This window comes from Cucumis sativus, chromosome 1 (genome assembly GCF_000004075.3).
Source record: "Cucumis sativus cultivar 9930 chromosome 1, Cucumber_9930_V3, whole genome shotgun sequence".
Taxonomy (NCBI): Eukaryota; Viridiplantae; Streptophyta; class Magnoliopsida; order Cucurbitales; family Cucurbitaceae; genus Cucumis; species Cucumis sativus.
Window position 1 is genome coordinate 16,164,093 of NC_026655.2, and position 288,358 is coordinate 16,452,450.

General features: G+C 31.7%; 25 protein-coding genes and 2 long non-coding RNA genes across 35 annotated transcripts; 16 read left to right on the plus strand and 11 right to left on the minus strand.

Moving 5' to 3' along the window:
• Nucleotides 1–13,974: 13,974 nt before the first annotated feature.
• LOC105435615 (glycine-rich cell wall structural protein 2) lies at nt 13,975–14,689 on the minus strand. Its single transcript, XM_011657733.2, has one exon. The coding sequence runs from the start codon at nt 14,524–14,526 to the stop codon at nt 14,176–14,178; it is 351 nt and encodes a 116-aa protein (XP_011656035.1). The 5' UTR covers nt 14,527–14,689; the 3' UTR covers nt 13,975–14,175.
• Nucleotides 14,690–15,566: 877 nt separating this feature from the next.
• LOC101210719 (tetraspanin-15) lies at nt 15,567–16,853 on the minus strand. The gene is made up of 2 exons (XM_004151111.3): nt 16,005–16,853; nt 15,567–15,875 (listed from the first exon to the last, which is right to left on the minus strand). The coding sequence occupies exons 1-2, from the start codon at nt 16,656–16,658 to the stop codon at nt 15,579–15,581; spliced, it is 951 nt and encodes a 316-aa protein (XP_004151159.2). The 5' UTR covers nt 16,659–16,853; the 3' UTR covers nt 15,567–15,578.
• Nucleotides 16,854–20,618: 3,765 nt separating this feature from the next.
• On the plus strand, nt 20,619–21,871 carry LOC101210475 (tetraspanin-8). Its single transcript, XM_004151110.3, has 2 exons — nt 20,619–21,264; nt 21,379–21,871. Exons 1-2 carry the CDS (start codon nt 20,758–20,760, stop codon nt 21,682–21,684), a joined length of 813 nt encoding a protein of 270 aa, XP_004151158.1. The 5' UTR covers nt 20,619–20,757; the 3' UTR covers nt 21,685–21,871.
• An 18,810-nt stretch (nt 21,872–40,681) lies between these two features.
• On the minus strand, nt 40,682–47,047 carry LOC101221018 (WAT1-related protein At4g28040). Of its 2 annotated transcripts, XM_031889396.1 has the most exons (7): nt 46,854–47,047; nt 42,945–43,177; nt 42,764–42,832; nt 42,405–42,521; nt 41,998–42,247; nt 41,469–41,627; nt 40,682–41,376 (listed from the first exon to the last, which is right to left on the minus strand). In XM_031889396.1, exons 2-7 carry the CDS (start codon nt 43,133–43,135, stop codon nt 41,011–41,013), a joined length of 1,152 nt encoding a protein of 383 aa, XP_031745256.1. In that variant the 5' UTR covers nt 43,136–43,177; nt 46,854–47,047; the 3' UTR covers nt 40,682–41,010. The 2 variants fall into 2 exon arrangements, with proteins under 2 accessions (XP_031745256.1, XP_004149891.1); XM_004149843.3 differs by lacking the exon at nt 46,854–47,047 and having other exon boundaries at nt 42,945–43,541.
• Nucleotides 47,048–50,580: 3,533 nt separating this feature from the next.
• Nucleotides 50,581–52,712, minus strand: LOC101221252 (WAT1-related protein At4g30420). Its single transcript, XM_004149844.3, has 7 exons — nt 52,409–52,712; nt 52,231–52,299; nt 52,027–52,143; nt 51,687–51,936; nt 51,420–51,578; nt 51,192–51,340; nt 50,581–51,093 (listed from the first exon to the last, which is right to left on the minus strand). The coding sequence occupies exons 1-7, from the start codon at nt 52,594–52,596 to the stop codon at nt 50,916–50,918; spliced, it is 1,110 nt and encodes a 369-aa protein (XP_004149892.1). The 5' UTR covers nt 52,597–52,712; the 3' UTR covers nt 50,581–50,915.
• A 5,659-nt stretch (nt 52,713–58,371) lies between these two features.
• On the minus strand, nt 58,372–61,132 carry LOC101217691 (pentatricopeptide repeat-containing protein At2g37230). 2 transcript variants are annotated; one of them, XM_031889002.1, is made up of 2 exons: nt 60,729–60,859; nt 58,372–60,648 (listed from the first exon to the last, which is right to left on the minus strand). In XM_031889002.1, the coding sequence occupies exons 1-2, from the start codon at nt 60,834–60,836 to the stop codon at nt 58,693–58,695; spliced, it is 2,064 nt and encodes a 687-aa protein (XP_031744862.1). In that variant the 5' UTR covers nt 60,837–60,859; the 3' UTR covers nt 58,372–58,692. The 2 variants fall into 2 exon arrangements, with proteins under 2 accessions (XP_031744862.1, XP_004149878.1); XM_004149830.3 differs by having other exon boundaries at nt 58,372–61,132.
• A 22,648-nt stretch (nt 61,133–83,780) lies between these two features.
• Nucleotides 83,781–89,213, plus strand: LOC101217936 (very-long-chain aldehyde decarbonylase CER3). Its single transcript, XM_004149831.3, has 11 exons — nt 83,781–84,349; nt 84,456–84,676; nt 84,781–85,016; nt 85,129–85,348; nt 85,615–85,742; nt 86,234–86,490; nt 86,601–86,708; nt 87,431–87,637; nt 87,910–88,020; nt 88,529–88,702; nt 88,797–89,213. Exons 1-11 carry the CDS (start codon nt 84,299–84,301, stop codon nt 88,959–88,961), a joined length of 1,878 nt encoding a protein of 625 aa, XP_004149879.1. The 5' UTR covers nt 83,781–84,298; the 3' UTR covers nt 88,962–89,213.
• Nucleotides 89,214–90,484: 1,271 nt separating this feature from the next.
• Nucleotides 90,485–95,753, plus strand: LOC101221724 (glutamate receptor 2.7). The gene is made up of 4 exons (XM_004149846.3): nt 90,485–91,474; nt 93,469–94,332; nt 94,409–94,818; nt 94,908–95,753. The coding sequence occupies exons 1-4, from the start codon at nt 90,559–90,561 to the stop codon at nt 95,388–95,390; spliced, it is 2,673 nt and encodes an 890-aa protein (XP_004149894.2). The 5' UTR covers nt 90,485–90,558; the 3' UTR covers nt 95,391–95,753.
• A 1,592-nt stretch (nt 95,754–97,345) lies between these two features.
• LOC105435617 lies at nt 97,346–98,647 on the plus strand. Its single transcript, XM_031880207.1, has 3 exons — nt 97,346–97,668; nt 97,741–97,863; nt 97,961–98,647. The coding sequence occupies exons 1-3, from the start codon at nt 97,491–97,493 to the stop codon at nt 97,978–97,980; spliced, it is 321 nt and encodes a 106-aa protein (XP_031736067.1). The 5' UTR covers nt 97,346–97,490; the 3' UTR covers nt 97,981–98,647.
• A 9,877-nt stretch (nt 98,648–108,524) lies between these two features.
• Nucleotides 108,525–109,508, plus strand: LOC101218172 (transcription factor IBH1-like 1). The gene is made up of 2 exons (XM_004149832.3): nt 108,525–108,656; nt 108,782–109,508. The coding sequence occupies exon 2, from the start codon at nt 108,783–108,785 to the stop codon at nt 109,338–109,340; it is 558 nt and encodes a 185-aa protein (XP_004149880.1). The 5' UTR covers nt 108,525–108,656; nt 108,782; the 3' UTR covers nt 109,341–109,508.
• An 8,014-nt stretch (nt 109,509–117,522) lies between these two features.
• Nucleotides 117,523–121,391, plus strand: LOC101221955 (VAN3-binding protein). The gene is made up of 7 exons (XM_011657776.2): nt 117,523–117,765; nt 117,865–117,951; nt 118,072–118,140; nt 119,978–120,341; nt 120,473–120,649; nt 120,744–120,842; nt 120,969–121,391. Exons 1-7 carry the CDS (start codon nt 117,574–117,576, stop codon nt 121,190–121,192), a joined length of 1,212 nt encoding a protein of 403 aa, XP_011656078.1. The 5' UTR covers nt 117,523–117,573; the 3' UTR covers nt 121,193–121,391.
• A 741-nt stretch (nt 121,392–122,132) lies between these two features.
• LOC101218409 (E3 ubiquitin-protein ligase XBAT32) lies at nt 122,133–126,951 on the minus strand. Its single transcript, XM_004149833.3, has 10 exons — nt 125,425–126,951; nt 125,250–125,309; nt 124,973–125,044; nt 124,711–124,889; nt 124,469–124,629; nt 124,051–124,109; nt 123,900–123,946; nt 123,615–123,755; nt 123,172–123,260; nt 122,133–122,814 (listed from the first exon to the last, which is right to left on the minus strand). Exons 1-10 carry the CDS (start codon nt 125,617–125,619, stop codon nt 122,405–122,407), a joined length of 1,413 nt encoding a protein of 470 aa, XP_004149881.1. The 5' UTR covers nt 125,620–126,951; the 3' UTR covers nt 122,133–122,404.
• A 1,318-nt stretch (nt 126,952–128,269) lies between these two features.
• LOC116401759 (serine/threonine-protein phosphatase 7 long form homolog) lies at nt 128,270–129,882 on the plus strand. Of its 2 annotated transcripts, XR_004214122.1 has the most exons (3): nt 128,270–128,886; nt 128,962–129,520; nt 129,597–129,882. XR_004214122.1 is itself a non-coding variant. In XM_031880268.1 (2 exons), exons 1-2 carry the CDS (start codon nt 128,318–128,320, stop codon nt 129,077–129,079), a joined length of 687 nt encoding a protein of 228 aa, XP_031736128.1. In that variant the 5' UTR covers nt 128,270–128,317; the 3' UTR covers nt 129,080–129,882. The 2 variants fall into 2 exon arrangements, 1 of the variants encoding a protein (XP_031736128.1); XM_031880268.1 differs by having other exon boundaries at nt 128,962–129,882.
• A 5,654-nt stretch (nt 129,883–135,536) lies between these two features.
• LOC101222194 (RING-H2 finger protein ATL13) lies at nt 135,537–137,487 on the plus strand. The gene has a single exon (XM_031880621.1). The coding sequence runs from the start codon at nt 135,732–135,734 to the stop codon at nt 137,184–137,186; it is 1,455 nt and encodes a 484-aa protein (XP_031736481.1). The 5' UTR covers nt 135,537–135,731; the 3' UTR covers nt 137,187–137,487.
• Nucleotides 137,488–144,328: 6,841 nt separating this feature from the next.
• Nucleotides 144,329–151,201, plus strand: LOC101218643 (cyclic nucleotide-gated ion channel 17). The gene is made up of 7 exons (XM_011657805.2): nt 144,329–144,848; nt 145,543–146,122; nt 147,157–147,369; nt 147,551–147,852; nt 148,584–148,695; nt 149,156–149,392; nt 149,775–151,201. The coding sequence occupies exons 1-7, from the start codon at nt 144,541–144,543 to the stop codon at nt 150,492–150,494; spliced, it is 2,472 nt and encodes an 823-aa protein (XP_011656107.1). The 5' UTR covers nt 144,329–144,540; the 3' UTR covers nt 150,495–151,201.
• LOC101222431 (preprotein translocase subunit SCY1, chloroplastic) lies at nt 151,192–155,234 on the minus strand. Its single transcript, XM_004149849.3, has 8 exons — nt 154,928–155,234; nt 153,915–154,072; nt 153,444–153,829; nt 152,609–152,908; nt 152,427–152,516; nt 152,067–152,190; nt 151,739–151,902; nt 151,192–151,627 (listed from the first exon to the last, which is right to left on the minus strand). The coding sequence occupies exons 1-8, from the start codon at nt 155,113–155,115 to the stop codon at nt 151,397–151,399; spliced, it is 1,641 nt and encodes a 546-aa protein (XP_004149897.2). The 5' UTR covers nt 155,116–155,234; the 3' UTR covers nt 151,192–151,396.
• A 2,975-nt stretch (nt 155,235–158,209) lies between these two features.
• Nucleotides 158,210–162,020, minus strand: LOC101218882 (protein SUPPRESSOR OF MAX2 1). The gene is made up of 3 exons (XM_004149835.3): nt 160,593–162,020; nt 160,094–160,394; nt 158,210–160,014 (listed from the first exon to the last, which is right to left on the minus strand). Exons 1-3 carry the CDS (start codon nt 161,744–161,746, stop codon nt 158,380–158,382), a joined length of 3,090 nt encoding a protein of 1,029 aa, XP_004149883.1. The 5' UTR covers nt 161,747–162,020; the 3' UTR covers nt 158,210–158,379.
• A 12,965-nt stretch (nt 162,021–174,985) lies between these two features.
• LOC101219119 lies at nt 174,986–178,851 on the minus strand. Of its 4 annotated transcripts, XM_011657827.2 has the most exons (10): nt 178,697–178,848; nt 178,406–178,519; nt 178,049–178,196; nt 177,865–177,951; nt 177,244–177,371; nt 176,612–176,708; nt 176,452–176,529; nt 176,152–176,377; nt 175,475–175,698; nt 174,986–175,340 (listed from the first exon to the last, which is right to left on the minus strand). In XM_011657827.2, exons 3-10 carry the CDS (start codon nt 178,148–178,150, stop codon nt 175,302–175,304), a joined length of 981 nt encoding a protein of 326 aa, XP_011656129.1. In that variant the 5' UTR covers nt 178,151–178,196; nt 178,406–178,519; nt 178,697–178,848; the 3' UTR covers nt 174,986–175,301. The 4 variants fall into 4 exon arrangements, with proteins under 4 accessions (XP_011656129.1, XP_011656131.1, XP_004149884.1 ...); XM_011657829.2 differs by lacking the exon at nt 178,406–178,519 and having other exon boundaries at nt 178,697–178,851; XM_004149836.3 differs by lacking the exon at nt 178,697–178,848 and having other exon boundaries at nt 178,406–178,690.
• Nucleotides 178,852–180,924: 2,073 nt separating this feature from the next.
• LOC101219357 (hypothetical protein) lies at nt 180,925–184,562 on the plus strand. The gene is made up of 9 exons (XM_004149837.3): nt 180,925–181,087; nt 181,190–181,311; nt 181,399–181,499; nt 181,673–181,865; nt 181,967–182,059; nt 182,368–182,427; nt 182,542–182,616; nt 182,967–183,047; nt 183,950–184,562. Exons 1-9 carry the CDS (start codon nt 181,003–181,005, stop codon nt 184,265–184,267), a joined length of 1,128 nt encoding a protein of 375 aa, XP_004149885.1. The 5' UTR covers nt 180,925–181,002; the 3' UTR covers nt 184,268–184,562.
• Nucleotides 184,563–186,367: 1,805 nt separating this feature from the next.
• LOC101219598 (diacylglycerol kinase 7) lies at nt 186,368–189,701 on the plus strand. Its single transcript, XM_011657845.2, has 12 exons — nt 186,368–186,921; nt 187,129–187,251; nt 187,375–187,512; nt 187,620–187,705; nt 187,783–187,879; nt 188,001–188,076; nt 188,307–188,389; nt 188,478–188,548; nt 188,632–188,709; nt 188,811–188,898; nt 189,000–189,116; nt 189,205–189,701. Exons 1-12 carry the CDS (start codon nt 186,580–186,582, stop codon nt 189,361–189,363), a joined length of 1,458 nt encoding a protein of 485 aa, XP_011656147.1. The 5' UTR covers nt 186,368–186,579; the 3' UTR covers nt 189,364–189,701.
• A 13,963-nt stretch (nt 189,702–203,664) lies between these two features.
• Nucleotides 203,665–205,473, plus strand: LOC116404153. The gene has a single exon (XM_031886453.1). The coding sequence runs from the start codon at nt 203,665–203,667 to the stop codon at nt 205,471–205,473; it is 1,809 nt and encodes a 602-aa protein (XP_031742313.1).
• Nucleotides 205,474–206,685: 1,212 nt separating this feature from the next.
• LOC116401701 lies at nt 206,686–207,436 on the plus strand. Its single transcript, XR_004214034.1, has 3 exons — nt 206,686–206,895; nt 207,029–207,329; nt 207,407–207,436. It is a non-coding gene; the product is annotated as an uncharacterized LOC116401701 (long non-coding RNA).
• Nucleotides 207,437–207,472: 36 nt separating this feature from the next.
• LOC105434904 lies at nt 207,473–207,796 on the plus strand. The gene is made up of 2 exons (XR_004214214.1): nt 207,473–207,619; nt 207,704–207,796. It is a non-coding gene; the product is annotated as an uncharacterized LOC105434904 (long non-coding RNA).
• A 6,828-nt stretch (nt 207,797–214,624) lies between these two features.
• LOC101219840 (60S ribosomal protein L39-1-like) lies at nt 214,625–214,765 on the minus strand. The gene has a single exon (XM_011657850.1). The coding sequence runs from the start codon at nt 214,763–214,765 to the stop codon at nt 214,625–214,627; it is 141 nt and encodes a 46-aa protein (XP_011656152.1).
• Nucleotides 214,766–238,340: 23,575 nt separating this feature from the next.
• Nucleotides 238,341–243,559, plus strand: LOC101220074 (26S proteasome regulatory subunit 8 homolog A). The gene is made up of 9 exons (XM_004149840.3): nt 238,341–238,687; nt 239,716–239,813; nt 240,262–240,486; nt 240,589–240,651; nt 240,746–240,909; nt 241,059–241,215; nt 241,945–242,043; nt 242,392–242,502; nt 243,154–243,559. The coding sequence occupies exons 1-9, from the start codon at nt 238,489–238,491 to the stop codon at nt 243,292–243,294; spliced, it is 1,257 nt and encodes a 418-aa protein (XP_004149888.1). The 5' UTR covers nt 238,341–238,488; the 3' UTR covers nt 243,295–243,559.
• Nucleotides 243,560–246,670: 3,111 nt separating this feature from the next.
• LOC101220313 lies at nt 246,671–250,013 on the plus strand. 2 transcript variants are annotated; one of them, XM_011657864.2, is made up of 7 exons: nt 246,671–246,902; nt 247,088–247,308; nt 247,630–247,715; nt 247,839–247,985; nt 248,432–248,555; nt 249,404–249,690; nt 249,779–250,013. In XM_011657864.2, exons 2-7 carry the CDS (start codon nt 247,128–247,130, stop codon nt 249,869–249,871), a joined length of 918 nt encoding a protein of 305 aa, XP_011656166.1. In that variant the 5' UTR covers nt 246,671–246,902; nt 247,088–247,127; the 3' UTR covers nt 249,872–250,013. The 2 variants fall into 2 exon arrangements, with proteins under 2 accessions (XP_011656166.1, XP_004149889.1); XM_004149841.3 differs by having other exon boundaries at nt 247,098–247,308.
• A 4,498-nt stretch (nt 250,014–254,511) lies between these two features.
• LOC101220784 (potassium channel AKT1) lies at nt 254,512–260,233 on the minus strand. Of its 2 annotated transcripts, none has more exons than XM_004149842.3 (11): nt 259,795–260,233; nt 258,797–259,162; nt 258,450–258,507; nt 258,041–258,358; nt 257,687–257,932; nt 257,473–257,571; nt 257,325–257,357; nt 257,028–257,213; nt 256,644–256,844; nt 256,456–256,531; nt 254,512–255,619 (listed from the first exon to the last, which is right to left on the minus strand). In XM_004149842.3, exons 1-11 carry the CDS (start codon nt 259,980–259,982, stop codon nt 254,769–254,771), a joined length of 2,622 nt encoding a protein of 873 aa, XP_004149890.1. In that variant the 5' UTR covers nt 259,983–260,233; the 3' UTR covers nt 254,512–254,768. The 2 variants fall into 2 exon arrangements, with proteins under 2 accessions (XP_004149890.1, XP_011656178.1); XM_011657876.2 differs by having other exon boundaries at nt 258,797–259,221; nt 259,795–259,926.
• Nucleotides 260,234–288,358: the final 28,125 nt, after the last annotated feature.

Consider the following 288,358-nt stretch of genomic DNA (forward strand, 5'->3'; position numbering starts at 1 on the left):
CTCCCACACCCACACCCATACCTCTGTGATGCCCAAATCCTTTAATATTTCCTTGTTGCTATCTTAAATGATGTATAATGTTTTTTTTTTTTTTTTTATGTATGTTACATTGCATGTGCTTTCTTTTTTTCTAATTATCTTGTGGCTTGCACAAACATTGGCTATTTAAATCCATTAAAGGTGAAATGATGTCGTTGATGGTGAAGTCTAAGACAGAAGATTCTGTCTTATGTGAAGTTATTGATGGAGGAGAGCTCAAGTCCATGAGACATTTAAATGTTTGAGGGAAAAGTGCTACACTTCCCTCAATTATTGGTTGGATTGAATAAGCATATCCTATAGATTTCACCTTTTCGTGAAGTTTCTTCTTTTCAGAATTTTTCTATAAGTAAATTTATTTTTTTGTTTGTGACTCAATGAATTTGTTGTCTCCTTGCTGAGAAGGATTTAGATGATATTAAATTTGGAGTTGACAACTAAGTAGTTCATGAGTTGAAATATCTCAAGAGTAAATAGCTTCAGATCATTATGGTGTGCTTATAAAGATAATTTGGATGTTGCATTTTTGCTAGTCTGTTCTACTACAAACTTATTAACTTATCTGACTCTACAGGCTGTGATGTTGATATTAATGTGATTGTAAATATAGAAAGTGTATACTCCATACCAAATTTGCATTCAATTATTACAGCTTCTGATGGGGTAATTGTTTGAATTTTTTTACAGTTTCGTTAATGTTGAATTTCATTCAAAGGTTTTCAATTTTGTTGGTAGTCTCGGGCTTTGTTGCTAATTATTGAAGAACATTATTTATTTTCATTTTAGGTAATGGTTGCTAGAGGTGATCTTCGTGCATAACTTTTTATTGAAGAGGTTCCTCCGGCATGTAGTTAACTTTTTCAATAATAATAATATTAAAAAAAGAAGCTATCTGTTGGGTACCCTAGGTAACTTTTCTAATTATCTTAAATTCATGTCTTTTTTAAGCTTATGCAAAATTGGGAAGTTTTAGTTTCATGTTTAGATATATATATATGTTCGGACGAATCAAAATGAAATTCAGCATTTGGGTTGTTTTCTTTTGACTAGTTCAGATGAATGGTGTGGTTTAGCTTGTTTGGCTCAATGAAAAGATTATTAAGAACTTGTTTAATCAAGCTGATTTTCTGTTGTTGCGTTGGTTTCAATTAATTTAATAGCATGAGACTTTCTCTTTCTTTAGGTATGCTTCATGTTTTGTTGACTATGTTGAAAAGCTACCAACTTAAAGCTTCTAAAACCTATCTATCTTGAGTTTAGACTTGTTTCATCTTTTTTCATATTGATAATTCTAATATTTAGGCTTTGTGATATTAATAATCCAGACTTGTTCCAATTTCTTGTTCTATATTTATTAGTGGTTGGTTGAATTAAAGTATAGTATTGAAGTCTTAGGGTGGTATTAAAGAGCTATGATTTAAATTAAAATTCCACTTTAAACTATGTACTTCTTAGGAGTTATAGTTCTTATCAATGCTTGTATCAAATCTCACTGTGGCTGCTTGTGATGCTGGTCTCCGGTGACAGGAGATAAACTTGGAATGGGGCATGGGCTTAGCTAAAAATCGAGAAGTAGAAGCTGAACTTATGGAGTTAGAACTCGAGAAAGATAGACCATTTGCACGGTCAAGGTAAAACTGAGCACTCTTAGTTTTCAATTTTATTTATATTCTTACCGGTGTGTCACTCTAATAGCTACACGTTGAATGGTTTAGGAAATGATACTCTCCAGTTTAATGTTTATTATCTTCTTTATCCTCTTTCCTTTTAACATTGAAGAACTTTTGGACTATTGTTTTGGCCATACAGACAATTTCCCACAAAATTTTGTTGTTTTTATTTGTTGAGTGGTGCTACTTTTTCAAACATTTATTATTTTATCATGGATTAGATTTAACAATGTTTATAATATAATTTGTTTTCATTTTTCATCCTGATTGGTGGTTAGCCTCAATCCTCTGTAGTCCTCAAACCCCTAACCCTGAACCTCGAACCCCAAACACGAAACCTGAAACCCCAAAACCACAAACCTCGAAACCTCGAAAAGTCTAAACCTTGAAACCTAAAATCCCTAACCCAACCCCCAAACCCAAAAACCCCAAAACCCTGAAACCTAAAACTTGAAACCCCAAACGCTCTACCCATAAACTTGAAATTACGAACCCCAAACCGATCCATGCCCTAAACCCTGAAACCTAAAACACTAAACCTTAAACCCCTAAAAACCTAAAGTCGTAAACCATAAATCCTAAACTTTAACCCCTAAACTATAAACCCTAAAGTACAACAAACCACGAACCCTGAACCCCAAACCCAAATCCCCAATCTCGAAACCAGAACCCTAAAATCCTAAACACTAAACCCTAAAGTACCCTTAACCCCGAACCTCAAACCTTGAACCCTGAACACGAAACCTGAAACCCCAAAACCACAAACCTCGAAACCCAACCCCCAAACCTCCAAACCTCCAAACCCCCAGCCACCAACCCCAAAACCCCTAATCCCTGAAACTCGAAATCTGAAACCTGTAATCCTAACTTCAAAATTTGTTGGTGGAGATAACAATTTCTATTAGTTAGGGAATATCTATGCATTTTGTATTATGGATTGGTTTGAAATTTTGAGTTTCTTATTATGATTCGAATTACATGCATTTTGGGTATTAAACTTTGATTAATATTGGTCATCGTCTCAGAATCTAATAACACACAACCCTAGAACTCTAACCTAAATCTTAGACTATGAAACCCCAAACGCTTCACCCTGAATCTTGAAATCCCAAACTTCGAACCGATCCATGCACCCTAAACCCCTAAACCCCTAAAACCGTAAACCATAAATCCTAAACTTTAACCCCTAAACCGTAAACCCCACAGTATACCCCAACCCACAAACCCCAAACTCCAATCCCCAATCCCGAAATCCAAACCCAAAATACTAAACACTAAACCCTAAAGTACCCTTAACCCCTAACCCTAAACCCTGAACCCCGAACTCTGAAACTCGAACCTCGAATCTCAAACCTCGAACTTCAAAACCTATAACCCCAAAACCACAAACCTCAAAACCTCGAAAAGTTTGAACCTCGAAACCAAAACCCTTAAACCCAAACCCCAAACCTTCCAACCTCCTATCCCCCAAACCTCAAACCCCAAAACGTCGAAACCTCGAAAAGTCTAAACCTCGAAGCCCAACCCCTAACCCCTCAAACCTTCCAACCCCTACCCCTAAACCTCCAAAACCCCAACCCCCAAACCCTAAAACCTCGAAGAGTCTAAACCTCGAAACCTATAACCCTCAAACCTTCCAATCCTCAACCCCCAAACTTCCAAATCCCCAAACCCTAAAACCTCGAAACCCCTAATCCATCCCCCAAACACCAAACCCCCAACCCCCAAAACCCCAAAACGTCGAAACCTCAAAAAGTCTAAACCTCGAAACCCAACCCCCCAACCCCTCAAACCTTCCAACCCCTAACCCCTAAACCTCCAAAACCCCAACCCCCAACCCAAAACCCTGAAACTTGAAATTCGAAACATGTAATCCTAACTTCAAACTTTGCTGGTGGAGATAACAATTTCTATTATGTAAGGAATATCTATTCATTTTGTATTATGGATTGGTTTTTTAAAATTGAGCTTCTCATTATGGGTATCAAACTTTGATTAATATTGGTCATCGTCTCAAAATCTAATACCACACAACCCTATAACTCTAACCTAAATCCTAAACCCTAAACCCTCAAATCCCAAACACCACACCCCAAATCCTGAAATCACGAACCCCGAACCGATCCATGCACCTGAAACCTTAAACCTTAAACCCTCAAAAACCTAAAACCATAAACCATAAATCCTAAACTTTAACCCCTAATCCATAAACCCCAAAGTACCCCAAACCACGAACTCCGAACCCCAAACCCTTATCCTGAAATCCAAACCCAAAATCCTAAACACTAAACCCTAAAGTACCATTAACTTCAAATCCCGAATCCTGAACCCCGTACCTCGAACCTTGAACCTCGAACCCTAAACTCGAAATCGAAAACCCCAAAACCACAAACCTTGAAACCTCGAAACCCAAAACCTCGACACCCAAAACCCCTAAACCCAACCGCCAAACCTTCCAACCCCCAACTCCCAAATCCCCAACCTCCAAACCCCAAAACCTCAAAGAGTCTAAACCTCAAAACCCAAAACCCCTAAACCCAACCCTCAAACCTTCCAACCCTCAACTCCCAAACTTCCAAACCCCCAAACCCTAAAACCTTGAAACCACTAAACCCAACCCCTCAAACCTTCCAACCTCCAAACCTCTAAACTCCCAACCTCAAAATCCCAAAACCCCGAAACATGAAACTCGAAACCCCAATCTCAAAACCCGAACCCAAAATCCTAAACACTAAACCCTAAAGCACCTAACTTCGAACCTCGAACCCCGAATCTCGAACCTCGAACCTCAAACCACGAACCCAAAGCTCGAAACTTGAAACCCCAAAACCACAAACCTCGAAACCTCGAAAAGTCTAAACCTGAAAAACCAAAACACCTAAACCCAACAACCAAACCTTCCAACCCTCAACCCCCAAAAGTCCCAACCACCAAACCTCCAAACCCCCAACCTCCAAAACCTTCGAACCCTTAACGTCCAAATCCCCAAACCTCCAAACCTCCAAACTCTCAACCCCAAAACCTCAAAACTTGAAATCTGAAACCTGTAATCCTGACTTCAAACTTTATTGGTGGAGATAACAATTTCTATTATTTAGGAAATATTTAAGCACTTTGTATTATGTATTGGTTTGAAATTTGGAGTTTCTTATTATGATTCGAATTACAAGCATTTTGGGTATCAAACTTTAATTAATATTGGTCATCGTCTCGGAATCTAAGTACACACAGCCCTAGAACTCAACCCTAAACCCTAAACCCTAAAGTACAACAAACCACGAACCTCGAACCCAAAACCCAAATCCCTAATCTCGAAACTCGAACCCTAAAATTTTAAACACTAAACCTTAAAGTACCCTTAACCCCGAACCCTGAACACGAAACTTGAAACCCCAAAACCACAAACCTCGAAACCTCGAAAAGTCTAAACCTCGAAACCTAAAACCCCTAACCCAACCCCCCAACCCAAAATCCCAAAAACCACAAAACCCAGAAACCTAAAACTTGAAACCCCAAACGCTCTACCCAGAAACTTGAAATCACGAACCCCAAACTGATCCATGCACCCTAAACCCTGAAACCTAAAACACTAAACCTTAAACCCCTAAAAGCCTAAAGTCGTAAACCATAAATCCTAAACTTTAACCCCTAAACCATAAACCCTAAAGTACCCCAAACCACGAACCCTGAACCCCAAACCCAAATCCCCAATCTCGAAACCAGAACCCTAAAATCCTAAACACTAAACCCTAAAGTACCCTTAACCTCGAACCTCAAACCTCGAACCCTGCTGAAACCCCAAAACCACAAACCTCGAAACCCAACCCCCAAACCTCCAAACCCCCAACCACCAACCCCAAAACCCCTAAGCACTTTGTATTATGGATTGGTTTGAAATTTGGAGTTTCTTATTATGATTCGAATTACAAGCATTTTGGGTATCAAACTTTGATTAATATTGGTCATCGTCTCGAAATCTAATAACACACAACCCTATAACTCTAACCTAAACCTTAGACTATGAAACCCCAAACGCTCCACCCTGAATCTTGAAATCATGAACTCCGAACCGATCCATGCACCATAAACCCTAAACCCCTAAACCCCTAAAATCGTAAACCATCAATCCTAAACTTTAACCCCAAAATACCCCAACCCACAAACCCCAAACCCCAATCCCCAATCCCGAAATCCAAACCCAAAATCTTAAACACTAAACCCTAAAGTACCCTTAACCCCTAACCCCAAACCCTGAACCGCGAACCCTGAAACTCGAACATCGAACCTCGAAACCTATAACCCCAAAACCTCGAAAAGTTTGAACCTCGAAACCAAAACCCCTAAACCCCAACCCCAAACCTTCCAACCTCCCATCGCCCAAACACCCAACCCCTAACCCCCAAAACCCCAAAACGTTGAAACCTCAAAAAGTCTAAACCTCGAAACCCAACCCCCAACCCCGCAAACCTTCCAACCCCTAACCCCTAAACCTCCAAAACCCAAAATCCCTAAAACTCAAAATTCGAAACATGTAATCCTAACTTCAAACTTTGCTGGTGGAAATAACAATTTCTATAATTTAAGGAATATCTATTCATTTTGTATTATGGATTGGTTTGAAAATTTGAGCTTCTTATTATGGGTATCAAACTTTGATTAATATTGGTCATCGTCTCATAATCTAATAACACACAACCCTATAACTCTAACCTAAATCCTAAACCCTAAACCTTGAAATCCCAAACGCTACACCCCGAATCCTGAAATCACGAACCCCGAACCAATCCATGCATCTAAAACCTTAAACCTTAAACCCTCAAAAACCGTAAACCGTAAACCATAAATCTTAAACTTTAACCCCTAATCTATAAACCCCAAAGTACCCCAAACCACGAACTGCGAACCCCAAACCCTTATCCTGAAATCCAAACCCAAAATCCTAAACATTAAACCCTAAAGTACCCTTAACTCCAAATCCCGAATCCTGAACCCCGTACCTCGAACCTTGAACCTCGAACCCTGAACTCGAAATCGAAAACCCCAAAACCCCAAAACCACAAACCTTGAAACCTTGAAACCCAAAACCCCTAAACCCAATCGTCAAACCTTTCAACCCCCAACTCCCAAACCCTCCAACCCCCAAACCCCAAAACCTCAAAGAGTCTAAACCTCGAAACCCAAAACCCCTAAACCCAACCCTCAAACCTTCCAACCCTCAACCCCCAAACTTCCAAACCCCCAAACCCTAAAACCTCGAAACCACTAAACCCAACCCCCAACCCCTCAAACCTTCCAACATCCCAACCTCCAAACCTCTAAACTCCCAACCCCAAAACCCCGAAACATGAAACTCGAAACCCCAATCTCAAAACCCGAACCCAAAATCCTAAACACTAAACCATAAAGCACCCCTAACTTCAGACCTTGAACCCCGAATCTCGAACCTCGAACCTCAAACCACGAACCCAGAGCTCGAAACCTTAAACCCCAAACCCAAAACCTCGAAAAGTCTAAACCTGGAAACCCAAAACACCTAAACCCAACAACCAAACCTTCCAATCCCCAACCCCCAAACGTCTCAACCCCCAAACCTCCAAACCCCCACCCTCCAATACCCCAAAACCTCGAAAAGTCTAACTTCGAAAACCAAAACTCCTAAACCCAACCCCCAAACCTTCAAACTCTTAACGTCCATACCTCCCAACCCCCAAACCTCCAAACCTCCAAACCTCCAAACTCCCAACCCCAAAACCCTAAAACCCCAAAACCTCAAAACTTGTAATCTGAAACCTGTAATCCTAACTTCAAACTTTATTGGTGGAGATAACAATTTCTATTATTTAGGGAATATTTAAGCATTTTGTATTATGGATTGGTTTGAAATTTTGAGTTTCTTATTGTGATTCGAATTACATGCATTTTGGGTATCAAACTTTGATTAATATTGGTCATCGTCTCAGAATCTAAGTACATACAGCCCTAGAACTCTACCCTAAAGTACCCCAAACCACGAACCCCGAACCTCAAACCCCAATCCCTAATCTCGAAACCCGAACCCTAAAATCTTAAACACTAAATTTAAAGTACACTTAACCCCGAACCCCGTACCTCGAACCCTAAACACGAAACCTGAAACTCCAAAACCACAAACCACGAACCTCGAAACCCAACCCCCAAACCTCCAAACGTCTAAACCCCCAACCTCCAACCCCAAGACCCCTAAACCCTGAAACTCGAAATCTGAAACCTTTAATCCTAAATTCAAACTTTGTTGGTGGAGATAACAATTTCTATTACTTAGGGAATATCTATTGTATTATGGAATGGTTTGAAATTTTGAGTTTCTTATTATGATTCGAATTACATGCATTTAAGGTATCAAACTTTGACTAATATTGGTCATCGTCTCGAAAACTAATAACTCACAATCCTATAACTCTTAACTAATAACACTACTAGGTGGCATCATTTTCATTAATTTTAAAGTTTTTTTCCCACAAAAACTGCTTGGAAACGCCCCAGACTCAGTTTTTATTTTTCTCCCAATATTTTTTTTCGAATGGTTTAGTTTGTTTGTTCTACTTGTGTAACCCATTTGCACTCATGATAGTCGGCGGATAAGTGTGACATCTCATCTATTTTGCATACTGCATGACATAGAAAAATACCCTAGGGCCTAGGGGTCGGGTGGGGCTAGTTGGTGGTGTACTACAGTAGCGTCAAAATCGGTCCAAAAATGGTCAATGCTTTTGCCTACAAAAAAATGGCCGATTTTGAACCATGTTAAAATGTCTCGAAAATTCGCTTGTAACTACTAGGTGGCCTCATTTTGAGTAATATTAAAGTTTTTTCCCACATAAACTACTCGGAGACGCCCCAGACTCAGTTTTTATTTTTCTTGCGATACTTTTATTCGTATGATTTAGATTTTTTATTCTACTTTGTTGCACCTATTTAGACCGATGATAGTCGGCGAAGAAGTGTGGCATCCCATCTATTTTGCATACTGCATGACATAGAAAAATACTTCAGGGCCTAGGGGTCGGGTGGGGCTCGTTCTCGGTGTACCACAATAACGCCAAAAACAGTCCAAAAATGGCCAATGCTTTAGATTACAAAAAATGGCTGATTTTAAACCTTGTTAAAATGTCTCGAAAATTCACATATAACTACCATGTGGCCTAATTTTAAGTAATATTAAAGTTTTTTCCTACAAAAACTGCTCGGAGACGCCCCAGACTCAGTTTTTATTTTTCTCCCAATACTTTTCTTCAAATGGTTTAGTTTTTTTGTTCTACTTTGTTGCACCTATTTAGACTGATGATAGTCGGCGGATAAGTGTGGCATCCTATCTATTTTGCATACTGCATGACATAGAAAAATACCTGGGGCCTAAGGGTCGGGTGGGGCTCGTTTTTGGTGTATTACGGTAGTGCAAAAAACGATCCAAAAATGGCCAATGTTTTAGCCTACAAAAAAAATGGCCGATTTTGAACCTTGTTAAAATGTCTCGAAAATTCACATATAACTACTAGGTGGCCTAACTTTAAGTAATATTAAAGTTTTTTCCCACAAAAACTGCTCGAAGACGCCCCAAACTCAGTTTTTATTTTTCTCCCAATACTTTTCTTCGAATGGTTTAGTTTTTTTGTTCTACTTTGTTGCACCTATTTCGACCGATGATAGTCACCGGATAAGTGTGGCTACCCATCTATTTTGCATACTGCATGACATAGATAAATACCCCAGGGCCTAGGGGTCGGGTGGGGCTCGTTTTTGGTGTATTGCGGTAGCGCCAAAAACGGTCCAGAAATGGCCAATGATTTAGCGTACAAAAAAATGGCCTCATTTCGAGCGGTATTAAAGTTTTTTGTCGATACAGGCCGAAAAAAATAGGCCGAGAGTCAGTTTTTATTTTCGCCCTAAAACGTTGAGAAAGGGGCCAATGCATTAGCCTACGAAGAGATGACCCATCTTAGAACGACGTCGAAGGTCACGAAAATTCACACGTAACTACTGGGTGGCCTCATTTTAAGCGGTATTAAAGTTTTTTGCCCGTAAATGCCGAAAAAAATATGCCCAGAAGTGAGTTTTTATTTTCGCCCTAAAACGTTAAAAAAGGGTCAATGCATTAGCCTACGAAGAGAGGACCCATCTTAGAACGACGTCGAAGGTCCCGAAAATTCACACGTAACTACTGGGTGGCCTCATTTTGAGCAGTATTAAAGTTTTTTGCCCATAAAGGCCAAAAAAAATATTCCCGGAAGTCAGTTTTTATTTTCGTCCCAAAACGTTGAAAAGAAGGTCAATGCATTAGCCTACGAAAAGACGACCCATCTTAGAACGATGTCAAAGGTCTCAAAAGTTCACACCTAACTACTGGGTGGCCGCATTTTTAGCGGTATTAAAGTTTTTTGTCCATAAAGGCCAAAAAAAATATGTCAGGGAGTCAGTTTTTATTTTCACCCCAAAACGTTGAGAAAAGGGCCAATGCATTAGCCTACGAAGAGAGGACCCATCTTAGAACGACGTCGAAGGTCTCGAAAATTCACACCTAACTACTGGGTGGCCTCATTTTAAGCGGTATTAAAGTTTTTTGCCCATAAAGGCCGACAAAAATATGCACGGGAGTCAGTTTTTATTTTCGCTCCAAAACGTTGAGAAAAGGGCAAATGCATTAGCCTACGAAGAGAGGACCCATCTTAGAACGACGTCGAAGGTCTCGAAAATTCACACGTAACTACTAGGTGGCCTCATTTTGAGCGGTATTAAAGTTTTTTGCCCATAAAGGCGAAAAAAAATATGCCCATTTTATTTTCGCCCCAAAACGTTGAAAAGAGGACCAATGCATTAGCCTACGAAGAGAGGACCCATCTTAGAACGATGTCAAAGGTCTAAAAAATTCACACCTAACTACTGGGTGGCCGCATTTTGAGCGGTATTAAAGTTTTTTTGCCCATAAAGGCCGAAAAATATATGCTTGGGAGTCAATTTTTATTTTCACCCCAAAACGTTGAAAAAAGGGCCAATGCATTAGCCTACAAAGAGAGGACCCATCTTAGAACGATAACAAAGGTCTCAAAAATTCACACATAACTACTGAGTGGCCTCATTTTGAGCGGTATTAAAGTTTTTTGTCCATAACGTTATACGTGAATTTTCGGGACTTTTTTCACATGGTCAAAAATCAGCCGATTTTTTGTAGGCTAAACCATTGGGCATTTTTGGATCGTTTTTTGCGCTACCATTGTGCACCACGAACGAGTCCCACCCGACCCCTATGCCCTGGGCTTTTTTTCTGTGTCATATATGTGCAACATAGATGGGTTTCCACACTTATCCGCCGACTATCATCGGTCTAAATAGGTTCCACAAAATCAAAGAAACACAACTAAACCATTGGAAGAAAAGTATTGGAAGAAAAATAAAAACTGAGTCTGGGGCATCTCCGAGCGGCTTTTGTGGGAAAAAACTTTAATGTTACTCAAATTAAGTGAGGCCACTTAGTAGTTATATGTGAATTTTCGGGACTTTTTCACATGGTTAAAAATCGGCCGATTTTTCGTAGGCTAAAGCATTGGCCATTTTTGGACCGTTTTGGCGCAACCATTGTGCACCACGGACGAGCCCCACCCGACCCCTAGGCCCTGGGCTTTTTTTCTGTGTCAGCCACCCAGTAGTTAGATGTGAATTTTCGAGACCTTTGACATCGTTCTAAGATGGGTTCTCTCTTCGTAGGCTAATGCATTGGCCCCTTTTTTTAACGTTTTGGGGCGAAAATAAAATTTGATTTCCTAAAGGGAAGATAATTTTTTAAAAACTCTAACTTCTTTCCTAGCCCTCATTTGTTATTTAACAAATATTTTTTAAAAAATGCAATAAAAGTTGGTGAAACCCTAACTTGTTTCTTAGCCTCATTTGTTATCTAACAAATATTTTAAAAAAATACAACAAAGTTGATGATCCAAACTTCAACTCTCTCAACAATATTCCTTGAAAAATATATTATTTTTTTTATGTAAGTTTTAAATTCACATATTTACATTACAAATAATGACGTGGAAATTGTTGATCTTTCTTTATTGCTACAAATGTAGTTAAAGTTGGGATTGGGGAAAAAGGCTGGTATTTGTGACGAGATTGTGTCTATGGGATGAGAGGAATAGTAGAGAGTTACAGTGACACATAGAGACTTTTTGTTGAGACTTGGACTTTTTAGGTTAGTTTTGGGTTTGAAAGTCACACTTAGGCTATGCATCTTGTTTAATTTGAACCTCCACATTAAAATTAGACTTGATCATTTTAATGTACATTTTTTAGGTTTACGTAGTTTGAAGGAGCGGGGAATGAAGACTTTCTTTTTCAGTTAACTATTTCTTGTGTATGCACTATTTTTTTTTTTTTTTTTTTTTGTTATTTTGGTATGCCAAAATGAAATGTAATATAGCTCATGAACCTTGGCACATTAAAGAATGATTGTTTCTCATTTTTTGACAAAATATTAATGGTTGGAAATATTTTCATTTTTAAGTTTCTGGTTGCGGTGTTTAATATATTAAGTTGAAATTCATTCTATATTTGAAATTTAATTTATAAGCATACAATATTAATAATAAATGTGAAAAAAATTTAAATTGTTTTTGTCACGTTATTTGTGTGGTTAGAAATATGTTGGCAATTAGAAAGTTCTGGCAAAGTTCATGCTTGGGCAAAAAAGAAACAAATATTATTTAAAAACAAATTTAGCGTGGGAAGAAATTTTGTTTTTGCCGACAAAGATCTTTTCGTTGGCAGAACCAGTTTTTGCCCACGAAACAAACGTGGCTAGAAAGTTTATTTTTGTCGATGTGATGATAATCGTGGGTAGAAATACCTTTCTGTCAACGTTTTTTTCGTGGCCAGAAAGTTTATTTTTGGTGACGTGATGATGATCGTGGGCAAAAATATTTTTATGTCGACATTTTTTTCGTGGCTAGAAATATTTTTTCTGCCACGATTTTAATTTGTGTGGGCATTTCTGTCGACGCAATGCCAAAAGCGTGGGCAAATGAAAAAAACAACGGTGTTTCCACCACCCAACGTGCTCAAGAAAAAAAAAACGTTGGCAAAAGATATGTCCGTGTTTTTCATAATAACTGTTCACGTTTTTCTGCATCGACAAAGACGAAAATTCTTGTAGTGACGATTGATCTAACTTTTTAATATTCATATTATTTTAGTTGATATAATAATAAAGAACATAAAGTTTAGATAGTCAAATCTCTCTTAACATATATTAAATTTGTAGTTGTCTATCCATAAACTTGGTAAATATATATATACTTATATATCACTAATGTGTTGATTTACTAACTAAAACCTGTTGAGGAGAGAACCCCATTAGGAGATGTATTTGTTCTAAATTAAATGGATTATCTTTCACGTGTGTTAAGGTAAGTTTCTACACATAAATTAGGTGGAATAATTCAAATATGTGTCCATTCTTGAATATATTTCTAAATTTGAAGGGTTGAATCTGGTTATTAAAGACAAACCAATAAAAAGATAATCTAGTAACTTCAATATATGAATATCAATATATATATACTTTAAAAGAAACTTCATACGGATAAATTAACCAAGAATATTAGTCTCACCAACAACCACCATTCACCATAGCCACTCGAGCCAAATGATGGGCAAACCCATTCATCAAGGACAGGCACCACACAAAGAAACACCCATGGATAGACAGAGCTAGAGTCTTAATATCTTCAACAAATTTTACAAGCTCAAGCAAATCCAAACTCTTATGAGATAGAACATTAATAAACTTAATACAAATCAGACCCAACCAAAATAAGGGGATGAGAGGCAAAAGTAAAATAGTCAACAAAAACAGTTAGGTCTCTCACAACCGCCAGAGCCTTAAGGAGCTTAATGGTTATCGGAACTGCACCTTGTACAACCAGCATATGAACCAGCTTCAGATTCACTGCCTTCGTGGTGTGGCCGAGAGGAGGGTGATGAGATTAGTTGGATGGTATGTTTTATCATATATATCTTTTCATACATCCTTAAAATAGAAATTTCATATGATATTAATATCAATATTTAATAACCATTTATCGGTCAAGAATCCACTTAATTGAACAATCAAATCAGGATAGTATTTTTTCATGGAACTAACAATTCTTTTTTACATACTCCTAACAACATCGACAATATAATTTTAAATTTTTTAAAATGTTATTATACATTTTCAATCCATTATGGATACCCATAGTTTAATTTAACACTTAATAGGAACAACATTTTATTCGGACTTCATATATGTATATATATAAAAGCTAGACTAAAAGAACAAAGCAGGAAAATACAATTAAGGATTCATTATCTATAGCTTTTGTTCATCTATTTGCAAAAGTAAAAGACGATGATAATCCTTAATTAATTTCATATATTATCACTAATTATAGTTTAAGATTTAGTTTTCGCCGCCATTGCCATAACCATGACCCTCGCCGTATCCTTCTCCACCGTTTCCCCTTCCTGAACCGGAACCGGACCCCCCGTTCCTGTTTCTGCCTGAACCAGATCCGACATAAGAGCCAGCGTATGAGGAGTGTGATAAGGAAGCAGAACTGGACCCAGACCCAGACCCAGAACCGGACCCGGACCCACTTCCACCTAAGCCCAAGCCCATTCCCGTTCCAACACCAAGGCCCACTCCCCCAAGGTCGAGGCCCAAGTCTTTTCTAGCCACGCGGCTTTCTGATACAATAACGGACACGCCAAGTAGAAAAGTGACAACGGCAACACTCCTAATGGAAGCCATATTTGTTTGATTGCTAAGGGGATTCAACCAAAATTGAAGAGGCTACTTTTTAACGGGAACCAGAATTTGAGAGATGAAATGCTTTGTTTTTTGTTTTGTTTTGTTATGTGTTTTTGGAGGATAGGAAGAAGGGGAGATTGGGGTATTCATAGAAGTTGAAGAATAGATTAGATTGGGATCAAAATCATGAAATATTGCACTAGTTTTTCGCGCTTTCTGGAAGATGAAGAGGATTTGGACAAGTGTTCTTACACTTCCACTTTAGAGTTTAGTGGAGTTCGAGTGATAGATTTCTTTCCATCCTTTTTAATATATCCACTCAACTTTATGGTCTACAGAGTTATCCACCTATCATATTATATATATTCATATGTACATATATATACACACCATATGGGTTGCATTTTTAATCCAAATTCTCCTTTTCTTAGTACTGGGTTGCTCATGCTCTGTCCTTCGTGGAATCAGATTAAAATCATATGATCACCATAACAGTGGTCCGGAAAATTGAACTAGATGTGTTGAGTTATAGTTGTATATTAAAGTAAATATAAATTAGGATAGTTTTCAAATATAAAAAAATGATTCTAACTCATTTACCCTCCTAACAAAATATTAGTGTTTATATGTGATTTGAATTATAATTGACATTTTTTTATTATTAGTTAGAGTGAGTATTAATAGAATAACGAATATTAAGGGATTAATTTCGACTTTTGCACGTCTAAGGAGACAAAGAAAAGTCAGAAAAATATATAACCAAAATGAAAGAAAGTTATAAGAAAAATTTTAATTAAGATGAAGGGCTGAAAAGGTGAAAAAAAATATGTACAAGTTGAGAAAGAAGAAAAAAGATATATGCAAAATCTTTCGAAGAAGAGAGAAAAAAAAAACTAATAAAAGAAAGGGGAAGATTTAAAGTCGTGGCCAAGAAATGGTTGTTGTTGTGTTGTTGTTGATGAACTGAAGTGGCCGTGTAGTGATATTTGCGAGTTTTGGGGTCATCTTGCACGTACTAATTCCACTAATCTCAACGATGATGGAGTGGTAAATTAAATTCGAAACTGTTTGAAGACGGAGGAGAGGAACAAAATGAGATGAGAGATGAAGAGTAAAAGAGAGGCAACGATGAGAAAAATGCCGAGCTTCCTCCATTTAGCTTGAAGAGTTCTGAGAAACCCCGTTTTGCAAGAAATGCAATTATAGCACAAATTTCCTCTCTCGTTGTCCCATAAATTACAATCACTGTCGTATGGGTTTGATGGATCAATTGGTCCTCCAGTTTTCCTCCAAAATGTTGCGTTTACATATTCCATTTCGCAAATCGTTGCTGGCATGCAACATCCAGACTAACACATAACATATATACATCTCTTCAATTCAGTTACAAACTTATAATTATAATTCAATATATATATATATACAAGACGTTAGAAAATTTGATACTTATAGTTGTTTATGGGGAGGGATGAATTTACCTCAATGAAGGAGAGTTTCTTGAGGCTAAAATCATAAGATTTAAGCATGAGAGTTCTTGAGACCAAATCATCACAAGCCCCTGAATCATAAATACAAGTCTTAATATCTTGGGAATGCGCTTGATCAAACACTTTCAACCTCAACCATTTGGGTGATGCAGCCACGGATCGACTTTCCATTTTATAGGCCCCAACAAGCGCAAGCCCAATTATGAACGTAAGCAACAACGGCACCATCACAATTAGAAGCCCCAAAACGGGGTATCTAGACCTTAGAAAAACCACTGCATTGCTTATCAGAAACAAGAAAATTAAACCAACCCCAATCCCTATTTGGAAACTCGGCAGCTTCAAAATGCTCTCGCACTCCGACTCTCTAACGTAAAATATCCACACAATAAAACCCAATACTGGGATTGACAGTATTAATGTCATTGTAGCGATTGCCTTCTCCAAGTTGTTGATTTCCAGCAACGGGTTCTTGTTTTTACTTGCTTTTGGAATATCATCATCTCCTCCGCCTCCACCACCACCACCGCCACCACCGCAGTCGCCTAATTCTTTGTCTTTGCAAGGAGCTTTCTCTTCTACTACCGCCACTATTGCGCGGGCTTCCTCAGCAACTGCGTTGCCATTGTTCTCGTTCTCTGCCATTGTATATACTGAATTAGTGAATGTATTGGATAATCCACAGTTGGATGTAATTAATTATATGTATATATAAGTTACAAAATGATGCGTTTAATAGATAATTATCATGTGTCTGTGTTATAACAAGTCAAAGTGATGGAGGACAAGACACATATTATTGGGGATTAAGTTGATTAATGGAAAGTGTCATGGTTTTGAGGAGAAAATTGAGGGTGAGTTTGTTGTATATGATGAGAAATAGTAGGAGTAAACTAGTTTGATGAGGACTCCTAATAAAAATAATTTTAAAGATTTGTTTTCTTTGTTTTCCTTTTGCTCTTTCATTGACATAGTCCACTATCTTAACTAAATCTACTTTACTATCCATAAATTTGGGATCTGTCGAAGGGATTTAATTAATTGCTTTTTCTTCTTAATTATTATTCATAAGCTGTATTTTGAGATGTAATTAAAGTAAAATTTACGAGGGTAAAGAATTATTCTTTTACATTGCATCCATCAAATGTAAGGTAAAAAAATCTGGTATTATGAATGAAGAGTAGATAAATAGTTTTCTTTAGTTTATTGTAACGACTAAAACATCACAACTATATAAATAAATATAATAGAAAGAATTTTTAAAAACAATGTTATTTTAAAAAAATAATATGAAAAATAGAGTAATTGAAAAAGTAATAACAAAAATTTGTAGGTTTGGTTTGGATGGATGTTATTAGTATAACAAGTCACTTGACAGTAAGTATATATAACTTAAGATCATTTATATATATATATATATATATGTATTACACGGGAGCTCAATCACATTCTTCTGAGAAAAAGTTTGGTTTACAAAGATATGAAGATTTGACACATTTAAAAGAGAGTTTAAGTAGTATATTGCACTCAAGAAATCTCATACAAAGATTAGAAAAGTTTTATTTCAGAATTGAAAATCGCTTAAATTCAAAAGAAGTCTAGATCGAAACTAAAAGATAAATTGTTCGCCTCACTGAAAAACAAGTCTATCATGTAAGTAACTTGTTGTAATTGGATGAAGTCTTTATATAGTGAAATTTCTTTTTACTCATATAGACAGACACAGCAGGTATGAATTGAATTATCAATGAATATTTGTGTTATTCTATTTCTATTTGTTTTTTTAATTAATGTCTTCATGTTACTTTGGATATTATTGTTTATGGAAGTTTTAAATTCTTTATGTGAAAATATATATAAATTGAACATATGTAACTATAGAAATGATAAGTTTTATATTATATACTCAATTTGGCATTTCATATATAAAATAAAAGTCAAAGAAAGAAAAGAAAAGAAAATTTCTAAAATATTTAATGAAACATTGAGTGAAAGATAGAGAGCTTCTAAAAACAGTCACTTTCGAACTATAAATGACATCAAAGTGTTTCAAAATTAGCAATTAACATACAATTCTATTTCAAAAGCATATAACAAAATATCTATATAAAAAAAAATCACAAGTTTTTAATCAAAATCATTAATTAATATGGAAAGACTCATTGGAAAGACTTTCTCCATCATCTTTTCAAAAACTTGGAAGACCGTAACTCCTTGTCCAATACAAAAAACAAACCAAGTCAAACCCATTTTTTTCTCAAAATCATATAATTAATTTCAATTTATATATAAAAATAGAATCAATTTTAATTTTAAATTAAGAAAAAGAAGCATAACAAAGTACGAAATTGTAAAAGGAAAGGTGGAGTAAAAAATTTAGAATAAAATTGATTTATAAAGATATTGATTTTATTCTATAATCAATTGATTTAGTTTGATTTTTAATTGATTTGAAAATTAACTAAACCGAACCAACAATGGTATCCGTGTTAAAGTCGTGGGTGATCTCTCAAATCATACCATTTCCTTTTTTTCCATCTTTTGTTTTCGTGGAATTGAGATTTTGATTAGGTGGTTTGTGTTTGTTTGCATAAAGTTCTCCTCCTTTCTTTGTTCTCATTTTCTATTATTTGTCTTTGAAAAGATGACATTTCTTTTTGTATCTTTGGTTTTTCACCCACACAATTTGTCATCCCCTTTTCTATTTCAACATTATTCCATTTCATCCTTTCTTTATCTCCAAAAAAGCCACACACTTTACTTTTACAAAATATCTATTTCCACTTATCCTTTCAATCATTTTTCCTAAGTGTACTTTGTTACTATTTTTTAAGGTTGTGCGTATCCACTTTTAAGTACAATACCAAACTTTTTAATGTCCATACTAATTTGCTTACCCATTTCAGACAAAGACGAATGCAAATCAAATAAAACAAATATGTTTCAAAAGTAAACTTTTTATATTGGAAAGAATTCTACCAATTGTTCCCATCAATCTAACTCTATGACGTTAACAGAGGAACTTGAATATTGAATTGAGATTACACATGAATAAGAAGAATCTCAAACACATGGAGTAGGATTAAGAAAGGCTTAACAAAATTGAAAGTCATTATCTATATTAACAAGGTGCATTTCATTTTGGTGGCTCAATCATAAAAACTTTAAAGTTAAATTTGCTTATCTTAGAGCGATTATATGTTGGTGATATTCTATGAGATTTTTTCAGGATGCATGTAAGTGAGATGGAGACAAATCATGCTAAAGTGACTTGTGTAGCTTTGTGGGAACAATTTTCACTTTATAAACATTTAAGAAAAGCAAGGACGATATTGCTAGGACGCTAAAGAATGTTGGGTCATCCGCTGCCGAATTTGGATTCTAAATCTATGTGATACCACTGTAGTATTTTGTAGTTTCATCACGTAGATGTAAGGTATAATGGGTCAGACTAGATTTCATTAGGTTACCCTCTCCTATTTCACACTTAAGAGAACATATGGCACTGTGGAATTGAGTTAAGTACAGTTCAAGTCTCTAATACATAAATTAGTATAACCACATTGGATCATATGACAAGTATAGATGTATAACCAAATTGATATCAATTTGAAAGTTTAGAAACCAAATCATTATTTTATGAAAACATAGGGACCAATAGTGAATTTTAACCCAACCTTAGATGTTAAAATATTTTTGTAAGAATTTTTTTAAAAAATATAACAAATCAACAAAATATTTACAATTTTGAAAATGAAAAAAAAGTCTATAGGCTCATAATGGAAAATAGAAAAATGACCTAATCAATACACACTTAATTGGTCAATCGTGCATAAAGTACATAATTGTTTAGATTTGGCTACAAAATTTGGATAAACAATAGTTTAGATTTGTCTACTGAAATAACCAAATCTAAATTATTTTTTTTCAAGATTATTTGATACACAAATAGTTTAGATTGAGCTACAATTCTATACAATATCTTATAGATTTGAGTATAAGATCGTTTAAGTAGAGAAACAATATGGAAATGAATGAGAAAAGTGAAATATTAAAAATATAATTTGATGTTTTGTTTTATTTATGAAAAATTAACTTTTTTTTTTTCTGTTAATCAAATTAAATGACTTAGTGTGTATATGCGTAATTAAAACAACCCCTATTTCCCGCGACAAGTTTGTGCAAGCCTAAGAACCACTTCCCTAAATTATAAACAAAACCCTCTAAACTTAAATATGTATATATATATATATATATATATATTTCTTTTTAAACGCGTGGAACAAATGACAAAAATATTTTCTTTTATGGAAAAAGAAATCATAGTAAACAAGAGTTTAGCTTTTACTTGTTTGTATTTGCTATTTACCATTCATTCAAACACACAACAAAATTAGCAACCTGAGTTTGAAAAATGTAAATGCACATCTCCCAAGAAATCCCAACAAAATACCAAAACCAAAAATTGACGCCTCGCGTTGGTTTAAAAGTAATCAACTCAGAACCTTCCTTCTAATCACAGCCGTCGCTTTTGAAGTTTCAAAACCATTTAACTCATCTTCTTCCCTTCTACATGAAATATCCAAGAACAAGCCCTTGACTCCTTCACCTCACTTTAACCAAACGCGTCTTCCCCATATCTCTATAAAACTAACCCATATCCCTCTTTTCACTTCCATTCTCCTTTCTTCACTGATTTTCCGTTTCTGCCTTCTTCTCTCTTTTCTTTTCTAATTCCAACATCATGGTCAAACTCAGCAATAATCTCGTTGGGATTCTCAATTTCATTACCTTTTTGCTCTCTATCCCCATCATCGCCGGTGGCATATGGCTCAGCCGACAAGGTACATCCGATTGTGAGAAATTTCTCGACACCCCCGTAATCGTCATCGGTGTTTTTCTTCTTCTTGTCTCACTCGCGGGTTTCATCGGCGCGTGTTGCCGCGTGAGATGGCTTCTCTGGATTTACCTTTTCGTTATGTTCCTTCTCATCCTTCTTCTCTTCGTCTTCACCATCTTTGCCTTCGCCGTCACCAACAAAGGCGCCGGAAAAGTTCTCTCCAACAGAGGATATAAAGAGTACAGACTCGGTGATTACTCCAACTGGCTACAGAATCGCGTCAGGAACAACAAAGATTGGAACAGAATCAGGAGCTGTTTAGTGGACGGCAAGGTTTGTAACGAAGTCAGCCAGAAATTTGTTGGTGAGACCGTTGAGCAATTCTACCTAGAACACTTATCTTCAATTCAGGTACGATTTAAAAATTCGTTTAAAAGGAGGATTCCAAATCCAATTTAAATTTAAGTAAACCACCCAATAAATAATTTCATAAGTAACGAGAGTTTTTGTGTGAATTTTCTGTAGTCTGGGTGTTGCAAACCGGCAGATGAGTGTAAATTCGAGTACAAGGGACCGATTCAGTGGGACAAACCAGCGAATGTTTCAAGTTTTGCGAATCCGGATTGTGGTTTGTGGGATAATGATCCTCAAAAGCTGTGCTTCGATTGTGAATCCTGCAAAGGTGGAGTGTTGGATAATTTGAAGAGGAACTGGAAGAAAGTGGCGATTATTAATATTGTTATACTTGTGTTTCTCATCATTGTTTACTCCATTGGATGCTGCGCTTTCAGGAACAGCAAGGAGGAGAATCATTATCCTAGATGGAAATGAAGTTATTAAATTTTGATTTTTGTTTTAAAGTTCTTTCATTGATGCGCTGTTTTTTGTTTTTTTGTTTTTTTTTTTTTGTGTTTGTGTTTGTGTTGTAGTTTCTTCAGCTATATAGGGATGGATTGACTATTATTTGCTGTGATATATGAATAAAACTTGGGGACTTTTGTGCTTCTTTCTAATTTAATAATTTAGACTTTGATTAATATTGAATTTTTTACAATTAGATTCTATTTTTTAATATAAAGTAAAGGGATAGTGGCGTGTTTGGAATTATTCTTTAATTAGTTTAATTACACTTTTTGACTAATAAAGGTGATTAGTTTTTTCAAAGAAATAAGTTTGTGTACGACAGAATGTGACATGGATAAGCATCAAAAGCCTGATGTTGATGGGTTGGACAATTGTTTTTTTCTTTTTTCTTTTTCTTTTTAAGAGGCAATTATATATTTGTAATGTCTTAATTGTTTAATAATTCATTGCCAAGGTGTCATTGTGTTCGGTACATTTTGGTTGTATACAAGCAAATCGAAACCTGTATCTGTATTTGTTGGTTTGTGGATCTGTCAGGCTTAGACTTGGTTGCCTTGTGGCTGTGGTCTGTCTTAGAGACAGGTAGCTTAAATGTGACTAATTCAACTATACAAGATCCTACTTATCTTCCTTATTTACAGTGGTCAAATTGGACTATTTATAAACTTGTAGTATAGGATTAGATGTGATGATTGCGGTTTTAGGTGGTAGGTCGGCGTTAAAAATCATATGAAATAAGAAGAAGAGAGGTGTATTATATTTTTGAATTATGATGAATGAAATAAAGAAATGGTTGCATGTACAGAGAAGAACAAAAGTGGGATATTTTGTTAATGTAGGTGAAGTGAAGGTGATGTGGACAAAAAGAGAAAGAAATGTAAAGGATGGGAATTGAAGAATGGACGCCACTTGTCCATTTAGGGGCCCACAGAACACTTGTCCGTTGCGTTAATATCTCAAGTTGACGGAGTCAGTCCCACCCGCTAACGTCTTGTCTCCTCATAACATTTTATTTTCATTACACGTGTCCATCTCCCGACCTTTACTATTTACCATTTTACGCCACCAAGGTTGTTTCCAATTTTCCACTTGGCAATGATTTTAAATTTGGACGTTTCATGGGGATCCAATTATATGAGGATTACTATTACTCTATCACTTTTGTTTATGCAAATGCAAATCAAAATTAAATAATTACTTCACTAATTACCACATACCCATTAACTTTACTATTTTCTAATTTTGTAGATTTATTATTATAATAATAATAATAAAACCAATACTTTTATTTTAAAATAATTTATATGAAATAGTTAAGAATAACGGTCTTTTAAAAATCAAATAAAAGAAAAAAAATTAGAGAAGAAAGAAAAAGACAATGAAAAAATAATTTTTATGTTTTATTACACTTGTGGAAATTAACCAATTAATAATGGACTATTAGTTAGTGGTTCATGTTGTAGTTATGCAATATGTAGATGTTAAATAAGTATTAAACTTTCATAATTCATTGGATTTTTAGCACATTGTTTGCTTAAATTTCTTTTGAAGTAGAGTAGCTATCGAGGTTTTGACAAGCCTATGGATTAATTTCTAAAGGAGGTTAGGAAAATTCAATAGAATTTGTGATTTTGATCTCTTGTTATTACTTAAGTTGAATAATAAATGGGTTGGGTGGGAATCTAGCAATTTACTGTAAATTAATTAAGGATGTAGCAAATATTTAATACAATTGCAAATATGGCAGATTTTAATTAAATTATAAGATAAAAGACGAAAATGCCTCCCAAAATTATTCCAGTCTTCCCCTTTCTTTTCTTTTCTTCTCTTTTCGTCTCTTTTCTTCGGCTTCAGTTCGGCTTCAGTTCGTATTTCTTCTGTCTTTCGTGTTCTTCTCTTTTCTTTGGCTTCACTTCTTATAACTTTTGTCTTCCACTTCTCTTTTCTCCGACTTCACTTCGTATTTCTTCCGTCTTCCGCTTTCTTCTCTTTTCTTCGAATTCGACTTCACTTCAGGTACTTTTTTTTTCTGTTTGTTGTAATAGATTTGAAATACATTTATGTGTTGGGATATTGAACTTGTTTGTTTGGTTTCTTTAATTTAGTTTAATGTGCATATTTTGGATGAGATGTTGCTTATAGTCTATCAATGATATGTAATTGTCAGTGATTGATAGATTTGCTTATTGTCTATCAATGATACGTTCTTGTTAGTGATTAATGGATTTGGAGGATGCTAAACTTGTTTCTTTGGCATGCTAATTTGTTTTCAGTTTATTTTTTGTTGCTTAAGGATATGGTCTATCAGTGATATGTTCATATCAGTGATAGACTTGATGGGTGTTTAGTTTATTTTCATTGAGGTGTTAGTAGATGCGTTAGTTCAGTGATGTGATGATAACGACGAAATTGAGGAAGATGATGATAATCATCGTGAAAATAAGTCAAAAACGGTGCATGACATATCAAAGAAAGTGAAGGTATTATAATAATCACAATTGTTGTTTTATGATAGACTCAACGTGTCTATATATAAACTCTAATTCAATTATTTTTTTTCAGATTGTTCAAGAAAAGGCAAAAGCGAAAACTATGGAAATAGTGAAGAACATTGAAAATGCTAGATCGAAGAGACAACCTAAACCGTCAAAGAAAGTGTTGGAGAATCTGAAAGAGCAAAAGAAAGAAAAAGACCAAAAGAATCCAAAAGATAAGAAGAAAGAATCTCCAAAAGCAACAAGACAGTCTCCAAGAATAAGGGATTTTGCCCCTAGTTTTGATTTGAAAATCTCTCAATTATGAGTATGGATATTGTAGCAAGTGCATTAATTTTGTGGTTTTTTGTGATAGTTCACATTGACATTGTAGTACATTAGGAATTATGGTTCTTTGTCAATGATAGACTCTACAATGCCTTTACATCTTCATATGTAGTTTGATCTTACTATATTAAATGATAGAAATGTTGGATTACAAGTTACTTTGTCTCTGTTTGCATTGGGATTAATATTTGACATGAATCACAGGTTGAACTATTGGCGATAGACTACAAAATAATGGTTTTTATCACAGGTTGAACTAGTTGGAGCATTTTATGGTTTCTATCAGTGATAGAAACTATTGACGATAGACTACACAATAATGGTTTTTATCACAGATTGAACTAATTGGTGCATTTTATGGTTTCTATTAGTGATAGAAACTATTGACAATAGACTAGACAATAATGGTTTTTATCACATGTTCAACTAATTGGTGCATTTTATGGTCTCTAACGCTTGTAGAAACTATTAGAGATAGATTTTTATATGTATTAGTACTTTACAAAAGGTAGATTATTATTGACTACTTAAAAAAAAAAAAAATGTTCTCTATGCTCAAGCTAAAAGAGTATTATAAAAAACATAATGTCATATCATTGTAAAAATGGTGGAAATTTGCAATTTCTACGATTGTGACCAGCACGACGACAATGACTGCATTTTGGTTGACTTTTCTTCTCGCCAATTGATAATATTCTTTGTTTTCGTGGTCGTCCAACTAGACACTTGAAAACTAGAGGAAGTATGTTCTTGTCAACCCCAATAGATTTCCAATTAGAATGGTTCCCAACTGGACGAACTAATCAAGTATAAGCTAAAACCAAAGTGCTTGACAAAAAATAATTGGAAACAAAAGAGTAAGTATTCATATCGCGTCCACGAAGAACAGCAATTGCATGAGTGCATGGAATTTCATCAAGATCCCAAACGCGACAGGTACATGATTTGCAATTTAAATGTACCATAAATTGTTTTCTTTCATCAATCACTTGAAATTCAACATCATTAATAGCATTAACCTGAAAAGAAAAAAAGAACAAACTTAGTCAACACATATGATCTATCATTGATAGAATCTATCGCTGATGCATAATAAGAATCTATCGGTGATAAAATCTATCATTGATATGTCTTGTTATATTACTCACTAATTAAGTAAATAAACATTAAAACACAAAAACTTACTATGAAGCTTCTTGAGTTTTGATGTTGCATACGTAATTCTCCCTCAGCCCAACTAGTTAAAATAATTCTCATACAACATGCAACTTTTCTTCGATCATAAAACCAATTTTGAAGTATTTGCCTGATAGAATCGAGTAATGTTGCAACAGGCAAATCTCTAGATTCTTTTAGAACTGAATTTAAGCTTTCTAAAATGTTTGTAGTCATCATTTGATATCTTTTCTTTGTACAATATACTCGAGCCCACTTTTCAAGACCAACCTTACTAAGATAGTCTCGTATACTAGGATACATAGACTCCATCCATTTCATATTAGTCTCAAAATCAACAACAGTATATGCTTTTCCACATCTAAAAAAGAGCTTATCAATTATAGGGTCCTGATACATCAACTTCAAACTTTTTAGAAGATGTTGCAAACAAACGCAATATTCAGCATTTGGAAAAATGTTATGAACATTTTTCGGAATACTTAAATGTCGATCATATATTACAACTAAACCTTCCCGATCCCCTAAACTTTTCTTTATATTCTCAAAAAACCATCTCCAGGATTCATCATTTTCGGAATCTACAATACTGAAGGCCAATGGAAAATTTTGATTATTACCATCAATTGTTGAAGCCGTCAAAAGAGTTCCACCATATTTAGATTTCAAAAAAGTGCCGTCAACCGATATGTTGGGTCTACAATATTTCCATCCTTCAATGGATGCTCCAACAGCCATAAAACAATACTTAAAATGTCCCTTTGTATCAGTTTTATAAGCAGTGAATGAACCTGAAATAAAAAAAATATATATACATTATATCAAAGACAAATAACACGTTCTTTTACTATATATATGTCACTGATGTAGTTTATCACTGATACTTTATAGTAATTAGAACGTCACCAAAACTATGTAACTAATATGGTCTATCATTGATAAGGATTATCACTGATATGTGTTATCATCGATAGAACCTAAAGTAAACCACCATATCGTCAGTTTGATGATATACTCATTCATTATCACTGATACGATCTATCATTGATATGATCTATCACTAATATGATCTATCACTGATAGATCCTAGAGTAAACCACCATGTCATCTGCTCATTAACTATCAATGAGACGATATCTACAAGTGATAGATCTTATCAGTGATAGACCATATCATTAAAAGCTTGATTGATGATATATATTGTAAGAATAAAAACATACCTGGTTAATTTCTTTTAGTTTTGTAAAAAAGTTGGGAATCAATGCATAAGATTCTTTTGCTTCACCATTCAAAGAATTCATGACAAGTTCCTTGGTCCTCCACGCTTTATAGTAGCTAACATTTACACCAAGTTTAGTGCGCATGTGAATCATAATATCATTTGGAGTCGAACGGTCAAAAGAACTAAAGTCTTTTATCATACAATCACTAATCAACGATGAAGATGCTTGTATATGAGTAGTTTGAATAACATTCATGGAGCAATCATGATTAGCAACATACTTTCTTAGTCGCCATAATTCCCCACCCTTGTAACGAGATGCATGGACATACCATGAACAATTATCTTGGGAGCACTTAAACTCAATAGATTTAGAATTTGATCTCACAGTCTTGAACTCAAAATTGTTCTTTATAGCAATTTAGTAAAATGACTTTGATGGTAGTTCCTTGCTAGCAAACATATCATTTTCTATCAAATCGGATATAGAAGACAGCCTACTAACATGAATATCCGTAAGAATTTGAAAATCATCATCAATTGAAGAAGAAGGTAGCAGAGAAGGCAAATTATTCGTCCCACTGTTAACAACACTAGACGACCATTCTAAATCCATAGAGACATGAGAAGCATGGACAACTAATGGATGTCTTGCAATTTGTCCTTTAACTAAACTTATAAACCAAGCAACATCTTTATCTTCATGAATTTCAACCACAGTTTGAATATCAGTGATGCCATAATCCAATAAGATTGACAATTGTATTGAAGAAGGAGATGCATCCAATCGAACTTCCCTTAATATCAAGCTCACTAAATTTTCAAAACAGATTGTCTCATCAACCAATACACCTGTAGTCTTGTAATTCAAGTATTTATTTGTATCATCCCACTGTCCACTATGAAACACTATTATTGGAAGCTTAATCATAATTCCAAATTGCTGCAAAATAAAAGAAAACAATTATCATCCTACTATTACACTGAAGTATTGATAAAATCTTTAAAGAAAACAAAGATCAAATGTAAAATCTTTAAAGAAAACAAATTTAATTACATACCAAATGATTTAATGAAAGATCGTTGTAAAATTGTTGGACGTTGAGAGCTACTAATTGTTGGCGCACAATGAAGAAGGTGATCTTTAGGAGAAAATCACGAAGAAGATGGAGAAACGACAGTGAAGATGGAGAATGCAGAAAATACCGAAGAATATGGAGAAGGAGAAAATATCGAAGAATATGGAGAAGGAGAAAATACCGAAGAATATGGAGAAGGGAGAAAATTGTGGAGTAATAATGGTGAAGATGGAGAAGATGGAGAAGGAGAAATCGCGCCCATTTTAAACCGAGGGTAATTTGGGAATATTTTAAAGAATAATTAAAGATTTGCTATATATGCAAATGGTTAAAAAAACTGCATATACTTAATATTTTATGACAAATAGGTTACCCATTACAATTTCCCATAATAAATAACAACATGGGCTCAAAGTGTGAAGCTTCGGAATATAACAAGTCATGGGCCTACAAATGACCAAACCCAGAATATGGGCCAGCCCAAATTAATTTGTATTATCAAGTCAATTGAACTTGCGAAACCTTTTTTTTAGGTAAGGATAGTTTGATTCCGTTACTTGTTTGTTGTACTCCAAAGTTTACTAACATATATACATTCATTTTTATAAGTCCAATTTTCAACTTTCACGATTTTCTATTTATTTATTTCTCTTTTATATTTCTTTTTATTTTTTTTCTTTTTTTATCCCCTTATTAGTTTTTCTTATTTATAGGTTTAATATTTCTTAGTTTATTCTTTTTCCTTTTTTTTATTAATCTTTCATATATATTTTTAACTTTTATTTATTTATTTTTTTCTTCTACTAAATTTTCATAATTACATGTCAATTTTATTTTGAATTTAAAATTTTTAAATTTTAGATTAATGTATTATTTGATTTTCAAATTTTAGATCTAATTTTTAAATTTCTTTACTATTTAGCTATATTTATTTTATATTTTATGTTTATTAATTTTTTATATTTACATGTTTAATTTAATTTTGAATTTTAATATGTTTATTATTTAAATTTATATATTATTTTTATCTTCTAAATTTAAATTGTGAATATACTTATTTAAATATTTTCTAAATTTTAAAATTTAAAATTCAAATTTGCAATATGGATGTTGAATATGAACCAAAAATTTTGGACTAATTACACGTTGTCACGTCATTTAACAAATTAATAACTCGTGTCCTAAATTAAAATTGAATACATAAATTTGACCATTTTTTATGACATCACATGTTTTTCATCATGACCGTTAGATCAAGTTAATTATTTTGGTCAAATTAAATATAATTTATTTTGGGTTAAAGTTCAAATGAGTCCAAGTTAGACTTAATTTAGCCCAAATATTAGACAAGATCCAAATCCATATAGTTGTGAGATCATGGTTCTGATCCATGGATAAACCAAACTCAATCTCATAAAGCTCTCCCAGAAGATTTTATAAATAGAGGAGTTCTTTTCATTTATAGGACCTGAAAAATCGGTGAGATGATAAATAATATCATCTAGTTATTATTAACGTGATAGTTAACGTAACAAAACAAACAAATAACATAAAATGCTTTGATAACCAATACGACCTAAATCTAGAGAGGTACTTTGCTCATATAAGAAATATTATTGTGATTCAAAAGGCAATAACTTAAAATCTAAAGCTACTTTGATAAGTCATCACCATAACTTAAAATAAATTCAGCTCCTCTGAAGGTAATCGCAAATCTTCTCGAAGACGAATTCAGGCTCTCCCTGAATTCATTTACTGCATTGCAATTATCTCAGCATTCATTCATATTTCTTATCAATCGACACTCTGTCAAACCACTTGACGATTTTCAATAATATATCTGTCATACTGCAAAAGATAACTGAGATATCTTCGAAAACTTTCTTCAGTAACACGAATTTCTTCTAGTAGAAATCAGTAATCTACACACAAAAACTTGCAAGAAGCGTCACAATTTAAATATTTTATCAAATCTTCAAGATTTCAATCTCTTATCTCATATACATTGAAACCACTAAAGAAGATATCAAGAATTCTTCATAAAATAAAGAAGGTAACCGGTTTACCTTCGTACAGATTCTTCATAAAAAATATAAACTTCTAAATATTAGCTATAAAGAATGGATTTTACGTTCAGATAACTTTTCTGTAAAGAGCCAAGAAAGAAGAACTTCTTACGATGAAATATTCATAATTACGATGAATATTTTTATCTTCTTCTTTAAAAGAGATATTTAAGAAAGATCTTTTAACTCCTCGTTAAAAGATATTTATAAATGATCTTAAAGATAATAATGATATTTTATCTTACTTTAAATAAAAATAAAACTAACTCATATTCGTCAAAAAAATCTAACAAGTTCCCCTTTTGACAAAGTATGATTAGTTTCTTTTCAGGTGCAACATTTGATGATGTTGAATATGCTTTCTTCATGAATCTTCAAAAAAAAAAAAAATCTTGAATAACACATAAGAGCAACTTTAAAAAAAATACAATGTAAGTGTTCAGATAACATGTCTTCAAAAATCATCCTAGCAAAAAAGAAAAAAAAAGAAAAGAAAATTGCCAACGGTATCAGTAGCAACAAGAGCTTTCTCCTCTTTGCAAATAAAGAAAAAAACTCAACTTTCAGCCCCATTTTCAGAAGAACTAGATGATAAAGTTATATAATTCCAATATAATTCTCCCTTTTTCCTTGTTGAAGACGTACAATATATACATATTTTTTTTAAAGATACGAAATATTTTAAAACATTCCTAAACACAACGAGGATCTTTTATAACAACAAAAGTCTTCAAGAGCATATAATTCCAAAAAAAAAAAAAAATCAGTAATCAACAACACCATCTTGCTCAAAATTTCAGCAAATAGCAACATCTTATGAATTCATAAAAAAATAGCAAACCTCGTTCAGTTAATTCATAAAAAAATAGCAAACCTCGTTCAGTTCAACATTTCATCAACCAACACAGAGTCAATTTCTCTTCCAATTAGGCATTCTTTACATACTAAGTCAGAGTTTATTTGCAACGATGGTATCCTCAGAATAGCATCTTCTTTTAAATTTAGAAAAAAAAGATTATATTTCCAGTCATATAACTCGAACATCCACTATCGATTAAATTGAGAAAGAATTTCATACAAGGCTTTCAATATGCAAAATTTGATCCACCTATAACTGGAGAACAAGTTGTTGATCCACCTTTCTTGATCGACGCCATTGAAGATTCAATAAACCAGTGACAACCCACTCTAATACCAATTGAAAAGTAAGAGAATGAAATAACCTTTAGCTATATCAAAAGCATTATTTAACTACAGGCATAGCTAGAGTACACAAGTGACAAACAACACATAACACTTTGGTAACCCAGTTAGACAAATACGACCTAAATCTGAGGAGCTTCATAGTTCATATAAGAAATATTATTAAGACTCAAAATTTGAAACTTTTCACTAAAGTTATATTGACAAGTTATCACCATAACTTAATTAAAGTAAACTCAGGCTCCTCCTGAAGGTAATCATGAATCTCTTCTAAGACTAGTCCATGCACCCCCTAACTGAATTGAATCCTCAATTCTGTGGTATTCATCCATATTTCTTATTTTTTCAGTTTTGTCAAATAAGCAGACTATTTGCACTGAAAATTTAAATATCAGAAGGCAACCATCATACCTTCAACAAGAACTGCTTGAAAAGACAAAATAGTATTTTCCCAGTAGTGCCATATTTTTTTTTTCTCAACCCTATAAACAATCCATATCGTCGTATATATATTACCCTTATATATATCATTCGAATAACTGCTTCCAGATCAAGGAGCGTAACAACCACACACCAAGATTCCTAAAGTATAGAAAAATCAAGTAACTTAACTTAACTCCATTATCTTTCAATAAAAAGAATTCTTTAATAAAACGTTCAATTATTTTTTTCAAAATATCTTAACATGACCGAGGCAAAAACTTCACATTCAACTGAGAGAAAATCAGATGATCAGGTACTAAAAATCAAACCATATCACATGAAATTAACATAAATACAACATCAACACAAGTTCAACTCCATGAAATTTGTTTCTCCAGAAACCTCGTGCAAAAAATTGGCATGTTAAGCGGGACCTCTCTACCTCTCATCTCTCTCTCGTCATCCAAATTTATTTACAAGCAAATCAATGGCACCAAAGAAAGTTGCATCCAAATCTTCTATTGCGAGGGACGCTTACAAGAAACTTTGTCACCTGGAGTCGTTAAAAGGGGATCATCCAAGAATAGGAACAAGGTTCTGTCATCGTGCATACATATATAGAAGATTATCACCATCTATCTCAGATAGACAGAGATAGTATTTTATCTATGTTTATCTCAAATGTACATTAATAGAAGACTATCACATTCTCCTCTCATTTGCTGGTATTATCATCACCTAATTAAATCATGTGGAAGGACACATATTGATGTATTTTTGTGTACCAGATAAACATTGATAATTAAAATTCGGGAAAAGTAGTTGAACTAAACTACATGCTCAAATAACCAAAGCAATGCACAAAGATAGACAAAGATGATGGCAAAGACGATTTGCACGGGTTGGTGGCCAGTGAGTTGTGTTTCACCAAAAATTTATGATTGAGGTATTTTAGGTATTTCACGTATCGAACTTGGACTTTCTGGATGAGCTTTTTTTTTTCTTTTTCAAAATTGTTCAATATGGTGTAAATATTTTTTTTTCTTTCCTATATTTAAAAAGACTTGTTAAAAAACTATGTATTTCCATATTTTTCTACTTGATGCAAGTAAAAATAAAATTAGTGGTTATTTTTTCTTCACTTTTTTTATTTGAACAATATGGGGAGGAATAATTGAACTCGAATTAATTTACAGTAGGTGGTTAACTATAAATGAACACTCCCCCCTTTTTTTTGAGTAATTAAAATGAATACTCCTATTTTTAACTTAGTTATCTAAAGATAAAATAAATAATAAAAGTTATTGTTTGTTTTGTTGGTGAAATTAAAATATCAAACAATTAAAAATATAGTTTCAGTCGAATGCTGGTTTAAAAAATTGACCAAAAAAATGTTATTTTAAGTAATTGATTAAAATTTAGTTAATTTTGAAATACAAACTGATAAATTAAATTAGTAATATATAAATCCAGGCTTAGATTTTATGGATGCATGCCAAACAGCCATTAAGAATATAAGTGAATTTGGATGAGATAATTGTTTCCTGTTATTATTGATGCAGATTAGTTTGAGAGATAAAGTGTCTTTCAACTTTGTGAATAAATATCTTCAGAACATTCATCACTTCGTATTTTTCGTGCAACAAGTCACATGTTTATGCATGATGTAAAATATACTCTATATAAAAGTCATGATATATCTTTTTTCTAAGATCGAGGCATGCATGTTATTGCTTTGTCCACATTTCATTGTAATATCTCACATATATACCGTATGTATTTGGATCCGCTTTTGGAAGTAGGAAAATTTTCTGGACATATTTAACTTCTTCTTGATAGTTCGAAATCATTCCAATATGTAGCTTTAAACTTCCGATTTCTATTATTTTATTTCTATTTATAATGTAGGAAAGGGGTGGCACAAACTTCATTTACAAGATGTAGTGTGTTTAATATATGGAAGGTGATGGGTAATATGGAAATTGGAAAATTTTGTGTTTGATATGAAACGTAGCAATTAAGAAGGGGTTGAAATAAGGTGGCATGCTCTGCCATGTGCCCTTCAACGCCGTATATGGATATGGTGGGAGAGAGCAAGGGAGAAATTATAAGCTCCTACCAATGATTTAATGGCATTAAATTGAAGTCTTTTCTTTATTTTCTGTATTAGATCTGAAATTTGGGCACCAACCCCAACTACATCATTGACTTTGCTACACAATTCAGCAACTAAACTCTCTTTCCAATAATACAACCAACATGATCAGCTCAAGCTTATGAGCAACTATACCGTGTACGTGGTTATAAAAATATTTATTTAGATGAAGTATTATTGTATATGACTGTTAGAAAACAAAATATTGTAAAATTTTAGACTTTCATCTAGATAAATTTCTATTTCAAAAACTGTTTATGTATATCAATGTCACTGTTTTAGTAAATGATGTGGAGAAGGCTAGTGACATTGATCCACAAGAAGCTCAACAAATTCTTGAAATAGCATAAGCCAACTTGAGGAAATTAAGCTGAGGGTAAGAGACAAACATTTGAGGCAAATTTAGCTCTTAGACGAGCTAGGACACGAGTAGAGGCTATCATTGGCATACGTAGTTAATGCGTCTAAATAATGAAGTGAAGTTCAATTTCCATGAAAAAAAGAATTACAATTAAAAAATAAAATAAATATAGAGGAGAATGAAAAAGATAGAAATCACTAGAACAAGGTTGAATAAAAAAACTTATTAGATACCATTGCTCCTCTGGTATCTAATATAACTCCCTCCCTAAAACTCATCATGAATTAAGAATTCTTGCAACAACAAAGTCTACTCGATATGAATTATTAGGATCAATTAAGAAACCTTTTATACGAATCCTTTCACAAAATTCTCAACTAAGATTATCAACTAATCATAATGGTTCGATATTAGATCATGGTATTTTATTCACCAAATACAATATTATTGTATACTCTTTCATATGTATGACGCAACCCAATGCTTTTTTCAAGTTTGTAATCTAATCGTTTGCCTCAAAATATTGAAATAAAAAAAAAAACACTCTTAACAGTAATATATGTAATAATATATGTAATAATATATGTTGTATATGTAAATCCTATATGTGAAAAGATGCAAAATTTCTACGAAGAAAAACAAAAGGTATAGGTAGAAAAAATAAAAAATTAATAGATTAGACCTAAATCATTATCCAGAAATAAGAAATAAGGACGAATGAAATGAAAAAATGATTCATAAATAGAGTTTGAGTTGGAATTCCATAGATAAGTAATGTATAAAATGGTAGGGAAATAAAAGACTTTTGAAAGATTTTTATCCATTCAGTTGATAATTTTGAAAATGAATTGGTTGAATTTGTAATTTGACTCATTCAAATGGCGCAAGTTAACGGTGGGATTTGATTCCATTGGACGGTACTAACGAAATCGAGTTTGAAAATGTTTGGTTTGTTTTTAGTCTTTTTTTTTTCTCATAATCTTTGAAATTAGTTTATAAATTGCAACCTCTTTTCACTCTTAAATTTCTTATTTCTTATCTACTATTTATTATTGTTTTTTTTTTTTTTTACATCGAGTCAAACTTTGAAAACTGAAAAACAGTTTTTTGTTTGAAATTTAACTAAGAAGGTCCTTTTAAAACTTAAGTAAGATGTAAATCATTCTTTTCCATCCGTTATTTGCTTAAAGAAAAAGTAAGGTGTAAATTACAGTAACAAATTGAGAAGAAAAAATCACAATCAAAATGGACATTTAAGTAAGATTTAAATAATCCATTTAAGTTTAAAATTTTAATTTTAAATTTTCTAAAAATTCTAAAGTAAATAAACTAAACTTAGAGTGAAAAATATGGTAGAACAACAAATCTCCAAATATCTCTACAATAGTATGATATTGTCTACATTGGTTATATAACCCTTATGACTTTGTTTTTGGTACCATCCAAAATGTCTTATACCAATAAAAATAGTTGTCCTTATTTACATATGTAAGATTATCTCTTTTTTTTAATCATACTAGACTTTAATTGTATTACAAAAATGGAAACTTCTGAATTAATTTTCGAATCACATCACAATCTTGACGTTATGGCGTTTGAGTGATTTGCCTTCTCATTTATTCACATTGTGAGCTGTGAGTGGCAATTGTCTTCTCATTAATTTGAAAGCATTAACCTCCCATCCAAACACCTAATTAAGTGTGTTGAACAATTTAATTTCCCTACATATTAGTCTATTCTAATTCAACAATGACACTTAATATATATGATAGGAGAGGACACAATAGTTAAAATTTCATGTTATTGTTCTTTTTATTATTTCATTATTACTATTTTATTATTTATTATAATCACTTCCAATCTTATATAACTATATGCATAAAATGGTGTAGTCTTTTATGCATATATATGATCAAGACTCTATATATATTCTTTTGTATACATATGAATATAATCAAAACCATTAAAATATAAAACATTCAAGAACTTAACATTACATATATATATATATATGAACAATATTTCATTACAACTATTTAAGTAAATATCAATACACGGATGTGATATATGATATAGTGATTATCTACTGTTTGAGATAACTTTCTTCGTTCCATTACAACTAATATTGGTAAACTAGTAAATTAGTGTATTCTTCCTATACAATATATGATGGAGATTTGTAGTATATTTTATTTTATTTTTTTGAATTTGGAGATAAGATGGGGAGAAATGTGCAATGATTATGTAATAGTGAAAGAAATTTAAATACTATGGAAGTATGGATACTGATCATCTCCTAATTATTATGAGTATGGGACTCAAAACTTTGGATCATTAAGTTTAGCAGAATACACGTGGAAAGGAGTTGGAATTGAGCTGTGTTCATATGTGTATCATGTTCTTCACTTTACTATCACATGTCAGAAAAGGTACGAGTTGACAGGACATATACTTCCAAAACGACCCTGCCCCCAACTTGTAACACCAAAACAAAAGTAACTTTAATGTCCATGCATGGATCCTAACTAATTAGAAACATCCAAGCACCAATTATTTATCTCCATCCCATTTCCTGATTTTTTGTACCATTTGTTTGGTTAACTTAATGTACCAAAAAAGGAAATGAAGTTTGTACTTTGTAGTAGTAGTAGTTATGTTATCCCTCAAATCTTCTGTTCACGAACAACCTAGCTATGATAATTTAAAAGAAAAAAAAATGAGTGTGTTTTGGGATTTACAGTGAAAGTAAGTGAACTTTATTGATTTAAATTAATCCATTATTTTGTACCTAGGTAGCGAAAATAATTATTCTAAAATGATTCGTCCATGGTCTTTTAGATTTTCTAAAATAAAATATACAAGTGTTCAAATCAATCTCATCTAGTTTTCTTTAAATACATAAAATAAATCATCAAATCATTCAACATTTTAAGAATTTAAAGTGATTTGGAGGAGGTTGAATGATGTGCTAACGCCAAATAATATGCAACCAAATATTATCCAACAATCTCATCAAAATCACTTTATATCCTCAAATTACAACAAACAACTTTCATCAATATCACTTCAATAGTTTTTAAAAGTAACCACAAAATCACTTCAAATATATAATAATAGCATTCTAACTTTAATTTATTCATGTCAAATCAACATTAAAAACAATTCTTTAATTATTGATATTTCCAAAGAATTATTGATCTTGTAAAACTTGTGCCTACACACTTAATAATGTACTACAAATTCACAATCCAAGAATATTATTTTTATTTCTTGTTACCATGTATACCAAGATGTTGCTATTTAACTAGCACGGTGGGATTTACTTGAAAAGGTATAAAATGAATTAAGAAAGAAAAGAAGTAAAACATTAAAATATACACCATAAAAGAGTGATTGGGAGATTGATTGTGTAATCTCCAAATTAAATCACTCAGAGAGATATAAGTGATTGGACGGAAAAAAGGTATTGTACATTAAGATTGTTTGAATCAATCGCCAAATTTAAAGGTAATTGCTCAAGCTAATTGCAAAAACTTTGAAGTTTTGTAATCTTGCTTTAATTTGTTTTCAGCCGTACACTTTGCTTGTTTTGAGATAGGTCTTCTTGTTACTGTTGGTGTTGAAAAATTTTCGAAAGAAAAGCAAAATCTCAAATGCTTTTGAAGATGAGAGTTTGAATCAACGTGGGTGATATGTTTCTGTCAACAAATTTTCAAATTAGCGTTGAAAAAACCTTTAATTTTTTGCTCCAATGAGAAACTAATTTAACAAAAAAAGTTATTTGTCATCGGAAAAGATAGGGTTGAAAAATGGATTTTGTTGTAATGATATTTATGAAATGCATGAACAAGACAATTTTGTATAATATATTGTCTAGTACACTGAACAATAGATGCAATAATGTAAACCACGAATGTGGAAGAAATAAATAAGATCTCCTAAAACAAAGGGAACAATATTTAATATAAAATATTATGCATTAAATATGAATAATATAAGCTAAAACTAATTATAAATATAAAAAATAAAATCTAAATTAAAAATGATGTTAACAAGAGAGGGATTAAATATTTAGAAAATTTTGAAACAACCTCAAATATTAAAATATTCCAAAATTAAACCTAAAAGCTCTTAACAAAATATTTTAAAGTTGGACTTCAAAATAAATCGTAGCTGAACAAATGTCATTCACTTCAATGCAATTGTTTCTATACTTTGAACCATTTGAATAGAAATAAACAACAGAACTTTTAAGAAAAAATCCAAATTCATTGTAAACCTTTAAATTTGGACAAATGTGTGCAGTTTGATAGGAGTTTGGTCTAAGCGCCATTCGACTTGTAACCACTACGATGCTAGTGTCATTTATCTTTAACTTTAGATCTTCTAGGTTTACTCCTAGATTGTTTGGCTCCATTTCTTCTTCTTCAAAAGAAAAAAAATTCTAAGTTCATGTCTATTTTTTTTAGAAGTCTAATCGTTTAATTTATTTGTGCAATTTTAGTATATTTTAAAATTACTCCATTATTTTGGTATATTATAAATTTTTTTTTATAAAGTCTAGATTATTAACTTACAAATTATTATAACCCATTTTAGCACTCCAATCACCTTAATTAGAGGAATAGTTTAGAAACAAATTTACATTGAAGGATCAATTTAAAGATTTACTCAGGAAGTTTAAGGACAAGCTAATTAATTACATTTTAGCCAATGAACTTAAATTTAAACAATAAAGAAAATTATAAGAAATAAATTTGAATAATGGAAGTTGAGAATTATGATGAGTGACCTGTGAGTGTGGTTTGTCTTGTCATTAATTTAGATAATTAATGCACAATAGTGAATTTGGATCACATTGTGAGGTGTGAGTGGTTTGCCTTCTCATTGATTAGAAAGCAATAGCCTCATATATATCAAAACAAAAGTGTTGAAGAATTATGTTTCCTACATACTTAGTCTCTTTGGATATATATGCAACTCTATGAGTGCTTAATTTGCTTTTTCATCTATTAGTAAACATTAGGCCTTTCATATCAAACAAAAAGGTATTATTGAAAAGTATTGTTCCCTACATATTAGGGCACGTTTAAATTTGTGAGAAAAATAAAAACTGAGTCTAATTGTGTAGGTTTAAATAAAAAATGTTCAACTTCCTTAATTAAGTTTTTCTTTGAATCATTTTTTACATTTGATAAAAATATTTAAATCAAGTGCACAAAATTTTGTTTTTTTTTGTTGTTTTGTTAATGGGTCAATCTTTTCTATTTTAAAAAAAACTCATTTTCTTAAATTATTTTCAAGTAATTCCACCAATTTATCCCTATTTTATTTTCTCTCTTCCTCTATCATCATTTTGCATTTACTTTTCTTTTCTTTTTCTTCCTTCTCGTTTATCTTGATCTTCATGTTTTCATTTTTTTTTTCTATCATCATTCTTCTTCTCCTCCTTCGGCAAGTGCTCAAAATGAGACCGACGTTAGAGAGCAAGAGCGAGGAGAGCGAGACAGAGGAATGAAAAGAGAGGAGAGTGGTATGTGATAGAGTGAAAGAACAAACAAGCGAGACTAGTACTAGTCATTCCACATGCATGCAAGTGTTTGCTTTGATATGACGTCAACGAGAGATAAAAGAAACCCTACTTAAAAAACCGAAGTAATTTCATTTTTCATTATCAATTTGGATCATTTGTACAAATTGTTCAATGAAAATAATTTGACTGCAGTCTAATCGTATATATTTTTGTGCAACTTAGATTGCACGCCAATAAAAATCTATGATGTGAAAGATTGTTTTTATTATTATATTTTTTTATAAGTATTTTTATTATATATATAAAAAATGAGAGCGTGAGGTTAGATGCAACCTAGTTAAGTTTTGATTAAAAAAGAGTTAGTCTCGTGGGGTTATGAAAGAAAAATCTTTACATCTCCTTGTATAACTCTTACACTCTTTTAATAATTATAATTTTGTACTTGATTGTAACTATTTAGATCAAAGTAGTTATATGTAAAATAGTTAGATCAAAGTAGTTATATGTAAAATAGTGTAATAGTTCATGTACATGTGCAACCAAAACAATAGATGTTTCTCTCTCATTTTTTTATACAAGTATATCAAATATGTGTTCAATACCAAGATGATGCAAATAGTGACAAATGTAGACTTTATAGTTTAACAAAAATAAAAATGTAATAAAGTTGAAGTTGAACCAAATCTACAAATTAAAGTACTAAAAGACTAATGTAGCACTGCATTGATTTCAAATTAATTTTTTCTTTTAAAATTAGTTTTTTCTTTTATTCATATATAATATATAAAAAAGCACGCTTGTACTAAATTGGTCGACTTTGTGAAGGGGAGAATTATTGTAGTATTTTTTATTTTATTTTATATATAAATTTGAACGAAATGCAATCATTGTATATATAAACAAACAAACAAAAAAAATTCAAACAGTAGAAAAAGTATGGATACTCTCCTCATTTTATTAAGAGTGATGGGACACAAAGTTTTGGACAATTTAAGTTAAGAAGAATACACGTGGAAAAGAGTTGGATTTGGAGGTTATGTTCATATGTATACCATATATATTCATCTTGACTAGATTTTTACATATAATTCTAAAACCCCCTGCCCCTTTGTGACACCCAAAATCAAACACAAACTAATTATATCCATGGATCTAATTAAAATCCTACAACACAGATCCAAACACCAAAAAAATAATAATCTCCATCCCATGTCTAGAATTAAAAAAATTATCATAACAACAACAAGTGGCCGTCACGCTTTATCACATTTGAAAACATTGTCATGTTCAGATTGTTGCTCATCATCATCACGTAGCAGAGGCTGTTCTAGATCCTTTTCAGAATCATCAATAATAAGTCCATGTTGTTCATCAGCTGTGACAAGTTGTGGTTTCATGCCTTGCACATCTTTAGCTTTACCCCATAATACAATATATAAGCCAATTATGACTGAAATTGCACCCATTAAACTGCCAACGTATAGGTCTTCATGTAGAAATAGAGAAGAAACGAATGTTGTGATGACAGTGCAAACAGGGTTGAATAAGGCAGTGAAAAGCGGGCCTCTTCGTGAAACACACCAAGATTGAACACAAAAGGAGAATGCGGAGGTTGTACCCTGAAGGATATATATATATATTTAAATTTAAGGAAATTTGGGAATTTAGATTAATAAATGGCAATGAATAATGAATAATATGAACTACTTACGGCGTATACACAAGTGGCGAGTTGTAATGGAGTAGGAAGAGTCCAGACTTTTGTGTTGTCGTCTACTAGAACGGTAAAGAGGCCATTTAGTATTGTGGCGATGAATAACATCCATGTGCCGGAAATAACTGGGTCTGGACAGTGCTTTGAAACTGGTACCTGTCCAATTTCCATTTCATTTCGTCAAACAACATGCATTGGACTATTTTTATCAGTGTATTTTTAAAACGGCTTTCATGAAATATAGCAATATTTCAAACTCATGGATAGACACCAATTAACTTTAAATTTTGCTCTATTTAATTATAAATATTTTAACACCTTGTAATCTTGCTGTAATTATAAACAAGTTAAAGCTCATGTGAAGTATCAAAAGAAATTTAAATGTAACAAAAAGATAAAATGGAAATTTGTTTTTGTTAAATTTATAAATAAAATTTTCATTTTGAATGTTTTTTTTCGAAACAAATTACAAATTAAGCTTAACATAAACGGGGTGTAATAACAAAGTGAGAGGATTTAGACGAACCAGCATGACGATCCAAAATGCCCAAAAGCAACTGCTAACAAAGAGAAGAACACAGCCAAGAAACCAGGTATCGTGTTCGGGTTGAACGACTCCTAGCATATTGAGAACGGTTATATTTTTAGGTAACATTTCTGAGTTCAGTAATTTAGGGCCTTTTATTAAGGCCATAGAAGCAGCTCCAGCGACACATACGATTGTTCCTACTATTTTCGCTACAGTTCTCCAGCTTCTTGCTTTTATTTTCTCCAATCTGAAACGTTTTGTATTTAATTAAATTCAAAAACGTGCACGGTAAATTTAACTTTTAAATAAACTTTCCCTTTTTTTTTTTTTTTTTTCCTTTTACAATGTCTGAACTTTAATTTTTGAAACAAAGACGAAAGAAGAAAAATGATGTCCGTACGTACCCAACAGTGGCTGCCATAACAAAAGTGATAGCCGGTATCAAATTAACGATGGCACTCGCCGCTGATGAGGAGGATAAGTATAGGCCTTCAAAATAGGCATTTTGGTTTGCCGTTACTCTGTCAAAATTAATTACCACAAATAAGGTAAAAAAAGAATTGCTAAATATAAATTAATTAAGCTCCCAAGTGAAGTTCACTAGATGGAAATTGACAATTCTAATGGGTAGATGATTCAATTTGTGCTAAAAAAATTTGATCTTTTGTTTTTTTAGAATGGAGTCTATTTTCTTATGTAAATAATGGTAAGAGCCAAAATTGTTAGCAAAAAATTAGTAAATCACACGATTATTCATGCATACCCAACAAGAGCAGTGACAGATATGACAAAAAAGCCTTTGAATCCAATGGAAACCCTGCTGCCACTTTTCCTGTAGAACAAATTAAAAGAAGTTTGTAATTAATTTAGAAAAAAAAAATAAAAGAATAAATAAGCTTGCTGTGTGAACTATATGAAGGTAGTAAGAATAGAACAACACATACTTTGAGGACAAGAAAATAGCAGGAGCCATGGCTAGAGTGGCAATGGCATTTCTATAGAAAACAAAGACTCTGGGGCTCATCCCTTGAAGCAAAGCGGCTCTACTGAAGATAGCAAGAGCAGCAAAAATGCACTGCAAACCCACCATAGCCACAGCTGGCTTGTAATCATCAAAAGAAAAACGCCTCGCCATATCTGTCTCTCTAAATCAAAGAACCACACACCACGCCCAGCTCTGAAATAGCAATACAGGTTTGATATAATTTGTGTCAAGAATGTCAAATATATGTATATATATAGAAGAAAGTGGAAAATAAGACAAAAGGGTGTAGAAGGTAATAAATAATGTGTGAAATGTATAGTCTGTATTTTGTTGACTGTGTAAAGCCAACCCATAAAACGCAGAGTAAGGAGAGCATTATTTTATAACATTATATTATATGCTGTTCACGTGTATTATATATGATCATTTTCTTTCCTTCCTTTTTTGTAATGGACCAGTTGTGGGCATTTCCGTATGCGGGTTATATCGTAGTCGGAACATGATTTTATTAAGTCAGCGCGGATCCCACACGGTTGTTTTCCCCTCCAGTCACCCTCATCTTTTCTGCACTCATAATGTTTTTTCTTTTTACATTATATAAAATATAAGAGTAGGTGTCGGGTTGTTTCAAACTTCCAAAGCCGATCCAAGTCTAGTCCATAAAGTTAATGGTTCATCATCTCTACTTCATCTAATCGTTTCATAACTTGAAAATTAACTTTCATGATGGGTTACCTCGTTTTGGATCTCGTCCAACCCTTTCATACATATAATTATTAATGTTGATTAATAAATACTAATGATCATCTTTAAAATTTTAAAAAAATTATTTTAACAACCAACTCATTTTCATCTACACAACATGAGGATTAAGAAAATAAATGAGAGTGGATTAAATAAGATAGAGTATGAGTTGAAAATTGAAAACTATTAAAGAATCACTCTATAATGTAGAATTATTGTTCAGCATTGAGTTAAAAAAGGAAGATTACATACTCTATCAAATGAATAGACTATATTCAATTTAAAATAAAAATCAATAACTTATTAGAAATGCCAATACCAACCCCAATTCAATTTGGTGGCTATATATGGAGGCTATGTTTTAAAAGGTTAGAATAGCTCAAGTAATTCAACTATTTCAACTAATTTTTTGGACTAGATCACATATAAACACAGTACTAGTTGAAGCTATAAATTTATTTTTGGCATAAATATGAGACTAAATTTGTTTTTATTTATACTTTACTGTCATTTGTGAATATTACCCTTACCTCTACCTCGAAATTAAGGATGAAATCCTTCAAAAATTTATTTGTGAGTGAAAACGAAGGATCCATTAATCTTTCCAAGTCTCTTATGGTGTAGTCATGAACTTTTTTTTTTTTTTATATATAGTTTATTATTATAATTAAGTAAACGATTTCGAAAACATGATTCATGATTCTCTCCATCTCTTATAAAATATATTATTATGTGTGCATCGGTCGTCCATGATCTTTTGCTTCATAATTTAATAATGTTGGGTATAGGATTCATCCTTCTAGTTGGTATTTTTTTATATTTAAAAGAAACAATAGTTTAAGCATAGGAACGATTCAACACTTTCTTAGACTTTTATTTGATCCATGATTCTCGTTTTCTTTATCTTTTTAATTTCTTTAAAAATTAGTTTTAAATGTTTGGTTTAAGAAGGAACACGTATTTAATGGCGTACATTTTTCCAGTCTATATGAGCAACTAATTCTCATTCTATAAACAACAAAATGTTTCAAATTTATACATATTTTGAATTTAGAACTCTAATATGCAAACTTCTATTAGAAAAAACCCGAATGTTTTTAAACTATTTTATATATTTATTTTATATTTATACGATAGTGCAAAATCAAATTTAAAACCAAACTATTTAAATTTAAAGAAAAGAATTAAATTTAAAACGGAACAAAATTGTTTCTTTTTAATTAAAACCCAACCATATATGCAATTCAACTCAACGTGAACTAATTTAAAATTTTTTAAAAATATTTAAAATTATCAGTTTGGTTTGCACCCCTAATGTATGGTAAATTATATGAAAGAAAAAATAATTTGGTTAAGCAAATGGCTATGAAAAGTAGAGACTTAGATTACTCTACAGTTGGTTGATGAAGAAAAACAGACAAATTTGATGTAAGAGAGCATACAATAAGTTTTTAGAGTCTTTGTCTTCATGACTTTATTTTCTTCTCGATTTTGAGTTTTTATTTCCCTTTCTCACTTAGTAAAGGTATTAACATATAATATTATTTTTCAGTAAATATAATAATAATAATAATAATAATAATAATAGCATAGACATTGAATGTCGATGAAATGTCACAGGTTAGGTAAATACTACTGCCTAACCTTTTCTTTTCAATGTACTCTGATTCCATAAATTTAATAATGTCATTGTGAAAAAGGAAATTTCAATTATTAGATAATTAATGCAAAAAATTTCTTAAAAGATGTAACATAATTTTGAAGATAATATACGATTGAGATATATTACTACTTGATCTAATTAACTCATAGTACTAAAAAAAATTAATGGCAAAACTTTCTGCATATTTATTTGAATGTATATAAATTCTGAAATTTCCATTTCAGATGGATTTTTCTGACCTTTTATTTTAAATTTTATTTTGAAATTTTAATTAACTAATTTAGAAAAAAAATTAAGAAATCATATAGAAGAGAGCATGTGAGAGCTGAGACAAGAATCTTTTATTAAGTTTTCTCATTTCTTTTTTCTTTTCAAACTAAAATATTTACGAATCCAATTTAATTCTTTCATTTTTTTTTAAATTATAGGAAAAACAACTTTATATATATATATATAGTAATGGAAAAACTAGTTTTTAAATGCAAGAATAATAACTCTTCTCACAATAAATTTTTAGGTATTTATTGAATTATAAATATAATAAATAGTTAGAGCAGGCTATATAATTTTAATGTTGCTTGTTGAAAAAGTAATTAACCCGGCCGTAGTTTAGTTCTTACTTTTTACTCTAATGGGTAAAGTTGATAGATACCCGGACTTTTGCTTTTACACTAATAAATAATTAAATAGACCTCACTCACTTTTTAATTTATTCTAAAAGTTCATTATCTCAATTTTATATTCAATATTAATATTCCTTTTTTTTAGATAAATATTTTACTTATAATAAGTACTATTTTTGTTACACTTGTATCAAATAATTTAGATTAAATAAAATTTATTATTTGCAAACCAAAATTTTAAAATAGTTATAGTAGAATAAATTGTATAGATTATATATTATTATTATTATGAAAACAATGAAAACAATAAATTTCTTTTTAGTTGAAAACTAAAAAAAATCTCCTTTTTCACTCACCCCATTTTGTTACAATTTAGAATTTTAAATTTTAAGATTTGTGATTGAATATAAATTTGAAAAATGCAATGATGTATCTAAAATCGTCATATTAAAGATTGGTTTTTTAAAAATAATCCTAAAAACGTATACCAAACACTTTTTTTTTCTTTTTGTTTTTCATATTTGAAAACACAGAAATTTAAAAAAAAAAATTCACAAACAAACGGGGCCTACGTTGTTTAATTCTTTTTGAAAACTACAGCTCAAATTAAGCCTTTGACTCAAAAAGGCTTTGGCACATGATCATATGATTTATTAATGAGAGCGTATTTTCATATTTTGGATTGTTAGTCAGAATTACACATGATACATATATATATATATATATATATATTATCTTCTAAAATAGCTTAATTTTAAAAATTAAAAAACACATTTAATTATTTATTGATGAAAGGCACACATATATATAGACAGTACTAGGAATTTTATGGACATACCTGAGCAAAAGTAATGGAAACAGAGCCCTCCCCTTGATGCACCAGTGCTTGTCCTCTTTTCCTCAGAAAGACAATGGAAGATCAATGCATGCAAATTCCAAAGAAAATTAGGCTACAAGTTTAAAGCAAATGGAAGCCCAATTTACAGGAAAAGAAGAAGAAAAAAAAAAGATAGTATGAAACTTGAAATGGAGTTCTTGATTTTCCATGTAGTTGTACTGAAAGAGAATAGAGAGAAGTAGCAGCTAGCTAGAAGCCATATTTATTAAAAGTTCAACAGCCTCCATTTCCAAAGGATGAAGAGAAAGGGGTAGATGGGATAATAATAACTTTTTATGGCTATCCTCTCTGGCTTATGCACACACATGGTTGAGACTTGCTTAATGTTTGACACATGGTCTTTAATTTCTTACTCCCCTTCGCCACGCCTCAAAAACATATACTAATCAACAAATTTTAAAATTTTCAACTTTTATATATTTACCAACAGTCTTTGGAAGTAACGCTAGGTCATGATGATGTGAATTTCATTTTTTTACAAATTTTCCTTTTAGAAAGGGTATGGTAGATCAAGCTTACATCTGAACATCTCTAGATCGACACCTTGTTTACACCCTCACCATCTTTCAAAAGAAGATACATCGTTTGACGTGTACTTAGATTTTTACCTATGCTCTCTGGTTGAGAATAGGCATTTAATTTAATTCAACACTCGAGTATAGAACATATAAAACTAATGAACGGCTCTCCACTTGCAGTAGCCAGCTGCAACTTGAGCACGACTAATGTAATGTTGCGTTTACTTAAAGAAGTTAAAGTTTCATCTGGTAAGCTTATATAATGGTTGTAACTGGAACCGTAATACCCATGTGCTCGCTCGTCGTAGGGATGGGGTGGGGTATTTCCTTTATGAGACCTTGTAATTTGTCCTGATTGGTTGTTGTCCATTTGTAAAAGGATGTCTGTAAATTTTCTTTTGTGTTGCCATATGCGTTGACGATGGAGGTTTATTCTCAGACAAAACAACTGCATTTGATAATCCTTTTATTTTCGTTTTGTTACTTTTTTTTAAAGTAAAGTGTTGAAATCTGAATAAAATTTTAAAAACAAAAACAAATTTTTGAAAATTTTCTTTGATGAGTTTTCAAAAGTTGGTTTGACTTTTTAAACTGCTGATAAAAGTAAATGAAGACATTTATGAGTAAAAGTAAATGAAGACATTTATGAATGCTCATAGGGTTTATAGCATAATTTTCAACTAAATTGGTTGTCAAAATGGGTTTTAATAGTTTTTTATTTTAGAAAAGTAAGTTGATATATTTTCCATTTCTTTCCGGATTTTTAATCTATTTTATCTAAAAATATGTTCTTTTAGATTTTTTTTTTTAGTTCTTAATTAAATTTTGGTTTGGTTTCTTTAGAAGTTTTGTTATAAATTACAAAACAAAAAATTCCACACATACAAAAATATAATCCATGGCTTAATTTTCAAAAGTTATTTATTTCTTAAATTAAATGGAGGCTTAGTAAAATATGGTATTGTTTTGTTTCAATTTTTTTTAAAAAAAAATTATAATTAAATAGGGGTAATTTTTTAAAAAAAATTATTGCATATACCTATAATATTTCTTAAGTTGTCTCTATCTCATTCAAATTTTGTATAATAAATTGAATATATTACATCCTATTTAATTTCTCTCTCTAATGTATTTAATGCATCAATCCATTTTTTTTTATTGATGAATTAATGTTATCTAATATGTCTAATATGTTCAATTGGGCTTTACAAGGACTTCCTGCCGTCTTCTTCAAGCTGCCAAAGTGAGTGTGAAGTATGCTCTTTTGCATCAAATTGGGCCAACTGTTGCTCTTCAATGCATACTTCGACTGTGTCCCCCACTCTTGGGAAGTTGATAAAAAATTTATATGATTGGTACTGGTGCAATTGTTGATTTTGGTTTTTTCTGTTATTTCTCAACTTAATTAATCGTCATGGATTCATATGCTCTAAAGCTTCCTATTGGTCTTCCTCGATTGTTATGTGCTATTTTGTTATAACAAGACAGTTACATAGACTCGAGAGGGAGAAAATAACACAAATTAAAGCACTTACGTGGTAATTATCTAATTTGGTGAATTACACCTATCTTTAGGACCAATGTTCAATTGAGAAGATATGTTCACCTAGACTATATAAATGAATTATAAGTATTCAATTTATCTTTTAGTAGACACTGTTGAGATATAACGAAATTAAGCTAGATGTGTTGAGTTCCACCTAAGTTAAGTTGTTGATACTTGATTGGTTCTTCTTCCAAAATAAAAGCTTCTCTAGATTATTCAATTCCAGCAATATAGTATCGTTAGCGGCTTTCTTTAAACACTACAATGGGACTTTTCAATCAATGTTGAACAACATCACAACAGAGAACCGTCTTCCTATAATAGAATAGAACAACAAACGGATCTCTGGCTACTTTATATGCAAGCATTATATTATTCCTTACTCTCCTGTGCAAAACAAGATTGTTCTGGACAAATTTTGTTGATTTAAATGTAATATTACAAGTTTTAGATGATTTGAATGTTACTGCTAAAAAATGTGGTTGCCGAGTGGTCATCTTGATAATGTTTGCTAGAAGGCATGGGAAGGTTAACATATTGTGGATGTTCTATCGCTCTTCATTTTGGCATCAATGGCTATATTAAATAATTGATTGATCCAGATCCAGCAAGGAAAAAATGTAAGATTTTAGATATATTTCAATCTTAAATATTGTATATGTAGCAGAGAGTAGGAGAAGCATCATGAAAAATCAAAGATATCTCAGGCACAAGAATGGGAAAAACCCTTATTTGGCGAATGATAAATTGGATGCCACCTGGACTAGTTTTGTCCATGTAAAAGAACACTCGAGAGAAATGAACCTCCACGTCTCCACCATATGTTTCCTCCATAGCTGTGGCCTCTTCATGCATTTGGATAAGAAGAAAATAAATGATTATGATCTCCATATGCCTTTCTTTTTCTTCTTTTTGATATTATTTTACTAAGATCCCAAAAGAGACAGTCAAGAAGAATCCACATTATTCTGTCGTCAGTATTCATTGCACAAATGCCAATATTTATATTTACATAAACAATCCTTTTTCAAAATAATTTTAGTAATTAAACACATATTCTAATGCAATTTGGATTCCACTATTAAAATATATATTTCCTTCCAACCCTCAAATTTAAATTGTACCCAATCTCAAGCATTTGCAAGCACATGGGCCAAGTTTTTTCTTTTTCCTCTTATACAATTCAAGTATTTAGATCGCACCCTTCAACGTCTAATAATACAATATTTATGTGTAAAAAAAACTCATAAAATACTAAATCATGCATATGTTATCACATCATAAATTAAAACTAACTCCTGGTATCCCAAAAACAGATCTTCATGTTTTCTCTTTTAGACGTACGTAATCAAACAAAACCAAAATCATGGGAAGAAAAGGCTACAATTTGAGTAAAAATATGATCAAATAACAAAAATGCTTAAATCATGAAATATCATATCAAAAGAGAGAGAAAAAAGGTAATAAAAATAGAGGAAGAATATACTTCATAACGTGAGAATTCAATATTGTACGTAGCAATATTATCTTGCCAATCCAAATTCTAAAAGCTTGAGAGAGCAGAAAATGTTCGTTCTTGCTTTGTAATTCATTGGCAAATCGATTCAACCAAACTTATTATTTTGTTTATAGACAAACATAAATTTTAAATTATATATACTTTGGATTGAAGTGTCAGATGTATGGTGGACCTAGTTTATCATAATACACGTTGGATTGAAGTCGGATTGGAAGCTTTTTATATGTATGACATGTTCTATATTAATTAACCACTTGTCAGAAGGTTTGTTAAGACTTATACATATACTTCCAAAAACCTCTGCCTAACTCGTGATCCCACAAATATGTGGTGAAAATTTTGTAATTTGCAACACCAAAACAAAACAGCAACAAAAATTTAGCCATCATGAATTAGATCCCAATCCCTCAATTGCGGCCTCAAAATTTGTCATATTTGATTGTCTCATCACATAGCAGCGGCTGTTCTATATCCTTTTTCTCTGAACTATCATCAACTTCTTCTCCACGTCGTCGTTTCATGTCTTGATCAACATCTTTAGCTTTACCCCATAACACAATATATAAACCAATTATCACTGCGATAGCACCCATTAAGCTGCATTGTCCCAATAATTCAAATTTAGTGAATTAGATTAATGTATATTGAATTTAGATTCTTGTTAAATGTAATAATGCATGTAATTTATTTAGTACCTTCCCATGTATAGTTGTTCGTGTAAGAACAAAGAAGAAACGAATGTTGTGATGACTGTACAAAGCGGGTTGAATAAAGCAGTGAAAAGAGGGCCTCTTTTTGAAACACACCAAGATTGTACGAAAAATGACAGTGCTGAGCTTGTTCCCTTTTAGATAAACTTAATTTAATTTGGGTTTGGAGATTTAAAAAAACAAAATTCAAAAACTAGAATTGACAACACTTACGGCGTATATACAAGTAGCGAATTGTAATAAAGAAGGAAGATTCCAGACTTTTGTGTTGTCTTCTACAAGAACAGTGAAGAAGACTGATAATATGGTGGCAACGAATAACAGCCATGTGCAAGAAATTATTGGGTCTGGACAATGTCTTGAAATTGGAACCTGAGTAATGGAATCAAATTTTGATTTAAATTTAGGGTGATTATGATAATATAAAAACAAGGGTTAAGTTCTAATTTATTAATAATTAGAGGAATTTTTTTGACAAACCAGCATGATGATCCAGAATGCCCAGAAACAACTGCTGACAAAGAGAAGAACACAGCCAAGAAACCACGTGTCTTGTTCGGGTTCGACGGCTCCGAGTATATTGAGAAAGCTAATATTCTTAGGCAAAATTTGCGGGTTTAGTAATTTAGGGCCTTTTATTAACGCCATTGAAGCAGCTCCACCTACGCATACTATTGTTCCTACTATTTTCGCTACGGTTCTCCAACTTTTTGCTTTTATTTTCTCCGATCTGAAACATTATGTATACTTCAATTACAAACCCCCATAGTTAAGTTAATTAAGTTTGTTACGAAAACAAAACAATTAAAGAATCTGTTACCCTGCAATGACTGCCATAACGAAAGTGATAGCAGGAATTAAATTAACTATAGCACTTGCAGCTGATGAAGAGGATAAATAAAGACCTTCAAAATAAGCATTTTGGTTGCCAGTTACTCTGTCAAATGAAATAAAATACCACAAATCAAATTAAATAAAGTAAAAACAAAAACAAAAACAGATAAAAAAATTATTCTATACCCACCCAATAAGAGCAGTGACAAATATAAGAGAGAGGCCTCTGAATCCGATGAAAATCCTGTTGCCACTTATCCTATAACAAAGAATGAACAGGTAATTTATGGACGGATTATATGGGAATTTGTGAATAAAGTGTAATTAATTAATTAATTAATTTTTTTTTTTTAAAAAAAAGATATTACCTTGTTGAGAAATAAAGAGCAGGGGCCATGGTTAGAGTGGCAATGGCATTTCTATAAACAACAAAGACTCTAGGGCTCATGCCATGGACCAAAGCGGCTCGGCTAAAGATGGCAAGAACAGCATAAATACATTGTAAACCCATCATAGCCAATGCAGGCTTATAATTCTCAAGATGCCACCGACCCATCTCTGAATTTCTCTTTGGCGTAGTGCTTAATTTCTCTCAAACCCAACTAAATAGGAAGGCTTTGTAGACGGCCAAAGTAGTGTTGGCATCCATGGGAGGGATCCACATGGGAGCACAGATTGGCACGTGCCCTACCTCAAATGGCCTCTTTTTAATCTTAGTTACTGTATTCATTTATATAATTAAACTTGGTCTAATAATCTTTTGTTTTCATAGGTAGGCTAAAGTTTAAATAACTTTTATAGGTGTGTTTTTACGTACTGACATAGGGTGTGGATCACTATTATTTGTCATGTTGTGGTGGAGGCAAGGCTGAGTAAGAAAAGGTTAAATTAGATATGATGTTGATGATGATATGGTTTTTCTTTCTTCTTTAAAAGCAGTGCGGCGATTTTCAGACGTGGCACCACGTAGATCAAGATGATTGAAGTGAAGAAGAGGTATCCAAACGTGATCTTTTCTGTCTGGATCATATATTCATTCATTCATTGATTCTTATATGTGAAGATTAGGATGAATTTTGCTTCCTCATCATTTAGTTTCACTCATCAATATTCTGTCTTTACCCTTATTATAATTATGGAAAAAAACTTGGATATGTACGTTTTGATGGAAAGTAACTATATATAAATTTTATTATTGTAGTGAGATAAGATGCATCTAATCATTGTCGTTATTATAGTTTTCTTTCTTACAACTTTTTATAATTATATGAAAGTGACGAGTTATTTCTCTATATCTTATGATCCAAGAGGTGTTTGGTGTTTTGTAATATAATGTAATTTAAAATTTATGTTTGGATTGAACGTTTTAGACTCAGTTGGTGTGAAATAAAAGTCATTTCAAGAGTTATCAATCCAACCCTCTTTCTTACCATTTTCATGCTTCACAATTTCATTTATATTTGTCGTAATCCAAATTACACTAAACCTCTTCAAACAATTTCTTATATATTTTTATTATTAAATTAAGGTCTCTAGATTGTAAACTCCGATTTTGTTTTGAATTTACTAAGTTTGAAAAATATGTGTTTGGTAGATAATTTTGAATCATTTAGATTCTTTGTAGTCTCTTTCAAATAGATTCCATTTGATAACATATTTTTTTTTCATATTTTAAAGCTATTGTTTTCACACCACATCGTTAGGATATGATTATTTAAAAGATTATTTAAGTTCAATATCCAAATGGTTAGGATAATTTTTTTCCCTATAAGATATTTGAATTTTGAGAGGACGAATTGCAAAATCAAAAACAAATTCTTGAAAACTATATATATATTTTAAATTTTCAATACTTAAACTTTATAAAACTCAAAACTTGGTTTTTAAAACAGTGACAAGAAGTAAATGACATGATAAAAAAAAAAACTATAACGTCCAAGTAGTGATCACAATATAATTTTAATTTTTAAAAATTTTGGACTTTTTCTTCAAATGTATTGGTTTAAAGCATAGGTAAAAAAACTATATATCTAATCTCGATAATATAAGTATTATCTTAATTAAACAGGTTTATTTTAACCATTAAGACCAATTTGATAATTTTTTTATATAGTTTTTAAAAGTTGCCTACTTCTATAAGTTTCTTTTTTTATTGTATATTTTCTAATAGTGCTTTCGAAACCAACACAATAGTTGAAAACAAAATAAACTAGTTTAAAAAGAAAACTTGCTTTTGGGACTTTTAATTTTTTTATTATAATTAGTGTTATATAGTTAGTTTCTATCTTTTTTTTAAATATTGATAAAAAGTAAATTAAAAAAAAGCAAGAAATTAAATGGAGTGCTTAAACTTAATTTCAAAACTAAAAAAAAAAAAAAATTAAAGGAGCCTGAACATGTATGTTCTTTCTATCATTAAAAACTAGACATCAAAATGAAAATATAAAAAACTAAACTAAAATTAAATAATTTTGATAATGTGATTCATGATTCATGATCCATTCACATTGTATTATTATTATTACAATTATTATTTGTGTGTGTGTATATATATATATATATGGTTCTCCATGACCTTTTATTCCGTAATTTAATAATTTTGGAGATACATAAATGATTCCTAGTTGACTTGTGTGTTTAGAGATATATACTTAATATTACTTTTAGTATATCAACTTTTCGTAATTTTATTATTTTGTGTGCATGATCCTCATTGTTATATTTTACAAATTTTGGAGATACGATACAATATATTCTAGTGGACTTTTCATAAGAAAAGAAATAAATTATACATGAACAATTCTCTCTCTCTCTCTCATTTTTATTTGATTGTTTTTAATCTATAAACCATGATTGTTGCATCTTCTTGATCTTATTCTTTCCCATATTCAATTGGTTCAAGGACGATTCACACGTATGAAGGAATGTAGTAGTTGTTTCCTGAAAATATTTATATTATAGTTTTGAATGTTGGCTGAAGAAATCACGTATCAAGATTTTGTACATACATAAGATAATAATTATATAAGTTGTATAAAATAATGTTAAAGCAATTGCTTGAAGACCCCAAATTGAAAAAAATTAAGAAATCGAGTATTCATCTATTTGTGCATTAATTTTGAGATACAACCCCAAAAAGGGGGAATTCGAAACAGAAGGTTGTTTTGATCATGGATGTATATGATATGATATATAAAATTTGAGGGGTTTATAGAAAGAAATGAAATGCAAAAAAGAAGCCGAAAATGAAGACTTTGGAGTTTATAATATAATGATATGGATGTGAATGTGGACAATGACTGAGTTTCAAATTCCCACACAGGTTGGTCCAATTTTCGTACTCGTTCCGCCGCGGACCAAAAAAGTACATTTCAAATCTGGAAATCAAATTATATTTTCAGTTCTTAATCATTTACACGTTTTTCTTTTCAAATAATATGTGAATTTGGAAATCAAACATCAAACCCCTGTTTGTCTCATCCCACTTTGGAACTATATTTTAACTTTTGAATGAGAGAAGAATGTGATCGATATAAGAGAATTTATTTACCCAACACATGGATTGGTATAGTAATTAATTACCACACACTAGCTCCAATGATTAAGTTAGTTGGAGAATAGTATTGAAGTTGGTTCATATAAAACTATAATCATGTATTTATCAAGATGATTGATATGGTTTGTTTTGTTGGAGTTAATTTTATAACCTATTCAGACATGTTCAATTTCATGTGGAAAACCTTTTGTGTACTACAACAAAATATAATGGGACAATTTTGTAAATACACCATTATTGCAGGGTTTGAAATTAGTTGGCTGTATATTTACATATGCTTTCTTGAATTTAAATTGAGGGAAAAAAAATACATTTTTGGTTACTACATTTTCAAAATATATTATCTTAGTTTTGGTTTTATTTTTGTTTTAGGAAGAATAGTATAAAGATATTGAGGTCATATCTGTCTCAACAAGAAGATAAAGTCGAGTAGAAAAAAAATTAAAGTTCCACCAACATTGAGATTCATCTGCTACCCAATGAGCTACTCCATCAACCACCCTATTCTGAGATCATCAAATGTAGCACAACTAAATCTCCCATCTGCCTCTATAGTCAAAATATCTTCCATCACATATTTCTAGGTAAATACATATTCCTCTCCAGTCAAAAAGTGCACTACTGTCACATTATCTGGTTCTACCACCATCGACAATCACAGAGTCCATAGCCTGCAATCGGCAATCCTACATAAATAAACAATGAATGACCTCAGAAAGTCTTTACCTTGTACAAATGAGGGCACTCTTATGATCTCAAATCACCGGCCCGCATAACCCCAACCATTCTCTTTCTCATCACATCCCACATCCTAACACATGCATATACCCTGCATGAGCCACCATAACACCATATATCTTCCCCATGAAAAACTACTTGGTTGCGTGTCCCAAATGCACCACACCACCCATAATGACATCCACTCCTCAAGGACTCATATAATCAAAGGGGTTTACCCCTACCTGTGCCCGAAATCCAATGATGCCCTTTTTCCACAGTCTAAATAACACAAGAACCCACAAAATAGGAAGGGTTCGTACCCAAATAAGCCCTGATGGAAGATCCAATTTGAAAGTACCGATTCCTCAACACATGCCCAAGAAGACTATTAGGAATTCTCATCAACCTTCAACATTCCTTAGCTAACAGAAAATCTCAAGATCTTTTAACTACACCCCTCCAAACTCCTTATCCATACACATTTTCTTCCAACTCCACCTAAGATCTTTTTCCTATCCTTAACTAAACCCCACCAAAACCTGGCACACGCTCTGTTGATCTCATGGCATAGCCCACGAGAATCTGAAAGCTCATAATATGGTAATTGGAAAATTACATGAGCAACAAACTTTATCAACATCCTACCTTTTACCTAGGGACAACAATCATTCTTTTCACCATTGTAGAGGTTTTCCCACTTCCTCTCAAAGCCACTAATACAAAATATGATTGTGTCACCCACCTTGAAAATAAAGTCCTAAATAACGTTCCAAGAACTCCGTGGAAGCCACCCCCAACTTTGATCGAATGAACTACTGTATAATCAAACTCGTGTTCCCTAAACTATCCCCTGTCAAGGGTAAAATTCCCCAATTAAGGAACAATATTGAGAAAATTTGCTAACCAAACCGTATTCACACAACTCATCACAAGATCCAGCCACCGACTACAAAAACTCATATGTAGCTAATATTCCCATTTCACCTTATCATATGACTTGCTTATATCTAACTTGATTGCCACACTTCCCACTTTCCCCGAGTCCTCCCACATATAGCATGCATGCACCAAAAAATAATAATCACATTGTAAAAAGTGAGGCATCCTGAGGCAAAGCCAAAATTTTCTCCTGAGATCATAATATCTAACACCCGTTTCAACCTATTGGCAATCTTCTTTAGCAATTATTTTGTAAATTACGTCGTAAAGGCGAATTAGATGAAAATCGGACATGTTTCGTGAATTTTTCACATTTAGAGATCATCACAATATGAGTTTGATTATGATTTCGGATCAAGGAACTGCCACTAAAAATCAACGAACAAACACAAGAAGTTTTGTCCACAACTACGGTGCCTTTGTTAGAATAGTAAGTTTACCCCATCCCGACTTGGGACCTTTTGTTAGGGTGATCGAGCCACCTCTACCTTCACAAGTGTGAACTCTCCCACCAACTCTTGATTATGTGATGTAGTTCCTATTACATCATTCTGCTTTTTCAAAAGAATGTTTCATACAATATATTTTATCAAAACTAGTCAATTGACCTTTTTTTTGGTAAAACTTAACGATACCTTATACTACAAAGAACTATATCTATCAAATACCATTTTCTTGATTTCCCAGACACATAGGAATGGGCAAATTCTCATTTCGCGTTCCATATATTCTGTCACCTGGACTTGTTTTAGTCCTGGAAAGAACATTTGTGAAAAATAAACCTCCAAGACTCCACCTTATGTTTCCAACATAGCTGTGGCCTCTTCATGGATTGAAATCACAATAAAGAAAATGATTATCCAATGATTTGTATTTATAGAAATTACTAAGAACCCAAAAGAAATCCACATTTTGTTGTCAATCTTCAGTAGATAAATTCAATGTCTGTACTTTACATAAATGCAACTTGGATTTCACTGTTTAATATTTCATTCTAATCCTCAATTTTTCTCTCTTAAAAAACAAATGTGTTTATCTCAAGCACGGCAAGCACATAGGAAAAGTTGAAACTTCAATTATATATGGTTCTATGATTGAAGCAATAAGACATGAAACTTAGAAACGAAAGTAGAATAGAACTCCTTGCATTCTCAAAATACTTCTCTATGTTTTCTCATCCACCAATAATGATAATATACATCCCTTGCACATTTCAGATATTACCAAGAAACTTTTTAAGAAAACCAAAGTCCTTAGTATTCATCAACTGAAGAAACTTAAATCATGGGGAGGGAAAAAAAAATAACACTACAAAAGTTAAAGCTACATCTTGAGTATATTGGATCAAATAACAACCCAAGTGTTATTCAGGGCTTGAAGCATGAAATATCATTTCAAAGGAGAAAATGGTGGAAAAAAGGGGGAGGAATTGATTAATCAAGCAGCTAGAGAAGGTTTCTTACTCCGTTTTCTGTCTCCACCCTTTATCATTCTTGAGAGAATATCAGCTTGCTTTGTGTTCCCTTCCTGATTCAGGCTTTTGATCAAATCATCACAGCTGCTCCAATCCTTGGCCCCTCCTTTCTCCATTATCTTGCATAGAATTGCGTATGCATTAAGCGTCTTCCCTGCCCCCAACAGCGCATCTAGTACCTTCTCATAACTTGAGAACTCTATGTTGCATTCTCTTTCCAATCCAAAATCTAAAAGCTTGAAGGCAGAAGTTGTCTTCCCCTTTTCACAAAGAACAGATAAAAGACTGTTAAAATCAGGTGGGCAATTGCAATTCATTAGCAAATTAATTCGTCCCAACGCTTCTTCGTCATGACCTCTCATGAAAAGGGCTTCAAGGATTTTGGCAACCAAGTCTAAGTTTTCTGTTATTCCTTTATCCAACATACTATTCATCACTCGGCTTGCAGTCTGCACCCTCCCGTCTGCAAATAGACTTTCCATCACTGATCTAAACAATGCCGAGTCAGGAGAGTGCCCATTTTCAATCATGCTATCCAAAGCTGTTTTAGCATCAGCTGGTTCACCTTTACTCAAGTAGCTCTTGATTAGCAACTTGTAAGATTCTGCATCCCTTGACACACCTCTCCTACCCATGATTTTCAACATTTCAAATGCTAAGTCAGGATTCCCTTCTTTGGCATGGCCACGGATTAAATTGTTAAATGCAACCTCATCCTGAATACCCTTCTTCAACAACTGTCGGAAAAATGTATCAGCTTTTCCAGTCTGCCCGTGGTTGCACAGATACTGAATTATAAGATTATATGCACTAGCCTCCATTTCCAAAGTACTTTGTGGCCTCAATATGATTTCTTTTTCTACAAGATTTTCAAGCAACTTAACTGCCTGATCATACATCCCGGCTTTGCAACAGTTCTCAATCAGAATACCGTAGTGTCCAGCCTCAGTTGGAATGCTTAGTCGAATCATTGCTTTCAGCACATGCATAGCAGCATCCAAATCACCATGCTTGCACTGGCAAGATAACAACCTCATGAAAATTGAATTGTCCTTCGGTGCAAAATGCCTAGTCACCATTTCTGTCAAAATTTTTCGAGCCTCGGGCAATTTCTCTGCATCACAAAGACCAGGTAGGAGAGTTGAATAAGTAATATCATTCGGCTTCTCACCAGCAGCCTTCATCTCTTCAAACAATCTCAATGCATCATCTGCTCGACTAACAGAAACATAACCTTTGATCATAGTAGTATAGCTTATCACTGTTGGTGCAATATTCTTACCCTTCATCTCAGTAAAGAATTGCTCTGCCTCCTCCATCATTTTGAACCGACAGTATCCATTAATCATAGTGTTATACGTAACGACATCAGGCGAAATACCTCTACTCTTCATGTCTTCATAAAATCTCTTGGCTGTCTCAAGCCTCAACGACAAAAAGAAACCCCAAAGCATCACATTATAGGTATGGCGAATCGGTTCTATTCCTTCATTCAACATAGCATTAAAGTACCTCTTGGCCATCATATACCGCCCCCTCCTCATAATCTCCTTAAACAAAGCATCATAAGATTTAACACTCCTCTCAACACCCAATTCCTTCATCTTTTGAAAAATTTTCACAGCCTCCTGAACTATCCCAGCTTTACCATAGCTTTCAATCAATACAACGAATAAGTCTTCATCCCATTGAACCCCCTTATTGGGCATATCAAGAAGAATACAACGGGCATGATTAAGCTTTGAAGCCCTACCCAGAATCTCAATTATTTTGAAATGGGTTTCGCGATCATGCTGAAATAATCCAGCTCGCTCCACCCACCGGAAGAAATTGAGGGCATGTTCGGATTTCTTAGCAGCATGTAACACATTATAAACAAGGTTGTGATCAAATTGAGGAACCAACGAACGAATCGAGTTCTGTAAACGCGTAGTCCATTCACGATTTGCCATCATTTTACAAATAATTTTTTCTAACTTTTCAGGGTCACGAGGCCTACCTCTAGGGATTCTTCCCTTAACTTGCTGGACGCCATTAACAGCTGCAGATTCCCCTGTCTGAGGCAGTGCCGCATCAGAACTGGCGGATGGATCATTGGGGCTTCCATTTTGAGTAGCCGTGGAGATGGGCTCTTGAGTGGAGCTAAAGAAATGAAGTGAATTGAGAGCAGTTGGTTTCGAAATTGAAGAACTGGAAAGAACCCTGTAATGGGTGAAGTGAAGTTTAGATACAGAAATGTGAGCCATGGGAGGTCGGAATCGCTGAAAGGGATTTGTAAAGAAGGGTGGGAGAAGGTCAAACCTCAGGGCATTTGAATTTTGTACAGACAGAGATCTATAAACATAGAGAGAGAGAGAGAGAGAGAGAGTAAAGTCTGTTTAGGGTTTAAGGAAGAAGAAACCTTTGCTATTTGCTTCTCAGCCGAAAGAAGAAGAGAGATACGAATACGTAAAGCCCATGCTGGAGCTTACAACATTATTCAATGGCCCATTGCAATTACCCGGCCCATCAAATCATATAAAAAAATTGCAATTTTAGAAATATAACATTTAATTACTTTATAATATTTATCATGTTTTTTTTTTTCTAATTTTTTTTTAATACTGATATATACTTTAATTAATTTTTTGAATCTAATTTCTATGTTTGCCACTATTTTTAAAAAAAAAAACCGTGAGAAAACCTTTAAAAATTGTCCACAACAACATAAAAACAAAAAGAATATATATCTATAAAAGATTTTATTGTTGATTTTTACTTGTTTGATTATTGTATAGATTAGTAACTAAGGGGATGATGTGGTGGTTGAAGAGTGTGTGTGTGTGATGCACCCAAGTGGTTGCCAAATGCCAAGTTGATATTAAGATGAAGTACCTAGTGGGGGACTCAACACAAATATGCTCCTCATCCTCTTCTCCATCCCTCTATTTCACCTCTTCATTAATTTTAACCAATTTCCCTCCTTCATTTATTTCTTACCAAACTTTTCTCATTCATTCCCATCTTTACACTACTGTCACGTATTAGTTTCAAATTTTCGACAAGGAACAAATTCGATTTAGAATACACGTGTTTCTTCCAAAAATGTAAAATCCTAATTTAAGTAAAAAAGAACCATTAAACTATCTAGTTCTCATAGCAGTTAAATATGTTGATAAAAACATTAATAGTTTCATCCTAAGTAAAGAACTTAGGTAATAGGTTTTTTTTTTTTTTTTTTTTTTTATGTGAGTTAGGAATAGAAAATGAATTGGACGAGAGATGTCATAAATGAATAGTATTGGATTAAAATGGCCTTCATTATGCTTCTGTCAACTTATTCAAGCATAATTAATAAATTATTAGAGATTTTGCAGATTCTGCCAAAACCATACCTAAGATCCCAAATTATTGAAACCAATTGCCCTCTTTTAGTCTTCTCCCTTAAACATTTTGGAAATGGGTAGTTAAGTTTTATAGAAATTATATATTGCTATAGGTGGGCATAATTAATTCTCGTGTATGCAAATTTGTTGCATATATACAAATAAAGAGTTTGTAGGTTCAATAACATTGATGTACCACTTTTATATCATATACACCTTTTAGGTGTGTTATTAATAAACCCATTTATATCTTCAAATATCTTATATCTATATATTTAATTATCATCAATATAGGTTAAATTACTTTTTCAATCTCTCTATCAATCGAAACTTGTTCAATTTTAATTGCTATATCCTTTCAATTATACCATTTTATTCTTTATATCTCTCCCATAGCTTCTAAAGGTTATTTATAGTATTTTTAGTATAAATTTTAAAACATATCTACAAATTATATTTTCTTCCCTCAAAATTAGTGTTATTATTTAATTAATTTTTATCAAAATTAACTTTGTTGAACTAAAAATTTAAGAGTTCTTGAATGAACAAGAACTAAATAAAACTAGACAAATGAAATGATGATAAAACTAGCATGAAAATTAAAATGATATTTTTAACAAAGCATATTACACATATAGTTGTTAACATATATTATATGTAAGTTATGTTATATGCTTACTTTCATCTTTTTATTTCAACACCTAAGATTTCAACTTTGCTTAGTTCCATAACCTTATTTGAGATAAATATATAATTTAATTTGTTAGTAGTTAGTAAGAGTGTGTGTGGTTTCAGTTGGGACTAGTTGAGACATTGTTTAGACACATCAACCCATTGTTCGGTTATAAGTTTCCTCAATCTAAATAATTTTTATTAAATATCTACCGGTCACGAGAATATTTGCAATTTTTGCAGGTGAAAGAGATTGCTATCTCGGTTTCAGTGATTGTTACGATGAACGCCTTTTTGTTTGTTATACCCAATTTCGTTGTTACGTTTTTCTTAATCTTTTCTAATAATAAATTGTCTACAAATCTTAGCTAATAGTTTAGGGGTCCTAATGATCGATACAATTTTTTTTTTTTCAAATATGTAAGCAAAAGGTGTCAAACATAAAATGTAAAATTGATGGTTTTTTTTTTTTTTCTCTTTTGCAACAATCAATGAAAAAAATATCAATATTACGATGTTCAAAAAGTATTAACAAATACGTTGTAGTTAACGATTTTTCATATAGTTTAGGGTAAAGAAAATGTCAACATATAACCTTTATTGATGACCAAGGAGATCATGGAATGCGTAAAATTTTCATTCACTTGAATTAAACTCAACACAGATGAGTTGATAATCCTCTAACTTATTAAAATGAAATCGAGTCTACATCAAAATTTTCAAACACTCGTAGCATGTAAGGCAGTGGCTCCAGCTCAGTATTGGCCCAGTCAGGGAACATGCGGCTCCATGCACGTACTAAGTTTTTAGTATTGCCTTTTTCTTCCATGTGCGTACCTTACAGCGACAATACTAATTAAGAAGATTTTATGAATTCAGCTTTTGTTTTCTTCTCTTTTTTTTCCATATTTATATATGTTCCTGTTTCAATTCTACTATTTTTCCCGATTACTTTAAACAAACAATTAAACTTGTTCTTCTTTGCCCTAATGCAATGCCTATGGCTATGGTCATCATCACTGTTAATGTATTAAATTTTGCTCTTCTTTCTTTGGTTTTTTATTATAACAATAAATACTATTACAAGTATAAACCTTTAATATTCACGTTCTCTAATCTATAAACGTGCTTATTTATTAATGTCTTAACAAATAAAGTATGTAATACAAAATTTTGGGGTACTACGGTGTAGTCGGAAGAAAAAACAATGTAAGAAATTATGAAGTGGAGGTTCTTGATCAAATTGTTTGAGAATGGGTGAATTATTTAATTTTGAAATAAGGCCATGGTGGGAGTTAATTATTAGGCTATAACCATTATGGCTATAAGATGTTGATGTATGTCAACATAAAATGTCCAAACTCCCAATTATGAATTTAAGTGTTTTTTTTTTTTTTTTTTTTTTTTATATTTCTCTATCTCTTCTCTACTTGGTTTTCTTTAATGGTTGTATCAATATATGCTTTGAAATTTCAATCGTGTATTAAAGATGTTGAAAAATTGACATTCATTAATTGTGTGTTTGAAATGTCCTTTGCATAGAGAGAAAGAATAACATAAGGAAATACTCTATGACGATGGTTACCTGACCCAATGAAAGAAATTCAAAAAAGAAATCCTAAAAGCCTACCCTTAAACTTTAGGGTCAGGAGCTATTATAACTGTCACTATAGAATTTTGAATTCATCCATTATTTAACTCCTTAAATTATTTTAATTTGTGAAAAAGTAATTGCAAATATAGTAATTAAATTCAAAATAATTAAATATGTAGCAACATTTATTAAAAATTACAAATATAATAAAATCTATCTGATAGACTATGTTGCAAATATTGATTTATCACTCATAAACCGTAATAGAAACCTATCATAATTAGATTTTGTTATATTTGTAATTTTTTAAAAATATTATTATATATTTAGTTATTATTTTTACTATTATAATTACCTATTTTTTAAGGTTTTGGAAATCCTTTGTTTTTATTGTTTTATGTATTAAGTCTATAGATATCATTTTTACCTTCTAGTAATTTTTCTTCATTTGTTATGTGATTTTCAAAAGTTAAAGATAAGTCTTGAAAACAAAAAAAAAAAAAAAAACCTTTCCAAAAATCTAAATTTTGTTTTTGAAATTTGATTAAGAATTAAAGGATTATATTTGAGAAATATATCATATTATGAAAAAGAAATAGTTGATAAATATTTTTGAAAAAAAATTAAGGTATGAACTAATTACGAAAGATGATCTATAAATTATATAATACAGTTTGCAAACTTCAGGAACTAGCTGCAATTATATATTTGTCACAACCAAATCATATAAAACTATATAATTACTACCCTTTAACAGGGAAAAAAAACAAGTAGATAAAGTATTGAAAACAATTAAATTTTGAAAGATTTACCTTTCACGGTATCGAATTAAAATAATAATAATAATAATTGAATTGTAACAATTTGGTAAGTGTAGAGGATATTGTGTGTAAATAAAATTTATTTTATGGTGGGATTTTGCGATTGAAACTAAAAAATAATAAAAAGAGAACAAGAAAGAAGGATAAATATAAAAAAAAAATAAATGTATTTTGGTCCAAAAATTACAAAGAAAGAAAGAAAGATAATCAATAGGCTGTCCATTATAATATAAAGGTGATAGGGGTTTGGTTTTGAAAAAGGAAAATTGATTGGAATTGTGTATGTGTTTTGGGTGGGTGAAAGGTGGTTTGGAGTTGGAGCTTTTGTGGTTGGCTTTGGCTCTATGAATATGACCAAAATTAACTTATAATTGATTGTATTTTTAATTATACTATATATATATAACAATCAACGAAGAACTTCTGCTGGCCAACAACTGCCTGTTTCGATGTTCTTTCAATTAATTATTACATGTGAATGGAATCGATGCTAAATTAAAATCCATTTTCATATTCAAAAACTTACAAATTCAACATATACATGCATGGTTTAATTAATGTCTAATTAACATATACCTCACACCTAAAACATTATCATACTAATGCAAACAAAACATACAAATATGATACCCACACGTATACATAGATAATAGATGCACGTCATTTTTATTAAAAATATCTAACATATGTGCACCATAAAAGACATGTTTATGGGTGTATTCATACCATTTTAAAATAATATGTATTGTTATGGATAATTTATTTTAGACTAAAGAATGTAATTATCTACCTAAATTAACAAGGTTGAGGTGAAAAATAGCACTATGGTTCATTTTGGGTCTAGTTGGGTCTAAGGAAAGAGAATATTAGTTGTATGTACTCAACCTTGACCTTGCAAAAAAAAAAAAAAAAACTAATGAGGCATGCCAATCGATCTAAGACCAAAATGGGTGTATGAGAAGGTTCTCCACCTCAGCCAAACATGAAATAGACATGCCCATTAACTCAATGATCAGATGAAGAAGTATTTGAAAGCTACTATAAAACTCTCTCTCTTATATATATTATATCAAATAACTTAGGTCAATCATTCCTATAAACATATCATTATAGCTCTAGAAAAGGTAAGTATATTCACTAACTTGGTACACGCATTCACTCTCTACGTTAAAGCATTGAGTTTACACAAGTGATCAAGCACACATGTCTTCCCATTTTGCAAGTCATTCTCTTTCCATATCAAATAATTAAATTTACGGTACATTGTTGATGTATTTCTCCCTCAAAAATTTATTATAGGTCAAAGTATTTGAAATATGACTAAGAAACTTCTCGATCTATAATATGTAGCTTTGTAGAATTAGTGTTTAAAATCATCTATGGTATGTCAACAAGTGTGACAAAAGTGTTCAACACATATTAGAATTTTTAGGTATTTGATGATACATCTATTACATATACACACTACTAGTCAAACTAAAGTAGTTTCTTTTTAATCAAGTCTACCATAAGAATTTAAAAGATTATTAATTAGGTTGACGTGTCAACAAATTTTATGTGGTTTAATTAAAATCAGACCTACCAATTCAAATTGGATACCAATTTTGGGCGAATGAGTACACAGATTATTCCATCTTCTAGAACTATATACCATATATGTGTGTGTGTGCCTAATCATCTCTCCTCTTTATTAATCTTCTACTACACCAAAAATTCAAGTTCAGAAGTCAAAACTATACATTTATTTCGTATATAAATTTTGGTTTATTAATCGTGTGAGTTAGGTTAAATTCAATTCATACTATATATGTGGCTCATTATATAACCTCATTAAAACCATCTCTTTTAGTTATATCCTTCAAAAAACATTTCTTCTTTTATGTTTCTTTACTACAATCAGATATTAAATAGAAATTTTTAAACCTTAGACCTCTTTCAAATGTATGTATTTATAAATTTTCATTTTCATTTTTTATTTCTACCTTTCATATTAGAATCATAGTTTATAAACATTAGAAAATGATAATTAGTGGTGAAGGTTTTCACGTGAAAGTTATATTAGAAAAGAAAAATACTTTAGATGTGCATCATGGACGTTATCTATATTTTCATATGTCTCGCTAAATTGTTCAATCAAATTTTGTCATCTGTCAAATTTTATCTAATTTTTTTCCTTATTTAATATGAGTGATAGAGAAGAGGTGTTATCCATTTTGAAATGAGTCATTTTGAAAGACACAAAAGTTTATTTAAATCTTTAATAAATTTATATTTTAATGATATATAATTATTCTTTGATCACTTATAAGCTTTAATGATAAGATAGTAAAAACCTAAAAGCTCCATTTCTGAAGAAGAAAGAAAAACATCTAAATGCTTCATCTTACTTACTATAATGAGCTGAAATCAGAAATAAAAATAGAACGATTAAGAAAAAAGTTAAAGCTCCATCGACTTTGATGTTTGGTGTTTATTATGAGTTAATTTATAGTGATTGAAATCAACAACTCAATTATATTGCATCCTTCAAATTGTTAATTAGAAATTGATATAGGAATGAGACATATATATAGTACGATTTTTTTTTTGTTGAACATACATATTTAATATATGTGTATTGTCTATTAGTTCTATTTCCCATTCATAATTCAAAAGTTCTACAACACTTTTCTAAACAGACTAAAACTCCACAAATTAGAAATGCCAAAATAGGTAGGAGTTTATATTATTACAAATACCTTAGAAAATATCATATTTGTAAAAGTATGTACAGCAACCTTCAATTATCATTTCTAAAATTATTATTCATTATAATTATTCTTATTTTAAAATTTTGTGTAAACAATATATGTTATAATTTTTTTATTAACATACTAATACTCAACAACAAATTTTTAAAATGTATTTTATTATATAATAATGTTTTTTTGTTCCAACTATTTATTTAATTTTAATAGGTAACTAATAGGATTGTTCTTATTTAAACCATTTATTCAGTAACCATTAATAATAAATATAACTAAAACAGAAATACATAAAAAAAAAAATGTAATGAAAATATTATTTAATAAATAAACTAGTACAAAAATAGTTACGAATAAAAATTGAATATAAAATACTAGTTTTTATATAAAGAATTTATGTAAAAATAATTTATTAAAAAAAGTATAGAGGATAAAACACCTTATATTTTAAAATATTACAATAAATCACAATTTATTTGTGAAAGACTGCGATATATACTATTATATGTATATATTTAGTAGTTCATCATGATCTATTATACATAAGATATAGTATAATAAGATTGTAATTGGTTATTTTGGAGAGATTGATATTTACTTTTCTTTTATAGGGTCGAGATTTTCTAATTAGTAGTAGCGGTAGGTATAGCAAATAAATTTTGTTGAAGTAGAGAATGTCTTAATTTTTTTTGTTAGAGATGGAGTGAGGAAATTGAGGCTTCATCAAATCACATTTATGTATGCATTAGTAGAATTGAATATATTACACATAGTTTGAGTTTACTTGGTTACTCAATTTCGTTGTGACAATTTAATTAGGACAAGACTACTAACTTTGATGCTCAGTACTATAAAAAATAAACAAATATAGTATGTGAATTAAATTAAAAAGAGTAATATAATTATTATGAAAACAAATATATTTATTAAAGAAATGAACCTTGAAATGGACATTAAAGACTTTTTGGCGCAATAATAATAAAAAATATCTTTTGCCCTTTTGCCTTCAAAGTTATTCAAATTTTTTTATTTTGTCCGCACTCTCGTATGTTTTTGCTTTACTACACTTAAATGTACACCTGTCTTCTAGAAAAGGATATCACATCCTTTCGACTTTGATGCATAACTTCATATATATATATATATATATGTATATATATATATATATGTATATATATAACTAAAATCCATATAAACACATTCTATCATATCATATAGTTAAAAAATGTATGAACACACTACTACAAAAATAGGCTCTCTTCACGTTTGCAGTTTTCCTTTTTTGACGTTTTTTTCGAAAAACGTCAAGAAAGATTTCATTTTTAATAAAAAAAAATGTCAAGAATTTTTCTAAAACATCATTCTTGACGTTTAATAAACGTCAAGTAAAATAAATTTTTCCTTGACGTTTTTAAAACATAAAAAAATATCTATTAATTTTTTGACATTCTTAAAACATCAAGAAGCGTATGAATTTGACATGTTTGACGTTTCTTAAACGTCAAGAATTTAAAATTTTACTCGACGTTTTAAAAACGTCAAGAAATTTATAAAAAAATCCTTGACGTTTTCAAAAACGTCAAAAAATTTTAGAAATATTCTTGACGTTTTTAAAAACGTCAAGATTATTGTAAAAATTTCTTGACGTTTTAAAATCGTCAAGAATATTTTTAAAATTTCTTGACGTTTTTGAAAAACGTCAAGAATTTAATCGTAAAACGACGTCGTTTCATTTAAGTGCATTTTCTCTTCTGTAAAACCTAATTTTTTGCGCGTTCAAAGGGAAGCTTCTCCCTTTTTGCATTCGTCGTTCGTCGTTCTCCCCTTTCACCGTTCTCAAGCTTTCACCATTCTCAAGCTTCCACCGTTCATTGTTCTCCCTTCATTCATTCACCGTTCAGTTCATCGTTCACCGTTCACCGTACACCATTCGAAACTCGTACAGAAGCGTGAGCCATCGGTCATTCACGAGATAAATCCTACGGTCCCTGTTCATCGTTCTTGCACGGCTCCCTCTATTCACCTTCTTTGTTCGAAAACGCGTAACACATTCAGACCTGTTCTACCGGAAAACCTCCATTTGTCTCCAATTTCTGTGTAAAAGGGAAGCTCCTGTTATTGCTTACACTGAGAAGGTATTGAATTTTAATTTCCGGCTCTAACATTTTTCCTAATCTACTTCTTTCTTCTTCTTTTCAATTTTACTTACTTGTAATCAAAATTATCACTTGTTTTTTTGTAGAATCAATTACTTCTTTCTTCTGTGTTTCTTTTGCTTTCAATTTGATTATCACTTGTTTTTCTATCTTACCTGTTGAAGGAAATTGAAGTCTGGTGCGTTACCCTTATGTACATTCTTTAGATGTTAACGAATATTGGTTTAGTAACTGTTTATTTATAATGCAAATTGCTCTAATATTCAATTAATGGTACTGGAGGAAATCCTGATGGAAGCATCCCGGCATAGTTGGTTTAATAACTGTTTATTTATAATGCAAGTTTGAGCCTTCAATGTATGGAGAGGAACCTCCTTGCCTATCTTCTGAGCTAATAGGATCAGTCTTTATCTTTGAAAATGATACCACATTAGAAACGACATTTGGACCTGTTGCGTTAATTACTCCAAGCATGAAACTTGTACTTGTACTTTTCTGATTTCTGATTTTCTGAGTCATTCTTTGTATGAGCTTGACATTATTTTGCGTTTCCAATTGTTTGACAGTGATCAATTGTTGTAGTTTGTTGAAGATTAGGTGTTTTTAAGTTTGTCCTTCCACTTTAATTATCAATAGTGACAATAACTTTATTTCTCATTAGATTTACAATGATGGATAAATCTTGGATGCACAAGAGTAGATTGTCTAAAGATTATGAGTTGGGTGTGGAAAACTTCATCAAATTTGGATTTTCTAATACAACTAGCTCCTATATTTGTTGTCCTTGTTTGAAATGTGGGAATTGTGAATAGTAGAAAGGGTGTTAGAGATCACTTGTATGTTAATGGTATTGATGAAAGTTATAAATTTTGGTTTTGGCATGGGGAAGAACTTCCTAACTCATCCTTCTATGATGAATCTTCAAAGTTTGACAACCATACATGTGAAGATCAGGATGTTGGAAGTGTAAAAGAAATGATTGAAGTTGCTCATGAGGAGTATTCAAAAGACCCAACTGGATTTTAGAAGTTGCTTATTGATGCTGAAAAACCATTGTACGAAGGATGCAAAAAGTACACAAAGTTGTCTACTCTAGTCAAATTGTATAATTTAAAAGTTAGGTATGGATGGAGTGATACTAGTTTTTCAGAATTACTTGAAACTTTGAAGGAAATTTTGCGGACTACCAATGAGCTCCCGAATTCATTGTATGAAGCAAAGACAACATTAGGTGCATTAGGAATGGAATACAAAAAGATTCATGCATGCCCGAATAATTGTTGTCTCTATAGAAAAGAATTTGCTAATGCAATTGAATGTCCTGAATGTGGTTAATCAAGGTGGAAAAATGTCAAGGATACAAATGAAAGGAGAAAGCAAATTCCTCTAAAGTGATATGGTACTTTCCAATCATTCCACGATTTAAAAGACTATTCAGAAGCATTGAATGTGCTGAAAACTTGACTTGGCATTCTACTGAAAGAATTAATATTGGTAAGTTACGACATCCAGCAGACTCTCCAGCATGGAAGTTGGTAGACATGAAATGGCCATACTTCGGTTCTGAACCCAGAAATCTTCGTTTAGTAGTGTCAGCCGATGGAGTAAATCCTCATGGTGACATGAGTTCTAAATACAGTTGTTGGCCGGTAGTGATGGTTATTTACAATCTTCCACCATGGTTGTGTATGAAAAGAAAGTACATGATGCTATCAATGCTAATTTCAAGACCAAAACAACCAGGGGATGACATAGGCATATACTTAGCACCACTAATTGAAGATTTAAAACTTTTATGGAAAAGTGGTGTTGAATGTTATGATGTTTAATTGAAGATTGATACACGAAGATCATACTCACAGGCAGAACTAGACGAGGTGCGAGTTGAGTTAGCTGACTTTTTGGGTTCTTACATATGACTATGACCAATATTTTGTGATATTGAAGTAGGAAATTTTTTGTTGTGCCACTTCTTTATGACCTTAAACTTTATGTATAGAAACTTTAGCCGATAATTCTTTTGAATTGTTCATATGGAGGAGGGGGGGGGGGGGGGGTTCATTCGTATATACTTTTGATTATTGTTATAGCTAGCATGTTTTGTGACTTTGTAAGTTGATTTGAATTCATGCCAATGTAATGTCATATGAAATCTAATGTAAAGCCTATTTCATTATGTATATGTAAAGTCTTGGAATTGAATATATATGGTGAATGGTTTTATTTATATATTTTTTAGATTTGAAACTATATTTGATGAATATCAAATATCTATGAAACTGTTGCTGGACAATTACAGGACAATCATCTTTCCATTACAGCATAATTCAATTACAAATTCTTTTTTTAAAAAAAATTAAAAAATACTTGACGATTTTAAAATGTCATGAACAATTGCAAGCTTGACAGTTTTAAACTATCATGAACAATTGCATTTTTGACGGTTGACAAATGTCAAGAACAATTACATTCTTGACAGTTTTAAAATGTCATGAATATTAAAATTCTTGACGGGTTTAAAATGTCATAAATCAGTTCATCCTTGACGGTTTTAAAATGTCATAAACAATACCAGTCTTGGCGGTTCTAAAACGTCATGAACATAAGTATACTTGACGTTTATAAAACGTCAACGTTCACTATTCTTGACGTTTAATCAACCGTCAAGAACTTTGCCTTTCTTGACGCTGGCTTCAACGACGTTTTTAAAACCGTCAAGAGAGCCTATTTTTGTAGTAGTGACATTTTTTACATCACTATAAAATTTATAGACGACATAATATCCTTCCATGTTGAAACTATAATTGTTTTAAAATGTATAGATAGAAACTTCTTTTGTTATTCTCTCCTCAACCGTTTCATTTTCAAGATGTCATATGAACAAATAGGTATGGGTGAAGGATTAAGAAATTTCTACTTTATTTTATTTTGATATAATAATTTAAAATAAGTATTTTAGATTTTTTATATCTTCCTATTTTGTGCTTCATTTTTAAATAAATATCAACTATGTTATAAATTTTGATTGTTTGTACTTTTTTATTTCTTATTTATGTGGGTTATTTTAATGTGCTATTATTTTTTACATATCCTTTCTTTTAATAAGAAAATTAATGAGAATGGAAAGAGGATTGTTGGGTAGCAAAGAAAGGGAAATTAAGAAAAGAAATGTGTAGAATGCATACCAAGTTTTATTATTTATTTTTGTGTCTTTTTTTCAAGTTTAGGAAACCTCTTGGATAAATTAATTAATTGTGAACTCATCCAAAATTTGTTTAATGGACTATATGATATATATTCTTCTTTTTTTCTTTCTTCAAGAATGACCCAAATGATTACCCATGATCAAATATAGTTATCCAATTTTGTCTATTTATCGTATCAATTGTATTTTACAAATTTCATTTCAATTACATCACACATACCTTTTGATTTTAGGAAAATTGCACCTAATAATATAAATTAAAAAATAAATATAATCCATAAGAAAGGAAACAATCTTTGTAAAAACATGTTTTTACTATGGTAAATTTTTTAATATGTCAATTTTGTCCTTTGGTTTTCTTCCTCTCATGCGATCAATGGTGACTTCTATCAATAACATTATACCTAATGTGTCGATATGTTTTTCATGAATTTATCATTGATAACTTGAACTTTGAATTTCTATATGATATAAATGTTGATAGCATATGATCTGAAATCAATAATTTATTTCAACAAAAGTTGAAATTATATGAATTTCATTTATACTTATAACGATAGAAGCTATCATATCGATAATATATATGTGTTATTTGTGATTCAACGTTATTGTCCATAACATGCTAATTTGATCCCTTTTCTTACTCCATTTACGCTAAAACCAAACAATCATAATCACTTTATAGTAGCCCTACTTTGATATCATTGGTATATAAGAGATATTATTTATAGATGCTATCAGTGACATTCATTTGTTGTTATTACTGATAGATATTATAAATGACAAAAAAAAATAGTATATATCATTGATAGTAGTTATCAAAAGTAGGAAGAACGTCGTTTTATATTTACGTTTTTTTTTTATATAGAAATTATGCCCATGTTCTTTGTTTTCCCCACTAGGCTACACCTCCACTATTTCACTTATGAAAAGGATGCTTCGCTACTTTGATTAATATATCATTAAAGTGTGTGTGTGTGTATATATGTTCCAATGAATTTTCTTCAATTTACCAATTCTTTTAGGCAAATGTTTAATTTACCATTACACATAACAATATGCTATATCTTTTTTACAATAAATTTTATTTAGTTTCTCTTACAAAAATTATTTTTAAAAAAGTATATCGATTTGGAGAGATTTTGTTGATTCTGGAGTGTTGGCATTTTCTCTCACAAGAAGATTGATGTTATTTTAATTTTTTTTCATTGAAAAGTTTTCTTAGTATCCTTGACTAAAATCTTTAAATTTTTTTACAATAAACTCTATCAATAAATAGGTGTTTTCACTCTCTTACAAAATTATTGAAGAAGAAGAGGACTCTAAATAAAAATGAAGATAGAGAGATTAATGAAATAATTGGAAACTTCAAGAGGAGTTTGATATCTTCAAAGGATTCAAATATAGAAGTTTCAGAAGCTTCATATCTTGTAATAACAACTATTATTAAGAGTACCTATCTAAAGGAAGTGTCGTATCAATATTTAGATTAATATAGTGCTATTTTGTATTTTTACAATATTGTACTCATTTGAATCTTAATAAATAAATCGGTGATATTCACCAAAATGGGTTATTAAAATTATAGTGTCCAATTTTCTCGCTAACAACTTATTCATTCATTAAACTAACAACTTCTAAGTAAAATAATGTATTTTTTACTTTTTGATAGTACATGTATTATATTATTTAATCATGACATATCTTTATTGCTACAACACTTAATTATATATTTAATGTAATTAATTACATTTTAATTAGCACTTTCATTGTGATACGTACTACAAAAATTTAATAGTCGATCTTTTCTCTCAACTTAAAAAATATGATTTTTGAAGGGCGAGTCGTTTTTGGAGAGATTTTAACTTCATTTTTTTAGAGTAATATTGGAGAATTATTTTTTTTTTTTAACAAATAAAGGAAAGTAAACAATTTTGGTTTTGGAAGAGGAGAATGAAAGAGAGATGATGAATTATTTGCTGTTGTTATATTTAATAAGATTGTAAAGTCTTATGATATAGAGAGGAAATTATATTCATTAAGAAAAGTAATTTGAATGTTTAAGAATAAATTATAATAACGTGTGTTGTAATTAAAAGGGATGGGGAATGTTGGGAAGGAAAGGAAAGGAAGGAGATGTGTAGAGTGAATATTGGGTGGGGTGAGTTAGGGAAAATGGAAAAGTATTGATGGGGGGTTAGGTGGCGCAAGTGGGTTGGTGAGTACCTCCGTACCTCACGAGCCACATACCTAACCGTAACGACCGAATAACTATTTCTCTCCTAACAAATATGAACCCTTTCACCGCAATATTCCCCATCCTAATCACCACACTCTCTCTATATTTGGTAACCGCAACTATGTTGTGATCTTTTTCATTTTTGTTTCTTTTACTTCTAACTCTTTTTCAAAAAATTCTAGTTAATTGAAAATAAAAAAATAAATCAATATCTTATGTTGATGCCAACAAATGTATCAACTCAGATAGTATGAAAAAAAAAAAAAAAAACTAGTTAATAGGTCAACAAGACAAAAGAAATTGATCACAATGTTCAAGTTAATCTTAAGTTTGTGAGTAATATGATTGTAGAATTAATGTAAGATTTTAGGTGAATGTATATCTTCGTCCAACAACTTTGGTATAGTAATGTGTACTTCTTTATGGTTACATTTTGGAACTATTAAGAGTTCATACTTATTGGATGGTTACAGTGTTGCACTTGATGTTGTAACCAATGCTTAAGTGTATCACCACTCAATTTCTCAATGGTTTCTTAATAGACTGTTCAGTGAGAATTTGGACACTTTCAAACTCAACCAACCTAATGTCTTCCGCATAAGCTATTGAGATTATTTTTGGGTCAAATAGATGTATTTGATGAGTTTCTTCAAGTCTTTTTGTGTGACCCTAAGTCTTTTTTGGGTCCTCCATAGTCCCTCGTATAGCTCATAAGTCCTTTAGAGGTCCTGCAGAGATCTTCTATGGGTCATTTAGGTTCTTTATGTGACTTTAAGTCTGTCATAGGTCACTCTAAAAAAGGAGTTTAAATATCAACTCGACTTAATTTGAGTTCAAAACATATGTGGATAAGATCAACTCGATATTAGATTTATCTGAATATATATCAAAACATAAACAAAAAAGTCATTATAATAAATGATAAATTGTGTATGAGGGAAGATGCGAGAATGGATTGCTAAGAAAATGGGAAAGGAAAAACTCGATTTAGTTCGATTGGTTTTCATTAATTTCAATGAAAACTGACCCAAATCAAACTAGACCAAACTTATTCAATTTGGTTCGATCCACCGTTGAATCAGACAATCTAAGGTCTTCTTGTGGCTTTCGATCCTTACGAGTATTACTAAACTTCCATAAAGCTCTTTGACCCTCCACTAGACTCCTTCATTTGTCCTTTGAACAACCTCTCATTTTTCTTATAGTTTATATTTTTCTCACATACTATTATATATTTTATCCACACGTATCCAAAATTAAGAGAATTTAGGATTAAGGGCTTGAGAATTTATGAAAAAGGCAAGGTGAGTATTGTGATTTTTTAAGGAACAATGATGTTTTAAAAATAAATAACAAAATATATCATGAATTCACTCTTGATCTAAATAGTTTATAAAATATATCAAAATTATTTTATTAATAATGTACATGGATGGAAATAGAGACTTCAAAGTATTAGCATATATAACAATATTTTTAAAAAAATTACAAATATAACAATATTTGAACTTAAAACTTCTATAGTATAACAAATATTAGTATATATAATAGATCATCATATTACAAATATTAATTTATCACTGATAGACCATACAAATATATCTATTGCTGATAAAATTTGTTATATTTGTCATTTAAAAAGATATATTACTATATACTTAGTTATTATCACTAAAATTGCTATAAGTACTTATAGAAGTGTCTATATAATAGGATTTTATCTCCATATAATTAAAATTTTATAGATATTTTGGTTTATTTTGCTAGATTTTATTAATTTTTGGTTCGTAATGTTCTACCTGAAAAGCCAACATGTTCAAGTACAACATGAATTTAGCTCAATTGACACATGTATGTATATGTGAATATTCTATTTTTTTTAAAAAAATGGAGAAGTGGAGAAAAAAAAATAGATCTTCTATATTTGGTACACAATCTTGAACAAAATAACAATTTGAAAAAAAATAAAAGAAAAATTGAAGAAGTAGCCAACATTAGCTCAGTTGATACATGTATAATCGTGTTGATGAGAGGTCGTAGGTTGAAATCCCCCGTATTTTTTAAAAATGAAAGAAGAAGATCCAACCAACCAAAATAGAGTAGAGAAAGAAAGAAAAAAAGAAAAAAACTACATATAAAAATACACATATGTAAGTCTAAAATTGAGAGGTTTTAGTACATTAATTTGAACTTAAAAGTTTTGTAGTATAATAAATGTTCGGACAAAGTTTATATAGATATATATTATGGGCAAAACTATAATACAAGTAGGAAATAAACTACTTAGTGCCACTGCATTAAACACAAATAAATATCAATTTTAAGCTGATACATAAGAAAAAATCTTTTTCTTTTTTTATAATTGCATTAATTATGTCTGCACCTCATACCCAATACCTAATATTAACAATCAAATTATTATTTATTTATTTAGAAAATGAATAAATCATGAAATAAAAAAAGAAAATTAATACTATGTATAGCATTATTAATTTTGTAAGAGGGGATTGTGAAATAGAGTTGTAAGACTTGAAAAATAGAACATTAAATGAATTAGGGTTTTTGAAGGAAAAGCAAAGAAATAAAGTTGGGGGTTTGGGTGAAGGGGAAATATCTTGGAAAGAAGTTAGGCCAAAATGTGATAAAGGATTCACCCAAAGGATTTTTAAATCCTCAACGCTGTCTTCTCCAAAATTAGTAAAGTATGCGTTGTATCTTTTCTTTCTAATTAATGAAAAGCTTCATAATTCTAAGAAGAAGAAAAAAAAATTTCCTTTTGGTACAAATTCATATTTTTTCTATATTCAGATTTAATGAATAAAAATTTATTTTGTTCGTACAAATTTGGCCGTGGTTTAATTAAACAATAGAATTTATGGTTCTAAACACACACATATTCCTACCAACTCACTTAAATTCTTATTGCCTAATCATTCTAAACTTGTATTGATATTAGTTGTTTCAAATTCAAGTATTTATAGATATAGTAAAATGAAAATTTCTTCTTGGACAAATATGAGGATATGTAGATTTTGTTCTTACTAAATACTCGTGATAGACCAAATTACTAAGGGGTCGTTTCGGTTCGGAGAATTGTGATGAGAATAAGAATGAGAATGGGTAAGGGATAAACATCCCCTTGCTTGCTAAACGTCTATCATTCATGGTTTGTTTGTTGGTTTTTTCTTCTTCTGTTTTTTAAGAAAACCCTATATATATATTTTGAAGCAATTTATATATATTATTTTTTATTTTATTTTAATAAATTAATTTGCACATACACACGTATATATTTATATCTTATTTTAAATAAATAATAAAGAACTGAGGTAATAAAACTATCAATTAATTAATTAAACTACCCATCATTAATTAATTATATTTGTAACTAGTGAGTAATTAAGATTAATATAATATAAATTTGTTTTTTAATAATTATAATTAGTTTATAATTTATTAATTAATACATCATCATTATATAAATTCATCCATTGTATCTAATGAAAGTACTCATTTTACAAATACTTGTAACTAATATTATTATTTTATGATTATTCTACGTTGTCTCTAGACTTTTTAAGAAGGCATATTTTAATCCATGTGATTAAGATTTTGTTAACTTTTGATGGAACGATGAAACGACGTCTATATTTAAATGACTAGATTATCAAATAAGACAATCACTTTCAATAATTTAGGGTTTTAATTTTTAATTAAAAGTTAGATAATAAATTTATATTTTTTCGAATAACTCAGGGAGTCTTTGTCTTCAAGATTTTGACTCTCATCATTTTGGCTCATTGTCATTTTACTTCATTTTTTTCAACTCATATGCTAGAAACAATTTATCATCATACAAATTTTTTAGTGCCTCAAGTTTGACATATTCTATGATTTATTGAAGTGTTTTTTTCTCTTCCTCCTAATTTTTCTTTAGGAGGGAGAGGGGGTTGTGATTGATTGTGAGAGTATTTATTGCAATTTCATAGAGTTTACTGTATAAAGAGTTTAAGATTTCAATTTGAAAACAAACAAATAAATAAAGGGTGGGGGAGCCCAAAGGATGTGAGAGACTTAAATTTTGAAAGAAAAAAAGAACAAAATTAAATTAGTTTTAATTTGGATTTACTTGATTCAAATATGTTGATTATAAATTTGGGATGACATAAAAGATTTATAAAATGAATTAGATAGATTCTTTTTGTTATTTAACAATTTAAGTAATATATAAATCTATAGTCCAATCATCTAAATATATCTAAAAGCTACACCATCCTTCCTTAAAAAGTTAACAGATCCAACTATAACAATAGAAACCGAAGTAAGTTTTTTTCGAAAGCTCGATGACTAAAACATATGCTTTTAAAAGTTTAGGACCCAAACAAGATTTTAATTTTATTTGATTGTTAAATAATTAATTTTTCTCAATACTTTAATTTAGTTTATTGTTTATCAATTAATAAAATATAAATTTTCTACAATTCTAATAATATTTGCATGGGCAACCAAACACAAGCACAAGCAATCTTATATTCATATTCATTATTTTTAAGCATCTTCATTTTTGAGCAATCTTATTTCATCTCAATTTTCTCAATCCAAATAATTTTAAAAAAAAAGTTTATTAATGATAACTAAATAACTTATAAAAGTGTCCATGTCTATCATTAAATAGATTTTGATATATATTTGCAATTCTACTTAATTATTACCCTAAATTCTTACTAAAAAAACTTACCTTAGATTTTTTTAAAAGTGAATAATTGATTGAACTTCCCACAGTGGTAATTATGATAGACTCACTTATTTAAAGTTAGAGGTTGAACATTTTTTTCTCACAACTTTCCTAATGAATTGTACTAAAAAAAATGTACATGCATTGATAATATATACAGACATACATCAGATCTCATTTGCATTTGTTATCACTGTAGTACTTTGTAAGCTTGACCACTAGCCTACTTCTCTTCGTTTTATGTTGCTTTTTTCAAGTTAAAATTGCAAAAGAAATTCTTGTAACGACGTGGCGTTGAGCCAACTATCTCATTTTGTTATCTAAGTTAGTTTATTGAGCGTACAATTTTACTAAACACTTGAATATTATATTATATTGCTTAATCATTTATCTTAGAGGTGACATTTAATTTAGTGAGGCTATTTATTGACTGTTTTTCAATCAGTTGCTTATGAGCACGAGTAACGAGGATGGTGATGTTAAGGTTGTTTTCCACATTCAAGACTATAGGGTGCTAGAACGAGGACAACTCGATTATTTTTTTATTGATATATATTTATTGTCTCAATTGTTTGATCCATACTCCCGGATGTCAACTTTTCTCTTTTTGGATGAATGTTTCTTTGTGCTTTCTTCCATGTACTCAATCATAAGGATTTCAAAATTAAGCATGCTTAGCTTAAAAACAATTCTATGTGTTGACAAACTTTTCGAGAATTTTTAAATAATGTACGTGCGTGAGGATAAAACATGGTGAAAGAGCTCATGTTGGTTTATGGGAACAACTTTGGTTTTAGAAGCGTTTAAGACAAGCAAGAAACATGGAGACGGTTATTTGTTGAATCCAAATTCCAAATTTTGATATGAATGGTGAGTGTGAGAGGTTGGAATAGAAAATAGAAAATAGAAAAAATGTATTGGATAGCAGTAAGTGTGTAGGTGAGAGGGTTTTAGGAGTGATACAATTAATTTATGATGGATAAACTCTTACCTAAAATTACCATATTTGAAATTATATATTGTGTGGAAATAGTTTTGAATCTAAATATTTGAAGCAATTAATAAAATAGGTTTGGGAAAGAGGTGTCCTTAGTTTAAAAAGGAAAGAGTCAAAAAGAAAAATGATAGGGAGGGGAGGCCGGTTTTTAATGTTAAAGGCTTAGCTTAGCGATAAATAAAGGGAAGGGGTCTTCTTCCCACCGCCATCTGTCCCCATTTATGTTTTCTTCATTTTAACCCTTCATTTTCCTCCTAAATCTCAATCAACCAACCAACTCTCTTCCTAATCAATCTTTTCCATTTCAATCACCAAAAATATATATTTTCAATATTATTATTACACCAAACAAATAAAATCAAATACAATTTTACTTACTTTACTATTTGAGTTATTGTCTCTCAACATAAAACAAATCATATTTCTTTCTTCTACGAGTAGCACCACATCTAGAAGATTAACGAACAAAATCTTTTGAATCCATCGATCTTCAAGATTTTGAAAGTGGAGAGACATTTTTTTTTAAGAAGACAAAAGATTATGAAAAATGTGTTTTTCAACCAAATAGAAAACAATATCTTATTTATAGGCTTATTCGTAATCATTCGAAAAATCATATCTTTTTCTATAATTTAGTTATTAGTACTTTCATGCATGAAGTGATACATTCATTCATGATGAATCCATTCATAAAAAAATAAAACATAAATAACCATTTATTTCAACAATACATAGGTATGTACATATAAACTTTTCACTATTTTATTTCACTTTTTGGTTCCTAACTAAATTTTAGAATATGATCTTTCTAATCACAACTTTGACTTTTATATTTCATTTCATGGTTAAGATTTACAATATTAGTTTTTAGCAAAAAAAAGAAAAAAAAGAAGTGAAAACGTTCTCATTCAATTTTTTTTGTCCTTTATTAATGAATTAAAATGAAGGGTAATTATAATGGATGACCATTTGAGGAATAATAATTAAAGATATAACAACATTTAAAAAAAATTGTAAATATAGCGAAGATATGATTTTTATCACTGGTAAACTCGTATGATCTATCGGTGATAGAATAATTTTTACAACATGGTCTATCGTTGATAGAATTTGACAAATTTTGCTATATACTTAATTATTTTGAATTTAATTGCTAAATTTGTAACTATTCTTAAAATAAACAAATAGAAACCGTCCATTAATAAAAATCTCATTTCATATTTATTTTAGATTAATGAACAAATAACGTTACATAAAAAAAACTAAACTGAAACATTAATAATAATACTAAGATAAAAATATCAAATATTTTAAAATTATCTAATAAAACAAAACTCAAAATTTGAGAACTAAGTTGGTAACATTTTAAAACTTAATAAAATTCAAAAACTAAAGTTTGTTTAGTAACACTCTTGTTTACTCAAAAAGTTTCAAGTTAAAGATATATTCATATACCTTTTCAATTCCCATTCTTCTCTCATTGTTTATATAAAAAGACTCCCTACAAACAAACTTTTTGTTGTGTAATTCCATCCATATCTTTCTAAATAAAGTCATTTCTTTTTCAAAACAAACTAACAATTTTCAATATAGAATCAAACGGACTCACCTTTTAACTTTTAACTTAATTATATTTCATATCAGTGTATCAAAAAAAGAAGAAAGGAACAAAGAATTATCGGAAAACCGCTAGGTAGAATCTCAAACCTTTTATCCTAAAGTTTATTCTTTATGTTTTGAGTTCAACATTTGGTGGACTCACATATACATGGATGCATCATCTTTGCATTGAGCTACTAATTAAACTAAGATGACATCATTTTAAGTATGCTTCCTATATTTCCAAGAGCTTGGTTTGATAGTTATGCGCCAAAACAATTTAGTCTGAATGTTTGATAATGTTATACTTGATTTTAAAAAGTAACTTTTGGTTGCCTTAGCATTAGCATTGTTTTGTGGTCCATCATAATGAATTATGTCATGGTAAAATCTCTCTCAAACAATAGCAGAACATGTCACATATATACTCTTTGGAATAGTTGAAGTTATTATTAAGGTCCCTCATGATACGTACAATAGCGTGTGCAAGACAACCGAAAGGAAAAGAAAAGGGGGGATTGTATTTGTAAGGGTTGTATAAGCGTGGTAGGGGGTGAGTTGTATTGGCTGGTCCCCAAACACATTCAACCTGATCTTTTAATAAGTAACTAGTAGTAGTAGTAGTCATCTTTGAAAAGAAAATTAAAAGAAAGAAGAAAAAGTGAGAAGGGAAAAAGTCCAAAGTAACCCCTATTCTCCCAACCATATTAAGCATTAAATTTAGAGGAAGTATTATGTGCCATCACTACAGCTGTGCCAGAATATGGGTTTGAACATGAGAAACGCGTACATGAGCATGGGTTTTGCCCGCCACGATTTACTACTTAAGTACACAATTCCCATAACTCCCACTTAAAATACACTAATTTACTCTAGTACGGTATACAATGTATTTATGTATTTATGTATTTATGCATAGGGAGATAAGTGTGAAAAGGAAGGGAAAATGGGAGAGTGATGAATATATATAATCTACTTGTTGGGTCAACTTCTTTACAAATCCCCAGTTTTATTTCTTCATAGCATTTATAAAGGCCGGCCATCGGGAGAAGTTGGACCAACTGATTTGTTTGTTTGTTTGCTTTCTTTTCTTTTTTCTTTTTTCTTTTTTCTTTTATGTTCTATATATAGACTTCCTCACACACACTAAACTTTGTAGGATTTGTCTTACAGAGAGAGAGAGATAACTTTGGGACAATTTAGAAAAGAAAAGAAAAAGCAAGTGGAAGATAAACCCATTTCTCCCTTTTGTTTGTTTTTCTTTTTAAAATTTCTCTATCAAGTGAGATCACTTCAAAACAAGAAGATTACAAGATTCAGAGTTTCAGTTCTCTGTCGTTTTGTTCTTTCTGAATTTCTCTGTTTTTTCAATATAAGGAGAAAAACACACAAAACAGAGTACTGAAGAGCTGTGTGTCGCTTGAGAAATTTGGGATTTAGCAATGGTTGCTCCATTAGCATCTTGGCCATGGGAGAATTTGGGGATGTTCAAGGTAAAAAAAAAAAAACATATTCTAGAGAATGAAAATGGATGAATGTCTTCTTATTGATTTTGCATATGTTTAATTTTTTTTTTTCTAAAACTGATTAATAATGCAGTATTTGCTATATGGGCCGCTGCTTGCAAATGGTTTATATACGTTATATGAAGAAGGGAATATCATACACAATTGGTGTCTCCATATTCTTTTGATCTCTTTACTAAGAGTAGGAATTCATGTCGTTTGGAGTTCTTATAGCAACATGCTTTTCTTAACAAGAAACCGACGGATTCTTCAACAAGGAGTTGATTTCAAACAAATTGATATGGAATGGGAATGGTATACTTTCAATTTCTACCTTCTAAATTATAACCTGAACCCCATATGGTTTTTTTTTCTCCCCAACCCCCCAAATAATTACTTTTATATCTTCATAATTTCAGGGATAATTTCTTGTTACTTCAAGCTTTAATGACTTCCATGATGGTTTATTTGTTCCCTTCACTTGGAAATCTTCCTCTTTGGAACCCAAAGGGGTTAATTGCTGTTCTGATTCTCCATATTGTAATTGCAGAGCCATTATTTTACTTCTTCCATAGATTATTTCACTCCAACCATTATCTTTTTACTCATTACCATTCTCTTCATCATTCTTCCTCTGTCCCACAGTCTTTTACAGGTTAACCCTTCAATTCTTTTAACTTAAATCTCTTTTGGGTTGCTTTTAAATTTTCATTTTTAATCTTAAATCTCTGAAAGGTTTGCCTTTTTTTGTTTTTTCCCCAATAAAGCTGGAAATGGGACAGTTCTAGAACATCTTGCGTGGAGTATTGTAATTGGAGCACCAATTGTTGGAACAAGTCTTCTTGGATATGGATCGACTGCTACGTTTGCTTGTTACGTTTTGGTATTCGATTTTCTCAGATGTTTAGGGCTTTCCAACGTTGAAATTGTCTCACATCGGTTGTTTGATGCAATCCCAGTTCTTCGATATCTTCTCTACACCCCAACGTAAGAACTCACTGTTTATTTTTCCTTAAAAAAAAAGTGCTTTGTCAATGAAATTGAAAGCCCCTCTGGATTGCTGACACCTTTGCCTCTTCTTATTATATTAGTCGTTTTCAACATTAAAGAGTGACGTTCTAAAACCACATAAAATAGAGAAAGCAAGAAAAAAGTTGTATATTTTTTTTCATTTAATTTGTTTACTTATATATTTGTTTTTACAATTGGTCAAAACTGAAAGAGTGATGGTGTTGATTGGGGGATTTTATTAGGTACCATACACTTCACCACACAGAGAAAGAGACTAATTTCTGCCTCTTCATGCCTCTCTTTGATGCAATTGGAAACACACTTCATAAATGTTCATGGAAATTACATAAGCAGAATAGCTTAAATGCAGGTCCGTCTCCCATTTCCCTCTTTATTTCTACTCGAACAAAAAAAAAAAAAACTCGGAAATTATTGTCTAAATTGCATCTAATGATTGTCATTTACAATAATCACTTAAGTGAGTTTTTGGGCTTTCTAATGCCATTAAGATAAAGTATGATTGGACAACCACAGAAAGATAGTATTTTTTGTTTTTTTTTTACAATTTCCAGCTTGATTATTGAATAATCGTAATTAATGGGCAGTTACAACTTCTCATTAAAGAGCTAAAGTTGATAAAGATACGGCTCTCACGTTAATGCGTCTTGAAAAAGAGTTGTAAATTGTAGATTTTAGGAGTTGAAGCATTTATGATAATGTTATCACATTATTAGAAAGTTTTTAAGGCAAAGTGAATTAATAATTTATTTTTTGTTTGTTTGTTTGTTGGAGTTAAATGAGTAAAAAAAACAAAAACAAATATTAGTAGATGAAGAAATTGAATTTAAATAAATTTGGCAGGCAAAAATGGGAGAGTTCCTGATTTCGTATTTCTAGCCCATGTGGTAGATGTGACTTCATCAATGCATGCACCATTTGTATCAAGATTCTTTGCTTCACGTCCCTTTGTTACAAAATTATCCTTGTTCCCATCTTGGCCCGCTGCCTTCATTGTAATGCTCATCATGTGGGGTCGCTCTAAAATCTTCCTTTATTCTTACTACAATCTTAGAAATTGGCTTCATCAAACATGGGTCGTTCCAAGGTTCGGATTTCAGGTAATGGCTCAAAAACGTGTTCTTGAATACAGTAAAAGAAGAAGAATTCGTTTTTGTCTTCTGCTAACTAATTGTTTGTTTGTGTTGGTGTTGTTGTGTTTGTGGTATAGTATTTCTTGCCATTTGCAAGAGAAGGGATTAATAAGCATATAGAGGATGCAATTTTGAGAGCTGACAAGCTGGGGGTTAAAGTCATAAGTCTTGCTGCACTAAATAAGGTAGGTTTTGCTGACTTTATTATTTCTTTCTTTTTCATATAATATTTAAATGTAAATTCTGTTCATCTCTGAATTGGGTTGGTGGGGGAAATTAATATCTTTCTGTGAGGTTTAATCTCTTTATATATATATATAGTGTGTGTGTGTGTCTACCTATGTGTGAGAGGACATGTATCATGTTCTTTCATTTAAGACTTCTGCTCTTAACTATTTTACCTCTCACATTGTATTATATTTTTCTGACTCACTCATGAGTCCTATCTTCAACATAGAGCAATGCAATAAACTTTGACACATTTGCTATCTAGTCAAGTCCACACAGCACAAAATTATTCAAAAGTATTTAAAAATGGAATATTGAAACACGTTTTTAAACATTCAAAATTATTTTAATATTTAACATTATATATTGTTGTACAGTTTTAAATGATTAAATGTATTATGTTTCTTAGTGATATTAAAAATTTTAAAAAAAAATTGACCATTTTAAAATCACTAGTCATTCACCAACATAATTTTTTTTTCTTTTATTTATGTAGTGTATTTGAAACTGTTTAAATCACTTTTTTCATTTATAGTTAAAAACACAATAGTATCCTAGTGATTTCAAAAACAACGAACTCGATCCTAACGATCTTTTAGATATTTTCTTTAATTATCTTAGCTTCATGGATTTTAGCAGTCAATAATTTGTGTTTGTGGTTTAATTTTTGGATATACAGAACGAAGCATTGAATGGTGGGGGAACACTTTTTGTAGAGAAGCATCCAAATCTTAGGGTAAGAGTTGTGCATGGGAATACACTAACAGCTGCTGTGATTCTCAATGAAATTCCAAAGGATGTTAAAGAAGTTTTTCTAACTGGGGCAACTTCCAAGCTTGGAAGAGCCATTGCTCTCTACCTTTGTCGAAGGAAAGTTCGAGTCCTTGTAAGTCTCTCTTTCTTTGAAAAATTATTCAATAAATTCGTTACAAATTATTAAACCACATTCGAACTGTTTTTCCTAATAATTTATTCTGTTTACTCTTCTTGCAATATAATAACTTATCACGTTTCTTTGTACTGTAAGATTTATATCATTACTGAAATTTGGAGTTGAATCTAAATTTAAATTGATAGATTAGGGAAAAGTTGAATCTTTTGATTAACGTGCTTCTTTAATTAACTAACATCTTTATTTTCCCTAAAAATTCCTTATAGATGCTTACACTTTCCACGGAAAGATTTGAGAAAATACAAAAGGAAGCACCTGTAGATTGTCAAAACTACTTGGTTCAAGTTACTAAGTACCAAGCTGCTCGCAATTGCAAGGTAATCATTAGTTAAACACATACTACATTTAAAAAAACCTTTTTTAATCACTAAAAAAATGGTAATCAAATAAGTATTTAATAAACACACCAAACTTACTAAGTTCATGTCTAGGTGTGACTTCAAAATCGTCAAAATCATAACTTTTGTTGTTTTAAAGTCACTTTAAGACACGTTTTTAGTCAATATTGAATCTTACACTTTTTTAAATTCAATATTTATAAAAAAAGTTCTTTAAAATGACAAAACCGTGAAAATATCTACAAATATAGCATATTTATCTCATCAAAATTAATTTTAAAGAACTAAAAACATGTTAACAAGTGATTTTACTCCTTCTAAATCAACTCTCAAACCTACCATAAATTCGGTGGTTGCCTCGAGATCTTAAACAACAACAATAATATGGATAAACTTAAACAACCAAAAGCCTTCAGCTGCATGTTTTTTTTTTTTTTTTGTATGGACACATTAACTGATCAATGTAAAAGTTGTGAAACTCAAACAGACTTGGATTGTTGGGAAGTGGATCACTCCAAGAGAGCAGAGTTGGGCCCCAAGTGGAACTCATTTCCATCAATTTGTAGTCCCTCCCATCTTAGCTTTCAGAAGAGATTGCACCTACGGCGACCTCGCTGCCATGCGACTGCCCGAGGACGTTCAAGGCCTTGGCAATTGCGAGGTATTGATTAATTTATAATCTCTCACTTCGGTGACATATATATATGTTAATCTTATTTTTAACGGAGGGAGGTGTTTGTTAATAATTGGTACAGTATACGATGAGCCGAGGAGTGGTGCATGCATGTCATGCAGGTGGAGTGGTGCACCATTTGGAAGGGTGGACTCACCACGAAGTTGGGGCTTTAGATGTGGATAGAATTGACCTTGTTTGGGAGGCAGCACTAAAACATGGCCTAAAACCAGTCTCCACCAAATGAAAATATAAAATCAAATAAATCTTACCCCCCCTTTTCTTTTAATCCTTTCATTGCATTAAATCAAAAAACAAAAAAAGTAATTACAAATATGATTTGGTATATGTGAACTAGAACCAATGAATATTGAAGCATTAAATTTCAATATTGCAAAGCCCTTTTTTGTTCTTTGCATCCATGTTACTACTTACTATATATGTGTGTGTTTTGTCAACAAAGTTAAAGAATTAAAGAAGTAGCTGATTATTCTCAATACTTGTAAGCTCGTAATTTCCATATTTACAGTTTTTTTGTCCTTCATTTTGTTTCTTCTTCCATTGAACATTTCTAGTATATTTGTGCCTACCTAAATTTACATTTAACTTGTCAATTTAAGTTTTTGAGTTAACGAAAGAATTTATGGTCAGACAAATAAAGAGCTTATTAGAAAAAAAAAAAAAAAACAAAAGTTTTACTTTTATTAACTTCTAATTTTTTTATCTCCATATAGATATAGATTTATATAATAGATTAATTTTCCAAAAAGAATTTAGGGTAGATTATAAAGTATTATACAATTACATATTGAAAAAACAGTAGGTGGATTGGCTCACAATAAACATAATAATAAACATAATGTGAAGCATGATGGCACAACAATTTATGGGACAAGATGACCATTAGGAAAACCTTCAATAAAAAAGAAAGTTAATATTTTTGAAAAGGAACCAAATAAAATATTTTCCTCATATTCTTCACAACATTTGGTTAAAGTGAATGATCTCTTAAAAAAAAAAAGTAACCAAATAAAATATTTTATGAACAAATAAAATATCTTGGGACCCACAAATATTCTAACAAATAGGATTGACTCCTAAAATAGAGTGGTCAAAGAAGAAAAAAACAAATGCTTGTAAACTAACTACAAAATAATTTGTTTTCAAACGTAACATCTCAAAATAAACCACAAACTTGTATTTATAAATGTTTTCAACCCAACTTTTATCATTTATAACAATATTTTAAAAAAAATTGTGAGACGTTCTGTTTTTCTTTTTTCTTTTTTTTTTTTAAATGATAGACATTCATCTAAACTAATTCTCTCGAGGAGAATTGTGAAATTTTCAAAAATGTAAGAAGAAAATGAGGCAACCTAGCTCGTACTTTCTCCCAAGGCATTGTGCATAAAATAACAATAAAGCCTTCAAAGTTCAACTACAGTTATTCGTGGCTTTCACATCTCTCATTCGAAGCCATTACACCAAACATTAACTTGACTTTGATTTTAATTCGGAATAATATCATCAATTTCCAATTAAGAATATCCACCATCTATACTCCTTCTCGCACTTGTGTTAACTGTTATTTCATCGAAGCTCCAAAAATATTGAAGGAGAGAAAAGAATAATATATTTTTCAAAAGACTAAAACACGATTTGATAAACGCGTACTACTAGTCGTATTGCAGTAGGGCCCTAGTAATAAATTAATATAGAGACATTCTTAAGTAGACATCAGCTGCTTAGAGAAAGATACGACAAACGAAGTCCTCAAGAAATTAAAAAAGAACAAAATTTTGGCATTCATATTGGCCGCTGGTTTTTGTGGCCTGCTATTGAGAATGGGAGGCCGGAAAAACTGGGAAGGAGGACTGTGCATTGGGTGGTTAATTTGGGCAGTGCTTTGCGTCATCAGCGCCGGCGGGGAGTTCTTCAAAGTAGGTGTAGTGCTTGATCACAACACAATTGTGGGAAAACTCTCCAACATTTCCATCCAAATGGCCCTCTCTGATTTCTATGCCGAAAATCTCAAATACAAAACCAGGATATCCTTTATCTTCAAGGATGCGGGAGATGTGGTCGAAGTAGCATCTGCAGCAACCGAGTTGTTAAGAGACGGAGTTGAAGCCATAATCGGACCTCAAACTACAGAACAAGCCATGTACCTAACAGAATTTGGAAGAAAATATGAAATTCCCATAATCTCCTTTACGGTAACTACTCCCTCCTTGTCTCCAAAACAAAAACCATATTTCATAAGGGAAGCCCATAGCGACTTGGCGCAAGTCCAAGCCGTAAATGCTGTTATTCAAATGTACGGATGGAGAGAGATAGTTCCAATATATGAAGACACGGAATATGGACGTGGGATCATCCCGAATCTAGCAGACGCCTTGCAACAAAACAGCACTCGATTGGTTATGAGAACCATGATCCCACTGTCTGCTAGTGAGACAGAAATTTTGAAGGAGCTGAAGAGGCTAAAGGATATGCACAAAACCATATTCCTTCTTCACATGAGTGGTTGTGTTGGGCGAATGGTTTTGAGTGCGGCCAAGAAAGAGGGAATGTTTAGTGAAGGGTATGCATGGATTGTAACGAATGGGCTTTCCTGTTTGGTTGATCCAATATTGGTTTCTGAAGATTTGGATTCCATGCAAGGGATTGTGGGCATAAGGCCTTACATACCCATCACCCAAAAGTTACAAAAGCTTCAAGCAGAGTTCAAACGACGGCTTCCATTCTCACTCTCGTCAAGTAAGATCTTTAAATTCTTTAAAGCTTAGATTTTAATCTTTAAATATTATTTTTAAAAAGTAAAAGTGACTACCTTGTGATCGGAAAATTTGATGGTATACACATGTTGTACGTAGCATATGATGATGCACTAAGTACTTTAAAGTTTTGACCCTTGAGATACTAGAAGTGAAAAGTAAAACTAGGATACAACTTATGGCCTGCTTGGTTGGGGGATTAAAGTTGGTGTCTGTTGTTTGAAGGTTTTGTCTCTTTTCATTGGGAAAACCAATTTTCGAAAGTATTCTTTCTGATTACAATAAAAGGAGGGATTTGTTTGGCCATGCAAATGGAATGATTTCTTAAAATCCTCTCCTCTCAAACCACTTTTTTAAATACTACTGTTTCTTCTTCTTTTTATTTTTTTTATTTTTTATTTATTATCTTTTTCTCATTTCACTTTTAATATAACTAGTTTGAACTGTCAAATCGTTGATGTATAAGTTGAAAATTAAGACTATTCAATCTAAAACTTCAATTTCAAACTATTATTTCATCCAAGATTAAAAAAAAAAACACACACACAATTTAAAAAAAAAAGAGATACTGAGCTATTTAGGGAGATTTAGATTTAATATTATAAAAGTGATATAGATACATAAATTTGGTTTAGAAGAAATCCTTTATTTAAGATGAGATGAATATTAGTTAGACAAAAGGGGAATTTACCTAAATAGAATAAAAATGAAACTATTTTCTTTTCATACCAAAAGGACAAGAATTTTCATAAATTTCAAAAATATCCTCTAACCTGTTTAAATTTTGCCTCAAAATTACTACTTTCATTGTGGGTCTTCTTTGTTATTTGGTGGGTTCTCATATCGTCCTTTATTTATTCATCGTGTTCATACTACCTAAACAATTGTGTATCATGAATTTTTTCGAAAATGAATTACATGCACCTGTGTGAACATTAATTGGGTGTTGGCTGAGACATTTTTACTATTTCTCATTGTTAGCCCGTGGGTCTTACATTTCAAAAGTAACACACTTTCAAAAAAACTCTAATTTTGTTTTTCTCCGTGTCAATCTTGGTCGTTGATCTCGACATCAAGATACTTCACAAATTTTATTTAACTCTTTCAATGTAACTTCTCGGTCCATCTCGATCAAGATCGATATCAAGATTGTGTTGTTCTCAGTCGAGATTGTCATGATATTTCACCGAGTTTAGGGATAGTTACTAATTGTGCTTTGTTATATGTGTTTTATGTTTTGAAGATGCGTGTAATATTAAAAATTCTATCAATAATTTTTCTTACAAGCTGTAAAAAAATAATTGAAAAGTGATCAATCAATGATAGAAGTCTATTGCTGACATTGATAGACGATGCTACAAATATTGGTCAATCACTAATAGATTTTATCAAACACTATACCAAATTTTCATCACTCCAAAAATGATTGGAAAGGAGATTAATTAATAAGGTCTTATACCAAAATTTTTGGTAGCATAAATTAAACATAATGGTAATGAATTAGTTAATTAATACAACATTTTAGGGTGTAAAATGGGAGTTAGAAAGGGAAAGAAACTAAAAACACGACCCAATCTGGGGCCGAAATAATGTGCACGATTTTATTAATTTTTTCTCAATACAATTTTGGTGGATGTGAAGTTTGTCAATTTTATGGGAGATTCATAATTTTTTGAAAAACAAAATATGGAATGAAGATTTGAAAAATAGAGAATCTCCGTCTAACAATCTTAAATATTTTTAATATTTTAGGAAAATGTTGGTATCCATTTCTCCCGATTGGACCGAGACGAATAGTTTTCTTGGTTTTAAAAAGAATTCGCTACCTTTTGTCCATTTCCTATTTTTTAGAAAAACTCACCAAATCAAAATGTTAGAAAGTTTGATTTCGGACTAAAATGGCAAAATATTATGTGTTGAAGCTTTTGATTGAAAGTTGTCCTTAACAAAAGTTGGGAATGCATGTGTAACAAACAGCATCTCCCAATCTTTTTGCAATGCAGGCGTACGATACGGTGTGGGCGTTGGCCATGGCAGTAGAGAAAATGAATTATTCCACCAGCCACTCTGGAACTGCAACAAGGAAAAAGCTGATACTGGATCAAATTAAGAGCACAACATGTGAAGGCATTACTGGAAATTTCTCTTTGGTTGATGAAAATTTAAAACAATCAACTTTTGAAGTGTTCAATGTGGTGGGTGAGAAGGAGAAGATCATTGGGCTTTATTGCCCCATGAAAGGAGTGCATGAAAAATCAATTTCAAAACCCATTTGGCCTGGAGGCACAATCAATCCACCTCGAATTAATTTAATTATAGGAATTCCAGTCAAAGGTTTCCCGGAGTTCGTAAACGCCAACATAAACAACCCCCAAAAGTCCACTGGATTTTGCATCGATATCTTCACATCTGCTGTTGATGTATTAGATATTCACATTAATTACACGTTCCAACCTTTTGTGGACAAAAATGGGAAGAGTAATGGATCCTACGATGATCTTCTACGTCAGATTGACACGCAGAAATACGATGTAATTGTTGGGGATATAACAATAGTTGCAAGTCGAGCGGAGTTGGTAGACTTCACCTTGCCTTATTCAGAATCCAGGGTAACAATGTTGGTTTCTGAGAGAAATGATAAGAAAGATCAGCACATGTGGATATTCTTGAAGCCATTTAAATGGAATCTTTGGCTTCTTTCCTTCATCTCTTTCATATTTACAGGCTTTGTTGTTTGGTTAATGGAATGTCGTGTCAACACTGACTTTGGAGAAGGCCCGCCTCAACAACAAATTGGCCTCATCTTTTGGTTTTCCTTCTCCACTCTCGTCTTTGCTCACAGTTAGTACAGTATCATCACTTTTAATAACCTTAATTTTTCACTGTACAAATGTTATTAACAATAATATTCTTTTAGGGGAGAGGATATTGAACAACTTATCCAGATTTTTGCTGATCATATGGGTTTTCGTGGTGTTAATCCTCACACAAAGTTACACTGCAAACTTATCCTCCATGTTGACCGCGCAAAGGCTACGACCTTCCTTTCTTGATGCAAATGAGATCAGAGAGAAGGGTTACTTTGTGGGCTTTCAGAACGATTCTTTTGTCAGATCTTTTCTAATAACCCAGTTACGATTTAAAGAAACCCAATTGAAAGCGTACGGAAACCCCGATGAGTTTAAGGAAGCCTTGAATAGAGGAAACAATAACGGTGGAGTTGCTGCTATTTATGATGAAATTCCCTACATTAAGGTCTTCCTTCAGAAAAATCCTTCTGGGTTTCGAATGGTCGGACCCACTTACCAAACTGGTGGATTGGGTTTCGTGAGTTCTCTCTCTATGTTTCTCTTTTCATTTTGAATCAGCTCTGTTTTGCTATTTGGGTTGTTTATGAAAATTTAATTAATCCACAGGCTTTCCCAAAAGGATCTCCTCTAGTGGCTTACTTTTCAAGGGCAATATTGAATGTGACCGAAGATAAAGACAAAATGAGGGAGATTGAAAACAAATATTACTTCTCATTGAATGAAGATACTCCAGGAAGTCCAGATTCAGCTCTGACTGTTTACAGATTTGGTGGTTTGTTCATCATTACGGCTGTTGCCACATGGTCTTCCTTATTAATATATTTGACCCAGTTCCTTCACACACATTGGCCTGATTCCAGCAACAACCAGTCTCCATTTGCTTCTAAGATGTTTGAAATGGTCAAGCTTTTCTATCATCTACATTTCCTCCACCCTTCTTCTCTGCAAACCAGTCAATCCAGACTACATTCTGTTTCTAAAATGGCAGAAGATAAGACACTGCAGATTGACAATGACCATCACAATTCCACTGAAGAGCCAAATATTTTGGAGGTAGTAAATGAAGACCAAGCGGAGGATGACGCCTAATCCATATATGTACACTCCAGCTGCTCTTCTTATTTCTTGAGAGATGCGAAGCTGCTTTACTTACAGGAGAGGAGCGCACTTGTCTTTTCCCTTTCCTGGTCCTTTTCTTTTAGTGCTTCCACCCCAAGCAATAGCTTAACGCTAGTTCAGTGGATAAGATGGCTACGCTCCAGCTCACCCAAGAATAAGACGCCAATGGTCCACCGGCAAGCTCGTTCAACTTATTTCCTCTCTACTTTGATAATTTGTATGTTTCGACTGTTTATATCTGATAGAACATACAAACTTTTTATATGAAACGTGATAAATTTTGAACTCATTTTACTATGGTTGAAAAGTCACGAAGTTTAATTTGGAATTTCATAAAGTAGGGAAACTCTCTTCAATTCCTAAGACAAAATACATGGTTCTTTTTTCCATTGTGGCTGCCAACAAATCGAACAACAAGGTGAGTATTAGGGGCTCTTCTACCAGGTTTTTGCTAAAGTTTTGGTTTTTTATGATATAGATTGGCTTCTGTTGATTTAAGGATTGGTTTGGAGTTCGAAAGGTTAAAGGCAGTGAGATAGATTAGCTCTTTTTATTTGTTTAAGTTTGTGACAATTACTTCTTGGACGGTGCTTTTGCCAAAAAAAAAAAAAAAGAAAAGAAAAGAAATAGATAAAGAAAATTTAACATAATAAAGTCTACGTCACACCATTTTCAAATATGAAAAAATAAAAGTAACAAATTTAAAAGTGATACTATATCCGTCTGATATTATTAATCACTTGTCGTAGTTGTCATATTCACAATATGCAAAAAGAGAGGTGCTATGACGATTTTCTTCTACATTTTTTTTTTTTTATCCAATGCAATTTTTCTTACTTTTTCATAATTTTAGTGGATAAGGATAGTTTTGATATATGCTAATTAATATTTTTTATTTAATTTCTTTTACGATTTAAATTTTATTTTCTGTTATTCTTACTGATGAAAAACTTTAAAGAGTGCTACCAAAAAATAATTAGATGACACAATGAAAAATAATTGTATGTATAACACAAAAGTTAGTGATATACTGAAAAATTGAAGTACAACCACTTTTGTGGACGATCACTTACGAATTTCTCAATTTAAAAGTTATAACATATAGTTTCTATTTGCCACTATTATAAGTGCTTATTTTCGATTTTCTCAAATTGAAAGTTGTCCTTGATAACAACTATCAAAGATAACAATTGATAGTTGCTATAAGTTGTGATCACTTGTAGATATCATTGACGATAACGTTTCATTTAAGAAATGTGTTATTATTGATATCAATTATCAGCAACAACTTCTACTAATGATAGTCACTAAGATGCATACTTAACATTTTTAAAAAATTTCTAATTGTTTGGTCAACGTTTACTATTTTAACAAATATTTTATCAATCGTTTGCTATTTTGTTATAATTTTTTCGTTACAAAGACGTGGTCTCAAAAATATACATATTTAGAAATAGTTGTAAATATAGCAATTAGATTAAAAATAATCAAGATATAGCAATTAGATTAAAAATAATCAAGATATAGCAATATTTAAAAAAATTATAAATATAACTCAATCAATATAAAAAATTTGTTATAGACGATATTGGATGTTTTTATATACTCAATTATTAGGAAGATTTTTAAAAATTGAAAAATTGACAATGCCCATAAAAAAATGTTAATTTAAGTGTAAATTGGATAGCCAAAATTATATCCCAACTTGAAAATATTAATTTTTTTAATGTAAATTTTCGATTTTCTCGTAAATATAAATTTTGTCGATTATTATTTTTAAAATTACCCCATTATAATTACCCTTCCACGTTTGGACCAAGGAAGTGGGCTTTGCTATTAGGAAACAGCAGCCCAAGAGAATCCATCCATATGGCCCAAACTTTTTTGCCGCTACCTTACTCTAATCCTTAATGCTACATGTCAAACCGTAAAACTTCCGAAGCTAGACGTGGCGCACAAATTAGCCGAAAAGTGGATCATCTACTCTCCGGCTCAACCGCCAAAGAATAACCAAGCTGCATTTCGAATCTGTTCACAGAACAAAACAAAAGAAACCGAAAAACAAAGGCCATGGCGAAGAAAATGGTGCATGTCAGCGGCGGAATTGGTAAAAAGAGACGCATCAAACGGAGCAAGAAGAAATACATTCACAAAGTGATTGATTATCTGTTATCAGACTGCTACTTATTTGCACCTCTCCTCATTTCTCCTTCACCCATAGATAATTCTCATGTCACACCCACTAGAGGTTTCTTCCACTTCTCTTCTTCATAATCATACATAGTTTATTAAAGTTTATCTAAATTGGGTTCTTAATTAGGTATTGAAATTAGAGGAAGAACAAAAGATAGCCGGACTTTGGTGAAGAAGTTTCAGGATTATTTGCAATCTGATTGCTACATGTATGCTTCTCTGGTTACACCAAAATCCCCCAGACTCAGAGGTATTTATACTTCCAAATTTGGTACAATTATACCAAATATCTTACTGTGAATTTGTTGTTTGAAATTGAATTTTTTAATTTTTGAAAAATGGAGAAGGGAGAAACAGGGCGGGTTGAGTACGTAAAGAAGGTATCAGGGGAAGTAGTAGTTATGAGTGATTTTGTGGAAGCTACGGTTAATGGAACACCAGACCGCTCCATCTATTCTAATTCTCCATCTTTAACACTTTCAGGTCCAATTTTCTAGAACGTAATTAATTCAAGCTTCTGTTTTCGATTATTTTGTTTTATGTTTATCTATTCATGGTTGGGTTTCTGTAGGTGAGCGTGACCCAAAGGCGAGGAGGAGGATTGTTGTTGATTGAGCTTTGTGGTTATTGTTAGAACTTTCTTTTTCCTTCTTCTTCTTCTATAGAATTAGTTGTGGAAGTTGTATGAAGTAGTACTGTAATGTTTTGTAGGAAAAACTAACGTGGGATTTGGGAGCATGTAACTTTGTTAAGTATGTATTAAAAAGATTGGATGTTTCATAATTTAGATCTAACTTGAAGTTGAAGCTCTATTAGTCTCTTTACCCCAAAATGTTGAGTTCGTCCTTGTCACTATTGATACCTCGATTGCCATTCTAGCCACTATCTACGACGTCCAACGCTGGCCACCACCTTCAATGACTTCCGGTTGCCACCAACTTAGGCCACAAACTTGTATATACAAACATTTTAAGCATTTTTAATTTTAAGAAAGAGTTGTTATTTTGTACAACTTTTGTTGACTTTATGGGAAACGATTTTTTTCAAGTTAATTCGAATCTTGCTGACTTTGGTGTTGCTGACAGTTCTGTAGCAGTCGTACACTCTCTTAAGAATGTTTTAGGTGTTGTCTGATGATTATGGAGGAATATGGTGTCAAATTGTGAACTCTAAATCTTGCTAACTTCTAATAGATAGTATTAGTAGGAAAAGGATAGGTCAGGTTCATAATATGAAGTAATCAGGGGAGTTTTTGATTGTTTGTTTGAAAAGAACGTAAATGTAAGAGAAGTCAATGGTATGTAGAGTAAAGGAAAGAATTGAATATATGAAATGAGAAAGGTTTAGTTCAGGCGTTCGAAACAAAAACAATCTTTGGTATGTTCTTAAGATAATTTGATTTGACCACTGGTCAAAATAGGGTCTATAGACTTGGGGCTAGCCCCCCAACTTTGGAGAGCTGATTGTCTCTCCGCATAAGTATAAGGGAGGATTGTGTGACCTACCTCCTTATAGTAAGGCTATGTGGGAGGCTTGCAAGCTTTTTGTGGAGAGGGTGTTTCCACAAAATCTCACATTATAACATGGAGCTATGGAGCTACCTTACGCTCTCTCCAGATTGTAACTTAGGTTGTTCAGACGGAGAGGATACCAAGAGGAATTCGGGACCTTTTTCTTTTTTTCTTTTTTTTTTTGCTTGAACAGAGGCTTCAAGTGTTGTGCACATATAATTGTTGACACATCTCATTTTCAAGGAAAAATTTGAAAGAGTAGGTGGACAGAGGAAAGTAGTAATTGGACTTTTGATGAAAAATGAAAGCTCATTACCAACATTATTAAATATAATTTAATTCTACCTTTTTTTCTTATTTATATATAAATTCCTCGTGTAGATTTAACTTTCACAATTCCCTCACATCATCATCAATGCGTACACGTGTGACATTCAAATCTTGGACCCCTTCCTAGTAGTCCACCCTACAAAGATATTTGTGGAAATGCAAATATATATATATCATAAAATTTATGTTTTATTTTAGTGTTTCTGTTCTTATAAAGTTTTTTTCTTATTTAATAAATTTTATTGTTTTAAAACTAGGGGTGGCTAAAGTTTTACTTATAGAAACTACCAAACAATGGCCCTTTTTTACTGAGATCATGGTGTTGAAATAAAAAATAAAAAATTGAAGGATTACATTACGACAAACACTATCAATAACACTCACAATAACGAACAAATATCATAAAAGTCACAATTAACTAACTTTATCATATGATCAATAATAAAAAAGAGAAACATATCAAAGTCCATAGTCTACTTGGTTGCTAGTAATAAAATATTTGAAATTTTTTATACTGGTAAAAGACTTAATATATAACACATACATACATGTTTCTTACAATTGCAATTGCTGACAGATAGCGGTTATTATGGTTTGTTAATGAGACAAAACTGTAATTCAATACCTATTTGTTGATGAGACGAATAATTGAGCAGGACGTAGAAAGATTAAGCAATTGAGTGTGATGTAGCCGAATGTATTGTGATGTAGTAGTTAGATTAAAGGGTATGATACAGTATCTGAAAGAAGAAATAAAACTACTACTTTTGACTTGTGTGTGTATTGAATTATGGTTATGATATGAAACTATATACCCCACCTTCTTCACACTTCACATGGCCACCATTCAATGCTCTCTTGGCAATCAAAAGAGGCCAATACTATCACATAATCTACCCTCTTCATGGGACCTCTCTTAGGCTCTTATCTCATTCACTATATCCTATATTACATACCCCCTCCTAGCTTCAATATTCATGACGATTAGCTACACAACTTGTTCATATTTTATATTTCAAAGCGATGAGATAATGTTTTCTATATTTCCTATTGTTGTTTATCAATTGCATTGAGAGTTTGAAGCTAAGTGAAAATTAATAGACTAAAGTATACTAAACATCTCTAAACTATAGTATACCCATTTTTTCTTGAGTTATAAATTAGCGACCCCAATAAGCCATCATAAATATTAGAAAATTGAAAAAAAAATCTTCTTTTTCATCATAAAAGGTCTAATTGATTATAGCATAAGTTGTTGTATGTGTATAATGTAATCAAACTATTTCATCATAAAAGGTCTAGAGAAGACCATTGGTTATTTAAATAAAGACAACTATATGATTGATATTAGATTCAAAAAATAGGGTATGAGAAATTGTTCCCAAACTAACAATATTATATAATATGATTATTATTACATAGGTATATGAAGCTTAAAGAGTTATTCTCTAAAAGTGCTGTGTAATGGCATCAAGGTTTAAAGTTTGACCATTAAAATTGTTCTACACGACAACAATATGACATATTTAACTTTGAAAAATCATTGAGGTATAAGTTAGATAATATCTTATAAATAGAAGACATTATTGAGTATATAGATTATTATATATTATTCATGTATCTATATTGAGATATATTGTTTTTCTTCGAATCCTCGAGTTATGTTATAAAACTTTTTATTTATTTTTTTAACATGATTTAAGACTTTTTTTACATTTTAGAAAAACAAAAGAAAAATAAATAATAATAAGGTAGAATTAAAGAGCATTGTAGTAGGGGGTGAAGGGGGCTTTTGTGATTGAATAATAAATGTAAAATGAAGCAGGGTTAAGGTGGTGACCGAAGGATCTAGCTTAGTGGATCATAAAGAGGTGTTGACATATTCTAAGTGGTATATAACCTATAATGAAAATGAACATTAAAATGCTAATAAAATGCATGAGAGGAAGTGAAAATTAATAGTAAGCAGTACTAGAGCATGATAACAGTTCTGTTTCATTAATGAATTATGCTGATGAATTAATTAGTTGATTTAATTAAATTTAAGGGACACTTGCAAAAAATTTATAATAATTAATTAAGCTCATACAACTTATCTTTATTATTCGTAAAAATGATAAAAATAAAGGTCAACTCATGTATACAAAGACAAAAAAAAAAAAAAAAAAAACTATGGACAAAGTTTATCAAGAAAAATGATATCTAAATTAGCATTGTTCATCAAGAAAAAATTTATTATTTTGGGTTTAGGATAAAATCATGGGCAGAGTCCATAAAAAAAATGACATCTTGATGAACGTTGCCTATCGAAAAAAAAAATATTATTTTCCACAAAGCACGAAATTTTGATCTACATTAACATGCTCAGAAAACACGATATTCATGAATAAAATCCTTAAATCTTTACTTGTGGACGAAAGGTCTTGGGTTCAAACCCGTGAACAAAATGTGTTGAGTTCAAATCCACACTTTTGTTTATAAATTTGAATTTCAACCTTACAATTGTGAGTAGAAAGATAATTTGGAAAGAATAACAAATTTAAAACCATGTGTCATATTTGCTATATATTATTGTAAAAGAAAGCTACCCACCACAATTTCCCTAACCTTTAATCCCTTAAATATATATGTATACAAAATTAGGGTGGTAATATTAAATGATTGTGTTCTAAGGTTGTACTACTTATTTCCTACGAATAAAAATTTCATCTATAAAGTAGAGTAATGAATCAAGTCTCTGGACATGCTTAATCTATACTATTTCCATATGCTCTCACAAAATTACTCAAATCATGGGTCCATTTTTGTGATTAATTATTATAAAGCATGGGTCTATATTAATTAAACATAACCTTGTCAATTATTATTTAGTAACAAATAACAAATAGTATAATTTGAAAATATTATATAAAAAAATAATATTTATACTGGTTTTGCTAAATTAATATTAATTAATTAACTATATTTAAAACTGAATTATATATAAAATAAAAAAGAAATGAAGTGGTTGGTAGGAAATAATTAAGGATGTGGGTAAATAATTGATTTCCCTATGAAATTGGGGACATTTCTATGAACTCTGATGCATAAAACTGGGGAATTAAACACCAGGTTTGGAGCAATAAATTTGTATGGATATTTATTTACGAGGAAGATTGATATAGAAAAAGAAAAGAAAAGAAAAGAAAATGAGAGTGAAGGTCGTCAGAAAGGTACATAAATTTGGAGTGGGTGGCAATGGGGGCATGATGGCATGCTCGAATAGACCAAGGGGTTTTTGTTTTGAGCGTCTCAGATATATCGTTAAAGCCTTCTTGTACGATTATTACTGACACCAACTCTCCTATTAAAGTTGGAGCCGCAAATCACGGGCTGCCATTGCCTTCTACTCCTCCTCCTCCTCCTCCTTCCCTTTTTCCTTCTTTTCTTCCCCTTCTTTCTTTTTCAATATTATTACTTCATTATTTCCCTTCTTTCTTCCCACTTCTCCCACTAAACATCTTACTTATATTCCTAAAATCTTTCCTTACTTCAACTGCTACCTATACGTATTAGAAGATAAAATATTTTAGTATTTTATATGAACTTTAATAATTAACATGAGAAATTTTTTAGCAATAATACCAAATAATTTTCATACTATCTTACTTTCCTTCATTCCTTCTCACAAAAGTAGCCTTTATATAAAAATAAATTAATCAATCATTTAAGATTTCGTTCAATAATGAAGAAGAGTAACATGTACAACAATAATATTACAAAAAGTTTTTCTAAACACTATCAAAGTCGGTAGAATAGAATTGAATTATTAACTTCATACACCAAATTAAACACCCACTTGACACATATGTGTCTTATAAAGATTCAATGTATTAGTAAAAACCACATAATTTTTTTAATCTATATATTGAATTAAGCTCTCTACTTAATTTTAATGAACTTAAAGTAAAAGAAAAAACAATCCAATATTTGATTAATTTAAAGATTGTATTAATAAATAAAATTAGAGAGGTGTGTAGGGAAGTTCGTGGAAATTAGTGGAGCCTTGGACAACTACTTGAAAAGGGAAAATATTGCAAATATTGGTAACTTTGTACCATTATCACGTGGGTATTGTTGGACCTATTTAAATCAAACCAATTATCCCAAAGTGTGACTCTAAGCTAAAATTACACTAATCTTCAATGTGCTCCATTTCACCACATATTTTTATGCTACTTTGAATTATTGACTATCAGATAATGATGTTCAAATCTCCACAACTTAGAAGAAGAAAAAAAATAATTAAAAAGTTCAAATTATTCTTATTCTTATATTAGATTCTGTTCATGGGAAGGAGAGCTCAAATCTCATTCGATGCATTGAATCTATATTCAGCCACATGCAAAATTATAAATAATTAGATATATAAAAACTTATAGGAAATAAATTCTTTAGTTTACTTCCTAAACATCTTATAACATTGAATTAGGTTCAAGGGAAACCATTTTCTGATTACTATATATTGAAATATAAATTAATTCATAAATGAATATACATGTAGCCTCGTGGATTGTTTTCTTATAAAGTGCAATATTTATCTTGCAGTTAGTCATAAAGAATTATTAGGAAATAATATAAATATTTAGAAATACAATAAATTTGATTTTACTTTTCAAGAATTGAAATTCATCATTTCATGGTATCTAATTATTTATGATCAAATTACTTTCACTTACTTATCTATTTACTCACAAATTGAAAACACCCGACATCTTAAATTCTAGTTAAATTTAAAGCCTAAAAATCCATAACGTAAATCTAAAGGCTAAGTTAAAGTTTTAGTTTATAGACTTTTGGGTTTGTATATATATATATATATATTTATGTTTGAAAACTCTTTTGCATTGTGTTTTACTAATACTTTTAAGTTAAGTGTTATATTTGCAAGGATTTAATTGGAGTCATCTTGAAGGACGAAGGTTTTCCACAGGAGACAATTAGGGTTTGCAACATTTGTTGTGAGTGAGATGAAACGGGTAAGAATTTGGGAGTTGATAAAGAAGCAAATTGTAGGGTTTGGATTGAGCAATAGGGGAGAGGGAAGAATTGGGAAGCACGTGGATGTGTTTTTAATGATATTTAGGTGTGCATGAAGAAACCAAAGTAAATGAAAGTGTGTATCGGAATAGTACTACTGACCCACATGGCCAAATTGGATTTACAGATAAATGCAAAAGAATGGAAACGAATAATGTAAAAGGAAAGAGTTATATGTTGGTAAGAGAAAAAACAGAGTTTTATTTTTAAATGTTTGGACAACCATTCAAAGTTTGAAAAATAAGTTAGTATACTTCACTCCATCTTTCATATATAACTTATAATTAAGTATAATAAACATTGTTCAAAACCATTTTTATCATATTATTTACTATTTACTACAATATTCACTAATTTCCCTTTTCTTTCTTGTTACCTTGTATATTATATTATTTTCTAACCAACAAAATAGTTTATACTTCAACGCTAAAAAGAAATTTGAAGAAAGAAGTTGGTTATTATAGTTTGTATTTGAGATGTTGCTAAATTTGTTTGTTTGAATTATAATAATATATATTTGAGGTACAAACCCTCTTATTTGGATAAGAAATATTTAACACTGTAACAAAAGAATAAAGAAAAATGATAGCAAATGTAGATTTTGAAATATTACTAATCGTAACTAATTGAGAATTACAAAATAGTATTTGTTGTAGTAAATAAAAGTGATTATTATATAGTTTTAAAATAGTCGTCATATAGACAATTATAACCTATATTAAGGTCTTCTACACATCAAACACTAACTATTAGAATAACGAATTCAATTCACATTATATCTTCGATAAGTTTAATATGTGAAAGTGAGAGAAACAAAAAAGGAAAAGAAAAAAGAGAAAAGAAAGGGGAATGCTTTTAAAACATCCATGTGGAGTCCATGTGGAGGATCATCAAAATTTCATCCCTTACCCTTTTTTCTCTTAACCCCCATGCCCTAGAATTACTCTTCTCGTAGGACCCATTCCCCTATTTGCATGTTTTCCGGATCCTGCCAAAACCCAATCAAATTAAACCCTCCATTTTCTTTATTTCATATATATATATATATATATATATATATATATATATATATATATTATATTATCCAATGATGTTCTTATATATATATATATATGATTTGATGGTATATACACATATTTTTGGACGAGCTTGGGTTGACTTGGTTGTCATTGCCTCTGCCCTAAACTTCAAAGATTATGTAATTAATTACATAACCCAAAATTCAATCTTCTCAAATATATATATCATGTGTTCCTTGAATTGAATTTTTGTGTTTCAATTCCATTTTTACCTTTTTTAACACTGTGGGGCTCTTCTTTTTTGCTTTAATTTAGTTAATTACACTAACTGCTTTGATTTTGAAAGGGAAGGTGAGGTGGGTTTTACTATAATTAAGCACACCTTCAAAGCTTTCTAGTCAAAACAATAAGAAAAGGAATAGGGTGTTTATAGATATTATATCATATATAAAAGTGGTTCATCATATATTTTTTACCCTTCTAATATATATATCATGGCTTTAGTCGAGTTTCCATGGATATTTTTAACTCACGCCAACTTCTTTTCATCTCTCAATAATTATTATGATTTGAGTCTTGTTGGATTTTACTTTTATTTTCTCTATCTCTTCTTTTCTTTTTAGGGATGTTTGTTAAATAATTAGATATTTAGTTAAACTATTATATGAGTAGTTTTCACTCTCAATTTTTAAGATTTGAACTTTTCGCTTCTTGTCATCGAATGTGCTTTAAACTTTTCGCTTCTTGTCATCGAAATGTGCTTTAATTTAATTAAGCATATCGATCAAATTGGATTGTTGGGGTCTTCACACTCGAGTTCAACACATTAACTAGCTTAATTTTATTAAACTTTAAACACAAAATTAAAAGCTTATGAATTTGTGGAGATCATCAGGTACAAATTAATTCATAATGATAGTGTTGATAAGTTTAAAATTAAGGTGATTAAAAAAAAAAAAACACACATTATGAACATTCTTTTTATTTATTTATTCATTTATATATATGTGTGTATGTATTATTTTATTTTAAAAAAAGATTTATCACATGATAACTTTAAATGTGTGCTTAAATAAGTTACACAGAAAATGAGATGATACACCTAAATACTTTTCAAAATTTTAATTACATCATTTATTTGATATTTTTAAGAGTGGAAGATGAATTCATCGACAACCGAAAGAAACATTCGGAGTCCATTTGATTAATATGAATGTTGTGCATAAATATATGTACAGATACCAAAAATTTTCATATTCACTCACCTTTGGTTTGTGAGAAGAATTTTGAGTTTGGGGTGATTATATTGGATTAAAATGTTAGATAGTTTAATTTAGTTTTTGGGATTGTTGCTAAAACTGAAAATATATGGTTTGCATCACAGCAACAAAAATACTAACGTAGTTTTCCCATATATTCATTTTCCTATTATTATTTACATATGTATGTATATAGTCTAATTGGATATGATGATTTGAAAGATTTGGTGATATATATATAATATAAGTTGTATGGTATTTGTTTGATGAGCCAACCATGTATAGACTAAAGAGTGGCACACAACAGGCTTCAGTTTGACGAATTAGAAGCTGTTTAATCCCCCACTTATTAAGCTTTCCCCTTCTTTCTACTACTCATCCCCACTTCCAAACTCTTTCGGTTACTTTTTAATTGCACTATTCCTCTTTATTTCATTTTCATTTATCTTCACTACACTATTTTTTTTTTTTTTATTTTATTACACTCTACTTTTTTTAAAAAAAATCTTTTTAAATAACCAATCCATTTGTTTTGTTGATTATTAATCTAAAAAATTGAAACTCGACCAAAACTTAGTTCAACTAGTATTTGAGTATGTATCAACAACCACCAGATTTGTGGTTTAAATAATCCACTATCCACTTTAATTATTGTACACCAAAAGGAAATGTAAAAGGTTTAAGTATTTATGTTCAAACTAGGTGTATAATTTTGATGGACAGGGTTTCGAACAAATTTTGAAGTTTTTTTTTAAAATTTAAAAGTGTTAGCTCAGTTTAAAATTTTTAGTTTAGGGTTTTGATGATGTATCATTTTATAGTTTCACACATGAATGTGTTTGAGGTGCAAACTTTTTTCTTTTATGATCCAAAACTATTTGAAATTTATATTATTTTGTTTAGTTTTTTCTAAATTCATGCTCTCACATCATATTTTCATTCTACATCTAGATAAATTATATGTCTTACTCGGTAGAAAATGATGATTAAAACTGGTCAATTATGGTCTAATTAAGTCATAATTAAATTTTCATTAACTAATTATAACCATTTTCATAAATATTTTTTTAAAAAATCATCAATATTGATGTTTACATAAAATGGGAACCTTGATATTTTCAAACATGGTGAAGTTTGATATGAGATGTGTAACTCCTAATTTCTATTGATTATAACTAGTAAATGAGATATTATTGGATTTTAGTTGAAGATGCTAAAACATCAACCCATGTAAGAGTGGAGTTAAGGTTAGTAGTTGACCAATTTTGAATTAATTACTAAACGACTTTTCAATTGCCAATGGTGTGAATTAACTAAATTCCTTTTAGTACAATAAATTAGCTAAATTCAAAAAGAAGAAAATGACATAAATCTACTTAGGGTGGATATCAAAAAAAGAACTAACATTGCATTAGTCAATATATTGTGAGTGAAGGAAGAAAAAAAAGAGAAATATGAATATATTGAATTAGGAAAAGGTAATTAATTAAAGGGTTAATAAGAGAATTGAATGAGACTAATGACACCACCTCTCTTTAATTAATCACCAATCTTTTTTTTTTCTTTTTTTTCTTTTTCTTTTTCTTTTTTTTTCCTTTTAACTTTTTTTTTTTTTTTTTTTTGAAAATTTTGATAATATATTACCCTTTAGGGTTTGGTGGTGGGACATGAACTCCATGTGCTTGCATGTGCTGTGTCTCTCTCTAATTGGCCCACCATTGCCTTCCTTTAAGCACATAAATTGGTTTTTGCACATTCTTCTATTTCTATTTCACTTATAAACTCTCTTGGATCTCTAAATCTTCTCCTTCTCTCTCAATTTTAACATTATAACACATTTCTCAGGTATGTTCAATTTTTTTTTCTCATTTTTTCATCAGATAATTCCATAGTCCTTTCTTATTTTTCTCTACACAACCCATTGAATTCTCTAGTTATTTATTTTTCTTATATTGTTATGATATCATCAGAATGCAGAACTCCAATTCGTTAAAACAAGAATTTTTTAAGAAATGGATGATGGGTCTTCAAATATACACAACCACCAACGAAAACATGACGGTCACAGAGCGAAAAACAGCCATTAAATTATCTGCTGACATAGCTTTAGCATCCTCTCGAAACTGCGCCACCCGGTGGAGTCGAGCGGTTATTGCTCGCTCCTCCGTCGATAACCGAAGCTGTTTTGTGGCTAACGGCGTACTGGGTCGTGGTCTATGCGAGAGAGTGAAGCAAATCAGCAATTTGAAAATCACGCGAAGTTCATGGAGTAGTGGGAAGATTGTGAAAAGAAGCCGTCGTGTGTGGCGGCGGCGGAGGCGGAGGAATAAATGTATGGCGGCGGTGACGATTGCAAGAAGATTAGTGCAAAAAAGAACAAAAGTGCTACGTGGTTTGGTTCCGGGAGGTGAATTTATGGATGAAATTTCGTTGATTGAAGAAACCCTAGATTATATGTCAGCTCTTCAAGCTCAAGTTGATGTAATGAGGTTTCTTGCAACTGCATATAATCCATCATCATCATCATGAAAAGAAAATTCAATTTTTAATTATAATCAATCCCCCCTTTTTTTTTGTTTATTTATTTTCTTTTTTGGCCAACATTCATATGATGAATGTGGATGGAGAAAGTTATGGGCTTTTTTTCTCTCTTTTTTGCACATATATGTGTAGCTAATTTAATTTGAAGTTAATGTAGTGATAATTTGAAAACATTAATTATCTGAGTTGTATGTACATAATATATATATATATCAATTGCTCTCTTCGTTGGTTTAAAATTTTGAAATAATGCATCATTTAATTTTATGCATATAATTGATTATTGTTGGGGAATTTCTTTGGAGGGTGAAAATTGAGAGAGGGGTTTATGTGAAAGTAAAAAAAGTTGTGTATTTTGAGGCATTGCGTGTATGAATAGATGAGATGATGAGAGTGCAAAATTGAATGTTGTGTTGTGTTTGTGGGTTTTTTCCTAATGAAGGCATTTACTTGGGAAAGAGGGGGGTGTTGAGTGTGTTCACATTTTTTGCCCAAATCCAGAGTAATTGAGTGAAAGGGGAGAGTATGTGTTAATGCATGTGGGAGAAATGTGTGTGTTGGTTAGGTGTGTTCAAACTTCCGACTTTCTTATTGATAGTGTCCAATTAATATAAGTTTGGTACACATTAATGTTTAATAATTTGTTCATCAAGTCTTGGTAGCATAAGCTTTTGTTATACTCCAATTCTTGTTCTGTCACTATTACTAACCCACACTCACACATTATGTTTCTCCATATCTTTCAATTTTTAATTTATCCTAATTTCAATATCACATTACTGTATATAATGTTGTTGGCTTTCCATGGGATATGGGTGGAATAATTCAATTTCAAATGGGGGTGGAGTAGCTAGATATATTCTAATTAATTTTCAATGTGGTTTTGTATATTGTTTTCAGTGATAATATGGGCTTCATTTTCATTGTTTTTACTATATAGAATATGGAACAAATCTAGATAAAAAGAACATGGGGTACTCCCTGCAACTTTTAGGTTATTATTTTTTTAAAATTTTTGTGTTAAATTTCTCTCATAATTTCAAATATCACTATCTAGGGTGATAATGAAACTATGACTATTAATAACGCGATGTTTTTAAATATAACAAAATAAATTTACTTAAGTAAATATAGCAAAATTTTACTTTCTATATAATCTATTAAGTTATATTTATTACGTTATATTTATAAATATTTTGAAGTGAACAATTTTCCTATACTATAAAGAAATAAAAGACATTAATTCTTTTAAATGCTTTAAATTGGATTGCATGTGTGTAATCTCTTGTTAATCCTCATCTGTTTATTTCATACTTACACAATCAAGTATTCTTTTTCTACCAAAGAGATCACTATATAGGACGAACCACTTCGTTTCTCCCTTTCATATGAATCAAAGTAAATCTTGTTTGATTTAAAAAACAAACAAACAAATAACTAGCTAATTAAGTTTTATGCTATTTAGTTACGAATGAAACTATGGATTATTGTAAACACATAGTTTAGGTATCATTTACTTATAATATATTATAAGTATCATCAATTTACTTAACTAATATGATGAGATTATTGATGAAGGTGTAATCATGTTCATGGAAGGAGATTAATGGGAATATAATTATTAAGAAAACTTCTTTATTAGCTAGAATGTAAACTTTGGCATAAAGCACTTTAAACTTTTAAGTAGATTAGGTAAAATGTTATATCATCAGCCGTTGCTGGAAATAGTTGTCCATAGATTAAGCTAAAATATAAAGATGAAGAGAAATTAATTATTAAAATCATGTATAAGTAAAGACATGTGTTATTTGTTATCCATATCAAAGGTCTCTTATAACTATAGATAATAGATCATTCTTCAAATGAGACTTGTGTATTTGACTAATTAACATAATGACCTCAATTAGTAATTAGATGATGTGTAATGAAGAATACGTCTTAAAAGGAAGATGCCATTTTGCACAAATAACAAACACTACAGTTAAAGAAGAGATTGGTTTGATTATATTATCACTTTTAAAAAAGCTATTATTCTCAATAAAGATAACAATTAGTTTGAATTTCATAAGAATATTTGGAGAGAGAGAGATATAATTGAGAGAAGTAATAATAAATTAAAAATGTGCACCAAATTAATTATTAATTGAAAACAAGATTTAGGAGGAAGATTTTGTGCGGTATTAATGAAATGAAGGATAGTAAAGGAGGGATTAAGAAGATGAGTAGATAGGTTTGAGAAGGAAGAATAATGGATGAGGACAAATAAAAGTAATTAAATAAACCCCATGAATGTCGCTAATTATACTTTGTTATATTGTATAAAACCTTTGTTAGTGGGCCGACCCTTTTGCCGCTTCAAAATTATATTTATTTGGGTTTTCATTACCTTTGCTTCCCAGCTGTGTACTAATTTTACCTTTTTCTCTATTCATTCATTCATTCATTCATTTTCTGATATAGTTTAGTTGTATATATGGAGATATTAATATTTGTATTTTCAATTTCACGATGGAGTTTCAAAAAGGGATATAAACTGAAATTGAAAAATACAAAATTAATGGAAGTAGCGTAAACCGTTGTGTCGTTTCTTGGGAGCAACAAGTGTTTTCAAATATAACATTAAATATTTGTATATATGGTGGGCAAAGAGTTGTATTTATTTTTTCTCAAACATAAACAGAGCATATGAATAAATAAAGTTCATTAGCTTTTTGCATATCAAACTTATCAACTAATTCCTAATGGAGTATATGGTTAAATCAGCCAAAATCACCCAAAACTTTTAACTTAGTGCCTTCTAATTTTTAATGTATACGTCAATGCTTTACCCTTCCCTATTTTATTTGATTAAATAGATAGTAGAAGTATTTAGAATCTTATATGTTGAGCTAACATTTTTCATTCTTCTTTCTTCCTCCAAAATTCCATTATCCCATCAAACTTTTTAAATAAAACAATTCATAATATCTATTTTTTTTTCATATTGCAAATTGGGTAAGTATGATTTTTACAATTTTAAAAAATGTGGATGAAATAGGCTTTATTATTATTTTTTTTTTTGTTGCTGTTTTTGTAAACTTTTCTTTTCTATTTTAGAGCTTAAAAACTGGTAAAAGAATGCCCTTAAAAGAAAGGCAATAAATATTAATTGAAGAGAACATTAACATGTTTTGATATGAGGATTAAAAGTTTGTAGATGAATTAACAAACAGTGAAACATATAACCTTCAATTTGATTATTTTATAGTTTTGAGAGTGGAAAGGTAGAATAGAGCAATTGGGATGAAGCTAAAAGAGACCAATTGGAAGTCCTAACAAAAAATTTAGGCGAAAAGGCTAAAAAATTACAAAACTGCCACACAAAAAAGTAGGATATAATGTGATGCATTGCGACACTGTCCTATAGTACCGTGGGGCTATCTGGTGGATATAAATTCATAGCTTCAGTTTTGAGTGTATACTCACTTGTTTTCTTCCTTTTTCTACACTCTATCCATACACCATTACATTTTAAGTCTAATTATTTTATTTATTCTCTATAATAATGAGGTCCAAAGGATGTGGGTATCTATCTTTCAAAAGGTAACATCTTTATTCTTTCTAGTTCTTCAAATTTTTTGGACAAACCTATTTTATTTTATATTTTTAGTATTTTGATAATTATATGATTGAGATTTCTTATCTATCGGTTTTACTTTTGTTGATTGACCATTAATGCTTTATATAGGGCAATTGCATGTTTTTAAATTAATGTATAATATGTAACATATAATTGTACGTTAATATCTAAGAAGTAATAGGTTAGATATGCTTGTGATTTGCGGTCGACAACAAAAAGCATTGCGTTTTATTGACCTAGGAAAAACCATATTAAATTTTTTATTAGGCTTTCCCTATTAGAAATTTATCACAGTACATTCCTAAAGCTTAATGCAATTAGTTAAATTGATTAATTGTGATGTTTTTCATCTAATTAAATTGGCTAATATTTTATACTTACCACCGTTGGTTAGCTTTTGTAATCAATTGGGTTAGAGATTGGTAAAAAGTTAAAAATCATATCTTGATAATTACATTGGGTTGATTCCATTAATTTAACTTAGAACGTTTTATTTGATTGCATTTCTAATCATTTACTTTCATCTCTTTACTTTTACGTACATTTGAATCTCAAATCACACAATCAAATCCTATTTTATCAATTTAACTAAATAATTAACTTTGAAAAACCAATATTCATGTTTCTCCATGTATTGATATTTAACATAGTATACTAAAGTAAACTATAAAAAACTAATCTTCATGAGTCTTGTCCAATTGTACTACTTAGTAGTATAGATAGCATTGATCGACATAATATAAATTTCATTTGGTTGGTCATTTATAGACGATAGTAAAAGGCTATATCGGTTGTTTTTGTAAATAGATTCTTAACTACACAATTCCTTTGGTGCATAATCTATTCTTCCTTTATTTGTTTAGTCTCTTACCATAGTTATTATTCTCTTGTCAAACACAAATTTTTTTTCTATACAAGAAATTAGGTCAAATGATCGTTATCTTCTTTTTTAATATTTGTACGTGTAACTTATATACAAAGGATGAGTCCCCTTTTTAAAAATCAATAAAATGTGTTATAATCTAATGACTTTTTTTAAAACTCAACCACCCTTTAAGGTAAAATAAAAATGGCACTTACTTTTATCCTTTCAAAGACCAAAGATAGAAAGAATGAGAATAGAAAACAACAATTTTCATTTTCTATGAATTTAATTTGGTGGAAGTAAATGGAAGTTAATAAAATAGGGTTGGGTGATGAGAAAGCATCTATTTTATCCAAAAGAGTGAAGCATATAGTGATGGACAAGTTCATGATCATCATTCCTTTACACAAACCCACATAGCCCATCATTATCTATAAATTTGGGCCTATATATGTCTAATAGTATTGTCTAATATATGTTCCACATTCATGAAATTTCTTTTACTTTTAGTTAAATTTTCTTTTCTAAATTTAGTAAATGTATATTTGGATAGAATTTGATAATTTTATTATGACAAAAGTACATACTATTAAAGATTAATCCTGTATTTTTTTTTTTTTTTTTTTTTTTGGGAACCAACTAGTTCAAATCTAATAGTAAAACTAATAATAACAAGAACTAAAGATTTTGTTTTTGTAGAATAATATATATATAAGAAATCAAAAAATACAAAGTAAATAAATATGCCCAAATCTTTAGTGGACGAAATAAGTTCACAAGATTGTTCAATTGAACCCCTATAACTATGTAATATTTATCAATGCCATATAATGTAATATTGTAAGTATATACCATAACATCCACCTCCATAAAAGATTATATATACCTATATATTAGAAAAGAAAAAGGGCTTTTAGAATTAAAGTTGAGTAAATTAAACAAGTAAATCTAAGTGATATTTTAAAAGAATAGTAATCTAATTGTCCTTGTATGGTTAAAATTGTTAGATGACACACTTTGTGGTTGGTTGGAGCTAATTAAAATAATTGTACCTTTCATACATTTGGAGAAATCATCCATATCCATCTTAGGGAAGATATTATTTAACTCTTTGTTTGGTTATATTTCATAACAATTATTTAGCTTTTATTTAATTTCCATGTGTATATTTACCTCCACTATATTTAATTAAGATTTTTGTTGAGAATCAAGAAGAGATATTTTGATTTTCTAAAATCTCATTCTTAGACATCCTAATGATCTTACGATATGATATCACTTCATATAAATGATGAAATAGAATACAACCAAAAGAATGTGGCAATGTCTATATTATTGGGAGCATACCATACTATTTTGTATGGGCTTTAGACTCTTAGAGCACCACATAAATTAGCTTATATTTTCAAATTTTTTAACAAAATTACAATATGAACAGTGAATGCATATATGTTCACGTGACTGAAAAAACTGTACAAGAGAAAGAAGAAATTCAAGAAAAAAAGTTGATCTTTCAAAAGGTAAAAGGGAGAGAGATCAATATATGTTATCTAAACTAAGTAAATAAGATGTTTTATATATATATAATTAGAATTAACCATCCAAATTTGGAATAATAATGGATGTTTCTCATCAAATTAAACTATGGAATTGAAACTTCCTAAGTTGGTTAATTGAATTCCAATATAATTATCATTTTGGCGTTTGTAATTATACGTTTGAAGTTTTTATTCAAATTTAGTCTTACTATGTTCAATAGATATTAATTTAGTTCTTATTAAGTTTTTTCTTTTCTCTAAAAATATTATTTATTTGCATCTTTACTGCAAACTTTAAAAACATATTCACTTGTTAGTAATTGTTTGATGTCTTGTTATACAATTATTAACCAATTTGGATAGTATAATTGGTATGTTATTCATTTATAGAAATTGGTGGTTCGATCATTCATCACCATAATTGTTGTACTAAAACAATAAACACAAATTAACTTGAATTAAATTGACTTGAATGACTAAATCTAAGATTTGTAGAAAGTATATACAAAATTGACAGTAAATAAACTAAAATTGAACAAACTTTAACAATTAACTAACAACCACGATAATGCATGCTCCATATTATTAACCTCAACATAGAAGTTTGATTGTCGTCTTCCCTCCACGTACTATGAAAAAAATGAATGGACTTATGAACTCTATTGTCCATGAATGAAAGATACCATAATGATTGAGATTCATGCTCCTTAATCAGAGCCTTAACTAAAATAAAAGAGACTTTTAACATAATTAAAGATCAGTTTATATAGCATGAAAGCATGAGATTTGTTTTTGTTCACATGAGCAAAATGATGATTTAGACACCTTTAACCAATTTGCAAATCAGTCCCCAAAAAGTCCACAGCACAGAAAGCAGAAGGAAATGAACACCATAAAAGCAAACAAATAAAGAATTAGAATAATAATTCCCACTAAAAGCTACTGTGTTATAGTTAGAGTGAAGGCTTTAATTTTCATAATTCCCTTTCATTTGAAAAAGCTGAGGCCTCAAATTATAAACTAATTAATTAGGTATTTAAATTATGCTATTAATGAAAGTATAATAGTACTTATATATGCTTTAATGATGCCATGACCACAAATTCCTTTTTGGTAAGAAAAGAAGAAAGAAGAAAGAAGAAATTTGGCACACATCAATCATACTTGTCTCCCTTTCCTTTTAATCAAGATATAAGTTGTCCCTATAAGCATGCTTTGGTCATAATGGCATATTTTTTTTATTAGTATATTTTGATTGACTGTTAGGGGTACTATAGAGTTGTTAAGTGGTGTGGCCCTTAGACAGCTCTTCAATGTTAAAACCTACCATTGCATCTGCTTTAATTTTTTGATGCTTAGCTACAGCTTATGGTTTACATTTAAAGGATATCTAAAGAGAAGGGCCATTGTTGCTTGTATATTATCTTTATATATGGTTTTATCTCACAAGTCCCTTTGCATATATGCTTCTTTAGTGGTTGGCATGTGTTCCACATTCCTCTATCTCTCTCTTCCAACCTCAAATTTTTAATTATAAAAATTGAGCCGTCAAACATATACATAAGCGTCGAAATTAGACCCTTAAAACAACTATGAATTGACCTAAAGATAAAATAGGGAACATGAACTTGATAAAAAGTTTAGAGATCATGGGTTCAATTCGGATGGATCATCTACTTCAAATTTATTATCCTCTAAATTTCTTTAACACTTACATGTTATAGAATCAAACAAGATAGCTTGTAAACTTATATAATTATAGAATTTTAACCTTCGTAAAAAGTTGATGGGTTTATTTGTTATAACTCAAAGTGTAATGAAAAGATAATAAATTTTATATTAGATATAATAATTGAAAATAAAATTAAAATAGGGCCCCTCGTTGTTAGGAACATTATAATAGTATTATAATATGTCCAAACACACCCTTTCCAACTGTCAAATCTCTCCCTCTATCTATCTAACTCTCTCTTTTCAATGTCTTTACAACTTTTTGGTAATTATCAACACGAAGAAGCAGATGTATGTGTTGAAATCTGACTTTTCATTGCCCTATAATATTAGATCATTTAGATTTCCTTTTTTTTTTTTTTTACTGTGTCATGTTTATAAATATTCGAACCTCCCCCATAGAATTAAACTTTCATGCCATAATATAAATAAGCTATTATTATTATATCAGACATATTATTTGTCATAATGGACAGCAAATGGAACAATTTGACGAGTCCTTCAGCTGCACATCCTGAAACAATGGATGTGCTTTCAAGAGCATGGTGTAATTTTGCAGTTCAAACATTAAACCCAGCTGATCAGGTTCAACCACTTGGAAAATCTTTGCTTCTCATTGACACACCCATCACTACTACTGCTTCTTCAGATCCTTTTCCGGTGAGCATTAAATTATTTCTTGTTTATTTGGGGAAGATGAAGTGATTGTTATGATAAATTATGGGATTTATTGATTTTTTTTTCTTCTTCTTTTTATAGATTATTCAGAAAGTGGAGAAAAGTGTAAAGATGGAAGGTGAAGATCATGTTAAGTCTATACCATCTTGGAAATCAAATGATATGAAGGTTAGTAATTTAATTGTAATTAACTTCAAACTAAGTGATATCAGCTTTTTTCTTTTGTTGGGTATATATACACTATGATTTTAGGGTTTATATATAATGATCTTTTTTCTTTTTGGTCAGTCGTTTATATGGATGCAACAAGCAATGCATCCGGAGTTGAACTACAGCAGTTATTTTCGAAAGAAATGGGTAAGATTAATGACTAAATTAATTAAGCATTACTTTCATCTTAAATGAGTTAAATGAATCATAAGAAGTTTGCCAATTATAAGTACTGCAATCTTAGCTCTACAAATTTAAAAAGTTATGCAAGTTTAAATCTATAATAGCTTCCTTGTTCCCAAATATTGATTTTATTTCGTCTTCAACAGAAATACTAAAACAAATATATTTTAGATCTATAACAAAATGAATGAAAATGTTTATAAATATAACAAATTTTCACGAATGAGATGATCAAAATATATACTATCTATGTCTATCAGTGTTTAGACAGTAATTTATTACGATACATCGTTGATAAACTGTGACATTTTGATATATTTGTAAATGTTATTATTTAAAACAAATTTTCTATATTTTATAAGAAAATTGTTGTAAATGGAAATCTGAAATTTTGTTCTATTTTATAAATATTTGTCTACTTTGTTATATTTGAAACTGTTTTTATTTTTGCTTTCTCGTTTCTCTTTTCTCATTTCTTGTATTTGAAAGTGTTTTTATTTTTGCTTTCTCGTTTCTCTTTTCTCATTTCTTGTATTTGAAAGTGTTTTTATTTTTGCTTTCTCGTTTCTCTTTTCTCATTTCTTGTTTTCTGTTTTTTGTTTTTCGTTTCTCATTTTCTATTGTCTATTTTCTGTTTTTTGTTTTTTTTTCTTGTTTCTTAGTTTCTCATTTTTCTTTTTTTTTTGTTTTTATGTTTCTGTTTTTCAGTTTCTTATTTCTCGTTTTCTGTTTCATGTTTTGAAAATGTTTTTGTTTTTGTTTTCTCATTTCTTGTTTCTGTTTTCTGTTTCTCATTTTCTGTTTTCGGTTTCTCGATTTCTATTTTCTGTTTTCGGTTTCTCGATTTCTATTTTCTGTTTCATTTTTCTCGTTTCTTCTTTTCTATTTTCTGTTTTTCGTTTTTCTGTTTTTTGCTTACTGTTTTTCATTTCTCGTTTTCTGTTTTCTGTTTTCTGTTTTTCATTTTCTCATTTCCTATTCCTCATTTCTGTTTTTTGTTTCTCATTTTCTGTTTTCTGTTTTAAATTTCTTGTTTTCTGTTTTTCAGTTTCTCTTCTTTTTTTTCCCGAAGAAATAAGAAATAAAAGGTTTTGTTAATTGAAAAAGAGAGTATAATAATTGTTAAATAAGTAATTTATCTAAATTTTATGAAATTGAAGGGACTGACTATTTTAATCCATGATTTTTTTAATGTGAAAACGGACCTCAAAACACAAGTCACTCTCTTTCTTGCACAGAAACCAACAACAAAATTCATTCGATTCCTAACCATTCACGCGGTTGGATTTTTTTATTGGGTAATAATTAATTTTTGCAGACAAACTTATTTTATAATTACAAATTTAGTAATTAAATTTAAAATAACTAAGTATTCGATAATAATTTAAAAAATTTAGAAATATAGTAAAATTATAGTAGAAGTCTATCATATTGATCTATCAGTAATAGACAATACGAGTTTATCATTGATCTACGTTTATCAAAAATAGTTTTGTTATATTTGTAAAAAAAAATTAAATGTTGTTGTATCTTTAATTATTATTCCTAAAATAATCGTTAATTATAATTTTTTTTTTACAAAACCTTAATTGAGTGAAGAAATTATTGAGTTTAGGAATGCTTTTACATTGGTTTCTATCAAAATTAGTCAGTGAATTAGTGAATTAGCAAACATTAAACTGATGAGAAAAATTGCAACATATATTTAAGTTTAAAGTTCAATATAAAAGAAATTATATAAAGGATTAATTACAAATACTCTCAGCATTTGATGGTCTAAATTTGGGTGTGTTTGTTTCAGTTTCAATGGAAAATGGTGCCATTAAAGAACTTGTCAATAAAGAAATGGCTAAAGGAGATAAGAAAGAGCAGAAAAGACGAAAATAGGCTTGAGAGAGCTGAAATACATGCAGCTATATCAGTGGCTGGTGTAGCAGCTGCGCTTGCAGCCATTGCTGCCGACACCTCTACATCAAAACATGACAACTCAAGCTGTGCTAAGGACGCGGCTGTTGCTTCAGCAGCTGCTTTAGTAGCTGCTCAATGCGCCCAAATGGCCCAAGCAATGGGCGCCAAAAGAGAACAACTTAGCAGTGTAATTGGATCAGCCATGAGCAGTACCACTGCCAGTGATATCCTCACCCTCACAGCTGCTGCTACCACCTGTAAACATAAATTAATATTACCTCACCTTTTATTTTTGGTTCATCATTTACGAGAGTCTATAAACCATTAGTCTATGGTTGATATTTATGTCAATATGTACTTCATGTCTAACTGTTGTATTTGCATGCAGCATTGAAAGGAGCAGTTACACTTAAAGCAAGATCGGAATACAAAAACAAATCAAGCGGGGGAGTTGCATCCATACTACCTATAGAAGACAACCACGAGGCTGAGATTGGTTTCAATCTTGACAAATTAAGATTGACTCTGGCTAAAGGTGTTCTTCTCAAAGTTGAGTCACCAAATGGTAAGATATATATTCAAATGGATGAAAATTTTAAGACGTGATTATGTTATATGAAACAGATTATAAATATACACCACATATTTCTTTGATTCAGGAAAGTATAAAAAGAGATTCATCTCTATCGTCCAACACAATGATATGAATGTAATCCTAAAGATTAGGAAGCTTAACATGTTGAAGACCAAACAAGAAAGTAAGTTATTTTTCTTCACTTCAAATACATTTTGCTATACTTTCTCTCTTTGGATTGAAGTAATAAAAAAGTTTTTGATTATATTATACTAGTAAGCTTTTGACTAATTGAAATCGATATATGCAGGTGTTGTGTTGGATATGTATATTGAGTTATATAGGGAAGAAGATGAAAATGAAAACGTTAATGATGACGACGAGGAGATTCATACATGTTATCTCGTTGTATTAATGACAAATAAGGGAACATTCAAGTTAGACATGGCGAATGATTATCATAAATACAAGATATGGGCCACAGCTATCAATCAAATGCTTACACTTTCTTCTCATTCTTTTACAAGAATATGAACATTTTGTGTTTTATTTTATGGTGTGTACTTCATGCACTTTGCTATGTTTTCAAAATTCAATATTTGTAATTTAATTATATTATATTGTGTAAATTAGTATATATTTTTCACCTTTTCTATATGAGACCATACATATTTTATTTTAAACCATATGAGAGTAAAGTTGTGCTTATAAAATCATATTGTTCTTGAGACAATGTCTCAATTGCATGGCCAAAGAGTCCAAAGACCCTCAACTTAAAAAACAATTTTATATCAATTTCCATTTCATATATATGTATGATCATTCCATCATAATTCAAAAAATATTCTCTAACCTATTGGTACAAGTTAGTGGTAATTGTGGGTTGAAAAGTTTAAAGGACTTTTTAGACCCAATTAAATTGTTTGGATCGTAAGTGTTTTCAACTAACACAAATAACCTTTATTCATAAATGAATCCAATCTAACTTAACCATAAAATATTTTGATTAAGTTGGTTCATGTTACTTGGATCATTTATTTAAAGTTTTATTTAAAAGGAGTAAAATGTAAGGGCAGAACAAAAATTGTCAAAAAAATAGAACCTAATCAATTTTATTTTTTTAAGGTTTTGTTCTATGGAATGTAAATAATTTTTTTATTTTTTTTAAAAGAAACTCAAAAGAATAATGAAATTACATTTTCAAATTATCAAAATACAGCCAAAATCAGCCCAATTCTGTGTACCATATCTAAAATAGTTTTTAAAAATTGAAATAAATTTAGTTAAAAAATATAAATAATATAAAGCATTAAAAGAAACTACAGAGGAAGAAAAGTAAGGTGTGTTTGAAAACAAGGATTAAAAAAGATTTAAGAAAAAATAAGAAGAGAATTTCGGTTTCTCTCCCAAAAAACGGACAAAAAAAAAACAACAACAAACTATTAAAAATGTTTACAAAATATAACTCCAAATATCCTTGAAATAATTTTAAATTATAAAATTGATTGAAATAATTGCAATTAAATGATTCTTATTATGTACATTGCTCCTGCATTACACAATAAATCCCTGACCCATAGTCACACCAAATGAAGCTCAAAACCATACTACACTAATAACAATCAAGATTTCACTAATCAACAAATATAGAAATCCCAAAAACTATCACCATTCACTCTCGGATTACATATTAATTACCTAAAGAAGGAATGATTTGCTATAAGTCGACTGTTGGAGCCCTATCCTTCAACATCTGCCCAAGTGGTTCTGAAAGTTCCCGTTAGCACAGCGTGGAACCAAGGAGTGGCATATATCTGGTGTTTTCCGACAGAGATTGATTGAAGGAAGTCTATGGCAGCAAAAGTAAATTCCCAAAGGAGTGTCGTGGACCCGACACAACTCGAGCGATCGAAGTTGGGTGGTTAATGGGGTAGGTTTTGATGGTGTTTCTTGAGAACATTGGCGTATTGGAAATGACAAACGTGTTCTTGCAATCTCCTTGGCAAGTGCTTTGCTACGAAGCTTGTTGAATGACACTATGCCATTGCGACAAAGTGGACAAGAAACTGAACCTGGAGGACCACGAGAAATGGTTGTCCCACAGTTTGTAGAACAGAGGTATAATGCACATCTTGTACAGAATTCATGATCACAACCTGGAGGGGATTGAACTTTTTTATCACTTCAATAACCCCACATACCGATGAATGTAATAGCTAGGCTAAGTATAGAATTTAGTTTACTACTTTCAATTTTTATCTCTCAACTTTGGTTTCAAATTTCATCTATATCATTAAGAACATATTTCATTAACTAAGATAGAAATATCCCCATGTTTTAAGCATGGAAGTTCAACCTTTGCTCATACTCAGCAAACTTGTGAAAACTTTAAATGAACAATTTAGCAACAGAGTTGATACTTTACAAAAGTAAACTGGGTTACACAAGTTCAGGAAACAAGAAAATCATGATTCTCTAGTCAAGTATATGATATTGTTAAGTTAATAATATACCTTCAGCAGCTACCGTACACTTCCTCTCTAAACAGACAACACATGGATCCTGGCATCCGGGGGCAGATTTGCTAGTCCATCCATATTCTCTGCAAATGGATCCAAAAGGGATATTGAAATCAATTTCATTCATCATCGCAACGTTCTATATGTACAGAGAACAGTTCTCTAGCTTGATCTTTCATTTTCCAAACAGTTCAAATTTTAGGATTGGTTCTAATGACTTGTCTTCAATATCTTGTTCTATGTCAACCTAATATGAACTTAATCTTAAGAACAAGAGTGAGGAGCATGTGGATCGAATTCCATGACATAGTAAAAACAGAAGCTGACAAGTTGGTGGTTCCAGATTAAATAAATGAAGGGCGAGTCACTTGATTTTCCACGTATATAAATTTCTTTGAAAGGATAAGCATTATAAGAAAATAACGAGTTCCAATTACCTGGCAATTTGAACAATACTCATAAGGGGCAGAGATATGTAACGAGAGGGAATAAGTTTTGGCCTCTCTACAGGCTCTGTGGTGAGAATGTCCTCAAGCCAATTTTTATTCCATGACCGAGAGACCATCAAAGGCGTCCAACTGTGTGGGGAAAAAGAGTGAAGTAAACGCAAGTTGACAAAAGAATTGACACAGGCATTGCTATACGATGACCATGCTAGATATCAAGTGATTGTTATAATTCAAGTTCACATACAAAAAAGGAGCCAAGAATACAGTACGTACCCATTTTCATTTTCAGTTGTCAAACTGGCACCCCTGGCAATCAGAAGCTACGTGAAATAGAAAACAATAAGTAATAGCCTCTTAAAGAAGAAAACATAATACATTCATTTAATTTCATTTCTGATTCTTCTTCTATAATTGAAACACATACCTGACAACATTTTGCATTACCACCGCATGCAGCATAATGAAGAGCTGTGCTCCCAGCACCTACCAAAATTGCAACGGACAAGCTATTTATATTATCCAAGAGATCATAAGAAATCAACTGTTCAGTAATCCCTTTACCAGTTTTTTTCACTTTCCAAAAGAATAGAAGGATAGGGTAGCATATTTTACAGAGACAAAAGAAATAACATTTCAATTAACGCCACTGGATTTCGACGTCCCATGATCATGCATGCTAGCTCTAGCCAAATAAAGCAAATCCAAAAAGTATGCCAAAATTTTAGATACGTGAAGTTGAACGTGTTAAATGGTGGAGTAGGAAAGGAAATAGTGGCTAGCTTGAAAAAGAAGGCCTCAAGTTTATTTAGAAAAAGAGAAGACAAAAAATCGAAGGGAGAAACCTATTAGATCAATAACGGTTCCATCGCCTACAGTCACCTCAGAAACTGATGCCCCAAATTCCAGAAGTAATTGTACGCTTTCAACTTGCCCATTAAGGGCCGCCATGTGTAGTGCGGTAATTCCTCCATCTGCCTTTTGGTTAATAATCTGAGACAATGCCCTAGGTCGCAAAATTATGATGTTAATCAACCATCATAAGCTTTACAACCTTGAAAATTTTCGTGAGGAATTCAACTTGTACCTATGATCAAACTCTGAGATTGATTCTTCATTGTCTGTTAATTGACGACTCATTATTTCCCTAAAATTAGGAATGCTTGGAATATAATCAGCAAGAAGAAGCCTGATGCACCGGGAATGACCATTCGTAGCAGCAAGATGAAGTGCAGTCCATCCATTCAAATAATCTGCTTTGTGGACCTAAAATGTGCAAGAAAAATATGAATGACTAAGAAGTTGCCCACTACGAACGTGAAAGCTAACCTGAAGGATAAACTACTCACGTTGGCTCCAAAAAGTACTAAAATCAAAACAACCTCCCAGTGACCATGTTGACAAGCTTGCATTAGAGCAGTCTGTGTACCAATACCAAAATGTAAGGCAGACATAATGAACTCAAGATACATAATGAGTTCAATCTTGAATGCAGGAGTTACATGTCCAATAGCACAAAATAATCACAGGATGGAGAAAATGAAATGGTGAAAAGAGAAGGAAATACACATATGCATGTAGATTCCTGAAATGAAAAGGCAAATAATTTGAAGAAAGTGGTAATACCTGACCCCTATAGTTTCTTAAATTAATGTCAACTCCAGAGTGAAGCAAAAGATAGACAATCTGCAAACATGTAAGAACAAGCAAAATGACAATAGCCTATAAGATTCTCTAATTTTAAACGGAGGGAGAAATGGATTCAAAAACATTATCAGTGAGCATTTAAAGAGTGAAGCACCTCATGATGGCCATGAGCTGCAGAGTAGTGGAGTGGGGAATTGCGCACACCAAAAGTAGAGTAGCGTGCCAACCGCGGATTATATTCCAACAAAGCCTGCGCTTCTTGAAAATCTCCATCTCTTGCAGCTGAAACTAAACGTTCTCCAGATGCAGAACATCCAAAGGAGTGTACCACAGCACTTAAAAATTTCATGGCATTCAAATTTTGGAACTCGTAACTGAAAATCAACTATAAGAAGCTAACAGCTCGGAAGAAGCTCCAGAGATGATGACCTCTTTTGAATGTAATTTTAGAAAAAAGACTACACACAGTATCCATGTACCAATTTTTTATTTTTTTCTTTATATCTTGGCTTAACCAAACAAGTAACAACTTAGAATGAAATTTCCAAACATCTAAAACGGTTGGTTGCAACTGCTTGAATTCCACTAAACCAATATTCACGGACCTAAGATCATGAAGCACGATAGCTGAGTAAGAAAAAGGGGGAAATCTAACTTCAAAGTTCAAACCAGCATAACCTGTTTGGGGCTAATGAAAAAGAAATCAACCAAATTTCGTGAACTTCAATGTTGGAAGCAAAAACTAGCTGATGAAATCGAAGTTAGTCATCCCTCGCAAACCCAACCCAATTCCAAATATCCAATAACAAGGCCTACTTCCCAATTTCCATGAATAACCAAAGAATCTCCAAAAACAAACCGACCCGAAATCTCCTCCAATGAAAGATATCAGGATTTTTCTAGAATTTAGAAGATAGCGAGAAGCAAGTTTGAAAAATGTCGACAAGAGTTTGTGACAAGGAAAGAGAGAAAGCAGTTTCACCTGAAAAACTCTGCAACTTCTTAGAGAAGATAGCTTAAGAAGGAAGCAAAGTTACAACGATTAGAGAAGAATGTTTTGACATTAAATCATAATTTCCATAAAAGTAATAACGGAATGGAATGAGTACAAGAAATCACAAGTGGGAAATTGTTTAAAAATGAAGAAGACGACCTTTTCGCACAGCCTAGCGTAAAACCGTGTCTCAATGATTAGATATATTAAGTTGGGTCAACTGGGTGGTTGAATTGTTGTTTTCCTCTCCAGGCGTAGTTGTCCACCAAGGGCCCTTCTCTCTTCGTTTCAATCCATCATGTTACCGAGTTGACTCGTTTAATTCTTCCAAGAACTTCCAGATCATTGGATTCATACATTCTCTTCCTTCCCACCTCCAGGAATTGCTGTTAAATGGTAAGTTCAACATTCAGATTCTAATTTGGGCACCATGTTTTCTTCTTCGCACTGGGTGAGACTCACCACAAGGAAATGCCAATGTTTGGAAGCAACTAGCAAGATTTCAAAAAATATCAATTGATATTTAATTTGTTATTGAACCTTTGGGATTTACAAAACACATTGACATATCAACTTGCAATGTTTAAGTGGGAGCTTTGGACTAAACTTGCAATGAGTTGGGCAAGTTATAATGATCGAGAGTAAAGTTAGAGCAATTGGAGAAAGTTAGATTTGAAAAGAAATAAGAAATAGATGTAATGTTATCTCAAGATTCACAACAATTTTGTAAGCTATATTGTAGGAAAATGAAATGGACAATGGAGTATGCTTTGAGAGTTACGAAGATGTGGCGTTTTCCGCTAATTGGTGCAGCTTATATAATGAATAATGATATTCTTATGTTTTTTTTTGTTAATAAATAATGTCAAAGTCAAGTTACTTTTTATAAACACCGATTAAGAAATAATGATAATGGTTAATGAAAACTTGTAATAGATGAATACATATGAAGAAGATATGTGTCGAGATTAGGCTATCAGGGGCTCTCCAAATTTGTGGAATAATAGAATGGAACCTTCACCAGCTTTAGAAAAGCGTTAATTTGATTTATTAAAAAAGAAAACTAATAATAGGTTACTAGTATTTGCGATTGTGAGTATTCAAAGTGTCCGACTACTTAAATGCATCTTCATGTCACTCGACTGTCGTAATTGGGCTAGATTAGTATTCACTATTTCCATAACAAACATCCCAAACTTATAATTTTTGTATGTACATAGATTCACCATAATCATACTCCCAATAGATTGCAATAATCAAGCTAATGAGTACTCACAATCCAAAGAAAAGTGGGATTTTTTTAAAAAATAATGTGTTTTGTAAAAGTATTTACAAAAATAGGGTAGTTGGAAAAGTATTTTCAAAAATAGGTGACTGAAGTCGTGTACGGGGTACACGACTTCAACAAATCGGAATGGTGTCGTGGATCGGGCTTACGATATCCGAGTGGAGTCGTGGACCCTAGAATCCCTTCATTCTGCCTTCATTCGAAATCTTTTTTCCTTCCTCTCTTAATTTTTTCTCTTCCTCTTTTTCGTTCTTCCTTTGTCTTTCCTTTCCTCTTCCTTCATCTTTCCTTTCCTCTTCCTTCATATTTCCTCTTCCTTCATCTTTCCTCTCTTCACCTCATAATTTTTACTAGTTTTTTCTCTCTTCATCTTTCCTCTTTCTAACCCATTCTTCCTCCCAATTTCAAATTTCCTCTTCCTCTCTTCATCTTTCCTTTCCCCTTCTTCATCTTTTCTCTTCCTATTTCATTCTCCCTTCCAACTTCAAATTTTCTCTTCCCCTCTTCTCTTTTCCTCTTCTATTTTGTTCATCCATTTTTCCTTTCAAATTTTCTCTTCCTCTCTTCACTTTTCCTCTTCTATTTCGTCATAAAGGTATGTTTTTCTAAAAATCGTGGACGGGGTACACGATTTTGTTGTTAAAATTATTTTATTAATTATTTTATTTTATTATTATGTTGATAAAATAATTTATTTTTTGTTGTAGGCTTCTCCTATCCTCCATTGTCTCTTATCCTCCATTGTCTCATTCATCTTCACAAGGTATGGTCGAGCGTTGGAGACCAGAGACCCACACATTTCATATGCCTTGTGGGGAATGCACGATCACCCTACAGGATGTTGCAGTTCAGATAGGGTTACCTGTGGATGGTGAGCATGTGGTAGGGTCGTTATTATATGACTGGAAGGTACTCTGTGAGGATTACTTGGGAGTTCATCCACCTGAAATGAAAGGTCAACGATTGAGCCTTCCTTGGTTGGCAGAACAGTTCACAGAATTGCCACCAGATGCTGATGTAGTGAGCGTTCAAAGATACGCTCGTGCATACATTATGCAGTTAATTGGAGGCTTTCTATTTGCAGACAAATCAAACACCCTGGTCCACTGTATGTTCCTCCCGCTTTTAATTAATTTTGACCAGGCTGGTACGTATGCTTGGGGCGCTGCATGCCTCGCATGGTTGTATAGGGAATTGTGTCGAGCGAGTAATGCACGATCTTTAGAGATTGTTGGCCCATTAATATTGTTGCAAGTATGGGCGTATGACAGATTTCCTATTCTGGCACCACAAGTACCAGTTGAGGTGTCAGTTGGTCGACCTTTGAGTTTCAGGTATTTTATATATATAATTTTTTAGTAAAATTTGCAGGGTTTATAACTTATTAATGATTTCATTTCTCACATTAGATGGAGCGGCGTTATACCATTGTCAGAACTGTCCGCAAATATGTTGATCACCTACCGAATGTTTTTTGATCGGCTGATCAACTCTCAGTTAGTAAAATATTATACCAATATTGCGTAGGCATGTTTTTTCTTGTTTCCTTATGTTCGTTTTTTTTAACAGATTAATTGGACACCATACACGTCCCACATTATGACATTGCTTCCACATCAATGTCATAACGGTCAAGCGATGTGGACATATGTGGGTCCTATGATTTGCTTTCATCTCGTTGAGAAGCATCAAGCAGATCGTATATTGCGACAGTTCCATATGCTACAAATGCCACCAGAGTTTTGCTCCACAGATGAGGGCCTACACCAAATTGATTTAAGAGGCAAGCACGATCAAGATTGGAGTAGGATTCATGTAGAGCATATAGCAATGTGGCATTCACGAAATAATTTTTGTGCCGAAGCAGAAGCAACACAGAAGCCGACAGTATCAGATAACTACTTTTCCTGGTACACGTCGATTACCTGATGCTTCATGACACCTGATGGCGCTTACTGTTATCGCATGGTAATAGTTTTAATATGATTTATAAATTTAATACAAGCATGAACATTTTTTAATTATATTATTTACAATCGTTCAGAATAATTTTGTTGAAGACGTACGTCGAGTCTCCATGGAAAACAATTTTGAAATTTTTAGACCAATGTGTGACAAAGTCATGGGAGATATAGACAGTCTTGTTCAGTGAACTCGACGTTTAAATGTTGCCGACACAGATCGTAGACGCATTCGACGGCGACGACGACGACAAGGCAATGATGTCGTAGAGGGAGATGGGGAAGCTTCTTAAGTTGTATAATTTAAGTGTTTTTAAATTTTGCTAGAACTTATTCAAGTTGTATAAAGAAAAAATTGAATTTTTTTAAATTAATTATAAATTAGAGGTTACTAATACATGATTTAGATGTAGGAGTATTCTTAATAATATCAATATATAATATATATTTTTTAAAAGTAGAGAACCAAGTATTAAAAAAAACATTCAAAATATTTTTTTCTCAATCTATCTTAAGCCACAAGATTTCTTTAATAAATTAACAAAAATTCTTATAAGATATCACTAATGATGTGTTTTACCTTTGGTTTATTTTTTTAATTTGTTCATAATAAACATAAATTACAAAAAATTTGGTCATTTAAACAAAAACTAAAATTTTCACATATTTAAAGTTGAACATTTCAACAAAAACATAAATTTCCAACTATCCTAATTTTGAAAATACTTTTTAAAAACACATTATTTTAAAAAAAAATCCGTCTTTCACAAATGTTTTTACCCTAAAAATAGTTAATCTTTTAAAATATAATAATTTTAAAAACAATTATTTTGGAAGTCGTGTACCCCGTACACGACTTCCGTCCACGTGGGTCAAACTCGTGCATACGTGGAGCGAAGTGGTCAAATGTGCTGACATGTACATTTAAGAAGTCGTGTACCCCGTACACGACTTCCTCCAATTTCAAAAAAACACCTATTTTTTAAAATAGTTTTGGAAACAGTCTTATTCTTATAATTTCTTTCCCAACAACCCTATTTTTCAAAACATTTTTACAAAACACATTATTTTTAAAAAAAATCCAGAAAAGTGAGATGCATCCAACTCGAGTTTTGAATAAAGGGATGTTCCCCCGAATCAAACTCAAGTTGTGATGCTTAAAATCGATCTTAATGTTGGTTTATGAGCATGGCCGAGGAAATGATAATTAATCATATTTTCTATTTTCAAGGGTCACGAAACGCTTCTAAGTCATCCGTACAAAAATCTCTTATTTTTAACCGTCTATTCGATGTACAACTCAAATTTTAGTTTTATACTTTTAAGACTCTTAACAGCAAATTAATCTGCTCAAGTTTTATTAAGAATAACTTGGGCTATAAATAGCCAATGAAAGTATATAAGCTCATGTACTTTATTCATGGGTTTACAAGTAGCTACAATTACCCATTTAACACAAGTAACAAATGATTTAACTAAGCCATAACAAAAGTTAATACTCCCCCTCAAACAACCAAAATCAATTTTACAAAATTATCATTTTTAATTAGTATCTCTCTACCTAGGCTAATTAGTCTAACTAATTGATTTAGTTACTTAACCAAACTTATTAAGATTTAGTAATGTTTTTGTAAAACATTTGCTAGCGTCTACTTTTGATTGAATAGCAATTATAACTACTTGTGAAGCCCATGAGTTTACCTACTCTCGTTGGCTATTTATAGTCCAAGTTATTCATCAACAAAACTTAACTAAATTAAATTACTGGTGAGAGCTTTAATATGGTATCAGATTAACCAATCCCCTCTTAAGAGTTACAGGCCCTCCATGGCAAAACCGATAGTCCCTCCAAATTCCTCCTCATCCACCAACCAAACCACAAATTGCTCCACCATCAACCAATATTCCAATCCATGTTTCCTTCAGCACTTATATAACACGAGTCATTCTCGTATCCAACCTTCTCAACCAAACAAATTATACCTCTTCGAGTCAAGCGATCAAAATCGAACTAACCTTGAAGAACATAAACTTGGCCTCACTCAAAAAACTTAAAGTATTAACATATCGCACTTGCAATACAAAAGTTAAGTCAAATATAAAGATTAGATTAATCACTATAATAAAAGTAAATAAAACATAGTGGGTAAAAAAACAAACAAACTTATGTATAAGAAAAATTGGCGTTTACAAAATTAGTAAAAAAAAAAATTATAATAATAAGACCAATATCACTACATTTTTTAAATTGTAAAAGTAGTAAATTTAAAAGGTGAATAACACTCTAATAGGCTTTTAATAGTCGTTTGATATATCTAATTACTTATCATATTTGTCATATTTGCAATATGAAAAAAAAAAACGCTATGAATAAATTTTTTCTAAATGTTTTTGTGATGTGATGCAATTCTTTTAAGAAAAATTCAAACAAATAAAATGTTAAAAGTATATAGCTGTATAAATTAAAAGTTAATAGGAAATTTGAAATGTGATAGTTAGACAAAAACTTATAAACCTTTTTAAAACTAAATTAGAAATAGAGAGAGAAAACCTTTGAATATTATAAGATTTTTATCTCTTAAATAATAGATTATGTATGGACGTGAGAATTTGAAATGAGAATAAATTATTAATTATAATTTTATTTTCATATGGTAATAAAATAATCCGAAATCATAAATCAATTCTAAAAGTAAAGGATCGATAATATTTTTCTAGAAAAAAAATCCCATGAATAGTGATATATAGAAATTAAATTATATGTGAATTAGAAAAGATAACAATTTCATGTATTTTCATTTATTAGTAGTTTCCAGGTGTTGGAGAACATGACTTGAATTACTCATTTCCTTTTACCATTTGGTATCACAGCCTTGGCTTTAAGTAAAATATTATATTTGATATCAATATACTTGTTTTCTTTTCCTTGTCATCTCTCTTTCTTTAAATCATTTTATATATTTCCATATTTCATTAAAAATGTTAATGAGTCTCAATTTCTAGATTCATTAAAAAAAATTCTTTAATATAGTTTAATTTATGAAATGTTCTCGATTTATTTTATGAAATAATTGCTTTAAATATTAGGGTAATAGGTGCTAGAATAAGACATTATTTTAGAAAGAAAATTAAAGAATATTTTTAATTTCATATTTGAAATTTGACTACCATTTTTAAGAGTCTCGTAGGGTGCTAACATCTTTCTCACACACAAATGACTCTCAAGCTCAACTTCAATTTTTATATACCATAATTTTTTATTGATTTTATTTTTAAAATCGTGTACTTTATTTTTGAGTTCAATCACACCATAAAAAAGATTGATATCGCTTTGTTTCATCTCTAGCATGTGATGACATTAAATATTCTCTAAATTATAATATGGGATAGAAAGTTGAAGGAGTTTTTAGATGAAAGGTTAAGAGTAGGAGATAAACAAAAAAGTTGGGAGGATTTTTGAAACAAATAAAGAAGGGTATAAAGTTGGAAAATGAAGAGACTAAACTTCTATTTAAACTAATAAAAAATAGTGTGGATGAAGTATGGAGAGGTGAGCTTTGTTTTGGGGATTTACCCAACCTATGCTTGGCCTTTGAATTTGTACACATTCCACTCTCCAATGCGCCACCTTTAATTACTAAATAAACATATATTCACCAACCACTATAATTTTGTAGCTTTATTATGAATAAAATGGTTAGGATTGATTTGTTATGTGTACTAATAATATGTTTTTAAGTTAAGTCTTCAAATTTTGTACTTTTATACTAAAATTATGCAAACTAAATTAAAAGAAGATGCAATCATATCTCTCATAATCATGCATAATTAAATTGGGTAAAGCATTATGATATTTTATTTTTTCTTTCTAGGTTCAACACAAAAGTCCGTTAAATAAAAGGACCAAATTTCTATAGCAATAGAAGAGAAAGGAGAAGAAGAAGAGAAAGGAGAAGAAGAAGAGGGGAAGCCCAATCCCCTCAATCACTTCCACTAACCTCTCTTTATAAGTGTTTTGTATTATTGCGGTTTTAAATTCAAACACTCTAGCATCATTTATGGTTCCTTTGAGCTCTCCTATGTTTTTTCATTGGTCCTATAAATGAGTTTCACTAGACTCTCTTTGAGCTCTACGTAGCTTTCTCTATGGTTCTTCTGAGCTCCAATAACCTCTCACATAGATTTTTTAAGTTTCACTGGGTTCTCTCGTAGGTTCTTTAAGCTCTCCTAAGCTCTTTCAAGTTCTCCCTTTAAGTCATCTCAACTTCAACCAGAGCTCTACTAAAGTGATTCTTTAAGGTCTCTTATACTTTTTTATAGTGTCCGATAGTTCATTGTTTTCTTGAAACTTTCAAATGTGTTCTAATATTTTGCAAAACTTGATACAACTCTGGAGACTTATCACTTATTTGTAACCTTTAATGTAAATTTTTTGCTTTTTTTAATATTTTTAAAACAAGCTTACAAAATTTATTGTTGCAAGATATATGAAGAATCCAAACCTCATCCTACACCAATTGTCTTCACTATAGTAATTTTCAACCTAGAAAATGATAACCTACTTCACCATTGAGAAATAAATACACAAGTAGTAGGCTACTTGGAATGCCATTCCTCTTAAGACTTTTCTTTCTCACCGCATGTAGAGAAATCTAATTGGAATATGTGGCTCCCATGTTTACCATTTTGGCTCAGTGCAAGTTTTTCCTTTGTCACAAGTTTTTGTTGTCTACATACTTTATAATTGTTAACTAATTTGAATAGAGACATGATTATTTGGAGTCTATAATATTGCAGGATCAACTCCGATCTCTTAATCAAATTTCAACAATTAACTTATGACAACTACACAAATTTAACACTGATTTAATATTAAAAAAAAAAATCTAACAAAATATACTTTGAAAAAAGAGAGGAGAGTCATATTCTAGAATCAAAAGGTTGCTCATTTATGTTTGAATTTTACCAAATCCCATTGAAATGTTTGATTTTTGAGAGCAGAAAGTCAAATTAAAAGGTGAGTTTGAAGTACCTACTACTTCTTTCTACTTGGCCATATCATCATGAAAAGTAGCAAACATATTTGATCTGAAGTTGGCTACACAATTCATTGATGAAGCACATGATTTAATTTTGTTTTGATCCTAAGTAGATATTACCTCATCAGCTACTCACATAGAAAGTCAAATGAAAGAAGCAGACAAAAATGTGGAGAGGCCCTTCTATGCGGACTGTCTGTCCCTCTACAAAAAAGTCAAGTGCCAAAATCCAATACAAATGTTCAATATAATATTGTCATTTTCCCCCCTCCCCACATCCCAATAAAATACCCTTCTTTCCAAGATAACCATTACTCTACTTCTAATTTAATTACTTTCCCAGTAACAGTATCCTATGCTTCTTTTTTATCCAAACCCTTTTAATTAGATGTAAAGATATGTATTTGTTGGGGTGGCATGGGTTTCATGAAACCAGATGGAATACAATACAACTTAGTTACATCTTTAATTATTTGGGTCAAACACACCCTGAGATTTGTATGTCTTTTCCATCTTATATGTAAAATTTGGAAAAGATTACCTACTATACCAATCTATGTTTTAGCTAATATTCCATTGAAAAGTTAAGAAAAAGAAGAAAAATCAATGGTTTGGAGGTTGAATGAAAATAAGTTAAAATTTTATTCAAATCTCTAAATTGATCTCAGTGAAAAAGATGGAGAAAAACTATTATATTCCATTGAGTTCTCCTAGTTAGGAAAGATGAAAACTTTTTTAGATTATTTCTGCCATTCTGCCCAAGTTATTAACTACGCTTAAAGTAAAACTTGGAAGAGGACCACTAGAATAAATCTATAGAATAATGTTTCCATTAGCAGGGAGAGTAGTGAGGTTTCTGCAATTGAATTACAAATCGATAAAAGAAGTAAAGTGTGTTTTGATGAGGGAAAATCAAAATCTGAATATTTTACTTGTAATTGAAATCATTGCAATAATTGCAGTTTTGTTTTGTATCCCAGAAACAGGCTGCAAACTGACAGTCAAACCTTTTAGCCACTGATCTCAGATCTAATCTTCTCTCATTAACTTCTTTTAGCAAATTTTATTAGCCCCTTTCTTATCTCTCCATCTGTCCCATTTATTTCATTTTTCTTCCCTCTCAGAACCCAACCCAACGCCCCCTTTTGACTTCCATAAGCTTTTGTGCTATGAAACTTCATGACTGAGTTGAGTTGCGTCGACTCAAATCGAGTTGGGTTTTTCTCCATTAACATGGATTCACTGCTTCTTCAAGTAAATGGAAGATTCTTCCCTTCACCACCACAGTTTCAGCCTTATTTTCTTGCTGCACAGCCTCCTCCTTTAGCACAATCCAGTGGGTTCAACTTAGAAAACAAGGTGAGTCCAAGTGTACTTCTCATCATAATCATTCTAGCTATTGTCTTCTTTGTCTCTGGTTTGCTTCATCTTCTTGTTAGATTTCTATGGACTCCCCCATTACATAGAGACCCTGAAAGTTCTGACAATGTCACTGCTTTTCAAGGCCAATTACAGCAGCTCTTTCATCTCCATGACTCTGGAGTTGACCAATCCTTCATTGATACACTTCCTGTTTTCCATTACAAATCCATTATTGGATCCAAATCCCCATTTGACTGTGCTGTCTGTCTCTGTGAGTTTGAGCCAGAGGATAAACTCAGGCTATTGCCAAAATGTAGCCATGCTTTTCATACAGAATGTATTGATACTTGGCTTTTGTCTCACTCAACTTGCCCTTTGTGTAGATCTAGTTTGTTACCTGATCATTTCTCCCCATATACTACTTGTTCACCAATTGTTCTTGTTCTTGAATCTGGGGGCGAGAGTTCTAGAGATATTGTATCAGATAGGGAGATTACAAATCATACAAATCAGATTTCAGGGTCAAATTCCCAAATGGGTTTTGTTGGAGATGGGGGATTCGAAGGTGGGTCGAGCGAGATTACGAAATTAGAGGATTCAAATGCAACTGTAGTGACTGTGAAGCTTGGAAAATACAAAAATGTTGATGCAGGGGAAAGTGGAAGTAGTGAGAACAAGAATGTGGATTCTCGCAGATGCTTTTCAATGGGGTCTTTTGAATACGTAATGGATGAGAATTCTTCAGTAAAAGTAGCGATTAGAAGCACCCCAGTGAAGAAACAAGCAAGCAGGAAGCCAGCTCTGCCATTAATACCTGGTTACAGAGCAGCCATGTCCGAATACGACTGTGAATCCAGAAGAGAGTTTAAACTCAATGGGATTGAACCCCTGAAAACGGAGGAGAATGGTAATAACAATAGCAATGGCAATAACAACAAAGTAGAGAGTTTCTCAGTATCGAAGATTTGGTTAAGAGGGAAAAATCCAAAGGAATCGCTCACAGATTCTTCAAGAAGAAGAGCAGTTTCGTTTCGATTACCGATTCAGATGAACTCGGAAATGAACGTTTGGAGGTGGGAAAACGAATCTGTGGAGTTGGATGAAGAAAATCAGAGCCGTAACAGTTTCAGTTTAGAATCACAATACAACCAATCTTTAGCGAAGAGGACGTTACAATGGCTAATGGGAGGAAAATTAAACAAGGTTACTCACTTTGAATCATCATCATCACCATCACCCCAACCATCTTCATCTTCTGTTTCAAATATTTAATTGTTCAGTGTTTAGATTTTTAGATCTATGTAGAATAATAGAAAATAGAAATAATGGATTAAAGAAAAAGAAGCGTTAAAATTTAGTTGCTGTTGTGTGTATTGATGATTATAGAAATGGGGATGCATGAACAGATTGAGTGATGAATTGAAATTGAGGGAACCAAAAACAAAGAAAAGAAGGTAATAAATAGGAAATGGGAATTTAAAATTCAAAATGAATAGGGGAAAGAGTGAGTTAAGTGTGTATGGGGGAAACAGGCTGTTTGCATTTAATGGGTTACAAATTTTGATTTGATTCATTTATTGGTTTTTGGGGCTCTAAAATGACAGTAAATGGGTGATGATATTATTAATAGGCTCTCCGCAGAGGCGCCGAAACGGAAGCCTATGTCAGTTGGGGGGTTTTTCTTATTCATATAATACCTTACATCATCAACTTCCCTAAATTAAATAACATCTATCATTTTTAATTCGTTTTTTAACTACTTTTTACCCCCATTTCTATATTTCTTAACCTTTTCTTTTTCTCAAGCTCAAACTCTAACTTTGGTTCTAAATTTTAAGATGATATTCTATTTTAGTTTTTAAATGGTTTTAAAAAGTATTTTTAGTCTTTTAATTAAAAAACAAACGTTTACTTTTGGACTCTATCGTTAATAATCATTAATTCTTTAAAGAAATGAGGATGCGATTTATGTATTTCAATGGTTATGGTTTAAATTTATTATATTACTTAAATAGATAAATAACTAAAAAATTGCTAATTTATTCTATAAAATAAATAAGTAGAACTTATTGAAAGAGAATGTTAATGATTCAAAATTGTGAGAGTTCTCTAATAAAAAAATCAAATTACCATTTGGCCTCTAATTAAAATTTAAAACATTAGATTTTTAAGAGTAATCATAAGTTATTTTATTTTATAAGTTTTCAACTCATTTCTACTCGTTGAATTCAACATCTAAAGATTTGAATTTGAAAAAGAAATAGGTGAAATAGGTCATTCTCATAGCGAATAGTTTTATAGTTTTGATTAAATATATGTTTGTGGTTTATTATTGATAAGTTGAACCTATTGTGTAAGTTTTAAAATGAAAAGCAATGAGACTATTGTCTATTACTACAGTACCTTTTTGGGTGGTTCCAAAAAAAGTCATAAAGACGTAGCCTAAATCAGACAATAACACACCATATCAAAAGTTCTATTGTCTTTATCAAGGAATCATTATGAAGGTCAAGGATGTTTAATGTGTTCAAGTTCTTTTATTTTTTTCTTAGGTTTAAGATAATGTATTTGAACGCAAATGTGTATTTATCTTTTTTTAATGCAATAAGTACTTTATTTTTAGTATAAATGGAAATGAAGGAATATGGACAAAAGATCTTCTACTCATGTTGGTTGAGCTAAACTCTTGTTGACATTTTAAAACAATGTAGAATGATGATTTAAAATTCATAAGATGCAAATAAAAACCAAAATGAAAAGAGCATAATTTGATATTGGATATTCAGTGTTTATTATTATTCTTATTAGGGGTTTTAATAGACTACCTTATTACAAGTCCTAATATTGTCAATTTTTTTTGTAAATGTCGGCACAAAAAATCAAACTATTCATCTTTATTATTAATGATATATTAAGAAAATAGAAAAATGAAATAAAGAAAGTGGATCATATGTGATTAAGATTTGTATTTATTAGAAATCCTAGATAAATATGATATGTGATTAATTCTATTATGGTAATATTATAATCAAAATTATCCCATAATCATCTCTATCCGATCTCTTTCTCACTTTTTCATCCTTCTCTCCAATTTTTTCCAATGAGTAAGGGTTTGTGGTTATATGAAAAAAAAAAAGTATATGAGTTTGCGGTCAACAAATTAGGATATATGAAAAAAATATATAGTATATTATGTAGGTATATGAAAAATCTAAAACATGCAAAAATTAGTTGAAGGAAATGACCAAAAAATTCATTCACAGTAATTTTCATTGACGGAAAACTTCAACATAAAATTGAACCAAAATTATATAAGCCAAAATTTCATAAACATAGTCGATAATATGAAAGAAATATGCACTCAATCGATAAGTTGGAGGAGATTATCAGATTAAGATAGATAGGATAGAGAGAGATCGGAAATAAGATAAATCAGAAGGGTAAAGTGGTGGGTGAAAGGCATGGAAAAGGTGGACAGAGATGGTGATATTAGAAAGCCGAGAATGATATTCAATCCTAGATAAATTTGTTAATTTTATAGCAATTCTTTAATATATTATTACCATAATTGACTCAATCATACCGTATTTGAATCTCTAATAAATAATATCCTATAATTAAATGAAAATGAAAATATCATTTATTTAATACATTAAATAGTTAAATTATAATAAATTTTACAAAATACGTACAATATATAGCAAATTCTATCACGGATAGTCATTCACATGTTATAGAAGATTATCATTGATAGAATTCAAAATTTTACTATAACTCGTAAATATTTTAATTTATTTTGGTATTTTTAAAAATGTTTCTAAGTTATAAGATACACAACAAATTTGATATAATATTATATATATTTTGAAAAATAAATATTATTTATATTTAATGTAGAGGATAAAATGATCAATAAAAATCTTGAACCTTATTTAAGAAAATAAATGAAAATTTGAGATATTTACATAAAATCATAACTAAATTAGGTGTTTACTCTACGTAGTTTTTTTTAGTTTAGGAGTTTTGAGTCTTATATCTCATATTTGCTAGGGATAGTTACAAATTTAGTAATTAAATTCAAATTAACTAAGTGAATAGCATAATTTTAAAAAATTTGCAAATATAGCAAAATTTGTCAAATTCTATCAATGAGATAAGTCTATCTGATAGATCATGTTGCAAATATTGGTCTATCACTGATATATCATATGAAGTCTATCAGCTATACAAATTTATCAGTGATAGTTTTGCTATATTTGTAGATTTTTTAAAATATTATTATATTCTTAATTATTATTGCTAAAATGGTCATTCATTCCAATTTTCGTATTTGTTACCAATTTTGAATACAAAACGACTAAAGGTTCAAAGGGCTCAAGAATAGATTGGGTTGGGCCTTTTGAAGTACAAGTTAGTTTATGGGCCAGCCTATCAAAAATGCATGGCCCAAACTCACCAGTGACATGTAACCTGCTATCAAGTGTTTTTTTACTTTGGAGTAGTTGCAAATTTAACGACCAGATTCAAATCAATTATGTATATAGTAATATTTTAGAAAAAATGTCAAATTCTATTGATAATAGAAGTTTATCACAGATATACATACAAGTTTATCAGCTATACAGGTCTATTCACAATAGTTTTGTTATATTTGCATTTTTTTTTAAATATTGCACTATCCTTAATTATTATTCCTAAAATGGCTATCGATTACAATCACCCTTTCATTTACATTAGTTGGTCAATGACGAACTATAATATTTTATAAAGTATATTTAAATTCTTGTGAACAAACCTTTAATATAATTTTTTTAACTCATGAAGATTCACAAAATAATATTTTTGGTTTTTGTGTTTGGAGTTTTGATTTGGCTGTTAAGATCTAAGATGTCACACTTTTCATTTAAGTTTAGTTTGATTTTAATTCATTTCTTGAATTTTCAAAAATAATAATTTTACTATTTAGATCAATTTAAGTCTCAAACATTTACATTTGTAACCTTATTTTTTTAAATTAAAGATTCACACCCATGTGTACAATTTTATTAATTTAAAATAATTATAAAGTTAAATTTTAGTTATTTAAAATTAATTAATAGACATTGAATGAGTGATTGTGGATAAATTATACATTGTTGTGTCATTTCTGAATTTAGTGATATTTTACAAATGAGTTGAATTGAGATGAGTTAACTTCAAAATTGAAGACATAAGTTTTGATAGATGTGAATGATGCCACATGTTGGTAGATCTCTTTTGCAGTGATTGTTGTATTAGATAAAATAGTTTGTTCCAATTAAGTATTAAGATTTGGGTGTGGGTTCAATTGAGCCTACGAATAGATTTAATTTGGTCAAAAGAGAACCAATTTTAAAATTCAATTGGTTGGACAAATCCACCAATCAACCAAGCTCAAAACCACTTAAGATCTATAAAAACTTGACATAAACATGTGTTCAACTCACAGAAACACATGTATATAGATTTTAAGGTTCGTTTGGGGTAACGTTCTAGTTTCATGTTTTTCTTTTTTAAAAAACGGAGGTGTTTGGTAACGTTCCCTGTTTCTCATTCTAAAAAAAAAAAGTAGAAATGTTTCTTATTTTATAATAAATTATTGGAAAAAAAAAAAGTAGTTTCCCTCGTTCATGTTTTTTAATTATTTCTATTGGTTTTTTTTTCTCAATTGTTTTTATTGGTTTTCTTTTCTTTTTTTTTTTCAATTCTTTTTATGGATTTCATTTTCCTTATTTTCAATTCTTTTTCTATTTTATTTTTCTTCCTCTTATTTCCATATTCTTCCCCAAATAACCACTCTTCACATGGTTTTTTTTTCTTCCTTTTATCTCCATTGTCTTTCCCAAATAATCATCCTCTTCCTCTTCCTCTCATCGTCTTCCTCTACACAACGCCTTCCTCTTTGTTGGATCTGAGTTTTCCTCTTCCTTTTTACATGAATTGTGTTTTCGTCATGGGTTTTTGTCGAATTTGTGAATTTTTGTCAGATCTGTGTTTTAGCCATGAGTTTTTGTCTTCCTTTTTGTTGTGGGTTTCGATCCTCCTCTTCGTCGTGGGTTTTCGTCTTTCTCTCGTCGGCTCAATTTTTCAAATCTCAATCTTCATCTCGTTCTCCATAAGATTAGAAGAAGATGTTCCTATCTAGATTTGGTAATTTTATTTTATTTTTTAAATAGAGGACATATATTTTTGTTTGATGTTTAATTGAATTAGATGTGAATAAAATAAAATAAAAGTAAATTTCAAAGAAAATCAGGAAACAAAAAACAATTATCAAACACATTTTTTGTTTTGTTTTTTTCTTCTTCAAGAGACAAAAAACATAAACAATTATCAAAATTTTTGTTCTAAAAAAAAATGATTCTTGTTCTAAAAAAAGAAGGAACATAAAACAAGAAACAAGAAACAAGAAACAGATTACAAGAATGTTACCAAATAGACCATATGCAAACAACGTTAAAAAAGACAAATGAGTATTTAGTAAAAAATCAAGGTTACACGTGTAAATGGATGAGGATAGTGGATAGTAAAGTGTAACGAAATGCAACTCCACCCAACTAAAAGTCTAATATTTAGAAACTTGCAAACTAATTAGAAATGAAAGAGAAAAAAAAGGGTAAAGCTAACAAATGAAGAATATTTGTATTCAAAATAATATCATCATGTTGAATATAATAACACATAAGGTTGAAGAAAAATAGAATTGTTAATTACATGGTGGCCGGTGGCTTTAATTTGTCCAAACCAAAATATAACCAATAATTTTGTAATTTGTCCAACTCCAACTCGTTTTAGAAAAGATTCACATGCATTAGAATCAATTCATTACAACCCTCTAACCATATATGTTTTAATTATTTTTTCCAACGTTCAAATTTGAAAAGTATTTAAATATGTTCTTAAAAGATTTGTTTTTAAACAATTGTAAAAGTGCTCATTCTCTTGTTAATTAGATTCACGAATTGGCACAACTTACATAACAACTTATTGGGCAGTTATGGTAATATTGTGAAGTGCAATCGAGAGAATTTGAAAAGGATAGGGCTTCATCTCACTTGACTCATTCCAAAACGAAGGGAACACATGAAAAAGAAATGAAGTGGAGAGTGGAGGAGACGTGTTTGAGGGATCCGCTTAATAGGGAAAAAAGAAATGAAAAGGAAACACAAAAATTAAGGGGAAAAGAGGTTTTAAAAAATTGCAAAAGGAAGAAAAAAGTGTTTGGCCACAATCCACTTTGAAATTCAATGCCACCTTCAATATATAACTTTAATAATAGGATGCAACGTAACTCCAAAACCCAAAAACTACATTATTAGTATTATTATTATTGAAAATAAATGTAATAATACACAGCCAGATCTGAACTTACATATTATATTAATATGGTGTGTGATGACATATCATAATTGCACCCAAATTTTTTAGTACATAGATTAAGTTACATTTAATACATTCTCAATCTACATTAATCTAAAAAAAATGTTGTGTATTTTTGTGTGGGTCATGAAATTAAAAAAAGGGAAGCAAGAGCCAAGAATATGAGATAATGATTTGACAAATGTAGAATGTTTGTTTGGTGAGAACATGTTGATTGAGAGACCCAAACCAAAACCCACATGACATACCAACAAAGATTTTACCTTTTTTTTCTTTTCTTTTTTCCTTTTTTCAATTTTGATGTCTTTTTACTGCTTTACTTGAGCAGTTAAATTTGTTATTAATTTTTTTTTAAATTTAGTTTTAATTTGAAGAAAATGTACTTAAATTTTTAGTAAAAAAAAACAATTATTAATTAAATTATTGATATACATAATCTAATTAAAAATATTTCAATCACACATGTTATCTTATTAAACTTCATCAATTAAATATTAAAACTTAAAATTTAAATAAGATATTTATATTTTGATTCATTTTATTATATTTGAAAACAACCTAAAATGATATTATAATGAATGAAAAAGCAAGAGATGTATGATAGAAGAAAATTTTAGGTAATGAAATTCTATTTATACTACATCTTTGATTTTCCATTTAATGAAGAGTCCTATTATCATCTTCCACCAAAAGAAGTTAAGTAACTCTATTTGTGAACAATTTAAATTTCATTTAAGGAGGATTGTGCTTTAAATAGAAGGTAATTTTCCACTCATATTGATTGAGGTAGTAAGTTGAGTTGAGTTGTAAAGTTTAAAGTGAATATGTTCTACTTCAAAACTGTTTTTCTAAAAACTCAGTTTTAGGTCTTAGAAAATACTTTTAATTTTTTAAAATGAATTAGTTAGGTTTAATAAACAAATACTATAATTTGTTGTGGACTAAAATAGTGAAGATGAAGGTATGGTATGAATGTACAAAAGAGCAAAAGGGAAAAGAAAAAGAGTGAGTGGAGTATGGTTTGGTTTAAAGAAAAAGAAGCAGCGAAGGACAATGAGGTGTGCAAGAAGTTGAATGGAATGAGTGAAGAGTGAAGTGAAGGGAAAGTGGGGGAGTTCATAAAAGTCCAAAATCACTGTGAAGGTTTGAACGGGAGGCGGTGCGGTGCCATTCTCTTCTACAGAGAATGGAGGTCCAGTCACGTGGTGTTTTGGTAATACATTATTGAATGGTTCGGTTCCACTTTGGTTGGCTTTACTCAAAATTTCATCTTTTTTTCTTTTTCTTCTCTTCTCACCAAACAACTTCAATTCCTTGTTCATTCACTGATTACCTCAATACCCAACACAACCCAGATCTTCTCTCTTCTTCCTGTCTTTCTGTCTCCTTTTTCCTTTCCTCCACCTGCTCTGGAACTGGAGGATTATTCTATCTAACTCCATTCTGCTGCTTCTTTGATGGCTCATTGAGGATTTTACTTTTCAGCTTCTTTCTTCTGTTTATGGGCATGGAATTGAAGAAGGAAAAGCTTGTTAGGTGATTTTTTCTTCTTTCTTTGCTTCTACGAATGTAGTTTATTTAATTTGAAAGCCTTGTAATTGGTGGGTTGATTCTGTTAACCGATTGGATGCTATGGAAATCTTTTAGTTTTCTTTTTTGGGTATGCTTGGCTTTGTTGTTGAGAAAATGTGGTGAAATTTTAAGCTTTTGTTAGTTTGAACTCTGTAAAATTTCTGGCCTGTAACACTAGTTCCCTATTTACTTGAGAGTTGTAACCGTTGCCTACTTCAACTTACTTGCTGACAAGTTGTCTTTATTTATGTGGAGTAGCTCTGAAACTGTGATAATTACTATGTTCCTACGCAACTTTTTTTTTGAAAAAGAAACATAATTGGGATGAGATCTATGCTATGTTCTTGTGCAATTAGAATCTCCTGGTCTGTCTTTGTGTTTTTAGAGACTTCAACGCCGTATCACAACGGAAAATTAGATACTACTTGTACGAGATGGAATGAATTTACAGATTTTATTCATATCATTGCTTATCTTAACATAAATATAGGGAGTTCAGGGAAAGGTAAATACTTGAAGTTGACATTTTAGTTTCTTGGCAGCATGATTGCTCCATGCTTATGAAGTACCATAGTTAATGAAACTTTATTTGCATAACTAGTGCATTTATAGACTAATGTATCAACTTTTATGTTTACAATTTTTATTCCCGAAATAGGTTTTATTCTGATCACAAAAAACATAAGAAATCCGCCATTGGAAGCAGCAATGAAGCAGTGCAACTTGAGAAGTCACCGTCGAAATACTATATTCCCTCGTCAACGTCAACATTCTTAATACCTGAGAATGGACTAGGAGGAGGCAAAAGTAAATTGACCGAAACTTTTAAAACGGAGAAGTCTAAGGTGTTTCCAGAGGACCATGAACCATGGAGCAAAAGAATACTAGACCCTGGTAGCAAAATTGTTTTGAAATGGAACCGGGTGTTCATTTGCTCGTGCTTACTGGCTCTCTTTGTTGACCCACTATATCTTTATTTGCCTGCTTTGAATGGGAATGGAGTATCCCAATGTGTAAGGACAGACTGGAAATTGCGAATTGTTGTGACCTGTTTCCGAACAGTTGCAGATTTTTTCTACCTTTTGCACATGATTATAAAGTTCAGAACAGCTTATGTTGCTCCTAGCTCTCGTGTTTTTGGGAGAGGTGAGCTTGTGATGGATCCAAAGATGATAGCAAAGAGGTATATTAGATCTGATTTTTTTGTCGATCTAATTGCCACCCTGCCTCTCCCTCAGGTGCCTCAACTTCTGTTCCTAAACCTTCAACTTTAAATGTGGCGTTCTTTGTCTTTAATTTTCGTATTGTATTTGCTATTTCTTTCTTGGGAAAGATTTAGGGACAGAAAGAACTCTGTAAAACTTTATGGTACCCTTATTTTGATGACAAATAGTATTCTAAATGAGATTAGGCAACCTACCTCATTATTTCAGCACCAGTTCTTTAATGTTTAAAGTCGAAGAGTTAGATTATTTCAGCAGTAGAACTTGCTTCATGATTGTTTTTATTATCACCCATCTACTTGTGGTGACAAGAGAGTTGTCATTTTCTTAGGCAAGGTCTGATGCGAGAATTACCCTTCTGTGTTAACCATAACCTACTTTTGTCTAAGCAGTGACAAAATGGTAGCACATCTTTCTCAACCTGCCTTTTAACAACGAGAGTTTTACTTGGCCTAACATTTTCTCCAATCTAGTCTATTGGACTAGATTGATTTTATGTTGTTAAGGGTGAGTGAACTTGTTTAGAAAATCATTTTCTCAGCCACAGAACTACACCAAATAATTAGCCTATTTGTAAAAGTTAATGGAAGTTTTTTTTGGGGTTGCCCCTACAGATTTAGTAATATGTGATTCCAGCACCTTCTTCTAAGACTGATTTTTCTCAGTGGTGGTCGGGCAGAATGGATGGTAGGTGGCTGTTAGGCCTGTTTGAGAGAGATCTTTGGAGTGTTGGGTTAAAACTCAACATATATTGGATGTTAGTTGGTTTTCTGAAAAATTTGAAAGAATAAAGAATTAGTAAAAATGAATTTGACATGACTATCAATTGGGAAAGGATGAGTTGGTGACAAATATCCAAATTGGAGTAAATGAAAGATGGGACTCCAGATATGTACATCTATCATGGGAAGTAGAACTGTAGAAGAATAAGTGGTGTCATTGGTTACTGAGAATGAAACAATTATTATTCGGCGATAGTTTAACCTTTGTATTTTGTAGTTTAATTGTTAGGTTTTTTACCTAGACTTATAACTGCCTCTTCTGTGCAGTTTGTCATCTGGTTCATCATACCTGCAACAAGAAGTCGTCTAACCGATCATAAAAACAATGCACTTGCGCTTATTGTTCTTCTTCAATATATTCCAAGATTGTATTTGATTTTCCCACTAAGTTCAGAAATCATCAAAGCAAATGGTGTTGTTACAAAAACAGCATGGGCAGGAGCTGCTTATAATCTTCTACTTTATATGTTGGCCAGCCATGTAACTCTTTCATCTCTCTCTCTCTCCCCCTCCCTCTCTCTCTGATGGGAGACATAAATACTTAAATATCTGTCCAGAGGATTTCAGCAGCAAATAAGAAATCATGGTCTATTTTTGTTTAGATTCCTATTTTTGAGGGAACTCCCAATCAGTAATATTATTTTATTTTTCTTTTTGGCAGGTTCTAGGTGCTACATGGTATTTGCTGTCAGTTGATAGATATACTTCGTGCTGGAAGTCATTTTGTATGAAGAAGGAATATAATCCTCTAGAGTGCAATCTAACATTTTTTGATTGCGATACATTTAACAGTAATGATCGCAAAACATGGGCAAACAGTACACTTGTTTTTGGAAAATGTGGCACTGATGGAGGAGACTTCAAGTATGGCATTTTTGAGAATGCAATGTCGAAGAATGTTGTCTCTTCAAACTTTATTGAAAAGTACTTCTATTGTTTGTGGTGGGGCTTGCAAAACCTGAGGTATGATTTTCTTTTCCTTTATTATCAACTTCTTGGTGCAGTGAACTTAAATATAACAACTAAAAGACGCTATTTCCCTTGGGAGGTAGAACCAATAGATATTTTCTTTGAAATTGTCTCCCTAGGTTACAGCTTGCTCCTGGCTTGGTCATTTAGTAATCTAAGCTTGAAGTATAAATAATATTCTTCATAATGCTACTCAGATCTCTGCGATTAGGAAAGCATTGATTGGTTCAAATGATGTCTCCTTGTTATTTTCCTCTCTAACTTGCTTGTAAAACCCACCCTTTCCTGAAAAGATTTCTGGTGATCTAAGAGTGAACTTAAAGTTAGCCAAGTATCCATACGTATGTAAACAATTTTATTTCTGATCTCAAAAGGATCTATGAATCACTGTTGGACTATGGAAAGCAGCATTTACTCAAAGATGCAAATGAGTTTGTTTTCTGCTGAATGAATTTGACTTCATGAATTGATCTTGAATGCATTTTTCTTCTAATTGAAAGATTTTGTTGTTAACTTTGCAACACAAGAAAACCCGTGGCCGTGGACTTGCTATTAAATTGTTTAGGTAACTATCTAGAATGCTCATCATAGGTTCTGTACTGCTTGCATGCCTGGCAGACTAGTACAATAGGATGTATGATCTCATTCTTGTCCTTTTATGTATGATTCTTTAATTCTTCATTTTTTCTTGAAAAATACTAATAACTTCTTGCTTATTTTTTCAGTTCATATGGACAAAACTTGGAAACAACGACATTCATTGGTGAGACATTGTTTGCTGTGCTCATTGCCATCTTAGGCCTTGTATTATTTGCCCATCTGATTGGGAATATGCAGGTAAGAGACTGGGGGGATAAATTTTTTTCTTTATTCACTGAATGCATAACATGCAAATTGAGATGCACTTGTTGTGTTTAAAACATATATATTTGCTTGCTGATGCTTGTTCCACTCATGTTGGATCATTAAGTTGATTAAAGGGTGTAGGAAAAAAGTAAAACTTTATTGTCTTTCCTTGACAAACCCTCCATAGGGCTAGAATCAATTTGATTACTTGTCTCACTAGATGGAAGAAATTGGTTTGGTTCTGCAATTATCTTTCCTAAAAATTTGATCTGGCCTCTCCAACTTGTGCAAATATCTGCCTGATCCTGAATAATCTCTTTAGTGACATCTGTTTGGATAAAATCTTTTGGTTCTTTTATGGTGTTTCCAACTTTCCATGCAAATTCTTAGTATAAATGATCTGTATTCCGCTATCTTTTCATTTAAATAATTTCATTACCATTTGCTGCAGACGTATCTGCAATCCCTTACTGTGAGGCTTGAAGAATGGAGACTAAAGCGAAGAGACACTGAAGAGTGGATGAGACATCGTCAACTCCCTGAAGACTTGAAACGACGAGTTCGACGTTTTGTACAATATAAGTGGGTGGCAACCAGAGGAGTTGATGAAGAAACCATCTTGCAGAGCTTGCCTGCTGATCTTCGACGTGATATTCAGTGCCACCTATGTCTAGATCTTGTCCGACGAGTACGATTCTCTTGCATACTTATTCTTTATTTTTATATTGAATCGCAATGATCTGGCTTACAGTTCGTACATGATAAATTTTTTATGTAGTGGCATCTCTTATATTATGAGAGGCCATTGCTTGTGTTGCTATTAAATAGGCAGTAGATACACAACAATGAGATTAAGGAAGCATGTCTTTGCTGCATGTGAAGACTATTATTCCTAATAATTAACCACCTAAATTGGACTGGCAACTATCACCAATAGTTCTTTACCACTTTGCAAAAAAGTTCTTCCTGATTGATTACTTGTGTAGATGTGGTCGTATTCTAAATCAGTAATTGAGTTGCCACCCTGGGCTCACTAAGCAGAATGAAGCATTTTTTCCCCTGTTTTGCAGGTTCCTTTCTTCGCACAGATGGATGATCAGCTACTTGATGCAATATGTGAACGCCTGGTCTCCTCCTTGAGCACTGAAGGTACTTATATTGTACGGGAGGGTGACCCGGTAACAGAGATGCTGTTCATTATTCGAGGCAGATTGGAGAGTTCTACCACAAATGGAGGCCGCTCTGGTTTCTTTAACTCCATAACATTACGTCCCGGGGACTTCTGTGGGGAGGAACTACTTTCTTGGGCCTTGCATCCAAAATCCACCACCAACTTGCCCTCCTCAACTAGAACAGTGAAGGCACTCAATGAAGTTGAAGCTTTTGCACTCCGTGCAGAAGATCTTAAATTTGTGGCCAACCAATTTAGACGTCTGCATAGTAAAAAATTGCAGCACACATTCCGCTTCTACTCTCATCATTGGAGAACATGGGCAGCTTGCTTTATTCAGGCTGCTTGGCGTCGCCATAAGAAAAGGATGATGGCAAAAGACCTCTTAATGAAGGAATCATTTACATTACCAGAACAAGTGGCTGATGAAACTACCCAAGGAGAGGAACAATTCTCTGTTGTTTCAAATCCTTCTCAGTCTAAAATGTATCTGGATGTAACCTTGCTGGCTTCAAGGTTTGCTGCAAACACAAGGAGAGGCGCCCAGAGAATGAAAGATGACTTGCCAAAATTACAAAAGCCCGATGAACCCGACTTTTCCATTGAGCCAGATAGATAACAGTTTCCAGTAGTCTCAAACATGTCTCTGAGAAGGGTGAAATCCATTTCAGATGAGCATCCTTTTTTCTGTCATCTGGTATTTCAGATCTTACAGGGGCCGACTGCCGTTTTTCCTCTTGATGTATAGCTTATCAATTACTTGCTTTCATCCAACCATTATAAGAGCCAGGGGTTTAATGTCGCAAACTCTGTGTTACTGTGTAACCAGTAAGTTGGTCTTGTGTTCAACTCTTATAGACAGTAACAGAATTAGTTGGATGGTTAATCGTGTTGCTGCCAACATAGCTGCAAATTATACTTCACCAGACAGTACACAGTTTCTCAGTTAAATTTTGATTGAATGCAATATCTTGATTTTTCACTAGACGGTGCTGAAATAGAGCTATGCTGGTATGGGGCTGCTGCTGAGCAAGGAAGCTTCTGTTTATATTTTATGATTAGAGACAAATTCTGTACCTTTTTAGTCATTTTTTCTTTGCTCTAGAATTTTCTGACTTATCCATTGCCCTTAATTTTGATGTCCAACAAAGTATCTAGCTGAAAATGCACATATACGTAGCAAGAGTGCTTTGGATTTCAGAATTTGTAAAAGTAAGCCAGTTTGGTCACTCCTGTTTCGAACTGACCTTGCAAATTTATCATCCAGTTTAGTTTATTGATGTACGAACAGTAATAGAAGTATTATAGTTTTCATGTCGAACCCAATAATTTCTTGCTTTCTGATTTGAACAATAGAATGAAAATCTAATGTTATCGTATTACCAGCTCTGCTTGAGTAAAACTTTTCATAGAAAGTTTCTTGGGGGAAGCTAAGAGAATAAGTGTTCTATTGACCGAGTATGGTGCCATGAAATACGAATCTGAAGGTTTAGCACCAGTTTTGTTTCATTACATTCTCCCTTAAGGATTATACCTATCAATGTCATAAAACTCTATATTCTTGTACTTCTGGGAGATTATCTCAGCTTGTACCTTTCTGGCAGTGTCTGTTGCACAACCAACAAGAATAAGAACAGAGGTTCCTGCGAATCCTCGAAATGCTGTTAAATGTGTTGTCTGTTCAATCACAGCAGGACCAGCAGCAAGGATTGCCAAGAAGGCTGAACCAAGTACTGAAATCCGGCTTAGAACCTATAATTCATTAAACAGGAAGACACCCATCTAAGTAACTGGACTTCATTTTGGTCAATCGAGGTGATAACAGATTCAGCAGCAAGAACATAAAAATAATCGCATTATTACCGCTTTCAGATATGAAGCTGTACTTTTTCCTGGGCGGACGAGGGGAATTGAAGCACCCTGTCGCTTCAATTGCTCACTCACATCATCGGGATCCAACTGTAGGAACGTGTAGTAATAGTTGAAGAAGGCTATCAAAAGGATGTTGGTTGGCAGATAGAACGAACCTAAAAGAATCCCGATTGTTAATTTTGTTAATACCAAGAAGTCCTATCAACCGTACAATCTAACCAAACAGCAATTGGACCATTGTTTTTAAAAAATTAGAATTCTTTTACAAACTAAATAGGAATGCAGCAAATTCAATGGGCAGTGAACCAAAACATCTTACCTCCTGGATTTAAAGCAAGTGCAGCCTTCTTTAGGACCGATAGCCCTGTGAAGCGAGCCAGAGTACCTGGAAGGGCTAACGTTGATGTCGAGAAAATGATTGGCATTACACCAGAACTATTAACCTGCGCATTATGAAGGTAGTACAAACTCCTTGTTGGTTAACAAAGGCCAGATTACAGATTATAATTGAGACCCGGGAACATGAATATTCACAGCTACAACATTAAAGTACGGCACGATTTTAAAGTTTAAGCTTCTTTGAAGTTAAAACCTTAAAAAAGTTCACTACTGACTGATGAACTAGTTAGTCACTAATTCAATGATATAAGAATGAAGAAGTCGGAATAGGAATACAAACCTTGAAGGGCAGGTAAGCAGATTTCTGAAGTCCTCCACCTCTGCTTGTGTATCTTGAAGCATAATTGAGGGGGATTTTCCTTTCTGCTTCCTGAAAACCTTGGTTCAGATAAATCACAATCATATAAAATAACACATTTTGTGCAATGAAGAAAAAATATATACTTATTAACCATTACTTACCTGAACATATACAATTCCAAGTACCAATAGAAAGAAGGAGATTATGATAGCAACCAATCCAACATAATTACCATCCTGGAATGCCTGTGCAGTGGTCCTTCCAAAGGATGCTGGTAAATAGGAGATGATGCTGGTGAATATTAAAAGAGATGTCCCATTTCCTAGCTTTAGGTCTGTGATCCGTTCCCCTATGTACGTTGTTACGACTGAGCCAAGTGTCAATAAAGTAACAGAAGAGAGCACCCATTCTGTACTAAAATCATTAACATAGGGGCGAAGGAATAGAACTTGGCCAATTGCCTGTGAAGAAAATGAGAACACAATTGAAGAACCTTAAAATAAAAGCTCACAAACTTTTGAAGTACATTTAAATGCAGAATATAATATCCATTAGAACGAAAACATTTTGATACACAGAACATTCGTAACTGTATGTTCAATGCCTAAGATCCTTCAGAGTTCAGAATATATTTGGCAATTGTTTCACATTTTTGGTGGAATCTGCTGTTGTTTGAATGGGTGCCCTACAGGAATACGGAACCAGCTTCCAATAAATTTAAAATTAGAAAATAATATATTGATTCCTTCCAGAAGAAACGTTGTGCCATGTGCGTCTACAAATGAACTTTGTAATAGACTTGAGTATTGAAACCTTCAAAATACTTCATTCTGTACTCTTCGAAAGTGCAATTTCTTCTAAGTTCAAACAAAATGTCCATTCAATACAAGATTGAAAATATGAAATCCTAAATGAGTTAAGGTCAGTTTCTACAGTTATCCTTTTCCCCTTCTAAAGTTGTTAAAACCTGTCATATTGAGTTGTCAAGTTCCTTACTTGTACGATTGCAAATCCAACTGAGGCATATCGAGTATATTGCAGAATTTTCTTTCGCCCTGCTTCACCTTCTCTTTTCTGAAGGTCTTGCAATTTTGGATAAATTTGAGCAAGAAGCTGGAAGACAATTTGTGCATTAATAAAGGGAACAATGCCTAGGGAGCATATCCCTAGCCTACCAATGCCTCCTCCAGAAAATGAATCTAAAGTGCTCAATAAGCTGTTCTGATCCAAGTTCCCAACAAAAGCCTCTCGGTTCACTCCACCAAGAGGGATATAGATTCCAAGCCTTGAAAGAGCTAAATAGCCCAACAGCTGTAGGAATTTTCCAGGCAACGGACCTTTGAAGAAATCTCCTATGTCAATGGAACTGTCTTCGATTGCAGCTGCAAAGTCAAATTAACTTCAGTAATGCCACTACAGGATCTATATCCAATACTTGTTATGACATTAAAGAACAAGAAACAAAACCTGCCAATCCACGAGCTGACGGAGACTTGTCTTTTTTTGTGCTTGAAGCACTGTTAAATGTTTGGCCAAAATAGCCAAGAAAATTTTCCCATGTACTACTAAATTCGGAAGAAAGATCAGGACGGATGCCCAAGGGATCAAAAACTGAGCTCTCAGAACTGAGAAAGAGAAACTATTATCATGTCAACTATAGACCAACCACAATTTATGGCAGTTCTAGAACAGAGAGACATTAACAAACAAAATATTGGTTTTAGTTCATTTCCCAAGTTGAATGGACCTTCAAACCAATGTATAGTAAACAAAGCTGAACCCCAGGTAGGCAGGTAGAAAATAAAACAACTGAAAAATGCATGTTTTCCTTCATATTTCTTCTTAATAGCAGATAAATCACAAAATGAATGTTCGTTTGAATCTATCAGTACATGATCAGCATCACCAGTTAGCTAAGTATATTTATATATACTTTTCAAACAACAGGCCAAAGTAATTGGCTCCAGATTACAGTAAGAGAGCACGTGATCATTACAAATATTAGGTATCTGCGTTCAAATATAGGAATAAACCGCTCTATTCTGGAAGACCAACAGCCAAAAAGAAAAGAAAAAAATCAAACAAGATACGCTTTTAAAAAAAAAAAAAAAATGGTAGCATATTGACTAAACTTCAACACAATCTACCAAAGACATTCTCATCTAAATGAGTCTTTCTACATCCCTAAGCATAGCAAAAGCAAATCCTTGCTCAAGAATCATTGGCTAGAAGTTATCCCCAATTCTTCAGGGGGATCTCCTTCTCCAGTGACAGAGAAGCATGAAGATCTTAGAAGACACAAAAAAAGTATAACGGTGCAGGCCAAGATGGGGAAAAGCCCAAAAAAGGTAAAGAAAAACAAAGAACAGTCCTGAAGAAGGAGCCATATGGGGAAAAGCCCAAAAAAGGAAAGGTAAAAGATAAGTTGAAGGAATTGAAGGGCAATGAGGAGAAAAAGAAGAAAAATGGAGGAGTAGCACCTGTTGGAAACGAGGCGAAGGTTCCAGGATTTGGTGGAAGTGGGCTTGCCTGGAACAGAGAAGGAAGCAGGGGTGAGTGAAGTTCTAGGTCTTGGAAAGCGGTTAGAATTAGTAAGGGAATGAGTGGAGAGAGTGAAGGAAAGGGGGGAAGAAGAAGGTGCAACAGCTTCTGTGAATGTTATCAACATAATTTACTCCCACCTGAGTTTGAGTTTCCGAAAGGGTAACGTTATGAGATGTTGGGAGGATTAGGAGTGGCCGATTCTTTCCTCACCCTATCCCTTCTTTTTTCTCTCTTTTCCTTTGATTTGTAGGATTTATGTTTCTTTTTCATTTTCTATTGTTTGTTCAAACTTAAAATCTAATTTTGGTGCTGTAAAACCTATCAATCCAAATACAACCCTATTAAATTCAAACTTTATACACAATACAAAGTTCATAACTCTACATTTGAAATATATTAATTAAAACAACCAACCTATTCAAAATATCAACACACATATATATATAGCTACATTTTAACAAAAACTAAATTTATCAACATTTACTCTAAATTTTCCTATATTTATAACTTTTTTTTTAAAAAAAAATTGTTAATATATATTTAATTATTATTTTTAAATTTGTTATCCATTAGGATTACATCAAAATTCAAATAAACTCTAACACTTAAATCATATTTAAACCTAAAAATTTTATAATCTAAGCTTTAAAAGTTATGAAATCTCATTATTTTTTTAATATTAGTATTTGAGCACTTTGAAGCATGTTAAATCATTTTGAGTAGAAATTCATATAATGATTTGTATTTATTGAGTGATCTCACATGTTTTTGTTTTTTATTTTCAATTCAACATATATTTTTATCATGAACAAGAAAAATTAAGATTAAAAAAGATCTTTTTTTTTATATGAGTGAATGTTTGAGTCAGCTTACATGCACCTAAACTAATTTTGTGGAACAACCCACCTGACTCTATAAAAATTAGGTGTCAAAGAAGCTCGTAGAAAATCAATTTCTTGAACCTGGCTATACATTTTAGTTAGAAAAAGTATAAATTTTGATGAGAGCAAAATTTTAGTTAGAAAAAGATCATACAACTAAATATTTGGTCAATTTTTTGTGAAAATTAAATATGATAAAAACAAAACTTAAAACTAGTTTAAAATAGCAAAATTAGGTTTTTAAAAGATAAATTTACATAAAATATAAAAAGAAGGTTGTTAAATATTTCATATTTGCCTTTATTAGATTTCGATTAGTGTGAGACCATTTTTAAGTTCTTTTTTTTTCTTCAATTTATTCTTCATTTCTTTGTATTATTACTTATCTTTCTTTATATTTTTACTTATTGTTTGTAATTTATTTATTTTTTTTCCCTTCTTCATCATTTCTTATCTTTTCTTTTTCTTTTTGGTACAAGATCTAAATGATGGTGGTGTATCAATATCTAAATAATCAGTTATCTATTCCAAAAAGATAAAGATAAACCACATCATTAATCGATTGTTTAGATCTAATACAAGATCGTTTAGACGAGGTACAATAATACAAGATCGTTTAGAGTGGTTTTTCCATTTAATACAATTGAATGAGAAATTTTGGATCAATTCACGTCATTTACCACATAAATGATGAAATTACTAATAATTAAATTTGAGATTGAGTGAAAATTTAACCCGTGTCTCAAATTGAAATTGAAGATATCAATAGAGAAAAAGTGATGATGTCAAGTGTTTTAGTTTGATGGTTGGATCAAATAACTTTTTAGGTAAAAGTATTAATATTTGGGCTAAAGTCAAATTAAGCCCAATAATTGGCTTAATCTCCCAAATGCCAATTAAGACCAAATTCAATTAGTTAAGCTCAAAGTTCATGTCTAGGACCAAACAAAATCAGCCTTGCAAAACTCACTTGACAACTCTTTATGTAGAAGAGCTCTCATTCGTTTGGAATTTATTTTTGGCACTTCACATCATCTAGAGAAAATTCTTCTAACAATAAGAAGATATCTTGGCTCTTAAGTCGAAGGCTCAACTTCAATAACATTACACGATCCCCTGATGTCAACTTCAAAAACACCATGCGGTTCACTTTCTCAAATCAAGCGTATCCATTCAACCAAAGAAAACCACGTGATTAAGTACTAGAGTATGAACCACATTTGCATCAAATTTACCAAAAAGATATTTAATTTCACAGAACACGTTTCTTTTAAAAACTTTGTGAGCACAATTCATCATTTATTATGAAGGTTGCAATTTATTTATTTATATTTTAATTAATATTGTTCAATATAGTCTCTCTTGATGAAGGTTAAAATTGACCAATAATAAGTTAATGTAACATATTATTTAGTGCCTCAAAAGAAATTAGATGAAATAAGAGGCTAAGGTAAGAGAAGTAATAAGAGAAAACTTAGAAATTTAGAATACTCCCCTCTTGTTTCTTTTCTTTTCTTCTTCTTCTTCTTCTTTTTTTTTTTTTTTTTTTTGTTAGAATTGTTTATTTTTAATATTTCAAAACATAGTTTTTTCATTTAAAAAGCTTTAATTTTAAAAATATTATGAGTGAAATAATATGCATTAGATCACCTCTTAAAAGTGATCTAATGAGAATTAAAATTAGATTTCCATATTTGCCAAACTCAAAAGTTGTAACTAAAATTTGTAGATAGGACAAATAATTTAGCTCCTTAAAAGTATAAGTTAGGAAGATTCTAAAAACAAACATTAGGCATGAAAGTTGAGGACAGGAATACAACATCCCAAAATGAAACAAACAACAATTCAATTAATATATCTAAAGGTTACATGGCTAATAGGTAATTCAAATTCAAACATGTGGATTCCAAAAGATTTAAATTTTGTTGGCAAACCCCAAATTGCATAAAGCTTTGAATGGATATGAATGAATGAATGCATGAATGAACACCAAACAAACACAAAGCGGCGGCTGGTTTTTGTCTCTTTCTTTTCCCTTTCAACCACACAAATAGCAGAAACTGCTAAGCATCTTCACCCTTCATTTATAATTTGTTTTTTGCCCTTTGAACTCGCCTTAGAGTCAGTGACTTGACCATCTCATTTATCATCTTCTAACTAAAAAGTCCACTTTACAAAGTCCTTCATCCAAAAGTGGACAAACAAGCTTATGTTCATCTTTGTCATTTCCATGTTTGTCCCATATCATTTGATCGTGCAAATAAACAATCCCTCTTTTAATAAGTCTCTTCAATCACCACCACCCTGCTCTGCTATTCATTATTGTTTGCTTCTTTCTTCAGGAAAGTATATGTTTATTTATATCATGAATATGGAGTTGAAGACAATTGAATTAAATAATTCTCAAGGAGAAATGAAATTACAACACATTGTTTTGTTTCTTCTGTCAAAGATTTTCTATCCATATATACAAGATTTTATGTTACCTTCACTCTATTCTTATAAATTTATAATCCATCTACTGCTGTCACTACTTTTATGTTACTAGGTAGCCAATCTCCTCGGTTTCGATTGCCTGATTCACGGTCTAGTTCGAGAGTAACGACTATAGGATTGTCTCTTGTGCTGCCTGTTGTCTTTGGAAAGCAAGCTTTGAGATGGTTGAAGCTTGGAACGAGGGCTTTCTCTGCCCATTCTTCTAAACTAGTGTTGCTTAACCATACCCCAGCTAAGATTTTTTGAAGAGCCTGGTCTTGTAACTCGATTGAGATTCCCTCAACCCCAATAATGGTGAAGAATTTTTCGTTGATGGATGTTTTGATGTCTTGGGTAATATGATTGAAGTTGACTGGCTTGAAGATAATGGCATCATCGACGATATCTTGAAGTTCGGTTAGTGCTGGTGAAGCTGTGGTTGATTCCATCTTGCTTAGGCCATATTCATCTTCATGATCGATTGTGAGGTCGCTTGAGTTGTGCGATCCATCTGGAGTATCGTCCTCTGCATTGGCAGCCTCATTCAAATCAAAAAACAAACCAGGATTAGTACCTTTCCTGGTTTTTGTGAACCTTTCTTCATTGCAAAGCCAGTTGCCTCTACGTTTTGATTGCTTTTCGGACAGAGATAACCTCAATTGCCAACTTTCACCAGCTAACGTTGCGAGCTCCTTTTCACCAAAAGAATTGTGATCTGAGAACCACTTTAGATCGTCCGGTAGCCAAACAGTTGTGAGGATGAAAATAATATTACCAAGGCTGATTTCTCGACCATAGGAATCAATGAGACGACCACTTTCAATTGCTCGTTTTAAACTCCCACGAAATAGAACATCTGCTTCATCAATGTTCTCAAGAACTATCACTGAAAATGGATTCTTCCTAACAGCCTCTGCAATTTGATCCAATGGGGTTCTACCGCGAAAATTATTGTCCAATCCTCTACCATTACGTTGTGAACCAAGACAAATTGTAACCATGATGGACCCAGATACCAGCTCTGAAATAGCTGATGCCATCTTCCTCTTGCCAACTTTGTCAGGCCCCGCAAATAATAGCCAAATGTCTCCTTTCGACCCAGCACCTTGACGTTTCCTGTTGCCCAATTTGCGTTGAGTTATCGTGTTAGCCACAGTGGAGGCTGCATCTCGCTGCCACCAAACCTTTCCCATAAGAACTTTAAGGATCTTCTTGTATGAATCAACATCTGTTATACCTAGAAGTTTGGCACTCTGAATATCCAGAGACTTCATCTCTGATTTGGAAGAGTTATGATTTTGGCCCAAAAATTCTATGGTGCAGTCTTTACGAGTTTGTTCAGGGATGTTACCACTAAACTTCTCTTGCCCAAGAATCAAGTCCGTTCGTATTGAGTTGTGGTCAGATGGCTGGTTGGGTTGTGGATTCATATTCAGCTGAAGAGTTCTCCCAAGGCTTTTATTCAATTCTAACCTAGGCTGACAAGGCTGGCACTTGAGCAAGTTTTGGTTATATAAACCCATCGTTGAGATCCCTGTTAGCATATTTCCAGTTGAACTGAAAATTTTCGATTGATGGAAATTGGGATGAATCTGCAAGCATGTAGTATTCCATTTCTTTTGTAGCTCTTGAGTCCTCTGCTTTACCATCAATTCTGTGTCCTTATTCTGCAACAAAACACAAAACATAACTTAGCTTCACTTGATTTCACTTGAAACTTATCACTCGAGGAAACGAAAACATTACCTGTTTCGAATCTACTGATTCAGCATTAGGAGAATGATCTTTAGCTTTTTGCAGCCAATGTGGCAGGGGAGAGCTATTACTGTCTGTTTTGACTCCTGAAGAAGATTTTTCAGACTCCTCATTTATGAGTTTGTGTAATTCTTGTTCATACTTCTGCATACACTGTGAGCAACAAGTTATTCTCGAACCATAATTTAAAGACTCAGATTCATTTCTCAGCTGGCTAATGGGAGGAGTAGGAAAAAACTTCAATGGAGACAAGGATTCGATTGGACTGCCAAGAATCTCCTTTGTTCCAAACCTAAATGAACAAAAGAAATCAATCATGAACGATTATGGCTAAACAATTGAACAAAATCATATAATATTGGTAAAATAATCACAAGAAGATCTACAAGTCTAAGTCTAAATTTTCCTGCTTATACTTGATTTGTACAACGACCCAATAGTTCTTAAGCTCAAGCAAATAAAAAGGATAAGAATCCAAAACTGAAAGTACCTTGGATATAAACCAGAGCGAGGGGCTTTAGCCACAACAGGAACAACATGTAAATCCCAATCACTTTCGATTGACGGATGATAGATTTGGCATCTCAAGAAAGTTTCACAAGTAGCGGTTCCGATTAACCACAGCCGTCCGTTGAACCTTGTCAATAGCTTTCCAATCTTCTGAACGGCAGCACGGCCGGCCTCGGATACAGAACTCGCCGGCTGATCAAACAACCATTCTAGATTCCCCAGGTCAAGAATAATACTCCCAGAACTAGATTTGGCTAATTGGGACGCTACCAAATCTTCCAATTCATCAAGTTTTGTGGGTATTTGTTCTCTATCTGATGCAAATTCCTTCTCTAAACGGATAATCTCAGCGTTCTCCAGCGACCCTTCACTCAGTTCTTTCTTGTTAATTCGTCTAAAAAATTCTTCTAACATTGCATCTGTTTCCGAATCCCCAACTACGATTGGATTTCTCTTGGTCGGTCTACGCAAAATATCCACGATTCGTTTCACTTCCTCCTCTCTCGGCCTCCCCAATTGGTTAACGCTACCCTGATGAAACCGTGGATTCAAATAAAGACTCCGATTAGGCGACGGCGAAGAGTGGGAAGAACGTAATCCAATCGGAGAGGAATTCACCACAGATGCCGACGAATTCAAAGACCGTTCAATAATACCCTTAACAGCAGGGCTCGAAAAGCTCGCTTCCCGCATAATCCTACTAACACTTGGATCATCGAGAATCGATATAACTAGCTGCTCGAACTCAACCTTCACAGCTAACAAAGGTTGTTGCGGCAATTCAGAGGAGCCGCGGCGTTGGTGAGCTTGAGCACGTTTAAGGGCTGCCATTAAGGCATTGGAGATGGGTGGTTCTGAAGCAGCGGAGAGGTTTTGAGCCGTGGGTAACCGCTCGAGAGCGACGCTGAAACAGAGCTCGAGAGCTCTGCACTGAAGTGGGTGCGAAGAATTAGGATGGGACTTGATACAGGCTTGACGAAGGAAGGCAGTTGGTGAAGCCAACAAAGTGGCAGCGACATGAACCGGCGTGGTCTGGCCATGGTTACGACGAGCGGCCTCGGCAATTGCCTGGTTCAAAATAGTTGCCGCGTCGGACGTGAGAGTTTGCAGGATCGTACCAAGTCCAGCTCTCATTTCCAGAAATCGTAGTGTAAAGGAATTAAAAAAGCAAATAAATTTGGAAGTAGAAATCTGGTAATATCCTTCTCCAATCCACCATTGAAAAACCCAATTGAAAAAACAGAAGCTTGATAGGTGGATGTTTGAACTTCGAAGGGGTAAATTTAAAAAAAAGAAAAAAAGAAAAAAAGAGGATTGGAAGGTGGTGAGAAGTAAGACAAATGCTCACTTTCAGAATAGAAATAAGGAAATATGAAATATGAATAAATAAAATTAGAGGGTTTGTTACTTACTTCCTTATACAATAACTATAATATAATATAATGTAATGTAATTGAAATAAAGAAATATAGTTTGGAGTTTTGTTTGTTTTTATTTGCTAATTAAAAAGAAAAAAAAGAAAAATCTGTTCCATTTCACTTTCATTTCCACATCTTATCTCTCACTTCTTGTCTGTCTGTTTGTACCAAATTTAACTTTTTATAATTAATTAAAAAGTAAAAAAAATAAAAATTAATAAGTTAGAAATCCACCTCCCAAAAAGGTGACATTTAGATGATTAGATCCCTCCTCTCACATGAACATCTTTTCCTTTTCTTTTCTCACCTTTCTTTGTCTTTTCACCTCCTTTTAAATTACACATTTACCCTCCCCCTCACCATAAAGTATTCAATCATATTCTCTCTCTCTTTTGTCCTATTACCTACTTTTGCTCTTCCTTTCTCTTTTTCTCTCCCATTACCATTTTCTTTGCTACCCTCAAATTTCTCACATAATTTCTTTTCTTATCCAATTATGCCACAAATCCCTTCATTTCCATAACTATAATCTAATATCAAAATATTTACGGCTCTCCTAACAAAAAAATATTTTGTTATATTTTTTTTCCTAAAATATTTTAATTTTTAAAATTTTATCCTATAGTCCAATCAAATGTTGTCATGCATCATTTTTTATTTTTGAAAATGGAAACACAAGTGATAGGTACATACTCCACCTGATTGCAAACAAATATTACTCTTTTGTTACATTTCAATTTTTTAAACTTAAAAAATTTCCATTAATAAATAATTCGAGGCCCACTAATAGTTTATTATCAACTTTTTTCTAAAAAAGAATTATCATTTGTTAAGATTTTTCCTATAATTTGAGGAAATTTTAGATATATAAAGTATATGAATAATATTCTAACATTTAGATTATTACAAATGTTTTTTTTTTTCTTTGAGATTTCTTTTATTGTTGAGTTGAACAATAGTAATGGGGTAGCATTTCTTTTAACATCTTGCAAACATAATAAATAATAAATTATAATGATAGTTTGTCATGAATAATTTTCTTTATATTGCAATTGTTTTTCTAGTATAGCATGCAAGAGAATGAGATTTTTCTAGTAAAATAGGTGAAAAATAAGATCTCAACTTTCAACATTCATATTACTACTCTCTTAGTTACTATCGTTTTATTACTAATAATTATTGTTATTAGAGTGACAATTGCTAACTTTTCTCAAATAGAATATAGAAGTGATAGAAGTATGTATATCTTTAATAGACTTCAACACAACTATAGTTTTAACAACACGAGTTTAGGATTGAACTTAAAACTATCAATAATTGAAGTTCTCAAATGACAATAGTTATTGACAAACTTCAAGAAAAACATATATTAGGTCTAATGACAATAATACAAGTTTATCCACAGCGACCATACAAATTTATGATTAAATTCGAACTATGAATATTATGAATGTACAACTTTATATATACTTTTATTAGACTTCAAATAGTGAATGATTTATTAGTAATAAAGTTAATCATTTTCATGATGATTTATTTGGTGTCCTTTTTAAACTTTTACGTGTAGAAATCAAATTTTTAACATGAAGTTCGTTTAAAACAACCATCAATTAATGTATCAATTGTATGATATCGAGACATATATTCCGATGAACTAAGAATTGAGAGATTTGAATCTCATGCTTAGGGTTAGAACTAAAAATTCCAAAATAAAACCACTATACTGACATCTCCTTTGGTGAAATTTATTATAGGGTGGCATGCTTAATTGTTTATAAGAAGAATGAAAATTCAACCAAGCTAATCGTATTTAAAATATGTTATATCAAAATTGGAACTTTGAAATTGGTGCTTAATTGGATAGAAATTTTATAGGAACAGTTGGTATTGTGTTTTCTAAAGAAAATCTTGATGGTGATTGATGAAAAAAAAAAGGTATTTTCAAAGGAAAGTGGGTGTTTGAATATTCAAGTTTAGTCCAAGGGATAAATTCACCAGAAAAATTACTTTGTCCCTTCCTTATTTTTGGTCCAACCTAATTTGTCATATGGTTTCAATTTGGATAAGGATTCCTTCATATCTTCATTTATTAAGTTTTACTTTACAATCTATTCTATGTTCAGAATTGAAAACTGGAAACAATCACATAACAAATCTTATTATTAAATGTATCCCATGCTAATATAACGATTCAATTAACATCTTTCTCTTTCATCATATATATATATATATATATATAAAAGAGTATTTTCATTTGAAAGGAATTGGAATTTTCACTATAGAATGTCTTGAAGTCAAAATTATTAAAAGTAGAATGTAAGATATATAAATGAATCAAAAGCATTTTTAAACATAGATGCTAAAAGCATATTAAAAGTTAATATGAATCCAAATTTGATGAATAGGAACTATACTTAATTTTTAGAATTAAAAGAACCCAATACTTGAGGAGGTAAAAATTAAAACATATAATTTAAGGTTTGGATGTAAATTGAGTTGGACCTAATTTTAAAATTAGAGGACAAAACTAAAATATGTAGTAAGGAAAGAAGGATGAATTTTAAAATAAGTTTAAAAGTGAAGGAAGGAAGAGGATTATTATTGAGCAATAATTGGTAAAAGGTGTAGTAGATATATGAAAAAGAAAAGAAATATTTGATGGGAAGTAGTTATGAAATTAAATAAGTGGGTGAGTAGTTGGTGGCGTGGGTGGAGAAACAAAACATTTGTACAAAATGGGGAAAAGGGTATGAAAACTGAAAAGGAAGGGGGTTGAGGGCCGTTTCATTAATTAGTTTTTGACAAATAAAATTAAAAGCATTGTTTTGCATTACAAATTGCAAAGCCGACCAATAAAGAAAAGAAAGAAAAGAAAGAAAAGAAAGTCTATTTATCACGGATGCTTTTGCTTTGGTTTCTCCCATATGTGTATGCCCCCACACGATTTTGGGTGAGTTAATCACCGCACAAAATTCTTCACCTTAACTTTGACCCAATCTCCACCCATTCCTTTCTTCCAAAATATCTATTCCTAAATATGGTTTAGCTTCAAAATTATGTTTTTCCTCTACAATTTTCAACCATCCACCTTTTTTTTCTTCTTTGTATTTTCACAATTATATGTGTTCATCTCCTTACTTTTTCTTATTTGGTTATAATTAACATCGACCCCTCTCTTTCCTTTCTTTGACCAAATCGTTGGTTGATTCAGTTTTTTAATCTATCATGTTCACCCGTGTGTTTTAATGAAAGAGAGAGATTCATACTACTTAAAAAAGAGAAAGAAGAAAGGAGAGAGAGGATGATAAAGTACAACAAATAAAAAGCGCACGAGTCCTTCTATGTCTTTCTTCGGACTTATATCTTTTTTTTTTTCTTTTTATGAGCTTCACGAAGATCTTATCTTAAACTACTTATATCTTATGAGTTCTTATTATATTACTTATTTCGCGCTTCTCTGATTTACTCTTTTTTTTACTCTTTAAGGATTAAGCCATTACGAGAGCTACATGAAGGAGTTATGGAATTACACACAATCTTTTCACTGAAAGAGGAAGAACTCTAGTTCAACACCAATTAGGGAGAGGAGATATATTGGCTAGACCGTATAGCTTCTGATTTTGTAAGGACAAGTGTTCAATAAACCTACGAGATTGAAAATGATTGGTTTATGTGGGAAATGAGTATAGATGCTTATTGTATTACGCGAATGGGTTTCTAGAAGACTTAAAGTGAGTCAACAAGGGGATGAAAAGAGTAAGTTTAGTAATCGATCTCAGTTGAGGAAGAGTGACGTCCAGTTCAATTGTATCTTCATCTATATTAGTTGGAAAAGAGTTGGGGGTTGAATGTGCCCTAGCCTCAATGTGGGATCGAAAGCTCGCATGTTCGGGTGTCATTTGAAGTAGAGTTGACAAAGGGAATTATCAGTTAGCCCGAGAAGAAGAAAGGCTAGGGGAAGGTTATCAATATAAACTGAAAAGGATTAGAATGAATATATAAATAAAAAAAAAAAAGAGGAGATCTTCTTCAATAATAATAAAAAAAAAGGCACAGGTGTACTCACAAAAGTTTCATGATCAATTTCCTCAAACTCAGAGTCATCACTCTTAGACAAGAAGTACAATAAAAATCCCTAAGTTAGTGAGACGTAACGCACTACGCGGTGGGGTAGGTCAAGGAATTTGGCTAGGTCAGATTGATCACTTTTTTTAGTTGAAGAAGTCACTTTTCTCGTTGTTGAAGCTACAACTTTAGTTCTTATAGCTCTTTCTTTCTTCAAGATAATTAATTAATAGAAATAAGCTGCTTTACTTACCGTATCCAATTGGACCACCCGAAGAATTCTCTCTCAAGATACTCTTTCTCGTTCTGCACTTTCTAAATGGGACATCATTCAAAGCTGATGACAAAGTGTTCGTAGTTTAAGAATTAGATTAGGAAGCAAGGAGGAAATAAATAAGTCAAGAAGGAGAATCAAGGGAAGGGAACATCATTTGCGCGCGAGAGGAGAAGGGCTTTTTCCTAATAGAGAATGTGCTAAGCATATGCTAACATCGACTTATCATTATTTCTCACTTGGCTATTTGGTGGGGGAGTTCGAGTCTGTGATTTATTGGGACTTTTTCCCTAGGCTTTCTCTTTCTGATCTATGACTCCAAGCTTTCTTCTTTTCACCTTGCTCATAATAGCTTTTAATAAAATCGACTTCAGACAGAGATTGAGCAAGGGCCCTTCTCCCTACTTTTGCTTCTGTTGATTAATAAGTCGTGTACCGAGAACCATTTATGAGCCTTTCAACCTTGATGCCTCAATGGAAACAAGGACTGCAACTGAGCCTATTTCAGCTTCATTTGAATTTGCTTGCTTTCTGATGATTCATTTTCTTCTCATGCAAGAAAGAGATCCAATCTTTGTATTGCACATTTTCTCATTGAAGAGGAAAATAGAAGTATTTCAGAGGGGTGAGACATGTTAATCTTTTCATAAATACACCTTTTATCAGGCATTAGGATTTAGCTGCAAAAGCTAATACTTTTAAAACAAGAGATAGAAAAATGCAAGGAAGATGAGATCTCTAATACAAGGTAGAGGCTAGCTTTTTCTTTTTCCGTTGTAGTCTCACTTCTATTCTTTATGTATTTTATATTCAGAACAAGTCAAATCCCAATGGATAGAATCTATAAAGAAGTAGTCACTTGACCGTGAACCTTAAGGGGTCCAGCTATTCCTAATCGTATTCACACCTCAATTCAAATACCATTGAGAAAGGTGAAAGAAAATTCCCCTTGTTTAAAGGATGTGTGGAAGGAATGAACCCATTGAAAAACCCTAAACTTTCTTGTTTTGGTCAGTCACTAGAAGATTGTCCGCTCCAAAGTCGATGCCCCACGTAGCGATTAAGGGACAAATGAAAGGTTTCAGGAGCATGCTATCACTCTTATATTCTAGCGCTAATGTTGTTGCATCAATTCTTTCATAAGTCATTTTAATTTCGATAAAAGTTGCAGAATCTCTTGACTAGAAAGGAGAAAGAATGGTTTAAGCAAGAAGGTCAATTAAAAGGTAGAAACAAGGGCGAGATACCATGAATGATTAGAAAGAGGCTCTTAGATGCGAAGTCATCCTCCCTTTCTGCTTAGTTGACAACGGTTCTTCTTCCTCCAGAGGTATTATTCTCAAAAGTCTTTCATGGGGTGCTATGGTAAGGAAAAGGGGTTTAGTCCCGTTATGGAGATTTGAATCCTTCCACCCCTAGTAATTAAGTAAGAGGTTGTAACACAACCACGTGCAAAAGTTACTATTATATTTATATTTCCTTATAGAAGCTTTCCACTCTAGCCCAATGGAGAAAAAAAATGGTTCCATTCGAATCTGTCATCACAGTTCTTGTTTAATAAGTGGCAACAACATTTTCTATTGTAGAAGTCACACACCCCTATCCCAAGACGTGTGACCAATTTGTTGAAGCATCCAACTATGCTAAAAAAGCTTGAATGGTATTCTTTTGAGATCAGAAGTTTCTATTTAAGTAGAGCCTTTATGTTGTTGTGGTAAAGCTTATATAAGTCTTAGTTAATCTACTCAATAAGGTGACAACCTTAATAATTGGAGGAGAGATAGAGGCACACATAGAGTCATCCATGGGTTATACCTCAAGCTTTACCTGACCAGTCATTATGGAAAAATAGAAGAAGAGGCAAACTTTGAGATCCCTAGAAAAAACCTTACAGGTCACACTATAAGAATTTTGGACTATGCCGACAATTTTTTATAGCAAAAAAAAGTTGACGTTGAAACCTGTCCACGTTTTTCTTAAGATCTGCCCACGTTTTTTTTGTGTCGAAAAAGACCAAAATTCTTGTAATGTCACTTTTTTCACAAGTACATAAACATCTTTGAGGCAGCAAATGCGCAAATTGATGTTTTGTGGATGAGAAATCTTTCTTAGTTGTGGCTCCCTCTTCCTCTACGTGGGGGTCTTTTCTATCTTCCTACATTCCCCCTCTCCTAAAGAATGAGAGAAAATATTAAATACCTTTGATCTCGCTTTGTGGACAAATGGGGAAAGTTGCTTCCCTTCCTCTTGATGTTGCTCTTCTTACCATCCTACTTAACAATAAAGTCAAAGATTTCTCATTAAGTAAGGCTATTATCTTACTCAAGAGATCTTTCTCATTCACATACCAATCAAGAAAAGTCTATTCAACAAGAGCTAAAACAAATACAACATTCTCAACTGAAAAAGCAAGAAGAAAGCAGAGCTAAGATTTCACATAGATTCATTCATTTGATCGAAGGCAAACCGGGTAAAGATGAACATAATTAATTTTTTTTATTTTTAATTTCAAATGTCACACGTATGTTTGGATTAAAATATTTAAAATATTACTCTTCTAATTGTAGCAAAAAGTAAAGCATGCATAGATCTATTGAACCTATCATTGGAAAAAATTATACATATATTAGAATTACATTTCAAAATTTTAGGAACCAAATAAGTATACAAAGTCCTATGGTTTATTGTGAGCTTATCTATATGATTTTGCTCTATTATGATCATAATCAACTTAAAGGAAGAATCTAATTTTTGTACTTTCATGAATCTCTAACAAGAGATCCACTTAAAACATAAAACCAAAATATTAGTGTAAAGTTAGTTAAGTTTGTATATGATTAAGTAATTTTTTATGTATATGTTATTGTGAAATTGCATAGGGTAGCATTTTAAGAATACAATATAGCAATTTTAGCACATTGTTTTAAAATTTTGCAAATATAGCAAAATTTTTACTTCATCTTAAATTTGTTATTATTCCTAAACTATCATTTAATGACTTATTTATCTTTATCTTTTTAATGTCATACTCATTATTTATTTATTCTTCAACTTTTTAAGGCCGTAATTATTTGTTTATTCTTATACTATAAAAGTTATTTATTCTTTCTGTTTTAATCTTAATTTTAAAATATCAATAGTACAATAATTGCAATATGAAATATAATATAATGGTTGTTGATCGGAGTATTTTAACTTCATTTGTGATTTTTTTTTTTTACTTTCTTCGATGTGTATTTTGAGTTGAATTTGATTCCAAATGATTTTGTTTTTTTACATTAATTTTTTGGTTTTACTTTGTCTCAGTTTCATATATCAGTATTGTGATATACTTATATTATATGTATTAGTTGATTAATATATTTATTACGTGATTTTCGTTTTTTCAAATTTTATGCCATTAATTAGATTATTATTAAGTATATGAATGATGTAACTTAGTGTATCATTATCAAGTATATTAACAATATATTGTTAAAGCATATCAATAAAGTGAATCATTATCAAGCAAGTTTAAAAGTGTATATCAATAATATATCAATTGTATAAGTAGGACTTCAAACATATCAAATGTATTTAATCAATCAATTGTATAAGTGAAGAATACTAAATGTATCTGCAACATATCAGGTGTATCAAACATACATTAGTAATGTTTTAGGTGTGTATCAAAAGGTATCGAGTGTATCAAAGAGTATCAGGTGCATCAAGTGTATCAATTAAATGTATCGAGTGTATCAAAAAGTATCAGGTGTATCAAGAAGTATTAGGTGTATCAAGGGGTGTATTAGGTGTATCAATGTGTATAAGATGTATCAAACGTATATTAGTAACGAGGGCATTTGTGACATCTTACCTCTTGATGTGTGGGTTGGGTTTTGTTTTTGCTATTTTCGCAAATAATAAAATGTGTGTGTCATGAACTTAATTATTATAACTTATTTTGCTATTTTTGCAAGTGCCTCTATATTATAAGAGTATCACATGACCCGTCTCTCAGTTAACGTTATTTACATTGTAGCATATTCAAATGAGAAGATGGTACTTTGTTGGAATTTTTTTAGGAGCTCTCAGTGTTGAAAAGAAATGTAAGCGTTGATAGTACTAAAGAAAAGAAGAAGAAAAAGAAGGTAGTTAGGTATGATTTTTAAAAAAAAAGAAAAAGGTGAGGAGGTTGAAATAGTTAAGCATATTTGATGATGATCACGTCTCCCTTTTGGTAACGCACGCTCTCCCCTCCCTTGGATTGTCTTTTTTCCTCTCATCATACCTTTTCCCATCTTTCTTTTATTCATCTTTTGCCCTTCTTTTCTGGGCCCGCCTTACTTCTCAATTATTCATTTTTCTTTTATCTTTACTATTTTATACTTTTTTTACAACAAAAATAATAATAAATAATAAATGGTTATTATTTGTAATAATTAGAAAGAAGAATCTATTTTCACATCACAAAATAACAAGAAAATAAAGTTCTTTTTTTCTTTCAATTATTATTTTAAACAATCATTTTAACTTTGCCGTTTGAATTCCTCTCCACAAAGGTTTTTAAATACTTTTAATATATATATATATATTTTTAAAATGTCTCAAAATTTTAGTTATTAAAATGGAATCCTACTTAATTTTTCATCCCTGATTAAATAAAAAATTGATAAATTTATATTGTTAATCTGGTGAACTAAATTTAAAACTTTTTAAAAATGAAAATCTTTTCTTTTAAAAAATATGATTACATTATATCCACTATGACTACTTTTGAATCCTTGTAGAATAGAAAACGTAATAAAAATAAGAATGGAAAAGACACAATCTACTCCATTTTGGCTTCTTCTATCTCCACTTTTACCTAATAACAACATTCAAATTTACAATCCATATAGCTTTTCTAAAGGTGTTACTTGTTAGGGTTGATACCTAAAGGATTGCTTTCCAAGATTTATGATGAAATATAATGACATAAATAGACGACCCAACAATTAAAAAAAGAAAAACTAAACTCTTATTACTTTAATTTTTGGTAAATAATTAGTAAATGAATGGACAATATAGTAATTTTGGCATTATCAAGGTCAAACTTCAAGATGACACACATGGGAATAAAAAGCACTTGCAAAAAAAGTAATGAGGGAAAATATAGAAGAAGCATCCCCTCTAAAAAGTTTTGGTGGCTTCTTGCATCCAAAGCATGCATGTGGACTTTTCTCTCCCAATCCCCACCACTAACTTTTCTATATAGTTTTAGAATAAAGCTATGTTGTGTTGCTTTTGAGATGACCAAAAAAAAAAAAAAGAGGCACCCAAAAGGTTCCTTTTACAAATCTCACATCTTTCAATTTGTTTAATTTGATGATGCCATATTATTAATTAGTTTTATAAACAATACCCTTCTAATTTTATACCTTAACCTTTTCAAAAATCAATTCATAACCTCTACAAATAAATTAACGTTACAAGAGCGTAACCAATTAAAATGACATATAAGTTAAACAATAATAAGAAATCTTACCACTTTGTTTCACTCTTTATCAATGAAACAATAATAATAATGATGGCGTGGACACACAACTTGTTTTGTTTTTTTTTTTTGGATCATAATAATAATCTATTATACTTCCAACACAAGTTTCAAAAGGTGAAGAAATTTACCAAAACAAAGAATTAAAAAAGGGTCTATAAAGTTTAAATCAATGGCATGCACTTTTAGATACATTTGCAAAAGGACAGACATGCTTACCTAAGACCCTTGAGTGTAAAGTCTTGGAATCATTTCATCAAGACTTTAATGTCAAGATTTGTATATATATATATATAAAATATACATAAATATGTTTTCAAAAATGTCTCAAAGAGAGAATTCAATTTCAAAAGGATGTGTCTTTATTATTGTTGTTAATTATTATAACTCTATCCACATGCTAAAGAATTGCCTTTTACAAACTCCTCCAAATCTAACATTTAACAACAATGTTAATTCATGACTACAACTAAACTAACATAGGTTATTATTTAAAAATTAATTTTCAAATATATTTGTGGTTGGCAAACTAGTAGAGACCTACTGTATAGGGAGATTTGGAAAATTGGAGGATTTTAGAAAAAAATTGGGTAAAAAAAGATGACAATCAGATAATTTTTCTTTTAGGTAAATGAAGTTGTTATTTTGGAAGTATTGAAATGCATCTCTTCAAAATATAAATTCTTTGGTTGTCATCTCTTTTACCCGATTCCCCCATCTCCCAATTTTAGATATAATAAGCGTGTAACATTTTTAAAAATTGTAAATATAGTCGAGTCTATTAACAATAAACTTCTATAGTTGATAGAATGTTATATTCTATTAATAATAGACCAATGTTGACAATATGTTTTATTATTGATATACTCTGACATATTTTATTATATTTTAATTTTTTTTAAAATATTACTATATAAGTTAATACTTGATTCTAAGTGCGGTACATTAGGTAAATCTTGGTGGTTAGTTATAGTTAAATTTTTCAAAAACATTTAGTCTTTATTAACCTTTATCTTTATAAATCTTAAAAGTATTCCACGAAAATTATTATTAGCTAGTATCAATAAAACTTTAACCTTTGGTTATCGAAAATGATATCAATGCATGGATTCACAAAATATGTAAACTTCTTACAAAGTTGATTTTATAAAAATAAACTAATATATTTTTAGGTTTAGTGAGAGTAGAATAAAAACGAAAGTTTTGAAAAAGGACAAAAATGTGATTTGAACAACCGAGTGGATTGCACACTATCAATTGATGAAGTGAACTAATAAATGAAAATGGGGGTGTGAAGTGTGAACTCCCAACCCCATCCTCAACAATGAGAAAGAGAAAATCACTTGTCGGCATAATGAATATTATCAGCACACTTGCACAAATATATTACGACACGCCACTTTTTGCCAATGTAACATATAATAAATATTGACTTTTAGATCCACCTTCATCACAGGATGGTCTAGGTAAGGCTTAAAAGCCCATGGACGGTCCATGCTCAAGGAGAATATCCAGAGATAGACATGAAAAACCAGTCAACTTCATACACATATCTATATCAGTTTGAGAAACATCTAAACTCGACTCACTTTGTCACCTTACAACCTCAACCATCATACCATTAATAGACTTGAATGCAACTACGACCCATTGACAAAAAAAAAAAAACATTATATATTCTTATTTGACAATCTTAAACTAGCCTAGCAGGATAAATAGTTTTCACTAGCTTAGAAACCTTAACCTTACTTTCTTTTTTCTTTTTTCTTTTTTGTGGTTAGACTAAACTACAAACTCGCTTTTGACTAACTCAAGCACCCAAGATCTTTCATGCATAATAGTTTAACAAGCAAGACCAAACTAGGAAAAGAAATTCATAAATCAAACCCTATGAATGTGAAAGAGGTATACACAACAACGACAAACGCATGCGAGATCCACGTCAACTCAATATAAACGTAAACATAAAAATAAATGCACGAAGCAGAAGAATGTAGATTGGAAATCTCATTAATTTGGAAGCTGAAATTGATAATTCTTAGTAGTAACATGTGGATGTATGGAAGTGGGGAATTAAAGGTTAGAGAGACAGTGGAGAGTACTGGACACATGTTTTGTTTCTTCTTTTCTCTCTTCCTACCATTACCATCTGATGAAGAGATTCTGATTCTCAGGAGGTGTGTAAGTATAATGTAACGTAAAGGCAAAGAACATTAAAGTTTTTTTTTCTTTTTCTGTATTTGTTTAAAAAAAAAGCCCACAAAAGCTGCAAATAGAAAGGTCAGAGGGAAAAACATGCGTTTATAAAACAGCCGTCCAAAAAGTTGGCTTCCAGAAAAGAAAAAAGATTGTACTAATTTAAGTCAAACTTCTCACTCTTTTTCAAATACTCTTTCTGGATCTGATTCCTTTTCCTCCTCTCATACCCTTTCCTTTCACTTTATTATTGTCTGCGTACCTACAATAATCTCAAACCATTACGTACTAAAAATATTCTTAACATTGCACTACATATTTATATTTCTAGACACACTTTTTTTTCAAATTAAAAATTAGATTCTCTCTGTACCACAAACAAAAACCTGCACAAATAAGTGATAGTTAAATCTCTTACTGATTAAAAAGTTTAAGGTGATAGTTGAAGGTTTGATATGAAGAAAATTCTTTCGATAATAGAAGTTACTATTAATTGTATCCGTTCATGAATATAACAAAATTAGTGAGGATAAATATTAATAAGATTGCATCCTTTAGGGTATTAAATTATTGTTTATGTTTCATTTTCTAGTTTTGATGTAACCTCCTGATGCACAATTTTGCAATAATTTGAGAGTTATTTTTCTTATGCATACAAGAACGGAGAGGTTGATGTACCATCCATTCCAATTTCCTAAAAGAACAAGAACTTATAAGATCAACCTTTTAGGCATCTGCATTGTCCATAGTGCATTCTAAATGGGCCTCGTGAACTGGCAGCATGAGTTTTGGGGCAACCAACTTAGCTTTAACAAGTCGATCAATTTATAGCCTTATTATTAAAATTTAATGATCTTGATATTTCCTAATGAATATTTCACAGATTTTATAATAGTATCAAATTATTCTATGGAAATATGGACATGCTACAGTCATATTTTATTCCTTCATTCAAGCACATTTCAACTGTTACAATTACATCCATCTCTCCCCCAAAAGAAAAATGATGGTAATACATACAAGAGTTCTGCATAAGCTCAATACAGCTCATCTTGATGAATACACCACATGAAGGAAACAATCACACCCAAATGTACAAATGGTGCTCCGTAACTCAGCATTTTATTCCAAGATTAGAGAGTTTGGATGTTGCAGATTATTGGCCTTGCTCATTTAACTCTTTCCAACTGATACAGAGCTTTGCTTCCTTAGTTATCATCGTTAATGTTTCTCATGCACTTTCAGTTTGAAGACAACATGCTGCTCAAAAGAATCATAGGTTAAGAAATTTCAAAACTAACAGAGCAATCAATGGAGAAGGGGAAAGTAGGCAATGACAGAAACTTGTTGGTCATGAATGTATCTTTTGGATTAGATAATCAACCTCTTCATACCTTAATCTGCTTTCTCCTGTATGTGTATGTGATGTGAATTGAGTCATCACTAGCTTCGATGACGGCTGGATATGAAAATTCATTTTCTGGCTCATCCTCCAAGGTCATAACATCTTGCCATGAGTCACCATCATCCAGAGACAGGCCAACCTTAAGCACACCTCTTGATACCGTGTTATAAACAAGTAATAAACGACCATCCCTCAGTTTGACTCCGTCAATACCTATAGATAAGGTAACATACTCAAAGATGAGATGTTGGAAACTTGGAATCTTAGTTGTAAGATCAGCCTTCTCCACTTGTGCAGAATGAATAGAGCTTATAAGATCAGTAATTGCTAAATTTGGGAAGTTATCCAATTTCATAATGAAGATTCTCGCGAGACTGAATCAATGCGCTTAAAAGTTCATGTCTGTGTTAGTAATTCAAACACATAAAACATATCAAATTAATATATTGCAATATCAAGAAGAATTTAATAGAAACTAGTTATTCAAGGTACTTGCACCCTCTCTTGAGATCACTCTCAAGCCCAACCACTAAATGCCTATCTCCCACTATTTATAACTAAACTCGATAACCGCCTCCCTGTCTACCTACTAATGTACCCTTAATATTCCTAATAGTATGCAGATGCTTACAGTTACAGGTAATGCATGTAGCTCTGCCATGTTACCTGAGTTTGGATTAGGAAGATTTGTAGGTATTGCAAAGCTCCAGTTGTGACCACCATCATTGGATTCTGACATACAAATACTATCGATACCTGTGAAGGATCGAAGTAAAACCCGCAGATTTCCATTTGCAGTCTGGTAAGGAACTGGTTGAATGACACTGAGAGATCGATTTTTCATGTATATTGGGCCAAACTTTCTCCATGACCTACCTGAATCAGATGTGACCTGTTATATTGACATGTCAGCCACATTTTCCAGATTTTGAGACAAGCGAAAACCAAAGAACTATTCATAATAACCTCCATCCATGCACCCCAAGAGTTCCAACTTTCAACTGAAGATCCGCAGAGTAAAACTCCATTTTCCAGCAAGATTGGCTACAGCATCAGACAAGAAAAGACAGTTTCTTGAGCGAGAACAGTTTAACTGAATTGGTAGATATCAGCACATATATTATACCTTATTCTTTATTGGTCCTAAGATACCAGGAGGAAGCTGTTCTCTCGCTGTCCAAGTAATGCCTTTGTCATATGACCGCTTCATGCACCCACTCCATCTGATTGTTATCTCCATCAGCATAAGATACAATGAAACAAATTTGCAAGCAGAAGGGTTTAACTTTTCACACAAAAAGTTATTCAATATGTTAGAAAGTTGGGCATTGGAGACTAGAGTGAACCAGTAAAAAAAGGGTGCCCTGGGATTTCAAGGAAAAGGTATTGAGGCTCTTTCTAGAAAATTCAAAATCTAATTAATCAAACCAGCTAACGTGAGCATATCTGCTTCCTAAGATCATTTTATTTGAGATACCTTATATATAGCCTTGGTAGTTCTTGTTGGCCTGTTAAAGATTAAGAATTATACAGGGCTTGTCGGCCCCAATACTGAACTTTCCGATATGATAAATGATGTTATCAAATGACATGAATTTCAAATCATATCCCACAAATTGCTAGATGTAAAGACAACGCCACTGCACCACGGGAGGTCCAATAAATCAATTGAAACTCGAAACAAATATAAAGAAAAATCAATGAATATGTCCAGAGCTGTTATTTCAGAGAACCATTATGAGCTTAAAACTGTCATACTTTTGAACTTCTTGGCCCACTTTATAAAACAGAAGCAGCTCATCTGACGGAAGTTTGAACAAGACAGGGTTCCACATTGGAATGTCAGGCTCCTCATCAGCCACAATAGGGGAGTGCCAGGAGCCATTCTGCAAATTATAATTTTAACAAAATATCATTGCAGAGATAACGGACTCAACGTGGGAATAGCAAGATAAAAAAGAGTTATTGCTTGTCCAACTATGTCTTCATAACTTGAGTAAAATTGTTAACAGCCCTTCTAATGAATGCTAGAAAAAAATCATGAGTGGACAATCTAGCCAGAAATGAACATCAATGAGGAAAGTTAAAAGTAATACAAATATCTCCTAAGCCACTCAATATTGTAAGAAGTATGGACAAAGGCCAACAGCCTGTTGTGAGTTTTGTGACATAAACAAAGGCAAGGAGAGAGAGTAAATTTTATAGAAGTATAGTTTGAGAAATCACATCAGCAAGCAAGCAGAACATAACTCAGATGAGAATAAAGTGTTTAGATCCTCTTGCAGAACCCTTGTTTTTGGTTTTCGGTTTCTGAAAAATTATGCTTGTTTAGCAATTAAATGGTATTGAGGAGTGATAAAATCGGATCGGCTTGCTTACCTTAAAAGCTTGCAACCAAATCTTCACATCCGGTGCGCCCTCTAATGTACCACCAAAATATGCAACCAAGTAATGATCCTTATCAACCTGCTCTATTAAAAAAGAAAACACTCGGATTCTCCTCTAACAAAATCAGGGATCCAATTATTATAAGACCAAATGAAGTTTCTTCATCAAACCAAACCTCCACAATTGTAGAAGCATGACAGTTGTTGAAAGGAACAGAATTGGCAGGAAATGTAAACTCCTCTTGCAAAGGCCCGTCAACATAACTCCCCTTTCCCATTTTCAAACTTCTAACAACTATATTCGAATGCCCTCTAACTAATACTCTGCACAAGAAGTTGAACATAAGAAAAAAAAGTCTCATTTGCGCATTCAATCAAACAATTAGTTCATAGTAAAGAGTTAACATACAACATCAGCTCAAAACAGAATCCCAAACTTAAGTATCTAAAATACTTCATCCAATATGAAAAACTTCAATTGTGGGTGTAAAAGAATAAGGGATAAAAAAAAATAAAAAACAAAAAGTAACAACCTTGGTCCAAATATATGGGAATGATGATACAAGCGATGAATACGCGAGGAAAACTTTGGGGTTAATAAATTGAATTTAGAGATGAAGGTGTTTCCAAATCCTGGGGATGAAATACTGAAAACGGAGAGCAAGAAAAAGGAAATAAGAACAGCCCCCACTAATTTCCGCATCTTCTAGAAATGTTGTGATGGGAAAAAAGTGGTCAACTTAGGAAGACAAAGGCATTACATTTTGGATAACACAGAGAGGGGAGGAAAGAAGTAAGAGGGAAGTAGTTGAATGGTTTAGTACCTAAACAGTGGCACTCGGAAAGTCTGAAATTTGATGGACTGATGTGATGCAGGTAGGAAAATGAGGAGAAAACTCGAGAGCTGAGATTGAAAGTGTTGACATTGGATCTAACCCGTGTTGTTGTTTTGTTTGTAAGCATAACCGGACAGACTCACGATTTAGATAATTACATATGTCTCTACTCAAAATTGAGTATAAAAAGTCTCACTTTATCTGTCTTTTATTCCAAAAAACAGTGAGACCTTCTCAATTCAACTATTCCAAATTTCAATTAATATTATCTCAAACTGTATAGAATCACAAAAGTAAAATTTATTCCTTAATAATAGAATTGATAACATTGTTTAGAAGAATTTAATTAATCTCTCAACTAACCATAAAATTGTTGCATAAACGATATGATCATTAGACTATTGTAAAATGCAAGAGAAAGGTTGATTTATGGGTTGCTATACATCGTCCTCTATTGTATATTTGGTTGATGAGGCAATATGATTTATGAAGGGTCGACTAGAGTATGGTTTGTCCATAGATAAAGTTTTCCAACCCGTGGATCCTTGCTAGGGATCCAATCACTAAATTTCGAATTGTAAAACAAGTGATGAATGCAATATTTACGAAATCTTGGATAATATTCTTGGAAAATCTCAAGATAGAATATACAAAATGGAGGATTTTGTGGATGTTGTAAAAAGCCCCTAATTTGTAGATGTGAAAAAATCACAATGTCTTCTGCTTTTGGTACCATCCCACACTGCCTTATAGTAATGAATTAGTCTAAGTGGTAAGCAAGAGTGAATCATAGGGAGCACACTGATTCTCAAACAAACCAATTTTCAATTCGAGAGATTTTTTTATTTGAAATCGATGGAACAAAGTAAATTGCAGAGTATAAAAGTAAACACAAAGGAAATCCTATGTTAAAAGGCTCTAGCTTGGGTTACGAGGATTTCTCCCTTATCCAAAGATTTCATTCATGGAAACATCATTAGTATGTAATCTTTACTTATCCAATTTAATTGGAACAATTAGTTAAATTGTCCTAAGCTTTTTATTGTTCCAACTCATGCAACATTGAATTTTTCAATAGCATTAAGTTCTTAAGTTCTAGAAATAGTTAGATGGAGTGTCTAATTTTTCAACACCTAATTGACATTCAATAGTTTTAATTCTAGGTTGGTTAGAATCACTAGTATCAAAAGAGATTTACATGTTAACCTATTTAGTGCAAAACATAAATTATATGTTCCTCAACGTTGAACATATAACAAAATATCAATTAAATTCATAATTGAACCAAAGATTACAAGAGAAATAAGTTTAAGTTCTCGTGAACTCAAATAGACAAAAGAAGAATCTAACAAATTCAAGCTAGAAAACGAGTACCTTAGCCTTTTATCCATATGCCAGATGATGATAGTTGTACATAGTTGAAAACAACATGAAAGAAAGATGAAAATAGGGAGAAAAATGGTGAAAGTCGACTGAATATGGAATAGGATATGTGTGTCCGCTAATAAACATAAATATAAAATAGAGGCAGCATTGTCGTGCCGAAGGGAAGCGATGTTGCTCTCAAGCATACCCACGCATGAGCCTTCCATCTCAACTTCGGAGTGCCACGACACCCAAGGGTTGTGTTGCGACGCATGAACCTTTTTTCATAAACAAAGTCTATTGCCTTTTGGCACTGCCTCCAACACCGCACCGCCAAGGCTTCAACATGAGATTCTCATAACTTTGTTCTATGCAGCCTCAAGTCACTTTAGTTGATGTCATATAACTTCCAATTGAGCTACAAAATGACGTCAACTCCAAATTACATCTATGAATTGCTCAAAATCTATAACACAATCAAATGAGACTGTAAAATCATGAAATGAGCCTGAATTAAGTAGAGATGAACAACACATTTCATACCCTATCACTTAGCTCATGACGAGGTAGTATCTATAACCATCTCTTAGTCCTAAGGTAGATTTTAAAAACAATATATTTCAATAATACACGAGCACGAGGACTTCAATTTTAACTATTAGCTAGAGAGCTGGGAACAAAGAGTGACACAAGTGATAAATATGTCCACTTCTTGGGGTTCACAACTTCTGGGGTCAAACACACCGGGTTGAGGGTAAATGGGGTATTTTATCTTTAAAAGAAATTAAAACAAACATTTTAAAAAGATCAAATTGATAAATGTTTTTGGACTTGGGGTATTTGGGTAATTGTCCAAAATAAAACCCCAAAACCGGAAATTGGTTAAACCTCAAGCAGCCGGATCGAGTTCGTCTGAACGCTGCAGACTAATGACCTACGCTGCGGATTCAAGATGGTCGACGGCCGCCATGAGCGTCACGCTGGCGTTTATCTCTGCCTCCGCCATCATATCTCGTAAAACTTCGAAACTTTTTTTTAGATCATATATGTCCTCTTTCTTAGTTTCTCCGATTTCCGATTTGTTTCTTACAATTAAAGTTTTGTTGTTTTCCCCAGTTTATCTTGTGACAAAGAAGTCCAGAGAGTTGGGTACCAAGGTTCGACAGCTCGAGGCTTCTCTAGCAGCTTCATTAAAAAAAACCGCCGCCGAGAGACAAGGCCGAATACGGGCACAGCAGGTACTTCATATCATTTGCTCTTCTGCATCGCTTCATGTTCCAGTGTTGTTATTTGATATCTTGGTTTCAATTTTCTCCCTACTTTAGGCTTTAAGGAAAGCAGTTGCGGAACCCAAGTCTGATAGTGTGAAATGTACTTCATATCCCATGACGCCAATCGGTACTATCCAATCATCCTTCACTACCAGGTTAGTTTTTTTATTGCATTATCTGGTAGTTGAAACATGAATTTTTGGGTCGTTGTTTTCTCATTTTTCTGTTCATAAAGCTAATGTCAAAAGTGGATATGTGTGAGCCATATTCTTCAGTTAGCTGTAAAAATCGAACAATCAATAACCTTTTTTGGGGGTTTTCTTTTTAGGAATGGGACTCCAAGGCAATCTTTGCTCGTACCTCTTGCAAGGGCACGGCTGGTGTTTTCTGCTCGCATTCCCCCAGCTTCCATTGAAGGTCTTGGAGAATATTCCCATTGCTGGGTCATATATGTCTTTCATTTGAACACAGATCTTGACAAGTTGTGGAAGGATCCATCGAAATCAAAATTCAAGGCCAAAGTACGTTTTCTTCATTAGTTGATGCTCCTTCAATGTGGAACTCATATTTTTATTATTCTTATAATTTCCTAAAATCCCATAAAAGGACAGCTCAATGGTAGGTTAGAGTACCGAGGTTGAAAGGCGAAAGAGTAGGAGTCTTTGCTACGAGATCTCCACATAGACCATGCCCAATCGGACTTACTGTTGCAAAGGTAAGATAATTTTTTTTAGTGCTGTCGATGTGTCTTGCAAGTTTATGGAGAAGCCCATGGTAGATCACAGACGTGGATGAAATGTGTCTTCCCCTAACGAGTTCTAGATGGGTTTTGCTGTCACATGAACATGGTCCAACATGTTTTGTATGGTTAGGCTGAAATGTCATTTAATTTAGTATTAGAAATTCATGGTTACAAGCTTGCAGTTGTTGTAACTTGCAAGTGTTAGACAGCATTCAGATGCAACAAATAAATGGGGGAATATTAAATCTAAGATTAATAGATCTGCTATGTTACCAATTCAGGTGGAGGCTGTCCAGGGACATGAAATTCTACTCTCTGGTGCCGACCTTGTTGATGGAACTGTAAGAGTTCGTTTTCAATTTTTCTTACCACGAAAAAGGTCTAGTTGAATTTATACGTTACTTCTTGGGGTAATGATTGTTATGATTTCTTGCTTTTTTTGAATTTTGTTACAGCCAGTACTTGATGTTAAACCTTATCTACCATACTGTGACAGTGTCCAAAATGCAACAGTCCCAAAGTGGTTACTGGTATGTCTTCAAGAATTAATTTCTATGACTAAACGTTATTTTAGAATTTCCTCGATGCTTATGTTATTGCTATTCATCGTTTAAATTGTTTTTTATGTTTTAGTTTTTGGCAACTATTCTTTCAGTCTGTCCCAACGAAGATTTATTCTGAATGTTGTGCTTTTCAAACTTCTCTTATGCATGGCATATGTGATATGACTAGTTGTGTGCAAATAACTTAAGAAATTCAGCTTTCCATATACTATTAGGTTTTTGTCCTACTCTCATATTTGGAGTTATACGCTGTGACCATGTAATATGTTTATGTACATTCCTCTTGGCATTCTTACATGTTATTTACGCCAACACAGGGGGACAATGTATTGACTGTTGCGTCCATTTGCTTCTCTGAAGAATTTACGTCCACTCTATCCAAGTGTTGGCCACTAACGGTGAGTTCCTTTTTCTTTTTCTTTATAATTAATTGATCATTGTTGTTTCATAATCATCATTATTATTGTTACTACTACATAGATATTCATTAGTGTTTGGGCCAACTTGGAATATTCGACAATATGCCAGAAATATTCTCTGATTGTTTTGCACAGGACATGGTAAAATCAATACACAACAATATTTTACTTAGCGTGCATAAGTTTTCCTTAAAATTTTGGGTATTGGAAAGGTGTAATGTAAAATCAAGAATCTAGTTTCTTTGGTTTCAAAAGGCACTTTTCAAATTGCTATATTTTATACCTGAAGGGGAGGGGAGGGGAGGGACGGGACGTCCTTGCTGGAGTTTTGGGTCATAATCAGCCTTAGGTTGGTCCTCTGATAGAAAACTTAATAAAAGTGAAAGCCTTTGTTGTCTTCTGGTGATATTGTAGCACAAGGAGTCTAAATGCCTAAAGATAATTACGCCTCTGGAATTTTACATTATGAACGTTGGGAGAGCGGCTGCTTTGTAGTCTGATTACCATTTTTGTGAAACTCCACGTTACAAAGAGCTAATGCTCTCAACTTTCATATGGTACAAAGTAGGATATTCTGGATGGGGTATGCCATTTAGGGGTGTTTAGTGGTTCGTAATGGGATGGGTTTGTAATGTAATGTAATCCAAAATCCATATTTAGATAGAGTGTTTTGGACTCAACTTATAATACAAACTTCATTCTGCTTAATAGTTTTCAATCCAACGTTCTCTCTCCCTGGTCTCATTTCTAACACTCATTTTTTATTTTTTATTTTCAGTAATGTAATCAGTCCAACTGTCTAAATAACTCTTTAATTTTTTCTTTGGTTTCCATCATTTTGCCACATAAATTTCTCACGCATCATATTTTGTTGGTTTCAGGAAAAGAAATCACTTTATGCGTCGGAAGATGAATTGAAAAACTTTGTGAAACAGGTGCTTTCTTGGGATATTCGATCAGTGTCTCAACGAAGTCGACCTCATTGCTCTCACATTAAGACGGATTCAGATGATAGTTCAGATTCAGATGGTCACCTAAATGACAAAGTTTCGAGTAGTTCACAAAGTTCTTCAAAGAGCACAATCTATCACCTACTTGTAGATGGCTTAGATGTTTCATACACAATTGGTTGCCATGGGGACGTGGTTGTGGACAAAGTGGAACTTGCATCATCTAGCTCGAGAACAAGAAGCAATTAACACAAAGCAAATTCTTCCGAATAGGCAAATCAGGGTTGTCTTATTACTAACCTTGCATTGCTACAATTAAAAGGATCCCCTATCTTGGAAATTTTCCCTTGAAATTATACTGCCTTGAATGGAGCTTGATCTTGCTCATCTTTCTGTCAGAAACAAACTGTAGGTTGAAACTGAGACTAGAATGCTGGATAAATTATGAGTTAAATGGTTTTGGTTGAAAAGCAGCTGTTTGCTTACGAATGAATCTTTGACTTTTATACCACAATCTTAAAACAAGAAAAGGATATGTTTGTGACCTCTGTACTCCAGGAGTAGCACAAGTGACTAGGTCACTATAGGCTGAACTGATTCACGTTTGGTTTGGATTTTGCTGTTTTTCATTTTTAGTTTAAAAAATTCTTTGCTTAGGTTTCTTTCTCTCTCTCTCTTAATTGAAAAAACAACTTTTCAATCATTTGCCCGAATGATCTTAATGTCACTTTTAGAGAATATTTTCAGTATGGCCACCCTTAATCAACCGAACAACAACTGATATAATATTGCAAAAATATATAGATTTTGTGGTCTCCTGTTTTAGTTATTTAGTTTGTTGGTTTCAAAGTATCCTACCTTATTTTTTTAGATTTGAATTTTGTTTTGATTTGATTTTTTAATTTCAAAATTTTATTCCTAAAATGAATACTAACCATCAATTTTTGACTTTAATTGATGCACTTCAACTTTTAGAATTAAAGTATAAATCAAAACTTATTAAAGAGTAAATCTTATCATTTATAAATTAAATTGAAATAAAACTCATGAAATATAAATTGGAGTCAAAACTTGATGGTGGTATGCTAACTATAACAATAATAATGTAAGTCCACTATTCTATGCTTTTATTTATGTTCTTGAAATGCGTTGTTGGTGGTTGAGGTATTAAATTCCTTCATTAATGTTTCTATGAATCGTCAACATGTTAGCTTAATCTACTGTGTGTTAATTGAAGGACATGTCAAATTCTTAATTATTGGAGGGCCACTTGCCTATATGACCAAACAACAAATGTTCTACTAGCAAAAACATTATATGTATTCAAATATAACATTTTCTTCAATATTTTAAGTATTTTAAAGAAATTTTCTTAATATTGCATTTTAAAGAAATTCTCTTTCAAGTGTTTTTATCTCACAGTTACTTGACAAAAATCAAGAATTGAGAAACGATAGAGAGAAACAAATGAACTCATGACAATCATATTTCTTACTTTTGAGGATGAAAATTGTCTCTTTTTTCTAAATATATACATATTAATTTTCTTTTGACTTTTGATGATGAAATTTGTCTTCTTTATTCACAACCATTTCTTTATGGCACAACTTTTCAGTCGTGAATATGTTCTCCCAAAATTCTGTCATTCAACAATTTTCAAGGTTTGGCTTCTTATACCCAATGTGGTATGTTTTATCTGTTTTGGTTTGGTTTTTTTCTTTTTCTTTTAGAGTATACAAATGTAACAGCAACTAATATAACACATTGCAAATAAATAAAAGAAAAAGTTTGTAGGTATATAAAATGTTAGATTTAGTTTGGATGGATTCTATCACTAATAAAATATAATAAATTATTCAATAAAAAAATCAAAAGAAAAAAAAATCATGGTACCATACAAAAGTAGAAACTTAGGGCTAAAGTGAGCCGAAAAGGGGACTTAGCCCTTGGCTTAAGCTAGAGTCTCTTTGGCCTTGGTTAAAGCCAAAGTCGAACCATACCAAATGCTTAATTTAGGTATGTCTCACTCATTTGGATCCAACATGTCATTTTTATGTCATAGTATATCCTAAAGTAGATAGAGACCATGTATAACCTTAAAACTATCACCATTACATTTAGGTCATGCACTTTAATTGAAAAATAGTTGATTTAATTTGACCTCAAGAACATGTGAATTAGAAAAAGAAAATATGTCTAACGTGAAGATAACTTACATTAGTAATAAAGGTATATATACCTTACATTAAAAAAAGAAATTGAAATTCACATCATCATTATCTAAAAAAAAAGGAGGATTGAAGGAAGCTCAATGTTTTTCGAATTTTTGTGTAAAGTCAGAATATTTAGTTGACATCAGACGTAAAGATGAGGAATTGTCTGACATCGGCCAGCGCAGTCCCTGTGATGCCAAACCAAAGTCCCCATCACCGACGCCACTCTGTTTACTCCTCACTCACAACCTTCCAACCTCCCGCTTTTATTGTTCCTACTCACCTAAGCTTTACTTCACCCCACAACAACAAAACACCAATCTTCCCCGCTTCTCAAACTCCCCACAAATGGACCATTCAAGCGCCGGACCCGGTGCCGGCGATGAAGTTACTGTAGCAGCTCGCTCCTCCTTCATCGACTCTCTCAAAGGCTGCGGCCTCTCCGGTATCCGAATCGATAAACATGAGCTCAATACAAAGGTTATAATGCCCCAATATCTCCGCTTTGCCTTGCGTGATTCTATCCGCTTGAAAGACCCCATTGCCGGAGCCTCTGCCACTACTCCGCCGCAGAATATGGTATCGCCATTGCCGGAGACCCCTTTGGTGGTCTTCATTAACCCACGTAGCGGTGGCCGCCATGGCCAGAAGCTTAAGCAGCGACTCCAGGAATTAATCAGCGAAGAACAGGTTCACTATTTATTCTGTGAAGAAGTCTCGGGATTCCCATTGTTTTTTCTTCTTTTTACGTGTGTCATCTTTGGAATTACTGTACTTGTTTTTTGTTTGATTCTTATTTTCGGTAGGTGTAATTGTTGTATTTGAATTTCGTATCTGATTTTTTGTATGTATAATTGAGTGAGGATTTACTTCAGAGTTTGTATTGTACTGTTGTAGGTGTTTGATCTTTTGGATGTGAAGCCTCATGAATTTGTGCAGTATGGACTGCGTTGCCTGGAAATCTTGGCTGATCATGGCGATGTTTGTGCTAAACAAACTCGTCAAAAAATAAGGATCATGGTATTTTGATATTCACACTAACCCCACATAAAAAGATTGTTTCTATTGCTTTACATATTTGTTATCCAATGGAACTGTTTCGTATTGGAAAATTGAGGAAGAGAACTTGAACTGGTGGAGCAGGTTGCAGGAGGTGATGGTACTGTCGGTTGGGTACTGGGAAGTCTAGCAGAACTTTACAAACAAGATCGCAACCCTGTTCTTCCTGTTGGGATTATTCCTCTTGGTACTGGGAATGATCTTGCCAGAAGTTTTGGTTGGGTGAGTTTTTGTAGTTTCAACTCGAAATTTTATAGGAAGGCATTATTTTTTCCTTTTCTACTCCAATTCAGAATCATTGCTTTGTTTTTGTTTTTTTTTTTAATCAGGGAGGTTCATTTCCTTTTGCTTGGAAATCTGCTGTTAAAAGATCTCTCCTCAGGGCTACCACTGGTCAAGTTGGTTCTTTGGATAGGTGAGAATTTGATTTTTTTTCTGAACTTCGAAGCTGTTTCTGGAGTTGGTTTTAAATTTGAATTTCTCTTGATGCAGTTGGCATGTTTCATTGTCGATGCCTGCTGGAGAAAAAGTGGAACCACCACATTCTTTGAAGCTAACAGAAGAAAGTGATCTGAATGAAGCTGTCCATGTAATTATATACTGTTTCAATTATACTATACCAGTTCCAATCACTTATCCACACAAAATAGAAGAAAATGTTGGAATTTATTTCTCAGTTTGTGATTGGAAATGTTGTCCCATGGCTGCAGAAACTGGATGACATAGAAGATTCACCTACCAAACTGACTTGTTTTGAAGGAGTATTTTATAATTACTTCAGCATAGGTAAGTTGAACTCACTGGTGAAGTTAAACTCTGAAATGTATATGTTTAGAGAAGTGATTAGTTGTAATTTCACTAGCAAAGTTGATTGTGTCTTGAACTTAATAGTCCCATGGAGGATTAGATTAATTAGTCATCATTCTGCTTCTCTTCTTTAAGACGATTGTCTATTTGCTTATCTGCAAAATCATTAGCAGTTGTTAATTAACCAATTCTATTAATGTACAATGCAGGAATGGATGCTCAAGTTGCCTACGGCTTCCACCATTTGCGCAACAAAAGACCGTACTTGGCTCAAGGTCCAGTTACAAATAAGGTTGAACTGACTATTATATTTATCCGTTAAACAAAACATGATTTCTTTTTTGATTAGTGGTTGTTTATAAATCTTTTATTTCTGACAGTTAATTTACTCAAGTTATAGTTGCACTCAAGGTTGGTTCTTCACATCCTGCTCAAACAATCCAAATTTGAGGTGATAGCTTATACTTATTAAAAACCCAGTAGAATGCATATATATTCTCAGTTTCTAACCACATAAAGCTTTTCTTGTTGTAGTGGGCTTAAGAACATCATTAGAATACATATAAAAAAGATCAACTGTGCAGAATGGGAAAAGGTTCCAGTTCCTTCCAGGTAGAACTGCTCTCTCTACTCTCTTATGTGCGAATCGTGAAACTTGTTTACTTCTTTTTTGGGGGACATCAATTGATGTTGTTTTTTTGGTTGGGCTATAGTGTTAGGTCTATTGTTGCTTTAAACTTACATAACTATGCAAGTGGAAGAAACCCATGGGGTAAGCTAAAGCCAGAGTACTTGGAGAAGGTACTGACGACGAAGTTCTGTTATGCTATTGTGTTTTTTTAGTTAGCATTGTTGTTTTCTCTTCATGCTATACATTGACTGAAATATTTATTTTGTACTAGAGAGGTTTTGTGGAAGCACATGCTGATGATGGTCTTCTAGAGATTTTTGGCCTAAAACAAGGATGGCATACATCATTTGTAATGGTAGATATAATCTCTGCCAAACATATCGCCCAGGTGCTTCATCTTTTTCAGGAAAATTACTACTTGGTTTTCTACTCCAAACACGATTTGTGTTTTTGAACTGTTGAATGTTTATTTACAGGCAGCAGCCATTAGAATTGAAATTAGAGGTGGGAAGCGAAAGAAGGCCTATCTGCAAATGGATGGGGAGCCATGGAAACAACCAATAAGCAAGGAAAACTCGACGTTTGTTGAAATCAAGAGGGTCCCTTTTCAATCACTAATGATCAATGGGGACTAAAAGCTTCTTCATCTCTCATCATCTCCTCTTCAGTTTGCTGGCCGAGTTGATATATTCTTTTTTGTATGATATTATCATATATATGTATGTCTAAATTATTCATGTTCAACACAACCCTTAGAACATCCCTGAGGGCCTGAGGCTTAAAAGTATGTCTAGTAGGCAATCTGAAAATGGGAAGGTGAAAGTAAGAGATTTACTTATAACAGGGTTATATTTCATGTTTTTATACCTGTGTAAAGAAACTTAGGTCTCAATCAAAGTTATAATGCTTTTAAATTTGTACCAATTACTTTAGTAAGCAATAGTTCAGTCCTTAAATCTTCAATTTGTGACAATTTCGGTCCTTGTTTTAGAGTATGACAATATTGTTTAGATCTTATCAAATTTCTTACACATGCAAATCGATAGATTCTTGATATAAAATATAATGAAATAGTTGATTATTTTTGTATGATAGGAACTAACTGTATTTAATAAAATATTTTTAGGATAGGAATTAGTTTTCCAAGTACTATTCACTACTTGGAAATTATTAGGTTAAATAGAAACTAGTGATACATTAATGGGCATGTTTTATGTTAGTTTTTTTTATAACTATTCTTTTGCAATATTGTATTATATAAAAGATAATGCATACTTTGGTTAAACAAATAAATTGAGTTTATAGATGAAATATTAGATATAATTATACATTTAAAAATTAATAATGTACCCATCAAATACCCATTCTTTTTGAGTGAATGTATTTTCCAAAGAAGTTATCAGTGCAACCTACAATCTCATATTTCTTCAATTGTCTAAACACAAAAAATAATATTTTAAGATTTTTAAGAAGAGAAATAAACTAACACATGACAATTTCTTTTGTTGAGTATAGTAGGAGTTCATAATAGATGAGTACATTTAAGTTTTTCTCAAGTTATTGTATATAAATCGACCGTTTGCCAAACTGTATTAAAATTGATTTAATCAGAATGATGAATAAATCACAATAGAACCCGATTGAACACCTTTTATTTCTCCATTGGATTAGGAAAATTAATTATAAATTCCAAAACAAGTTCGATATCTCCTTACAATTACGGAAAACACGTAAACAACAAAAGTAATTGAGTGGGATCAAACTTCTTACCTTAATCGATGAATTTACATGCTGGCCTGAATGTGTAAATAGGTAAAACCTAACCCAACTGATTACTTGCATCAAAGTACAAAGCTAATTAGTAGTAGTTTCATGGATTGGGCATTATGCTTGGCTTACTGTGCCTTGAATTCTTATGCCCAAATTGTGTGGTTCTTCAGTGGAATCTCCATGGTTGGGTGTAGTAGCTTCTGCTATCTCAGAAACAGAATGCTCTGATCCAGATTGAGTTGTTTGTGCATTATGTTCCATTTTGGTCTTCGTTTACTATACCCAAATTATGTGGAGTAGAAGGGACAGAATATACTCTAGAATGAGTTGTTTGCAGAGATGAAGAGCGGAAATGCAGGTTGTAAAAAAGCCTCACCATTTCAACCATTTTGAAAGTAAACGAAGACTGAGTCAACTCGGGCCAATATGTGAGAGAGAATTGAACCATATATATTAACAATGCCAACATGTTTACGAGTGCCATGATGATGAATAAACCACCAAATCTTCGAACATCCAGAGATGAATCGCTGAAATTTGGGATTGGTGGAGCATCTGGATTTGAGAAATATTCCTTCTCAATTTTGGACATTTTGTATACATCTTCATTCACATTCAATATTGCTCTCGAAAAGTAAGCCACCAGAGGTGATCCTTTTGGGAAGGCCTGTAGATTAATTTCCATAAACAACCCAAAACACACAAGCTAGGTTAAAAATGAAAGAGAAACAAAGAGAGAACTCACAAAACCAAATCCATCGTTTTTGTAAACAGGGCCGATCGTTTGAAAGCGGCCAGAAGGATATTTCCCAAGGAAGACCTTAATGTAAGGAAGTTCGTCAAAAATGGCAGCAACTCCACCATTACTGGTTCCTTTTTCTAGGGCTTCCTTATATTCTTCGGGGCTTCCGTAGGATTTCAACTGGGTTTCACTAAATCCAAGTTTTTTTAGGTAATCTTCCACAAAGGAACCGTTCAAAAAACCCACCGAGTTGCCATTCTTTTTTATCTCCTTGATATCAAAATTGGAACGTTTGCAACTTTTGTGCTGTTAACGTGGATGATAGATTTGCAGTGTAACTTTGGATGAGGATTAGCACCACGAAAATCCAAATGATCAGCACAAATCTCGATAAGTTGTTCATTACCTTCTCTCCTAATGATACATCCACCAAAATTGTTAGAAAATTATGTTGTTTAGGGATAAATTAAATTTGAGTTATGAGTGATGATGAGTAAGGTGCAAGTGTACTGGCTGTGAACAAAAACGAGAGTGGAGAGGGAAAACCAAAAGATGAGGCCAATTTTCTGTTGAGGCGACCCTTCTCCAAATTCAGAATTGACACGACATTCCAGTAGCCAAACTACAGAGCCAGTGAATATGAAAAAAATGAAAGAAACTATCCAAAGATTCAATTTAAATGGCTTGAAGAATACCCATATGTCTCCGTCATTGTCATTTTGCTTAGAAATAAGCAATGTGACCTCAGATTGTAAATAAGGCAAAGGGAAGTCTACCAACTGCGACCTATTTGCAACTATTGTTATGTCTCCAACAACTGCATCTACTTTCTGGTCCACTATCTGTTGCAGAAGCTCATCGTAAGACCCATTACTTTTCCCAATTTGGTTCATAAAAGGAACGAACGTATAGTTTATGGTAATGGGTATTAATTGAATGGCATTGAGGAAGATGTCGATGCAGAATCCAGAAGAGCTTTGGGGGTCGTTTATGTTGGTGTCTACGAACTCCTGGAAACCTTGTTTGATTGGAATTCCTACTCTTAAATTCATGGGAGGATGGTTGGTTGTGTATCCAGGCCAAATGGGTTGCTTCAATTGGTTAATTGAGAATGGAATTCCTTGAGTCCAGTTCCCAATTACAATCTCCTTCTCAGCCAACACATTGAACACTTCAAAAGTTGGTCGTTTTTTAGTTCTCCATCAACCAAATCGAAATCTCCACAGATGCCTTCGAAATTTGTATTCCGAATTACATCCCGAAGCTTTATCTTCATGATCGCAGTTGCAGGGATAGTGGACTGATTCACTTTCTCCACAGCCATGGCCAATGCCCTCACCGTATCGTACGCCTGCTGTTGAAAAATATGTTCAATAACCCTTTACTGAAGTCAAATTCTGCTGAAATTATTAAAATCTATGTGGCCACGTAAAAAAGAATCAGAGTCTTGCTCTTGCTCTCGTCTCCTTCTCGCACTTTTTTTCTCTCACAAATTACTACTTTCTCTCAACATGATCATCACACTCTCGCTTTACCACTCTCTTCACTAGAATTGGTAGAGTCGGAGCTGCTCACGTAGACTCCCGTGCAGAAGAAGAAGCAGAGGAAGGAAAAACAAAGGTAGGAAAGACGTAAGCGTGGGGAGAAGAAGAGAAAAAAAAGAAAAAGAAAAAAAAGGATACTTAGAAAAAGAAACTGCATCAGACACTTACAAAAAATAGCAAAAAATTATGATAATATCTAAGTGTATTTTTGTAATTGCATTTGGGAGGGATAGAAAGCAATAAAAAATATTCTTAACCACTGGTCTTCATTAATTTTATCTTTTTTAAAAATTGATTGGTTTTATAATTATTACTAATCACAAAAGAAAAAGAAACTTGGGTGCAGGTACTCATCTCTCTACCATACAAATTGTCTATTTTTATTTATAGATAAAATGTGATGAATGTATAATGTCCTGTGTAAAATGTCAATCATTTTGTCTCATTCTACTTCCAATTTGTTTGAAAATAAATATTATTTATCCAAGTGAGCAGGCCTAGTGTTGATTTTCTTCCTGATTATAGAAAATATTTCTTTCATTTTGGAAAATCTCTTCCAGGCGGAGTCTTTTATATAATGTACTGTTTTTTTTATTAGGGCTCACTTTTGATTACTATATTGTGGTTACACTTTGTGTGCACCACCTAGTTTATATATTCATTTGTTTTCCTTCTATGTGATAGGGAAAAATAGTTTATCTCAGCTCCAAAGAAGTTGCCTTGTAAAAGCAAGGAAAGCTCACACTTACAGAAAACCTAAGTAACTCTTATTTGAAGAGATTTGATCAAATAAAAGTTGTTTGTGCATTAATCGCTATGGAGTTCTAATGGATAAATATTGCATTATATATGTTTATCTTTTCCCATACCAAACTTTTTGTCGGTCAAGAACACGGTCTCAAAGTATGTAAGAGATATTACACCAAATTGGTTTATCAAACTCTATGTTTCGTTCTCTCTACATGTATCCTTCAATACTGTGTAGTCTCCTTACTTGTTTTCTTTAAATTGTTGCAAAAGCCTAGCTTGCCTTGTATTACGTTCTATGTTAAAATTTCACGAATGTCTAAATTTTTTATTAAACTACACATATATTTTTTTATTGCCTTATTCTATTAAACAATTTGGTTTTTGATTTTTAAAATTTTTTCAAGTTTTCTCTTAATTTATTTATTGAAGTCTTAGTTTATTAACTGTTCGATTATATTTTAATTTTAATTTTTTGGTTTTTGATTTTTGATTTTTATTTTTTGAATTGAATTAAATAATAACATAATTAACACATAATAATAGTGAATCTACAAGAGAAAGAAAAGATTAAAGATAGGTTGAAGTTTCAAGAGAGTGGCAATCCATAGACAAACCTAAAGAGAGTGATAGTGGAGGCCGTTGTTTGAACTTCACTTGAAAATGTTGAAACTTTTGGGTTATGGGTATGTATGGCCTTACACCCACAATCCCTTGCATGGAATCCATGACTTTGGATTCCAATAATAATGGATCAACCAAAGAAGAAAGGCCATCAGTTACAATCCATGCATATCCTTCACTCATCATTCCCTCTTTCTTCGCCACACTCAAAACCTTCCACCCAATTGAGAGAGTCATGTGAACAACAAATATGGTTTTGCGCTTATCCTTCAGCCTCTTTATCTTCTTTGAAATTTTGGCTAACGTGGATGACCGAGAGATCATGGTTCTAACAACCAATCGAGTGCCGTTTTGTTGCAAGGCATCAGCTAGATACGGGATGATCCCACGTCCATACTCCGTGTCTTCGTATATTGGAACTATCTCTCGCCATCCGTACATTTGAATAATGGCATTTATGGCTCCCATTTGAGCTGAATCCTTTTGAGCTGCCCTTATGAAATATGGGTTTTGTTTTGGAGACAAGGAGGGAGTTGTTACCGTAAAGGAGATTACAGGAATTTCATATTTTCTTCCGAATTCTGTTAGGTACAAGACTTGTTCTGTAGTTTGAGGTCCGATTATGGCTTCGACTCCGTCTCTTAACAACTCAGTTGCTGCAGATGCTACTTCGACCACATCTCCAGCACCCTTGAAGATAAAGGAAATACTGGTTTTGTATTTGAGATTTTTGGCGTAGAAATCAGAGAGGGCCATTTGGATGGAAGTGTTGGAGAGTATCCCCACAGTTGTATTGGGATCAAGTACTACACCTACTTTGACGAACTCGCAGCTGGCGTTCGCGGAAACCACCGCCTACACAAGCCACACCATGATGCAGCATCCTTCGCACCGGCTTCCCACACCCATCATCTCAAATCTCAATAATGGCAAAATATTTACTTTGTTTCTTACACTACTTTTGACTAGAATATTAATCTCTACCTCACAGCCTTGCATTGTGTTTATTTATAATCACAATCTCTAGTAATTGCTTAATAATATACAATAGAGTCGTCCATGATAGGTCAATATATATTTTCTTAAAAAAAAAAATATTGGGTACAGTCTCGCCTGCATATATCCTTGTGTTTGAAAAAGAAAAAGCATTTTTAGACAACTTATTTTTATCTGAAAGCACATTTGACAAAAGCTATTTAAAAGTAAACTTACAAAGCAATTAAAAAAAATTTAAAAGAAGATTTTTTTTTTTAAAATTAAAATTTTAAAAATGTATTTCAAACAGGAAAAATATTTTGGTGCATTGTAGGTAGATACTTTTGTGTATCTAATCATATTTTAATTTTTTTTTATGTTAGTAATGAGAAATGATGCAAATAAAATGGACAAATATGATCTAATTTGAACAATTTTATTTTAAAAAGAGAAAAATGGTGAAAGAAGAGCATAGAACCTGTAGCCCTATAGGTGCAACTTGATTCAATTTGCTTAATTACTATATGCCTAGCTACTGTTTTGAATTTTCTTTTCCTCGATACTTCTCCATTTATTAACTTTAAAAATCATTTGTTAATACTAATCCATTTATTTAAACTTTTTTTCTTAACAAGAGATTTATTGTTATTATCATTTATTTTAGAAAGCTAATTAACAAGTAACCACAGTGTCAAACATTATATCATTTATTTGAACTATTTTCTTTATTATTTAGAAGTTGATTTTTCATGGTTTTTCTTCTACTCTCTTGAATCATTATATTATTCTTCTTCCAATTATTACTTTGAAAAAACTCTGTGAAGTATTGAGATTTTTCCAAACGTGTACATTTAATTATTCCCACATATTAAATTTGTATGAGTTTATTTATAAATATAGTTAAATTTAATTATTCTCATTATTTATATATATATACCCATATATAATAATATATTTATTAAACATTCAAATTCTAAAAATATATTTTTTTATTAAATTAATCTATTAATTAATTTTTTTCTTTAATTATATTTAAATATCTCAATCTTCCGTTTTTCTTATTAAATTTAATTTAATTATTACTTAATCGAAATTATACATTTTTTCCAATTTTCAATATTTTTTAAAAAAATTCAAATATTTAAAAAAATATGTTATTAAAAAATATATTAAACAAATGAAAATAGTAATAATAATAATTAGAAGAAGTCGAAGTTACTTAAAATAATAATAATTATTATTATTTATAGTTTACCACTAATATAAGGTTTTTCATCCACACCAGCAGAAATCCACCTTTGATGCTTCATTTGAGAAAAAGTTTATGCATTTGTTCTGGAGATTGGTAACTTTTGAGTTGGAAATCATGGAGCTTCAACGACTTGAGAATCTCGTACATGAAAGAACCTCCTTGATACCCGACGTTCTCTCCATTATTAAGAAGCTAATTGATATAAGTTATAGTTGGTTTGAGCTCTTGGACCATCAAAAGTGAAGCCAAACTTGTAGTGTAACTTTGTGTAATGATAAGAACCACAAACAACCATATTATTACCACAATTTTGGTGTAGTTGTTGTATCTACGATCTTTTGAAATATTATAAAATTATCCAAAATGATAGGTTACAATATATTTAGTTATATTAAAATACTGATTTAAAATCAACAATCAAAGATAAACGGTAGTGATTTACATGGTTCAAACAGTACTTAAAATAATTTGTTATTAGGGAGAAAATATATCAGATTAGAAATTAAGATGTGTGAATTATTGTAAATGATAATATAAACACAAATACAACTTAGGTTCCATAGGTATTGTATTCCAAACCCCACCAGTGAGACCTGTGCTTGATCCATTTGAAGCGTTAGATAACAAATTTACTACAACAAAAAATGGTCTACGACGACAGTTATTTTCAGTCATAGAAGCGGGAGTCATTGAAAGTCATTCCATGACAGTTTTTGAAAACTGTCGCAATAAGTTTTTTCATGACAGGAAATAAATGTCGTTAAATACTATTTTATGACAACAAATCATTGTCATCATTTGCGTATTAACGACAGTTTAAAAATGTCGCAAATTCGTTTATTATGATATTTTTTAAATGTCAAGGATATGTTAATTGTGACAGTTTTTTTAAAAATTAAATGTCATTGTTTTACTATTGACGACATTTTTTCCTGTCAAATATAGGGCAAACATGACAGTTTTTCTTATAAAAAAAATGTCATTGTTTTAATATTGGCGACAAATTATGAAGCATAACGAATTCATATATTATGACATTTATTTCTTGTTGCAAATTCTTCAATTACTACCATTTTTTTCTGTTCTCCTCGTCGCTCTGCCATTACACGAACCATTTGAACGACAATAATGTTATAATACATAACACGCATATAGAAAAAAATGGTCAACACTTTAATATATACACACTATAATACAATTTGTAATATTCGTACATTTTAATCAATCAAATTTGAACAATTTACAAGAGTATGAAATTACAGCCCTTAATCAAAACTAGTGTAAACATCATCATAACTAGTATGGTTTAGGGGTGTACAAATATGGGTTGAACCCGAATAACTCGGACTACCCAACCCATATTATAAGGGTTGTGTTGGATTATGTTAAAATATGAGTTGAGTTAAAAAAATTTGATTTTTTCGGGTTGGGTTGGGTCTCGGGTTGGAGGGTTGAAAAATTTGGTTCAACCCAACCCAACACGAATTAATATAATATATATATATATATATATATATATATTATTTTAATAAAAACAAATTAGAGGTATATAAATTTTGAATTTAATGTATGAAGGTTTGAATTATGTAGGTTTGAAATTTATATGTAACAATTTCAAACTTTTATAACCATTAGAAACTAGAAAACGGAAAACGTCCGTCTCGAGGTTGAAACGCTACGATTGTGACACTTGGCTCCTCTTTGGTGGTCCTTTGAAGTCTTATAGCACGTTTTGGTGCAAAAAGTGGGGTCATTTCGTGGGACGAGACATATAGCTTCTTCATTTGTAGCCATGAACCTGGAAAACAAGTCAGCTAATATTGTGCAGAAGGAATTATTAGCTCTCCAAGACTTAGGCAATTCTTTGTAGAGAAAGTACAAGGTAACCGATCGCAAAAAATATGAAAATACAGGCGGTTATGACAAAAAGTCCCTCAAAATTGTCAATACTGAGGTGGGTAGAAGACAATTCAGCGGCTTCTGAACTCGAACATTCGACTTTTCTTGCAAAAAGAACTCTAAGATTACTCGAACGAGACCAGAAAGTAGTTGCATGTGAAGTTTTCAGATCTTCGACATTGTTCTAAGTTGGGTAGTTTCTTTCGGGGCCACAACAATTGTGGCCTCCTTTTCAGCGTTTTGGGATGGAAGTAAAAAGCAAAGTTTAGGGTATCACTGTTCGACTTTTGTATGCAAAAAAACTCTAACATAACTTGAAACGAGACCGCTCAGTAGCTGGATGTGAACTTTCGAGACCTTCAACACTGTTTTAAGTTAGGTAGTTTCTTCCGGGGCCACAACATCAGTGGCCCCCTTTTCAGCATTTTGGGACGAAACTAAAATCTGAAATCTAGGGCTTCACCGTTTGACTTTTGTACGCAAAAAAACCTCTACAATTGCTCGAAACGAGACCACCAAGTAGCTGGATGTGAAGTTTTGAGACATTTGACACTGTTCTAAGTTGGGTAGTTTCTTCCGGGGCCACAACATTGGTGGCCCCCTGTTCAATGTTTTAGGACGGAACTAAAAAATGAAGTTTGGGCATCACCGTTCGACTTTTCTAGAAAAAAAAAACTATAACAGTACTCCAAACGAGACCACCGAGGAGTTGAATGTGAACTTTCGAGACCTTCGACACTGTTTTAGGTTGGGCAGTTTCTTCCGGGGCCACATCATTGGTGGTCCCCTTTTCAGCGTTTTGGGACAAAATTAAAAAGCGAAGTTGTGGCATCATCATTCGACGTTTCTCACAAAAAAAACTCTAACATTACTCGAAACGAGACCACAAAGTAGTTGGATGTAAAGTTTTGAGACCTTCGACATTGTTCTAAGTTTGGAAGTTTTTGTCGGGGCCACCGCAATTGAGGCCCCATTTTCAACATTTTGATATGGAACTAAAAAGCGAAGTCTAGGACATCACTGTTCGACTTTTGTATTAAAAAAAACTCTACCATTACTCGAAACGAGACCACCCAGTAGCTGGATGTAAACTTTCGCGACCTTCGACACTGTTTTAAGTTGGGTAGTTTCTTCTATGGCCACAGCATCATGTTGGCTTTTTGGCCCTTAATCTCAAATTAATTTATTTTAATTATTCAATTAATTTATGTTTTGATGATAACAAATCTGATTTTTTTTATTGACAATTTTATTAATTTGAATAGACCATATCGTAGAGCTTGGAAAAATGATTCTAACGCCTCTTGAATCACCCAAATCGAAGTTCAAATGAAGAAAATATTGCTAAAAGAAGCTTAACGAAAAAATATCCGAGATGGTGACGTGGCGACCAAGCATTCAATTTGAACCAATTAGAGAAAGCCACTTGAAGCAATGAAGAAGTAACAAATGTGGCTTTTTGTTATGTTTTATTGGCTTTTATAAAGAAAATGAATTTAAAAGAAAAATGATTTTAATATTATTATTTTTTATTGTGTCTAACGGCTAGTTTTTTTAAAAGAGGGTGAAGTTACTTTATTGATTTCTTTTTAAACAAAATATTTTGAAAAGACATATTATTATATTATTATTTGTATTGTGTCTAACGGCTAATTAAATTTAAATCTCAACCATTCATTTTTCTTTTACTTATATCTAATGACCCAAATGATTTTGAATTTATCTTTCCTCTCTTTTTAAATACTTCACATTTACACAAGATCACCACATCTTTACAATCCTCAAGCAAAAAGCCAACATTGTTATTCTCTCTAAAGCTTCCAATTTTTATTCTTTTCATCTTATTCTTGAGAGCTTCTTATTGTATTGTGAGGATTAAACTTGTGAGCTTCAAATTGTATACTCACTCTTTTAGAGAGTTTTCTTTTGTGTGATTTAAAAATTTCATCATATTGTAACGGTTGGATCCTAACCCGTGAAAAGGATCGGGTTTGCTCTTGAACCCGAAAAAGGAGCAAGAATCGGTTCGACTCAAACCCGTGGAAAGAGTCCAAAGAAGATTTTTAATCAAAATCCCAAGGGGTGCTTGGGAAAGTGGATGTAGGTTGAGTTTAACCGAACCACTATAAAATTACGGTGTCTTCTTCTCTAACTCTTTTCTAATTATTTTTTAATTTAATTTTAGTTACATATTATTATTGGTTGAGTTTGATTGCATACTTCCATTCATATCTTTTTATCAATCTTGTTATTTAACAAAGTTTACAAAGTTCTTTATTTAAATTTTAGAAAATATCTAATTAGTTGATTTTACTTTTTATTTGTCAAAAAGTTTATTTAAACCCTATTCACCCCCCTCTAGGGTTGCCATACCGATCCAACACATCAGTGGCCCCCTTTTCAGCATTTTGGGACGAAACTAAAATCTAAAATCTAAGGCTTCACCGTTCGACTTTTGTACACAAAAAACTCTACAATTGCTCGAAACGAGACCACCAAGTAGTTGGCTGTGAAGTTTTGGGACATTTGACACTGTTCTAAGTTGGGTAGTTTCTTTCGGGGCCATAGAATTGGTGGCCCCTTGTTCAACATTTTGGGACAGAACTAAAAAGCGAAGTTTGGACATCACCATTCAACTTTTTCTAGCAAAAAAAACTCTAACAATACTCGAAACGAGATCACCAAGGAGTTGAATGTGAACTTTCGAGACCTTCGACGCTGTTTTAAGTTGGGAAGTTTCTTCGAGGGCCACAGCATTGGTGGTCCCCTTTTAGCGTTTTGGGACAAAATTAAAAAGCGAAGTTGTGGCATCACCATTCGACGTTTCTTGCAAAAAAAACTATAATGTTTCTCGAAACGAGACCACAAAGTAGTTGGATGTGAAGTTTCGAGACCTTCGACATTGTTCTAAGTTGGAAAGTTTCTGTCTGGGCCACCGCAATTGAGGCCCCATTTTCAGCATTGTGGGATGGAAGTAAAAAGCGAAGTTTAGGGTATCACTATTCGACTTTTGTATGCAAAAAAAAAAACTCTAACATTACTCGAAAAGAGACCACCCATTAGCTGGATGTGAACTTTCGAGACCTTCGACACTGTTTTAAGTTAGATAGTTTCTTCCGAGACCACAACATTGGTGGCCTCATTTTTAACATTTTGGGACGCAACTAAAAAGTGAAGTTTGGGCATCACCGTTCGACATTTGTAGGCAAAAAAACTCTAACATTACTTGAAACGAGACCATAAAGTAGTTGGATATGAAGATTCGAGACCTTCAACACTGTTCTAAGTCTGGTAGTTTCCTTCGAGGCCACAGCAATTGTGGCCCCCTTTTCTGCATTTTGGGATGGAACTAAAAAGTGAAGTTTAGAGCATCACTGTTCGACTTTTGTAGGAAAAAATACTCTAACATTACTCGAAACGAGACCACCAAGGAGCTGAATTAATGTGAACTTTCGAGACTTTTGACACTGTTTTAAGTTAGGTAGTTTCTTAAGGGGCCACAGCATTGGTGGTCTCCTTTCAGCGTTTTGCAACGAAATTAAAAAGTCAAGTTGTGGCATCACCGTTCGACGTTTTTGGCAAAGAAAAAACTCTAACATTACTCGAAACGAGACCACAAAGTAGTTGGATGCGAAGTTTCGAGACCTTCGACATTGTTTTAAGTTGGGATGTTTCTTTCGGGACCACTGCAATTGAGGCCCCATTTTCAGCGTTTAGGGATGGAACTAAAAAGCGAACACTACTAGAAAAATGGGCTTTCTTGACGGTTATTGTTTTCATTTCTTGACGTTTTTTGAAAAAACGTCAAGAAAGATTTCATTTTTAATAAATAACGTCAAGAATTTTTCTGAAACATCATTCTTGACGTTTATTAAACGTCAAGAAAAATAAAATTTTCCTTGACGTTTTTAAAACATCAAGAAATATATATTAAATTTATGACGTTCTTAAAACGTCAAGAAGCGTATGAATTCGACATGCTTGACGTTTCTTAAACGTCAAGAATTTAAAATTTTACTCGACGTTTTAAAAACGTCAAGAAGTTTTTAAAAAAATCCTTGACGTTTTGAAAAATGTCAAGAAATTTATAAAAAAAATCCTTGACGTTTTTAAAAATGTCAAGAAATTTATAAAATATTCTTGACGTTTTTAAAACGTCAAGACTATTGTAAAAATTGCTTGACGTTTTTAAAACGTCAAGAATTTAGTCATAAAACGACGTCGTTTCAATTAAGTCCATTTTCTCTTTTCTAAAACCCTAATTTGTCCCGCGTGAAGGGAGCCTTTAGACGTCGTCGAAATCCTTTCCCTCTCAAGCCGAAATCATCTCCCTCTCCAGCCGAAATCCATTCCCTTTCCAGCCGAAATCCTTGCCATTCGAAAAAAGTGTGTTCAGCGGTCATCGTCGTTCGCTTTCAACGCTTATCCCTTCGCCTTGAACGTCTGTCCGTTCGATTTCACCGTCGAGTTCCACCTCTTCGAATCCCTCACGTCCTTCGTTTCAAAGTCCTCCGTCCGCCGCATTCCATCTTTCCAAAATCCCTGAGTACCTCACGCTGCTGCGCGCTCGTTATTTCGACTTCACCAACAAGTGCCTCACGTTCGTCGCTTCAAAATCCATTATCCACTAAGTTGAGGTTAGGCTTTTATTTCTCTAAAACATATAACAATTTCATTATTCTTCATTATATAAACTCAGATGGCACGATTAGCAATAATAGATAGGAAGGATGGAGGTGTAAACTTCGAATTGATTGAAATTAGTATATTTTTATTCAATCTTTAAAGTACTGTAGTTTTTCTTCACCATCAAATTTTATTAGGATTTAAAGAAAACAAATGAATGTATGAACAAATTGCTTTCTTTCTAACTGGAATTTTATTAGGTTGATTACGATCTTCATGACTGGAATCTTTGTTTAGTGATGCTCATTTTGTTTGACTTACTCAACCGTGCAATTGCTTTCTTTCTTATGATCACTTTAAAAAAGAAATGAGTTTAGTTAGTTCTTTTAATTTTCTTAAGTTTCATTTGTAATGCATGAAAATCTCTTAGCAGTAGAAACTGAAGACCATAATTGTAGAAGATTTGTATAGATTGGATTCACATTCTCAACATTGGTTATACAAGGCATTACTTATCATTGTCCTTCCACTTTAATTATCAATAGTGAAATAACTTTATTTCTCATTAGATTTACAATGATGGATAAATCTTGGATGCACAAGAGTAGATTGTCTAAAGATTATGAGTTGGGTGTGGAAAACTTCATCAAATTTGGATTTTCTAATACAAGTAGCTCCTATATTCGTTGTCCTTGTTTGAAATGTGGGAATTGTGAAAAACATAGTAGAAAGGGTGTTAGAGATCACTTGTATGTTAATGGTATTGATGAAAGTTTATAAAATTTGGTTTTGGCATGGGGAAGAACTTCCTAACTCATCCTTCTATGATGAATCTTCAAAGTTTGACATCCATACATGTGAAGATCAGGATGTTGGAAGTGTAAAAGAAATGATTGAAGTTGCTCATGAGGAGTATTCAAAAGACCCAACTGGATTTGAGAAGTTGCTTATTGATGCTGAAAAACCATTGTACGAAGGATGCAAAAAGTACACAAAGTTGTCTACTCTAGTCAAATTGTATAATTTAAAAGTTAGGTATGGATGGAGTGATACTAGTTTTTCAGAATTACTTGAAACTTTGAAGGAAATTCTGCCTACTACCAATGAGCTCCCAAATTCATTGTATGAAGCAAAGAAAACATTAGGTGCATTAGGAATGGAATACGAAAAGATTCATGCATGCCCGAATAATTGTTGTCTCTATAGAAAAGAATTTGCTAATGCAATTGAATGTCCTGAATGTGGTCAATCAAGGTGGAAAAACGTCAAGGATACAAATGAAAGGAGAAAGCAAATTCCCTCTAAAGTGATATGGTACTTTCCAATCATTCCACGATTTAAAAGGCTATTCAGAAGCATTGAATGTGCTGAAAACTTGACTTGGCATTCTACTGAAAGAATTAATGATGGTAAGTTACGACATCCAGCAGACTCTCCAGCATGGAAGTTAGTAGACATGAAATGGCCAGACTTTGGTTCTGAACTCAGAAATCTTCGTTTAGCATTGTCAGTCGATGAAGTAAATCCTCATGGTGACATGAGTTCTAAATACAGTTGTTGGCTGGTAGTGATGATTATTTACAATCTTCCACCATGGTTGTGTATGAAAAGAAAGTACATGATGCTATCAATGCTAATTTCAGGACCAAAACAACCAGGGGATGACATAAGCATATACTTAGCACCACTAATTGAAGATTTAAAACTTTTATGGGAAAGTGGTGTTGAATGTTATGATGCTTATCGAGAAGAACCATTCAACTTAAGGTCAGTTTTGTTGTGGACAATCAATGATTTTCCTGCATATGGTAACCTTAGTGGATGTTGTGTGAAAGGGTATAAAGCATGCCCAATTTGTGGAGATAATACAAATTCTATAAGGTTAAAGTATGGGAAGAAAATGGCATACCTTGGACATCGTAGATTTTTGGCACGAAATCATCCGTATCGACGACAAAAGAAGTCATTCAATGGTAAAAAAGAACTTGATACAATTCCAGAGCCACTTTCTGGGGAGGATGTGTATTTAAAATTGAAAGATCTTGAATTTTCTAGAGGGAAGAAGAACCATAAGAAACGATTGATGAACAGAAGTGACAAAATTTGTTGGAATAGATTATCTTCTTTTTTTGAGTTGCCATACTGGAAGGATCTTCATGTTAGACATTGTTTAGATGTGATGCACATTGAAAAAAATGTTTGCATGAATATCTTAGGTACACTTCTTGATATTCCTGGGAAAAGTAAGGATGGATTGAATGCTAGACGCGATTTAGTTGATCTAAAACTTCGACCAGAGCTTGCCCCTATCAGTAGTGAAAAGAAAATATTCATTCCGCCCGCGTGTTATACTCTTACAAAGGATGAAAAACGATGTGTTTTGAAGACTTTGTCTGAAATAAAGGTTCCTGAAGGTTACTCTTCCAATATTAGAAACCTTGTGTCAATGACAGATTTAAAACTTAATAGTTTAAAATCTCATGATTGTCATGTGCTCATACAACAGTTGTTTCCCATTGCGATAAGATCAAGTGCTACCGAAACATGTTCGTTATGCTATAACTAGGTTGTGCGTCTTTTTCAATTCTGTATGCAACAAGGTATTAGACGTACAACAACTAGACAAGTTGGAAGAAGATATTGTGGTAACATTGTGTTTGTTTGAAAAGTATTTTCCCCCTTCATTCTTCACAATCATGATTCATCTCACAGTACACATAGTTAGAGAAGTCAAACTTTGTGGCCCTATATATCTTCGATGGATGTATCCCTTTGAAAGATTCATGAAGGTCATTAAAAACTCTGTGAGGAATAGATATCGTCCAGAAGGTTGTATTGCTGAAAGTTATTTAATAGAAGAAGCTGTTGAATTTTGTACTGATTTCTTATCTGGAGTAGATCCCATTGGACTTGGGACTCGCAAGTCACAAGACCATTTAGATACTTCAAACATTGGTAGACCATTGTCCATGGGAGTTCCTTTCAAACCTCAACAAGAACTTCTACATCAAGCTCATCAATATGTTTTGGAAAATACAGTCGATGTCCAACCATATACAGAGTAAGTATTTTCTTGCTTTCTTGATTGTTTTATTCACTTTTATATACTTAATCTAACTATATTACAATGTTTGAATTGATGACTACAAAGAAAACATATGAAGGCTTTGCAACTACAATATCGGAATAAGTCTAGAAATCAAAAATGGCTTCAAGAGGAACATAATCGAACTTTTATACATTGGCTACGGGAAGAGGTATAGTGCTGAACATAGTAATTTAGTTACACATGTTATGTGTCCAATTTTAAATAAGAATTATCATGTTAGGTATCAACTGAGCTTGAAGTTGGAAATGCTGGAGTTTCAGATAACTTACGATGGATTGCTCATGGCCCTCATCCTTTTGTTATTAGATATAGTGGTTATGCAATCAATGGATGTCGCTATCACACACAATCTTGTGATAAAGAACGAAGTGTACAAAACAGTGGAGTTAGCTTAGTTGCAAAAACAATGCAAGTGTCTAGTTCTAAAGATAAAAATCCGGTCATCGGAGATATGTCATTTTATGGAGTCATACAAGAGATATGGGAACTGAATTATAATACGTTTAATGTTCCTGTGTTTAAATGTGATTGGGTTCAAAACAATGGCGGTGTTCGGATTGATGAACTTGGCTATGTTTTAGTTTTGATTTGAATAGAGTAGGACACAAGTCAGACTCCTTCATACTAGCAAGTCAAGCAAAACAAGTTTTTTATGTTGAGGATCCAAGCGATGTTAGATGGTCAGTTGTGCTTACTCCACCACAAAGAGACTTTGAAGATAGATATAACAACGATGAACTTGGTGATACAATACTACAGTGTGAAGGAATACCCAATGGTATGCCAGATGTTGACTTAAATAATGACTTGGATGACAACATCTTAACATACGTACGAGCAGATTGTGAAGGCACATGGATACCTACATAATATTATAAGGTTTAGTTTTACTGTTCTCAAACTAATAGTACCATTCGTTTATTATGCTCATTCATCTCAATTAATTGATCAGTTTTTAATTTTGTTTAAAACTTGTATACTATGCTAATTGTTTCTTCATTTTGATTGGCAGCCTTTGATTCATACATCACATGGATAACTTTAGTGATGAAGAAGCTGGTGTTGAAAATGAAACCCCAAAGCAGATATGTAGACCACGAGGACCAACTATTATGTTCGATGTCACTCGCATTAGAAGTTTGGGAGAGAAGAAGGTGGTGATGTACAATGAAGACGGAGTACCCATTGGTGAGAATGGAGCAAAGTTGAAGTCTTTCATAGGATCTGCGACACATTATCATGTCCCGATCACATATTCATCGTGGAAAAGTGTGCCGGTAGAGCTGAAAGATAAAATATTCAGTACGGTTGAGGTATATATATAATTTCAATGTGCTTATATTGATAATGTTCATGATGTATACTTTATTAATCACTTTTAAATATTTAGGCCGCATTCGTCATTGATCCAAGATCTAGGAAAAATATTATCCAAACTGCTAGCATTTCTTTTCGTCAGTTTAAGTGTTGGCTAACAACAAAATATATTATGCCACATAAGGATGAACCACAACTCCTACAAGTTCCACCAGAAAAGTATTCATTCATTGATCAACATCATTGGGCAGAATTTGTAAGGTCTAGATTGTGTGAAACTTTTCAGGTATGTTACTTTCTCAATAACAAATATATTTGTAAAGTTTTTAGTGCATGTTACTTTCTCACTAACAATATTTTTGAAAAATAGGAAAAAAGACTTCTCCAACAAGATAGACGATCTAAGAACAAGTATAACCATAGGATTTCGAGGAAGGGTTATGCCAATCTTATCGAGGAAATGGTAAGAACTAATTTATTAAGTTTATCAAACTTTATCAAAGGTTGTTCTAATCTTATTATGGAATTGAAATGTAGAAAAAGGAAGGTTCAAATCAACAAGAGTTGGATCGAGCCATCATGTGGAAAGAAGGCTCGAGTTAACAAAAAAGGGGAGTATGAGAACGACGACGTTCAACAAGTTGTCCATAAAATTGTAAGACTTTTTGTATATTGAACATTTGAACTAGATTGGTTTTGTTTACACATTTCTATAACGTAGATTGGTTTTTGTTTTAGGATGAGATTTCAATGAATACGTCTTCATCGTCTCAAAAAGGACACTCTTCTAACGATGTGTTAACCCAAGCATTGGGTACAAAAGAGCATCACGGTCGTGTTCGTGGGGTCGGTGGGTATGTTACTCCTACCAATTACTTTCATTCTGTAAAAAAGACATCTAAACGTGAGGATAAGATTATACTTGAGAATGAAGAACTTTGAAGGCGTGTAAGCGAATTAGAAGCACATATCCACTCAAACTTGTCTAGACCATTATCTGAACATGGTAGCTGTTCGAAGCCAAATATCTTAGAAGAGAGTGACTCGATGAAAATAATCAAAGGGAAGAGTAAGATGATGGATACAATCGAAGGGAAAGAGGTGGAAGAGATAAATGTAAATGACGACAAAGTAGAGTTAGACATCTTTATGACGACAAAGTAGAGTTAGACATCTTTAAGGTATGCAATCGATCCTCTAATAAACTCAAATTCTTGAATTAGGAGAATCGTATTGAAAGTGAATGTTTTTCTTGAATTAGGAGAGAGTCTTAATAAAAATGCCTAAGGAAAGAGAGGTTGTCTGTGAATCGACGTCAGTTTTGCCAATGGGAATGAAGTTGATTCTCAGATACGCTGAGAAGATAATGGAGAAAGATTCTAGTATTCCACTACCTGTTGGGATTTTTGGTGTTAGTCGAAAGACTTCTGTTCTCCGAGAGGACATCATTGATCTTTGTAACATGAATGAGGTCAAAGCATTTACATTGGTGGCCTATATGACGTAAGTCAATTTCATTTCTTTAGATCTAAATTTATGTATCTCGTTTACAAGTTTATAATATTTTGTAGGTACTTGTATTCATCTGTTCTTGGTTCGAAGGAAAATATACAGTACGTCTTTGTAGATCCATCCCTCACCTCTGCCGGACACTCGCAAGAATCTCGAGTTCGAAACTTATGCAGTAGATTGATGGTCTCAAAGATTAACGAAATAGTTCTTGCTCATTTTAATCCTGGGTAAGTCAAGTTATTTGATTACTTAAATAATGACTATGACCAATATTTTGTGATTCTGAAGTAGGAAGTTTTTTGTTGTGCCGCTTCTTTATGACCTTAAACTTTATGTATAGAAACTTTAGCCTATAATTCTTTTGAATTGTTCATATGGAGGAGAGGGGGGAGGGGTTCATTTGTATATACTTTTGATTATTGTTATAGCTGGCATGTTTTGTGACTTTGTAAGTTGATTTGAATTCATGCCAATGTAATGCCATATGAAATCTAATGTGAAGCCTATTTCATTATGTATATGTAAAGTCTTGGAATTGAATATATATGCTGAATGGTTTTATTTATATATTTTTGAGATTTGAAACTATATTTGATATGGAACTGTTTCTGGACAATTACACGACAATCATCGTTCCATTACAGCATAATTCAGTTACAAATTCTTTTTTTAAAAAAAATTAAAAAATGCTTGACGGTTTTAAAATGTCATGAACAATTGCAAGCTTAATGGTCTTAAACTATCATGAACAATTGCATTTTTTACGGTTGACAAATGTCAAGAACAATTACATTCTTGACAGTTTTAAAATGTCATGAATATTAAAATTCTTGACGGATTTAAAATGTCATAAATCAGTTCATCCTTGACGGTTTTAAAATGTCATAAACAATACCAGTCTTGACGGTTCTAAAACGTCATGAACATAAGTATACTTGACGTTTATAAAACGTCAACGTTCACTATTCTTGACGTTTAATCAACCGTCAAGAACTTTGCCTTTCTTGACGCTGGCTTCAACGATGGTTTTAAAACCGTCAAGAGAGCCTTCTCGTGACAGTTTAAAAACGTCAAGAGAGCCTGTTTTTGTAGTAGTGAAAGTCTAAGGCATCATTGTTCGACTTTTGTATGCAAAAAACCTCTAATATTACTCAAAACAAGACCACCTAGTAGCTGAATGTGAACTTTCGAGACATTCGACACTGTTCGAAGTTAGGTAGTTTCTTTAAGGTTCTTGTTATTTCCTTGCATTATTTTAAATATTTTTCTATGATTCAATATTAATTATTGCAAAGGCACAGGATGAGTTTCTTAAAGAAAATGGAAATATCATTAGATTTTCACTTACATGTGAAGTGTTTGACTCTAATGAAAGTGGAATTTAATTAGGTAAATTTAAAGTGTTTGATAAAGGGTTGATCATAGTTGCACCCAGTGAAGATTCAAAATCAAGTGCTTGGGTGTTCCTTAGACCATTTACAGTTGAGATGTCTACAACTACAGATTCCTTTGTGGTAATTGGTATTGTTATTTGGATTTTGCAACATTTTCACTTAACAATCCTTGTGTGTTTCACTGTGTTAGGTTTAGCTTTTCAACTCTTTTCAAGGCAAATTGTAAGTTCTTTTCTTTTTAGAACTCCTTAAATTCCCATAGAATGTGTAATTGTTTTTAACGTGTAATTGCTAACATATCTAGTGCTTTATGCACACTTAAACTCTTCGTCTTTGTCTCTTTTTGTCTCCACTCTACTACAAAAGCTGGCTTACTTGACGTCAATACAGTATCAAGTAAACGTATACTGAACGTTTTTAAAAACATCAAGTAATCGACTGCAAGTATAGTCACATTACTTAACACTTACAAGTTCTGTACCGACAAGTTGAGGGTTTTACTTGCAAGTTATCACTACCACACGCATGTTCAAAATTCAAAATCTACTCTACTATGAAGCTTTATTTGACCCCCAGCCTACAATATGGGTAAAGAATTGTTCTTCCGAATTATTGTTGATTAATCATTGATGTCTACGAAAGTAGAAACATGACATATCATGGCCTTAAGTATCTCAAGCTTGTGCAGGCCAAGTTCAAGAAACAAAATCAATTATGTTTAATAAGGAAGAAACAAAATATAACTTGTACAAATATTATGAAAATAAATTAAATAAATGGAGTAAACACAAATTACCATCATAAACATCCAGAAGAGTAATAAACTAACGAGATTCAAAAATACCAATCATGCTTGCATACTTGACTGAAAAAATGTTTCAAAATTAATTATACCAAACAAGGAATAATTAACTAAACAAAATGGAAGGGATGGATCTAAAGAAAAAAAATTACTAAAACCATGTCTAATCCAAATTTATGGGGTTTTTTGTCGATCAAAAAATAAAGTAATAAAACAATGAACTTCAAAATTTAAAATTCACAAAAATAATTCAATAAAAGAACGGCAGAAAACTTCAATATCATAAAATCCACCATACTAAATAGATGCATTCTGCAAACTTACTTTATTGCATGCCCACCACCCCTTCCAAAATTTATTGGATAAAAATTGAGTAAACTTAAAACACAGACAATCACAAAATTGTTGCAAACCTGCATTGACTGGTCAATGTCTTTAAATCTCCCTATCTTTCGCTCGGACTACCGACTTTAGCCTCTCAACTTTGGTCTCCAAACTTGATATATCTTATTGTAGTATGCCACAAGAAAATAAAGGTGACTGAATACAAGGAACCGTGGTTGTGTGAAGGAATATTAGAAAGTTTTGCAACATTATTACCCTCAAATGAACTACATTTATTCCATGTCTTAAACCAATCTCTCAAACAAGAAATGAACCAAAATTAGAAACAACAGCTCTTTTAACACTACCGAAAGACATAATCTCACGAAGACACTTAGCAATAAAATCAAATCTTTAATGCAGCACCATTCTCATAAAATGTTAAACAAATCTCCTCGTAATTCCCATTATTTGATAAGCAAGAAACAAAATAGATCATTAAGTAACACAAATTCACGAAAAATCAAACATAATAGATCATTAAATTGAAATGTGAAGGTAGACTTAAGTAAGCCTGATCCTATTAGCTTAGAAGATAGTCACGGGTCATGTTATGAGAAATGTCAAGGTAGACTTAACTAAGCATGGATAACAGAGCAATTTTTTTTTTCATTCCAACAAATGCAAAATGAAACTCAAAACAATCTCACATAATCCAAATAAAAAATTCTTCCATTATCTTCTTCATAACACAAACATCTCTAATCTCCACCCCTGACAAAGACACAAAACGTTAAAATTAAGAACATATAGAATCAAAAGCAACACAAAAAACCAAAGACAAAAAGAAAAAGATAGTTAAGATCAAAACCATAATCATAGAACAATCAACGACAAACCAATCTCATATCTCATCAAATTTTCTAAAGAATAAATAAAAGAAAACAAGTAAGAATCAGACAAGCAAACATACAATGTTTATTTTTCCATTTGAATGTTTCCTACATCTGTTAAGTTCCAAACATGTTTTTGATTCATTGGAAATTACTTTCTATGTTACAACATCACTTTTAAAAGTATAGACACAAACAAACGTTAGTATGGCATGAAAATCACTTTTAACAAAACATTTATTAATAAAAATCAATTTTGTTAACTAGGTTCTAAAAACACTCTCAAATATGCCCTCCATAAAGTGGTGTAAGTTCTCAAGAAAAATGACTAATGGGTCGGGATACTCATGCCATGAAGTGGCAAAAAAGAGGCTGAGCTTTGTATTTTAAGTATCATGTTGATGAAGACGTGTAAAAGGTCTTATGATACATATCAGTCGAGAAAACAAGTGATAAAAGAGAGAAAAATATTTGAGTGTATCAAGAAAGCACCAATACATATAGAAGCTTAAGCTAATGGATAAGAGAGTAAATTTAACATAATATCCAACACTCTTTCTCACTTGCGAGTTTGAAATATGAAAAAGAGAGCCAAGCTAAGTGAGAATGTAAGTGTGTATATTCATGAAATAAGATGCTATCTCGTAAGACATGGATTTAAAGTAAATAAGATATAGCAATGCAAGAATACATACGTTGTGGTACGTTATACCAACACAGAGATTTTAATCGTTAAATGAAAAAAAAATCCCCTTTGACTCCTTAACAAAACAACACATTATTTGCTTATGGGATCAATCATATCATTTATATTCCCTCTCTCTCTTTTTCTGTGTACAAAACATTCAGATTCTCTTCTAACTCCACCCTAAGAGAAACCTGAAATTTATCACCTACTGCACAGCCTAATAGCTTCCATTGTCATTGTAGAGTTTAGGCTTAGAGGTAGATGACATCCAAATGAAATATTTTAAAAGTACGAAAGTACAACACTTAGAAATACAAATCTAAGATGTATAAGATCAACTCACCACTCGTAAGCACAAAAATACTGAGAAATTAAAAAGAAACTGTAATAAGAATACAGGAAGAAGAAAAGATTATGTATTGTTGATGAACTTACTTTGAGCCGATCACGAATTTAACACATCTCATATACCATTTAACTTTGTTGGCATTTCAAACCTAATGAACATTTCAATTCAACTCTTATGTCACTTGAGTGTTGTAGCTTTAGACGGATGATTATGTATTATGTCTCTTCAAGGGAACTCTATGGTCTTGGTGGAAGGGTTTGGTAGGAATTCTTTCTTTTTCTCCATTAAGACTTGGTTTAGACATACAAAAGCTCCTATCTCACCTGTAAATAATAAACTCCTCCGATAGAATCCAACTTGAGCCTAGAACTGAAAAATAACTAAAAGCTCCTATCTCACCTGTAAATAATAAACACCTAATAGTTTGATAGAGAAACCAATCAAAGAAACAGAAAAAAAAAAACAGTGAGGAAAACTTAAATGATAGAAATAAAAAGCCATGAATCCCCATCCTATAGATTCAGGTTATATGTTTACTACTTTAAATCACAATGAATTTAATTCATCTATTTATCTTAGAAACGTGTTCAAGTATGGCATCCAAAATCACTTGAGAAAACAGAGCATAACATTTGAAGGTTACTGTGAAAAAAGAAAGAAAAATCACGATTGCTCAAACACGAAAATGTATAATTGATGTATGGTTAACCTACTTGCTTTAATTTCTACCAAACTTTACATACTTAATAAGTTAAAGTTCCTAGAAAAAATCCATTATTGTAAACTATTTCACCCAAAGAACACAGTAAGATTCTAAGTTTCGAACAAAATAATATATGAGTCAACTCTCTCATGATAGGAAATTTGAAAAAGATATAAAATAGTGCAAATACAATGATAAACAAGATAAAACACAACTAAACTTAACATGAACTAAAAAATTAAACACATGAAACATTAAGAACCAACATTCATGGCAAGAAAACCTCTTCTTCATCATAATCTATGAATGAAACTTTTATCTCTCAATCTAAAATCCCAAATCAATGGCCAGAACCTATGTTTTTCAAATGGACTAGAAATGTTAAAATTTTAAAGATGATATCTTATCTTTTGAAATAAAAGTCACCTATCAGTATTTTTTATGGTAAATTCAGTCTATTCCAAAGTGCTTCAATCTTGAGTGTAACGATGATTAAACAAAAGTATCCAATAAACTAAATTTCAGTAGTTGCGGAAATACAAATGTAGATCCTTAAGAAAATTCAAGTTTCTGAAACTTAACAAAATCAAGGTAAATGACAATTGAAGTTAGGAATTGAAAGCACCTTAGAACCCTAGCTTTGTGCGACGTTGCGCACTTTGCCTCGTGTTGTCAATTCTCAGGCGGATCCAGTGCGGGGTCGGCCTATTCTGCCTCTTCTTCTTCGCGAACTTCTTCTTCATTATAAAAGTTTTATGAGACAACATTTTCAGGTTCCGACGATGAACTGTGAGTGTGGGGGGTTTCGAATAGATTTTTTCGAATGGAGGTGAGCGTTTCGAACGGATGGGCAGGGGTTTCCAAAAGATTGACTTCGCGTGCAGCTCGTCCTTTGGGGTGGGCAGACGTCGTCGACGACATTGGCAGCAAACGGTCGGATTTGTGGACGTCTGGCGGCAGAGGGTTTCGATGTGTGTGGGGGGTTTCGAATGGGTTTTTTCGAATGGAGGTGAGCGTTTCAAACGGATGGGCCGGGGCTTCCAAAAGATTGACTTCGCGCGCGGGGTTCTTTGGGGTGGGTAGACGTCGTCGACGACAATGGAAGCAAGCGGTCGGAGTTGTGGACGACCGGTTGCAGAGGGGTTTCGGTGTGTGTGGGGGGTTTCGAATGGGTTTTTTCTAATGGAGGTGAGCGTTTCGAACAGATGGGTCGGGGTTTCCAAAAGATTGATTTCGCGCGCGGGGGTTCTTTGGGGTGGGTAGACGTCGTCGACGACAATGGAAGCAAGCGGTCGGAGTTGTGAACGGCCGGCGGCAGAGGGTTTCGGTGTGGTGGGGGTTTCGAATGGGTTTTTACGAATGGAGGTGAGCGTTTCGAACGATGGGCCGGGGTTTCCAAAAGATTGACTTCGCGTGCAGGGTTCTTTGGGGTGGGTAGACGTCGTCGACGACAATGGAAGCAAGCGGACGGAGAGATGGACGGCTGGCAGCATAGGGTTTCAGTGTGCGGGGGGGTTTCGAATGGGGTGAGGATTTTCAAATGAATGGATTTAAAAAATGGTGACTTCGGAAGATATATATATATATATATATATTATATATATATATATATATATATATACTTTATATACTTTATATACTTTATATACTTTATATACTTTATATATAATACTTTGGGTATAATATATATATATATATTTTTTTTTTTTTAAATTTCAAGTAATTTTGGTTTTCTTTATCGAATTAAAATATATGTTCCTTCAGTTATTTAAGTGACTTATCACCTCAAATAATAAGAATATTATACTTGGAGCAAAAAATAGTAGAAGAGAATAGAGGCAAAGATAAATAAAATATAGCTACCTATAAAAAATTTCTTTCCTCCTTTTCCTGCCTCTTCCTTCTCGGGTAGCCTTTTAATATTCATTCCAGTCAAATCCAAGTTTTTTTATTTTAGTTATTTTTAAGAGGGTTTGGAAAAAAAGGGAAAGATGAAAAGAGAAAGAATGAAATGAAATTTTTAATAGGTTTATATTATTAAAATAATATTTAATAAGTTTATTTTAATAAATTTATTTAATGAAACGAGGAAAATAAAAAATATATATATTTGGACAAAATGAAAATTATTTTCGAAAAGTATTAATCAAGATTTTAATGGAAAATCAGGAGTTATTAACTATATAAAATATTTTTGAGAAAATGTGTTTTCATTCCTACCCAAAATAAGTAATTAATTATTAAATTATAGATAGCTTGTATTTATTCACATACTGAATTTATAAAACCTCAATATATGTATTTGACTTGAAACAAAAAAATATATGACGTACAACAAAGTCAATCACTTCAATTATAGCATCTCAATCATAGCTCCATTATCCTACAAAACGAATATCATTAATTGTGAATATATGCCTCTAAAGTTATGCTAATTTCTGATCAAGTTGCAAGATAATGCTTATGATATTCTCTAGTAATAATAACTTTCCCAAGTTTTTTAATTTCTTATTAGAACTTGAATTTCTATACTTAGTATAGAATCACAGCCTCCTCAAATTATTTTCCTATAAATTATTCGCTCAACATTTTAAATTTATTTTTTTCACTAGGTTGCTCTTGAGTTTCAGCGAAAATTTGTTGATCAGAAAGAATTTTGACTGTAAGCCCCACTGCATGATCGATGTCTATTGTCGTCATAACTGTTGAGCATTAAACTCAAACTGTGTCAGTTTTTCAGAAGGTATTTGAGAGATTAAACGACATTCAAATTTAATATATGACTTGTGGATTTTGATGCCTCGAATGTGTACTTTCTAATGGTTAAAGTTTCAAGTCATTTGAAGTTATCTAAAAAAAAGTTATGACAGTTTTAATAGCGAAATGTCAAGAATTACTACATCCTTTGAAATTCTATCTTAATTATTTTGTTATCTTTAATTTTACTTTTATTAGTGATTTATTGAAGACATTTAGAGAGACACCATATATAGTGATATTGTAACCCTTGATGGAAGCAAGTTGAGAAAGAAAATACAGAAGATTAAACAATTTTTGTTAATACTTTCTCTCTTCAAAGATTCTCCTCATTTGTCAATAACTCACCCTAAGTTTTAGGTAGGATAATCTGAGGGGGGGGGGTGAGAGTTAATACACACTAATCTCCTAGTTAATCATATCATGACTCGCTCATTTTTAAATATTTGATCAATTTGTATTATATATATTTACACTAATGATCATATAATTAATTGGAATGAGCGTACGTAATACTTAACCAGTTTGTTCCTCCCACGTCTTGTAAGTCAGCTACATGAATACGCGCATGGTCTAGCCATTAATAAAGCTGAACGTTGGGGCAAATATATAGAAAGTACCAAACAATAATGAGGGAAGGCATGAGTTTTGAAATGTTGAAGATCGGTGCACTCTTCCTTAACATATTAGTACTGTCGGTAGTGGCAGCAGAGGCGGACAAGACGGCTGCGGCGGTAAACTTGAAGGTGGGTGTGGTTTTGGATTTGAATGATGTTGTTGGGAAGATGGGTTCGAGTTGCATTAATATGACGCTCTCTGATTTTTATGCCAATCGAAGTTATTATAAGACGAAATTGATTCTCAATCCCATGGACTCCAATGGAACGAACTATCGTTGGTGCAGCTACAGTAGGTTTGTTTTAATATTTATTCTTATTTTTTATCAGTTCAAAACGTTTAAAAAAACAAGGTTAAGGGATTTGAATCCCTTTAGTCGAGAATTCCACATTGAAAAAATGTCAAGTGATCATCTCACTTTTTTTTTTTCATAAAAAACCTAAGCTAATTTGGATTGTAATATTTAACCAGTTTGTTCCTCCCACATCTTGTAAGCGAGCTACATCAAAAACAAGTAAAGAATTCCAAAGGATTTAGTTTGATCATTGCAATTCTAACTAAACTCATTATTCTTTTCTTTAAAAGAAAACACAAGATGGATCAACAACAACTTTATATTCAATTCAAGAAATCAAAGAGTTATTAATTTGTGCACAAAAAAAAGGTAATTTAATCCCAAGAATTATCCAAAAAAATTGAAATCTAAAAGAGGCATTACACAATTCTAAAATTTGGAGAGATAAAATGAAGAAAGATGGAAATTTTGTATATAAGCAAGTAAATCAACTAATCTTGCATTAATTGAAATACTAGGGTAAATTGCTTCCAATATTGAACAAAAAAAATCATAAAATCATAAAATTCAATAAAATTGAATTAAACACCGAAGATGGTTCTAACAAAAATTACATGAAAATCAAACAAAAGTTACATGAAAATCAAAGACTAATCAAACCCTAATTATAAAGAAAAATCTAATTAATCAAATTCTCAAAGATTGGAAATGGTTAAGCCTAATTTAGATTAGTCTTCCATCTTCAATATTTCTGGAAAATGGTTGATGATAAAAAATTATAGAGTGAGGGTAGAGAAATTGGAATTTGGGAGGAATTGAGAGTAATTTTGGAGGGTATTGTGAATTGAATTGTACAATTAAGGGTTAATTGGAATATTTGTAGGAAGAAATAGAGGAAATGGGCCAAAATTATATTCCTAAGCCCATATCCAAAAAATAAGATGAAAATGGGAGAAATTTCGAAAGTTTTGGTATTAATTACAAATCGCGCGCTGTCATTGCGACACGTGGTGCACAGAGAGCGGCTGGCTCGCTGAAGACACGGATTGAGGAAAATGGATTGATATTCTGCGTGAAGAAAGATTCGAACCCGTGGTCTAAAGGACGCGCGCGCGGGTAAGGCAAACCGACGTCGTATTTGTCTTAGGAAATTCGAATAAAAAACGTGTCTATTGAGGTTCGAACGCGTGACTACGAGGCTAGGCGTGCGCGACTGAGAGCCTGCACGTGTCAATCTTCTTCAATATTTACAAAATATGCCCCTTGTGTTTAATTTGCCCGTTCTCTTTCGTTTGAACTCCGAATTAGGTGATTTTCGTGTCGTATTGGAGTCTACTTTATATTTTGTATAAGAATATAAAAATAGTGAAAATATGCATGATAAGGATTGAGAATAGACTATATTTAAACGGATCAATATTTGTCCCAACAATATGATTCATCTCTTAAATACATAAATTTGAAGTAAAATTTTACACAAACCATAAACAAATGAATCATTTGTCAAAAGTGTGAATGGATAGAGGTTATTGGAATCCCTCAACTAATAATACAAAAACTGTTTTAAATTAAACCAAACAAAATAATTTAATAAGATTTTTGAAAGAGCATGTTGATGTTCATTTCACTCGAAAAAAGTCCAGAAAGAATTTTGGTCAATCTAGGTGTCATTGACTTTTTCGAAGAGCTATAGCTTCTTCATTTGTAGCCATGAACCTGGAACACAAGTCAGCTAAGATTGTGCAGAAGGAATTATCAGCTCTCCAAGACTTAGGCAATTCTTTGTAGAGAAAGTACAAGGTAACCGATCGCAAAAAATATGGAAACACAAGTGGTTATGACAAAAAGACCCTCAAAATTGTCGATACTGAGGTGGGTAGAAGACAATTCAGCGGCTTCTTAACTCAAACATTCTCTCACCTTCTTAAACCATGCGTTTTCGATCTCTCTTATTCTATCAGCCTCTCGGAAAACCCTGTCCAAAAAGAACAACATATAAGAAATGGTGTTAGAAATATAAACTAAACTCTATTTTGACTACTAACTGTTTTGCCTAATCCAATCAAACCTCCCAGTCCAGATTTTCCAAATTTTCTGATTTTTTTTGCAAGTTTTGGTAGATAACTTAGATTCTTTTTCTGAATATAATTAAAAAAAATATTTTTAAACACGAATTAAGTAACTTACAAAACCAAATCCATCGGTTTGTAAGTGAGTTCGCTGGTGGTATATTGGGAGCAATATTTGGCAAGAAACAAGTTAATATAAGGTTTTTCATCCAAAGCAGTAGAAATTCCGTATTTGATGCTTCATTTGAGAAAAAGTTTATGCATTTGTTCTAGAGATTGGTAACTTTTGAGTTGGAAATCATGGAGCTTCAACGACTTGAGAATCTCGTACATGAAAGAACCTCCTTGATACCCGACGTTATCTCCATTATTAAGAAGCTAATTGATATCAGTTACAGTTGGTTTGAGCTCTTGGACCGTCAAAAGTGAAGTCAAACTTGTAGTGTAACTTTGTGTAATGATAAGAACCACAAACAACCATATTATTACCACAATTTTAGTGTAGTGGTTGTATCTACGATCTTTTGAAATATTATAAAATTATCCAAAATGATAGGTTACAGTATATTTAGTTATATTAAAATACTGATTTAAAATCAACAATCAAAGATAAACGGTAGTGATTTACATGGTTCAAACAGTAATTAAAATAATTTGTTATTAGGGAGAAAATATATCAGATTAGAAATTAAGATGTGTGAATTATTGTAAATGATAATATAAACACAAATACAACTTAGGTTCCATAGGTATTGTATTCCAAACCCCACCAGTGAGACCTGTGCTTGATCCATTTGAAGCGTTAGATAACAAATTTACTACAACAAAAATGGTCTACGACGATAGTTATTTTCTGTCGCGAATAAAATCTGTGACAGTTATTTACAGTCATAGAAGCGGGAGTCATGGAAAGTCATTCCATGACAGTTTTTGAAAACTTTCGCAATAAGTTTTTTCATGACAGAAAATAAATGTCGTTAAATACTATTTTATGACAACAAATCATTGTCATCATTTGCGTATTAACGACAGTTTAAAAATGTCGCAAATTCGTTTATTATGATATTTTTTAAATGTCAAGGATATGTTAATCGTGACTGTTTTTTTAGAAATTAAATGTCATTGTTTTACTATTGACGACATTTTTTCGTGTCAAATATAGGGTAAACATGACAACTTTTCTTATAAAAAAAATGTTATTGTTTTTATATTGACGACAAATTATGAAGCATAACGAATTCATATATTATGACATTTATTTCTTGTTGCAAATTCTTCAATTACTACCATTTTTTTCTGTTCTCCTTGTCGCTCCGCCATTACACGAACCATTTGAACGACAATAATGTTATAATACATAACACGCATATAGAAAAAAATGGTCAACACTTTAATATATATACACTATAATACAATTTGTAATATTCGTACATTTTAATCAATCAAATTTGAACAATTTACAAGAGTATGAAATTACAGCCCTTAATCAAAACTAGTGTAAACATCATCATAACTAGTATGGTTTAGGGGTGTACAAATATGGATTGAACCCGAATAACTCGGACTACCCAACCCATATTATAAGGGTTGTGTTGGATTAGGTTAAAATATGAGTTGAGTTAAAAAAATTTGATTTTTTCGGGTTGGTTGGGTCTCGGGTTGGAGGGTTGAAAATTTTGGTTCAACCCAACCCAACTCGAATTAATATAATATATAAATATATATTATTTTAATAAAAACAAATTAGAGATATATAAATTTTGAATTTATTGTATGAAGGTTTGAATTATGTAGGTTTGAAATTTATATGTAACAATTTCAAACTTTTATAACCATTAGAAACTAGAAAACGGAAAAAAAAAAAATATATATTTATATATACAATCCCACAACCCAACCCAACCCATATTTTATGGGTTGGGTTGGGTTGAGTTAGAAACTAAATTTGGGTTATTCGAGTTGCCAACCCAAATAACCTGAAAATATGGGTTGAGTTGATAATGTCTCCCAACCCAACCTAACTCAACCCGATTTCACCCCTAGTATGGTTTACATACTCTCAGTGTCTAATTCAATAGCCTTGAAACTGACTCCTACTTTAGTAAAAAATCTCTTCACCTGAACAGCAAAATGAACAGTAACTCATGCTGTAAAGAACACAAAAACACCAACCACTTTAGCCTTCTCCAATGCCATGATCAAATTAATTATTTTTTTTCTTTCGATTTGAAAACTTTAAAAGATGGTGAAGGAAAATATACCTTAACTAGTAAATCAAAGTATCCTCTTGCATCGGGATCTGATATAGGTGTATACCTGGACAAAAATCATTAATTTAAAATAAATGAAAGAAAAACGACCTCGATGCACTCCGGTGGCACATCTGCCCACTTTAGGGCCTGAATAGGAAACGTGTCTTGTGTCAGCACACCGATCGTGCAACTGAAACGAGGGGCGTGTGGTGAGGTAGGTTTGTCCCCTCCAGGGGGATGGAAATGAGAATTCTCCCATTCTGTTGTACGTATCGGTCGACATCTATGTTTCTAGAATATCGTCGTACTCTCCTCGCAGTGGGAGTCGAATGAGAGGGGTCCACTGAAAACGATATTGTGATTATATACAACAAGCAAAACTTAAAGACATGATCATATGAGAGAGAAATTGTATTAAATATGTTGATATTATTACGAACCTGAAGCGTCGCCTACTGACGACGAACCACCCGCGTTATCCAACGCGTCAAGATTAAGTAAATATTCTTCCTCATGCATACTACTCGGAAAGTTGGACTCTATATCTACATACAAAAAAATTAACAAAACATTAAACAAATAAACATGAGTATCACAACGTAATTAATGTATAGAAAAATGATTAAATGTGTGTATACGTCAAAAAAACATTGTTATTCATCATCGCACGACTCGCTTTGATGTGATGATTGTTCGTCATCTTCATCGCTTATGAAATTTTCCACGACATAACAAACATTTGGTCTTTCCACTATTGTAGGATCAACTTCAGTCCTAGACAGAGTGTCATCCTCAATGATGTGTTCGTCCACCTGATGTTCGACGACGACTTCCATTACATTAAGTTGATCATTCTCGATATATTCCACTTCTGGCACGTCCCATACATGTTCATTTTGCACCACTTGAACAACTTTCCAATTGATACCATTTTTAGGATCCTCAAGGTAGAACACGTGATGTGCTTGAGTTGCGAGAATCACGGGGTTCCTCAACGAACCAAAAACGGGACGTGTTTATTGTTCTGTAGCCTAGTTCTTCGTGCGTTCTATGATTTTTATTTTTGTTTGTGTCAAACCATCGACACTTGAATAACCAAGCATGTCGTCCAAATGGATATTGAACGTGCAACACTTCGTCCAAAACACCGTAAAAATTATTGTTCGCACTGCCTCCACTCCCTTCCCCGATTACCGTGACTCCACTGTTTTGTGTTATTCGTCGGGAATCACGCTCCAACGTGTGAAATCGTACGCCATCAACAATGCATCCACTGTAAGAGCGGGCATCAGGTGATGCTCCCATTGCGAGTGAAAATAAATCTTCAGAAATGTTTGGATTGTCACGCATTTCTGCCATAACCTGAAATTTGATTTAGCATAAAAGTACTTATATAAGTATAAAATATGCATAAAGTAGAAATGCTCAAAGTCATTCACTCGAAATACCTTTGCTTTGAACCAATCGACAAATGCTCGTTGATGTCTTTTAAACAGTTCAGAAAAGCTTTCACCTCGACGACGTATCAGAAGCAGGTGTTTCCTAAAGTACACAATTGTGAGTTTGTGTGTTGGCGAAGTATAAAACCCTAAAATACGTATAGAAATTTGTACCTCTGGTATTCAGCTATTTCATCTACATTGCTGAGGATGTACCAATGAAAGAGTCGTTTCTCTTCTTGCGATAAACTTCGTAAACATGACGCTCCCAATGGTCATACTTTCTGAACGAATACTTCATACTCACCAATGACCTCATCTTCTTCAATGCTATCATCATTTCGATCATCTCTAGTGAATTGGGTCTCAATCCCCTTCAGATAGCGTGAACATAAAGTACTTGATTCGTTCATAAGATATCCTTCTACAATAGAACCCTCAAGACGTGCTTTGTTACGAACATATTGTTTTAGTATGTGGAGACTTCTTTCAATGGGATACATCCAACTGTAAGAAATCGAACCAGTAACTTTTTTTCTCATATGGCAAGTGAACTACAAGGTGTACCATGACGCTGAAAAAACCAGGTGGAAATATTCTTTCCAATTTGCACAATATAATTATAATATCTGACTGCAATCTATTCAAATCACTTTTTCTTATCGTTCTGGAGCACAAATCACGAAAAAAACTGCACAAATCAGTAATTACAGTGTACACATTCTTTGGTAAGAATGCCCTAACACCGATTGGAAGAAGTCGTTGTAGTAGTACATGACAATCGTGCGTTTTGAGACCTGATATTTTTCCATCGTTTGCATTCACACATCATGAAATATTAGAAACAAATTCAAATCAATGCAAAATCAAGATAATCGTGCATTCCGTGGCTCCAATGCAAAATCAAGAAATTCAGAATCAAAGTGCTTCCATCCCTCTCCATCGGCTGGATGTCTCAATAATACACAATCATACTTACAAGCATGGATAGTCTCGTACCCTAAGCCCAAATCACGTAATTTTCAATGTGCATTACATCAAGTTTGCGACGAATAAGTAGTCTTGGCCAATAAGGAAGATCGAAAAAAATACTTTTCTTAATCTAATTAAGAACTCTTTTTCTATCTTTTAACGAATGATGTTTACTCATTATTGGAAACTCCAAAGAATCTAGTTCCAATATTTCGTGGTCATTCATTACTACTGAAGATGATTTAAGCTCTACCTTTTCATCATGAATTTTACTTCTACGCCAAACACAATTGTCTGGAAGATACCATCGATGTCCCATGAATGTTATATTTTCGCGTATTCCAAACGATGATCTATCCCTCATGCACATGTTTGATATCATTTTGCACTCCGACCGGATAAATCACCATATGCTAGAAAGTCATTAATTGTCCACAACAAGCCTGCATACAACTGAAAATATTGATCTGTTAGACAATCATATGTACGCACACCAAACGTCCATAGATTTTTTAACTCTTCAATTAATGGTTGTAGGTACACATCAATTTCTCTGTCGAGAGATTTAGGACCGGGAATGAGCAATGACATGAAAAAGTTTTACTCTTTCATGCATTTCCATGGTGACAAATTGTATGAAATTAACACCACAGGCCACATACTATACGAGGTACTCATATGACCGAACGGATTGAATCCATCTGAAGCTAACCCCAAGCGAACATTCTGTGGCTCCAATGCAAAATCGAGAAATTTAGAATCAAAGTGCTTTCATCCCTCTCCATCGGCTGGATGTCTCAACAATACACAGTCATACTTACAAGCATGGATAGTCTCGTACCCTAAGCCCTAATCACGTAATTTTCGTTTGGCTTCATAGAACGAACTAGGGATGTTAGTACCACACATTGGAAATGCACGTTTTATTAATTCCAACATCATATCGAACGACTTGTTGCTCCTACTATTGAGAACCTTGACGTGCATCATTTTATCCAAAAAATTTAGTGACGAAAATTCAAAACACCCGGGGTATAACTCACTACTTGCTTGATTTAGTAACTCTTTAAATACGTTATTTGTTTTGTCTTCTTCTAACTCTAAACCTTCCTCCCTCTCTTCTACTTCTTCAATACCAGATTGTAAGTCATGCAACATATTCAACATTTCATTTTCTTCAATAACCGGGTTTGTAACGCCCCAAAGATATATATATATTATTTTATTATTTAATTTAAATAAAAAGAAAAGAAAATGAAAATTTCTTTTTTTTTAATTTTCCTTTTCTTCTTCCTCCCGTGCGCCGCGACCCTCCCTTCCGTTCTCCATCTCCGTTCGCGAAGCAAGGCCGCCGCGTGACCTTCCGCCTAGCGCCGTGTGACCCTCTGTCCAGATCTGCGTCGTCGTGCCCAGTCCTAATCGTCTATGTCTCCGTTGAAGCTAAGGCCGCCGCGTGAACCAGTAACCGCCACGCGCTCCGCTCACAATCGTCGTCCAGATCTGCATCGCCGAGCCGTCCAGGTCCTCACCGCCGCTCGTGCTTCACCCTTGCAGTTCGCAGTAACCCAGATCCGTCGCTGCAACCGTCGGCCGGTTCGTGTAGCTCTGCCGCGCAACCTTTGTTTCCAGCCGCCGCCCATTCCGTTCTCCTCTGTTTTCTACACTGCCGCGCGACTCTCCGACCGCGTCTGTCTTCACCTCCGTGAAGCCGTCGACGCATACATCTTGTGAAGCCCGATCGCCGCGTCAGATCGTCGATCGATTTTGAGGCAGCTGCCACGTCTCCTTTGGCCGACCGCTGACCGACCCACACTTAGGATTTTTGCTGCGAGTTCGACAGTCGTGCGTTGAGGTGTGCTGCTGTCTCTTTTTTACAATTGTATCGAGGTTGCTTTGTTGGTAATAACTTAAGTATGAATGGTAATTGGTTTCAAAGTGGTTCAAGTGTTATGGTTGGAATGTTTAGCTAATTTGTAAATTGGTTCTTGAAGGTGTTGGGAGTAACGTTGGGCCCCCTTAAATTCACAACCAATTTGTGAATTGTTGAGGGTTCAGTTCACCAATACTTCGGTGAGTTGGAACTTACGTTGAGGAAATTAAGTGAGATATGTATCGTGAAAGTAATCGAATTTTGTATTGTTATGCTTAGGATTGTTTCGTGGACGTTAATTAAGGAGTTTCCCTAACTTTGAAGTAAGGGATTTTATTTTCTACTGGACTCACCTATGCTTGTGAATTGTATGTCTGTATGGTTATCTCTGACTGAGTAAAGACGTTGAGATGATATATATATATACACGTACGGATGTAGATTCAGTGTTGAATGTATACTGTGGATTGACTGAAAATATATATATACATATGGATTGAAGTAGACTTAATGTTGAATGCATATTGTGATTGTCTTGGAATATATATATATATGTGTATGGATGTGGACAGGACGAAAATTGTAGATTGTGTTTGTATGAGATGCAGATGTGAATTTGTGATTGTCGTTTAGACTGGGTATACGTTACGCTAAAGTATGACTGTGTGCTGGTGAACTGAGGGGTGTTATGACTGTATAGTTGATTGACTGACGTATTAGTATGTTATTGACAGACATTTGTCTAAAGTGAGATAAGTTGACTGTTAGAACGTTGAGAGAAACAACTTTATGTTTTGAAGTAACTGAAAGATGGATTGAATGGAATGAGGGGAAAATTGTTAGCTTTTATTGGGATGTGTGCCCTGTAGGTGTTGTTGGAATTTTTTGTCCTAAAACTCGTAGTTTGTAAATCATATTCTATTCAATAAAGTTGTTATTGAGAAATTAAATATTATAATCTTAAATCCAATAAATCAAAGTTCCAAGGCTATTTTTTGAATAAACTTGAACTTTATGTGTAAACATAAACGTGGATCAAGTTCGAGTATATAGCCTAAATAGTCTATAGTATATGAAATAAAGGTTGGGCGCCTTATTTTGAGAGACTATGGATGCGGCCCACTTTGTAGTACAAACGATGTGATCCTAATCGTTCATGTAGAGACATGAAAGTGGGGGCATCCTATGTAAAATGTTTACATAAGACTGAACCATGAATTAGTCATTTTTACGTTATAACACCGTTTACTGTTTAAAACTGACTATCTCAATTATTGATGACCTAGGTAACTTAGTCTTAATCCTGAGTTAACTATGAACTCCTGTTCATACGAGATTATCCTTAGATCTGCATAGGTGAGGGCAGCTCATCAGCGTTGGCCCAATAAGCCTCCCATTTCAGGGGTAAGATCGGGTGGATAGCTGGGAACATAGGGTACAAGATGGAATTCACTCCTACCCGCTTTAGGGTTAGTAGATAGGTTGCTCTCTTAAGCACTGAATCCAAGTCTTGAACAAGGGGCCCCACCCTCTCATTGGCCCGAGAGGGATTAAGTTTATAGGTTGAACCTTAAACCAATTGTTCAATAGTGGATTAGTGGGACTTAAGGAGCAAGATGTAATCTTGGGGGTAAAACGGTATTTTGACCCAGCCAAGGTTACGAGCAACCTGTGAAGGATTAACTTACTGATTATGGTTTTATCAAATGGACACAAATATATCTATAGTGAGGGGAGTGCAACTACGGGACTTTAGTGGAATGACCCGTTAGTTAACGAATGTTGATTAACTCGGTTTAAAAGAGTTTAGCTAGTTAATCTTGAATCGTTGGAGCCCATGATCTATAGGTCCATTAGGTTCCTCTGCTAGCTCATATGGATTAAACTTAGAACAGTGTGATGAAATAAGTCGAATTGTTCGAATAGGGGAGAAGAAAGGAAAACCGACATATATACAGTGATATAATCGTCGGTCTTCTAATTAGAAATAGAGCTTTATGTTTTACATACTATAAGTATGAATGCGGATTCATACTAAGAAGCTCGGAATTGGTCAAAAATAGTAAAAAGTCAAAATGTTGACTTTTGACTTTGAAAAGTCAAACTTTGACCGGCCTTATATTCAAATGTGATTTGAATTTTGGAAAAATGAATGCGGATTCATGCTCGGGAGGTTGGAATTAGTCAAGACGGACAAAATGGTAAAAAGTCAAAATATTGACTTTTGACTTAGAAAAGTCAAAGTTTGACTTTTGACTAGAAAAATCTAATGACCATTTTACCCTTGGACTAAGTTAGTGGGAAAATCCAACATTTTGTTGGATAATCCCACTAACTCTTAGTGGGATATGTGGCTATATGAGATATAGACACCTAGCCCACTAAGTTCCACTAATTGTTAGTGGAATATTAGGTGTTGAGATTTGGCAATTGAATTGCATGCATTTTTGCATGTAATTAGGCTATAAATAGAGATGTTTTCAAATGTTGAAGGACTTTTGCCTCTTTTATCATTTTCATAATCTCAACAAAAGAAAAAAGAAAGCTTCCAATCTCATTTTATCTCCATTACTTTCTACACCAAAATTGGGTCCCACAACCCGGTTCTTTGTCTAGAGGATAGCAGTTGAGTACTAGTGGTGGTCTCGGGTAGAATTGGTAAGAAGACATCAAACCTTTTGTAAGCTTCAAAGGTAATACTTCTTAAAACCCTAATTTGATTAGTTTATGGTTACATGTTAATTGTGGCAATTAGGGTAGAAATTCGATTCTTTTTCCGCTGTGCATGACTTAGTTCTATCAGGTGTCCCATGGGATCACCAATTATTATGCACCTTCGGGATGCATTAGACTGATATATGTTTCTGCAGAACACCAGACTGATATGTACGTCCCTCGGGGCGTTAGACTGAAATGTGCATCCTACGGGATCACAAGACTGTGACTGTACAGGGTGTCCCAATAGAATGTTAACAATTTATTTTTCCCCTGACGGGACCAGTAGAGGGTCTCTTACTGAGTATTGTTATACTCACCCTTCTTATGTTTAATTTTCAGGCAAAGGAAATAAAGGTGGCAAACCGGCGAGGGGCAGGAAGGAAGCGTGATTGCCATAGGAAACGTGTCATTTTGCTTCCGCTTATGGTTTCTTGTGAGGTTTAAGATGTATTGAAACTTAGTTTACAAACTTTTATTTGTAAATAGTATTATTTTTAAGTTTTCTTGAATATTTGAAAATCAGACCTGACTTAAAGTTGTTTTTCAATTGACTTACATTTCATTTGTATCGACCATAAATTTTTGTCAAAAATTAATGACTTCGACTTACTTAGAAAAGTTGGGTCGTTACAGGGTTACTGCTGGTTCCTTCATCAACTATTGGGTTACTGCTAGTCAGTTCATCAACTATTCGGTAACTACTACTCGTTCATTCGTTAAATGTTTGTATACCTATGTTCAAGGTCAATGGCTCTCCATGATACACCCAGTTGATAGAGGAGGAGGCTATTCTAGTGGTTAATAGATGTCGCCTCACACCCTTTAAGGAGTACCAGTTTGAATTCATACATTTCTTGCATGGACACCTTAATTTTCCATAATTATTTGTGTGATGTTTTGCGACCTCTAAAAACTAAAAAACTCTTTTTCTGTACTCAACAGAAAACTTATCCCTAATTTTCATCCAACTCTTGTCCATCTCGTTAAAATGCCTAACAAATAAATATGTTATATTAGTTTTATACATGCTACATTTTAGTTACGTTAATTAACAATTTAAAAAATTCAAATTGCATTTGAAATTGAAATTCAAGTGCAATTTCAATTTGAAATTCATACTGAATATCGAATTCAATATTGAAATTCATATTTGCAACCCTAAACATATTCAAATTTCATCAAAATTCATACATTATTTAAAGTTTTATTAATTTTCTAATTGCAATAAAAATATATATACATACATATATATATATGTATGTAGATACCGTATTTTGTCCTGCCTTTTTTATTTTTTTCATTAATTTATTTATTATTTTTTTAAAAGAATTTGAATTTGAATTTAAATTTAAATTCTAAAATTTAAATTCTAAAATTTTTAAATTTATGTTTTAAAACAAAAACAAAAATAAAAACATATTTAAAATTAAAATTAAAAGTAAATAGTTTTTTTCTTCTCCCTATTTTTCTCAACCATCCCCTGTTTTCGTGAGTCACAACCCTCCCACTTTCTCTCAATCTCTCACGTTCTCCCACTCTTCCACCTTCTTCCCCAATCTCTCACGTTTCCCACTCTTCCACATTTTCCCCATTTCTCTGATGTACTCCATTTCACAATCTAAACCTACTCCACTTCTATCTAGAAAAAATGAGACATTTCCCTATAAAAAGAGAACGAAAAGATTCAATTGTGGGGAGAATTTCTTTTGCTAGGAGGATTATTTGATAGAGAAGAGAGACACGTAAAAGAAATTTTTTTGGAAGAGGTGAAGAGGATCAACCCAGAACATTTTACATTTAAGACAGACCTTGTAAGTTTTTTTTTTTTTTTTATTCAAGTTGATGATACTGCCTTAATTATTTGGCACACGTTTGGGTGGTGTCTTAATTATTCATTTAAATCACTTATTAATTAGCGGTTGGGTTAATCATTTGACACTCATTTCACATCTTTTAATTATTTGCATCATTTGAATCATTTGGCTCCCATTTGACTTTTTGATTGCTGCCCTAATTAATGCACATCTATTTGGCCCTAATTAATTAGTGTTTGTTTTGTATCATTTCACATCTTTTAATTATTTGCATCATTTGAATCATTTGGCTCCCATTTGACTCTTTGATTGCTGCCCTAATTAATTAGTGTTTGTTTTGCATCTGATTACACTTATTTATGCACATCTATTTGGCCATTTGACTATTCTGATGGTTGAGTTCTGCATCCGTTTAATTATTTGGCACCCGTTTGAATGTTGTGAATTAATTATCTGATTTGACTGCTATTAATTATTTCATTTGGTTAATTAATTAAATGATTTGTTAATTATTTGATTGATGTCTTAATTATTTAACACTCATTTGACACCCATTTGGCATACTGATTTAATTATTTGCTATCTTTTTAATTATCTAGGCATCCATTTTACATTCTGTGTTAATTGTGTATATCCATTTGGTATCTTGCTTTAATAATTATCAATTTGACATATATGTTAGTTATGCATTTGAAAATAACTATTCATTTGACATACTCTCTTAATTATGCATTGTTAATTAATTAGCACAATGTATTTGACAGTTTTAATTTTTGGCATCCTCCATTGTGAGCTAATTATTTGCATATTGTTAACTTATTTTGGCACTCATTTGGCATCTTATGTCAATTACTCATTCAAATTATTTGTATTCTGTATTAATTAATTAATCACTAAAACTATTTGACATCCATTGGCTACTGTGATTATTTATTGGCATCTTGCATTGAACCTACTTTGACACTCTGCAGTTAATTATTATTTCACCCATTTGACATTCTCGAGTAATTATTTATTACTCTGGTCTGACATAATTAATTATTTTGCATATTTCTGAATTAATTAATTAATTTGCCTATTTATGCATTAATTAATTATTTTGCATCTTTTTGAATTAATTAATTATTTTGCATCCTTTTGAATTAATTAATTATTTTACATGTTTTGAATTAATTAATTATTTTGCATCATTCTGCATTAATTAATTATCTTGCATGTGCTGTATTAATTAATCATCTTGTACATTTTGCGTATTGCTTACATTATCCTGTATTTATTTTATCTCAACATATTACCCTTTAAGTATTTTTCAAATTTCATAATGTTTTATCATTGTTATTATTCATTTTTCAATTTAAATATAAAAATGTAAATTGGAGAAAAAGTATTATTTTTTATGGATTTTATAATTTAAAATCCATTAATACATGAAATTTTTCCGTTTGAAATTTAATTAATAGATTGTTTTTAAATAATCACTCATTTACCTCATATCGACATGTTGGTGGATAACACTGGAATATACTCAACTTTCTCCTTCATTGATGCTTTTTCAGAATATAATCAAATCAAAATGACTGAAGAAGATAAAAAAAAACCAACATTCATTACCCTTTGGAGAACATTTTGCTACAAAGTAATGCCTTTTGGTTCGAAAAATGCTGGGGCAAATATCAGTGAGCAATGGTTACACTTTTTCATGATATGATGCATAAGGAAATAGAGGTGTATCTTGATTATATGATTGCAAAATCCAAAGCAAATGAAGATCATACAACTATACTCCGAAAATTATTTAATTGGTTGAGAAAGTATCAATTGAAATTAAATCCATCCAAATGTACATTTGGAACAACCTCGGGAAAACTGTTGGGATTCATTAACAGTGAAAAAGGGATCAAAGTAGACCCAGATAAAGTGAAGGCTATCATGGACATGCCATCCCCTGAAACAGAAAAAGAAGTTCGAGCTTTTCTTGGAAGACTGAATTACATATCCAGATTTATCTCGCATTTGACCTCAACCTGCCAACTAATCTTCAAACTTTTACGTAAAAACAATCCAAGAAAAGAATATCAAACTGCCCACCTGTATTGATAATAAGCCATGCTATTTTGACATCAAGCATTACATAAAGTGTAAAGAATATCCATATGGAGCTTCATAGAATGACAAGCACACAATAAGAAGGTTGGCCATGAACTTTTTCTTAAGTGGTAAAGTTCTTTATAAAAGAAATCATGCTATGGTGCTCCTTCGATGTGTTGATGTGGAAGAAGCAAAACAAATTATGACAGAAATTCATGAAGGAATATGTGGAACACATGCTAATGAACATATGATGGCTAGACAAATACTTAGATATTGTTATTATTGGACAACGATAAAATCAAATTGCGTCAAATATGCAAGGAAATGTAAAAAAGTGTCAAATTTATATGGATAAGATCCATGCAACAACATCTTCATTGCATGTCTTGTCAGCACCCTGGCCGTTTTCTTTGTGGGGAATGGATGTTATTGACACCCATTGATCCTAAAGCCTCAAATGATCACCATTTTATTCTTGTGACCATTGATTACTTCACTAAATGGATAGAGGCGACATCTTACTACAATGTTACAAGAGGAGTGATGCTCAAGTTTATCAAAAAAGAGTTGATATGTCGTTATGGTCTACCAGAGGGTATTATTACAGATAATACCAAGAACCTTAATAAAAAAATGATGGACGAACTTTGTGAGAAATTCAAGATCAATCACAGAAATTTGACTCCATATCACCCCAAGATGAATGTGGCAGTTGAGGCAGCCAACAAAAATATTAAAAGAATCATTGAGAAGATGACAACAACATACAAAGATTGACATGAAATTTTACCGTTTACACTGCATGGATATCATACATCAGTTCGTACTTCAACAGGGGCAACACCATTTTATTTGGTTTATGGTATGAAATGTATCCTACCTTTAGAACTTAAGATACCTTCATTGAGTGTTATCATGGAAGCTAAGTTATATGAAGTTGAATGTCGTTATGAGCAGTTGAATTTCATTGAAAAAAAAATGTTTGGCAGCATTAAGTCACGGACAACTTTACCAAAGAAGACTAATGTGAGCATATAATAAAAAATTGCACCCTCGAAGTTTTCGAGAAGGAGATTTGGTGTTAAAAAGGATATTTCCATTTCAAAAGGATCATCGAGAAAAATGGACTCCTAATTATGAAGGTTCGTTTGTGGTGAAAAAGATTTTTTCAGAACGAGCTTTGCTTTTAACCAATATGGATGGTGTTGAGTTAAAAAATCATGTGAATTCAGATCATGTTTGAAGATATTATGCGTGAGACTTTTTCATAGAAAATTTGGTAGTGTTGAAAGAAGTCAGAGGTATTTCTAGGAAACTTACATTTAGTTCTTAGAATATTATTTCCATATGTATAAATTGTCCCTTACCTACCCTCTTTGTACTCCTATTCCAAGAATCGTTGCTATCTTTTCATTTCTTATCATATTTATCAAACACCTCTTTATTTGTCAATCCTTTCTTTCATCTTTTTCTTTTAAAAATATCATCAAATTATAGTAAACATTAACTATTCATTAGTCTATTGTTCTATCTATTTGTTAATTAACAATAATTCAGTACAACTTATTGTATTTGCAAACCACGTAAAAGCTATGATTTTATCTCAATATATTACCCTTTAAGTATTTTTCAAATTTCATAATGTTTTGTGATTGTTATTATTCATTTTTCAATTTAAATATAAAAATGTAAATTGGAGAAAAGTATTGTTTTTTATGGATTTTATAATTTAAAATCCATGAATACATGGAATTTTTCCGTTTGAAATTTAATTAATAGATTGTTTTTAAATAAACACATTTCATATTTTAAATGAGACTGAGTAGTGTTTTCATTCTAGATACATGGAATTTTTCATTAAACACCTATGATAGAGATTAAAATATCAAGTTTTGGTATCTTAATATTCTTAAGGTGAATGAAAATCTTTTAAAACAAAAATAAACTTAATTTTTCTAATGGCTCCTATGCCACCCATAATCATCAATTCATGCTTAGGTTTTACTTTCTTCGATATGAATGGATAAACATGGGACATTTAAACAAAACCTAAATAAAAACTTTATTTTGTGAATCTTTATAATTTAGTTTAAAAGATAAAATTGGGTAACAATTTTGTGGGTGTTGTAGGGTGCTAACACCTTCCCTACACAACTGACTCCGAACTTAAATATTTGAATTTACGCCAACCATTTTTTGTTGTGACCAATCACACCCTAATATGGTTGGTGACAACTCCAAAACTATTTATTTATAAAAATTAAATAAACTGAGAGGTCGGCCGCTCCGTGTAGCGATCACGTCGCGACAATTATTTTATTTATTTTAATATATTAATGTAAAATAAAATTAAATTAATAGGGAACGTGATTGGTTTTGTCATGTTCCCTTAATTTCTCCAACTTCTCTCTTCTTAAGTTGAAATGATCAATATAGCAAAAACAAGAATTTTTTCTTTTGTACTAAGAATTGATTCTCTCAAATTCTCCCAAAAAATTTATCTTCCAAATTTTAGTTTCCACAAACTCATCTCATCTCAGAGAATATATGGAGGTCTTGAAGTGGTGGTGCACAAATTTGGAGTTTTAGTAGATACAAAGTTGACAACGTCTCTAAATTTTCTTTTGTGCCATCTTTAATCTTAATTTTATAAGCATGGTTTGCCTTTAGATTATAGAAATTAGTTTATGTAATTTGCCAATTTATTAGTGTTCTTAAAATTCCATTTAATTAAATCTTTTGTTGCTAAGGTTTTTATCCCTTCATTTTAATCTTAGGGATTTCATGACAACTTAGATCGGTAATTAGGGTGAACTCCCTCAACCCAAATTTAAGTATCCACCTGCCTTATAGAAAATGTAGTTGATGGGTTGATTTAGACTTGCACATTCTTTGAATAAGGTGCAACAATAGTTGAAAGGACTGGTTTGTTATGGAGAAATTAAGAAAATGTCCAAATATCCCTTCTTTAAATCTAGTTGTCAATCATTCTCCAAGGTTCTCTTTTATCTTCTCTATGTTTGTGCTCTTTGTTTGCTGATTTATTTTTAGAGGTTCATTTCTCGGTTCTTAGCACATCAAGTACACCAAGTCTTAATATTGATGAGTAATAATCTATAAGTTAACCACAATCAAAATAACCAAATACACTATAATTAATCACAATCTCATTTAGCATGTTCCATAATCTATAAGTCAACAAACTTATAATGCAAAACTATCAAGGTCAATTGAACAGAACAATTTAAAACATATATAAGTCAACAAAATTCAAAGCATCATAATTCATAATGCATTACACTCAAAACATAATACATAATACATTGTAATTACAATAAATGATTCACTCTATTCCTACCATTGATTGCATCATATTCAATATAATTGACAAATACAATATATTTGTAGTCTATATCTACAAATTATGAAAGTTTAGAGTATCATAATTCATAATGCATCACACTCTAAAACGTAATACAAATACCATGTTAGACTAGTTTCATACAATTCCATGATGGATTGCATATCATATACAACAAACTTGACGAGTACAGTGTATTTATAGTCTAAACCTACAAATTATGAAAGTTCAAAGTATCATAATCCATAATGCAACACACTCCAAAACGTAATACAAATGTTAGACTAGTTTCAGGCCATTTGGATTGCATCATATAGAGCATAAATCACAAATACAGTGTAATTACCCCCATATCATATAAACGACGGTACAATATCCAACATATCACATCCTTTTCTTCTTTCATTGGTGTTTTGCCTTTCCATCATCTATCTTCTTTTCCCTTTTCTTCCTTCTTAGTAGTCTTCACCTATTTTACAAAAACGTTACAGTTATAGCGAAAATCCATAAAAATGAAACAGTTACAGTTATCGAATGTTATATATGGTTACTTTCTTTCCCTTTTCTTTACTCTTTTTATTATTCATGGATCCCTCATTTTGGTCACTTGTCTCTTTTGTTGATGAATTGGATTCCTCATTTAGTGTGGTCTTTCCTTGTCCTTCTTCATCTTTATCTTCTTTTCCTTGTTCATCTTCTTCACTTTCAATATCTTCCTGTGCATCAAGATATATTATGGATTTAGACAATGTTGTACATTCTATGAATTGAAATACAACAATGCACAAGACATACCTTTTCTTCAATCTCTTCTTCACATTTCCTTCTCATAACTTGCTTTCTCGTATTCATTAGAAAATAAATGTTAATAAAGCAGTTTACCAAGCTTTTCATCTTATGTTTTTTCTGTACACCGGGATCTTCCTTTGGAGGTTCATTCCTCCCTCTTTTTTTTTTTTTTTTTTATGTTTTTGGAATTTTGTGCTTGCTTCTCGACCCCTTGGCTATTGTATATTATGGGCTCTTATGTAATTAGTCAAACAATAAGTTATAAGAATGTACAACTTGTTTATAATTGAAAAAAAATAACATGAATACCCCGTCGGAAGAACTTGACAGATTTTGAATCTTTGTTGCTAGTGGTTTTTTCGAACCGATGTAACCAGCAGATCCTCACTAGTTCTTGTTCTTCCTTCACCCTTCTCCTTTTTCATCTTTAAATTTATTGCAATTAATAAAAACAAATAAACATTTAAAAAGAAAAAACAATACAAACCAAATCATGTTTCTTCCCGCTAAAATGAAGGGCATATTTGTTCATATTTTGTTGATATAATTTAAAAATAAATAAATAGATAAAAAAATTAAAATATTCCCAAATGTATCTATCTATATATATAACCTATAATAAAAAAGAAAAAAAATATTATTCAATTTACCTTTCTCTTTTGGACCTTCACAAAATGTCACGGATCACAACAATGAAAACTTTTTAAAAACTAAATAATTTCCAATTAACGTTGATGTGCATGTCTGAAGTATAATGGGAAGAAAAAAAATTTATTGAACAAAAAGAAGAAATAGGAAGGTTTTCAGTGGAACAAATGTTGAAGATAACAAACAAAAGATTTTGGATATGTAAAACTCAAGCGAACAGAATTCCTTTCAAAATTTCCTAAATTTTCAAAACGTGAAGTTAATGGGAAGTTCTCAATGTCTGCACGATTTAAAGAGGATGTGAAACGTTTGCAGAACTTAAGTAAAGCTTTTATGGTGATATTTTTTATTTTTTATTTTTTAGGAGAAAATTATATTTTTTGTGTGAGATGTTTTATTTAATTATAGAGTATTTGAAGTTTATTGAGCAATTGTATTTAGGATTCAAGTTTTTCAATATTTAAACATTGCTCTATCTATTTTTTTTTCTGGTCTAACGAATTAAAAATAAATTTGTTATTTATCCTGTTAAATCTTTGTTTTCTTTTGGGCCTAGGTGGATCGAGTGGGCTTGGATCTAGATGGCTTTAGCTTGCTGTCGGCCCATTAAGATGCTGAAGCCCGTGTCATCGTTCATTCCTTTGCCGAAAGCGCAAGAAACCAGGAATACCCACCTCCATTTTACAACATTCATCTTCTTCTATTGATCGACAAAGTCTCATTTTCTAGTTTGCTTATCTTTTGTTCAAATCTAGATCGTCTAGTTAAAGTAGTTCAATTTTTCTACCTCTCTTCCAATGGCGATAATGGAGGTCGAGACCCAGCAAGCGGCGTCGGCGTCGTTAGATGCTTGCTCGGCGAAACAGGCGACGAAACAAGGCGAGGGTCTGAGGCAGTACTATCTCCAACATATTCACGAGCATCAGCTCCAGGTCCGTCAAAAGACCCATAATCTGAATCGTCTTGAAGCTCAGCGTAACGAGCTGAACTCGAAAGGTACCCCAATCAATTTTGAATTTTGATTTTTTTGTTTGCTTCCAGGGTCTGTGAGTTTTTTGGGTACCTTTGGTTTCTCACAAATTTCGTCCTTGCTTGTTGCTCCGCTGAAGAATGGTTACATAGTTAAGACGCTATAGGAAGTTGAACCCTGAGGCAATATAATGAGAAAAGTGAATTAGGGAAAGAAAAAAAAAACGTAAAAACTTGAATGCTTCAAAGGAAGATACAAGAACAATTAATCAGTTCTCTTTCATCCTTATAAATTTTTGTGGCTGTTCTTCCCACTTCCTTTCTTCAACGAACGAAGTGTTGTTGGATTTGAAATTCTAACTCTTCATGTCATTTTCTTCTAATTATAAATGGTTGAAAACCGGTTAGTGGTGTCTTAGAATCTGAAATATGTTGGCAGTAGAACTCGTTTATCTTGATTTTAAACTCTTGGAATTGGAAGGATGGAATCCTTTAGGGCCTAGCCAATTTCATTTTCAGGCAACTGAAATATGTTGGCAGTAGAATTGGACCTGGTAACTGATGAGTAGTGAAAATTATTCTCACCTTTTCATATCCAATTTATACTACAACTATTTTGTAATTGAATTCTTATGTTATTGCCCTCTTTGATAACTCTCCAAGTAAATATCTCTGCATGTCTTCAGATTTTAAGACCTTGCAATTCTACAGCTTTTGATAGAATCTTGGAAAAAATTTCGGATACTGGGCTATACTATTTGTAAGATGTTGGAATATGGTTTCATTGTGGTATATACTTCGTTACTTCCAAATAAGATGATCCAGATATAGTGGATTCTTTTACTTTTTATTTTTATTTTTTTATGATAATATAGAGACAATGGTTGTTTACTCATATATGATATAATGCTTCAAAAGGCATTGTGTATTAGTAGAAGTGTTTTCCTCCCTTCATTTTTTAGTCTGCTTAGTCTAAACTGTACTTTTATTTCCAAGGAATTGGACTTATGATCTATTTAAGGTCATTGCATTATAACTCATATTAATATTTACAGTACGCATGCTCCGGGAAGAGCTCCAGCTACTTCAAGAGCCAGGATCTTATGTTGGTGAAGTTGTTAAAGTCATGGGAAAGAACAAAGTTTTAGTTAAGGTGAGTGACCTTTTCTTCTCTATTTATTACAGTAAAAAGTAAAAATAATAAAGTATTTATTTATTACCAATTTACCACTCCCCTTCCCTCCTTCACTCTCTCAACACCTTGGGATACATGTTGATCTTTTGAAAGAACTTCTGTGGAAGCTCCATTTCTGTAAAGTTCAATATTCTGTAGTAAAAAGGTGAAAATGTGCTGAAGTTGCATACCATCCAGTCCATGGTATTAAAAGTACTGAGATTTGATTCTGGTACTTGCTGTGAAATAGAATCTGGCATGTCGTGCTTCAAATAATTATCATTGGCATCTATTATTATTCAGCAATTCAAATTTGTATGTCTATGGAAAATTGGCGATACAATCTTAGAAGTTTTGATTTCGATCTCAACTTACGTATTGGACTCTTTTTTCTTTGTTTCCAACTTCTCTGTGTTCACTTGCACAGGTTCATCCAGAAGGGAAATATGTTGTTGATATCGACAAAAGTATCGATATCACAAAAATCACACCCTCAACACGAGTTGCTCTTCGTAATGACAGCTACGTTCTTCATTTAGTCTTGCCAAGCAAAGTGGATCCACTTGTTAATCTTATGAAAGTTGAAAAGGTTCCTGATTCAACTTATGATATGATTGGTGGTCTCGACCAACAAATAAAAGAAATAAAAGAGGTTTGTATGTTGCAAATAGTTTTATTTATTTTTTTTTTATTTATGTCAGTTACTTGTTAGTCAATAATCTGTAAGTTCTGAAGTATTAGTTCCAATCTGCAGGTTATTGAACTCCCCATTAAGCATCCTGAACTTTTTGAGAGTCTTGGAATAGCTCAACCAAAGGTAACACTACATCAATGCAACAATCTTACTTTCTTAACTAGTTTCTTGAGTTTGTTGTATTGAATATATCTCTCTCACCATGTGCTTCAAACAGGGTGTGTTGCTGTATGGGCCACCTGGTACAGGGAAGACACTGTTGGCTAGAGCAGTGGCTCACCATACAGATTGTACTTTCATCAGGGTTTCTGGGTCTGAGTTGGTCCAGAAATATATTGGAGAAGGTTCTAGAATGGTCAGAGAGCTTTTCGTCATGGCTAGGTTTGTTCTGAAACTGATGTTCTCTACTGTGTTTTTTTGTTAAGTCATCCGCTTGGTGTTGTTGATCCTGACCTCCCTACTTTTATGCACGTATGGGGACTCTTTTTCTATTGTTTCTATTGCAATCATTTATTGATTTTCCTCTTTAGGGAGCATGCACCTTCTATTATTTTCATGGATGAAATCGATAGTATTGGGTCTGCTAGAATGGAATCTGGGAGTGGTAATGGTGATAGTGAGGTGCAGCGTACTATGTTGGAACTTCTTAACCAGCTTGATGGATTTGAAGCATCAAATAAGATCAAGGTACAATAAATAAACTTCATATGTGAATGATGTTATGACCAACATTGATCAGATATTTCTCAACTTAAAAAAAGGGAAAAAAGACTTTGGATTGAATAAATGATATTCTAGATTTTGATCAACCAATTTTTTGAAAAGGTAGATGTAGCCTTCGGAGTTTAGACTTATTATCTTGATGGGTGAAGCTTATTATGTCTTTCAGTGATATGATATGAGGTAAAACTTGTAAGTGTATTTGTTCCAAAAAATTTAGTAATCTAGGTGTATCTTATGTATATTGTTTGAAAGGGAAAATGTATGTCTTTCCTAAGAGTTTGTGTCTTTCTGCTTGTGCTTTTCATGAATTGTTGTGGTAAATGTTGTAACTTGTAAAATGGGTTGTATTACAAACATGATTAGATTTTTTTTGTTCTGAAGAATTGACTGCATATTAGTTTCATTCCTACACTAGTACATTCTATACACAAGTTTTAAAGATTCCATGCCATTATTTTCATAGTTCTTATTCTTTTGAATTAGAGTAGTAAGCCTTGAGGTTAAATATTGGACTCACTGACTCGAAGCCCCTTTAAAATATTTAAATATCCTTTCCTGTTTGTAACTTTGTGCTAAAGCCTTGAAATTTGTGGAAACTTAATGAGGCACTTAGTAATCTGATAATGATTGTTTATCTGGGATTAGGATTTTTCATCTAAAATTTGGTTTCTAACTGCTTGGTCTTTTTTACAGGTCTTGATGGCCACCAATAGGATTGATATTCTGGATCAAGCTCTTCTAAGGCCAGGACGAATTGACAGGAAGATTGAATTCCCAAATCCTAACGAGGATGTAAATACCACTACCTGTTTCAGTATATACTTCTGTTATTCAGACAATATTTTGGTAGTTCAATTAATTTTTCATGTTTAACTTCATGACTCTTGGTCTGAAAGGAACCTACATTTTTTGAAGCAGAAAGATAAAAGCTGCTTATCTTGTCAGTTTTATTATGCTTTAATATGCGTTTGACTTTTGAGAGTACCTACAGTTGCCTACATAGTTTTCTGTTCTAATTACGTGGCTTTCTTTACCCCTGGATAAGGCTTGCAATTTATCAGCTATTGGGACTTAGGGTGGTATTAATCACAGTCGCTTACTATATGAATATACTGACAATTGGTTTATATGGAAATGCAGTCTCGGTTTGATATCTTGAAAATACATTCCCGGAAAATGAATTTGATGCGTGGGATTGATCTGAAGAAAATTGCTGAGAAGATGAATGGTGCATCTGGTGCAGAACTCAAGGTATATTAATCTTTAGATCATGAATATGATATTTTGAAAATAATCTAAAGCTTCCTGCGTATCATTGTTCTACATCAACTACTATTAACTGTAAGAGTGCATGCTCTAGCTTTCAAGTGAAACATTTTCTCTATGAACTCTCGGAGAAAATATATATAAATAAATAAACCTGTTGAGTAGGATTACGCAACCTTGTGATAGCTAAAGGACTAGGCGCTATCTATGCTCAAATAAAAGGCTCTTGGATCTAATACTTCCCTGGATATTCATCTGTATACGTTAAATTGTTCTCTCTATAAATTGCTAGGTTTATTACAAGATAGCATTGAAAATGAATGTAATCGTCATTCAGCAGTGTAACTTAGTGGTCAATAAGAATCGTGAAAATCTTGTCTCGTGAGATTAGGTAAGGTCCACGTATATCAAAAAAAAAAAAAAAAAGAAAGAAAAAACATTAGAGTCATGGAAGTCGGTTCAATCCCATGACCTTGGCATGCAAAACTTGTAAAGGCTAGAAGGTTATTCATTCGTTGAGAGACCAAACACAAGATTTGGGAATTTGAAAAAGATTATATAGCCGCCGATGCTGTTAAAGCAGGAGTGTTAACATACTAATTACTTTTTGGTGGCTTATTTTGTGATTGAACGCAGGCCGTATGTACAGAAGCAGGGATGTTTGCTTTGAGGGAAAGAAGGGTTCACGTGACTCAGGAAGATTTTGAGATGGCTGTTGCCAAGGTGATGAAGAAGGAATCAGAGAAGAACATGTCGTTACGAAAGCTATGGAAGTAGAACTATCATAAGAAGTAGCCAAGGAGTGGCAAATTCTGAATAGTGCTTACGTTTTTATTCTTGAATTCTTCACCTCATCTGGCTGTGCTTAGAGATTTGTCGAACTTGGTTTATGTACCTTGATTGATGTTTTATAGTCATCAACTCATTTATTTTCACCTGGATCTTGTAACTTAAATCCCTCCTTTTCCAGATGTATTGACAAGTTGATGGTAGCTGGTAAGGATTAAAGAATTGCCCAATTGAAAGTTATTTACTTTGTTCATATTATTGGAGTGATTAAGAGGTGATACTTTCGGAACTGATGAAAAGAAATGTTCAACATCACTGTCAATAGATTTTAATCAACTAAATGTAACTTTTCTTTTGAACAATGATACTATTGTTTTAGAAAAATCTGGGGAATTGTTACGGACACCGTAGAAAAATAAAACTATTTATAAAATATAATAAAAATATTTAAATTGGTTATGGGCTATATTTTATAAATAGTTTTAAATAGATTTATTGATTGTTAAATATTTAATTAATAGCCGTGGTTTTACTTAATCCAATCATTCGAATTTCTTAATCATTTGTTATTTTGTAGGAATTTTTAAGAACTCATTTTTGGTTATCAAAAACGTATGGCAGACACTCAAATTAATATCATCAAGAACTTACCCCTTAATAATCCCATTTGTTTTAAATTTTATTTAAGTTTTCAAACAAGTGAAGAAGAATAAAGTTGTAGATAAACTTAAGAAAATGAAAGTTGTAGATAAACTTAGTCGAGCAGCCTATTTCAATTCTGGGGCACCAAAATTGGTATAAAAATGGTATATTGGCATTCAAATTGCACAAAAAGAATTGGTGAAACAGGGATATAAGTAAAACGTGACGATTTAAGGAAGACACATACTCCTAATACTCCTAACCCCTTATAGATCTGCCTCTGTTAGATGGTTCGGTTTTGCTTCATTTATTAATTGGTTCACAAGAAGTTGTTTAGTTTAGTTCAATGAAATGTTAATTCTAACCTTTCTCAACAGACCTTGTAATACACTTGTCCTCTCATACAGGGTGATAATTCATTTTTAAGTTTGAAGTTTGAGGTGTATAACATGCTTCTTCTTCGAGTTGTAGTAAGGATCGAGGGATTATTCGTATACATTATTCAAATGTTAACTGTAAATCGATAATATCAAATTATTATCAAATTACCACAGTAGCTAAATAATAATATTTTTATAAAAAAAATAATGTAAATTTTGAAACATATGTAAAAAATATGATAAATACAAAACTATTTGACAAAAATTTGTGTTTTTGGTTAGTGTACTGAGCCCCATACCATCTTCTTTTTTTTCTTTATTTGTATGTTAAGTTGGTCCACACTTTCTTATTTTTTTTTTCATCATTTATGTATATATATTTATTAATTATTCTATTTCTAAAAATATATTTCTTTATTAATTTAATTTAATTTAATTTAATTTTTCTTAATCAAAATTATACATTTTTTTCCAATTTTTAATTAGAAAAACAAAACACATATATTAACCAAAATATGTTATTAAAAAAATGAAATAGTAATAATAATCAAGAGAAGTTTGAAGTTTACTCTAAAAAAAGAGATAACAATAATTTACAATAAAAAATTATTAGTTAAATTTTTTAAATTTAATTTGCAATCGAAACATAATTTTCCTCCGTCACCTCTAAATTATTTCATGATTTTTATTTATTTTTCTTTTTGCCATAAATATTAATTTTTTTTATTTAATTACCCACAAGATCAACGTGTATTGGTGACTTCAATTGTTATTATTATTATTATTATTTTAGAGTAAGTTTCAACTTCTCTCCATTATTATTATTACTATTTTAATTTGTTTAATATGTTTTTTTAATAATATTTCGTTAATATATGTGTTTTTTTAAATGGTAAATTGAAAAAAACATGTATAATTTGAATTAAGAAATAATTAAGTTAAATTAGAAAATACGAATTCAATCACAAAAACTTGAAGATGATATATATAAACAATAAGTTAATTTAATAAAGAAAAATATTTTTAAACATTGAATATTGAATATATATATATAATTTTAAAAAAAAGTAATGTATGAGATCCACTATAATGGGTATAAATAATAATAAATAAAAAAATGTGTGGGACTCAACTTAATATATACATAAAAATAAGAAAAAAATGGGAAGTGGATGGCTCAGTTCATGGAAGTCTGTTCACGATTTTATCTAAAAGAATATATTTTTGTCAACATCTATTTTATTTTTTACATATGTTTCAAATTTTACATTATTTTTAAAAAAGTTCAAATAATAAATTTGTATACATGTATACAATGTGTATTAAAAAAAATAAATAAAACCATAGATATGATTAAGATGTATAACGGTTTATAAAAAATGATAGTATAAAAAAAATGGATGTTTTTAATAATATATACACCCACACATGCGTATTCTTTAAAACAGTATTAAGTTAAACTACAAAATTGATTCCTACAGTTTTGAATTATGAGATAATTTCAATATGATTTTTGCAATATTAAAAAGTAGGAAAGTTCTCAAATGTTGAATTGTTAGCATGTGTTTCTATCTAAACACATCAACAACTAGCGCCAATTTGTCTACTTTGAGCATACTTATGTATTGTCAACAAAATAGAGAAATACAATCTCACAACAATCTACAAAATTGAATTAATCTATGAGGACCAAATTGAAAGTATATCCAATTCTCTTTTAAATTATATGAACAATAGATCTTAAAATATAAAAAGGATCTTTATAGCTTATTGCATGCTTTTAGGATCAAAATGATACTTAACTTACCTTGATCATGGTCACAAGAGTAACGTAGTAACCATTACATTCTAAAAAAGGTGCCAAAAAGGATTATAATACTTCACTATACTTAATATTTTTTTCCATGTTTGAAGGAAAACAATTGAAAAAAATGTAAGATTAGAAGATAAATTATTCAACGAGACAACAACAATGTATTAAAGTATCTTGCACCGCTTGATGTAGAAGGGAGAAACTACAAAAGTATTTAAAATTTGAAACGAAATATAAGAAATTTCAATTATTGAATGAGACTGTCACAATGTGGTTGTCTCTTAATAACTGTCATATGTATGTTAAGAAATTTACACACTCTTTATAATAATCATCAAATATAAATTTGAGAGTACTCTTCTCTCACGCTTTAACTAACGAAAAAGATTTTTCAGAACATTGTGACGGTCTAATCGAATAATTTTTTTTGGTGATTCAAACTGTTTGTTGAGGGTATACATGAAAATCTTCCGTTGGGCCCAAGAGGGATGAGCCCATTCCCATGACGAATTTACGGATGAGGTGAGGCCCCAAAGAGGAAGAAGACGATGAATGAGAAATGGGGAAAAATGAATGAAGAATGAAGATCACTATTATGGGTAATTCATATGAATCACAATCATCGGCGCTGAGAAATCGTTAAAGGAAACATCCCATCTGCTTTGTACTTGTGCACCCTTCGTCAACGTTTTTGTTATACTTTATATTAAAAAATTTCATCATCTGTAGAAACATCACTCTGAATCTTTCCTCAATTTCAGGTACCCAATTTGGAGCTCTCTATTGTTTTTGTTTCGTTTTCCCATGTTAATTTTGATTCTCTGAAACCCCATCTCCAACCCCAAGTTTTTCTTTTTCTTTTTTTTAACGATTGACTTTGAGATATGTAATTCCTGTTCTGGGTATTGGTTTTCGATCTCTGAATTTGTGATAAAGTTTGTTTTAGGGTTGTGCAGGCTTTGGATTTTTGGAGAAGAAGATAATCAATGAAAGGGGAAGTACAATTGGAGTCATCAATTGGGCAAAACCCTAGTGATTCTGATCCTCTGCTCGAGAATCAGAACGGTTCATCATCCCATGGAACCTCTGATGAAATCAAGGATGAGGATACTGAAGCTGGTTCCATTCCTTGTTGTCGTATTTGCTTAGAGAGCGATGCCGAACCAGGTGAATTTCATTGTTAGTTTGGTTGTTGGATTATCTTTTCTTGCAATTTCTTGCTCAACTAAAATTTCATTTTATTGTTGGCTCAATTCTGTTGAATGTTAGCCCCATTATATATTGGGGGGTAATTCTTTTGTTTATACTCTCTCATTATCACTAGAATTGAAAATCCCTTTCAATTTTGGTCTTGCTGAACCCTGTTTTTGATGCAAAGTCACTTTTGTGTTTGGTCTTTAATGCTTGTAAAATTATATAAGTTCTGTTTTTCATAGCTCGGGTAATACCTTCCTCCACTTGGCTCAAATGAAATTTTCCATTTTACAGAAGATGAACTGATTTCTCCATGCATGTGCAAAGGCACACAGCAGTTTGTCCATCGATCTTGTCTTGATCATTGGCGCTCCGTTAAGGCAAATTTCTTTATTTTAGTTCTTCTATGCTGTTCCTGCTTATGACTATGAAGGATTTGCTTGTTTCCTTTTCTATTTTCTTATAATTTTAATCAATCTGAAAGAATTCCCATATTTCTGCAGGAAGGGTTTGCTTTCTCGCATTGCACAACTTGCAAAGCCCAATTTCACCTGAAAGTTTCCTTATTTGAGGACAACTCTTGGCGTAAAGTTAAATTCAGGCTTTTTGTGGCAAGAGATGTTCTCCTTGTATTTATAGCTGTACAAACTGTGAGTTGCCATAAATTTTCTACCTCTCATAGAATTATTATTAAAATCTTGAAGCTTGAGTGTTTATTTATCAAAATAATCCATTACTGTCCTGTTTTTTTTTTTAAATTTCGAGGTGTATGATTGTGATTTGTATCAAACTGCTATGTGGTTATTCAACTTTTAGTTTTTTTTAGAACTTAAGGACACGGTTGTACATCCTATAGATTACTACCTGTCAAGGAAGCTGCCTATCACTTTTTGTTTATCAAGCTTACAAGAACTTTTTGATTTTTGTATTTTCAAGACGATAGGATTTTTTTTTACTAGGTACGCCCATCTTAAGCAGTTGTGATAATTTATTTCATTTAAGCATATCTTGTCATTTAGATGACGATCAACCCAAAATACTAGTATTGAATAAATATTTGAATATAAACTCATGGAGGATTTTATCCTTTTTGTAGTTAATAGCGGCAATCGGTGGTTATGCATATATTATGGACAAAGACGGGGCATTTAGGAATTCTTTCAGTGATGGATGGGATCGTATTCTGTCTAAACATCCTATTCCATTTTATTATTGTATTGGTAAGCTACTTTGGAACTAAACTGGTCAGCTGCTTCTTTAAGAATAGGATCTGAGGTGTGTCTGATTATCACAAGTACAATTTCTTTTATTCATAAATTGACTTTCTGTGCATTGCTGTTCGTTCATGCTTCATATAAAGCAGCAATGATGCAAAATCCCTCATTTCATTAGTGTTGAAAACTCATTACTAGTTAATTAAGGAAAATGAGTTTCTTTTTCATCCTTCCTGTCAAAATACTCATTTTACTGTGGATCATTAATGTCTTGTCAATACCTCCCCTCCTCTATAATATATTTAAAATCTCAGTTAAATTGACTTCTTATCAAGGTAGATTCAGCTGCCATTTCAAATTTGATACTGATGTCTTATCGTTTGTTTGTTTCCTCTTCTTTAATTTGAATAAATATCAACGTGGGAAAGGGATATTTTTGTGCCAAGCTGGGTTTTGTGTGTTTTATGGGGTTTGTGAGACAAGAAAAGTAGTATCCATCCTCAAGGGGAAATATTTCTTTTGATTATGCTTTGGGCTCTTGAGATTCTCTGTTTCTCTTTAGGCAGGCCCCTTTTTTTATTTGCTAGGTCTTATTTTAACTGGACCCCTTTCAGTAGTTGGCTCCCTATTGTGGGTTTGTCTATCTGGCTTTTCTGTGTCCTCTTTCATTTTTTCTCAATGAAAGTTAATTTTTTCATTAAATAAATAAATGCCCTTGTTGCCATTTCTTTCTTAACATTTTTCTTTTGCCAAATCTAACCAAGCCGTAGGTTTCAATTATTCTTAACCAATGACTTGTTTCATGGTTTTGAACTACTAATGACTCTATGTCTGCATATGTTTTCGTATATCAGGGGTCCTAGCTTTCTTTGTTCTGCTCGGATTCTTCGGGCTCATACTACATTGTTCATCCCTGAATAGTAATGACCCAAGAGTTGCTGGGTGTCACAACTGTTGCTATGGATGGGGAATCTTGGATTGTTTCCCTGCATCAATGGAAGCCTGTTTTGCACTTGTTATCGTTTTCGTAGTTATCTTTGTAATCCTTGGCATAGCTTATGGCTTCCTTGCTGCTACTATGGCCATTCAGAGGATCTGGCAAAGACATTACCACATTCTCACAAAAAGGGAACTGACTAAAGTAAGATTCTAAACCTGTTAAATGTTTTTTGTTGGTGAATGTTAATACCTGTTTTGGTGGTTTTAATACTTCACTTCCTGGGATGTAGGAATATGTGGTGGAGGATCTTCATGGATGTTATACTCCTCCAAAATTGGAACCAGAACATGAACAGCACTTGAAAATGCTACAGCTTCTGTAATGAAACGGTAAAAATGAGGTGTTAAATTTCTGTCATTTAGTTTTTTTTTTATGTTGTTTTGTTTGTGGAATTTGCTTGACAAGGTTGTTATAAATGAGCAATGTGGAAATTAGATTTTAACTAAATTGTGTTATCTGATCCTTTCTTGCATTTTGAGCATCTGTTTCTGTTTTTAGGCAATGTCTTAGGTTAGATTGCTTCTCAAAAAAAAAAAAAAAAAAAAGCCACTGCAGGTTTGTTCTCAGATTTCGTAGACATAATTTGGTTAAAATCATGAAGTTGTCATCATTCATAACTTTTGATTTTTCATTAAATATTCACTTTTAGTTTTTTTTTTTTTTCTTGCTGTCTATTAATTAATCTACAATAATTATAAAACAAAATTTTGAATTTAATTTAATGACAAAAATTGGTGAAACTTAATTATAATTCTTTAGTTCTTTCAACAATGATGTAATTTGCACTATAGGGATCACATTAGAAAGACAACATTTTGAATATTTGAATCTCCCATTGATTATACACATTACACTACATTTGTAAATGATGGCGAGGCCATTTTGCATTAATCAAATTTTAAAAGAAAAAACTCATTTAAATTATTTAGGTAGACTGTAAGTGTTTTTTGAATAAAAATAATGAGTAATTTTATGTTCGACATGACTGATGGGTTTTAGATTTGATCACATAGTTTTTTTTTATAATTATTATTATAAAAAAAATCTATAGATGTAGAGTGCTTATTTTCATAACTTTGTATTTATTTTGGATTTAGTTAGTATCTTTGTGATATTTTTTGATGGACCGATATTATTTTGAAGCCTGGTTGGTGATGGTTTGGATTGAGATTATTGTGAGACACAAAACTACAAGATTTTTGTGGTTCAATTAACCCAATATATTTTTATTAATTTTTGTAGTTGATTTATGTGTAAAATCTTTAATCGCTGATTAATCCCAATAAACCCATCCTTTTTGAAATATTATTTTATTGACCGTGTTTGGTATTGCGTCAAATGAATCATATTTCATGTTATGTTTCAAACGTATCATTTTTTCGTTTTATACATATACTAGTCTTTTTTGAAGACGTACCTCTCACACTGCAAACTTCTTGAGAGTGAGAATGCCGTTGGAGTTGAAGAAATTTAAGAGAAAGTTGTAAGAGAGCGGCACAAGTAAAACAAATTTGAGGGAAGGGCTGGAGTTTTTGGACCACGAACTCATGGTCCTCATGCACCATTTTCAACTTAACATGAAACTCGTGAGCCTCATTCATAATTTCTGATGTGACATATATATGAAAACATCTCCAATGTGGCACCTATGTGAAACTTACATATATATGAAAACATCTCCAATGTGGCACCTATGTGAAACTTAAAATTGTAGACTAGGTATACGATTTATGGTATCATGTACTAGTTTTAGGATTCCCCAATTTTATTTTTTTACATTATTACCCTCTCTTTTTAAAAAGAAAGTCTGTGATGGACCTTTTAAGATAAACGTATTTTGTGGTGTTGAATTTGGGTTTGCATTGCTTTTGCGCGATGTAATTCAATATCTAGTACTTGATTATTTAATTATCTCTGGGTGGAATGAGAAAGCTTGATGTTTTTTAAATTGAAGTTTTTAAAAAATATTTCTATCTTTAAAAAACTTAGTTTCAATTCGTGATTGTTCAATCGGTCTTCCTACCGTTGGAAGAATTCTCTACCCTATAGACTTTTCTAGTGGAATTTATGAACTTGAGTTTGGTGGTCCATGGATCAGACCTCTAAGTCCAATTAGTTGAGTTTGAACATTATTTAATACTGGGTCTTTAACTCATATAGTCTAAATTGCTATATGATATTACATGAAGGATCCAAATTACTAATAAATTTCATAAAAGTCCTAAATGAACTAGTATATTACATAAATGTAGGCTCAGATTACTTTAATACATATTTTTATTATTTAATTGATTTATAACAAATATCTAAATGGAAAAAATGATGGAATACTGTTTTGAAAATAAGTGGGGTCCAAAATAATTTAATACAAACTTCTATTATTTAATTGATTATATCTAAATGGAAAAAATAATGAGATACGATTTTGGAAAGAAGTGGAAAACTTTTTATGCTTTCCTCCCACGAAAACGATTGTCAACTCTTTCCAACGTGGATTACGATTTTTACTTTGAAATTTTAAAGAGTTCGGAGGTGAAGAAGAAGACAGTCGACGACCAACAAATACAAAACTTCTCAAACATAATCTAGTTAAAAACTTCGATGTTAGTATTGTATATATTCAACACATATGAAACATTAGGTATATTAGGTATATTTTAGATATTCAATTAAGTAGCCAATCAAATGAAAATGTAGTTTTGAATGTGATATATTTTAGAGTTTATTGAGATTTTGGCGGTGAAGAATAAAACTTTCGATGGCCGAAAAATACAAAACTTATCCGACAGAATCTAGCTAGAAATTTTGTGCTTAATATTATATATATTCAAAACAAATGAAACATTCGGTATATTAGATGTATTTTAGATTATATTAAAAACATATTAAACATTTGGTATATTATGTATATTTTAAATATTCGATTAAATAGGCAAACAAACGAAAATTTAGTTTTGAATGTGATACATTCTAGAGTTTATTAAGGATTCAACGTTGAAAAAGAACGGTCATCCTATCAAAAAAATAATATAACTATATGTCAGTATATAGTATTATTGTATATAATATGAGATATATATACTAAAACATAGAACATAACTATTATAGATTGCAGATATATTAAAGTATAATGTAATCAAATACATTTATAAACGAAAAATATGTATGTATGATCATGTCGTTTACTACTTTTTAGTAATATTTATTCTACAAACAAAAACTTTAAACACAAATTCTATAGGAATTATGTATAAGGTATTATTGTATATAATATGAGGTATATATACTAAATAACATATATAAATTCAGTGTATATTTTATAAGTGAAAGGTTCTTATATCAATTTGTTTATGCTTTTTATTTAAATATTCATATCTTATGTGGTAAATAATACGTTATGTTTGAAATAATATTGATTATGTATTAAAGTTGTCTATGGCTACAGGAACATGAATGAGAAATAATTATGATGAGTATATGTAATATATGTCATTAAAACATTAATTGTTTTATAATATATGTAATGTTGAGAAAAACATTAGTTGATGTTTTATATGATATATGTTTTATATGATATATGTTTTATATGATATATATCATATAAAACATCAACTAAAAGTATTATATGTCACGAGTAATATATAAAACTAATATAAATGTAAATAAGATGTGGTACATATATAATAAATCACGTATACAAACTATTATATAATGCGACAATATTATAAAACTAGTATAATCATAAATAATATGTGGTATATATTTATAAAATCATATAAGAATAACATTAAAATGAGGGGTATATTGTTAATATATACAATATATACGCATATGATATACTCAAAATGAACTAATCAGGTAGTTTTGTTGTTTAACTATTTAATTTTAAATGGGTAAAAGAACAAATGACTTACTGTGGACTTTATCGTAGCTTCAGGTGATCGAGAATTGTATATGCCGGCGACTTGTTAAGATTCTACAACTTACGGTTATGAGAAGTTTGAATACAAATTGAAAAAATAATGTAATAAGAAGTTCAAATTTTATGATTGAATATCTAAAAGCTTCAAATGATGGAGAATAATAGGTAAAAATAGTTGCCGGTGATAAAGAAAAATAAGTATATTGTGACTGTCGGAGATGGAGAAGAATTAAGTAAAATATATAATTTTGGAAAGAATATATAAATAGTTTACTACAAATTAAAAAAAAATTATAAAAATTATAATATATTTTATTTATAATTAATTTAAAAGATACTTGAAATTTATTACCATATTAATTTATCAAATAAATTTAAGGAAGATATGAAATTCATATTAAATTCAAAACATTTTAAATAAGGTAATTTTTAAAATAATCTTATGAATATAATATCTCATCAATATTCGTATTATATAATTAATAATTAATAAAAGGTTATAATTGTCCGTAAAATATTATATTTTCTATTTAAGAAAATAATTTTCAAATTATGATGGTTGTGAAATTTATTATTAAATTAACCCAATTGATAAGCATGAAACTTTGTGGTCATTGTAATTAGCCAATTTATGTTTTTTTCAATTTCAATTTGAGAGCATAAAGTTGATAAATAACGTGTAACAATTTCACTACTAATTTGATAAATAACGTGTAACAATTTTACTACTAGGTTAATCAATAGTTTTAATATTTTATTAGTTATATGAATACATATATAGATAAAGAGCATAAAGTTGTGGGAATGGAATCAAACCTTCTTTTCCAGTCTCTACTAAATCCACTTAATTATACTTAGTTAAGGGATTAAAAAGGTACGCCTTGAAAACTCATGCTTAAATGCACGTTGTGGAAGATGATACTACACGCATCATGTTAGCAACCTATCAAATATTAACTAAATTAAACAAATAATAAGAAAAACTGAAGGGGACAAAAAAAAAGGTACATATTTTCAAAAAGAAAAACAAAGCACCATTCTAAAACAATCCATTTCAATTCATTTCAATAAGGTTTTGGGTTTAGCAATATGAAGCAATCCATTTCAATTCTCGACCACCAATTTTGGTGTAAAAATGGTTGAGATTGGCATTCAACTTGCATTAAAAATGCTCATACTATATACAAGTTTTGCACTTTACAAACCCCTCTCTATCTATTCAGTAATCATTCTCTTTCGTTTACAATTGCCTTTCTTCACTAATTCAAAATCAAAACCAAACTAAAACAACCAAATATTATGTGGTTCTTCCATCACTGACAAAAACAAGATGATCACCATCCCTAATGACTTCTATATCTTCAATGGCAGCTCCATCTTTGTTCAATACCTTTGTTGCCATAATTCCATATTTCTTCAAACCAATCTCGAGCAGCTCGTTGTAACTTTCCGGAAGCAGCACCAACTTCCCGCCAACTTCGCCGATCTCTGGACAGCTTACAATCACCCTTGCAGGGTTGGTTCCAGAGTTCTCTAAACTGGTTTGGCTATCAGGAAAAGGGTTCCCATTCTCCCCTGATTGTGCTGCTGACATGATACCAAACAATGAGTTATGGAAGTTGTTAGTCCTACGTCGGGGACGAGAATGACCCGGCCATGAACCATCATTGGCTTCCTGAGGTTGGGGGCGAATCATAGGCTCGCTTGTAAATCTTCCAAGGAAGCGAATACCAGTCTGCTTCTCTGGAATTGCAACAACAGATTGAGTTTTTGACTCTTTTATTGTTTGGAAGAGGTTTTTAATTTCTTCGTGTCCTTGTTGGTCTGCTAGATCTCTCGGAGTCCATCCATGGACATCTGGTTTGTCAATATCAGCTCCTTGTTTGAGAAGGAACTTGACGATCTCAATGTTGTCTTCACAAACAGCAACATGTAAAGCAGTCGTTCCGTTGTTCCTAGCACTCGTAACGTCACCTCCATATCGGTGAATCTCCTTGAGCAACTGGAGTTTATTTTGCTCTGCAGCAGTACACGCAAAGTGGCCGACATCTCCTGACCGAAGGTTAGCACCATTGTCTATAAGTAGCTGAGCTACTGCCTCATGGCCACCAAGTATCGCATCCCATAATGGTACAACCCCATCTGAATCTGTAGAAAAAGTAACAGGGAACATAATCATCTTTCCAGTCTGTTTGGATTCATTAAATAAAATTATGCAACAGAAATCTTTAAGATAGATCCCCATCTCAATGAAATCCTTCATCAATTCCAAGTTTTTCAGTTTATGTGTCTCCATTCCCCCAATATTGATATTTTAATACGTTCCTCAGAATAGAAACAATCCATGAGAGAAAGATCCACAGGGGATGTATAAATAATAAACAAAACAATTCAACAGATATGAACCACAACTTCATAAAAAAAAACTAATAAAAAAAGACATGAACCACATGATAAGGTATATTGTTTGCAATGACCTTTGCATGATATGTTTATCAAGTTATGATAAGAATTGGATGCCAGCAAGGACATTATAATAAGAACACCTATAATAGGAAATGAGATAGTTGGGCAAGATTTTTTTATGGGTTCTAAATGTATCTAAAGCAAATTACCATCAACACTGTTTTGGATAAGAATTTTAGAAGGTGAACTTGGTCCTTAAATAGAACACAAAATTCCTCGGGAAAATACACAGTTTATTTAGGGTATGTACTCATTGTTAAATCATATTTTTAAAAAGTGAAGATAGTGGACTTGAAATAGAATAATGGGGGGAAAATAAATGCCATTAATGTGTCAGCAAACACTTTTTCATGGGTGAGAAGTCAACGCAGTGGCAAATTTTAAGCAATCTGACCTTTAAACATTAAATAGAAAGTATGATGTGCATAGCAAGCAAACGGTTTTAAAGAAAATTGTCTCTAAAGTTTGTTTTATGACATTAGTAGACAGTAATATTAGCAAATTGTAAAGTAAAGTACCTCTACTATTGGGATCTGCTCCATAGTCTAGTAATAGAAGCACACAGTTCTCATTTCCATTTGATGCTGCTATATGCTGGTATTTACATAAATGGAGAAACCAAGAAAAGCAATAGGGGATGAGAATGGGGAAAACCTCTTAATCAGTTGATAGAAAGTCAAAAAGAGCAACAGGAGATTAGACTCACAAGTGAAGTCCTCCCGGTATTGTCTGATTCATTTGGATCGAGACCTCTTTTCAAAAGTTGGTGTAAAAGCAAATCATCTCCTCTAAGTGTTGCAAAACAAAGACTAAGTGGTAGGTCCATTCTGCCTCTAGCTAGCATGTTCTCTGTCTCCAACAAAACTCCTTCCATGATGGGGTCCTTGTCTTTCAAGTCCTTCAAGTGCTGCCAACCAAGATAAAATGTCATTGTAGATAAATTACACGTTAAGCCTCCCCTTGTAAGTTAGTCAAATATGGACAAATCGTTCCATTCCATTAAAATTCAGTTTTTGTTTTATTAAAAAGAAAGTACAGGGAATGTAACTCTAGTTAACCCACATAATATAACTGATAAAAGGGAGCAGACCTGAAGAAGATTGTTCATGATTATAGTCCCATCTCCGACATTGGATTGAACAATATTCAGAAAAGCCGTCCGATTTAGACGCAGCAGCTGACTCAATCGCTTTGTACGAACAGTAAACAATTGTGGCCTGTAACATAACACCCCAATCTCTCCACAAAGATCACCAGTTTTAGCCTCTCCAACAGGCTGCAAGTATTGGAGCAATTTAGTCAGTAAATTAATTGCCTTGGACTAACACATAGGTAAGCAAAAAAAAAAATATTAAAAGAATCTAAGAGTTTCAATAAGCAGACTTGCCTGTTCAACTCCATTCTTGAGTACTAGCAAATCCTGTGAAAAGATGTCAAACATTAGACTTTGGGTTGAACTGAACTAGGTGGTTAATTAGTGAATACGCCAGAAAGTAACTTGGAAGTTTCCATAATCAAATAACTTAAATAATTACCACAGCACCCGTGACAAGAATGTAGAAGTCTGTTGGGGCTTCATTTTGTAAAATTACATCTTCTTTTGGAGGAAAATATTCTGCCTTCATTTCTGACACCTGTAACATTTCAGAAAATCACTCAGTTCCAAAGTAAGAGCATACTCGTCAACAACAGACTCACATAAAAATGAAACACATCTAGGTTAAAAGCTTAAGGACATTTGTCAATTACCAGCTGAAAAAGTAGGTCATTTGAAACACCGCGAAACAAGTAGACCTTGTCTACTAGAGAATAGAAAAGATAATGTGAAATGCTTGATCGGATGGCTTTAGGCAATGAATCAAGAGTTTCTTGCTGCTGCAATCCCTCAGAGTCAGTTCTGAACTTTAGACACAAATGTGCAAGCATTTGGTCTTGTAAACGGAGAGGAAGTTGATTCCTATGGGCGAAACTAGATGCAGCTTGTATCGTATCCCTCTGAGGAAAAACGTATCAAAGTATTAAACAAAAAAGAAAAAAAAAAATACTATCTTATAATACAAAATATAAAGGGTCATTTGTACACTGCAAGAATTTTCTACTTACGAATTTTCTAGTTCTACTGGTCCCATGGACAACTAAGTTGGTCATATTTCCAATCAAGTATGCTGTCAAACCAAGATTGAAAAGCATATAGAAGATGTCAAAAATCATCTCCCTTGTATTCACAGGATGCAAATCGCCGTAGCCAACAGTGGTAAGAGTAGTGATAGACCAATAAATGGAAGTGACATATCTAATCCACAAACTTTCTTCCAGAAAATTCTCCATGGATGCTCCAATCCATGTATTTTTTGGGTCACGATAACGAGCAGCAAGGAGATAATAAAAACATGCGGCACAGTGAACCGCAAAGAGAGTAACCTGAAAAATACATAGACTACAAATAAGAGAATAGCTTGAGAACAAACTAAACTAATTGAAAACTCAATTCAATTGGCATAATGAAACTTACACAAATGAGTTTCGCGCATCGAACCCAAAAGTAATTATAGTTCCTATCCTTTTCTAGTCTGTTCAGAAGAAAGAAAACAAACATTAATTTGACGTAGAACCAAGGATTAAAATATAGATGTTCTTTTGCAAGTCAAAAAGTTAAGAAACTTAGATTAATATTTAAGTTGTTTTTAGTCTCAAAATAAGTTGAGTATAGTGTTATTTCTAACCTTTACAAGCATTTGTAAAAGATGTCAAAGACATCGGTAGATATTTGATTTGCAGATATATCGACTAATAACTTCATCCTTGGGTAAAACACATATTTGTTTATGCTAATATAGCGAAATGGAAAAGTCTTTGTACCTGGAGAAAAGAGCACTGACTCTTCGAAGACGCCACAGACGAAGCATGTTGAATAATCCATAAGAACGGAGAGGCGAAGGGGAAATCTTCTGTGCAAGTTCAGAAGGAATTGTGGATATGACATCAAAGATCAGCCATGTCCTTGCATACTTCAGAGCAATTTTCTTGGGTTCATCAACAAGTAAATAGGTAGTTTTATCAAGGTAAGCAACAAAGAATGTGAGAACAATGTCCACAGCAAAAAATCCATTAACCACATTGTCTGTAACGGAGAGTGGCGATTGGGGTTTCTTAAGGAATCCAAACTCGAACGGTGAGACCCAAGCAGTATATACCACCAAAACAACGAGAAAAGTCTCCCAAATCCTGTAGATAACAAAACCTTAGCCACTTTTGGGAGAAAAATGAGAAAGCTATGCATCACCCTGTGCAAACAACCATAAATATTGGCTTTATCAGTGCAGGAAAAGAGTCTTTTGAGTTCTCTTTTTTTTTTTTTCAAAAACATCCAACCCCTTGAATCCATTCACGAAACAAATATATATATATATATATGTATAAATATATTTATATAGATTTCTGTTGAATGCTATATTAAATACAAAATCGACCTTTTTGCAAGCTTTAGAGCATGAGGAGAATCGTCTGACGTTATAGAATAACCTTTTATAGGAAGAAGCGCATAAACAAACAAGAACTAAAGCGAAAAACAAAAACAAAAACAAAAAAGACGTAAAGCCAGCACCATAATTTACAAAAACAAAAAGAGAGACGAAAATTCACAAGCAGGAAAACCCAAATACTTGAGAAAACAAATGGAACCAATAAGAAATCTGACAATAAAATCAACAAAAACACAAAGAAATCCATTTATGATGTAAAATTTAAAACCCAATTCAAAAGGTCGTAAGAAATTCGAGAAGGAATTCAAAGCAACCGATAAAAGCCATTTTCAAAAGCCTCTGAAAAAACCCAATAAGAGAGAAACGAAAACTCACCTGTATCGACGGTCATAAGGCGAAATAATAAAACGCCGGAGCTTGACTCTGCGATTGCTTCTAGCGCCAAGAGAAGGCAGTATTCCAGTAGTAAGGCTATACTGACTACCATCTCTGGAGAGTTGCTCAAGCTCTTCTTGACCACAAACAGAAACCCTGAAACCTCCTCTGTTTCTAAGGGTGTCCATTGTTGACGTTGGACGCTGCAAAAATGAAAAGAAACAGAGAAAGAAGAATCTCTGGAATACCCTGTGTTTGTGGGTATGCCTTATTCCTCCTCCTTCTTCCTTCTTGATGTTCGGTTTGGTTTTATAACGTAGTTTCTTCAAGTGGGTATGTCTTCTTCTCTTCCCCTGTTTTTGCAGAGATCCTTTGGACTGTCTTTATATATATATAGAAAAAGCTCTGTCTCTGCCGCGCGTAAGGTTTTAAGGGTTCTTTTTGTTTGGTTTTAGGGTGTGGGCTATTTACCAATTGGCACTCTCATATATTATTTATTTTTCCTCCCATTTTGACTATTTTTCTCTCTTTTTTCTCTCTCTTTTTTTTCTTTTTAAATAAATTTTAAAAATCAAATAAGCACTTTGGTCAAACACACCTTTCTTTTTTGGTTTTTCGAAAAAAGTATTTATCATATAAACTGTATTTTTTTATAATTATACTTTGATGCTCTGTATTTGGAAAATAACAAACTTTTACCTTTTTGATGGTGTGTATTGATTTTTATCCTAAATGGTAACTTCATCCTTATTTAGCTTTATATATAGATTTAAATATTTATCTTTTATAATATATATATATATATATATATATATTATATAGAAAAAAAATGAAACTTTTGAGAAAAATAATAAATGACGGTTGAATTAAGATTTTTATCTTGTATAGTAAAAAGGTTAGCTAAATTATGTAAAAAAAACACATATATTATTGTTTGTTTAAAAAATATCTATTATTTTTTTAAAAAAAATTGGAATATCACTGTTAACGGTTCCGTAAACGTGTATCAAAAATTATCATTGGAGTAGAAAAATGGTTATAATATTTAAAGTGGAACGGTTGTTTTTTCTTGACTTAATAAAAGTAAATATTTTAGTCACCAAGCTGGCAAAGCTAAAGCCATTGAGAAAGGTAATATAGAAGAGATGAAAAAGAAAATTAAATAATAATAATAATAAAAAAAAAAAGCAAAGTACAAGAATATGTCTTATAATGCTTAATAAAGAAGTGCAAGAACATTTTTAAAAAATAGAATAAACAATTAATATACGTTTTTCCAAAAATATGCTCTAAATTTCTATAATATTATTTGAAATATAAAAAAAAATAAAATGAAGGAAGAAAGAAAAAGGAAAGAAATCTTGAGCATTTAAAAGAAAAGAAAAATAATATTATAAAGAAATAGGATTGACTCGTTTGACATGAATGTACGGAAATACCCTTATGGGAGAGGGAATCACCGGCATGCCAAGCTGGCAAAGGTGTATACAAATCCGTGATGGCATAAAACCGAAAAACAGCATAACCATCAAATCACCCTCACCCGCATTAATAACGCGTGAACAGACTCGCTTCAACTACCTGCCACGTTGCGTGCATGTCACCTGACTTCCACGCCCCCACCCTTTAACGTTTCCCTTTTTTCCTCACAACTCTATCTTTTGGATATTTTTCAACCAAAATTTTATATCAAAAAATAGTAGTTGCATTGCTTTTGCTACTTGACATCAAAGCTTCTAATTCATGTTTCAAATTAATGCAAGATTAGAGTATCTTTCTTATATTAAAATATTACCTTTTTAACTTTGCTACTTTCAATCAAATTTATTTGGAAATTTAATAAATAACAATCATAACTTAAGTTTGATTGGAACACTATCATTTGTATAAGTAAAAATATCAATAAACCCAATAACATTAATTATTTTAAAGATATATCAACCTTTTCAAACAAAAAAGAAAAAGAAAAAGAAACCAATTCAACCATGTGTTTTAAATAAACTAACGTTAAAAAGAAAAAAACGTAATAATTATTAATTTTGAAAGCTTGCATCGTGAAATGTGAGATAATTTAATGAGACATGTGCCAAGTTATATACTTGTTTTAGAAATTACGAAAAGTATATAGTGCATGCATCCTACTCTTTTACTCTACATTCTTCACATTATATATATATACATACACATATTTGATTTATCATTCAAAGTAATTGAATCAATTCTATTTGACTGAATAAAAGAATAAGTAATTTTAATTAGGTTAATAATTGAATTCCAATTTTATTGTTTGATACCACATTTCATTATTTTATGTGATATACGAACTAAAAGAGACAATGGGGGGAGCTTTTTCTTTTGTATACAAATAAGTTTCATTAAATTAGTCTTGTAAACATATTTCTTCTTTAGGAATATGAATTTTAAAAGGTTAGTGCCAATTACTTGGTTTCACAATATTATTGTAATTCTAAAAAATTTGTTATCCAACATACGTATTAAGGTTTTTTCTTATAAAACTAACACTATTTTTAAAACATTGTCAAAACATCTTTCCATTTAAGACCACGAGATTTTATTAAAATATTAAAATTTTCTAACTTGTCCATTTTTTTAATTTTCTATGCATCTGCGTACATATTACATTTTTTTGCTAATCCTTTTCAAAAATTTTAAAACTGAGATTCCTGCCATTTTTTCAAATTTTATTATCTTAATTAATTTTCTTAAAATGTTTCACCAGTTTTATAATTCTTTTTCAACCGTGGAATTTCATTGATTTTCTTAACTTTTTTTATATCAAATTTTGATAGTATTTCGTGAAGTTAAGGAATAGAAGAATTTGGTGGATTTTCAACCCTTCCTTAAACATTCATATCCACTAACTAAAAAATTGTAATACCAATAATAAATTTAAGTATGAAAAAACAAAAAATTAAAAACATCAATTCAATTACTCATTTCTTAAACTTCTATAGTCTCGTGCTTACCTAAATTCTAAGTCTTCGCATGTTTCGACATTTGGAATCCACATCATTAATTTAATAATTATAACTTTGAGAACCTCTTTAGACCTCCTGCACAGTTGCTCACTCTTCTAAAAGATCGTCCAATCTCTTACACAATTATTTAGCTTTTTTTATACGATTGTTTAGCTTTTCAAACAATCATTTACTTCTTATACTATCCTCTAACTTTTTTTTACGATCGTTTAGCTTTCTGTACGATTGTTTGCTTTCTTATACAATCGTTTAACAAAATACTTTTTAAAAGAACCTTCTATTTAGACACGGGTGTTAGACATATCCATAAATTTATCTTTCATACATTTAAAATGCAAATATGTTCACGACACAAAGATTATATTACAAAAATCACCTCTAAAATATGTTATGCTATCATTATTTTATTAAAATTTCTACAATAAAATTTGACTATTCAAACTTATACAATTTCTTTAAAAAAAAAAAACTTAAAAATAGATTTGAGTGTTAGAGTGCACGTGTGTTTTAAGATTTGTGTTTCAAGATTGTTTCCTTGAATCATCTTTGCTAATACTATAGGTTAATGCATAATAATAGAACAGCATTATTCTATGTTTATTATGTTTAATGAATTTCGTTTTTCTACAAATAACCATAATTGTGAAAAAATTTATTATAAATGGCAAATGAATTATTAATTCATTTTTGTTAAAGAGAAAGTAATGAAATTTCAAACTTTTTCCATTTTGGTTGAAAACGAACAGTTGGCATGTATCAACCAAGAGTTCTAGAGTCAATATTGATATTTCAACAACCAACTTCTTTTAGTAATTCAATTATCTTCATTTATTCATCAAACTTTTCTTATTGCTATCATGGAAATCTAAATCATACACCAAACTAATTGATCTATACTCATATTGATAATGATAAGACGACTCACTATGAAATCCATTAATTTAGTCAAATCAATACGATAAAAATGTAGAAAAAACATTACTGATCCAAGATTTGATTTAAAAGAAAAGATAGTGATGAGAATTGAGAAACTAGTAAGTGAAATTTTAATCATAGAATATAATATATATATATATATATATATATAGTAGCGTTATATTAACCCTCCATTGGATTGATTTGTTGAGGATGTGATTAGTCAAAAAGCATCTTTGGATTTCCTTTTTTTTTTTTTGTTAATTCCCCTTTCCACTAATTATTAATTATTAAATAACAAACTTTTAATGCTTATTAACTTTATTATTTTCCCAAAGTATTTAATTTATAAATTCTTGCGGACCTCATCTTTCTTAAAATTCTTTCTTTTGCCAAATTCTCCAATTTTTTAAGTGCCACATACCTAAATGCTACATTATTCCATGTTATCTCTCCAACTATATTTAATTGCACTTAAATACCCTACCAATCATTTTTATTATAAAAAATAAATAATAATTTATTCTCCCCCATAAAAAAAATATCCCTTTTTAAGTTTAATTCCATTTTAATTTTAATCGTTTTTTAGAATGATTGATAATAAAAATATACTACTAAGTTGGAACTAGAAAGGGAAAAGTATCTTTTAAGTTTGTAGTCTACTATTTAGTGTTAAATATTAGTTTAATTTAAATAAGACATTATATTCTCACTCACATAGTTCTTGGATTTCTACTCTAACAACAAGAATTAAACTATCATACTAATACTCTAATATAAAATAACAACAAAAAAGATATACATTAAAGTTGATTTGCTAACAAAAGAAGAAGAAGAATAGAAAAGAGTAAAGTTTGTTTAGAGATTAACTTATGTAATTAAGAATAATAGTGGATATACATATGATAACTTTTCTTTAATTCTCATGTCAATTAATAAATGTATCATAAAGCAACTAACTCTGATCCCCTTTGGATTCAACCATGGTTGAGAATCAAGATTCTGTCTAATTATTTTTTCATCAGAAGTTTTCTCAAATTTTTTAAAATTAAATACTTTTAAAATATATTTCAATTTCACACTTAATAATTAATATTTTATGTTCCATCTATCAATAGTTAAAAACTTTTAATTTAAATTTAGTTTTGAGGTTGTTGTAGCTTTTAAAATTATTATCCACCATCATTTTTTTTATATATATATTGATTATTCGTTTTAATAATGTTTTTGGTTTTTTTATTTTAGTGCCAGAAGATTTAGTTTATAAACATTCGTTCAGTTACTAAAGTTTGCTATATATACGGTTGTTTAGAAAAACAATAACTTAAAAATCTATTATTATTATTTTTAGAAATTGACATGTATGATTAAACTTTACAAATAAATAAACCATCTACAAATTGTTTTTTATATTCAAATAAATCACCAAACTTTATCTATTGTTTTTTTTTACTTTAAAGCATAGTATAGCATGGTGTATATATCCAACTAACATAATGGATACCCAAATAGAAAAAATATCATTAGCTCAGTCACATATACAATTACAAAGTAATACATGTTCAATATTGTAAAGACAATAATAATAATTTGTGAATTTGACTAAATCTTAATTATTAAGGCTATTAAATGCCTAATCTATTTTCTCAAAAAAAAAAAAAAAAAAACCAATATTTTGTTCAAGCTTTTGGAAAAGTAAGAATTGAATTTCTAAATTTTAGTAAGCTATAACTTAATCAGTGAATTTTCAAATTTGTAATAACTTAACCTATGAACTTTAATAGATTTAGTATTTATAAAAAAAAAATTAGTACTTGACTTATAAATAAAATTGACTAAAATTATCTTATTATATTAATATTTTTTATTCTTTTTATCGTAAAAAACTAAATCATTATAAGTTATAAAGTATCGTGAAAAAAAAGTTATTTACTAAATTATGTTTCTAAAAAATTTAGTCGTTAGTAATTAAAATTCACTAGTAAATTGACATAATATTTCTTAATCACTATCATATGTTTTAGGTTTAAATACTATTTTAGCAATATATTTTAATTTTGTTTTTCTTAATGGTTCTATAATTTTAGTATATGGACTTTTAATTTAACTAAATTTTAATCTTTGTATTATGAAAAAGTGACTGCTATGACCACTCTATTTTTAATTTTAAAAAGTTAAAATAGTCATTTTAAGTGAACGATTATGATAGTGTAAAAACTAAAATTATTATTTAGAAAATAGAGGGATGAAAATGAAAAAAACAAATCCGAAAAAGGTTATTTCATATGTTTAGAATTTAAAATATAAAAATGGAGACGCGTATCATAAATTCCGCTCAACTAAATTCCAAGATTGGCCTTTCTCCTTTTTAAGTTAATAATTCAACCTTTTTTTTAATTAAACATTTTTCTTCAACAGAACAAATAAAGATAAGAAGAAATCGGAGGCGGTGAAGTAAATGAACATAACTTTCTTTTTTTCGACGTCACCGACCAATGGGGAGAGGGCACCACGCCAGCAACGAAGGGCAGCGGATGGGCGTGGCGTGGCACCGGCCACCGCGGTTATGGTTTAATGTTAATCATTATAAATCATCATAATTAGATACAAAATACAATAATTTTACAACTAAAATTATGGTTCTAAATTGTACCACAACTTAACTTAACTTAACATACTGTCTCCCCAAACTACTTCCTTAATTACTCTCCAACTAACTACCACTCATTTTTCTCCTTCTCTCTTTTTATTTCTAATTTCAATTACCATTTTCTTTTTTTCCTTTAACATTATCTCTATTTATTCCTTTCATTTCTATGCCATTTACATTTTTCTTCTTTTCACTACAATAGTTAAAAATTTTGATCACATTACTCCACAAATTGTCAAAAAAAAAAAAAAAAAGAGTGAGTATGTTTTAAATGAGTAAAACTATATCGAAATATTAGATATCATATCTCAAAAATATAATTTTTCAATTCGACTCCCATGCGTGACCAATCACCACCATCAAATAGTTGACTTCTTTATAAGCCATGCTTTCAGTTTGACTTTTCACTTCATACTCATTTAATTCTTTCGAATAAATATTTCCTTTTATACTATTAATTGTGTCAAATTCATATTTTGACTTCTTTCCAATAATGAAAATTAAATTACTTCTTTATATTATCTGTATATCTCATCTTACAATTATTTTCCCATAAAATTAAATACAAACCCAAGTTGCCTATTTTTATTCATTCATTTATTTATGGCACGTATATGAAAGCTATTTTTGTCAAGCTTAATTTAATACGAGAGGGAAATATTTTATCTTATTATTATTTATAGAAAGTCTTCTCATTTTTGCGTTTTTTAAATCATGAAATATACCATTATATATTTCTATATTGTTTAACATACTAAACATTGACACAAAACCAAAAAAGGAAACAAAATATTTTATTGTTATCTTCCCTTAAACAGAAATATATATATATATTTATAGACAATAAATGAGTATTTAAATAAAGTTAACATACACCCAACATTTCTGTTTAAAGTCTTAAGTATATATGAAATTCTATAATTATTTCCTAGAATATATATAAATAAATAAAGGAGGGTGGCCATTGTTTACTTCAAATGTACAAATGATTTTAATTTAATAAAATTGAAAAACGAAGTACAAATCATTAAATAAAATTGTTTTTGTTTACTCACATTGAACAGGTCATTGAAATAGATTGGCTTTGTAAAATTAATAACTTAACCAAATATTATTTTTATTATAAGTGCAAGCCATGACCTCTACTCTCTCTCATCCACAAATTCGTGTTCCACAACGTTATCCATTTTCCAAAAAATATGTTTCAAAATTTATACAAAATTTTGAATGCTATATATATATATAAATAATGATAAAAAAACAGTCTTAAAAATGGTAGAATTTTATTAAGAAATCAAATGTTTATTAAAAAAAGAATTTGTGAGACGATGATCACGAAAAACCTCTCCTACCTAAATATTTGTTAAATATAATCTAAAAAAATAATTTATACATGTACAATAACAAGGAAGAAGTTGATGATTTATCAAATTTTTTTAAGATTTATTTGTCTACATATAGTATTTTATATGTATACAAAAAATTGACACCTATCTTTTTCTTTTTTCCTTCATTTAAAACTTGGATTGGAATTCACAAACTTGTCACTGTCTCCCAAACATTATATTTAATTATAAGGTCTCATTAATTTCTGTATTAGTTGACATTTCTTTTGTTATTATAAACACCTTCAATACTTCTATTATTTGATCTCACACAAATGTGTATTTATTATTTTCTTAATTAAGTAATTGTGTGGTAGAGATCCAACCATTATAAAATTGTTTAGAATAATTGAATACAACCTTATGAATATGATCTAATCGTATATTAACTTAATACAAAATTTTATGAATGTTGACAAAAACGAAACAATATAAGTGAGAGGACTCAAACCACGTAACACATATACTATATATGTATTGATTGAGTTATTTCATGTTCATCTCGCAACATGTATGCTTTTTTTTCTCTCCTTATTTCTATTTGAGAACATTACCTCACGCAAGGTTGAAATTAGTAGCATGATTATTATTATTACTGTTTTTTTTTTTCTTGTATAGAATGTGAAAGAAGAAGAAAATAAAATTATTAGCAAGGACAAAAATGGTCCAGAACTCATGGGGAGGTAAAAGACTAAATTAGAGGGATATGTGCATTTCTCTTCCACAATCAGTTGCATGAAAGATGCCCTAAGAAAATATATTTTAAAATTCTTCATCATCATTTTTTGTTATTTTTGTTTTATTATTTTCCTTTTTGGTTCCCAACAATTCATGATTGTTTCTTTTGATTTCCTTCCAAGTGAAAACTAAATTTGATTCCTTCTACAGATTCTCTATTGGAGTTGGGATCCCTTCTAAATTCCAAATAATGATTGAAGTCATTTAAAAAATAATTATGACTTTTTGGCAATAAATATTTTTAGTTATTTTCTACTTATTTAAGAATAATTATGTGATAGTTTTTTAATAGTATAGTTTTGGGAGATTAATATAGTTCAATTTATTGGGATAATTTTGTGACAATTTTCAACAGAATAAATAAAGTGAAAGAAAAAGTTAGGAATATATAGGGAGAATTTATATTATAATTGATTCGATTAGAGTTTTAATTGATAAAACAATTATTTATTTTTAGAATTTTTATTTATTAGCTAATATTTTCAGCTCAATAAACTAAGAAAACTTGGATTGGATTCACCTTTCATCTTGTGGTTGAGAGTACTATGCAACGAACTAAATTTGTCTTATATCGATGGATTGATGAGTATTAATTTATCTAACTTATTACAAAGTTTAGGAGTATATAAAATGAGTGGTGAAAATTAACATAAGTTTAATACTTTCACTTTCAAATTAATGTCTAATAGGTTTATGACAACTTTGAAATTTAATAATTAATTGTTCTATTATATCAATATAAATTTAGATTTATGACTACTAAAACTTGAATTTTCAATTTTATATTTATGGGATAAGTTAATTAAAAAACAAAATAATAATAATAATAATAATTTTGAAAGTTAGAAATCAAACTAACTATACACAAAACTACCAATTTTTACTCTTTTTTTCATTTATGAATTGTCCCTATCCTCTTGTGTGATGTATAATATACATACATATATATATATATTCTAAAAGAAATGTGAGAGTTTTATTTTATAGGACAGAAAGAAGCACAATTTTTAGAATGATGCTTTTATTTTTCCTCCTAATTTATTCGAAAAACTATGTTAAAAGAGGAGTTGTGTCTATCCTGATCTTAAAATTCCATTTTGATTTTGGAGATGATAACGTTTGTGAATTTAAATTTAATTGAGAAAAGAACATATTAGTTAATGCCTCTAATAATATTCCTTCTTTTGAATAATAGCAACCTTTGATTTTCATATATTTTTTTAACATTTCAGATAACAAAGAATTTAATTTAGAGAGATCGAAAAAAACTAGTGGATCTAGCAAAAGCACATCGTCACCGACAATATATCTGACAAAGGATCGTTACAATAAGTAAAAAAGTAATAACATAAAAATTGATAACTTAGTACGGTGCAAAACCACCTACATTGAGGAGCAGTGTGACTGATGAAACGAAATTTCACTATATAAAGAATTTAACAATTACTATATTAAAATAGACAAACCTTTCAAAATCTACACAATGACAACTCGAAAAACAACCTCAAGGAAGAACACAAAGGCGATACTCAATAACACAATACATAAGGTTGAAGTTTAGACAAACACTAAACTCAAAAGGTTGAATGTACGCGCACTTTTCTCCTAAAGTGGATAACCCTAAAAATGACAAAAAGTATCATATGTATATTTATATTTATATATATGGGTAGACTAGAGAATATTAATTTAGAAAATAATAAATATGTTTTGCATGTGAAAAAGGAAGGCAATGAGACGGTTGAACAAAGAGATCCACAAAATTTGCAAAACAATATGTTGGTTGCCAGTTCTAATATTATTACCAATACCTTTGACATGTTGTCTTGGGTGTAGATAAATTTTATTTTAATAAAATCAACCGAAAAAAGGAGTAACAAGAAAAAAAAAAGAAGAAAAGATATATGATAATATTATGCTCTGTTTTTTATTTAAAAAAATATTTTGGATATGTTCGTTTACTGTCATAGGTTGGGCTACGTTTTTTGGTCAATCAAAATGTGCGTTTCTTCAAAATATTAAGTATCTTGTATGTGCTAAAGTTGGTTTGAATTCGAAATTTTTCTTTCTTTATTTGTTGCGATTTTAAGTATTGTTTTTCTTTGTAAATATGTATTGATATTATATGATTGATTATTAGATGTCGTTCAATAAGTAGAATGAATACATGGGGTAAATATAATTAGAACTAATTAGGTTAATATTATGGAATTCAAATCAGCTAAATTTACAAATGATGTATATACGGTAACATCTTTGTTGCCATTGTTGTGATTATATTTTACATTTTGGATCCTTTCTAAAAAGAGTTTTAGTATGTAGATGGTGTTTTTGGTTCACGAGTAGGTCAATTCAATATTCTTTTAGAAGGATTTGACAATAGCCTGAGGTGATATATACTGAGGTGATGTGCTTTCACATTTGTATAATTGGGAGCGAATAACTTTTACTTTCATGAAATGTTTATGCATTATATTTTCTACTAAGATTATATAATATATAGACAGTGTTGAATGAAAATTTCTTTACACAATAACACGGGTATGGCATTAGATAAGGACCAAGCTATGCGATAAGAGTTTTACGCAATAGAGTTATCAAATTTTGTGAATTATGTAATATAAACTACTTAGGAAGCTATGCGAAATGGTAAAATACCTCATCGCATACACTGACATCCTAAGCAAGATGGTCATGCAAGATGAGATATAATAAATGACATGATCTTGATTACATAATTAAAGAATGAAATGTTTTATTACCGTTTTACAGTTAATTCTCGACATAATCTTTCCATTAACTACAAACATTTTCATAACGGCTCTCTTTTGTCTCCTCACTATAGAACCTATTTCATTCCTCATTTTGGGATGGGAGAAAAACTGAGAGAAAAAGCTTTATTTAAAATTTTATTTGTGAAGGAGTCTTCTGAGCATATAGTGTCTCTTTGAGTATTGAGATTTAGATTGGTTTCTGTGCAAAATCAATTGAAGAACACGAAAATTTTATCCTTGGGACGATGAGACATTAGAAATCTATTTGCACAAAAGAGCAAAGTCGCAAAACGTCTTAAAGAGAGCGAGATCCGTGACTCAACCTTCTTTCATAACTAATTTCTATTTTGCAGTAGACGTGTTGACAAGAGACATTTTGACCAGAATATTTGATCAGTAGGCAAGCTGATTAGTGAAAGCGTTCAAAAAAACTTTTAGGTTTTGATCAAGTGATATACAAGATGTATTACAAACTTCAAGGCAATACACAAGACGTGCATCAAGCAATAGGTGTTTTGTTTGGACAAGGTGAATCAATCCTTCTAGGCAAATTGCAACAACAATTTTAAGACGATCCATTTTGCTGTGATGGCTCAATCATTCCAAGACGATTTGATGTCCTCTAACCTCAATAGTCCTTTTCACTTTGAATGAGCACACTTCAAGAGATGGAACCAAAATATGTTGTTCTTTCTTACCTTGAAGAAAGTGGTTGCCGCTTGTACCTTTGAAAATGCAAAAGTTCTAGTGTCCAATCCAACTAAGGATAAAATAAAAAATCTTACCGCGTGGACAGAGACCGACTTCATCTGTAAGAATCTAATTCTTAATGGTCTTACAGATGAGTCGTATGATTATTACAATACCATGTCTACCGCGAATGAAGTATGAGACGCGTTACAGAAGAAGTATGACACTGAGGAAGCGGGATCCAAGAAGTATGCGGTAAGTCGATACTTGCGATATCACATAATTGATGATAGATTCGTGAAGGCTCAATCGCATGAAATTCAGAAGGTAACGCATGAAATTATCGATGAATGTATGTCACTTGACGATCAATTTCAAGTGCGATTATTATTGACAAGTTGCCTCCACTGTTGAAGGATTTCAAAAATATTCTAAGGCTAAAAACAAAGGAGTTCTTGCTAGAAAGCCTCATCATGTGCATTTAAGGATATAGGAGGAGGTGAACGTGATTTTCAGAAAAATAGTCTACCACAATTTTGAAACCGAACCTGAAGCCAAAAGGGAACAAAATGAAATGAGGTTCAAACAAACAAAATAACTCGCACAAACCCCAGTTCAGAAGTACGATACAAATTGTTTGTTATAAGTGTAGTAAGCTTGGACACTTAGCTAGAAACTGTAGAAATGGAAATTGTTCTGCTGCGCAGCAAATTACCTAGTAGACAAGGATTTAGTAGCTACGATCACAGAAATAAATGTGATCGGGAGTCAAAAGGTTGGTGGCTGGACACTGGTGTATCTTGCCATATCTGTCATGACCTTAGTTTATTTAGAAAATATAGTAAGATCAAGGATAAGAATATCCTTATGGGAGATCATCACACAACAAAGGTGGACAATGTAGAGAAGTAGAACTGAAATTCACATCTGAAAAAACGCTTGTGCTGAAGGAAGTTCTACATACTCTTGAAATTTGAAAGGATTTGGTCTTCTGATATCTTCTTAACAAGGTTGGCTTCACATAAACAATAGGATCAAATCTATTTAGTTTAACAAAAAATAATGTATTTGTGGGAAAGGGTTATGCATCTAATGGCATGTTTAATTGAATAAGAAAATGTCTTCTGCTTACATGTTGTCTTCTTTTGATGCTTACATCTAGGCTTTGTCCAATTAATAAAAGACTAATTAGCAACATAAGTAGGTTGAATCTTATTCCCAAGTTATCTTTTGCATGAATTTGAGAAATGTGCATGTTGTAGTCAAACTAAGATAACAAAAACTTCGCATAAATCTGTAAATAGGATAACAGATCCTTTAGAATCAATTCATTTCGATTTATGTGAATTCGATGACATGTTAACTAGGGAATAGTAAAAGGTATGTTACAATCTTTATACATGACTGTTCCGACTACACTTTTATTTATTTGCTTAAAAATAAGAGTGATAGACATGTTCAAGGTGTTTGTTACTGTAATAGAAAATCAATTTAACAAAAGAATTAAGAGACTTTGTAGTGATAGAGGAACTGAATATGATTAAGTTGCATTCAGTGAGTTCTATAACTCAAAAGGAATAATACACGAAACAATTGCACCTTACTCTCTTGAAATGAATGGAAAAGCTGAAAGGAAGAGTAGAACTCTAACTGAGTTAGTAGTTTCTATCTTGTTTGATTTACGAGCAACACCTTCTTGGTGAGGTGAAATAATTAAAACAGTTAACTATGTCCTTAATAGAATACCTAAATCAAACAGTAAAACGTCACTATACGAAGTCTTTAAGAATAAAACAACAAACCTATTTTATCTTAGAACTTGAGGTTGTCTAGCCTATGTTAGAATATCTGATCCCAAAAAAAGAAAACTAGCAAGTAAAGCCTATGAATGTGTCTTCATAGGATATGCTAAATAGTAAAGCCTATAGTTTTTATGACTTATAAAATAAGGTAATCATAGAATCAAACGACGTAGATTTTTTCATTGATAGATTTCCTTTTAAATCTAAAAATAGTAAGGGCTTCAATAGTCAAACTAGTGGGACTTAAGTTTAAGTAGTTTACCTTCAGTTAGGATCTAAACCTAAGATAAGGAATTATATCCTGAACTTAGAAGAAACAAAAGAAGAAGAACCATAAAAGAATTTGGAGAAGACTTCAAAATATACAATGTAAAAGATTCAACAGGTTAAGCCTTATCGATCCTCAGTAGATGCCAACTTATGACAAGAAGCTATCAATGATGAAATGGAATCTCTTGAATCTAATAGGATTTGGCACCTAGTTGACCTATCCCCTGGCTACAAAGCAATAGGTTGTAAATGAGTTTTGAGGAAGAAAATCAAACCTGATGGATCAGTAGATAAATTTAAAGCTAGACTAGTAGTAAAAGTTTTAGACAGAGGGAAAGCATAAAGTTCTTTGACACTTTCTCCCAATCACTAGAATCACCTCAATTAAAGTGTTGATTTCTAAAGCTTCTCTGAACAATCTCTTAATACATCATATGAATGTTAAACTGCCTTCCTAAATGGTGATTTAGAAAACGAAATTTATATAGAACAACCTGAAGATTTCATAGTTCATAGTCAAGAATCTAAAGTTTGTAAATTAAGTAAATCACTCTATGACCTAACAAGCTCCTAAGCAATAGCACAAAAAGTTTGACAACCTAATCATGTCTAAAGGATTCAAAGTAAATGAGAGTGACAAATGCATCTACTATAAGGTTGAAGATAGGTTATATACTATCATATGCTTATACATAGATGACATGTTAATCTTTGGATCAAATATGCACGTCATAAATGATGCAAAATCAATGTTGAGTGCAAATTTTCACATCAAAGAATTAGGATAAGCGAATGTAATCCTAGGCATCAAAATTACTAGAACTGAAAATAGAATTTTCTTATATCAATCTCATTACATAGAAAAGATTCTAAAGAAGTAAAAAAATTTTAAAAGCAAACCAGCTTGTACACTCTATGACTCTAGTGTTAATTTATTCAAAAACACCGGTGACAATGTTAACCAATCTGACTACGCTAGTACCATATGTAGTTGGAGTTATGTTGTTGATTACATTAGACCAGACATAGCTTACATTGTAGAGTTACTATGTAGGTTTACTAGCATACCTGAAATACTGTCGAAATAGTAATGAGATATCTTAAGAAAAGCCAAAACCTAGGATTACATTATCAAAAGTTTTCCGCTGTATTTGAAAATTACAATGATGCTGATTGGAACTCCCTCTCAGATGATTTAAAGGTTACAAGTGGCTTTATTTTTAATATAGCAGGAGGAGCTGTTGCTTGGAAATTCAAGAAACATACCATCTTGGCCCAGTCAACGATGAAGTCTGAAATGATTGCACTAGCTACTTCTAGTGAAGAAGCAAGTTGGCTTCGAAGCTTGCTATAAGAGATTTCCACATGGAATAGATCGGTACCAACCATACTAATCCATAGTAATAGTACGCAGCTATTGCAAAAGTTTATAACCGTTATTACAACGATAAGAGACGATAGATACGTCGTAAGCATAGTACCATTATATAATTTCTCACTACTGGTGCAGTGATAGTGGATTATGTATGGTCTGATGACAATTTGGTGGATTCTTTGACGAAACGATTAACAATGGAACTCATGCCTATAGAAAATTAAATTACTTGTGAGGTAAAACCAACTTGAAAGATTGGAGATCCCAAGAAACAAGTTCAATGGGTAATAACTCATCAGTAATATGACGAGAATCATGCTAAAATATTTAGCAGTTACATTCTTATAATTGAGTGATTAACACAACATTCTAAAGCATATGAAAAGGTTGAACTTTGTTCTTAATGAATTCTATACTTGATATCAAGTAGGGTACCTAGTTATACAAGTACTCTTGATAGATTCATCTTTGTGGATGTGAAGGTGAGGGCCGCTTTTCATAGAATTCTAGACAAACTCTCTAGAACATCCACTAAACTGTGATACACATGCAAGACCTTAAAACACGAGCAATTTTAGAATTTCACTAGAATAACGTTGTGTGTGCAATTGTGTTAGAAGTAAAGTTCAAAACTACAAGTTACTTTACAATACTCTAAACTATTGTCACCATGTAAAGATTCAAGTCATTAGACACCTTTACTTAAGCACAATATTATAAAGATAGACATTGCTCGATGAAAATGTTTTAAAATTTTCAAGTGGATGACTGATAGTAAAAAATTTCAAGTGGGGGATTGTTGAATGAAAAATTCTTTACGAGATTTTCTATGATATTCGATAAGGACCAAGCTATACGATAAAAATCCTACGTGATAGAATTATCGAATTTTGTGAATTATGTGATATTCATCATGACTACGCGATAATACTAGCTATGCGAAATGCTAGAATACCTCATCAAATTCTTTATTACATAATTAAAGAATCAAACGTTTTATTACCTTGAGTGTTGAGATTCTTTTGGTTTCTGTGCAAAACCAGTTGAAACACAGAACAGTTTTATCATAGAGACAATAAGACATTAGAAACTCGTTTGAACAAAGGAGCAGAGCTGCGAAACATCTTAAAAAAAGCGAGATCCGCAACTCAGCCATATTTCATAACTAATTTCTATTTTGACCAGAAGATTTGATCAGTAAGCGAGTCAATTGGTGAAAGCGTTCAGAAGAATTTTAGGCGTTTTGATCAAGTGATATACAAGTTGTATTACAAATTTTCAGGCGATACACAAGACGTAACATCAAGCAACATTTTTAGGCGTTTTGTTTGGACAAGTATAATCGCTCCTTCTAGGCGAGTTGCAACCACAGATAATGACACACATTCTATGTCCATGCATCTTTTTTTAAAAAAAAATAAACAACATAAAGTACTTTTAGATGGTTTAAATAGACTATATGTGGTGTCGATCATATATTTTGGGTAAACCAAATGTTATAGTTTGATGGGAACTCAACATTTTGTGCTTTTTAGAGCATCTTTTCAAAGGGAAGAGATCTTAAACCTAAGGGAGTCTAAGTTAAAATCATAGAAAATCAACTTTGTGGTGAGTGGTTGTTCGGTATATGTCTAACGAACAAGCTATATTGTAATTATTGAACTTTAATTTGTTATTAGTGAAGTTTCGTTCCACCTAAATTTAGACTACTAGATATAGGTGACCTTTTGATTACCAACTCTTGTATTAGGATTTTGTTGTGCTACAACTTTTTATACTATGCTCTAACTTTATATTAGACAAAAATCATGCCCATAGATATACTCATATTTAAAATTTTACTCTTTTACCTCTCCTAAATTTGAGCAACTGTACCCATTTAATTCTTAGTAATCTTATTTATAATAATATAACAAACAAGACCTTTGTATGGACTTAGCTTAAATAAATAGTTTGTCACATTTATAGACATGTTCAATTATTAAAAAGAGACAATGTCACACACAAAACTGTAGAATAATAAAGAATGAAAAGCAAAATCGAAAACTTCAAAATTAATAAGAACAAGAAAGCATATTATTACATACGTGTGTGTATACTGTATAGTATATTAATTAATATATATACACACCATGATTTCAATAAGTGAATTAGGTGGGTGTGAAAAGAAAGAAGAAAAAATCTAAGGTAATTAATTATCAAACAATACACTCAAATCTTTTTCATCCAATCAACTCCTTTTTTGGTGATCTCTTTAATGAATTACAACTTCGAAGAAATGTCTTAAAAATTAATTATCTTTTGTTAATTCATCTTATTCTTCTTTAGAAAAAGAAACAAAAATGAATTCCATATTTCTTTTGGGTTTACCTAAATTTATCAAAATGGTCAAAAGTTTTAAAGTTCTAATGCCACCACTCTCATATTTATTTATATATTCTTTTCTCTTTTTAGGTCTTTTTTCTTTCTTTTCATAAACCTTTCTTTTATACATTTTCATCATTTTGTAGTAAAAGACGTGCTATTTTAAATTTTAAATCTTCCCTTTTGTAGACTTTTCTATTCTTATAACATTTGAATTTTTGTCTACACTTAATGATAGCAATAGTAACAAGCAAATTGACGGAAGCAACAAATCCAATAGTGTAGCAAGATTCAAGTTGAAAGTGGCAATTTATGATTATATTGAAAATAGAAAATGGGATTTGACTCCCATTAACTTGAGCTTCAAAAAATTCTTAATGAGGTATGTCTCGTGCATGCTTGATCCTAAGGAATCATCTTATGTTCAAAATATGGGTAAGAGAAAATGCTCAACCTCAACCATAGTAAAATACCAAGTGGGATACGTCTCCCCCCAACGCAAAAGTCTAGTGAATCAAAGGATAATCCAATGCAACTTTGAAACATCTATGGGAAAAGACGGGGATAAGTCCATTTTAATCTCAAACTTTTTACTTATTACACAAATATACCATACGTGGCTTAAAACTTAAGAGTCGACTTGTGTAGCGAGCACACCATACCAATGTGTATATCTTTTCATCTTATATGTCATGTTTTCCCTCAAATTACAAATCTACCACCCTTGTTACTTGAAGGTCAAGTGTATTTGTGACAATCGAAACATATAACGAGTTGTTCACCTGATTAAGGTATTATAATAATTTCGCTAAGAGACTAAAAGTTCAAATATATCTATATTATAAAGGGATTTTTTCAAAAATAGAAAACATTGATAAACTATTTATAATTCATAAAACAAAATCACTAAAAGACAAAAATTTATTACACTTAATTTTTCTATGAAGGGTAAATATTTTGTCAAATATTCTATTTTTGACAAATTCTCGATTATTTAATGGTAGGTGAGAATTGTTTGTATTTTAATCTAAAAAAACCAATATTTATTTGAATGTTGTTAGAAAAATAATTAAACCAAATCTACCCTAATTATGATAAGTTCTAAATAAGTAAGAGATCACATCCTCCTAAAATTGCATATTTTAAACTCGAACCACTTCAATATGTTGATCGTAAAAAACTCTCGTGAATGATATAATCAATGTGCGTGGTATATATTAACCGTGAAGACATTATAATTGGAGAAAATATCATATCAAACCTCATAGATACATATATTAATGATATCTATATTACACGTGAAAACACTATAATTGAAACAAAATCATATCAAATCTCAAACACGATATTAAATAGTGAAAAAGTCAATTTTTGTTGCGAACAAAATCCCAAAATTTGAAACTAATGATAAAATAAAGTTGGAATGAATCTCCAAAAAAATAATAAAATGATGATAAAATATTTAGACATTAGAGTAGGAAGATAATATATATTAAATAGTTAACTATTTATCCATATGGATGGAGGTTGGTGGAGGGACCAAAATAGAAGACCAACTAACTTTTTTTCTTATTTAAAAAAGAAAAAGAAAAAGAACTTTGAAGATCAACTAACCTTTTCAAATAGGAGTAGTTATAAGAACTTACATTTCCTTCTTTCCTACCAACTCATTACAATTTTTTTTTATTTAAATATTTATTAAACAAATCCCATAAAGAGGAAAAAGAAAACGAAAATTAATTTTGAGAGGATTTTCAAGGTCCCAAATTGATTTGATGGGGTCCCAATTCTCTTCAAAATTCTACAATATATTTGCTTTGGTTATTGTCACAAATTTTTCTATACATTTACATAAAATCTTTTCTTTATTTTCTATGTGACAATAATATTATGTGACATATAGGTATGTATTATTGTAAATGTCGGTATGTTATTTCAATTATACATATCAAATTTAATTATGAATCATGTAAGGTCTATTTAATTTTTGGTACATGTGATTGCAATTTAAAGTGTGTATTTTCTTTCATGGTTATCTTTTAATCATATGCTTAATTAATCTATCAAATTGGGTCACTCTCCTATTCAATTATTTATATATTGTCTTAATATAATTTAATATAATTTGCTTTATTCTAGTGGCTTGAAGTGATGTATGGTTTTTCTCGTATAGAATTGGATTCTAATTATAACTCATCGATGATTTGATGAGTCACAACCTATAATTTTTTAGAAACAATGGTAGAATAAAAGATTTAACTTCTAACTTTAAACAATTAAGGTGTATATGTGATCGTTAAGCTTAAATTTAATGATAATTTATAAAAATGAATGAATAAAACAACCTTTTAAGTGATTTAAATTATATTGTTGATGAGCATAGATTAAAATTGAGTTTTCATATCCATGTTTAATATATATTAAACTTAAACATAATTGAATTAGTTAATGACTTTTTTTATGACGGGCACAATTTTATGTATTATATTATATTGTCTAGGAAAGACAAATTGAGTAGGAACCATATGAGATTCTATTTGTCTTGTATTTCTCACCAAACAATTGTTAAAGATTACATAGCTAAGGATAGTATTATTTTAGTTCAACAAATTTTAGGGTCACACCAAAACTAACTTTTTTTGTTTAATTATATTAATTTGATCGATTACCAATATTTTCAGTATAATCTTCTTTTTAGTTACTTATATGTTCTTTTCCATTCCACTTTTATCTCATAAATAGTTCTCTAAATTCTTGTTTGAAAAATTATTATTGGCATAATTAGGTTTTTTCTTTTTCAAACAAAACTAATTATTAAAACATATTTTACTTCGGCTTTTCCTTTAAACAAAATTGTGAATTACTTTTCTTACATGGAAAAAGACATGGGAAATTTTCTTCACTTTCAAGATTAAAAGCTCTTAAACAATATCTAACACATGTTAAGTCAAAAATTGGATGCTTTCTTTAAACCCCAATTTGGAACTTATGTTATTGTTTAAGCCTTTATTGTTCTAAAAGTAGATGATTTTATGTAAAAATAAAGTAAATTAAGTAACGAGCATTGAGGTTGTAAATTATGTACTTTCATATTCTAATTTTGAATATATTGTTAGATTGTATGTAAACGTGCATAAGAGATTCGACTCTAACTTTTACTTATAAATATTATATTCTATTATTCTATCGTTGAAACTCTTTTATGAATATTAGTACTACATTAATTATTATATCATATCTTTTGTCGAATTTTTTTTCATTCTTAGAGCACATCAACTGTTTTAATGTTTGAATAGATGTTTTTTTTTTTTAAAAAAAATAATTATTCTAAGATTTTAAGGTGTGTGGTTATTAAGTAACTTTCGTTTTTTATTTTCCATTTAGTTCAACAAATGTGAGAGGTGAAAATCGAGTTTCAATTAATATGATAGTAGTAAAAAACTATGAGATCTCTTTATTTATACCTTCAATCTCAATTTTCTCTCACAGATTGCGCATTTATAAGACTTGTATTTTACTAGTCTTTTTGTATTAAGAATGTGAATTATTATTTTTCGTGCACAGAAAAAGATTAACCAAACACATGACATATAGCATCGAAGAAGAGAATTTGAAGTCAAAATTTGTAAGCCTTTTAAACCTCAATAAGGAATTTTGCCAAAAGAAAAAAGAAAAAAAAAAAACTTGCATATGACAAGAAGAATCAATTAGGGCAAAACTCAAATCAATTATATGAGAGCTATGCTTTTCTTATTATTCACTATTGAATAGAACATGATATGTGGGCTATGTTTTTTTGTATACCTAAGCTTTTATAAGCAATATGAGAGGTTAAGGACAAAAGTAGTCATAATATTTTAAATATACATATATATAATAATAATAATAATAATTAAGTGGAATAAAATTTGCCACATCTCTTCATGTGAAATTGTTGTCTATTAATACTAATTTAGTTAGTGCCTTGAACCCACATGCTATCAACATTTAGCCTTTGATTTCTTTTTCCCCCTTAGATTAAACAAATCAATATATATATAATATGGTCTAAGCTTTGACATTTCATAGGTGACACATTATAACATTAGACCTTTGAGGAAATCAAAGGCCAAAACCAAACGAAAATCATCATCCTTAATTTTAATCCATAGTTTTATGGGTTCTTTTTTATTTCTTCCAACATTTTAAAACATTTGGAATAAATTGCTATTTTTTAATTAATTATGTTAATAAAAGAAAGAAGTCGAAAGTCTAAGCTAGCTCCATAATGAGGTGTATTTCTAGGGACCAAGTTGATATAGGCTTTATCTTTGTCTAACCAGGATTTAGTATATGAATTTTTTAATCCTAGATAATATGAGTCAACCCCTGCCAAATGGAGAAGGTCGACCTCCGCCCTATTTTTCCACCACCCAAATGGTTCATAGTATGCTCTAATCATTGAATATAGAAAGGTACGCCATAACCTCGATAGAAAATTTTATTCCGTCTATATCTTGGGTTTTGCTACTTTAGACTAGGACAAGAATAAAACATAGCTCATAGGACATTTGACAAGGAACGGTCTCGACCTATGCTACTAGCTTGGGCCTAGCTTATACTCGCCCTTTTCTTGCCCACTTTAATCTTAAAAATGGTCAAATTTGAATTACGTTTTTCTCTTATATTTTTAAATGTTAATATCAAAACTTAAAATTAGTAATGGTATTAATTAATATTTAAAATTTTTAATGAGCAAATTTATTATTACTTTTTCACTTGAATGAGCTGAATTAAATCTAAAAATTTCTTTTTAAAGCCATTAATAAGATAACTTTTATACGTGTTTAAAAAAACATAATGAAATGATTGTCAATATTAAAAATAAATGCTTTGATTGAAATGATTGTCAATATTAAAAATAAATGCTATAGAATCAATTTAATAGTTACTTTTAATACTATGAGTGAGTCTAGTTCTCCTTTTTGTCCTTTTCTTTGCTTATTTAAAAAAAGATTCAATCACTTTTTTTTCTTACTGCATTTTGGTAGGGTTGTAAGTTGAATTATAGACGATAAAATTGTTAAAATATTTATAAAAATATAATAACATTTTATATATTATTTTATAAAAATATAATAACATTTTATATATCAATACATACCAATAAACATCAACTAATTTCAAGTTTATCAATGATATTGATATATATTAATAGAAGTGTTGTTCACGTTTATTATTAATAAAATCTAAATTTTATTTTACTACACTTGTTTAAGTTGATCAATCGTGAATTACTTTTAACATTATCAAGAAAAAAATGTCTAGATTACTTCCACAAAATTATGTTCAAAATTGACATAATAATTTGTCGAAAGTTTTTTGGGATATTTTTTCGATAGAATATAATACATGCATTATGTGTCTTGCACGTTTGAGTATTATAAAATTATAGCAATTATTGTTAGTGGTCTTTTTATTTTTTTGTTCATGGAGGGGCCAATTCCGTAATAATTCTAAATTAGTTTACAAATTCATTATGATGATAAATATCGAAAGTAAAAAGAAATTCTGTTTCTAAACTCCAATTTTCAACCATTCTATATGTAGTTTAACTAATCGTACTTAAAAAATATTCTACAACATCCAATTTTAAATCACAAAAGAAACAAATGGATTTCCTTAAAAATAAAATATAAATACAAAATTTCATCTACAAATTTATGGTCCTAATTTTAGATATATAAAAGTAAACTAAAATATTTATAAAATATAACAAAATTTCAACCATTATCAATCATAAATATTGATAAACTTCTATTACTATCTATTATTGATACATTAATAGAAGTCAATCTCAAACTTTGTTATCTTTTATAAATATTTTTATCATTTACAACAATTTCTATTTACTTACAATGCAACTTGATTATAACATTTAAAATTTAATATAAAATCAAAAGAGTGTACGTATAACCTTCTCAACACTAAAGCTAAACGTAACTGAGTTACAACTCAAATGTAATGAAACAAACCAAAATATGAAAATTACAATAAAGAAAACACATATAAAATTAAAGAACTGGAAAAGAAAAAAAATCCAAATGAAGTTTGAGATACACTTAATTCAAGTTGAGTTGTTTTGATGTGACTTGAATTTAATTGGACACTTTAGGATAGATAAAATCCAAATGCATTTAACACAGGTCGATTTAGAAACCCTAATTAGGGTAAAATAAGTAAAAGGAACTAGAGATTTAAGCTTTGAGAATGGATGGGATATTTGTAGTTGAAAGTTATTGTAAAAGAATGGGTGAATGATTGAGTTGAGTTGTCCACAAGGACGGGTGGCTTGGTGTTTGTTTAATACATAAAATCACGTTTATGCAAAAGCCCAGTTGAAGTGTGGACCATTATTATCCGTTACCCGTTACCCATTACCCACACAACACCCTCCTTGTTAGGATCCACTTTTCTCCCAACGGGACCATATTTGTTCCAATTCTCTCTTATTGGGGTCTATTACTTCAACTTGTGTGGTCACTAAGACTCTTTTATTGGACCACCACCACCTTCCACGTGACTTCTTAGTTGTAGCGATCTATAGAGAGTTAATATCTTTGATAAATAGTATTGTTCACTTTTTCTCTTTTCATTTTTAAGTATATAAAGATTATGTCAATTTTTAAACAAATCTTATTAATCATATATTAACTTTCTAGATCTAAATTTTAAGTACAAATTATACTTCTATACCTTGCTTTGAAAATTGCAACAAATACATAACATCTCTATACCTTGCTTTCAATATTGCAACAAATACATAACATCCCTCACTCTTCTAATTTATTTGCTAGACATCAATTGGCCAAAAAAAAGGATGGGTTCTTTATTGGAAAGCTTTTACCTCATCCCCATTTATTTAAGCTACGTAACATTTCAGTTGGGTTATTGTATCCTCGAGAGAACAAATTGGAAAATATTCGTTAGACTAATGGTTGATGTGTATGGAAATACAATCCCTAACATATAAAGGTTTCAATTTTCTCAAAAAAAAATTGAGATAATATTTGGAATTTAGAATCATGATTTGAGTTTATTGGATTATCAATGTAGTGGTCCAAAGCTATAATAGCAAACTTTATCATTAAATCAAAATAGGTCAACCAATAGATGACTACGTGAGAGGAGACTATGTTGTCTTTTATTGAAAAAAAAGCTTAGGCGTAGTTGCGATGCATTCATTTATTTTGCAATCTCCTGTTGCACCCAATTAAAAGTTGTCAATTGACAATTTAATTTTTTAAAAGAAAAAACTATTAGAAGCTATTTTTTAACGTAGGTTGAAAAAGGAGTCTAAACTGTAACTATGTATTTGATGTTAAGAAGTATCATTGTAATGGAAGAAATTGAAAGGGTAATATATAAAATGTATAGTTATGATATATGGTCGTGATAAATTTAGCATTCATTTGCATTATTTTAGTAAGAAAATTCAATGCTTTATTAGTTCTATATAACACCCATTTATGACTTCCAAGAGAATCTTTCAACAATTAATTTCGCCCACCACACGTTTGTCAAAATGTCAATGTGAAAACTCCTCTTGGATGTCGAGAAAAACAGTAACTCAAAGGCCAATTGATTGTCTCTCAACTTTCATCATTAAACAAACCTTCAATTTAGTTTTCAATTCAAAATCTAATGAAGACCCACTTCTAAAATTTAAAAATAAAAAAGGAAAGAGGAAGAAAGAAAAGATTTGTTGTATGCATTATTTGGTTATGAAGATGGATTTGTGACATGGGAGACCCACTTATGCAATTAATGTATGATATTATGAAATGATGACGCTACTTTGGGGCCATTGAATCTAAAATGACATACTTTCCAACTATGTCACCTACCATTACTCCCAATTAACACAATTGCTTACAAATATGTCACCTAAATTTACAAATATTTCATTATTATATATTTATAGCTTATTAAATAATATTTTGTCAATGAATTGGAAAAAAACCACCTCATTATTTTTCATACTTGGGTTTCTGCTCCTCTTTACGCTCAATATTAGTTATTTGAAGAAAATATTTTGGTGGACCTTAGGCAACACCTATCTTTGTGTATTCTATCCAATTGTCTAATTATAATTTAGTCATGTTATGTGGCAAATTTATTTTGCTATTTTAATTCATTTGTTATGTGTATGATTAGAGTGGGATGGATAGAGATAGATGTTACCTGAAATGTATTTAATTAAGTATTACTCATGCAAAAATATCTGTGAATATAGTGAAATTCAGTGTCTATACAGTAATATAACTTACAACTAATAAGTATATATCAACAATAGAAGCTCCTCTTGAAGCAAGTTGTGTTGGTATCCCTTTGATTGGCCCCTTGTTGAAGAGTCAGGCGAGTTAAGATTATTGAAAAACTCCTCTGGTTAGTTGGAAGTTGAACACTAATGCTTCTTTATGCGAGAAAGACATATGAAGTGGTGTCGGTTGGATTGTTCATAACTCTATAATATTAGATGTTTAATGTCAAAATAATTAATAAAGATTGGAAAATAGGAGTTTTAGAGAAGAAAGCAACAGGAAAGGTATAATTACAAATGTTGTAAAGCAGTAAAGTATTAAAAATTGAAAAACTAATAGTGAGTTTTGCATTATTAATGAAAATGGACCCATCACCAAATTTGATAGAGAGGATTTTTCTTATAGCATTTATAAAAACAAAATTTTAGGTACCCTATAACAGATTTCGTGGACCCTTTCTCTAAAGATTCTTCATCTCAACCTTCCTCCCTCTCACCTTTTTTTCTTTTTCTTCAAAATAACTAACAACTAATATTTTCAATTTTAATGCCCAATACTCTTATATATATATATATATATATATATATATATATATATATATTTTGACGTTTCATAAACAGAAACCAAAATTTTGATATGTGAGTTCCTCAAATTTATTTTTGACATAGAATTATGTTTTACTAAATTAATGAGTTTATGAAGATATCTAGGAAATTAGTAGAGTTAAAAGAAATTGAATCAAGGGTAAAAATTGCAACACTTAAACGTCCAATTTAAAGAAATTAAATGATACAACTGAATCAATTTATGGTTAAATTTGATTTTTAATTTCCACTTTTTTTGTTAATTACTAATATTATTATTTAAAATGTTCCCCTTAATATGTTTGAATTTATGTTTTTTTTTAGTGTAAAGTTGTTGAAAAATCCCTATTTTATTCTTGATTTTTGTACAATTTATTCTTTTTGTGAGGTTAGTTATGAAAACAAAAGTAATTTGAGATCGGGGCCCAACGTGACATTTGTACTAAAGCCCACAACAAATATTGTGTATTCCATGGGCTTAAATTGGGCCACTCATTACAATCCAGCAGGTTGCCCATTTGACGCTACTCTATTTCTAGGGATGACTAAATGAGTGCCCAAATTTAATAGAGATAACAGTAGGAATATTCAATTAGTTGAGTTAGAAAACGGTGAGAATGGAAAATTAATTTATAACAAACGGGAAACTAGCAATTTTTTTTAAAAAAAATTGATTTATAGCAAAATTAGTCGTTTTTTAAAAACTCTTTCAGTCGATTTTATTCCTCTATAGAAAAATTCTTTTATCGCAGATACGGTGTATTTGTATCGATGAAAATGTTAGAATATAACTCATAATCACATATACAATGTATTTACAAACAATCAATTTTGTAAAAATATTAAATAAATATTTATTTTCAAGATGAATTTAATTGACTCAACCATCTTTGGATTTATGCCTGCAAGGATTCAAATCAACTAATTAACAATTTATTTATATAATTCATAATATATATATACTAATGGCCAAATGTGAAATGTAACTCAGCTAACGTAATAAGAGTTATAAGCTCTACTCCTTATCAAGGATTCAATACAGGCTTAAACTCAGGAAACACACAACTAGATGGAAAGCGAGAAAATAACATGTTGAAAAAGGTATAAACATATAATATATATTTAAGAAATGTAGGTTATTGGCTGTTGATTAGTTGAGATTACAATTGAACAATAATCAAACCAAAATTTTCATAAAAAAAAGTAAAAAATTCATGAGTAGTACTGATTACCATTTGAAAGCATTAATTTAATTTGGTTCAAGTATGCTTGATTATCAGAACTGATCAGTGCGGTAAATCAATTTAACCATTGGAAAAGAAGAAAACATTAAAAAAAAAAGAACGAATGTAGTATTTGTGATGCATAAACCTTTTTGTTTTGATTTCCTTTCTATACTAAAAGAATGGCAGTAGAGATTTTACCTACTTGTGATGATGTATTATGGAAGAAACTGTATGATTATATGGCAGCTCATTCATTGTTTAGCTATAAAAGAAATAACTAACAATATGTGAGGCCTATAATTGGAATGAGTACCTATTCTTATCATATTATGATGAATATTAGCCAATTTTTTATCATGTTAGAAAATTATTTGAACCAAAAAGTTTTGTATTAATTAAGTTAGGTTGATTGATTAGTTGTGATTAGTTATGTTGATTAATTAGTTGTGATTAAACCATCACAAAATGAAATGCTGATTATTGAATTCT

Bases quoted from the DNA above. Each gene is read 5' to 3' on its own strand.
- LOC105435615 (XM_011657733.2), bottom strand. From the start codon at position 14,526: ATGGCTTCCATTAGGAGTGTTGCCGTTGTCACTTTTCTACTTGGCGTG.
- LOC101210719 (XM_004151111.3), bottom strand. From the start codon at position 16,658: ATGGCAGAGAACGAGAACAATGGCAACGCAGTTGCTGAGGAAGCCCGC. The intron at 15,876-16,004 runs GTAAATTCATCC...GTTATGTGTTAG, and splicing joins AGAAACTCTCCTTCATTGAG to TCTGGATGTTGCATGCCAGC.
- LOC101210475 (XM_004151110.3), top strand. From the start codon at position 20,758: ATGGTCAAACTCAGCAATAATCTCGTTGGGATTCTCAATTTCATTACC. The intron at 21,265-21,378 runs GTACGATTTAAA...AATTTTCTGTAG, and splicing joins AACACTTATCTTCAATTCAG to TCTGGGTGTTGCAAACCGGC.
- LOC101221018 (XM_031889396.1), bottom strand. From the start codon at position 43,135: ATGGCGAGGCGTTTTTCTTTTGATGATTACAAGCCAGCTGTGGCTATG. The intron at 42,522-42,763 runs GTATGCATGAAT...TAATTTTGACAG, and splicing joins TCTGTCACTGCTCTTGTTGG to AGTAACGGCAAACCAAAATG. The intron at 41,377-41,468 runs GTAAGTAGTTCA...TATATCCTTCAG, and splicing joins TCGCCACTTGTGTATACGCC to GGTACAACCTCCGCATTCTC.
- LOC101221252 (XM_004149844.3), bottom strand. From the start codon at position 52,596: ATGGGTCGGTGGCATCTTGAGAATTATAAGCCTGCATTGGCTATGATG. The intron at 51,341-51,419 runs GTAAGTGTTGTC...TTTATCTAAAAG, and splicing joins TCGCTACTTGTATATACGCC to GGAACAAGCTCAGCACTGTC. The intron at 51,094-51,191 runs GTACTAAATAAA...GGGACAATGCAG, and splicing joins GAACAACTATACATGGGAAG to CTTAATGGGTGCTATCGCAG.
- LOC101217691 (XM_004149830.3), bottom strand. From the start codon at position 60,975: ATGGCTCACATTTCTGTATCTAAACTTCACTTCACCCATTACAGGGTT.
- LOC101217936 (XM_004149831.3), top strand. From the start codon at position 84,299: ATGGTTGCTCCATTAGCATCTTGGCCATGGGAGAATTTGGGGATGTTC. The intron at 86,491-86,600 runs GTAATGGCTCAA...TTTGTGGTATAG, and splicing joins TTCCAAGGTTCGGATTTCAG to TATTTCTTGCCATTTGCAAG. The intron at 88,703-88,796 runs GTATTGATTAAT...TAATTGGTACAG, and splicing joins AAGGCCTTGGCAATTGCGAG to TATACGATGAGCCGAGGAGT.
- LOC101221724 (XM_004149846.3), top strand. From the start codon at position 90,559: ATGGGAGGCCGGAAAAACTGGGAAGGAGGACTGTGCATTGGGTGGTTA. The intron at 91,475-93,468 runs GTAAGATCTTTA...TGTAACAAACAG, and splicing joins TCCATTCTCACTCTCGTCAA to CATCTCCCAATCTTTTTGCA. The intron at 94,333-94,408 runs GTTAGTACAGTA...ATATTCTTTTAG, and splicing joins CACTCTCGTCTTTGCTCACA to GGGAGAGGATATTGAACAAC.
- LOC105435617 (XM_031880207.1), top strand. From the start codon at position 97,491: ATGGCGAAGAAAATGGTGCATGTCAGCGGCGGAATTGGTAAAAAGAGA. The intron at 97,669-97,740 runs GTTTCTTCCACT...GTTCTTAATTAG, and splicing joins TCATGTCACACCCACTAGAG to GTATTGAAATTAGAGGAAGA. The intron at 97,864-97,960 runs GTATTTATACTT...AAAATGGAGAAG, and splicing joins AAAATCCCCCAGACTCAGAG to GGAGAAACAGGGCGGGTTGA.
- LOC101218172 (XM_004149832.3), top strand. From the start codon at position 108,783: ATGCAGAACTCCAATTCGTTAAAACAAGAATTTTTTAAGAAATGGATG.
- LOC101221955 (XM_011657776.2), top strand. From the start codon at position 117,574: ATGGACAGCAAATGGAACAATTTGACGAGTCCTTCAGCTGCACATCCT. The intron at 120,650-120,743 runs GTAAGATATATA...TCTTTGATTCAG, and splicing joins CAAAGTTGAGTCACCAAATG to GAAAGTATAAAAAGAGATTC. The intron at 120,843-120,968 runs GTAAGTTATTTT...CGATATATGCAG, and splicing joins GTTGAAGACCAAACAAGAAA to GTGTTGTGTTGGATATGTAT.
- LOC101218409 (XM_004149833.3), bottom strand. From the start codon at position 125,619: ATGAAATTTTTAAGTGCTGTGGTACACTCCTTTGGATGTTCTGCATCT. The intron at 123,947-124,050 runs GTATGTGTTTCA...TATTTCACGTAG, and splicing joins GTAATGCAAAATGTTGTCAG to CTTCTGATTGCCAGGGGTGC. The intron at 123,261-123,614 runs GTAATTGGAACT...ATCCATTTGCAG, and splicing joins AGTATTGTTCAAATTGCCAG to AGAATATGGATGGACTAGCA.
- LOC116401759 (XM_031880268.1), top strand. From the start codon at position 128,318: ATGGTCGAGCGTTGGAGACCAGAGACCCACACATTTCATATGCCTTGT. The intron at 128,887-128,961 runs GTATTTTATATA...TTCTCACATTAG, and splicing joins GGTCGACCTTTGAGTTTCAG to ATGGAGCGGCGTTATACCAT.
- LOC101222194 (XM_031880621.1), top strand. From the start codon at position 135,732: ATGACTGAGTTGAGTTGCGTCGACTCAAATCGAGTTGGGTTTTTCTCC.
- LOC101218643 (XM_011657805.2), top strand. From the start codon at position 144,541: ATGGTTCGGTTCCACTTTGGTTGGCTTTACTCAAAATTTCATCTTTTT. The intron at 144,849-145,542 runs GTGATTTTTTCT...TTCCCGAAATAG, and splicing joins AAGAAGGAAAAGCTTGTTAG to GTTTTATTCTGATCACAAAA. The intron at 148,696-149,155 runs GTAAGAGACTGG...CATTTGCTGCAG, and splicing joins ATCTGATTGGGAATATGCAG to ACGTATCTGCAATCCCTTAC.
- LOC101222431 (XM_004149849.3), bottom strand. From the start codon at position 155,115: ATGTTGATAACATTCACAGAAGCTGTTGCACCTTCTTCTTCCCCCCTT. The intron at 154,073-154,927 runs GTGCTACTCCTC...TCTCTTTCTCAG, and splicing joins CTTCGCCTCGTTTCCAACAG to TTCTGAGAGCTCAGTTTTTG. The intron at 152,517-152,608 runs GTAAGTAATGGT...CAAGGTTTTCAG, and splicing joins TTGGAATTGTATATGTTCAG to GAAGCAGAAAGGAAAATCCC.
- LOC101218882 (XM_004149835.3), bottom strand. From the start codon at position 161,746: ATGAGAGCTGGACTTGGTACGATCCTGCAAACTCTCACGTCCGACGCG. The intron at 160,395-160,592 runs GTACTTTCAGTT...TTGTTCATTTAG, and splicing joins CGCTCTGGTTTATATCCAAG to GTTTGGAACAAAGGAGATTC. The intron at 160,015-160,093 runs GTAATGTTTTCG...GTTTTGTTGCAG, and splicing joins AATCAGTAGATTCGAAACAG to AATAAGGACACAGAATTGAT.
- LOC101219119 (XM_004149836.3), bottom strand. From the start codon at position 178,575: ATGCGGAAATTAGTGGGGGCTGTTCTTATTTCCTTTTTCTTGCTCTCC. The intron at 176,530-176,611 runs GTATAATATATG...CTGATGCTGTAG, and splicing joins TAGGACCAATAAAGAATAAG to CCAATCTTGCTGGAAAATGG. The intron at 175,699-176,151 runs GTAACATGGCAG...CCTTATCTATAG, and splicing joins TCTTCCTAATCCAAACTCAG to GTATTGACGGAGTCAAACTG.
- LOC101219357 (XM_004149837.3), top strand. From the start codon at position 181,003: ATGACCTACGCTGCGGATTCAAGATGGTCGACGGCCGCCATGAGCGTC. The intron at 181,088-181,189 runs GTAAAACTTCGA...TGTTTTCCCCAG, and splicing joins TGCCTCCGCCATCATATCTC to TTTATCTTGTGACAAAGAAG. The intron at 183,048-183,949 runs GTGAGTTCCTTT...TGTTGGTTTCAG, and splicing joins CCAAGTGTTGGCCACTAACG to GAAAAGAAATCACTTTATGC.
- LOC101219598 (XM_011657845.2), top strand. From the start codon at position 186,580: ATGGACCATTCAAGCGCCGGACCCGGTGCCGGCGATGAAGTTACTGTA. The intron at 188,549-188,631 runs GTGATAGCTTAT...TTCTTGTTGTAG, and splicing joins TCAAACAATCCAAATTTGAG to TGGGCTTAAGAACATCATTA. The intron at 188,710-188,810 runs GTAGAACTGCTC...GTTGGGCTATAG, and splicing joins AAGGTTCCAGTTCCTTCCAG to TGTTAGGTCTATTGTTGCTT.
- LOC116404153 (XM_031886453.1), top strand. From the start codon at position 203,665: ATGGTATTGATGAAAGTTTATAAAATTTGGTTTTGGCATGGGGAAGAA.
- LOC101219840 (XM_011657850.1), bottom strand. From the start codon at position 214,765: ATGTTGTCTCATAAAACTTTTATAATGAAGAAGAAGTTCGCGAAGAAG.
- LOC101220074 (XM_004149840.3), top strand. From the start codon at position 238,489: ATGGCGATAATGGAGGTCGAGACCCAGCAAGCGGCGTCGGCGTCGTTA. The intron at 240,487-240,588 runs GTTTGTATGTTG...TCCAATCTGCAG, and splicing joins AAATAAAAGAAATAAAAGAG to GTTATTGAACTCCCCATTAA. The intron at 242,503-243,153 runs GTATATTAATCT...GATTGAACGCAG, and splicing joins CATCTGGTGCAGAACTCAAG to GCCGTATGTACAGAAGCAGG.
- LOC101220313 (XM_011657864.2), top strand. From the start codon at position 247,128: ATGAAAGGGGAAGTACAATTGGAGTCATCAATTGGGCAAAACCCTAGT. The intron at 247,716-247,838 runs GCAAATTTCTTT...ATATTTCTGCAG, and splicing joins ATCATTGGCGCTCCGTTAAG to GAAGGGTTTGCTTTCTCGCA. The intron at 249,691-249,778 runs GTAAGATTCTAA...CCTGGGATGTAG, and splicing joins CAAAAAGGGAACTGACTAAA to GAATATGTGGTGGAGGATCT.
- LOC101220784 (XM_004149842.3), bottom strand. From the start codon at position 259,982: ATGGACACCCTTAGAAACAGAGGAGGTTTCAGGGTTTCTGTTTGTGGT. The intron at 257,572-257,686 runs GTAATTGACAAA...GAAATGTTACAG, and splicing joins ATGACCTACTTTTTCAGCTG to GTGTCAGAAATGAAGGCAGA. The intron at 257,358-257,472 runs GTAATTATTTAA...ATCTTTTCACAG, and splicing joins TTCTTGTCACGGGTGCTGTG to GATTTGCTAGTACTCAAGAA.